Source organism: Euleptes europaea, chromosome 7 (genome assembly GCF_029931775.1).
Source record: "Euleptes europaea isolate rEulEur1 chromosome 7, rEulEur1.hap1, whole genome shotgun sequence".
Classification (NCBI taxonomy): Eukaryota; Metazoa; Chordata; class Lepidosauria; order Squamata; family Sphaerodactylidae; genus Euleptes; species Euleptes europaea.
In genome coordinates, this window is record NC_079318.1 from 44,578,240 (window position 1) to 44,866,597 (window position 288,358).

The 288,358-nt window shown below is 42.3% G+C and overlaps 2 protein-coding genes across 10 annotated transcripts; one reads left to right on the forward strand and one right to left on the reverse strand.

Moving 5' to 3' along the window:
* Window positions 1-42,141: 42,141 nt before the first annotated feature.
* Window positions 42,142-232,238, forward strand: CDC42BPA (CDC42 binding protein kinase alpha). 8 transcript variants are annotated; one of them, XM_056853948.1, is made up of 40 exons: window positions 42,142-42,912; window positions 97,104-97,195; window positions 109,669-109,752; window positions 111,320-111,415; window positions 112,277-112,425; window positions 137,392-137,485; window positions 139,836-140,036; window positions 140,757-141,005; window positions 141,911-141,990; window positions 144,498-144,664; window positions 146,614-146,736; window positions 155,940-156,073; window positions 159,057-159,299; window positions 160,285-160,395; window positions 161,154-161,401; window positions 164,614-164,719; window positions 166,530-166,654; window positions 171,108-171,213; window positions 172,339-172,487; window positions 173,503-173,594; window positions 180,307-180,383; window positions 182,392-182,439; window positions 189,981-190,019; window positions 194,249-194,368; window positions 196,004-196,084; window positions 197,013-197,118; window positions 198,164-198,300; window positions 198,507-198,646; window positions 201,312-201,393; window positions 202,764-202,980; window positions 203,610-203,672; window positions 204,691-205,284; window positions 208,472-208,569; window positions 210,446-210,530; window positions 214,136-214,259; window positions 215,554-215,671; window positions 221,132-221,314; window positions 228,298-228,415; window positions 230,647-230,804; window positions 232,033-232,238. In XM_056853948.1, exons 1-40 carry the CDS (start codon window positions 42,735-42,737, stop codon window positions 232,162-232,164), a joined length of 5,547 nt encoding a protein of 1,848 aa, XP_056709926.1. In that variant the 5' UTR covers window positions 42,142-42,734; the 3' UTR covers window positions 232,165-232,238. The 8 variants fall into 8 exon arrangements, with proteins under 8 accessions (XP_056709926.1, XP_056709919.1, XP_056709920.1 ...); XM_056853941.1 differs by lacking the exon at window positions 221,132-221,314; XM_056853942.1 differs by lacking the exon at window positions 221,132-221,314 and having other exon boundaries at window positions 161,157-161,401.
* A 7,779-nt stretch (window positions 232,239-240,017) lies between these two features.
* Window positions 240,018-279,921, reverse strand: COQ8A (coenzyme Q8A). Of its 2 annotated transcripts, none has more exons than XM_056853113.1 (14): window positions 279,732-279,921; window positions 276,778-277,176; window positions 274,339-274,405; window positions 267,237-267,311; window positions 260,954-261,076; window positions 257,517-257,602; window positions 251,395-251,535; window positions 249,467-249,548; window positions 248,861-248,954; window positions 248,082-248,223; window positions 244,580-244,687; window positions 243,540-243,605; window positions 242,617-242,703; window positions 240,018-240,593 (listed from the first exon to the last, which is right to left on the reverse strand). In XM_056853113.1, the coding sequence occupies exons 1-14, from the start codon at window positions 279,906-279,908 to the stop codon at window positions 240,315-240,317; spliced, it is 1,926 nt and encodes a 641-aa protein (XP_056709091.1). In that variant the 5' UTR covers window positions 279,909-279,921; the 3' UTR covers window positions 240,018-240,314. The 2 variants fall into 2 exon arrangements, with proteins under 2 accessions (XP_056709091.1, XP_056709092.1); XM_056853114.1 differs by having other exon boundaries at window positions 248,082-248,219; window positions 248,857-248,954.
* Between the last annotated feature and the right edge of the window lie 8,437 nt (window positions 279,922-288,358).

Here is a 288,358-nt window from a genome sequence, read left to right on the forward strand (position 1 = left end):
GCCAGTTCCTGCGGGTCTTCTACTGTGTCTGTGGTTCCACTGGATGTCCTAACAAGCTAAAAATAATTAACTTGGAAACTTGCATTGCCCAGTCAACACATTGTGTAATCAATGCAGGGCGCTTATCTCAGTTAAAAGTGCTACATTGGAACCACTTGAACACGAATTATCTAGCCAGTGCTTCTTGTGAGTTGCAAACTTTGCTCCATAGATTACAGTATTCACAGGCAATACTACATGGTTGTTCTAATGTTTTCCTTTTTCTGTCCACAAGCAATGCATATCAGAAAGAACTTGCTCCAGGTTAAATGCACCTCTGGCTGAATCCCCATGAGTGTTTTGCTCCACTTTGACTTCCAAACCAGACCGGTGTCTTTCGGAGGATCCACATGTTGTCACCTTCCAAGCACCCACTTTCTGGGTTTTCACCCGCTTTGCTCTGATCGCCTCAAATCTGCCTTGCTATGATCTTTCTTGAAAAGTCTCAGACAAAAGCTCACAGTCTGAACAGAAGGCATTCACTTTCCAAACTCCTGCCCACCTTGGTACCACTGTTACTGCCATCATCCCTTCACACCTGGCACTTCCTTTCCCCCCACACACACACACACTACTGATAGTTGCTATAGCGTTATAATGCTGCAGTGATATAGCAGGAGCCTTTTAAAGCCAGCAGCAATGCTCTGTAGGGAGGGGCAAATGGTGGGAGGGGATGACTGAAGAAAGTACAGAGAATTCCCCCTTGTGGATGCATTGTTGTTGCTGCTGCAAATGCCCCTGCATTCGCAACAGCAGTGACACACAACGGGGAGTCATTGGCCATTTATGCAGGGCTGTTTCCCCACGGTCACCCCGACTGCTTCAGGGCTTCATTTTGATTATGCATGCCTTTCCTGACCGTCAGAGGTCACCTCGCTCTCCCTGTGCTGTTCAGCCAAAATCTGGAAAACGCAGGCAAAACGCATGGAAATGCGCAGGCAGCACTAGGTGACCTCTGTCAAGAAAGGCATGGGGAAACAGCCCTGCATAAATGGCCATAGCCATGCGGATGCAGCCACTGTGACTTCTTTCTCCTGATACAAACATTTTTGCCCCTTTCAGTGTTGCTTTGAGTCCATTCAAAAGCCTTGCTTGTGCCTCCCCCATATCTTGACTCATCTCAGTTTCTCAGAAAAAGCACCAATAGCAATATTCAGCTCTTGACTGATCATTATGTTTAACTTAAACTTAAAAAACCTTTAATGGCATAAGTAATATTACAATTGTTACAGAAGGTTCATAAAATATGCAGTCATTAAGATAAAAACATAGGCCAGTAAATTCCAATAATAGAAATTACAAACTTTGGGCTTTTTGAACTTTCATCACATTTACTAGAAAATTGGCAACATCTACAGTAACCTCCGGATCGGAATCATTCAATAAAAATTGACGTTTTACTTAGGTAGGTAGGTGATATTTGGAAAGAAGCCAATTTTTTAACCATTTCCCACGGGGACCATTCTGTTAAGATACAGTATGGAATCACTACACAGGTTGGGTTCCTTGCTGGGATCCAGATCCTTCCATGTTTTTCAGGATGAAAATATATTCTCCCCCACCCCCCAGTTCTGTATATTGGGTTCTTCAACGTTCGTCAAATGCTGTCTTTTGCTGATCAGCAGGGTTCATAGCTACCTGCCAAAAACCTTTAGTCAAATCCAAGGTAGAAATGTATTGGGCTTCTATTAACTCATTAGCTTCTATTAACTAATTCTATTAACTTCTATTAACTCATCCACCCTTGGCATGGGATAAACGTCTGGCATTGGCACTTTGTTCAATTTCCTGCAATCCACACAAAACCAGACCTTTTTGTCTGATTTAGGCACCAAAATCACAGAGGAGAGACACTGTCCTTCAGTGTTACTCCTCTGAAGATGCCGGCCACAGCTGCTGGCGAAACGTCAGGAAAGAAAATACCAAGACCACGGTTACACAGCCCGGATAACCTACGAGAACCAAAATCACAGAGGAAGCCCAAGGACTTTTAGAAGGTACAACTAGCCCAAGGCTTAACATTTCTTTAACCTCCTTCTCTTTGATAGTGGCCAATGACATGGTAAGGAGGGAGTGCTATTGGTTTAGAATCCCCCATATCAGTTTTGTGGAGAGCTAAATCTGTTCTGCCGGGGACATCAGAGAAAAAAGACTGATAGTCCAATAAGATCACTTGGGCTTGCCATTTCTGATCGTTGGTTAGGGCTGGTTCCACATTCACTTTATGGACATTACTTCTTCATTATTTTTCCCCAGCCTGTTAATGTCATCTCTTGTCCCTTTGGTGGTCATAAGGACCGAATTGCCCCTGTCAGCCAATCAAATCTCCAATAGTCGATCAGAAGCCTTGCTGGACAAAAGCCATACCTAACCCCACTCACTTCCTAAAAACACTTGGCAAGTGTCAGAAAAGGTGTCAGCGGGAGCCATGGCCCCTACGGGAACCACATTGAGAACCCCCAGTATGGAACAATCTGCTTTTCACACTTGTGCATTCTCACGTAAACTGATAGAGTTCAACTCAAATTCAATAGAGTTTGACTCTGTTTTTGTTTTACTCCATTTATACCCAGTGGGGACCCAAAGCAGCTTACATCATTCTGTCCTCACAACAACCCTGTGAATTAGGCTAGGCTGAGTGTGTACGTGGCTCCTGTTCTTGTTCCTGTTTCAAAATCAGAGTGCCTACGTGCCCCAAAGCACCTTGGCGAAACTAATAAAACAACAGCCCTGCTAACACTTAACCCCAGGGATATTTTTAACATATGCCTGACTAATTCTAGGGGCACACAGTATATATTTTACCATAGACAAAGTAACACACCTGTCATCACCAGCCAAAAGATATAACGGATGGAAATCATGTCAACAGCAAGGGAACCTGCTCAATTCATGGCATCGCTAATGTAAACCGAGGGGAATAATGCCTGATGGGCAGAAAACTGGCAAGAAGCAAATACCATGAGGCTTGTTAGGCAAAAGTAGCATAATGGAAATGCTGCAATGCCTATTTGACATAACTATGATGTAATGCAGCAATGCGACTTGGCTTACAAAAAAATTCTTCTTAGATTCATGGTGTAGATTCCTGTTTCTCTGTTAACCCAATTCTTCCCTCTCCCCTGAGCTCAGCCCGGGTGAAATCCCCATGCATAAGGCAAAGCACGGGACACGCAAGCTTGGTTTCTCTCACAGCCAATTACAAAGCAGCATGTAAAGAGGAGGGGATTCAAATGCTTCCTGCTTCCTCAGAGCACTTTCTGAGCAGAAGAAAGGCTTTTTAAAACCGAGGCTTGGATTTCTCCCACCACCACTTTTCAGATTGCTCTGTTTTTTGTTTTTTGTTCTTTTTTATGCAGCAATTGGGTTTTGGGGGAGGATTTTCTCACAGTAAACTCTGCGAAGTAAGACAATTACAAAGCAGCATTTAAAGGGGCGGGGACTTGATTTGAGCTTGGAGACTACTGGTGCATAGCTTCCCAACAGGAAAGTGTGGGTCTAGCGAGCAACGAACCTCAGGTAAAACTCCCATGCATAAATGACCAAAGTTGTAAGACGCTCTGAGTCTGACTTATCAGGATAGAACAGCCTAAAAATCTAAAGGGAGGGAAGGAGGTAAGCCTGCTGCAGGGGGGGAAAGATCTCCAGCCACCACCTGGAGGTTGGCAACCCTAAAACTAGACAATGTGCTGTTTACTAGGCAGACATAGGTTGCCAGGTCCCTTTTTGCTACCAGCAGGAGGTTTGTGTGGCTGAGCCTGAGTAGGGCTGGGTTTGGGGAGGGGAGGGACTTCAATGCCATAGAGTCCAATTGCCAAAACAGCCATTTTCTCCAGGTGAAGTGATCTCTATCATCTGGAGATCAGTTGTAATAGCAGGAGATCACCAGCTGCTACCTGGAGATTGGCAACCTTATGCAGCAGCCGATTTATGGCAGCCATTTTGTGGTTGTGCCCACCATGCTGTCAGAATTCCAAAAGTGCCCACAGGCTCCAAACATTTGGGGGGGGCCTGTAATAGACCAAGGTTTGCCTCCTTTAAAAAATGTTCACAGAAATATAACCAAAGCACTTCACAATTCTCATGCCATTTATTTGTCCCTATAGCAAGCAAGTCCACATAAATTAAGAAACAAGACCGTGACTCTTCCCAGAGACATGTATGGCTGAGCTTGGACTTGAACCCAAGACCTTAGACTTCATCACTGTGTGCTATCTACTGGCCCTGCTTCCATTACTGATAGAGCAGATTCTTCTCCCTCCTTTGCACTGCAAAATACCTCAAAAGATTTCGACAAGCTGACTCACAAACATCAAAGGGTTATGTTAGGGGTGAATTTATTCCAGCTATAAAAGGTGATTAGGAAGCACATAAAGGTCCCTTGTACCATGCATGCTACGATAAGATAATACAAGTTAAGCCTGTAACTCCTTTCCTTTCAATTAAAAGCAGGACAAAGAAAAGTAGGACAAAGACACTGTTAAGGAACACTTTGAGCTCTTGCAAAATAAAAGGGCCAACTTAAAAACAACAAGAAAGCAAAGGAACAATTTTGCTGGGGCAGAAGAAAATGCCTTAGCTCAATTCTGCATTGATACTGAAAAAGACGCGGGAGATTGGGATCAAGTAATTCTAATGGAACCGTAAGATTTCAGGCAGCATCTCTGTAATGATGGCGGGTTTAAATAAATCCAATACAAGAAGAAGAGAGAAAAATGCCCCAGCATTGTCTTTGACTTAGATCCTCTTGATTCCATGAAGGACTCCTATGCAATCCCTGTCTCCCAAGCACAAAGCTCTTCAAGGGAATTGGTTCTTGTAGGTTATCCAGCCCGGCTAACCTACAAGAACCAATGAACTCTGACTGTGAAAGCCTTCGACAATATCTTCAAGGGAATGTTCCCAAACTTGATCATCATAATATCTGAAGCTAGATAACAAACGAGAGCTCCATCCCATGGGCAGATGGGTTGCTGCCAGAGGCCTTCTGGGTACTGGTCTAAGCTCAAAATAGAAACCCTTGTGTGTTCAAGAATCCATTGCAAAGCAAAGCCCACCAGTGATCTACACACAAGCTGTGATAAAGCACTGGGTTGGATCCAAAGATCTCTGCTGCTAGTGGTGGTGCCTTGCTGCAGTGAAGGGAAGGGCATCACTATTAGCCCAACAGATCCACGGTATCCAATTCACTATACTTATATTATTCTACACCGATGATAGCAGCTATGTTTGCACAATGCTGTAATGTGTGGAAAGGTAGATTTTGGAGGGTTTTGTCAATTTTGCTTTGTTGTTTATGTCTGTCATGTTAGGCTACTGAAGGATTTGGTTCTGAAGGGGTTGTTTCTTAAATTTCCCCGCCTTGGATTTGCTATTCTATTGAACCCTGTTTCTAACATTATATATGGAAAATGCGATCTCTAAACTGTTAAGATAGATAATTCTTGATCACATATCAACTGAGTGATAGCGCAACAACAAGATTATTAAATCTTTGTCGAGAGTCAAAAAGCAATGCCTGCATTCTGAGATCCAAATCAGGACTAAGTAATTAACCTCTAGATTCTTACATCAGCACAAATTATTTTACTTATGTCAGCTCTACATCATTCTCAAAATCGGTGGGAAGAAAATACACGGCGTGGTTCTAAGAACATCTTCCTGGGAGTAAGCCCCATTGAGTAAAATGGGATTTACTTCAAACTAGATATGCTTAGGATTGCTCTTATATACACTGCGTTAGTGTAAGCACCTCAGCTTCTCTTTGGTGTACTTCATTGGAGACCCACACGATGGCATCATTTGATTGGGATGTTGCCTGTAGTTGACTGCAGCAAATAACAGGCTGTAGTTGATTCTACCAACTTAATTAAAAGCACATTTCTTACAAAACCAGAAGTGTCGTGGCCTATATTTATCAGCAATTTTTCACCAGTCTCTTGGGCTTTGTGGGCTGCTATGTCAGTGTTGACCAGTGGTGACAAATTAGGGGAGGGGGGGTCTTCTTTCTTTGGGAAGGTATTTTACATGGGAACAACATCCAGAATTTGGTTTCAGTAGGGAGGGGGATGACTGAGAGTGGATAGAGGAAGCTGTTCTTAGCTTATGTAAATATTGGATACAGCCATGGCCATCGGCACATTCCTTACATTGCTAACTGCATGAATACATGAGAAATAAAAAAGGGCAGACAGCTCAAGGCCAGGAAGAATGCAGCTCTTTCAATCGGTTTTATTCAAGTCAAATCAAGGAGCTTGTTTCAAAAGCGACATGGACCTGGTTTTAGGGTAAGGCAAAAGAACTGGGGGCCTTGGTTGGGTTGAAAGGCAGGATATAAATGTTGCAAAGAAATAAATAAACTCACCTACCAGATTTTCTCATTTAAACTGGACTGCTACCCATGCAAAGTGATGGGTCGCAGCCCAGCTGAAGCACAATGCGACATATGTGCAACGTTCTCACAAGTAAGTTATTTTGCCTCACCAGGATCATGTTTAAATGAAGATAGTTTCAGAGGGTAGCCGTGTTTGTCTGCAGTAAAACAGCTAGATTTGCTTCCAATACCACCTTAGGATTTGGGGTGCTTTAGAGAGTCAAAGCTCCCTTTGAATCTAGATAGGTACATGAGTTTTCAGTGTAACTTTAATGAGGGGAAGGGGGTTATTGGCCATTTCCACAGATCTGCAGCCACAAAACTGGCATGCACAACCTGGACTTTTGTGAATTTTACCTAACAGTTGTTCCCAAATTGGGAGGAAAAATTTAAAGTTGCAATTCTATACACACTTTTGCACACATTGAACGAAATCGTGTTTCTGAGTAAACACGTACAATTTCTGTCTGTACAAACTGATCATGTCAAGCTCAGATCCAAGCCACTTTTATAAATGTTTTGAAGAGAAAAGAGAAGATTTCAGGATCACAGACAGGTGATTCCACAGAGCTTTTGTTTGCCCCTATGTCAAGAATCTTATCATTGGCCAACAGCCCTCAATGCTCTGAGAATAGGCTCCATCCTCTTTTGAGGAGGACAAACCTTCACTATCGTTGCTGTTGTTCTCAGGACTGCCTTTGGAGTGCCCAAAAGCTTTAAGATCTTTGTGTTAGTTAATCTGGTTTGTCTTGACTTTGTCCTCCTTAGGGAATGTTTTTTCGTGCAGATCTATTGGGGACATTTTCAGGATTAACACAGTTCTTGTTATGGCCTTTCCATTTGTCTGTTTTTGTCTGCCATCTGGTGGCCAGAAAATAATTGACCAGCATGTTATAACTAAAGCCTTGGGAAATTTAACAGGTGAGTGGTTTGGGGGGGAAGAATTCCAGCTCTTTCTCTCTGACGTCTTTCCACTTCAACCTCCACCAAGTTTCTCCCTAACCAATTCCAGCCTTCAGACCACTCTCTGCCACAACTTTTCCTGGGTGGAGGAGAGAGTATTAAGGACCCAGTCCTGTGATCCATCCATGACATTCAATTCAGTGGCAGATAGGGTTGCCAGCCTCCAGGTAGGACTTGGTGATCCCCTGGAATTACATCTCATCTCCTGGCTACAGAGATCAGTTCCCCGTGGATGCTTTGGAGGGGGGAATCTATGGCATTGTGCCCCACTGAAGTCCCTGTCCTCCCTAGGCTCCATCCCCCAATCTCCAGGAGTTTCCCAACCTGGATCTGGCAACCCTACCCCCCATCCCCCACCGGTGGCCAGGAGGGACCTGGCAACCCTGGTGGCAGAAGAAGAAAGGCCAGTGAGGAGAGGGATTCTTTACCTGTATGGATGCCAGCCCCCAGGTGAAACCTGGGGATCTCCTGGAATTACAGCTCATTCCAGGGGAATTATAGGGGAGGGGTCATGGCTCAGTGGTAGAGACTCTGCTTGGCATGCAGAAGGTCCCATGTTCAATCCCCACCATCTCCAGTTAAAGGGACTAGGCAAGTAGGTGATGTGAAAGACCTCTTCCTGAGACCCTGGAGAGCCGCTGCCGGTCTGAGTGGACAATACTGACTTTGATGGACCAAGGGTCTGATTCAGTATAAGGCAGCTTCATGTGTTCATGTATTCATGTGTGCTAGTTTCCATACTACAGAGATCAGTTCCCCTGGAGAAAATGGATGTTTTGGAGGGTGGATTCTATGACTGAGGTCCCTGTCCTCCCCAGGCTCCATCTCCAAATCTCCAGGAGATGGCAACCCTATCCCACCCACCGGTGGCCAAGGGAGGACCTGGCAACCTTTTTTACTTGCCATCTTCCCAGCCATCACTAAAGCTCTCCATTTTCCCTGATCTCCATCAACCCTCCTCCAAATTCCTTGTTACAAATCTTTCGAGTTATAAATCATCAAAAACATAATGTTCCCTTCTCCATTTCAGATGTGGATCTTGAATTGTGGGCTGGAGCTGATGATGCAATGTCTCCTCTTATTTCTCGAAAGCAGTTCCGAGTGCTGTGTTTTTATGATATTCACTGAATGTGACATCTCATAGCAAGATAAAACACCCATAATGGCTGCATAACTTCCTTACAGTCACGTGTATTCTCCTAAAAAACAACTGAAGAAAAAGGGGAACAAAGAAACTCACCCTAAGAGTCAAGGGAAACCAAGGGGTTGAGCTAAACACTATCTCATTGTTTGTTATATATTGGTTGTTATATAGTAGATAGTGTTTAGCTCAACCCCTTTGCATGGAGAAGTATCATAACATATAGGGTTAAAAGGTCATTTGTAACCACTTGTGGTGTATGCATGAATGAGGTGTGAATGGTAACAAACATGTGAGTCTTTTCCACCCCCAGTCAAAGAGCCACATGACGGGGCCTCTGGTGAAATAACACTTTGCCCCACATATCAGTGCAAAAGTTTAAAACTTTGCAAGATGAATGTTGAATTTTCACTTTATGGATGGCAAAAAGTTGTAGAACACATTTTTCCTTCTAGCTTCCATTTTGCAATGGTAACAGGATGTCAATTTGTATGTTGTTACAGTTAGCTAAAATTAAAGGGGCTAAGAAAGCATTGCCCTGACCTGGATGGCCCAGGCTAGCCTGATCTTGTCAGATCTCAGAAGCTAAGCAGGGTCAGCCCTGGTTAGTATTTGGATGGGAGACCACCAAGGAATACCAGGGTTGCTGTGCAGAGGACAGAACTGGCAAACCACCTCTGTTAGTCTCTTGCCATGAAAACCCCAAAAGAGGTCGCCATAAGTAGGCTGCAACTTGACAGCACTTTACACACACACACACACACACAAGAAAGCAGCACAGTATTAAATCAAAGTGGCAAGAACCTTCTGGGATTTGGCTGGTAATTTTCTTCCAAGTGGCAAGGGAGCGTTCTTGTAGACTTTAGAGAGAATGTCTCTTTTTGTGAATGCTCACAGTACACAGTCAGAGCCTGAGGAGGGTGGGATTTGCGGAGGGGAGGGACTTCAATGCCATCGAGACCAATTGTCAAAGCGGCCATTTTCTCCTGGTGAACTGATCTCTATCAGCTGGAGATCAGTTGTAATAGCAGAAGATCTCCAGCCACCACCTGGAGGTTGACAACCCTATGGTTAAGAGTAGCGGACTCTAATCTGTAGAACAGGGATTGATTCCCCACTTCTCCTCATGAAGCCTGCTAGGTGACCTTGGGCTAGTCACAGTTCTCTCCAAACTCTCTAAGCCCCCCCCCCCACCTCACAAGTTGACTTTTTGGGGGGGAGGTGATTGTAAGTGGCTTTGAGACTCCTTACAGTAGAGAAAAGTGGGGTGTAAAAACCCAACTCTTCTTCTTACTCCTCATTGAAGTCTAGCAGTTTGAGTCCTGTGCATGCTAAGTAAATTCCCCCATTGTATAATGTGGTGCCTGCATGGACCATTTTACTACAGGCCCCTCCTGCATAGCATTGCCAGTACAAGGCTGGCAACCAGTGGGAGGGGTCCATGCCAGCAATGTAATGACATCAACAGTGACACACTGGCATCAATTCCACTGCAACTGGAAGTGACCTCATTGCTCTGGCATTTGGTGAAAACTCTATGATTTAACCATAGAGTTTTGACTGAATGCTAGAGTGTCACCAGCTCTAGCCAGTGTGGTGTAGTAGATAGAGTGGTAGACTATAATCCTGAGTGACCAGGTTCAAATCCCCACATATACTATAGAAGCTCACTGGGTGACCTTTGGCCCATCGCAAACTTTCAGCCTGGTCTACCTCACAGGGTGGTTGTTGTGAGAAAATGGTGGAGGGGAGAATGATGTTCTAAGTGCCTTTGATGCCCAACTGTGGGGAGGACAGTGGGATATAAATAAATAAATAAAATGCAAAGGCAACATGATGATATCACTTCCAGTCATTGCATCAGGATGCTAGCTATTTCTCTCCCCCATTTCCTCTCCCCATTTTTCTCCCTCTTCCCAGCTGAGCAATGGTAAGAAAGGCCTGATGGAGGTCTCCCACTCAGAACATATAGGGTTGCCAGGTCCCTCTTCGCCACTGGTGGGAGGTTTTTGGGGTGGAGCCTGAGGAGGGCGGGGTTTGGGGAGGGAAGGGACTTCAATGCCATAGAGTCCAATTGCCAAAGCAGCCCTTTTCTCCAGGGGAACTGATCTCTATCGGCTGGAGATCAGTTGTAATAGCAGGAGATCTCCAGCTAGTACCTGGAGGTTGGCAACCCTAAGAACATAGCAATCCTACTCCTACATAGTTATAGTAGTCACAGGCATCACAGAGAAGCAGCCGTATAGGATCATTAAATGTATTATATGTTAACACAGCCAGAGCATTATACAAATCACAGATGTGGCATGGCTCCTACCTACGGGGCATGCTAGCCAAGGTTTTTTTTTTTTTTTAACCATTACGGTAAACAACACGGGAATGCACATCTCACAAAATAAGCACAATGTGTCCTGCAATGTCTTGGCAATTGTCTTTGTTTGTGGAAATGATATGCAGACAGTGTCCATTGCAAGCCAATGAACTATGCAAATGAGCTGTAACCCAGACGACTGATGGATTTTCCACATGGCCTTCAGTACTGAACGAGTCATCTGCTCCTGGGCTACACAGAATCCAATCTTTTTTACTGGTTCATTGTTTTTGGCTTGGCTCTGATTGCTTGGCAGGCTCTTCTTCCTCCGTTCGCCTCATCATTCTGGTATTTTTCACTATATACTCATTCGCAGACCGTTTCCAAAACTAAATCCATCTTGGGTTATTGAACTTTCATACAAGTAAAGATCTCCTTGCTCCTGATGTGTCTCCCAAGTTCTGCCCCTGGCAGCACTGACGCTAATCCATCTCGGAGATAGCGTTTCATGAAGCACTGAGCATATGCTTGGCAGCTCCACTGTTTGTCCATCTGGTTGCAATAATGGCCTTGGCTCTGGCTGATGCAGTGGCTCTGCACAGTAAACCACCCAGCCTTTTCCCCCTGCAGCTTGAGTTCAAGTCCCAGCAGCAAATTAAAACGGCAGTAAGGAAAGAGGCCCTTGGAAGGACAGGAACAAGGAGGAGGGATGCAGAGGATTCACTAGGCAGCTGTCCTTGCCAGCAACACCTCTTATGGCAGGAGAGAGATCTGCTAGAGAAGGCATGGTGCTGGACTGGTGTGAGGGGGGGTGGAGATCAGGTGGAAAAGTCAATGGCTTGTTGTCCACACCATGGCTTGTATCTGGCCTTGAGAATCAGCTACAGCACTAAACAATGTCTGGGCTCTCCTGTGTTCAGAATGTGCCTTTAATGAATCAGAATCATAGAGTTGGAAGGGACCACCAGGGTCATCTAGTCCAACCCCCTGTACAATGCAGGAAATTCACAACTACCTCCACCCCCAACACCCCCAGTGACCCCTACTCTATGCCCAGACAATGGCCGAGATGCCCTCCCTCTCATGATCTGCCTAAGGTCATAGAATCAGCATTGCTGACAGATGACCATCTAGCTTCTGCTTAAAAACCTCCAGGGAAGGAGAGCTTACCATCTCCCGAGGAAGCCTGTTCCACTGAGGAACTACTCTGTTAGAAAACTCTTCCTAATGTCTTTTGATTTAATTTCTTTTGATTTAATTTTGATTTAATTTCAACCCGTTGGTTCTGGTCCGACAGTCTGGGACAACAAAAAACAACTTAGCACCATCCTCTATATGACAACCCTTCAAGTACTTGAAGATGGCTATCATATCCCCTCTCTTGGTTTATTATCAGAATGTATTGTCCCTAACAGGTGGAGCTCACAAAACAGGGCTGTAAAACCTGTGGCTCATCAGGCCAGACAGAATCATAGAGTTGGAAGGAACATAGAATCATAGAATTGGAAGGGACCACCAGGGTCATCTAGTCCAACCCCCTGCACAATGCAGGAAATTCACAACTACCTCCCACACACACACACCCAGTGACCCCTACTTCATGCCCAGAAGATGGCCAAGGTGCCCTTCCCTCTCATGATCTGCCTAAGGTCATACAATCAGCATTGCTGACAGATGGCCATCTAGCCTCTGCTTAAAAACCTCCAGGAAAGGAGCGCTGACCACCTCCCGAGGAAGCCTCATGTCACCAGTCATGTATGTCAACCTGCCAGAGACATTTTTGCTTGTGGCAGCTAAGCACCTGGCAGGTAACAATATATAGCTGATTAATGCATTCGACTTGGCACAAATCATGCAGGCCTGGTGCTGGATTTGTTTCCCCACTCCTACACATGAAGATAGCTGGGTGACCTTGTGCTAGTCACACTCTCTCAGCCCCACCTACCTCACAGGGTGTCTGTTGTGGGGAGGGGAAGGGAAAGTGATTGTAAGCCGGTTTGATTCTTCCTTAAGTGGTAGAGAAAGTCGGCATATAAAAACCAACTCTTCTTCTTCTGTCACAGATTACTAAAAAATATCCTAGGGAATGTGATAATGCTTTGGATGTATGAACACTTGTTAAGAACAGTATCCACGTGAACTGATCAACACACAAATTGTGACAGTGTCATCATATAATGAATTCTCAGTAAATAAAGCTCAGCATTGCATCAGAAGCAGATCCTTCTTAAGCAGCTAAGAACTAAAGAATAGATGTTGGTGAGAATACTTTGAAAGACTCACAGAGTCAACTGAGGACAAATAAGGGTTGCAGGCCCCACTATCAAACTCTGCACCCAGAGCATTGGGGGAGTGGTCTGTCCCCTTCAGTGGGTTTATAACACAGAGAGAGAGGAAACATTAACATAATTCATATTAATGACCGAAGCTGTAGAGCCCAGATCTCCATCTTGAATAAGACTACTGGCCATATAATTCTTTTGCATCGGAAGAACATAAAAGTCTCTCAGTAAGCTGATTCTCCTGAACATCAGCCCGTAATATTTGCAGTGGAAGACTACAATGAAAGGCAAGTCATTTGGTCAGGTCAGCCACCTGCTTCCTCCTATGCCTCAGCACAAGATGGCAGTGTATCAAAACAAATAACATATGGAAACCCAAGCCACTGACCTTTGTGTTTCCTTAAAGGCATATTTCCACTAGGGCTTGGTTTTCAAACTGTCTTTTTTTTTTCACTCAGGGAACTCCTCAAGCTGCTTCCTTCCCCGTTTAGAAAGGGACAATTTTCTTTGGTGTGTATAATTCAATTTGTTCTCGGCCAATGTTACGAGCAGCCAAAGCTCACCAACAGAGTATCACTGACTATGAAAAATGTCAGGACGTAGGGGAAGGGGCTCAATGTGAAAAGCTCACAAAGATGTTGGAGTGAAAAGAGAACAGGTACGGGTAAAATATTATTACAGCTACTCACCAACCATTCATCTTTTGGGCAGACTGCTGATTAATACTCCAGGATGGACAGTTGCCATTCAATCAGTGGGAGCTAACAGTTCGGAGTTGGTCTTAGGGTTGCCAGGCAACCAGCGGGGCCTGGATGGGTGGGGACATGGGGGTGCACAGTGTCATGAGTGTCCTGATGTCACTTCCAGGAAAAACCTAAACGTGATGGCAGGTAGCTGTACGACTCACCATAAATTCAATGGTTTTACCACAGAGTTCCCAATGATCCTATGACTTCTGGTTTTCCCCCGGAAGGGACATCATGGCACATGTTCTACCAATGTTTGTTTTCATTTTTCTCCCACCACCGCTCCAAGCAGCCGAAGGCAACTAGGGTTACCAAGGGGTTGCTGGCAACCCTAGTTGGTCTATCGATAGTTGGGATCTCTTTGAGGATAGTTAATAGACCAAACCAATGGCTGCCAACCAGAACCCTGTCCACCAAATTCCTGCTGTGGACTTGAGTGCAAACAGTGTGCTACAAGAATACTCATGTAAATTGTGCGATGAAGTCATCTGAAAAACTAAATTCGTGCACTGCTCTGGTTTTAGAAGGGAGTGATTTTAAGAGCAAAAGGAACATATGGTGAGGAATGCAGAACCCTGCCACTGTCCACGGCCTCTCTCCACAGCTTCTGTTCCCAAATGTTTTTCTCCTCACCTGAATTTTTTTTCTGATACAGGCCATATGGCTACCCCACTCCCATGTGATGTCCTTATTACCAAGTGAATGAGCCACAGGCTGGCTGCCTGAATCCATCTGAGTCTTTATGAGGCCTGAGCATGAAATGTTGCTGGGATATTGAGAGCATTAAGGAAGGCTTGATTCTTCATCTAAATGTTATGACTCTGGGTTTAGGGCAGCTTCTTTCAATGGTTACACTGAGATGAGCCGCAGCTGTTAATGATTTTTCCCTGGTTGTGACTCATGGCATGCCTGGATATCTGTACATCGTTGTTCTTTTGTTTTGGAATGGGATATGAACACAAATGGATTGTCAGGGGCTTTTAAAAGAAAGGTAAAATCTCTAGGATAAGCTTTACTTCGATGAGGCTGATATTTCAAGAAGGGGCTGCAGTTATTGATGGTGGGGGGATACAGTCATCATCCCATGGTATTTTTTTCATAATCCCCTCCCTATGTCCATTATAATAACCCCCAGGGCAGTTTGTGAATATAAGTAACAACCATGTCACAAACCACTCAATATACAAAGTTTTTTTTAAAAAAAAAATCCAAAATACAACACCAGCCCTGATTGTAAATCTTGCGTTTGGGCCCATGGCAGCCAAGCTCTAGACAATACTCTCTGTGCCACCAAAACAGTGTCCCGGAAAAGGGAGCAGCAGGTATATCAGCCAGATGGCTGCTGCTCTTGAGCATCAGTGAGAAAGCTGAATCAAGGGTGCTACTGTATATCAGTCAGTCTCCTCCTGTCTGCTATATTCAGGCTGATCCCAGGTGACTCAGAAATGTGTCGGGTGACCTAGAGAGCCAATGATGCTTCTCTTTGCACTATCCTCAGGGTGGGAGCAGCGTAGGGTTGCCAGCTCCGGGTTGGGAAATACCTGGAGAGTTTGGGGGTGGAGCCTGAGGAGGGCGGGGTTTGGAGTGGGGAGGGGCTTCAATGCCATAGAGTCCAATTGCCAAAGTGGCCATTTTCTCCAGGAGAACTGATCTCTGTCACCTGGAGATCAGTTGTAATAACGGGAGATCTCCAGACCACCTGGAGGCTGGCAAGCCTAGGGCAGCTTCTATTTCTGGTGAAGATCAGGCTGCTACTCAATCATCTATCTACATACCTCCTTGTTTGCCCATTCATCCCTCTGGTTCCCTTTGTTGCTTTGCCTTTCCTAGGGTTGCCAACCTTCTGGTGGTGGCTGCAGATCTCCCAGTATTACAACTGCTCTCCAGGCGATAGAGATCAGTTGCCCTGGAGAAAATGGCCATTTAAGAAGGGGGAATCTATGGCATTATATCACATTGCAATCCCTCCCCTCCCCAAACTCTGCTCTCTTCAGGCTCCACCCCCAAAATTTCCAGGTATTTCCCAACCTGGAGCTAGCAACTCTGTCCACTTCTCTATGCCCACTGCCTTGAGTGTTTACCTTTGATGACACACCCAGCAACCACCATTTGGAATTTCTGTGCTGTTCTGCACCATAGTCAGTTAGGATCCTGCTACAACTTGGGAGCTGACATCCAGCCTTGTTGCTAATCAGTATTCCATGTGATCATTTCACTCTGGCTTCAGCTTTATATTATCTCAGTCCAGCAGCTGAAGGGAAATCTCAAGATATATTAAGCTGCACCATCAGTAAGCTGGTGATATAATCTTGTGTGCTGTGAATGTGCAAGGGATCCCCAAGACCAGACAACCAAAAGCTTTTTTCAAAATATGTCTGCATATTCATATGAATAAAAAATGGAAATGTACTGAACAAAGGACTCTCTGACTGGTTGAGACATGAGATTGCTAACGTGGGAGTAGAGAAACTCAGTATTCTGTGTTACTGAGGGATCCAGATGGTTACGTGATGGCTATGGTGGATTTTCAAAGTGGTTCGGCTGGTAGACAAAAATCGGAATGAAGAAATGGCCTGGACAGTTGACAAGATCACTTCTAAATGCCAAGTTCCCTGTGTAGGAAGAAAGTGGGGTAGACATGCTTAATAAATACATAAATTATAATGTGCTGAACTTAAGGTCATGCTTGAAAAGTTCTCAGGAGCTTCAAATGGATCAAATGGATCAAAATGAAGCTGCTTGACTGTTGTCTGGGTCAAGCTACTTGGCCATATTACATTAGTCTAAATTCAGCTTCATTTAGCTTCCAGTTCATTTCAAAATATTACCTTGGCAAAGGCACCAAAACTATGAAACTCCCTTCCACACTTCCGAAAGACTGATAAAACAATTATTTTTGTAGAGCCTTTGATTTAAGTTCAGTATGGGCTGGGTTGTTCACTGATATTAGGTTGGCTGCTAGTGTTTAAATAGTACTGTTTTTTAACATTGCTGTTGGGTAGATGCTAGTTGTGGTCTGTTGGTGGTACAATTGGATTTCATTTCTCTTAGTTAATGCTTTTATCTTTTATCTTCCTATCCTTTGCCTGTTGGCTTTTTGTCTGTTGGTGGCATTTTGACTATGTTTTATTACATTTCTAAATAATATTTTGTAGCAAGATTTACTTTTCCTGTGAATTAATTTGTGAGTGCTTTTATTATGAAAGCCAGTAGAAGAACATTTAAATAAACGGGTTGTGCAAGCTCATTACAGGCAAACATGCTTACTTGCAACATAGGCTTTGGTTGACTAAAGCCTCCTTCATTGGGGGCAAGCTGAATCTGATGATGTGGGCTTTAGCCTACCGAAGCTCACCCTATAATAAATGCATTTGTTGTAGTACCACAGGACTCTGCCCTTTTTTACTGCAACAGACCCATGCTCTTCTGGAATTCATGCAAACTGGAGACACCACAAACAGCTCTCACTCCTTCATCCTGAACATATGAAACCACAAAGTATTTATGGCTGGGCCAGCCCAGAGCTGAGTCAATAGCATCTATATACTTGTTTATATTTGTACACTTTATAGAGGTTGTGAGACAACCTGAACCTGCATGATACAGTGAGGAACAGTGTTTAGAGGTAATCAAGAATGGGACTGACTTGCTCAACCAAGCAAAAAGTTGTTGGTACAGTGCAAAATGCCACATCCCACAGTGAAAAGACCTGAAGGAAAGGATAAAGCGCAGTGAATCAGTGGCTAGGATCCTACAGTGCTTTTCTGTCAACGCAGCAGCAGCTCATCTGATGAAATGGCTTTTATGTCTGCGGAGGGAGAAGAGCTCTCCACTGCTGTAAATGCTCAAATTGCTCTCCATGCTATTCCTTGGAGCCCACAGATATATGATTATCCGCCCACTGGGCAGAAGTTGTGGGTGTGTGCTCGATGCATGGAGCTCTTGCTCTCAGGTGACAGGTTTGTTCCCTGGAGACCAGGCTTGCTGACCTGGAGGAGTGGAGGGGGAGAGAGGTGTGTGTTGAGGAGACCTTCAGGGACCTACTAGAAGAGTACCACTCCAGTACTGAAGCTCTTTGCAGTTGTGGACATTGAGAGTCTCAAGGTTGGACAGTGTCAGGCAGAGGAGGAGGGTCACGATCCCTTAGATGTGACCCCTTTGTTGGATGATGAACCAATTTCCTCTCATACCAAGGATATCCCTCTGGGGTGGAGGGATGTGGGCTTTTCGCAGTAGGTGATTCAATTATTAGAAATATGGAGACCATAGTATGTGACAGGTGTATTCACCACATGGTGACTTGCCTGCCTGGTGTGAAGGTTGCAGATATCACATGCTGTCTAGATAGGTTGATAGATGGTGCTTGGGAGGAGTCAGCAGTCATGGTGCATGTTGGCACAAAAGACATTGGGAAATGTAGTTGTGTGGTGCTGGAAGGGGAAAAAATTACATCCCTGGGGAGAAAGTTAAAGGCCAAGACCTCAAAGGTAGCATTATCAGAACTGGTACTAGTTCCACACTCAGGGATATCTAGATAGGCACAGATTAGGAGTCTCAAGGCATGTGTCAAGGGAATGAGCTTTCTTTGAGTAAAATTCCATGACCAAGATTTTTTTTCCTGTTCTCTGCTCAGTGGATACCAAATGTCAGCAGTTGGTGAAAACAAAGCCCTCCTCAGCATTGACCATTCCCAGCTCAAGGCCACTTCGCAGGCATCCAACAACCCTGCTAATTATTTTACTGATTTCAGCTGTAAGCTATGGAAGGGGGAAGTTATGGGGCCTGGACGTGCATATCAATTTGGGTAACAATGCCTGAAAACAGTCTGGGACTTTTTAATTTAGAAAACAGAAGACCAAGGAAGGGACATAATAAAAGTTCATCAATTACTAGAACTTGAGAGCATTCAATGTTGTTGATGGGCAGTAGATAGGGTTGCCAGGTCCGAGTTGGGAAATACCTGCAGATTTTGGGGGTGCAGCGTGGGGAGGGGAGGGTTAGGGGAGGGGAGGGGAGGGGAGAGCTTCAATGGGGTATAATGCCATACAGTCTATCTTCCCAAGCAGCCATTTTCTCCAGATAAACTGATCTCTGTCACCTGGAGATCAGCTGTAATAGCAGGAACTCTCCAGCCACTACCTGGAGGTTGGCAATCCTAGCAGTAGATTCAGGACGGACAAAAGGGAACAGTTCTATATTTAACAAATGATTAAAATGTGGAATTCACTGCCAGCAGACATAGTACTGGCCACAGGCATAGAAGGCTTCAAAAGAGGTTTAGGCAGATTCATGGAGGATAGGTCTATCAGTGGCTACCAGCCATGGTGACTAAAGGGAACCTCCACATTCAGAAGCAGTAAACCTCTGAATACCAGTGTCATGAGGCAACATCAGCCTCTGTTCCCCACTGTTGAGTTTCCAGAGTAACTTGCTGGCCACTGTGTCAGGTTGCCAGGGAACCAGCAGGAGACCAGAGGAGTGGGGACATGGGGGTGACCATTAGTGGCATCACACCTCTCTAGGAATTGTGCAAAACTCTATGGTAAAGCCACAGACTTTCCAGCAATTCTTAGAGAGTCCTGATGCTCTTTCTGGGTTTTCCCAGCAGCTTAAAAAAAAAAAAAATCTCCCTGAGAAATAAGAGCTGGGGGCAGGGGATCCCCCACCCCCTGGCAGGGGCCTGGCAATTCTACCACTGTGTGAAACAGGATGCTGGGCTAGATGGACCAGTGGTCTGATCCAGCAGGGCTCTTCTTATGTTCTTACTGATGTACCAGAGCACGATTTGAGAGGGGAAAGGAAGAGGTAGAGTGGTCATTGAACTTTACAGGGAAAGTTCCTGGTGGGCCATGGCCCTGGAGGACAACCAGCAGTAGGGTTGCCAACTCCAGGTTGGGAAAGACCTGGAGATTTTGGGGGTGGAGCCTGAGGAGGGTGGGGTTTGGAGATGTGAGCGACTTCAATGCCATAGAGTCCAGTTGCCAACGCGGTCATTTTCTCCTGGGGAACTAATCTCTATCACCTTGGAGATCAGTTGTAATAGTGGGAGATCTGCAGCCACCACCTGGCAAAGGCCGAGGCCGGATTGAAAATTTTCATGAAAAAACCTTAACATCTTGTAGTATCAGATGGGGTTATACATGTGATGAACTATTCTACTAAGTTCTAATTCCTTCTCTAAAAGTGGTTGGGTCGGCAAACTGAAGAAGATTTGAAACGTGTCTTTGCGACGGACCCACCTTGGACCACACTGTTGTTTTGTTTTGTTACTATTGTGATTGTAATACCACCATTGTTGTGTATTGCTTACAACCACCACTATTGTTGTGTATTGCTTATAACCATATCTTTTTTGGTTTATATTCAGCCCGGGAGGCTTTATTTTTGTTTAGCTGTTCGGCTTTCCTATATTTTCAGCCTATTGGCACTGCCTTAAGTCCTGCGAGGCTATTGTGTGTGTTTTTTGACACACTTTTCATTTGTTTTGGTGGTCTATTTTCAATACATTTGACAGTAAGACAAACACAATTGTTGTTTTTTGATATTGATGTTTATTATTTTGAGCCACGTGCTGCCTCTTTGTACAGTTAGCACCTGGAGATTAGCAACCCTAACCAGCATCCAGAAACAAAGTCAAGTCCCAGTAACTCTGCCAGTGCTGCAAAGACCACTTGACTCTGGCCACTTTTAGGGGTGCAAGAGGAATGGATGCAACAGGTGAGGTGATATCCATCATCAGAACCGTTGGCTAATCTGAGCCAAAAGATCACTGCTGCACTGACTTGAAACACCACAGCGGCTATGAAGACTGACTTCTTTCTGGACCATTTTAATTTCCCAGTCTGCCCAAGGGCACCAGAAGCTGCAATGAAAATGTGGGAAGGTTGCCTTCCTATAGCATTCCTCTTCCTTGCACTGCCTATCTTATTAAATAAGTGTGTTGAAGGAAACATGGAAGGGCATGCATCAATTCTATATATAATGGAGATTACTTGTTTAGTTGCAGTACTGATGTACTCTGGATCAATAAATGACACCAACATATGTCAAGATGGTACAGTAGTACCAGAATTATGACCTATCCAAAGCATTTAAGGTAGAATCCAACCAGGGTTCAGCCCTGTTAAGCCCACTGATTTCCTTGACAGAATCCAATGTTTTTTAAATTAAATGTTTTTCAATGTTCCAGGTAAAATCAGTGAAACTTAAAAAGTGCTTACTGTCTGACTGGATCATGCCCTAAATTGCCTGGATTGTTCCCTCATTTTCCAGCATAATAGGTCAGTGGATCAGGCTATTAATCTCTTCCTTTCTATCACGTTTGAAAAAAATGAGTAGTTATTAATACACCTGACCTAATTTCAGGGGCTCAATTTGGGTTTTCAAATGTCGGCATGTATAGATAATTTAATTATCTTAGGAAGAAATAGTGTTGGAGATGTCAAAACATTTATTTACTTTATTTATACCCCACTTTTCTTCCCAATGGGAACCCAAAGCAATTTAGATGGTTCTCCTCTATTTTTTCTCACAACAACCCTGTGAAGTAGATTAGGCTGATAGAGAGTGATGGGCACAAGTTTACCCAGCAAACTTCCATGACAGAGCAGGGATTCAAACCTGAGTCTCCCAGATCCTAGACCGACACACTAACTACTACACTACTTCAACTTATAGAGCCTAGTATCTATGCTGTTTTTCTAGTGTTGCTCTCAAAAAGGTGCCAACAAGTCCTTGTAGGTTTTTGTTGTGTAAGAAGAACATGAGGCTACTTCAAGAGGACTACAGCCATAGGGTTGCCAACTGCCTGGAGAAAAAAGGCCCATCCCTTTAATGGAGGTTTAATGGGATGTTGGAAGGAGCCCAGTGGCGCAGAGTGCTAAGCTGCAGTATTGCAGTCCAAGCTCTGCTCATGAGTTCGATCCCGACAGAAGTCAGTTTCAGGTAGTCGGCTCAAGGTTGACTCAGCCTTCCATCCGAGGTCAGTAAAATGAGTACCCAGCTTGCTGGGGGTAAAGTGTAGATGACTGGGGGGAGGCAATGGCAAACCACCCTGTAGACATAGGGCGAAAACGCATGGTTGCTTTAGCCTCCTTTATTCCCTGTTTCAGCCAGGATTTAGCCAGGATCGAACGCACGTTCGGTGAAACGCATGTGTTCGATCCTGGCTGAATCCTGGCTGAAACAGGGAATAAAGGAGGCTAAAGCGACCATGCGTTTTCGCCCATAGTCTGCCTAGTAAATGTCAGGATGTGACGTCACCCTCTAGGTCAGGAATGACCCCGGTGCTTGCACAGGGGACTACCTTTACCTTTAATGGGATGTTATTTACCAGGTGAGGTCATTTACCTCCACACTATGAAGAGCTTCCACTGCCCATTCCCACAAATTAAGCTTCTGTGAAAGAAACAGGACCTTGTTGGCAGCTGCTGGGAGAAGCAGTAACAATCCACCTCTGCCAGTGCTTCCCACTGGCACTGCACAGAATACAGCTCACTGGATTTTTCACTTACACTGTAATCTTGCACTCATAAGTAAGCCCTAATCAAATTAGAAAGATCTACAAATACACATAAATGATTTCATGATCTGCACTCTTATTAAATAGGAGTGGGTTGGGTCCCACCGGAAATCTTGGCTGTCAGAAATATTTCTGTCAGTGAAGAGTGATTTCTCTGTCTCCTGCTCTATCTCCAAAGCCGCCGCCCCTTCCAGGGACCTGGGACCCATAGGAACAGTATGAGGGGGAGCTGGGTATTGTTGTAGGAAGGGGGAATTGGCAAAAATCACCTCCCACGTTGTGTCAGCGGAAACCATTGGCAAGATCCAGCTTGGCATTTTTCTTCACCACTTGATCATAAAGTTGTACTTCAATGAGGAACTAACCAATAGTATCACAATCATGAGTTGTCCATGATGAAAGACCTCAATTCCATCAGCTTTCTCATATCATTTTGAGAAAAACGAAGACAAAAGACATAAGTACCCAGCATGTTGAGGAAAATGAGACATCCTCCTTTCCCCAACATCTGGTTATTCAAGACCTGAACAAAAATGCTTCAATGGCTTTGATGACTTGCCAAGAGCAGCAAGCACATTAAAGCAGAATTTTTATCATTAGGAGATACACAAAATATGGAAATTTGGGAGAACACTTAATCCACCCCATCCCAAGCACTGAAGGGCCACATTGTTAGTTCCCTGGGGAGATGTTTTAGGAGTGGTCTGTTCTTGACTCCCCACCAGATCCTTTGTCTTTGACTACTGGGGCAATCATGGATTATCCATACAAAATCAAGGAATTCCATTAACAGTATTCTATTCACCCCTCTTCCATCCCACACAATCAACAGAAGATATTTTTAAAATCAAGAGGCCCTTTCTCAATTTATCTGCTTTAGCCACTCTCCCGCAACTATTTCCAGTCTCCTTTGACTGCCAGTTCTTTAAAAAATTCTGCTACCTGGGTGGGGCCTGCAGGAGGCATTCAGCAGTTTTTAGTGGGCCCAGGGGTGGAGCCCAGCATTTTTGTTCGTGTCTAGGAGCTGAGACAAGCAGTTTCTGGAACATGTGGGTGTGGAGCTATTGTGAAAGCTGCCTATTCATCTAAGGTATATAGTATAAATAGAAAAGCGGGGGGGGGGGGCGTACCCCTTTCTGCCTTGGAACTGGCCCAAAAGCAAAAGGTAACTTTTGGGACAATTTTTCTAGTTTGGAGGCAACCCTACTATAGCCTTGTGACATATGGAACACAGAAATAAATAAATAAATAAGTCAAAAGCATCCAAGGGCCAGGTCTAGTTCTTTATACTACTTAAGTCTGCTTAAAGGTTTAACAGTGCAATCCTAAACAGAGTGTGGGCTTAGATGGGTGTAACTCTGTTTAGGATTACACTTAGGGTTGCCAACTGCCAGGTAGTAGCAGGAGATTTCCTGCTAATTCGACTGTTCTCTAGGCAATAGAGATCAGATCGCCTGGAGAAAAATGGCCGCGTTGGCAATTGAACTCCATGGCATTGAAGCCCCTCCCCAAACCCCACCCTCCTCAGGCTCCGTCCCAAAAATCTCCCGCCGGTGGCGAAGAGGGACCTGGCAACTCTAATTACACTGCTAGTGGTTTATCAAATTCATAGGCCTTCCACAGAGGGAAATTAAACTTTTGCATGGTAGCCAGCAACCTAGTACTCCAAAATAATAATGAAAAAATATTTGATGAAATAAGGCTGATAATATCTGCGGGGTATACAATGAACGCCTAGGGTTGCCAGGTCCCTCTTTGCCACCGGTGGGAGGTTTGGGGGCCTGAGGAGGGAGGGGTTTGGGGAGCGGAGGGACTTCAATGCCATACAGTCTAATTGCCAAAGTGGCCATTTTCTACAGGGGAACTGATTTATATCACCTGGAGATCAGTTGTAATAGCGGGAGATCTCCAGCCACCACCTGGAGGTTGGCAACCCTATGAACGACCGAAGAGCACCTGGCTGTTCTCAACCAGGGCCAGGACCTTTTTTGCCCTGGTCCTAGCCTGGTGGATAGGGTTGCCAGCTCCAGGTTGGGAAATACCTGGAGATTTTGGGGGCAGAGCCTCAGGAGGGCTGGGTTTGGAGCAGGGAGAGACTTCAGTGCCATAGAGTCCAATTGCCAAAAGTGGCCATTTTCTCCAGGGGGACTGATTTTGATTGGCAGGAGATCAGTTGTAATAGCAGGAGATCTCCAGCCACCACCTGGAGGTTGGCAACCCTACTGGTGGAACTCCCTCTCTAGTGAGACAAGGGCCCTGTGGGACTTGACGCATTTCCGCAGGGCCTGTAAGAGCAAAATGTTCCTCCAGGCCTACAGTTGAGGGCAGCGATGGTTTCCCACCATAGCTGGCTTCCCTTCCTGTCCCCCTTACTGCTGTCTACTAGATCTGGAATAGGGGACCCTGACTACCTTACGGACCAGCCTGGCTCTTGTGTGCCACTGATAAGCGCCATCTGCTATTAATCTAGGGATTGTTTGTTTTAAATCGGAATAATTTTGTGTGTTTTATTATCTTCTTATGATGTGTCATCTGTTGTGAACCGCCCTGAGCCCGGCTTTGGCCGGGAGAAGGGCAGGATATGAGACTAAAAATAAATAAATACAATAAATAAAAATGTGTGGGGAAGACTGAGGAATTGAGTGAGAAAGGATTTATATTACTGATTTCCCAGAGTTAATCAGTTTTGCTGCTGAAGTCTGGCTCCGTTTGCTGGACAGACATCTCCCTTGTTTCCTGCTTAGTCAACTGAAACTATAGGGCTCTCACTTGTAAAATGCCCTGAGGAAATTCAAAAGGAAAGAAAGCAATTGTTCCATTTAAGATTGCTTAAATGCCTACAGGAACTAGTCTCCATTTAAATAGTGTACTGCAATCCCTTGGTTTTGTAATACGTAAGCACAACCTGAAAAGTTAGTTTGCAAAGAGAGAGAAATCATTACATTAATTTCTGTGGTACACATTTCGTTGTCGTTTTTTTAAATTGTTTTTATGGAAACATCAGTAATGTGTAACTTAAAAGCTGTGATGGGTCCTCCAAAAATGAAATGGGAAAAGTGAAATGATACCTGCTGTGCATTAATCTTGAGTAAACCCATAAATTGTGTCCTGTGGGGGATTGCAGAAGTGAAACTGGTGAGGAGAAAGGTGCGCTACTGCATACTATTTAATCATAAATGTCAGCATCCCTTTTCAGTCTTATAAACCTTCTTCTATCTGCTGGAAGCTCAATTAAATTCACACTGCTGCTTCCACTAATTATATGCAGTTTTTGAACGATGTCAGTTGCCCCAATTAATATGGACAAATTGATCCAAGAGATTTCTGCAGAAAAATCTTCCTCATGTTTTTCAGAATACAGGAGCCCTTGCAGATTCTGACTACTTATCAAAGTCTGCTGTGTCCTCTTGTCATGTGAGGGTGTGCTAGACCTCTAGGCCTTGTGTATGGATTATGTGTGCAAGTACCTAGAATTGTCTGTACTTGCCTGCATGGAGTGGATTATGCCCCCACCCCTCACAGCCTCTATAAAGCCATCAAAGAAGCAGGAAAGGCCTGATTTACACTGTGCAGCTTATAGCTGTTCTAGGAAGTCAAATCATGACTTTCATCATGCAGCAGCATAGGGACCAGTTCCCAGGAACTGTGAACATGTGGGCCACTCAGACATGTCAGGGCACTATGATGAGCTACCACCTGCTTTTGAGGAATGTTCAGTGCAACTGTGGTCCCTAGGGTTGCCAACCTCCAGGTACTAGCTGGAGATCTGCTATTACAACTGATCTCCAGACGATAGAGATCAGTTCACCTGGAGAAAATGGCCACCCTGGCAATTGGACTCTATGGCATTGAAGTCCCTCCCCTCCCCAAACCCCTCCCTCCTCAGGCTCCACCCCAAAAACCTCCCGCCGGTGGCAAAGGGGACCTAGCAACCCTAGTGGTCCCCCAGATCCATTGCAAATATTTTTTTTCAGAATTTTCTATGCCTCAAATTGCCTGCCTTTATTTTCAATATCAAAGGAATAACTGCAGAGGCCTGTAACTAGAATATAGATGCCATCTCCAGGTTGGGAAATTCCTGGGGGAAAAATTGGGGGGGGGGTTTCAGGAGGGTACAGTCTATTGAGGGAAGGGCACTCAGCTCAGCAAACACATGTTGTCATAGAGTCTACCTTCCAGAGCTGCCATTTCCTCCAGGGCAACCCACCTCTGTAGTCTGGAGATCAGTCATCATTCTGGGAGAACTCCGTGCCAAACCTGGAAGTTTGCAGGCAGCTCTAAGCTAAAAGGAAGCAGTCTCCTTTTGTTGGATTTTTGTTCAAGGATTTTGCCATCTTTTCTTCTCTAGTAACTTTCCCACTCCTACACACAAAGCCAGCTGGGTGACCTTGAGCTAGTCACACTTTCTCAGCCCCACCTACCTCTCAGGGTGTCTGTTGTGGAGAGGGGAAGGTGATTGTAAGCCAGTTTGAGTCTTCCTTAAGTGGTAGAGAAAGTTGGCATATAAAAATCAACTCTTCTTCTTTTAACAAGGTTAAATAAGTAACCTAATGTTATGTGATCATCTGTCATATGTATACAAGTGATGATTGACTGATGTATTTATATTGTATGTATTTGTATTCATTGATGTATTTATATCCCCTTTTCTGTCATATCGGTTCCCAAAACTGCTTACGCTTCAAATCTTTATCATTTTAAAATGAAAATCAGTTGTTGAACTGCAAGATCCATTTTTTGTTTTATTTATTTATCCCCCCTTTCTTGCTGAAACACAAGGTGGATTACAGAATATTAAAAACATGCAGACAGAAAACATAAGCCAACCAATTAACAATGCAGTAGGACTAGAATTATGGAACACAACCGGTGCAATCTTAAAAACACTTTCCTGGGAATAAGCCCTACTGAGTAGACCACACTAGGATGCTGAGTACACCTGCATAGGATTACTCTCAATGTGAACAACAAACTATCTAAGGCAAGATTCGAGACCAATAGGAGCTTAGAGGCCAACAAGATTTTGGGGTATAAGTCTTTGACAGTCAAAGGTTTATATCTAATACATCTTGTTAGTTTCTAAGACGCTACTAGACTTGAATCTAGCAGTTCTACTAAAGACCAATACATAGGGTTGCCAACCTCCTGGTCGTGGCTGGAGATCTACTGCTATTACAAGTGACCTCCAGGCGACAGAGATCAGTTCCCCTGGAGAAAATGGTCACTTGGGCAATTGGACTCCATGGCATTGAAGTCCCTCCCCTCTCCAAACCTCACCCTCCTCAGGCTCCACCCCCCAAAACCTCCAGGTATTCCCAACCTGGAGCTGGCAACCCTACCAACACGGTTTCCCTCTGAAACTGTCTAAGGCAAGATATACCATACAAAGGTAGAAGGCTATGCAGCAACAATAAGATGCCTACAATACACTTTAAAAGCTTCACAACATTTCTCAGCATCAGTTAGGACCTAGTGGGACACTGTGAAGTGGGGGATGCTGTGCAGAAGTTATTGGAGCCTACAGGAGTTTATTCTGAGCTAGAAGGCATCAGGGAACTAGTAAAAACCTGTGTTAGTAGTTTCAAAATGTACCTAATGGAAGCAAAATACTGTGCATAATCCACAGCAAAACAAAAATACGTATGAACAGAAATCTTACATTAACTCAAGTGTACCACCACCTCTGTCTTGTATGGACATCGTCAAAGGAACAGAGTCCAGGGCTGAGTTTGCCTTTTCCTGCTGGTTCAAAAAGAGATGTACATACCCTTGCAAGTCTACTTTCCCCTGACCCAATTTCTTTTAAAAAACTATTCTGTACTTGTAGAGTCGGTAAGAATGTGTGACTTCAGAACTATTCTGATAATGTGTTAATATCACCTGGGAAAAAAGATTAAAAATGGGGTAGGAATTTATGCCAATGCTTCTTGAAATTAATAATACTTAGGAGAATCTGGTCTGGGAAACAAACACCAAACATGACTACTGATAAATTACTAGTGCTAACTTTGCATTTCATAATTGAGAGCTTGTATTTATGACAGCTGCTCTTAAGAAAATAGACTGTCACCCTGTAAAAAAAATACCCAAATAATTTGTGTATGGAATAACTGCTTAGCAGAGTCGCCTACACATTGCAGCCTAGCACAGCCAGTATGCTATGCTCATAATCAAGCAGTGTGACTGCATTCTACGATGCAAATCAATGCAGCCTGAGCCATATTGATATTATTTTGTTCTGTATAAAGCAGTCAATAAAACTGCTATTTGGTAATAATAATTCAAACATTCAGAATATTTTCATACATTTTGGATTTTCTTATTATTTTTCTTTCTGTTCTTTTTGTCCATTTATTTTTGTTTTATTAGTTTTCTTCAGTGCAAAAACAAGAAGCATGATAACCTTGTGAGATGCTGGACAAAACTAGTAGCAATACGGCCCACAACTTTCTCATAATGGCATACCAGAGTGGGTGCCACAGGTGCCTTCATTTAGAAACTCCTGCAAGAGAGCTAGATTCGAGTCCAGCAGCAGCTTAGAGACCAACAAGATTTTCTGGTTGTAAGTCAAAACTCCATCCGTCAGAGCCAAAGCTCCCTATCTGACAGAGTGTTGACTCTTGAAAGTCTGTATCCTGAAAATCCAGTTGGTCTCTAAGGTGCGACTGGACTCGAATCTAGCTCTTCGACAGCAGATCAACACAGTTACCCTCTGAAACTACCCTGTAAGAAGGTTTTGGTTTGCAGGGCATTTGGTGGAGACTAAACTGTTTTGGCAGATTGGACTGTGTGTTTGTCTGTAATCTGTGCCATCAATATTACTCTCTGTGCATTTTTAATCTTTGTCTTTAATTTTATTGGCTTTAAATTTTTGTTCTTCCCTCACATGTTTGTTTTTACCTTGATAATGGACTCATGTTTTTATGTCTTTGATATTTATTGTTGCATTGTCATCCACCTTGAGTCTAAGGACAGAAGGCAAAGTATAAATATTTAAAATGAATAATGGTGCTGAATGCTCAAAAGTCTGGGATCTGGGGCACATTTTCATGCTGAGTTAACTTTTTTTAATGTAAAACTCTGCCTTAAATATATTCACAACTGATGCATTATAAAAGACCTAATCATGCTGATATGTATGAAGATTTCCGCCCTTTTTGATCAACCTCCATACCGAGGCCTGTAGTTATACTCCTGGTTTGGCACTATGGTGCACAACAATGGGAAAGGACATGGATCTGGGACACTTTAAAAAATGGTCCATCTCTGACATGAACTCAGTTTGTACCAGGGGTTTCCCCCTTACACACACACCCAACCCCTGCTGCTGCATGACATTTGTCACAACGTCACTTCTGGTCACTTACCCGGAAGTGACATCACATGTCTCCAGGACACTCTGCCTCCTTACCCATATCCTGGAGTCTCACTTTGCAAACAAGCTGAGTGGCCCACTCTTCCAGCAGCAAATGGGATCTATATTGGGCATTTCTTGGCCTTTGATGCATGGGCTGTTTCCGTGGCTATCAACCCCCCCACACACAAATTACTTTGGGGCTTCGTTTTCTTTATGGACGTTTTTTCTGTTTTTTAAAAGTGTCTTCGTTCTCTCCCCACAAAAAAGATGTCCCCAAAGTAGTCGGGGGGTGATTGCCATGGAAACAACCTGTGCATCAAAGGCCTTATAATATACTATTATATTATACTTTAATATAAGGGCCCTTCATCAGTATTTGCCAAACTTCTGATTGCTGGGGAACACTTTTTTTCTGAATCAAAATTAGAGGCACATTTCTCCCCGGCATCTGGAAAGGATGTCTAAGAATAGTATGTAAGAATAATCTACCCTCAATGGAGCTTGCCACCGGTGTTTCTTCATATCCCTGAATGATGGCCTCCTGAATGGAAACGACTCATACTGAGAAGCAGTGGGCAGCCACTTATGAGGGTGGATAATTCTGCTTTAGCATTACATTGGGAGAGGTTGTATGATCCATTCGTTCACATCTTATAAAAGTTACTAGAGTTATCCACTTCCAATGGAAGCAGGCAAGGCCAAAGCAATGTCATGAGATACATGGGTAGCCTTCCCTACAAATGAGTACTTTGAACCAAGGCTGGCTAAAGGTATCAAGCCAGGGAGGGGCCGTAGCTCAGTGGCGGAGCATCTGCTTGGCATGCAGAAGGTTCAATCCCTGGCTTCTCCAGTTAAAGGGACTAAGCAAGTAGATGATGTGAAAGACCCCTGCCTGAGACCCTGGAGAGCCACTGCTGGTCTGAGTAGACAATACTGACTTTGATGGACCAAGGGTCTGATTCAGTATAAGGCAGCTTCACTCCAAACAAGGTATGCAAATCTCCTCCTAAGCCTGCACGAACACAGTCTAGTCCAGGTCAAGACTTTTCAGTTTTGTCTTTAATTACATGTTAACTAGCAACATTCCCTTATATTTTACAGTGTTCAGCAATTGGTCATTTGTTGACTTGCCCTAAAATCACATGGCCTTACTTTGTTCTACAACAGGGCTTAGAGTCTGCTGCGCAAGATGCTTTAGTTGCTGTCCATACGAAAGTTGCCTTAAGCCATTCTTCATTCTTATCTGTGGACCCAGAAATGCTACATTTATTTCTGACAGTACACGAATAGTTATCTCATGGTACGTCTGGGAATTATACCCTTAGATTCTTTAAATGAATCACAGCAAAGATGTCAGCTTCATGGCAAGCTGTCATTTGGCTGGGGGTTTCTGTGACAGGATCTTTCCGCAAGGATCACCATCCAGATGTTGGATTGTGGTAGTTTTTGAAACCTCCACATAAAAATAAAAGTTTTCGTTTTCCACTGTCAAAGCCAGCTCTTGGTTGTCTCAATGCTCCCTGTTTCCCATTGTCGCTAGAAACACCCATCAGGGTTTATGGCTAATCTAATAAAAGCACAAGTAAAAGTGCAAAGAAAGGGTGGGAATTATTATTGAAATTACATGTTCAGTTTTGACTTCTGACTACAACATGAGTGAGGATTAAGGGATTAGCTGGAGAGGAGCAGAGAAAACAGAATTTCAGAATCTAATCCCTAACTATTAAAATCGTAATACCAGCAGCTATGAACCAAATGGAAAAAAGCAAATCAGATCCATTAAACAGAGAGATGGAAAAAGTTTTCAAGGAGTAGCTGTGTTATATTCCTTGCAGGTTTCAATCAACTGAGCCAAATTGGACTCTCTCCCCCATCCTCCTTCCTTTTTTTTTTCTCCCCTTTGGAAAATTTCCTTGGCATCTGGATTCTCATCAGACTTGGGAATGTTAGAAAGACTGTGGTTTGGAATGTGCAGACATTTAATCATACACTGGTTTATAAAAACAGCACACTTCTCTTTCCCTGTTTTCAGTGAATCCAAGGGTTGAACGGGTAACCTCATGACATAAGCTTGGGAGCTAGGCATGTGGGCTAACTTAGACTGTGTATGCTTAGACCTCTGAGCTCTTTTCAGGAACAGGGAATTGCACCATCTGTCTTTGTGACTGGCAGGTCTTTGTGATGACTTTCCCTCATACCAGGCCAACAAAGAAGCATCTTCTGCAGTGTACAGGTGGGGGATAGGGGGAACTTACTGGCAGAAAACTGAGGCCTAGGCCTCTGTTGCCAGCAACGCATTGACATCACTTCTGGCACACAACAGAAGTGACATCATCACGTTACTGACGACATGGGGATGCTCTGGTATTTAGGCAAAAAACTCTATGGTAGAAGCTGTTTTTACCATAGGGTTTTTGTCCAAATACCAAAGCATTCAAATGTCACTGGCAATGTGATGATGTCACTTCCAGTGAATGCTGGAAGTGATGTCGATGTGTCACTGGCAACAGAAGCCTAGTCCTCAGTTTGCTGCCACTGGCCAGCTGAAGGGCACCTGGGAGGCCCCAAAGCAGGGGATTCCCCACCCGTGGTGGGGATCTAGCAAATCTATGGAGTAAGGTAGTGTGGTGTAGTGGATAGGATGTCAGACTCAAGTTCACCTGGAGAAAATGGCTGCTTTGGCAATTGGGTTCTATGGCATTGAAGCCCCTCTCCTCCTCAAACCCCACCCTCCTCAGGCTCCGCCCCAAAAACCTCTCACTGGTGGCAAAGAAGGACCTGGCAACCCTAGTTCATCATAGCTTACTTGCAGAGAGGTATTTGCATAGGATTGTATCTTCATTATGTTTAATATTTGGCCATGACCTGAAATATTTCCATTTTAGGTTTTAAAAGCTTTGGTTTTACGTTTAAAAAGCTTCATGAAGTGTGTGATTTGGCTGTCATAATGGGGGTGTAGTGGTTGGAATGTTGGACAAGAATCTGGGAGACCCAGGTTTGAATCCCCACTACATCATGGAAGATTGCTGGGTCACCTAGGACCAGTCACTCACACACACAGCATAACCTACCTCATAAAGTTACTATGAGGATAAAATGGAGAAGGGGAGAATGTTGTAAGCCACTTTTGGTACTCACTGGGGGGTAAAAGTGCGGTATAAAAGAAGTAAACAATGAGACATTGTTCTTGAGGGTGCTTTATACTGATGAATTTGTGGGAGCACTTGATGGTAAAAAGTCTAATAATCCCCCAAAGAATGACAAGTTCTGAAGCACAATACAGACTGCTATTCAGTCATTAACATGCAGAATTAAATAGCAGATGTTGTGTCAGTATAAACATATAAAATACATATCCTTAGTAAGGGCACTGAAAATCTTTTAAAAAGAGAACTCAAAAGCATATCAGCAAATTTAAGGCAACTCTACATCGGCATTTTAGATGCTGAAGTAATTAACATTCCTACAAACGGGCATAAGACTTTTTCCCATGTTATGTGCAATACACGTCCCTGAAAGCATTCTGTGGGAAAAATTCTTTACCAAGACTGTGTGGCCTGGCTTCCCTTCACATGCCAAGCTTCTGGCTCTCCCTTTTCATGGGACAGACAGTCACAGCCAGGCTGTGGTAGGATTGCTCCAGGCATTCAGACGAGAGGCCTCACTTTTCAGTTGCTCTGCTCCAAAATAGCCACAATGTAACTGAAGTTACATGGCTGTGTCTTCACATAGTGAAACTTGTTTCCATGTTAATACTTATGAGTATGATATGTTTCTTTTAGCTACTCTTCTGTCCATTAAAAAAACCCTATTCCTTCAGGAACCTGACAGAGACCATCTCCCCACAAGTTATTTGCTGTGGGTACAATGGCGTTGGGAAGTGGGTGTTTTTCCTGCTTCTCTACAGTATCGTGGAACATTCATGCACCTCTTGTGGTTTTCCGTTCTTTCCCCCCCATCTTTTCCAAACCTGCTTTGCTCCAAAGTTTTGGGAAAGACTGCAACAGAAGCTTCAATGGCTGCAGGGCAGTTGGGAAAGTGTGCATTTTCTTGCCCACCCACACGACTGCTACTGTCTCCACAGCAAACCTCCCCCCACCCAGGCTCTGAAGGCTTTTTAAAAATGTAGGTTATCCAACCTGTGTGACCGTGGTCTTGGTATTTTCTTTCCTGACGTTTTGCCAGCAGCTGTGGCAGGCATCTTCAGAGGAGTTACACTGAAGGACAGTGTCTCTCAGTGTCAAGTGTGTAGGAAGAGTAATATATAGTCAGAAAGCGGGGGTTGAGCTGAATCACTATATATTACTCTTCCTACACACTTGACACTGAGAGACACTGTCCTTCAGTGTTACTCCTCTGAAGATGCCTGCCAAAGCTGCTGGCGAAACATCAGGAAAGAAAATACCAAGACCACGGTCACACAGCCCGGATAACCTACAAGAACCAATGAACTCTGACCGTGAAAGCCTTCGACAATATTTTGCTTTTTAAAAAAATCAGCAATTGAATATTGTTATCGAATACTGTTAACATTATAACAATATTGTAAGATGTTCTCTGAATTCCTAACTTTCACTTTTCTGACAAAAGTAAAACTCTAGCACTTTTCTTTGTGAAGCAGCACTGGAGGTTCCGTGCTCCTCTTCCAGCTCGCTTGCCCAATGTATTTCAAGTATTACATCCTCCTATTCAGAGAAAAATTGCTGGTAACGTTTTCTCCAAGATGAGGAATTCCTTCTCCTTTTGAAAGAGTGCTCTCTGCTTTATGAGACAAATAGGATCAACAATTTTCCTGATGAAGGTGATGTAATATTCAAAATACGTTGGGCAGGATAATTGGGAGAGAGAACTACTTTCTTTAGCTGATGTCATGAGACGGTGGCAGCATGCTAAGTCTCGGGCCTCCCCACCGCCTCACTTACTGGACGCAGGAGGAGCGAAGCAGCACAACAGGGCAACAGGGATGCCCCAACCCCACATCTGGAGACACCGTGCATCGGGCCCCACAGGCGCGCCCCAGCTGACGGCAGGGCTAGCAAGCCGGGAGTGGAGCACGGAACATCCAGCGCTGCAGAATCCCCAGGTGCAACGGCCCCAGCCCAGCCTGCCAGCAGCAGTTCACAAGGGCTCTGAAGGCACTGCCAATGCCTCAATGCTCACCGCTCAACAGCTGATGAACGGAGCATGCCTCAGAGCACGGGGGAAGGTGCCGGCCCATGTGTCATCCCACATGCAGCGAGAGAGTTCCCTATATGGACTTCAGGGGTGGGGCTTGGGGTAATTGGGCGGGGCTAAGAGGCCAGCAGCTCTTTAAAAGTGGCCATAATCACTGAGGCAGAGGAGAAGGCTGCAGAAGGGCTCGGAGCTACGGGCATCTCTGCAGTCAGGGAGCCCGAGGAGTGTCCAGACTCCTCTAACTCCCGTTCTGAGGCCGAGTAAGCGCTGGCCAGTCAGTGGAGGGGCTCAAGTCCAGCAGTGAAGAGTCCTGGTATTTCCAGCACTAGGCTTGACAGCACCTCTACCAGCTCAGACAGTGTGCCCACCGTGGAAAAAGGTGACTGATAAACAAGCAGAATGCCCACTTTATTCCTGGAGCCCAATGTAATGAGCATACAATCAATACTGGCAATAGTTTGCACGGGGAGTCTGCAAAACAGAAAAGACTCACAGCAGATGATAGCTGCTCTTCTTCCCCAGCCTCCAGGGCAAGGTTGCCGAAGGATAGCATAGCCAGGTGGAGTTACCTGAGACAAATACATGACATCATTTTCCTCCTGCCAGGCCTCGGCTACGTAAGCCATATCAGTCGTGAAGACTGGTGCCTTCCTCCCCAATACAGAGACAGAATATACATCTCCTCTCCCCCTTTGGCTATGATGCAAGAGAGAAAGCGTAAGTCATTTAACACTTGTTTCTGGAGAACATACGAAGCAACCCAGAGACTTCATTTATTTCTGTTGACATCAGTGTTCTGGATATATATTTTCCAGCCAATTTAGACAGGAATTCCCTTGGGTTTTTGATGAAAATAGAAATGCTGATACATTTGTATTTAGGTCAAAACCCATTCCCATGTGATGAGAAAATCTGGCAAATGCCAAGTTGTGGATACTATAACATATAATTCATAGTTTTTAATCAGTAGAGATTCTTCTATTATCCCAATAATTGGATCACAAGAACTGCAGTAAATTGTGCGCATGGTCACACATGAAAAGTGCCCCATAGATCATTTCTGTACAACTTCATGCAGAGTGTACTTCTTTAAGTTTTTCCATGCTCCCGTGCAAAAGCGGAAAGCAAGCTGCATGGAGTATGAGTGGCATACTCAAAATGGCACTGTGGCTCCCTGGCAGAAACAGGATGGAATCCAAGAATCCAGACTCAGGGTCCCCTGCTTTAATCACTGTTCATCTAAAATAGGATATTTTGATTGAAAACAGATGGCATACATTTTTCACCCTAGCACTTTTAACTATATTAAAATTCTTTGCATTAATATGTGCTTGTATCATGCCTATCTATGCATACATCTCCATACTATGGGGGCATATATCCATAAATAGCTATGATACAAGCACATATTCATTTACATATATCATATATAAATGTAATAGATAGACTGACAGATACTTAACTACAGCTGCACAGCTGAGATAGTTATCTAAATACAAATGTGCTATTCTTAACAGATATTTTAAGTACACACTATGCACCTTTTATCTTCTACTACTGAGAAGGATATTTACATTGTTGATGAACCACATGATTAGTGAGATTATTTGAATTAACATTATTTTCACTTTTTGTGTAAAACATAAGAACATAAAAAAGGCCCTGCTGGATCAGACCAAGGCCCATCAAGTCCAGCAGTCTGTTCACACAGTGGCCAACCAGGTGCCTCTAGGAAGCCACAAACAAGACGACTGCGGCAGCACGTATGACCATTATAATTTTATTTATTTATGATTCATGGTAGTTTACTATAATAGTTTAAAAAATCCAGTTAAAACCAGAATAAAATAACAAACTCTCTATCTCTCCCTCCTTCCCCCTTTGAAAGATGCCTGCCATCTTTTAAGAGAACAATATCATAGCAAGTTCTTGTTTGTATCACAAAATCTATTCCTGTCTCTTTGGCCATTTATGCAGGGGAAATTTGTGCGGGGTTTGCAGCTCTCCAGATGCCCAGTTTTCTGTTCCAAATTCTCAAAACTCGATGGCCTTTTAGGCATGGTCTGTTTCCGCTGCATCTGCTCAGTATTTGCAGTCGAATTCTCAAAACACTATGCACAGGGGCTTTTTGCCCTGAAGAAATTCCATAAATACTTTGTGATCAATTATGCAGCCCCAGTGAAAATGCGAAGCTCCTGAACCACGTGTGAGTCCCTCCCCCCGAAAATGCTGCTTTGTAATTGGCTGTGGTGTGTGTTTTTCTCCCACCAGCCCCGCAGCAGGATTCTTTCATTTCATCTAAACCAAGTGGCCATTTTACAGCTAATGCAGAGAAGGGTCCAGACCCCCCCACACACCAATTTGTTTCTGCATAATTCAATGCAGGGATCGTAAGAACATAAAAACACTCGCACAGCCATTTGTGACATTCATCGTTCCATCGGTAGTCTTGCACTTGCAAACAACGAAAAAGGCTTATAAGAGGATGCGTATAAGGGGAGGGCGGCAAAACAACCCGGTTCTGTTCCATCCTGCCGAGAACTAAAACTGACCACACTCCCTGTGAAACTGACCAAATAACGACCTCAAGGTATTCCAGCATTATTCTATCCCTAGTGCACTCGCAAATGGCTTTGAGGGGAGGGGTTGGATAAGGAGGACAGAAATGTGGGAGGAAGATGCGAGAATGGGTGTGGGAAGAAAAACACCAGTGACAAGTATGCACAGGACCAGCTTTCAATTTAGGATTGAGGCAGACTTTAAACTCGGGGTAAACCAGCATCCTGAAAACTTGGGGGAAATGCAAGGGGAGAGCGAGGCGATTTTTGAAGGTCAGAAAATACATGCATAATTAAAATGAAGCCCTGAAGTTGTCAGGGGGTGACAGTGACGGGAACAACCCATGCATTAAAAGACCTTAGTCTATTTAGTTATTATATTTTATCTTTATTTTTTAAAAGAAAAGTCTAGCGTGGCTGACAAAGGAATACACAATGTTTTGGACTAGTAAATTTCAAGATGAATCTCTGCCTTATGGGTCTTCAATTGGCTATAATTTTTATGGGTTTTATGTTACTCTTTTTTACTGTTTTGTATAAATAAATTAAAAAGAAATACCATCTACAAATTAGTGGCAGCTTGCCTTGGTGTATAGCAAGTGGCTTTGCTGTACATAGCTCCCTTTTGTGCAAAGCAGTTTTGTGGTGATGAAGGAATGGGTCAAATGGGCATCCCTAGAATGCTGGCCACCAATAAACTCAAAAAAGGGAGGGGCCAGGTGATTGTTGGGTTAGGCTGGCCAATGGAAGTCCTTACTCCCTTTCTTCTGCTGAAGTGTAGATTGGCAGGTGGCAACTGGCTAAGAAGGCAAGCTGATGAAAAAGACTTGTTCTCTCTGCCTCTTCTGGATAACAGGCTCTTCCTTCAATAAGACCTTTGTGCAAGAAAAACTCACCAGTATGAGAAAATATGGAGAATTTATGAAGAGGGTGAATAGATTTTTACAACTTAGTTGCAATAATATCTAGAACTTTCAGGAATTAGAACTTGGAAAACATGGCTGTGCAAAACCATCCTAAGCACATTTAAAGTAAATTTCATTACATTTAGCAGGGCTTATTCACACATATGTTTGCATCTGATTGCAGCCTGAATTATCTGAATATCACGCAGAATGTATTTCAAAACAATCTGTATTAAAGACTGTGCATACCACTGTTTGATACATTTAGTTTCAACCATTTCTTTCTTTATTTGCAAAAATATGCAGACATGACTCTGTAAAAATATTTTTCAACCCATTATTGGTCTTCTGAAAATGTGTACCTAGTATCTAATTATCATTATAAAAATACATAAATCTTTTTTTCCTACTATTCTTTCATAAATCCTCCATGTCGTTTTAGGGATTCCACTTTATTACTTCATAGAATAGTTATCTTTATAGATTTGTAAAAAAATTGAGAAGGCTGTAAAAAAAAAGTGCAGCAAAGAAAAATTCCAGTAGATGTGGAAGGGCAGCTCAAGTTACCCTTAATGGTGTATGCACATATGAAACTGTCTAGGACAGGGGTGTCAAACATAAGGGCCAAGGACTGGATCTGGCCCTGTGAGAGCTCTTATCTGGCCCACAAGCCACCTGAGGCAACCACCCCTCCACGCTCAGTCTAAGCTGGCAAGGCATGACCCGGCTCGACCAAGTGACATTTAGGTCATATCTACCCCTAGGGTTGCCAGTTCCAGGTTGAGAAATATCTGGAGATTTTTGAGGTGGAGCCTGATGTGGGCGGGGCTTGGGGAGGGATTTCAGTGCCATAGCGCAACTGCCAAAGCTGCCATTGTCTCCAGGTGAACTGATCTCTATCAGCTGGAGATCAGTTGTAACAGCAGGAGATCTCCAGCTAGTACCTGGAGGTTGGCAACCCTATCCGGCCCTCGTAACAATTGAGTTTGACACCCCTGTTCTAGGAGATGAGTGACTGAGTCTGGAACCAAATGTACTGGAGTTGTAGAAGAGGAAATTATTTTTTAAAGACTCCCCCAAAATGGATATGCTGGGGGAACGTCCTTGGGATGGGAGTGACAAACCAGTGGGGCAGGCCTATCACCCATTATTTTGCCAGCATGACATTTTTAGCAGGGATCCTGATAGTTTGCAAATAAACGAAACTGTCCATATAGGCGCCATATACAACGTCAACATAACATGAGAACATAAATAATAAATGTGAAAGAACATAATCATTGATTGAGAGGAGTTTCTAACAGTTAGAGCGGTTCCTCAGTGGAACAGGCTTCCTCGGGAGGTGGTAAGCTCTCCTTCCCTGGAGGTTTTTAAGAAGAGGTTAGATGGCCATCTGTCAGCAACGCTGATTCTTTGACCTTAAGCAGATGATGAGAGGAGGGCATCTTGGCCATCTTCCGGGCACTGGGGGTGTGGGGGGGGGGGAGGTAGTTGTGAATTTCCTGCATTGTGCAGGGGGTTGGACTAGATGACCCTGGTGGTCCCTTCCAACTCTATGATTCTATGAGTTAGTCCCATCCTATCACTTTCTCATTTTATTATATTCACTCCCCCCCCCCCAAAAATTTTTTTATTCCCGTTTTAAATCTTTCTAGGGTCTTGGAACCACAGAGCTCAAGCATTTTTAATAACATGTATTCCGGCCCAAGGCTTGTGGAGCTGGCTGGTTCTAAAACGGTACGTTCCGTTTAGATGGAAAGACTGCCGCTCGTTTGGGAGGCAAAACTGTGTGGCCGGGGCGTGGCCGGGTCAGCATCCGAGTCGCAACGGGGTGTGACAGCCCCAACCCTCTGCGTGTTTGTGTGTGTGTGTGAGAGAGAGAAAGAAACGTTATGTGTGTAGAGAGATACCATGTGTATGTGTGTGTGCGTGTTAAGTGCCGTCAAGTCGCCTCCGACTCATGGCGACCCTATGAATGAAAGTCCTCCAAAATGTCCTGTCTTTGACAGCCTTGCTCAGATCTTGCAAATTGAAGGCTGTGGCTTCCTTTATTGAGTCCATCCATCTCTTGTTGGGTCTTCCTCTTTTCCTGCTGCCCTCCACTTTTCCTAGCATGACGGTCTTTTCCAGTAGTCAAAAAGGGCAAGAGTCCAGTAGCACCTTAAAGACTAACAAAAATATTTTCTGGTAGGGTATGAGCTTTCGTGAGCCACAGCTCACTTCTTCAGATACAGCTAGAATGTGAATCCATCGGTCTTTAAGTAGAGGAACAGTATGTAAATGTGAATAGCAGGCTTGATGGGATTAGGTGTGAATTGTCTTTTCCAGTGACTCTTGTCTTCTCATGACGTGATCAAAATACCAAAATACGATAACCTCATTTTAGCTTCTAGGGTCAGTTCAGGCTTGATTTGATCTATAACCCACTGATTTGTTCTTTTGGCCGTCCACGGTATCCGTAACTCTCTCCTCCAGCACCCCATTTCAAAGGAATCTATTTTCTTCCTATCCGCTTTCTTCACTGTCCCGCTTTCACACCCATACGTAGTAATAGGGAATACGATGGCATGAATTAACCTAGTCTTGGTGGCCAGGGACACATCCTTACACTTCGAAATATTCTCCAGCTCCTTCATGGCTGCCCTTCCCAGTCTCAACCTCCTTCTGATTTCTTGGCTGCAGTCTGAAATAGACCATGCCCGTGCATACCGGGCCGGCTGTCCACAACTGCGAGGCGGCAGTTGGAGCTCAGGGCCGGCGCGAGAGAAGCTCCCAACTCTGCTTAGCAACCGGGTCCTGCAGTGGCCCGCAGGGCGTTCCCGCGCCGGTTCGCCCCTCCCCTCGGTCCGCCTGTATCCCTGCATTCCCTGCTCCGCGAGCTGCCGCCGCCGCCGCTGTGGAAGCATCTCTCCTAGCGAGGGAGACAGGGCGCGCCCCTCTCTCCCTCCCTCTCTCTCATTCCCAGCCTCTGCTGCAGCTTCGCTCGCTCGGAGGGAGGGAGGGAAGAGGCCGCCATGTTGGATCCTGAGACTTTCGTAGCTGCAGGAGCCTGTGTGTGAGGAGTCACCGGGAAGGGGTGGGGGGGAAGCGGGGAGTGCGAAAGGAGGACGGCGTAGGAAAGGAAGAAGACACGTAGGGACGGGGCGGGTGGTGGGGCTCCGAGCGGTTACCTCGTCGCCCTGGTCCTCCTCCTCCGAAGATGCCCTAAACACGGTGAATTGAAAGCAGGGGCAGCATCTCTTTCTCTCCCCCCCCCCCCGGCTTGGAAAAAAAAGCAACAACACTTACCAGTAGCATCCTCTGTAAGAAGGGAGGGGAGAAGAAAAGGGGGGGGGCGCAGGACAATCCTGACACCCTGAGTCACCCTGAGCCCAAGACCGACCAGGAGCAGGAAGGATACGCACCGACATGGGAAGGATTGGCGAGGATTATTAGCCGAGCTGGGCGAATATTATTTCCCCTCCACCAGCTTCCCTCCCAGTATACTGTGGGGGGGGGGGAGAAGAGAAAATGAAGACTTCACGTTTCATTTTTGGATAGCTGAAAACCTTTCAAAGAAGACTTGGCCACGGAGGAAGGAAGACGGAGCCTTTTGCAGCCAGCCCTGAGGAAGGGCTGTTTCTGGGGACTTTTCCTTCCCCCTTCTCTTCTCCCCACCCCCACTCTCTGAAGAATTGCCACTGATGCATTTTCCAAGGGGGGGTTGTGGTGGTGGTGGTGGTGGAGGAGGGGGTGGAGGAGGAGGAGGGGGTGGCGGTGGTGGAGGAAGAGGAGAAGGTGGTGGTGGAGGTGGCGGTGGATATCTTCCAGCACTGTACCTTCCGAATCCTATGCATTTTATTTTTTGCCCACCCTCTTCAAATACCTTTTTTTTTGCTGCTCTTTCCTTGGAAGTGAATTGCTGATGCAAATTGAATGGGGATTTTACACTTTAATGATGCAGCAGGATTCATTTCGGGATTATGTTGCATGATCTGAATTTTGAATGAAGGAGGAGACCTTTTAAAATCTGTCTATATATGAGAGGAGCGTGGGGTTCAAGGGTTGGCTTCCTTTTTTAATTAATATTATTATTATTTAAATGTATAAAGTATATATTTTTTGTTCTTTTAAATGTATTAAAAGATATTTTTAGGGTAATTATTTTTCTTTAATATTCTGTATATATTATATATGTGTGTGGAAAAACTGACCAAGATACAGTTTTCGACTGGGGATTCTGAGATGGATTATACGTTCAAGGCCATCACTGAAGCACTGACTTTTTAAAATACTTTTTAGAGACTGAAATACATTTTAAAGTTTTAGATTTTTCAAATAATAATAAAGACAAGAATCCCTTTAGAAAAAAACTGAAGCAATCATGTCTGGAGAAGTGCGCTTGAGACAGCTGGAACAATTTATCTTGGATGGGCCAACTCAGACAAATGGGCAGTGCTTTAGTGTGGAAACCTTGCTGGATATACTCATCTGCCTTTATGATGAATGTAATAATTCACCCTTGCGGAGGGAAAAGAATATTCTGGAGTATCTAGAATGGGGTAAGTCTGATCATTCATAGTTCATGATTACATGATCCTGTCTACTTTCAAGTGTTTTGGTATGATTTTTGTTTAACTGGCATATGATTATAAGCAGCATGATTATAGCTTGTATTACTGAGGCAGCTTATGTCTCTCTTTTGCAATTTTAAACTGGAGTATGACCATAATTTCACATCAGGAATCCTAGATGGAAGTTTCCCAGGGAATAAGAAATCCTCTCAGTCTTGACATTGTCAACATAAATGTGCATGGCCTTTTAGGCCTAGCAGTTGAAGGGAGTGTGGGTAAAGAGGTGACAGCAGTACACCATCTGACCTGCCTTGATAGCACTATAGCTTTGTGCATTGGGAAATGGTGAAAATGTGTGCTGCTTGCCCAGAATGTTAAGAGATCTTTGAAATGACTAAAAATCAGGGAAGTGCAGGGACAGGAGGTCAAGTGTATCCTGTTGAACTGTCTTAAAAAAAAACCCTGAAATTGTAAACTAGGTTGGTAAGCAAACTTGCTTTTCCCATTGTGAGAACAGTATTGAAACATGTTCATGAGAGGGGCAAATAATAATTGGTGATTGAACAATGTTGGCATCATGTCAGCTCTGGTTGTTTATTTCCTTCTATAGTAGATAGAACACAGGAGATGAAATCACTAGAGAACAGTTCTTCTATGACCTTCAAGTGTCAAAGTCACACTGTTGATGAAAATATATTTTAAAAAAGAAGTTTGACCAAAATTGCGCAAGGATGCCATGGTATTTTGAGAGCTCTTTTAAAAAAATTCTGGGTGATTAGAATTGGTTATAGTAGTAGTCAATGATTCACTGCAATGTTTATGAATAAAATCAGTGAAAGAAAGCCATTATGCGCTCTGCACCCAGAACAAACCTGATAATTTTGTGCTTTCTCATGCATTAATGCTATACAAATACATAAGACGGCTGAATTTGTCATTAGGCTTCTTATTCATTAGTCATCTCAGTTTTGGCACAATTCAGAACAGTTGCATGCTGCTGTTCAGTCATGTTCCTGAGTAGATGTCTCTATAAAAAAACAGTATTGAGACTAGTATCTTGTAGTATGAATGAAATTAGGCAGTCTCTCTGATGAGAAATAGTTTTCTAATGCTGTCACTTAAACGATTTTACAGCATATAATATAAGCACACTGAATGGTCTGATAAAAGCATATTAATATAAGTGAAGCAAGTTACATATAATTTGTGAGAATGACAATAAGAATACATTGAAAGCACATTCTCCGTTCTCTCTCGGTGTCAGTTATTTGACAAGGGAATGTGTTGTTTCATGTTTTTTGACAATAATTTTACATTTTAAAGTTAGTACACCCACTAAGAACTTATATGGGGCAGTGCCAATAGAAATGAAATACTATTCTGGAAAGATTTACTTTACTTCTGTGTGCATACTTCTTTTTAAAAAATCAATTTTTATTCTTTGAGTTCTTCAGCTTAAGAGAAAAGCATGTTCATGATATTTTTTAAAACATACATTGAGCAAATATATATGTCAAGAGGCCTTTGAAGGGACAATGTAACAGAGCAAGGCCATATGGGGATATATGTAAGGAATAAAGTCTAAAGTCTTTCCTCCCATGACTGGTCCTAAGTTAACTTGTATGATGGAGTCTTTGGAACTGTGCATGAAAAATGGTTTTGTCGAATCACGCTAAGCATCCTAAATGTTGATTGTGTGCTTAAAAATTGATGAGTGTGAATAGTGTTTATAAGGCTTGCTGCAGCTCACACATGTATGTTAGTGGGCTGGGCATACAGGAAACATGAATTATGTTCAAGCTTCTTGCAGTTGAAATTTGACTTGGAGTTGCCTTTGTGTTTGTCACAATTTCTCCGTGGGAGGGGGGGATGTTTCCTTCGAACTTTTTTGAGATACTTGTAAAGTGCTTTGAGATTCTCGTGAAAGATGCTTTATAAAGTACTTCATTTATTTTTTCCAGTTGGCAGGATTTTCATGTTACTTTTACACCATTGTCAGTTAAGTCTCCTTTTAGTGTCTTTGGGTTTGTTTTTTGTTTGTTTTTACATAATAAATCCTGCCAGTGTTGATCATCCTTTAACCCTGTGTATGCCAGAATGAATATTTATAGCACGGTTGTAAACTCTTTGGGGGGAAATGAGTTTAGGAACTGGTTTTCAGTGGGAAACTGGCATACTGTTAACATATGCTTTGTTGTGTTTTGGTTAGTTGTGTTTGGTTAGTTAAATATTTCAGAGACTTTACATGTTATTGCTTGGGTTCATTTAAAATTTACTAACAATTGTCTAAACAGTGTACTGTTTAATTTTTCTAGACCATGTTGGAATCGTATTAGTTTTGTAATTAAAGATTTTAAGGCTACATAGACATTAAAATCATGAGTCATTATATTTATGTATTCATGATGGAGAGAGTTGTGTGAAACAGAAGTGATAGAACCATAGAATCATAGAGTTGGAAGGGACCACCAGGGCCATCAAGTCCAACCCCCTGCACAATGCAGGAAATTCACGACTAGGTTATCTTGCAATTAACATCATTTATCTTTTCTGTTTTAACCTACTTCATGTATTTGTTCGTGGAATACATTGCATTCAGAATCTTTGAGAGCAATTCTAAGAAGATTTACTCCTACTCAAGTCTGTTCAATGGGTCTTCCTTCCAGGAAAGTGTCCTTAGTATGGCAGTGTTCTGTTTTCAAAGGCTGCAAATGTGAAACTTTAAGCAATTGAAGATATTCATTTGTAGTCTGTGACACTTAAACTTTAGAAATCCTCAAAATACACTGCAGTGTCATATTGAGCCCACTGGGCTTCTTTTGTGTGTGTGTGTGTGTGTGTGTTTCTGTGAAAATATTCCATGTGTACATGACTGGTTTCAGACTGCACTGAAGGCCAGCCAATTGTACTTAAGAGGGAGAATAAGGAGATCCTCTCTGAGCAGCAACTGGAGCCTGCCAGCTGGAAAGATTTGAGAATGCAAAGCATGTTGTCCTCCTTTTGTAGAACAGCATCCGTTGTCACTGGCGCTGGTGACCCTGGAGGAGGTAATGCAGGACAGGATTAGAAGAAAGACTAGAGCAGGGAGCAAAATATTAGAAGTATCTTATCAGCTGAATAATTGTAAAATAATTCAGAAATGTTTTCCTTAAGGGAAGGTCCCTAGGGCTGTGATACAAACTATATTTTACTTATTTATCTAGATATGTATCTTGCATTCCACCAAAACGTGGTTTACAAAATCATAAAATATGAATAAAAATATCACCAGTCATTGCATCAGTCTTCACTGGGGAGAACCAGTGAAACCAGCCCACTACACAGCCATACATAGCATACATATATCAGCATAAAATATTCAAAACATTTAAACCGCACATACTTTGGCAAATGACACCATTTGTCTGGCAGTTTAAGAATCCTTTAAGTCTGCAGTACTAGACCCTCTTTAATTTGCAAGTCACATTTAATTAAAAGGGAAATACTTTACATGTCTTATCATTAATGTACCTTTAGTGCTTTAAAGTGTTAAAGTACTTGACATACTGTAGGGGTTACCGCACTTGTATTCCCAGCGATGTATTAAGAGTTTGAAAATGTTATAAAAAATACTGTTCGCACTTTCTATGTATACCCAGCGATGTATTAAGAGTTTGAAAACGTTATAAAAAATACTGTTCGCGCTTTGTTTGGCCCCTTCAGCTGTGAAGACGTTTTCCAACCATTTATAAGCCGTGGTATCCAAAACCCCTTTTAAAGTGATGTTTTTTATAACGTTTTCAAACTCTTAATACATCGCTGGGAATACAAAGTGCGGTAACCCCGATTGTCATAGTATCCTTTACAGGAACCTTCTTTTTTAGTTCATATGATTGTCTCTGTAATGCAGATGGGCGGGGTGGGTGGGAGGGGGCTGAGGCAGAGAGAAAGTGGCTTGGTTGAGTTCCTGGCAAGATGAGATCTGAATTAGGGATTTCCTGGTATGCTATATACTATCTCATCATGACGGCAGCACTCTTAATGTGACCTATGAATTGTGGATGAAGATCACGAAGGAGTCCTTCCTTGCCACTTGTCCTTTCCCAGTCAGAACCCTGTTTGCTCTGATCCTCAGTAGAGGCTTTGGTGGCGGTGGGGTGAATGAAGGTGCTCTGATGCGAAAGCAGCAATGTCTTCTTCTATTATCTCCACTATGCATGGTTCATAGTACCCAAACCTTTACCATTTTCTTCAAGAAATTATTTTGCATGTGTGTGAATAAAATTTTAGTACATATCTGCCAACCAATAGATGTACATTTATTTGAATTTTACAGTTTTAAAAAATGAATAAGAGTCCTTTTCCAAAGGCCACAAGGCCTGGCTTGTTAATACAAATCCAGCACTACCCTTGGATCCTATATGAAGAAATGCAGTAAGGATGATTCAGGTGATGCCCATGTGTCCTTAGTGGTATAGTTGTTTGAGAGGGCTGGATTAAGCCTGGGGAGATCCTGGTTCAGTTCCCTGTTCACTGTGAAACTCATTGGGTGACTATAGGTCAGCAATTTTCTCACACCCTAACCTACATCACAGGGTTGTTGTGAGGAGAAAATGGAGAAAGGAGAAAGCATATGTACTTCTGATTACCTTGAAGAGAACAGCAGGATTTAAATATAATCTATAAATGAATATTATAACATTACCACTTTAGCTGATCCTTCCTGTTGGTGATTCATAGATTCACCATAGTAACTAGCCTTGTCAACCATTGTGTTGAGATTTATGCCATCATTGGTAAGGAAATAGTACAGTACTAACTATAAGAATCTTGTTACTTTCACTAGTAATATAGTAACTTCCCTGAATTACTCATGTACCAGTCACATAGGTTGCCTCCATATGGAGTTCTTGTTCCACGTTCACCCCCAAACAGCATCAGTTTTAAATTGGGCTTCTGCACAACATTCATCTGTTTTCCCCAGCTTTGCACTGTTCTAGACAATTCTGGAAATATACTAAAAGCAGGTTTGGGAAAAGTGTGCCATGTCTAGCGCTATTTCCTTCCTACCATCATTTCCCATATCTCCCATAACCAGTGTGCTTTTGCTTCCCCCCCCCCTCTTTCTTTCAAACGGTTTGGTTGGAGCTATATTTCTGTCGTGTTAACTTGATGGTGGTATTCATATCTGCCAATTAAAAAAAAAATCCCACCACAGGGTGGGAATGGCAAATTTGAGGGGCAAAACACGGGGGGGGGACGACCCTATAGCCCTTTCCTTAGAGAGAGGGCTGCGCCGTTGGCTGTCTTTAAGGTAAAGGCATATAAATATAGTAATACCTTTGTTTAAGTGAGATAGTGGACCCATTGAAGACTTCCTCCAAATAATAATAGTTACCGGAAAAGCAGAAGAATTATGCACAGCATATATTGTAGAGAATTTCTTATATAATCTCTGCAGAAATATGATTGAACAATGAGATACAGCAATATTCAGATGAAGTTGGATTTTTTTTACAACTTCACTGAAGTTCAGATTGTGCCTAGGAATTCATCAAATGTACTCATTTTTATTAACTAAATTTTATTTTATTTTATTGAATTTATATCCCATTTTCTTTCTCAACCAAGGCCGGACTCAGAGTAGCTCACATTCATTAAAATTCAGTCGAACTGTATCTGTTGGTCATTTGTATGAATAAATAAGCTTGGTTGTCTCTGCCATAAACTGGAAATGAAATAATTAGCAGAAATTATAATCAGTGGGAGGAGCGATCATGGGAGTATCTCTTGAGTTTTACATTACCAGTCTGATGGTCTCATTTTAAATGAGAATAAAAACAGGCAGAGCAACCCTGCAGTTAGAAATACTGCTGTGCTAACTCCCCAACATCCTTCTACCAGTGTTTCTTAGGATGGCCTATAGCTTCAGATTTATTTTGGATTCCTTTTATTGGTTTAAGTACTGGCTAATTCTCTCATTACTGGAGTAGAGAGGTATTGATAAACTTGGAATTATCTCTTAATTATGGAAAGCTAGAGGTTTAGCCTATTTTTTAAAAGCAGTTCAATTGTTGACAGACTATGTAATGTAGTCAAGATTTGTGCAAGCTGGGAGTGTTGGGGTAGATTATTATAATTACAAAGGACTACAGCTATGCTGATGAATGAGAGCAGGGCAGAAGTATGTAACCCTTCATTTATAAGAATTTTAGGAATGCCTTTTATTCCATAGTGAAAACTTTGGTATGTTTTTGTTTAGAAGACATCAAAATAGCTGATGAAATCATTCAGATCAATCTACTATGTCATAAACCTCGTGACACAGTTAGGCAACTAATTAGGGTGAATGGAATTCTGAAGTCCAAAATGTTGTATTTTGTTTGCAAGGTCCATGAGTTATTTTTAATGTGCATTTTCTTGTTATGGATTAAATAAAATATTCAATAATGTAATCACGTACTATGGTGTACAGCACAGTAAAATTGCTCTCTATAAAAATCTCAGACTTCTGTGGAATGTGTTTCTAAAGCAAATCATATAGAAGGTGCACCTAAAATTCGTTATCCCAGAACAACCAAAACTGAATTTCTTTCAGGGCTCTGTCAAACTGATTTGCAACTACAGCTAAACATATCATATACATATGCCATATAACCAAATAATAGTGGGCACTGAGTTGGAGGGCTAAAGTATACTAATGTTAGAAGTTAAGTGATTGTGTCTACAAGCGAGCAAAAATATAGTCTTCCAGTTAGCTACTCAGCCAGGAAAAGTAAATTTATATTAGTCTGACTATTTTGTGACAATACGTAAGTGTATGTAGGCTGGGCGCAAATTAAAATTTTAGGTTTATTTTTGGGCCTACCTGGAAGGCTAACATATAACAGTCAACTCAAACAATCATCAGACACCATCTTGTTGTGAAATTAATGGCTCTCTTTGTCTTCTAGCCTCCTCAAAAGCTCTTCAGAGGCTTCCCTGTTAACTTCCATGGCGAAACTTGTTTTGCATATGCAATGGGGGCACAAGCACAAACAAAATGTGAAGAAATTTGGGAGATAAATTTAACCAATTTAAAAAAACACCAAGAAATATGAAAGTAGATGTTCTGTGAAGTAATGGATATGTTAACTTAATGTGGGCCCCTAATTTTAATTATTATACATTTCCCTTCCCCACAAACATACATAGATGATTGAAAATAGTCCGGTATTAGTAGATGGTCATAAGGGGTTGTTCTTTATGATTTTCCCCTTCTCCCACCAAGCAACAACTTGGAGTGCCATTAGTCAACAGTGTGTGCATCCTGCAAACTGAGATCAAAGCACCTCAATTTTAAATCAACATTTAAAATTCTTTATTAAAAAGTGCCTTCTTTATTGCACTTTTTAGTACATACACCAAAGGTCCTCAACGCAGTGCTGGTGGGCACCATGGTGCCTGCCAACACCTTTTCTGGTGCTCACCAAGTGTTTTAGGAAGTGGGCGGGGCCAGGTAGGGCTTTTGCCCAGCAAGAGTTCTGATTGACTATTGAAGTTTTGATTGGCTGTGCAGATTTTTTTTAATGTTGCTTTGGCAGCAGATGCCACCACAGCTCAAGGCTGTGTGACAGAAGTTAAGATGTGGCAATCATTTTGTGGCTGGCTCCGCCTCCCATGGCAGCCATTTTGTACAGCTATTTTGTTGCTGCGCCCACCATGCCATGTCAAAATTGCAAATGTGCCCATCAGCTCAAAAAGGGTGGGGACCCCGACATACAATATACTTTCCTATACCTGCTGAAGGCCGGGACAATCATCATAAAGAATAATTTTTCCCAGCTGTATATATCCTTCTACTTTGGGTGTTGCCTAAAAATGGTTGGTGTCTCCTACAAAATCATGCCTTTTGATTTCTTCATGGATTTTATAAGTTCTCATTAAAACAGAGATATTGGCTTGTAACGTTTTTTTGAGTGACACATGTGTTGATTTTCCCCCATCTCTAAACTTCCTCAAGATCTTGGTGTTAAATGTAAATTGAATGGTTTTGCTGTTGACTTGATCCTTCTTACAAGGGCAGCCAGAGCTACATTGGCAAGGAGATGGGAAAAAATGGTTTTCTGTACCTGCACACACTATAATTTGATGAAGCATTAAGATGAACATTGAAAACAGGAAAATTCTCATCTGTGATCACTCTTCTTTCAGAAAATGTCTTTGGTACTAGCAGGAGTAAACTATGGGTGGGGAGGAAGAAGGGAGAGTGGGAAGGGGAATGTAGTGGTAAAGACATACTGTAGGCTCAGTACTTACCCTATATACTTGCGTATAAGCCGAGTTTTTCAGCCCAAAAAAAGGGCTGAAAAAGCCTAACTCGGCTTATACACAGGTCAATACGGTAGGTGGAGGGGGGGACATACCGCCGCCGCCTGCCCGTGCGCCTTCCCTGCGGCCTGGGAGCGGCCTGCGGGGCCTCCTGCGCTCAGGGAGGGGGCCGCCGCCGCCTGGCCGCGTGCCTTCTCTGCGGCAGTTTCTTCCCCCCATCCCACCCCACCCCACCTTCTGCGCGGCAGCGGTTTCTTTCCCCCCCACCCCAGCGTGCCTTCTGCACGGCGGCGGTTTCTTCTCCCCCCATCCCAGCACGCCTTCTGCTCGGCAGCGGCGGTTTCTCCCCCCCCACCCCATCCCAGCGCGCTTTCTGCGTGGCGGCAGCAGCAGCAGTTTCTCCCCCCCACCACCACCGCGCTGTCCCACCTTTCCCCGCTGCCCCGTCTGGCTGGCCAGCCCGGGGGCCAGGACCGGTCCTCCCGCTCGCCAGCTGATCAGGGGGCCTGCTGCGCATCGCCTCTCCTGGTGAGTAGGGGCTCTTCCCCCTCCCCCCGTAGGATGGCGCTGAGGTCGGGATGGGTCTTGAGGGCCCGGGCGGGAGGGCGACCGGGGGCAGGGGCCCTCAAACTCTAAAATGGTGGCCGCCATGTTAGAGTGCTGCAGTATTGACCCTCGGCTTATACTCGGGTCAATACAGGTTTCCCTTTTCTGAGGCAAAATTTGGTGCTTCGGCTTATACTCGGGTCGGCTTATACTCGAGTATATACGGTAGGTTTGAAATCCTTGCTTAATCTTGTGCTTAGAGGCATTCTACTCCTGCATTCTAAATGTGTGGGGAGGAAGGAGGCTGTAATTATTTAATGACAAGTCAAAAACTCTCGGAGTACTCTCAAGAAGTACCCTTTCCCCATTTCTCAGCTCTGTTATTGAAAACAGGCTCATAGGCACAAAATAAAGCAAGAGAGTAGGCATGGAGAACTTTCCTATAACTACAAGGGCACTGGGAAAATTGTGGGAAAGAAACATGTTTAATGAAGTCTAAAGGTTCAGGGAAAATCAGATTTCAGCGGGCACCTATACATATGTGTTCCCTGGTTGTAGTTTGACGGTGGGGTCAGAGCTTAATTTGCAAAGAAAGAGGTGCTGGTTTTCTTAATTCGGCTGGGACTTAAATTGTTACTCCTGTGTAAGGTATCTGAAATATAGATGCACTAAATCATGGGACTAACTCACTTATTGCTGTGCTTCAGTGTTTCTCAGTGAGTGTAAATAGGAACACTGTTCTCTAAATTGTTATATATTCAGTATAGTGTAGGAGTGTATGTTTGCAGAAGAGGATAGGTTTGAAGCTGGACTTTTTGGTTCACAGTTCAGTCTCCTAGACCCCTTAAAGTGCTTTCTGATATCAGTTTTCAGTGTAGGTTTACCCTTACAATAACTCTGTAAGATAGGCCAATATTATTACTGTAGAAGAGGGCTGAAACAGAGTGAATATCTACTTGTCTGGGGCCAATACAGTAGTTCCAGACACAAAGCCTGTTTGTGCAAATGTTCCGGGTATTCAGTCATTCACCGTAGCTAACTTTCGGACGAAGTTTGGTGTGTTTCTATATGGATACATGAACTCTTCCCATCTGGAATTCCAGCCCTACTATTATTTTATGTGATCATTCTGAGATGAAATGAAGGGTGAGTCAAAGTTGTGACTCCCAGTTTTTTAAGGGTTATATCTTGACTGTGTAAGCAAATCAGATGTGTTAATTTTGGATACATTACCTTGTAAAGGCTCTTTGTGTTTCCTAGCTTGCTAGTTGACTGTTTCAGAATCAGTTCAAACCCAGTTCTGTGTTTTAGAGCAGACACTTAGGTGTTGCTCAAATCTGTAGGATCTTGGTGGTCCAGAAAAGTGGCCCATTGTAGTGATTTTGTGTTTGTCTTGTTTTTAGCAGTTAAGTCACATCCGACTTATGGTGACCCAGTAGGCAATAGACGTTTGGAGGTAGTTTGCTATTGCCTGCCTCCGCATCACAACCCTGGTATTCCTTGGAGGTCTCCCATCCAAATACTAGCCAGGGTCATGGCTGAGAGTGTATGACTGGCCCAAGGTCACCCAGCAAGCTTCCATGGCTCAAGTGGGAATTTGAACCTGAGTTTCCCAGGTCCTAGTGCGACACCTTAACAACTACACCACATGGGCTCTGTGTGTGAGACTAGAGAATACCCTAATTAAAATTTCACATCCCCTGTGATTAAAGATGTGAATGCCCAGAAATAAATGGGGGGGGGAGTTTCCCCTCTGTTTTTCTCAGAGGTGTTTTTTTCAGATGGAAAAAAAACCCTATGAAATATTTCCTGGTTTAGAAGGAGTGAAATGCTTTTAAAGACTAGGAAGGCGTGCTTTCGAAAAATACAGCTCTTAATCCAAAATGAATTTCTGCACCTAGAAGGTTACCTAATCTTCACAAGGGGCGCATGCAGGGCTTTCATAGTTTCTCAGCTGTCGCCTGCCTTCTGTTATCCTTTTGAACAGACTGTTCCCTTGTGGTTGATCTTTTCACTTCGCCCCAAATCCAGTGTGATACATATACCCCACAGATTGGGTAACTAGTAGCTTGTTGCCCAACCTTGCTGGAAGGAAAAAAGATTAGAAGGAGGTGGAACAGAAACTGCACCAAAGCCTCAGAGGAAAATGATGAAAGTTTCATTGAAAACTGAGCTCTCTCTAACCAGATAGCAAAAATTAAGGTACATGTGCTACGGTCACATAGGGTGCATCAACTTGCAGTTTCCTCTCAAGTACTGGGTATACTTTACTTGTAAAAAATGAACAATTTATATTGAAGTTTTATATCCTAAGTAGGTTAAAATGATGCATTATATGACATCACAGCAGTTAAAATGGTTTAGGTTTGATAGGACAGTAAGTATTGGGTATGTCAGTTTCCCCAAAATTTTCATTTCTTTCTGAAAAAATGGGAAAGCCCCCCCCCCCCCCCGTGACTTCAAAATTTCTGGAAATTTTGAAACCTCTACCTGTGAGCTCACAAGATGGTTACTACTACCTGCACATCTCTAATATGGGATTAATAGTTCTGTATCCCAAGAAATTGTGGCTTATTTTTCATGAACCCATGTTGTACTGTTCAGGAGCCAACCTGAGGGGCAGGACAATATTGTTCTTTGCTTGGAGTGATAAGATACCTAGAAATGGCTATTTCTATCAACAACAGCATGTCAATCACAGTGTCAAGTGATGCTGGCCTCAGTTCAGGTGACCCCTTAATTTGTGAGGTATAAGGAGGAATGTCTGAAAGAACGATGGACTTGATTCACTGGGTTTTGGTTATAGCAGCTGCATTCTTAGCAGCTGAAGAATGGAAGTCCAAAATTGAAGACTTACTTGAATCTTAAATTCCCATCTGATTGTGCAACAAAATTGAGAATCTCAAAATTGATGTAGATTATGACTGAATATAGGAGCACAAACTAAGAGTCACTTAACACATATTCTTTAAAAGATAACTAATCTGCATTCTGATATATTTTTACTTTGGAGGGATACAAGATTGAATATGGGTGGATTTTAGTAAGCTCTGCTGTAGAAGTAAGTAAACATTTCCTTCATAGTGTGTGTGTAGCTGTGGAATTGTGGCAGAAGGGAATCTCTTTGTGCCTGTTGTATACATTACTGTATATCAACCAGTATTTTCCGCCCATGTAGGGCATACAGTTAAATACACAGTAAGATCTGGGGTGTTGGTTCAGGAACACCTATCATTATTTACTTTTTCAGGCATATATTTTGCTTATGCTGATAAAGTCTTGTGTCATTTGAAAAGTGGTTCTTTTTAGTTATGATGCACTCTCAGGTATAGCGCCTTTGGCATGGATTTTCACTGAGACTCTCTTATTGTCGCACCTACACAAATGTATTTATTTACTTCATTTATACCCTGTCTTGCTCTCCAGTGGGGACCCAAATTGGCTTGTGTTGTTTTCCTCTTCTCCATTTTATCCTCATAACAACCCTGTGAGGTAGGGTAGGTTGAATGTGTGTGACTAGCCTGAGCTCACCTAGCAAGCTTACCATGACAGAATAGGGATTTTTGTCTGTGTCTCTCAGATCCTAGTTGGGCACTCTAACCACTATACACACTGGCTCTGAACAACATGGTAATTATAATACAGTGATAGATGTTTAGATTTTTTAAAATAATTCTTCAGCATTAAAATGTTTGTGGAAGTTATGTCCTGGATTGCTAATATGATCTGAGTTAGTAACTTATAATAGAAGCTAAAATGACTAAACTGAGGCTATCGTACTTTGGTCACATTATGAGAAGACAAGAGTCATTGGAAAAGACAATCATGCGAGGAAAAGTTGAAGGCAGCAGGAAAAGAGGAAGATCTAGCAGGAGATGGATTGACTATAAAGGAAATCATGACCCTCAATTTGCAAGACCTGAGCAAGGTTGTTAAAGATAGGATGTTTTGGAGGACATCGATTCATAGGGTTGCCATGAGTCTGAAGTGACTTGACAGCACTTAACACACACACAATAGAAAACAAAGTACTGTAAAAGGAAATCTGGCTTTTAGAACAAGTTGTGATTTTCACAGAATCATAGAGTTGGACCACGAGGGTCATCTAGTCCAACCCCCTGCACACTGCAGGAAATTCACAACTACCTCCCCCCCACACACACAGTGACTCCTACTCCATGCTCAGAAGATGGCCAAGATGCCCTCCCTCTCATGATCTGCCTAAGGTCATAGAATCATCATTGCTGACAGATGGCCATCTAGCCTCTGCTTCAAAACCTCCAGGGAAGAAGCACTTACCACCTCCTGAGGAAGCTTGTTCCTCTGAGGAACTGCTGTAACTGTTAGAAAATTCTTCCTAATGTCTAGACGGAAACTCTTTTTTTAAATAATTTTTTTATTATTTTTCTATAGCAATCAAAGAAAGTATTCAACAATCAATACAAGTAAACATCAGAGTATAGATTCTAATTAATAATTGTTGAAAATACATCCATATATAGATAATAAAAAATAAAATATAAAAACTTCCCCTACACCTCCCTCAATCTTATCATTTATTTGTTATCTCCTTTGTTTAAGATTCTAATCCTAATATTACAAACATTTACTATTTCATTTACCTATTTTAAAATAAAGAGAAAAAAAGAATAAAAAACAGAAAGGAAAAAGGAACAGATATAAAAAATAGAAATAAAAATGGATTAAATATGTAACATTTTTAACCTCCTTTAGAAATAGATATTCTAATTTCTCCATTTCTCCCACATATCTAATAGCTGTCAATTATGTTAATGTCATTAATTATGCTGTTTTTATCAAAGCCCAACTGTTTAATCAGACCTTTTTAGTTAAATCCCCCCGCAAAAAAACTAAGCCCTTTGACCCAGTCTCTTTATCTTAAATTTCCAACATCTTGCTCTCTTTCCCAAAAACTTTGAATGATGAAGGGCATCCATGGAGGTTGTTAATGGAGTTCCCTCTGTAAAAATTGATGTAAGATAGTGAATCTGCAACAGATTTTCTTCCATCCCCAAGGCAAAGAAAAAATCCCGGTGTTTCCAGCTGTTTGCCCTTTTAAGTTCTCCCAGTTAACTTTGAAAAGTTCATCAGGTAGTACATACAACCAAAGATCCAAGTCGCTTACATTCATCTCCATGGTTATCAGTCGGGTAGATTCAGTTTCTTCTTGCAAGTATATATCCTTCGGAAATCCTTCATAGCTCTCCATCTCCTTTGCAGTGTTTGATTGTTCATTTAATGGTTTATCATTTGGGGAGCTTCCTTCTCTCATCTCAGATCTCATTGTCATAATCCGGACTTTAATATCCTTAAGATCTCCCAGAATTTCATCCAATTTCTGAATAGCAAGTTCATAGGTGTCGTTTGTCAGAGAGAAGAGACGATCCATGCATTTAATCTCACTTTCCATGGTTGCCATTTCTGGTGGTTAATTGAAGTTTAATTTGTAAGATCCAGACAGGAAATGATGTTACGGGGGGGTAGAGTAAAAAGTTGCACGTCTGCCTCCTTCCTTTTGCCTAGGAGCTAGGGAAGTATTTGCCAGTTACACAATGCCACACATCCGGTCTCAAATCCCGTAGTATTCTCACAATGGCAGATGATAGCTGATACTTCCGGGTAAGATGTGGCAAAGGGATTTGTTTACTCAGAAAAGCCTCCTCCCGGAAATGGGGGGGGGGGAATCTGCTCGTCCCTCCTCCTTACACTTCAGGATTTCTGATTGGTGGCTATATCGTCATTCAAATAGTCCCGATTGTTGTGTCTATCCACCAATCAGTTTGATTAAGATCCTGTCGGCTTATCGAATGTTTTTAAATGTCAAAGAGTCAACCAAATCTCAGATGGGAGGATTCGGATTCTATAGATATTTTTTCCACTCCTTCAAAGCTTCCAATTCCAGGTAAAACAAAAGAGTTCTTGTTACTTACTCAGATTTTAGAAGAGTAGGTATTCTTGCTTAAATGGTGATAGATAGGGGAGAGCTGAGCCTAAATTCCAAAGAAACGCTCACCGCAATGGTTCCTCCTCAAGCCAGATGGGACCTCATCCAGGATTCCAAGAGTCGCACAATGGCTCTCTCGGCAAAACTGGGGGTCAAACAGCACTTCATGGGCAGCAGGAGAAATCCTGTTTCCCAATCCACTGTTTAGAATCGGGTAGGGGTGCAGGATTACACCCCAGATTTGAACGAATCTTGGTTCTCTTGGGAGACGTGGCACTCAGCTCAGCTCCCTAGCGGAAGTTCCGAAACTCTTTTTAAAACATCTATTACTGTGCAGGTATTTAGAAGCCTGTGAAGGAAATATTTAAATACACAAGTCTTTGGGTCCTCATGAATTTGCACGGTTTTGATGACATTTGTTTTTCCTTGCAGATTACTATAGGTTGTTGTGGGTTTTATGATATTCAGTGGAAGCCACCACCACCCCGCTCTTGATCTGGGCTGGCAAGGAATAGCCTGGCCAAGTGACATTTGTCATATCTGACCCTCATAAGAATTGAGTTCAACACTCCTGCTTTAGAGATGCTTATAAGTTGCTGAAGGCTTCAGTAATAGAAAAGTTAGAAATTTAATAAATGATAAAAATGTGTCCTAAATTATTCTTTTGCCCCAGGTTATGTTTACATTGGAATGCTTACCTTAAGCTATTCAATATTTCTCTTGATATGTTTGGCTCACTGTATGATTTCAGTGGCATGAGTTGGATTGGATGCTTCTGAGGAGCTATCTAGGGTAAATCAATTTCAGCACTGCATAACATGCAGGAATTTCTGATTTGTGCATTCAAAGTGTTGTTTTAAATGTTGGCCAGCTGCATTAAAAAGCTAGTTATATCTTGTGTAAATGAAGCTCGTAGCAGGTATTCATCAGAGGAATTAAAATTTGAAAATTTTAGCGTGTGATTCATTAGTAATTGCCGCTACAAATGTATGTTCTGTCTTTCATAATTATTTCAATTAAATACATTTTAAATACTAGTTATTTAAGAAGCATGAAACTGATAACATAATAAAGAACCAATATAATTACACATGTAACACTGAGGGGAGGGATTTATTTGGGGTTTTATTGTATTTTGTATGTTTTAAAGTTGGATTTGAACCATTGGGAAAGGCATAATATAAATAATTTCATAAATAAGTAATTAAGTAAATATTCTCTTACTAAAACGTTGCTCAAAGTTGTTGCATTTGCTCCATTCCTTCTAGAATTTTACAACAGAACCAAGTGTAAAGTGGTGGTGGTGTTCTAGCCTGCTGATGCTTCACAGATTTATTTGGAGGGGGTTTTTTTTGGTAGTAAAATATGAAATATATGGAACTATTTGATACTTTTGACCATCTATTTTGCCATGACTGTGCAGTTTATACTTATGAGTTTTTAATTCAGATGAAGCTTCATCTCATGGCAGATTGTAGGAGTGATATATTGTGCTCCAAAATTAGTAAGTATGCCTGAATTCATGAATAGCTTCTGTAGCTGCTAGGCAATTGCCTAAAATAGTTCTTAACACTCCTACAGATCTAGGCTTTAACATTTCAGACAGAAAATGCCACAGGGCAGTTGTTCAGAGATAGAAACATTTTTATCCAGTTTGCCTTAGATTTAGCTGTGCTGAAAGACATGGATTCTTGACTTAGGCTGGGAACAGCTGTGCTATTTCCTCCATCCCCTACAAAGTACTTGACTAAATATGTCATTCTGTTTAGGCCTCATTTGAAAGGGATCTTCTTATGATCCTTGTAGTGGGTAACACAAAGATGCTTTTGTTTTAATTGTCATGATTGGTCTGTTTGGCAGAGTTTATGGAAACAGTTTTCTTACAGAGCAACATTTGGAGAAATATATAATATTCTTTCTATACATGCCTGCCATCCCAGGACATGCCTTTTCCTTCTCTCCCCTTCTCTTCCCATCAGTAGGCTTAGAAGGAGGAATCCTGCTTAGGCTGGCACTGTAATTCTTTTTTACAAACCCACAACACATCTCTGGCTATTTAAAGTTGCAATCTTGTGCCTTCAAACTCTTTCCTCTTATTTTTTTTCCTTCTCTCTTCACATGGAGATCAAAGACTTCCTAGCTTTCAAGAAAGGGTAATTTATTATAATGTCCGAATGATTCAAAACAATGAACTGTGATTTGTTCTTTCACCTACAGATCTGGATTTCAAATCATTATCACACCAAGGTTTGGAATTCTGGTTTGAAGGTCACAACAGATTTTGAATTCTTAGGCAGTCCAAAAAATTACAGAAACAGCCGTTTTTCTGAAGTACGCCTCAATGATTAAGATTACATCTAAAATACAATAGCTGATATCACCATTTGTCTATTTTAGATACCTGTTTTATATGTACCGGTATTCCAAATTCATTTTATTTCGGCATACTCCATTTTATCTATGTCTATTGATATTTTATTATCTGATTAACCATGGAATGTCCTGAATGATTCACTATGCCAATAAAGGTTTTGAATTGAATTGAACTGAGGAAGTCCAACCTAGCCTGATCTCTACAGATCTCAACAGATTTCGTCAAATCGCAAAGGCTAGGCAGGGTCAGCCGTGGTTAGGTTTTGACATAGAGGCAGGCAATGGAAACCACCTCTGAACATCTCTTGCCTTGAAAACCCTACGGGGTCTCCATAAGTCAGCTGTGACTTGATGGCACTTTCCACCACAGGAAGTCTCCTTGTCACATACAAGGGGAACAGGAAGGTGGATGGTATGTGCAAAACAAAGGATTTCTGTGGTTTGTCCTTGGACTGAACAGACTTTTGCACACAACCATTGTTAGAGAAGATGCTCAGGAATCTAATGAGGAACACAGTAATAAGGTAGTCTGGTTGCTAAAAATAACTAATTACTGTAGTATCTTTATCATTTACTGTGCTATTGTTGTGCTCTTTACATACAACAAATAATGTGTGGATGGATTTTAATTTACTGTGGCAGCAAAAAACCTATGGCTAGCCTTCAGCATCTGACATGAGAAGGTAAATATTGCAGAGAAACTATGGGTATTGTTAGATTGTGGAGGGAACCCCTGCAGAATTTATTAAGAGACTGTGCATAGGTAACACACATTGACCCAACCAGGCATAGAATAATTTTCTTTTAATAAGACAGGGATTTAACTTTATTTTAGCAATCTCAATAGATTATCTGTTATAATTGCAGGGTAATATAATCTTGGTTCTTGCAATAGAAAATTTAATGTTAGGTTTGCTGAATTTGAAGTTATATGCATACAGGGATTAAATAATTAAACACCTGAGATTTGGGAATCTGGACCTCACCAATATTTGAATCATTTCTTTTGAATTTAATTATTGTTGCTGTTTTGGTGCCAGGAAAGGAGACATGCAATGTATTTTATTGGACCAGTTTTTGTTGGTTTTATAAACATCTGTTGGAAATGTAATTTTGTACCAAGAAATATGCATGCATAGCAGATTATTATTTTTTTTTTGCTTCTGGTGTCATTACAACACTATCCTATATGTCATCTTATATCTGGACCCACTTCAATCCAGCTTCCAACCTGGCCATGGGACGGAGACCATACTGGTCGCCCTCACAGATGATCACTGTAGGCAACTGGGTCAGGGCAGGTCTACGCTGCTGTTGTTGCTCAATCTCTCAGCAGTGTTTGACACAATTGACCATGAGTTGTTGACCCACTACCTTGCTGGCATTGGATTACATGGGACAGTCTTTCAATGGCTGATCCCATTCCTCCAAGGACAGAGGGTGGCACACGGGGAAAAGATCTCACCACGTTACCTTTTGGCCTATAGAGTCCAACAAGGGGCGATTCTCTTTCCAATGTCTGTTTGCTGCCCTCAGCCGGCTAGTCAGGAGTTTCGAGCTGGGATAAGTATGCAGCTGACACCCAGCTCTATCTGTTGATGGATGGATGGACACCGTGCTGGAAAATCTGGCCATGGGTTTGGAGGCTGTGGTGAAGTGGGTCAAGCAGAGCCACTTGAAACTGAACCCATCAAAGGCAGAAGTCCTGTGGATGGGCCAGTGGGATTCAGCTGGAGCTAGTTTCCTCCATGAAGAGTTTTGGAGTTACTCTGGATGCCTCCCTTTCCTTGGAAGCCCAGGTCACATATACTGCCAGGATGGTGTTTTTTCATCTTCGTCAGGTCTGGCATCTGACCCCTTACCTGCCTCGTACTGATCTAGCCAAAGTGATCCATGCAACTGTGATCCATGCAGCCAATAAAGGTGACTGAAACGGAACTGATCCATGCAACTGTCACCTCTAGACAGGACTGCTGTAACTCTCTGCACGCAGAGCTACCATTGAGACGGCTCCAGAAATTGCAACTGGTCCAGAATGCAACAGTGTGGGTCCTGACAGGGACCCCTTGGAGAGCCCATATACAACTGGTTCTCCTCCAGCTGAAATGGCTCCAGATTGAGTACCGAATCAGGTTTAAGATTCTGATATTAACCTTTAAAGCCCTAAACAGACTGGGACCATTTTATCTTCGGTTCTGCATCTCCCTATGTACCCCTCAGAGGGTGTTACTCTTTACTGGAAATAACCTCTTGGTGATCCCTGGCCCTAAAATCATCCAGTTGTTGTCGACCAGAGCCAGGGCTTTCTTAGCTGTGGCCCTGGCCTGGTGGAACTCTCTGCCTAGTTAGACCTATGCCCTGTGGGACTTGGCCCAGTTCTGCAAGACAGAGATGTTCCAATGGTTGAAAACAGCTATGGTAATACGTCTTAATCTGGCCTCCCTTCCCCTCCTTTCTTTCCCCTTTCTTTTCACTCCCCCATCCTTTTTCCTTCTCTCTATTCCTGTTCCTTATCTTTTCTGTTTCTGTTCTCCTTTTCTGTTTGTTCCTTCTGTCTCCATGTCTTTGAAAAAATGAAATCAATGCTTGTTGTTCATATTGTCAATCTCAGGCTCACTGCTGCCTTGTTGGACTATCCCCCCCAAAGGTGCAATAGTTGATTAAGGTGCCATCTGTAGATAGTAATCGGTAAGGTAGTTTCAAATTATATATTGATATATATGTGATGTTAGCTGCCCGATCTGCTGGGGAAGGGTGAGGTATAAATAAAATAAATTCAGAAGTTCAGAATCAGATACAGGCCAGGTTCAGGATTAGACGGGCAAGCAAGCTCAGACAACATCCAGTGTGAGCGCTGGGGAACGTGTACACTGAGCGCTGATGACACTTGGGCTGCCTTTGCTGCTCTCCCCTCCTTCTTCCTCACTACTCAGAGGGAAAGAGGAAGGTGGCTTGGAAAGCCAGGACATTGAGCATTGCAGTACTACCCCTCTTTCCATCCCTTCCGGTGCAGAGGGAAAGAAAGGGGTGTGCAGAGTGTCAGAGGTGTTTGGGCTGGGAGGGAACCCAAACACTTCTTCCCTTCCCCCATATTTTGGCAGTCCTCTTACCCAATTTGTGGTGTCCTACCCTGCAACTGTGTGGGCTGGGTAGGGGAAGAGAAATGGGATCCACAGACACCCACCACCACCATCGCAGGCAGGTGGGTGGGCAGGAGCAGGGGGTGAGCAGGAGCTGCCTCTTCCCCCCCTCCCACTAGAGGTAGTGGTGTTGTAAGTGGGTGGCTTAGCCAGTGAGGGGCTAGCGGGGGTGGGGGGCGGTTGTTGAAATTAAAATCTTGTGGGTCCCTGCTTTTAAGAGCCAGCGTGGTGTAGTGGTTAAGAGCGGTGGACTCTAATCTGGAGAACCGGGTTTGATTCCCCACTCCTCCACATGAGCAGCGGACTCTAATCTGGTGAACTGGGTTGGTTTCCCCACTCCTACACATGAAGCCAGCTAGGTGACCTTAAGCTAGTCACAGCTCTCTTAGAGCTCTCTCAGCCTCACCTACCTCACAAGGTGTCTGTTGTGGGGAAGGGAAGAGAAGGTGATTGTAAGCCGGTTTGATTCTTCCTTAAGCGGTAGAGAAAGTCGCCCTTAACAGTATATTAGCCAATGTTAATGTAAGTCTTGTTCATGATGTCATTTATGTGCCTCTTCTGCTTGGAAAAGCAATTACCCATCACTCTGCTTCTCAGGGACTCCACTTGCAAGCTAAGCATAAGTAACATATGAACCAGCATCTTGAAGAGGAAATAGATTGCTGGATATGTATATGGGAGACATGTATGGACCTCCTTGTAGCTGGTGTATGCCCAAAGGCCTCTGGGTAAGGATCAGAAAGGCTTAATTGAGCCCTATGCTAATCTTCCCAGGAATGTGTTGCTATACCTATGGGAGAACTGTTGTGCCCAAGTGAGAGTTTATTATACTTGCATGTATTTGTGGTAACTAAGTTAATAGTCAATAATATGGTAAAAGTGAAAACTGACCACTTACGGTAGATTAAAAAGATCTTGCAACACTTCTCAAAGCTACTCAGATTTGTTAAATAGTAGTATTTGTTTGACAGATGTTATTTACTAGCAAGTTGGCATTATGAAAGAGAGCCAAGTTGAATTTTTAAAACAAATGCCCTTGAGTTTTTTACCAGGTGTAAAATACTCCTGCCAAGATATGCTATCCTTTCCTCATGTGATGATTGTGTCATCAGCCAACTTCTGTTGACTTGAATCAGGAAGTTACATTCAGTCTATTATGTGACTGCATGGTAAAGAACAAAACCTCAGGAAATCCTGTGTCTGAGAAACGTTTAGGCCACAGTTTTAACAACTAAAAAGCAAAAAAAAAATGCCTGTTTCATATTAAAATGCAGAGATTTATTTCTAAACCAGCATTAATCAAAGGGGCAGTGTATAATGAAACACAAGTATTAGCAAAAAGTATGCACATAATTTGAGAACTGCTACATACAATTTATTATTGGGTTCTCCAGCACTGGGGCTCTAAAAATTTACTTTCCGTCTCTTAAATAGAGGAGACAGTAGTGCGTGAGAGAGCTCAAAACCTCTAGAGCAGAAAAGGAGGACAACACCCTGCTCATTTTCCTATTACTTAATTTTGCATGCATTCAAAAATTACCCATTGTCTAGCCTTGTGATTATGCTAATAAAAAGGGACGGCGACAGCAAATAAGCAAATCTAGAGGTGGTTGAACCTAGGCCAATAGGAGTGGAAGGCACTAATTGTCCCTGATCCTGATACCCATGGTTACGTAAGATCACTTTCCCCAGTCTACCTCCTTTTCTCTTCTCTCCCCCCCCCCCGCATGAAAAAATACAACACACATTCTTTTGGAGTAGTTACCATATTTTCATTGTCACGGCCCAGATGTCATGATGTCATTAACATACACCACCTTTTTATAATCTTACAAGTGGGAAACCCACAGGATTTTCAGGGGGCATATCATTTCCTCCTTCCCTATTGTCTTTCCCTGCTTCTTGCAACCTCTATATACTCACCTTTCCCTGCTTCCTTCTCATCTTATTCACCAACCATTCTGCCCCCTATATTCAGCCTAGCTTATAATTCGTTTATTACTTTTATACCCCACCATTCTTTACAATGGGTATCCAAAGCAGCTTACATTGTTCTGTTCCATTTTATTTTCACAACAGCCTTGTGAAGTAGGGTACAGTGAAATTGTGTGGCTGGCCCAAGGTCACCCAGGAAGCTTCCATGGCAGAGTGAGGATTTGAACCTAGGTCTCCTAGATCTTAGTCTGAAAGTAACTAATGCACACTGCTGGTTTCAGTGGAGTGGCTGCTGCTGAACAGTAGCAAGTAGCTGGGCCTGGGTGAGTCATGCAAGTCTCATGGTATCAAGTCACCTGGTGTGAGGCTGTCCCCAACGAGTCCTCCCTCAATAGCCAAAACAGTCCTGGAAAGGGCCAGCTTCTCTCCCCCCCCCCCCGGACTTTTATGGACAGAAACCAAGACTGGAAAGCTGGCAGAGCTGTTGTGGATACCTAGCAATGGTGACTGAGGGCACCTGTTTCTTAAAACTACAGCTGCTCCTTTTATCATTTTGGGTTTTTTAAAGCCCCAGTGTATTTTTTTTTTTAAGTTTTCAGGATTTTCTGCAAATCTGGGCGTTTTTCAGTTCTAGTCCATTCACAGTTCTAGTCTCCTTATATAAGTATCCTCAGATTTAGCAAGGTTGAGAATGAGAGATTGATATTTGAGACTTCATCTGTTCTTGAAAAGCTACTGAAGTGAGGTGGCAGAAGACATCGGTATCAACATTAGATGTAGTTTTTTCTTCTTCAGCATAGGCCCAATAGCTGAAAATGGCATTTCTTTTCTTTTTATGTTGGATGTGTGAGGTACTAGCAGCTCCTTCCCTCCCAAATAGGAATTGCTAGTTTCTTGAGTGGTGAAAGATTTCACAGTTCTTATTTAATGAGAATTCCATGTAAGTTCTTGGAAAAGATGGTGTGGATAATCATTTATAGAAATATTAATGCAAATATTTCTGGTAACTGTCACACATAATAAATGGGAGATCTTGTTTTAAAATACCAGATGCTGGAGTCAAGCCACAAGGGAGGGCTTTGCCTTTGTGCCCTAGCTGTAAGTTGCCCAGAAGCATTTGGCTAGTCATTGTGGTAACAAGGATGCTGGAATTGATGGGCCTTGGTCTGATCCAGCAAGGGCCTTTTTAATGATAAATTACATTTACTGCAATGAAGGCATACAATGTTCTGGCTTTAGCCCAAAAGATAATAGCTGTATCATAGATAGTAGTGTGTAAGACAGGAAAAAAACATCAATCCATAAAGAGCCTTTTATGCTACATTGCAGTATTCAGCTGAATTGCATGGAGCATTATGGGAGCATTATGGGAAAAATAATCTTTGAGTGCAACTTACTTTTACTGTTAACATAATCATAACATTTTAGTTTTAGGAGGGAAATCAGTCTTAGAAAAAATTAATCTTAGGAAATAAATGAAGCACAGTTGTATTATAATGACTGCAGACGTTTCAAGAGAGAAGAAAAATGCTGAGAAAAATCACTGAATTATCATGAGAAGTTAAAGTTTTTTGATCCACAATCCTATGTTTGACCTAGAATGCATTCTGTCATTCACAGTGATAACCATATAGTTAATATTTGCTGACTAGCCTTCCATTTCTCTCTTTTGTTTTTCTTTTACTGGGAGGCATGGTGTCAGTTAGAGAATAGTGCATGTTGCTTCTAGCTTTGCACTTAGTCTTTGATAACAGGCTAGCTTTGTGTTGTATTCACTATGTTCCAGTGTCTTTGGAGTTTCCAACACAGAATGTAGGTGAGAAAACTGAAGTTACTGTGCTCTTTGAACTAAAAATCTTTTAAGCAAGCCATTCAGTATTTAGGGAACAGGGAAGGAATCATGTGACCCTACAACAGAATCTTAAATTTCTTCATGAAAACTTGAAATGCATTGGACAACTCATGGATAATTTCTTTTAAAACTTTTTTGCGGGGAGGTAACCTCTTTTGGCTAGCCTGTTCTACATTACAGTCTGAAATACCAGACAAGCAAGTTAAATAACTCTGGCCAGGAACACATTACAAGGGCTTTATTGGCTTTGTTTTTTAATTGTTCAATATAAAAAACAGACCTGAAATAGAAAGGAAGCATTAAAACATGGCTGGCACTTCCGTTTTCTTGTTCCCCTGCCAGACTATCATATTTATTTTTGTGGGTGATAGGTTCAGTGACCTAGATGGACACTGAGAATGAAAATACATTCATCCCAATAACTCATGCTAACAAATATAAACGAACGACGCATGATGCATCATATTTGCTTTCCAGAAAAGAATATTCAGTTTCTATTTCATAGCTTGCTTTTCTTTGATGTGAGAGAGATTTTATCTGATGTGCCTGTGGAGAGGAGTGGTAAAGAAATTCTTAGAAAAGTTAATGGCATAGTGTTCTTGACTATACATGGGATGAAAATGCAGTTCAGCTTTCAGAAGGATTCCTAATAGAGTATTAAATAGGCAGTGCCAGTATATTATGTTGGTGGATCTGAAGGCTGGAACAAATGTTTTTCTTCACTGTGCAGTGTTCACTGCCTTAATTGGTTTTTGAGAAATCTCAGGTTTGAGTGGTATTTTACAAAATAATACATGAGGGTGGGAGAAGAAGAGGAGAAAAACAGTGGTAGGGATTTTTTAGTTTAAGAAACCCTTATTGCAGGTAATAAAAATGTTACAAATACAAAATTTAGACTGAAAATCAGAATGATTAATGGCATAAATTTACAGTACCTGCCATTACATTGAATACCAGTACTAATTATGCTACCTGAGACATAGGAAAGGCGGGGGAAATGTTTTAATAAATAAGATGAGTTTATTCACCACTAGTAATTGTAGCATATGCCATGGTATCTCTGAATTTGGTGCAGTAAGGAACTACTCCAGTTGGTGCAGAATTCTGCAGCTCAATTATTATCAGGAGGTAGATAGAGCATGCATATTACTCCTGTTCTGCAGTCACACCATTGGCTGCCCATCTGTTACCGTTCTCAATTCAAGATATTGGCTACCACATACAAAGCCGTTCATGGCCTTATTCCTTCAGGTCTGCCTCTCCCCATATGCTCTACCACAACAACATTGCCCATTTGAGCAGGGCCTTATGCATGCGCCACCCTGCAAATGGACAAAATCAATAACTGCCTGTATGCATGCATTCTCTGTTTTAGCTCCTACCTTATGGGAGGTCAGGAAGGCTCCCACACTTCGTGGCTTTCCACAAATTATGCCAAACTATTCATGAAGACTGTTTACATAGGAAATAGGGCTGTACTATAACAATCAACATCTTGTTGATTGTATTGACTTACTCTGTGTAATCTGCCTTGAGTCTCAATGAGAAAGATTGACTGTAAATAATGTAAATAAAATAAGTAGGTGTAAAACAAAATATTGAGCCCGCATGGTGTAGTGGTTAAGAGCAACTGACTCGAATCTGGAGAAATGGGATCGATTTCCCTCTCCTCCACATAAAGCCTGATGGGTGACATTGGGCCAATCACAGTTCTCTCAGAACTCTCTCAGCCCACGCAGAGGCAGGCACTGCCTGGCTGCTGTGGTAAATTGGCTAAGAGTGAACAAATTGAAACGGAACCCTGGAAAGATAGAGATAATGCTGATTGGGAAGGCAGAAATCTTGGAAGGACGCTGGGCTCCCCATTTTGATGGAATTCAGCTGACCCTTGCTGACTTGGTTAAGAGCCTTGGTGTTATTCTGGACCCAACATTATTACTAGAGAAGCAACTTAATGCAGCTGCAAAAAATGCTTTCTTCTAACTCTGCCTAGCCTGAAAAATGGCCTTATACCGCGGTACATCTGATCTGGCCACCTGGATCCATGCTACAGTTACATCAAGGCTAGACTACTGTAGTGCACTGTGCATTGGTTTCCCCTCAAGATCAATTCCGAAACTCCAGTTGGCTCGGCTACTATCAGGAGCTAGATGAAGCATGCGCATTACTTTCATCCTGCAGTCACTCCACTGGCTGCCCATTTGTTACTGGGCTCAGTTTAAGGTATTGGCTATCAAATACAAAGCTGTTCATGGCCTTGGACCCTCAAATCTGCGAGACAGCCTCTCCCCCTACGCTCGGCCATGACCGCTTTGCTCCTCAGAGCAGGGTCTTCTGCAGGTTGCAACCTGCAAATGGGCAAAATCAACAACTGCCCATACATATACCTTCTCCGTTGTAGACCCTACCTTAGACTGACCAGCCTGAGGAAGTCAGGTAGGATCCCACTCTCCTGGCTGTCTGCAAACTATGCAAAACTAAATTATTTTAGAGGTCTTTTCTACACAGGCAATAGAGTTGCACTATAGTAAACATTTCACAGTTACTTGGACAATTTATTAGAGACTGATCTATATAACTGAAACTAGGATCCTACGATGTAATTTTTGTATCATTTAATGTATCGTGATAGCACTTATGCTTTGCTTCAGTTCTGTTTTTAGACTTTAGATTGTTTCTGCAACTAATTGTTCATTGAATGTCCCATTCTGTTGATTGTGTGATCTTCCTTGAGTCTAAGTGAGAAAGGCGAACTATGAATAATGTTCAGAGGTGGTTTGCTATTGCCTTCCTTTGTGTGGTGGCTCAGGACTTCCTTGGTGGTCCCTCATTCAAATACTGACCAGGGCCGACTCTTTTTAGCTTCAGAATCTGGTGAGATTGGGCTAGTGTAGTCTATCCAGGCCAGAGCAGGCTTTATCATAGGCTGTTTCTAAATGTATTTAAAATGTTTAAATGTATTTTGTATCTATTTTTATTTATAATACTTGGAAAGCGTCTTCATTCTGATATAGTAAAGCAAGAAACAATTCTGGATTAACATAGTATATTGATTCAGGAGGGTCTATTAGCGATTTTGCAAACATAATATTCTCCTTCACTTTTCATGAGATACCTCCGTTTGCTAGTTGTTTATGCAAGTATTAGCAGCCCCCAAACACATTGTGCAGGCCCCTTGATTCATACCTGCCATGAGGTAATATACACTGCACCTGTCCTCCTTTAGGCTAGGAAAGACTGATCTACCTAGTAAACAATGAGACAAATATCTTGTGTACTGGGTTTAGGAAAAGTGATTTTACCATTCATTATGACTCTCTGTAATTTTGACATAGACCTATCCTCCCCTCCCCCACGCCAAAGATTGGTTTAAAAATTGCTGTGTGTACAGTTAGGAAACGGTTTAATCCTGTTGCAAACTAAAATAGTGGTGAACTATTTTCTGGATTTTATTAAATTTTAGCATATTTTAAAGTGTAGTGAGAAATATGGGAGAAACAGATTTGTGGCACCTTAGAAAAATGTGTTACTGTTCATTGCCCTTTTATTTATTAAAATATTTATATCTCACCTTTATCTAAGTTCAAGGTGGCTTACAATAATAGTTAAAAACATTTTCAGATTAAAAGCAAAAATGCATTAAACCCCAAATCTCTCCCCCCACCTTAAAAGTTGCCTGCCAATTCAGACTCCCTCAAAAGCCCTGGCAAACAGGCAGGCTTTGCAGTGCCTCCTGAAGATTTCCATGGGGGGGGGGGGCTCACCTCTTCATTTCACAGAGCCAGAGAAGGCCTGGGCTTTGGTTGATTCCAGACAGTCCACCCTGAGTGGTGGGATAGCCAAGAGATGCCTGCCTGATGACCATAGTTGGTGCATAGGGACATATGGAAGGAGATGGTCCTTCTAATATGTGAGTCCTAGGTCATGAAGGGCTTTAAAGGTCATAACAAGCAACTTAGCTACATTGGCTGGTAGTCTGTTTCAGTTTCAAAATGAGCAACTTGTTCAGCGGCAAGCCCCTGACAATAGTTGGGCTGCTGCCTTCTGGACCTGTTGTAGTTTCCAGGTGATCTTTGAGTACAGCCCCATGTAGAGCATGATGCAGTAATCCAGCCGTGAGGTTACAGAAGCATGGATCAGCATGGCCAGATCAACCGAGTCTAGGTAATGATAGAGTTGGTGAATCAGATGCAGCTGATAAAAGGTGCTCCTGGCCTCCATGTCGCCTTGCTTTTCAAAGACCAAGGCAGGGTCCATAAGCGCTCCCAAGCGCTCCCAAGCTCTTAACCTGCTCTTAAAAAGCCAGCGTCACTTCATTTAGGTCCACTGGATTCAGTCCCCCTAGAATATCAGCCTTCCCAACCATCATTACCTCTGTCTTGTCTGGATTCAGCTTTGGTTTGTTCTGCCTTAGTCACCTGACCACAGCCTCAAAGCACTGGTACAGAACCAAGGCAGATGCATCGGGAGGCTTGGATAATGAAATACAGACCTGGAAATACAGACCCCCTACCCCAAAGCTGCGGAAGATCTCATCCAGTTACCTTCTATCTCCTTCTTCCCAAAGAGCTAAGGCAGCACACACACATCCTTTCCCTTTTTATCCTCAAAACAACCCTATAAGGAAGGTTAAGCTAAGAGAGTAGCAGAGCCAAGGCTATCCAATGACAGATTTGAACCCCAGTGTCCCCACTCCTAGTCTAGCACTCCAACCTATATATACCACTGGCTCTCTTTTGTAAATTTGAGTCCATTTTGACGCTTGGATGAAGGAGATTGTCAGTCAGCAAAAAGTTTATACCAGAGGAAAAATTAACAGTGGATGAAAGGACCTAGTTTGTACCATTTCTGAATTATTCAGATCAGCACAGCAAACATTCACAACACCTCTAATTAGTGGTAACACAAACTACTTAGTTATGAACATCAGAAGAGCCCTCCTGGGTCAGACCACTGGTCCATATAGTCCAATATCCTGTCTCACACAGGAGCCAACCAATTACTCTGGAGGGCCAACAACAGGACATAGGGGCCGAAGCCTTCCCCTGATGTTGCCCCCTGGCACTGGTATTCAGAGGTTTACTGCCTTTGAATGTGGAGGTTCCCTTTAGTCACCATGGCTACTAGCCCCTGATACACCTATCCTCCATGAATTTGTGTAATTTCCTTTTGAAGCTGTCTAACCCCATGGCTGACACTATATCCTCTGGCAGCGAATTCCACATTTTAATCACTTGTGTAAAGAAATATTTCCTTTTGTTCATCCAGAATCTACTGGACATCAACTGCATTGGATGCCCTCGAGGTCTAGATTTTAGGGAGGGAAAGTTCTGTCTGCACCCTCTTTACCTTGTGCATAATTTTATAAGCTACTATCATGTCCTCCTTAGCTGTCTCCTTTCTAAACTGAAAAGTCCCAGACTCTTCAGCCTTTCCTAATAGGGAAGGTGCTCCAGCCCCCTAATTGCCTTGATTGCCCTCTTCTGTACTTTTTCCAGCTCCTTTTTAAGATACATGACCTTCCACTTTTTAAAATAAACCATTTTGCTTTTTATGGCTTTTTTTAACTTGGATCGTTAATTATGCAGACATTCTTTTAGACTTGGCAGTATGTTTTTTAACCTGGGGAATGCATTCTACCTGGGCTTCAATTAATTTGATTTTAAATAGCTTCCAGGGATCCTCTAGGTATTTGACTCCCTTGTGTTTCTCTTTCAGGTTCCTTCCTAACTATTCTCCTTATTTTGTAAAGTTTTCTCTTTTGAGATCAAATGTTACAGTTTGGACTTCAGGGGTAACTTTCCATTGACAAGAATGCTGACCTTAGTAGCGTTGTGGTCATTTCTCCCTGTTGATTCAACAACCTCTACATCTCTCACCAGGTCTTGAACCAAGTCCAAGATCACTACCTCTCTTGTTGGCTTTGTGACTAACTATTCCAGTGCACAGTCATTTATGATGTCTAGGAATCTCATTCCTATAGCACAGTGGTGGCGAACCTATGGCACGCGTGCCAGAGGGGGCACTCAGAGCTCTCTCTGTGGGCACGTGTGCCGTCGCCCCAGCACAGAGTTCGCCTGAGTTCGTTACGGCACGCGAGTGGAGCGCGCTGGCCTTGGGCTGGCCTTTGTGTGCGCCCCGACGGGTTGGGCTGGGCCGGGTGGCTTAGCGGCCCCCGGAGGCGCCCCAATGGCTGGCCCTGAATGGCGCCTTTGTGCTCCCTTGCATGCAGCCCCCCTGGCCATCACGTGAGGGATTAGGGCCCCCCCGGGTGGCGGGGGCCGAGGGGCGGACAATGGGCCCGCCACAGCTGGAGTGGAGCCGTGCTGGGAGCTGTCAGCATTCTCAGGCTGCCTAATAGGATTAGCCCCGCCAGGGCCACCCGGCTCCGGCATGTAATGGTGCTTTAATGAGGATTCAATGGAGGGGCGAGGGGGAACCACCCCCGACGCCCCACTCTCACCTCGGGCAAGGGAACAGGGACGGCGGGCGGCTGCGCGGGGTGGCGCCGAGGGTTGCCAGCCTCCCGGGAGCCGTGCTGACCTGCAGTTGGATAGGCAGATCCAATCCCGGGGTCCCCTTCCAGACCTGCAACGCTTTCGGGGTCTGAGCACCCGAGAGTAGGGATGCCAGCCTCCAGGTGAGACCTGGTGACCCCCACCCACCCCCAGAATTACAGCTCATCTCCAGACTGCAGAGATCAGTTTCCCCCGTAGAAAATGGATGCTTTGGAGGGTGGACTCAACAGCATTGTACCCCACTGAGATAAATTGCCGTGTTGGCACTTTGCGATAAATAAGTGGGTTTTGGGTTGCAGTTTGGGCACTCGGTCTCTAAAAGGTTCGCCATCACTGCTATAGCATGACTCAAGCAGATGTTTATCTAGTCTATGTGAGAGCAGTTGAAGTCTCTCAGTATCATAACATTATCTGCTTTTGTCACCTCCCTTATTTACTACTACTTCTTGAGATCAGCCTCAAGGATTTGCTCAGGAGGGCAATACTACACCCCCACTTTTAAGGGCCCAGTATTTCCACCCATATTGCTTCTGTTGGGGAGTTCATTCCCTTACCCTGTTTGTTATACAACGTGACACTTCACTTATTCTGTCCTCCCTGCCCTGCCTATAGAGTTTATACCCAGGGATTACTGCATCCCATTAATTTTCCCCATTCCACCATGTTTCTGAGACACCCACTATCTAAATTGTCATTTAGCGCCAAACACTCCAGCACCCCATGACTCAGAGACTTGTAGCACTGGCTTATAGACACCTATAATGTGTCTCCTTCTGTAACAACTGTTGCCTCCCTGGACCGCTTGTCTCCCCAGATGGCCCTCTTTCACCATCCTACTCTCACTCCTAAATTCTGTTGTACTCCTACCAGTATTACCCTGTCTACACTGTAGTCCCTTTGTACTGAGTTGTACTGAACCGAAGCTGCCGCGCCCCCCCCCCCCCAGCTCCTGTCAGCTTTCCCCTGGGACTAGTTTAAAAATTGCTCTGCCATCATTTTGATATTGAACCCCTATTCATGAAGCTGCCTTATACTGAATTAGACCATTGTTCTATCAAGGTCAGTATTGTCAACTCTAAGTGGCAGCTGCTCTTCAGGGTCTCAGGTAGAGGTCTTTCACATCGCCTACTACCTAGGCTTTTTTTTTTTTTTTTTTAAACATAACTCAAAGTGCCAGGGATTTAACCTGGGACATTCTACATCCAACTAGATGCAATGCCATTGAGCTACTGCCCCTCCCCTAAGTGCAGCAGCGTGGTTCTCTTTAGGTTAAAGAGAATCCCATGTCTTTTGTACTGGTTTGGCTTGCCCCAGAAAGTTCTCTAGTGCCAAACAAATCTCAACCCTTCCTCCTAGCACCACTTTCTCATTCATGCATTGAGACTCCTAATCTGTGTCTGTCTGGCCTTGCATGCAGAATTTGTAGCAATTACAAGAATGCTACATTTGAAGTCTTGGCCTTAACCTTCTCCCTAGTAATCAAAACCTTCCATCCAGCCAACATGCACAATGACTGCTGACTCCTACCCAGCTCTGTCAACCTATCTAGACAGCGTCAGACACCTTCAAACTTTGCACCAGACAAGCAAGTCACCATATGGTCAACACACCTGTTACAGACCCCGCTGTCTATATTCTTATTAACTTCCTCACCCACTACCAAAACCCCACATACCTCCAAGTGTGTATTCTCTGTATGAGAGGGTATTGGTCCATCATCGGAGAAGGGGCCCTATTTTAAGGGATTATGCCACACAATTTCTTCAATAATCCTACTTGTAACTCCCTGCAAAACACTGGATAGCTCCTACTCCTCTACTGGCTTTTTGTCTTCATAACTGGTTTTGTCGTTTAAAGGTATTTTAGGGTTGAAATAGGGTACTTACCTGAATCAGTTCAGAATTCTGTAGCAGAAAGGATACTGTGGTACATTGCCATCCTTGCTGATGTGGAGCTTGTATGTCCTTTTTCAGGAAACAGTGTCCTGTACAGTAGTAGGTCTGAGGGCCAGAAGCGTGAGGAATGATACAAGTCTAATGTCAGGTTGTTTCTAAGTTCAGGTTCCCAGCAGCATACCAAAAGTGAAATCCAAACAAGGAATCAGGGTCTGGTGTCAGAGTCACATGGTCTGGGAAACAGTCAACACAGAGTGATAGCAATAAGTTGTTCCCACAATTAGTCAGCCACAGTGCCCTGCTTAAATAGCCCTGAAGTGGATCAGCTGCTGTGCTTTACTCTGACTCAACAGTCTCTGCCTGGTGAAGCTCACTAGCCTCATTACAGACATCTGAGAGTGTCCTTTGCTGAGCTTGTAGTCTGGCACTTCTTCTCCAATCATGTAGCTGTGCCCTGGGTCTTTTGGACCTCTGCTGCAGTGGCTCTGGAGGGCTTTCTGGCAGCACCACCTGAGGCCTAGCTTCTGGCACAGGTAAGTCCCCCGCACTGGGCAGCTGTAGAAATGGGGAGGCCCCTTCTGCCTGTGGTTGATCAGCCTGCTGCAGCTGCTCTGTTCCACTGCCTTTCTCTGCTTCAAGGTCTTCTTTGTCTGAGGAAGCCTCAGCAGGCTGATTCATGACTTGAGGGGTTCTCTCCTGTTCCCCCTCAACCTCCCTCACTGAGTGCCTAAACTAACCTCCCCTGATCAAAAGCACTGGATGCAAGCCCCCAGGAAACCTGTGTGCCTTCTTGGAGTCAGCCCTCAGCCCTCTAATGTAGTTACATTGACTAATTTTACAATTAAGGATGGGGTTAATTGTCAGCCATGTTGAACCCTGGTTAACTATCAAATTATTGATGAATTCAGCAGTTTCCTGTTAGTCTTCCACAAAGGATGTTCTGTGAGAGAATGCTGACTTTCAGGTCACACATAGGACAAACCTGGTATTCACTATTCAAAAGAATAACCGAGCAGAAATTTAGCATAAGCAAAGATAACATTCAGAAACCTGTGGGAGAACATTTAAGTCTTTCAGGTCACTCTGTTGCTGACCTATTGTGAGTAAACTGCCTCCTTTTCTTTCTTCTCTATGCGTGTAAAAATATTGCCAGTCACACAAATTGGGCCCACAAAAGTTTATGCTATAATAAATGTTAGTCTTTATGGTATAAGAACTATGTGTTTCAGCAGTGCCAGAAGACTTTTGTTTTTTGCTGCAACAGGTTAACACAGTAACCCCACTGGAATTAGCATATAGATAAAAGAAATTAATTCTCCTGCTTCTAATAAGGAGGTAAAGCAAGATTTTCAGCTACTACATTTTGTAAGAAATCTGTGCAAATAGCAACCATTCTTAAACCAAATCAGAAGATTTGAGAAAGCCTTATTGTGTAAAATTAGGAAGTAGTGAGAAAAGAGAAATAATAATTTATATGCACATCATCACAACAAGAAATAGAAGTAAAATAAGTGTAAATTTAGTAATTGATTATATTCCAATTATATGGCTGCTTCCACAGCAAGCCTATAACATCAATTGCTAAACATTTATTATGCCTGCAGTGGAATGGTGAGGGAAATTAAGGGAGCTAACACAACAGATCTGAGTGAACAGGGCTACAACTTTATTCATCATATGCAAGGACAAAGCCTTTCCTTGCCTATCCTGACTGGTATCACAACATGGTTGCTAGAAAAAAACCCTGCAGTGGATAATGATGATGACCAGTGGCTTGATGCATGGATCCCTGTGTATATGGCCATCCTTCTCAAGCTTCTATCAACCCCATTCCAGTTGGTGGACTTCTGCCCAAACTCCACTCAATGTCCCAAAGCTTTGGCGGTTAGTTAACAGAGCAGTCAAAGTCCTGTATCAGGAAAAATTGAGGTCCTGTGTAATGAGGAAGGTAGCAAATGAAACCAACCAGTGTGTATCTTTTCCTTTCCCCCTACTGGTGACCAAACAAGTTCCATGGTATATCACTGTGCAGTGAAACTGCATACATGTAGAATGATAGGGCAGAAAGACTTGCTAAAGTCAAGCACAGGTTTCAGGCCCTCTTTTAGAGTTCTAGGGGGAAATATTACCCTTTGGTCCAGGAAAACTCTTCCCACAGGTTTTTCTGGCTTAAGAACTATTGCATTGATCCAAGGGTTGGAATATTTTCTCCATGTCTTTTAGGGACAGGACATAGAATATTGGGCTCAAGCTGAAGGTGTAAAAAAGATTCTGTTTTGGTCACTGGCAGGAACTTACTAATGGTAGTGGAATGCTGAAACAGGCTGTGCTTAGATATCACAAGCTGTAATTAAACTACAGTTGGACACAAACACAGTTTGTGCTGCGCCAAGATAAAAATGTGTGTTTATCCATTACTACAGTATCTGCTGAGATAGTGGTATGATTAGATGGACTTCCTTTTATTCTACTTGTGATTTTTCAATAAACTCACAAAGAAGCATTTAACCTTGAGTTCTCCTTACAATCTATTGTAGGATTCTTGTTTTTAAAGTATTATTAGCTGTTGTATTTCCAGAGTATATAGGAAGAAGCTGAGATCAAATCTATAGTACTCATGATGGTGATAATGATACCCCTTTTTAAACTGATCTGATATGTAAGAGTAGCAACCATTTCCACTGCACAGATGTCTTCTGACAGGAGCATGTAGATTCAAAAGTATCCACAAGACTTTTGCATAAGTGCATTTCATCAAGTTATGTCTGACATCTGTGCATATAACACCGCTTGCCTTTTCCTCCTCTTAGCATAATTTTTGTTTTTCCTTGACTAGCAGATTAATAGCAGCATAAAATAGTACATCAGATATCCTGATGCTGGTGAAGACAGGGCCGCCCTCAGGTTTATAATCTAAATAATGCATATAAATTAACAAAGGGAGGTAATGGTGACTTAATCGTAGCTATTTAAAATCTATTATATAGAAGGATTCTTTGTGTCCTCTTTTAGGTACCAGATGTTCACCTATGTTTTTCATACCTGACATATTGGAAGTTGTGCTGTAGCCTCTTTATATGTGCTAAGCACTATCTCAAGTTTGCTAGGCCATGGGATGCCCGAAAAGATCTACCAAGACACCAGGCAAAACTAGTCCTGGGTAGTATGCAGTGGACATCTGAAATCTCTGTTCTCCTACTGAGGCTCCAGCGTCTTGGATTAGCGGGTTATTTCCTTGCATCATCCGGGTAGGCAGGACTAAGATCTTGAACTTCCTGTCTGCCCGTTGGCGGGAAATAGCCTGCAATATCTCAGTTCCGTCCTGCCTCCTAAGGGTTCGCAGGTCGTAAGCACAGCTCTGTGCTTACCGGGTTGGATTTTTGCCTTCCAGCCGTGTTCTTCGTCAGCTCCTTGTGTACTCTCCCGTCTTTTGTCCTGTGAGTGTTGCTCCTTGTTGTTCTTTGTGTTTTGTCCGTTGTTTTAGTGTGTTTTTTGGCTGGCTCTTTGATCCCCGGGGTTTTTCCCGCGGAGATTCAAAATGGCGGACGCAACGATTGAGAGGGAGGACGACCTCCTCTCAGTGACCGATTATCAACTTGGTCTCGTGCAATCCGTCTCTAAGGAGCCGATTTCTTCCAATGCCCGCGATTGCGGTGCCTTAGGAAGTGAGGGGCAGGAGCCCCCTGGCCCAGCCCCGGAGGAAGCTGCCAAGCCTAAAAGGTCGCGCAAGCCGGCATCGGCAAGAAGGGCCGCTCCGGCTCTTCAAGCGTTTAAAAAACGCAAGCGCGGCCACAAGGTAACTTCTTCCCCGAGAGCCGGGAAGAAAATCCCCGCCTCCTCGGTCGCAGCTGATCCTGCTCGGGACGCGGATGCCTCAGGATCCTCGTCTGTTCCTCTCACGTCGCCCTGGACGTCGGGAGCGGGTAATGTTCCCTATGCAGGTTGTGCCCCCTTCCATTTGGCGGCGGGCGGCTTTTTACCCCCCTCCTTCCCTCCGGGCGGCCATTTTGGATCCTATCCTTCTATGGGCGGCCATTTTTCTTCTGGCCTCGTGGCTGCTAACTTACAGCCGGTAAACCCAGATGCGGGGGGCCCTTTCCCACCTCACTCTAGTGGTAAGTTGCTTACTAGGGAGGAGGCGGATGAATTAATTAATGTTGCCCTCCAAAGACAATGGATGGCCTTTCAAGCCCACCAAAGCCGCTCTCAGGTCCTGGCAGGGCAGGGTACAGTGGACTCACCTACCTCTTCTTCTAGTAGATCTCATTCTACAGGAAGAGGAATCGATTCCTCTCAAAATAAGAGTCCTTCTACCATCCCTCAGTGGCCTACCAAGGCAGCCTTAAAAACCCAGGTCTTGGTTCAGGATGATGATTCCCAAGCCTCCTCTCATGAATCGGATCAGGAGAAAGAGGAGGGAGAATTTGAAACTGATGACGAGGAGGTCTCCCCTGAGGAACCTCAGGTTCGTCTGTTTAAGGATGAGGATTACCAATCCCTCCTGGCAAAAGCCATTTTAGCTCTAGACCTTTATGAGGAATCTTCTGAGCCTGAGTCTTCTCAACCTAAACTAAAACGAGGTATTGCTGAATGTTTCCCTCGCCAAACTGTTAAACACAATTTGGTTCCGTTCCCTGAATTTTTTCTTAAGGCAGTGCATGATGAGTGGAGCAATCCATCTGCAAGCAGACAAACTCCTCCATCTATTAAAAAACTTTACACCCTTGCTCCTCATGCCATGAGCCTTCTAAAGGTTCCACTGGTTGATGCTCCTATAGTGGACTTACAATCCCCGGGTCTCGTGCCTGAGGATGGTCTGGGATCCCTCAGGGATCAGTTAGATAGAAAGGCAGAAGCTCTTACCAGAAAAGCCCATGAGAACGCTGCCCTGGCTATCCAGGCCAGCGCAACTACCTCCATATTCGCCAGAGCCTCCTTTCTTTGGGTTAAAAAGATCCTTCAACTAATTCCACCCGATCAGCAGAGAGTAATTGGGGGCTTAGAGAGGGTACAAGCTGCAATTACCCTAATGGCAGACGCTTCCCTAGACACTATGTCTTTTACTGCACGTTCCATGGCATCCATGACTCAGGTTCGGCGGGCCTTTTGGCTCAGGGCCTGGCCTGCAGACTTTAAGGCTAAGACAAATTTGATGGCCTATCCTATCCAGGAGGGCCGTCTCTTTGGAGACAGATTACAAAAAATTTTAATAGAAACTAAAGATAAGAAACATGTTATGCCAAAACAGTTCAAGAAAGACCCTAGAGTACCAGGGTTTCAGTCCTTTCGGTCTCCCAGATCACAAACCAAGCCTCGCTTCGATTTCAGGAGAGGTTCCTGGGGTTCCTCCCGTCCCTTTCGTAGGGGGGGTAGATTCTCCAAATGTCAGAATCAACAGTCTCGTGCCGAAAGAGGGGATAAATTTCCAAAATCTAATCCCCAGTGACGCCAATCTAATACCAGTGGGGGGGAGGCTTCTGTTCTTCAGTTCCAGGTGGGCAACCTCGAAGCCGGATCGATGGGTCTCTCAGGTCATATCCTCGGGATACCTTCTGGAATTCACCTCCCTCCCGAAGGATCGTTTTATTCGGTCTCCAGTTCCCATCAACACGGAGAAGTTCAACAGAACTGTAAGAGCTATCCAGCACCTTCTTTCTATCCAGGCTATAGAACAGGTCCCCACTCTCGAGAAGGGCCTGGGAGTATATTCCTTCTTTTTCACAGTCCCAAAAAAGAACGGGGACTGGAGAGCCATCCTAGATTTAAAGTACTTGAACAGACGGATGGCTCGGAAACATTTCCGCATGGAAACGGTAAAATCTATTGTGGAATCCCTACTCCCAGGTACCTTCATGACAGCTGTGGACCTGACCGAGGCCTACCTGCACGTGCCCATTCACTCCTCCCACAGACGCTTCCTGCGGTTCACTTTCGCCCAGAACCATTATCAATTCAGAGCCCTGCCCTTTGGTTTAGGTCCCGCCCCCAGAGTCTTCTCCAAAATTTTAGTTACACTCATTGCCAGGCTCAGACAGGAGGGTATCCAGGTACATCCGTACCTGGACGACATCCTGATCTGTGCACGTTCAGAAGCTCAGTCCAGACAGCACACAGCCAGAGTAATCCAGGTCCTTCAGGATCACGGGTTTCTCATAAATTTTCCCAAAAGTTCTCTATCCCCCTCACAAACAATGACGCATCTGGGAGTTCGTATCGATTCTTCCCGCAATGCAATCTCTCTATCCCAGGAACGCATTCTAAAATTGAAACATGCCGCACTCTCTGCAGCCAGAGCCAAGAAGGTCAAACTTATGTTCCTAGCCCATCTTCTTGGACTAATGATCTCATGTATAGGGATCGTCCCGTGGGCGCGTTTCCACTCCAGACCCTTGCAATGGCAAATTCGTCCGTACCAGAAGGACATAGCCATGAAGAGAGACAGAACAATCCCTCTCTCCCAGGAAGCACGCAGCAGTCTCAGGTGGTGGTCAGATCAGGGGAACCTATCCAAAACCACCCCTTATATTCACAAGGACCCCATTCAGATAGTTACAGATGCCAGTATGCAGGGTTGGGGAGCCACCCTGTTGTCTCACTCAACCCAGAGCAAATGGTCCAAAGGGGAAGCCTCCTTACACATCAATATTCTGGAACTAAGGGCTGTAAAGTTAGCTCTCATGACCTTCGCCCCCCTCATCAGAGGTCAACATGTCTTAATTCGGACCGACAATATTGCCACGAAAGCCTATCTAAACAAACAGGGAGGCTCTCGATCCTCCTCCCTTCATCGGGAGGCAGTTCAAATTTTTTCCTGGGCACAAACAAACGTCAAATCCATTCGGGCGGAGCACATCAGGGGTGTGCTGAACCTTCAAGCGGACAGCCTAAGCAGGCAGTTCGCAGACGAAGGGGAATGGTCCTTAGACCAAGCGGCCTTCTCGCAGGTTACTACTATCTTCGGAGAACCTCTGGTAGACTTATTCGCTACCGCAGAAAACTGCAAGGTAAGCAGGTTCTTCACCAGATTCTACCATCCAGCAGCCGAAGGCGTAGACGCCCTTCTAAGTCCTTGGCCTCAGGGCCTGCTCTATGCCTTTCCCCCCCTTCCCATTCTTCCCAAGGTCCTGAGGAAAGTCAGGCAGGAGCATGCCCAGGTTATCCTAATAGCCCCCTTCTGGCCTCGACGTCCTTGGTTTGCCACCCTGCGTCAAATGTCTGTTCAGAAACCATGGCCAATTCCGACTCAATGGGGCACGTTGCGCCAAGGTCCACTGGTACATGCAGACCCCCAGTGGTTCTCTTTGACCGCCTGGCGCTTGAGAGGGGACACCTTTTAGAGAAAGGGTACTCTAAGGACGTGGTAGACACCATAATTGAAGCACGTAAGCCCTCAACAAGGCGCATTTATAACACCTCTTGGAAAGCCTTCGTTCGTTGGGCCAAGCGTAAAAAAGTGGATCCTCTGCAACCAGAGGTTCAACACATTCTTGAATTTTTACAGGAAGGTCTTAGGCTCAAGCTCTCTGCTTCCACCCTAAGAAGACAAATAGCGGCCATTTCCACTGTTATCCCTGTGCTAGAGGGTGTTCCCACAGCAAGGCACCAGCACATTCTCGCCTTTTTAAAAGGAGTCAGTCAAACACAACCTCCTGTTGCTCATAGATTCCCTTCCTGGAGTCTCAATTTGGTACTCAATGCCCTTACCAAGGCCCCGTTTGAACCGCTAAGATCGGTCCACGTTAAATTTCTTCGCATGAAGGTTCTGTTTTCAGTTTCTATTACGTCTGCCAGAAGGGTATCAGAGATCAGAGCCCTTTCAATTCGCAAGGGTCTATGCACCTTCCATAAGGATAAGGTGGTCTTAATTCCAGATCCTACCTTCTCTCCTAAGGTTAATTCCCAGTTTCATAGGAGACAGGAAATAAACCTCCCTTCCTTTTGCCCTAACCCATCAAATTCTGTAGAAAGATCCTGGCATAAGTTAGATGTGCGTAGGGCTCTTCACATTTATATAGAAAGAACACAGCAATTCCGTTTATCAGACTTCTTGTTTATTGGAATTAGCAATCCAAGGAAGGGAATGCGGATGTCGGCTTCGGCTATCAGCAGAACCCTTAGACTTTGCATTGTTCAGGCCTACAAGGCCTCTGGGATCTCTGTTCCTGAAGGTATTACAGCGCACTCTTTACGTAGCGCGGCTACCTCAGCGGCCTTTGACCATCAAGCCCCAGTTGAGGAGATATGCAGGGCCGCTACCTGGTCGTCAGTTTCTACGTTTGTAAAGCACTATAAGATAAACACATGGTCCTCGGCCCAAGCTGCCTTTGGTCGTAGGGTTTTGCAGCATGTAGTGGAATAGAGTGCCTTCCCTCCCATTTCAGAGCTCCTGGAGGTCCCGCTAATCCAAGACGCTGGAGCCTCAGTAGGAGAACGGAGCATTGTTTACTCACCGTGAATGCTCCTTCTCTTCTGAGGCGAAGGCGTCTTGCCCGCCCGGCACAGTTGATTTTTGGTTTTCATCGTTATGTGTGTTGGTCATGTGTTGTTATCAAGGAGCTTCGTTCGTTCCTGTCTGTTGGTAGCTTTGCAAGTTTGAACTGAGATATTGCAGGCTATTTCCCGCCAACGGGCAGACAGGAAGTTCAAGATCTTAGTCCTGCCTACCCGGATGATGCAAGGAAATAACCCGCTAATCCAAGACGCCTTCGCCTCAGAAGAGAAGGAGCATTCACGGTGAGTAAACAATGCTCCGTTTAAGAATGTTCAGAGGCCTAGTCAAACTTGGGTTTAGTAGCAGCCTTAGTCTTGTGAGATGAATATTCTCTTTTTAAAGTCTTAGGATCTTATGCAGTGTGATAGCATATGTTTTCTCAAAGTACTTCATAGATACTTATGAAACGTTGGAGGTTTCTTTTTGCACATAGACCAAATTGTTCTCGATATTTTTATGCAAAGTGGTTCTAGGAAATCGCATAGGCTCTGTATTAATGTGAGTCCCTTTTCTTTGAGTTAATTGTCAATTATTAAAATCAAACAGTTCAAAATGAGTAGAAGATTTAAAAGGAAAAGTTTTATAAGAAGGTTGTAAGCACAAAAAGCATATGTTTAAATATCTTATACAATTATTCAGTGAATAAGGGTAACCTGAAATTAATAATTTTATGTACATTGGCTCTCCGTGTCTTTCCTGTGGTCCAGTTGGTTCTCTTACCAGAAGGCTACTGATGTTTCCAAAGTTGCAACTTTTAACATTAGTATTAAATGGTAACTAGAAAGCACAGGTGTTATTGAATGGTGTGGAAACATTGCACATAATACTATCAAGACTGACAGGTATGTGAATGGAAAAAATGTTATTTATTGAACTTCTATCCCACTCTCTATCCCAGCCAAGGCCAGGCTCAGAGCGGCTAACATCCATTAAAACATCTTACAGTAATCAAATATATCATATGCAAAATAACTTCAATCTCTATTAAAATCAACATACCCTAATAATAATAAAATTAATTGAAGCCCGTACATCTTCTAAACATAGCTGTTTGAGGAAACTTGTCTGAAATATGTTTAGCAGAGAAAAAGCATTTTTATGATAGCTATGGGAAGTTTTCGATTTTGTATAGAAATGTTTTTCTAGTATTTCAGTTTACATAGGGAACGCCCTTATTTGCACCAGAACAACTAACATATAGCCATATCTCTCAGAGAATTAAATACTGTAATTCTCTTTTGGCCCGTTTTCTTATAGCTTGTGATTAAGTGTGCAGCAATAATGAGCCAGTCTTCAAATGAACAGATAATTAATGTGTTCCATCAAACTGTTTGTATAGAGCAGTGGTTCCCAACCTTTTTCGAGTTGTGACCCCCTTTTACAATTGCCAAGTAACCTGCGACCCCCGCCACATTTGCAAGCCATAAAATGACATTTTCAATAGGATAAAGAAAACACATTAAAAGCTTTATCTGGGTGATTGTGCTGCTAAAAGCTAAAATGATTAAACTGCGGCTATCATGGGAAGACAAGACTCACTGGAAAAGACAATAACGCTAGGAAAAGTTGAAGGCAGCAGGAAAAGAGGAAGACCCAACATGAGTGACGCGGAAGCCAAGCGGATTAGCAGTCTTGTCCAGGATACCCATCAGAAAGTCCACGGCCACATAGAAAAGTGTAGTTTATTTGTACAGTGCAGAAATATATACAGATACTCCTTTCACACTCTCCGCTCATAACATCCCGCATAGAACTGCGGTTTCACTTCATTATATACACCTGGTGGTTGCAGCCACCAATCACAGTAGACATCCAATTGTCCTGGTATTGCTACTGCATTGCATCAGCCACCTGGCTCTAACTGGATCAGGCCAGCTTTCTCTAGCTCCCCAGGTACTTTCCAGGCTGATTACATCATCCTTAGATCTCTCTGATCTAACCTGCACCTGTCAAACTATCTGACAGACTTGTAATCTTGACAATGAGATAGATAGATTCAATCAAGGAAGCCACGGCCTTCAGTTTGCAAGCCACGAGCAAGGCTGGTCATGATAGGACATTTTGGAGATCCCTAATTCTGAACTCAGAGGCTACTTGATGGCACACTGTGCACATGGACAGGCCCTCCACTCTTGTGGTCCCCCACCCCACAGGGCGTAAAAATCAGGCTCTTTGGGGAAGGCCAAGGCTGTCAGATGAAGGAAAGAAATGAAGGAAGGAAGGAAGGAGAGAAAGAAAGAAGGAAGAAAGGAAGAAAGAAAGATTGGACAGAGGTAGTCTGGAGGGGGGCAGGCCGGCAGCGGGCCGACGAAGGGAAGCCACCTCCGCCCGACTCGCCTCACCTCCCACCCACCCTGGAAATGGCCCTCAGGTTCGCACGCCCTTTCAAGCTGATCCGCCCGCAGCGACCCCCTGTCCTTCCCCCGCGCTGGATCGCAGCCAGAGGAATCCCGCCCCTGCCCGGATGGCTGCGCGCTTGGCAGGACTGGGGGAGCCTGTTAATGCCGCCCTGGAAAGCAACACCCTGGGCGGGGGGCTGACTGGGAGAGACAGAGATGCCCACGTGGGTTTGGGCCCCCTCTTTTCCAGACAAGCCCTTTCACGCATTGCCAGGAAGCGGAACTTTGGCCCTCCGGCTGCCACCATCACTCCCCCCCACCGTTTCATATCTGCCTCGTCAAACTATTTATTGATGTCTCTATACTATAGATAATAACGTGGCGACGACCCCCCCAGAAAACACTTCGCGACCCCCAAGGGGGTCGCGACCCACAGGTTGGGAACCACTGGTATAGAGGTTGTTGAATATACTGTCAGAACCCAGTGCTTGGACCAGTTTACTCTCTGCAGGAGGCTACAGTAGTCTTGGTTTTCTGTAGTGATTCTTGCCTCTTTCTGTGCCATTCCTGCTTTTTGATTGGAGTCAATGAAGTGGTAGAAGACCAGGTGTCTAATAGACACCACACTGGTTTCTAACAGCCATTCAGTATTGATGAAGGGAGATCCATAAAATCAGGAACCCTCTAACAACCATTGGATTTGAACTTTTGAAATTTTCTCTTACAGAACTGGGAGCGATCTCTGATTTGCTCCTCATCCCATCCCCTAAGAGCAATATTTTAGAGAACCTAGTGGGCTGCAGCCGGAGTAGGGAGGCCAGAAAGTTCCATTACGCCTTCTTTCTGTGGAAAGTTACTGCTGGATCTGGGCTTAAATTGTGAATACTGAAGTAGTACACTAAGGTTTTAAAACATAAAAACATATCACTACCTCCAGCTCTCTATTGACCATTATTTTAATATATGCCTTCTATTTGAGCCAAGGAAATACCTCCACATGGTTTGGGACACTATAAGAAAAATCTCGGTCTATGAAAAGGAGTGGCTTCACATGTTGGTCAGAACACTCAAGGAATATTGTCAGATAGGAAGGATTTCCTTACATTTCTTTCTTCAGTAGAGTAGTTTCAGAGGGTAACTGTGTTGGTCTGCAGTAGAATAGTTAGATTCTAGTCTGGTAGCACCTTAGAGAGTTTCAGGGTGTAAGCTTTTGAGAGTTAAAGCTGTTGAGAGTCTGATGAAGGGAGCTTTGACTCTCAAAAGCTTACGCCCTGAAACTCTTATTGGTTTGTAAGGTGCTACCGGACTCAAATCTAACTGTTCAGTAGAGTAGGCATTGGAAGAGCCGGTTAAATGAAGAAACATGCATTCATACATAACCATGAATAGCAGGAATTTTGGGTAGTTTCAAGTAGAAAACTGGAATTTACAGCTCTTTTGACCAAGAATCTCTGTGCAGTAATGACCATTTATAACTCTGAGCATGTGGGATAATTTTAGAAATTCTTGCTCCAAATTAAATATTCAAAATCATATGCTAAAGGCAACCTGAATGCATGGGTTCATGATTTCTGATGCTCTACTCTGACTTAACATGCAGTAGCATATGTATTGACTACTGAAGCATGATGTTTGAGAGTCCTCACTGTTACCTAAATGCAATTGAAGTATCTCCCCACTGTTACACACTTTCATTTGCTGCAGATATTTATTATAATTATTTTGTGCCTTTTTTCTCTTCCCCCCCTTTCCCTGCATAAACAGGTGTAAGGTTTTAGCAGATGTTTAGCCTTGAAGTAGAGAACTATGTTGTAAATGTATTTATCAAATTTCATCCCAAAATCTCAGTGTTCCAGGGATACAGACAAACAAATATCATTCCAAATGGGCTTCTTAAAGCAAAGGTCTCAGTTTGCTTTGCCAGTGGAAAAGAACTATTATGCCAGACGTTTTGGGGATTTTAAATATACTAGAACAGAACAGAATTTCATGCCCTTGTAAAATTTTCATTTTATTTTGAATTCCATCAGTTGGTTTTCCAATTCTTCTTATGAAGCCATAGTTATTTTGATAAAATAGTGCAAAACTCACAAATTAAGAGCTTGCAAGTAGTTACCTTTATCTGCTATCATTTCTTATGTCTAGCATGCAGAAGTAGAACATAAAATCCTTCAAACATTTCAGCTTCTGTGGTTGTTAGCAATACAGGGCTGTTCAATGTCAATGTTTGGAGTGCAAAAGGGAAAAAAAAACTTCTGGATGTGGTCAGAGCATGGATGACTCTGGCCAGATCATGCATTTTGAGGATTGTCTATAGCTGGTATATCAGCCAAAGCTGATAAAACATACTACAGTACATGTCACAGTTGAGAACTGAGCCTCCAGCTGTAGGCCAGGATCAAACAACATCCCCAAGCTACGAACCTGTTCCTTAAGGGGGAGTTCAGCCCTGTTCAGGACAAGCTGACTCCTCAATCCCCGACCAGCGTTTTCATGGCCAACAGCACTTCAGTCTTGTCTGGACTGAGCTTCAGTTTATTGGCCCTCATCCATCCCATTACCTACTCCAGCTACCTGTTAAGCTCTTCTGCACAGCCACCTGACTCAGCTGTTAAGGAGAAACAGAGCTGGGTGTCATCTGCATTATGGTGGCACTTCACTCTAACTCACCTGATGATTTCTCCAGGTGGTTTCATGTAGATTTTAAACAACATGGGTGACAAGGTGTATCCCTGAGGGGGATTCCACAGCATAAATGCCACAGGGCTAAGTTTTATCACCTTTCTGGAATCAGCGAGTCAAGTAAGAGCAGAGCTACCAAAGCATGCCGTCCCCTACTCCTAATTAGGCCAACCTCTTCAGAAGCATACTGTGGTCTATTGTACTGAAAGCCTTTAAGAGGTCCAGGAGAATCAACAAGGATGTCCTCCCCTGTCACACTCACTGTGATCATTTGGAAGCCATTTCTGCCTCAAATCCAGCACTTAGAAATTCAGAACACAAAGGGATACAAAAATCTATTGCAAGAAGGGGCAATGTGTTCCACAGCATTTAAAGTTAAATACATTAGCAGAGCTAGGAAATAGGGAGACCGGGTGGACGGATCCACCAAATTATACAATGTTAGCTTCAATATATTGCACAGAGAATTATCACAAACCATCTCATACCAATTAAGTATAATAGTAAAAGAAGGCGTGATATAAAAATAAAACCAAGTGCTGTTTTATGCAATACCATAATCAGCAGAATAAGTTGTATAAACAGATGTGATAGAGAAAGGACTGCCTATTCTGGTTTATATGAAGGCAGGCTGTTTATGGAAACTGTAGAGGACACAATAAACAAGGACTTCAGAAAATGCAGTTTTCAGTGCCAGAAAATTTCATCAAGCATCTTTACAATGAATTCCACTCTATTTATATTTGGTACAGAGTTACTAATTTTGTAATTCTCAGTTCATTACAGGCTTGGCTGCCATGTATTACAAAGATGACTTTTATCCTTTCAGTCGAAGGAAAACTATTTAAGCGAGTAACTTTCCCACGAACATGGGCTGGAAGAGCACGAGCATGCTTTTCACTTTGTTGAAAATTTAGACTTCATTCAGGTGTCTTAACCAGCTGAAGTTAAGTGAAGAAGGTCACGGTTGCTGTGCTTGTGCATTCCCCTTGTTCCTCCACTTTTGCTCTCCCTCGCGTATGCAGAGCTTAAAGGCCAGAACCACCTAGTTTTAACACACTCCAGTTCACCATGATGGCAGTGCAGGTTCCTCAGCAAATGGGGTCTTAAACTGGGATTTAACCGAAAGCCCGACATGCAAGAGGAACAGGGAAGTGGGAGGAGCTAAGGGAGTACATGAGCACTGCTACATGCTAGTGGGCGAAAATGCATGGTCGCTTTAGCCTCCTTTATTCCCTGTTTCAGCCAGGATTCAGCCAGGATCGAACGCTCGTTCGGCGAAACGCATGCGTTCGATCTTGGATGAATCCTGGCTGAAATGGAATAAAGGAGGCTAAAGCGACCATGCGTTTTCGCCCACTGTTTTCATGCCCCATCTCAGTTTAATTACAGCTTCTCATTATTTCTGAATGCAGCTGATATAAAAGAAGCAGTGTAGATTCTGAGTGATGAGGAGATTAATGTATTTACTCAAAAGGAAGATAACCTTGAATATAAGACAGCTCTCTTAAAGATGTTACATACCCCTAAAAAAGTTTTGTTATTGGACATAAGTGTAACTTATATGCAGATTTTTTTATGGCACATCTGGGGAAAAGCCTAGTCTTTCATTTGAGTAAATACTATATTTCAGAGGGTTGGGTAGTACCAGTTTTTCTACTGTTGCAATATCACATACCTTCACTCACAGATGTTGACACTCTCTATTTGTTGGGGAAAGTATGTGAAGTATGATTCTGAAAGAGTGAAAACAGATCAAGAACCATTAAAACTGGGAAGCAAGTTTATGGCTTTTGTTTTTCTTTTAACCTTGGTTTAAATAACATTTGGTTATCTATCTGCCAACGCTGCAGACTGTAGGGTTTTTCCTCATCTGCTAGACAGAAAATCGGCAGCCACTTCTATCAAAGCCTTGTGTGTATGTGTGTGTGTGCGTGCATGCACGCACACTCACACTCTATCTCTTTTGGAATGTGTTTGTGTTTCTGTGAGGGCTTGCTTCCCTTCCCTTCCCATTTCCTTTTTCTTTTGTGTACTGTTGTTCCTTTGACAGCTTGAGCTTGTGAATGAAATTATTCTCACTCCCTTTTTTAATTTAAAATGATGCTTTCTGGAAAATGTAGGTTTCCCCCCCTCCTTGTTTTTCTTATGACGTAATCATATTAAAGAGCAAGGCTGCAGAGAAGAAATCCTCACACTTCAGTGCTATCGTACTGGACTGCAGCAGCATTTGCAGAACTCGAGCCTGACGGTGTTAGTGTCTGTGTTTAATCGTGAAGAGCCTGTGGCCATTTTATGTGGCTCCCTTTCTATTGTAAGTTGCTTTGTCAAATTCACAGTTTCACTGAAGATCTGTCAAGAAGTCAGTCTTATGAATGGATTCGGTACACATCCAGCAGGATGTCAGAAATAGTTCTTCTATCCTCCCTTTCTGGCTATGAAGCATAGTCTGGGCTGACTCTTCTGCCCCTTGTTATATATTTATTTTATTTGTGTACGTTATTTATAGTAGTCTGCCGTTCTCACTGGGACTCAAGGTGGATTACACAGAGTGAGTTAATGCAATCAACAAGATGGGACATTCAATAGTGAAATAGGATTTGGGTTGTAGAACCAACCAGAAACCTAAAAAACCAGAACTGAAGCAAAGCTTAAGTGTTAACATGACCCATTAAATGATGCAAAATTGTATGGTAGAATTCAGCTTATAGCAACCTGTACACAGTAGTATAGACCAGAGTCGCTAATAAATTGTCCAAGTAACTTTATGAATCATTTCATGCAGTGCTATGCTATTGCCTTCATAGAAAAGCCCGCTTGAATAAATCAGTTTTGCACAGAATCAATCACAGAATAAATCACAGAAAGCCAGGAGAGTGGGATCCTTCCTGACTTCTTCAAGCAGACCATTCCACAAGGTGGGGGCCACAGCAGAGAAGGCATGTTTATGGGCAGTTGTTGATTTTGCCCATTTGCAGCTTGGCACCAGCAGAAGGCTCTGCTCAGATGAGTGAAGCTGTCGTGGTGGAGCATAGGGGGAGAGATACGCATAAATGAGTATCCAAGGCCATGAAGAGCTTTGTATGTGATAACTAGTATTTTAAATTGAGCCTGGTAACTGATGGGTAGCCAGTGGAGTGACTGCAGTAACATGCATGCTCCATCTAGTTCCCGATAATAGCTGAGTTGTGGCATTCTGTACCAGCTGGAGTTTCTGAATTGATTTTGAGGGAAGACCAATGTACAGTGCACTGCAGTAGTCTAGTCTCAATGTCACCGTGGCAGTTATCCAGGTAGCTGGATCAACTGTATCCAGGTAAGGACCCATTTTTCAAGCTAGGCTGAGTTGAAAGAAAGCCTTTTTTTTTTGCAGTTGCATTAACTTGCTTCCCCATCAATAATGTTGCTGGGTCCAATATAACCCCGAGGCTCTTAACTGAATCACAAGGGTCAGCTGAACCCCATCAAAAGTGGGGAGCATAATGTCCTTCAAGACCTCTGCCTTCCCAACCAGCATTACTCCATTCTTTTGTTGTTCTCATCTATTTCTTTACACTGGTTATTATAATAGTTCTCTTTGTCTCTACATGCTAGTTGCTGGAACACTGCATTTAGACTTTTGATTCTGTTTCTGTCACCTTTTACTTCTCATTTATCTTTAGCAATTTTAAGAGTTTCCTCAGTCATCCATCAAGATTTTTTATTTCTTTTGGTTGCAGGAATAGTCTTGCACATTCCTACTTGATAATATCTCTCGTTTAAACCCATAGTTCTGGTTCACATTCACTTGAGCTTAGTAATGAAAATCTGTTCTTTACATGATCTTTAAACTTTTCAGGAATGTTGCTTAGTAATTTTGGCACTATGAAGGCTTTGGTGTTTTTCTTCAGCTTTATTCTAATTTTTGATATTAACAATTTATGGTCTATACCACAGTTGGCTTCTGGTCTTAGCAGAGAGAATAGAGCTTCTCCATCTTATTCTTCCAATTATGCAATCTATTTGATTTCTATATTGACTATCTGATGATGTCCACATATACAATCATCTGTTTGATTGCCTGAAATGAGTTCGCAATGAGCAAATTTTTGTCTTCACAGAATTCTGAGTCGCTCCCCTGCTTCATTTCATGCTCCTAGCCCAAATCTTCCAACAATATTGGATTCTGCTTTGTTTCCTACTTTTGTGTTCCAGACACCTATGATTGTCAGCATATCTTGTGTAGGTATGTGATCAGTTTCTTCCTGGACACTTGCATAAAAGCTTTCCATTTTGTCCTCATCAGCATCTGTAGTTCGGGCATAAACTGGAATGATAGATTTGTTGATAGGCTTTCCCTGAAGCCTGACTGATATTATTCTGTCAGACTTTGCATTATAGCTCCTGACTGTCTGTGCTACATCTCGCTTCACTATTAATGCAACTCTGTTTCTTCTGTTTTTGTCATTTCCTTAATAAAACACTTTCTAATTTTCTGGCTGAAAATGTCAAATCCAGTCCACTTTAGTTCACTCACTCTGAGGACTGAAATGTTAAAACTTTCCATTTCTAATTTTAAACGCTCCGTTCTAATTTCAAGCTTACCTTGATTCATGCTTCTCATGTTCCACGTTCCTATTATATGCGTCAAACAGCCTTGGACTTTTGCATCCTTTTGCATCCATTGACATCAACAACTGAACGTCCTTTTGGCTTTAGTCCAGTTGTGTCATTATGAATAGTGCTACTTGTACTTGTCCTCCACTCTTCCCCCACTAGCTGATTGAGTGCCATCCAACCTGTGGGAACCATCTTCCAGCACTATATCTTTTTCATTTTGAATTGTCTCATAGGGTTTTTGAGCTAAAGGTTGGTCATAAGAGGTTTACTATTGCCTTCTTCTGCGCAGTAGTAACCTTGGTTAATTGAAGTGTCACTGCCGTTGTCTACGAAAGATCCTCTGCCAGTGTCACCTTCCACTACTGCTGCTGCCCAGTTGCTACTCTTCAAAGATTCCTCCACCCTCATCATCATTGGAACTGTCTGTTCTCATGACTACCACTTAATTTATCTGCTGTCTGGTAATGATAAGGCTGTTACTCTATCAGTAGTTCACTACTTAACAGCCGCTTTGAAGATACGCCAAAAGTTATAATCAAGCTATGCCTAAATGCTCATTTTCATACAGGCGCTCTTTTTGCACTGGAACTTTCTGTTCTCATTGCTAATGTACAGTATTTCAACTACTTTATGTGTTAAGAACAAAAATTATATGTAGAATCTGCTGGATCAGAGCAGTGGTCCATCTAGTCCTGCTGTTTCCAACAGCAGCCAACCAGTTGCTCTGGAGGTGCAAAAAATAGGCTTACATAGTGTAACCGGGGGCCCTAACCACCGGTTATGTGATCTCTATGTGTTCCAAGTTCCAAACACCCAACTAGCAAATGAACTTCTGGAATGAAACTCATTCATATGTTTGGTATCATTGGCAAACTTGGCTGTTTCATTACTTATCCTAGTTTCCAGATAATTTATAGACAAATTGAACAGCACCAGTTTCAGTACTGTCCCTTGTGAGACTCTACTGCTTGCTTCCTTCCAGTGTGAGAACCGTCCATTTATTCCTACTCTCTGCTTTCTGTTGTCGAACCAATTTCTAATGTATTTGCTTGGGCATTTTTGCTGAGTGGAACTATGGGAGACTGTCTTGAAAATATTTTCTTCTTGGTTTTGTGGCAATAAAATTGCTAGAAGTGAACACAGCTGGCAAATGATTATGTCCATGAATGATAAGGCATATATAACTGAACCGAAGTCTTAAGTACATGGAACTGAAATGACCACACATTCTTCTGTTTATTCTTCTTACTGTTTTGTCTTTATGATTTCAAACTGTATACTGTAAGCTCCTTGGGGTAGGGACCTACTGTCTTGTCTTGCACCCTGGAAACACCATGCACACTGATGTAACATTATTATTAGCAAAATGACCTCTCAGTCATAGAAAGTGTTCAAAAATAAAATTTCCAGGGAATTAATTATTCTTGTGCTATCTGTGTCTTTACAGAACCCTTGAGTCTTATATTGCCTTGTCTGTTTGTTATGAAAAGTAATCTAAACATGACTTAAGATATTTTTATGTCTGCACCAAAAATAATCAGCAGTCACACAGACATTCTAAATAGCAACATTTGTTAAAAAATCAGTATTCTTTCTGGAAACCTCTGAATATTTTGAAGTTCATACTTAGAGACTAAAGCTCTGTCCTTATACTGAGCTGCTTCCAGCTGAAAATGTGGTATTTGGGGAAAGTAGGCTATTCTGGTTTGCTGATACATGGCATATTTGAAAAAAACATTCCTGTGTCTTAAAAAAACACAACAAACCCCTAATATCTGAATGGCCATGAGATGTGAAAGAACTTTTAAGCAGAGTAGAAAGCACAACTAAAACAAGTATTCTTACCAGTTCCCTCTAAACCCATCTTAGTTTATAATTGAACTGTACTTCAAACCTGCATGTAGTTTACGTTTGAGCAGATGTAGATTTATCTCTTGTAAAGTATTCCACGGCGTTTACCATAAAGGTTTCATTTTCCTTAGGGGTTGAATGTTAATGTTTCCACCTTTCCATTTACTGGGATCTTACAATGATCATATTCACTAGAATTCAGGACTCTTGTATCTTTTCAAAATTATATAGAAGAAATAACTGCTTAAACTTCCGTTTTTAACATGCCTATTAAAAGTACCAGGGCCAGGACTTTTGCATCTGGTCACTCAGCGATATGACTGAGTAATACAATCCTAGTTAAATTCATAGGAGCCTACCTGTGATTAGAAGTTTTGCTGTACAAGTAACTATGTTTTATAAGAACATCATTAATTCTTATGTAAATCATAGACTTGGGGCAGCCAGTTCTTGTGAATTGAAGGCCTGAAGTGCAAAAGGCAACATTTACTACACAAAAGGACATGAAGGGTCATGAAGTTTAAAGACCAAATTAGCAATCCTCAGTAGATCTGCTCAGAATTCTACTCAGGTCAAGAGATGTGAAGGCCAGGGGGGGGGGGGGGAGAAAAAGCTGCTTCCCCCATGATTTTTTGTTGTTGGAATGAATGAGATGAAAGACAAGGTTTTACTCAAAATGTGCTCTATGAATTTTGTGTGTGTACAGCAATAGATAATTTTTATGTCTACTGTACAGATATATTTTATTTTCACTATTTGTTTAAATGTAAATAATTTTGGCAACAATATGTGTAATAATATAATATTAAAGAATTCAGTGTTTTCAATTCTATAAAGTTTAAGTTTATCTTAAAATCCAGATATACTGATAGTTCTTGCTAGTGTGACTTCTTATACTTTATTTTGTTTACTACAGAATTTGTCTTTGACCTTCAACTTGTATTTTTTGCTTCCTCTCAGATGTCAAAAATTAAGAACCATGTTCTATGGTAGCATATATTTGAAAATTTTCTTTCAGAAAACAGAAACATTTATACTTTTAAATTGTATACATATGCCAAATAGTACAGATTTATATGCTAACTAACCCATTATAGATTATACATTTTATGTTGTTAAATGAGTTAAAGAAGTTTAGGTTTGATAGGAATGTAACTAATGCATATATTTCAATCCCCCCCCCCCCCCAAAAAAAAATTCTGGAAAAAATGTGCAAACAATTTCCTACTGTTGCAATTAGTTGGTCTTCAGGCAGGGGAGTCTTCAGGTACCTTGCAAGCTGATTCAACCTCGTACAGTTTTTTTTAAAGGGAAAGACTCACTTATTCTGAAAATCCAAGGCTCTGTGACAGAATCAACACACCTGGAGTAGTTTGGTCTTGTGTTAGGTGAGAGGAATGGCAATTTATATAATGCTTCTAGAAGTGTACATCCATCTAGGTCTTAACTTGAATATTACCAGTGACAACATACTATATGGATGCTTCATAGAATGTTAGAGAGACATCTCAAAGTTTTGTGTAGATCATCAGTTTTCACCACAAAACAAATGTAGATGCTCTGTATTAGTTTAAAACAGCATGTTATGCTGTACACATACACAATTGTATGCGCACAACTGTACTGAAATCTGAATCATAAACAGGCTTTAATTACTAATGCTACTTTGCTTCTTAAAATAATTGCCATTTTCCTTTTGTTTAGCCAAGCCTTTCACTTTTAAAGTGAAACAGATGCGACTGCATAAAGAAGACTTTGAAATCTTGAAGGTGATTGGCCGAGGAGCCTTCGGGGAGGTAAGAGTTGCTTTGAGCAGAGTGTCCTAGCAGTATTCTCTAGTAAAATGTTAGTGTACCTTGGAAACATAGTACCGGTATGTACAATGAAATCTTAGAGGATACATTTGGATGTAGTAACCATTGTATAGAGCTTCTGGTTACAAATTTACCTTCAGTTTATGCAGTGTTCTTTTTAATTGATGGTTAGCATTCTTCATTGACCAGGGGCATTATGGTGTAGCATTTGCTAGTGGCATTATATTGTCTTTTGTTTTAAAGGGCTTATGGATTGGAAATTGTTTATCTAAAAAATCAGTGTGCTTTTGAAAATCAGGAGCCCATTTTTTTCTTTTCAGCAAGAACCTTATTAATAGGCACTTCTTTTACTTTTGCGAGTACTCACTTTAAGTTTCCTTTTTTTTTGTTTTAGAGTGGCCATTTCCCAACATCTCCTAAATTTTAAAAGTGCTTTCCTGCTACTCTTCCATCTTATTGCCTTGTTACTCAGCTTTAAAGCGTACATTTATTTGTTTTGTGTTTGTAGACAATATTCGCAGCACAAACACACCTATGTGCTTGTTTCTGGATAAAATGTTTAACTCTTGATGTCTGAAGTGAGGATCAGCAAAAATTTAACAAAACATTGTTGCTGATTTTTGAATTGCCATATAGATTTCTTCTGATGTGAAATTTGAAGTGAAGTTATGGATTCTTCCTCATGTAAAAATGTTTGAGAAATTTCAAGGGGAAACAAAATTATTTGGATGATGGGCGCAGTTTCACAGGAGATTTGTGTACCTCTTTACTGATAATTTTATACAGAGTGGACTTCAAGTGTATTTATTTAAAATATTTAAAAGCAATTGGGACCTGAGGTAGGCAACAGATTAGAAACTGTAAAAAAAACATAAAACAAAAAAGCATCAAACTGTTAAGAGTGCCAGGAGAAACCTTGTAAATAATTTCTACGAAAGGCCCCTTCCCTAACAGTCAACAGATTACAGAAGTCATCAAGAGACTCCAAAGCCTCTCTTTAAAGTTCTGTGTTACAGACCTTAACAAAATTGCAAAAGATATGAGTCCTGGCAACACTTCCATCCCCTCTGCTTCTTCTCCCACCATGGTGCCCATCAAACCAAGCAGCCTCAGGGTGAGTCAGAAGCAATAGATACGAAGTGCCGCCACAGCCGGGTGGGGCTGGCCCCTTGACTTTTTTCTGGCCAGCCAAGGGCACTCTGTAAGAAAGCACTGGGCAGGCACCCCCTTCTGGAGAGCTTGCCTGGGCTGGTGGGTCAAATCTAAGTGCAAGTGGCTCAAGGATTGTGCTGCAACACGCAATGGGTGAGGTGGCTCTTCCTGCACATCTGTTGTTGGTCCTCCACAGTGTTGGCAGCCATGTTCCCAGTGACTCCAATGGTCAGTCAGCCCCTGATTTTATAACCCATAGCATAATTCCAAATGTATCGCTTCAAGAGACACTGATGCAATAAAGCTCTCCGAGGTAGTTTCCAAGACCAAATGAAAATCTCAGAAAAGTCATGTAAGATGCAGCGGAAACCTGGGTAGTACAGAGAGAGGGTGGCTTGTGTGCTCCCTTGGTGAAATTTTTGTTGTTGTTTTTGGAGCAAGACGGGGCAGCAGTGCAGTAACTGATTACAGACCTTCTTTGTTGTCCATCCTTCAGTTTGCAGGACTGTACATATTACAAGGAAAATCCCTGGGTTGCACCACAAGGTGTTCTTTAATTTAGAGAGGGGAAGGGACTGTTGCTGTTTCCTGTCTGTTGCACCTTACTCAGATAACAAGGTGTTGTTGTTTTTTTGTTAGTGTTCAAATGCATGTAAGCTAGAGTTGCCAGGTCCCTCTTCTCCTCCGGCGGGAGGCTGTTTTCGGAAAGCATGTGTGTGTGCACGCGCGTCACTTCCAGTTTAGAATCGGAAGTGCCGCCTCATAAAAGGCCTTTACCTCTTAGTTTGAGTGGTAAAGCGGCCCTTTGAGTGGGCCCTTTACCCTCAAACTAAGAGGTATAAGGCCCCTCACGAGGCGAAAAGTCCGGTTCTAAACTGGAAGTGACACTCATGGTATGTCCTCGTGCGTGCACATTTGCCCACCGACCCTCAGATGGTCAGCGGGCAGAGGGGTAAATTGCTGGGGGTTTGCCCGCCACCAGCGGGCACCTGGCAACTCTAATGTAAGCACTTCCTTGGAAATCCAAATGGGAACAAAGTTACTAACTCCTTAACATTCCTACCACCTGTAGTGTGTTTCCATTTAAACATTTGCTCATCCAAGAAGCAGTAGGAATCTGTTAGCTGATCCCACCCCCCATAACTGCCATTCAAATGTTTGACGAAGGAAAGGCAAATGTGTTGATGTACAAGTATACGAGAGAACTAACTTTGTGAGAGGCAGAAATGGTTTGAGAGCAAGCCAGACAGCATTACTGTTTGTGGGAAATGTGGAAAACAGTTGGAAGAAGGATTTTAGCCCCCCCCCCCCAACTAAAATCAAAATGTTTATATCAGCACATACCAGGAATTTTTAGCAAGCTGCTCATGGAGGAAAAATACACTTTTAAAAACATTAACTCTTCAGTTTTAATAAATCACAGGGACTAGACTTTTAGTATTTTTTAAAAAAAAGTATGACCATCACTTCCAAATATTGTATTTCTTTAACAGTTGATGGTTCTGGAACTTTTAAAGTGTATTTATGTGCTGGAGCATATTTAGTAAAAAGCATAATTTTTCTTTTTTGCTAGCACTGCGCAGACATTCACGGTACACATGGAAGGGTGTATTAACTCATGGCAACAGGACTTGCCTTTCCATATGTTGATCAGTGTATGTGTATAGTTGCATATACATGAAATTCTATGACATAAAGCCATGATTTCTATGTAGACCTTGCTGTTGGAGAAAGCATGTGTCATTGTGTAAATATATACTAGATTTGTTTACAGCCAATGTCACATTAGCTGTGGCATAACATATAGTATGAAAATTAATTTCTACAAAACAATGTAACATCTGCTTATTTGTCCTGTGAAATATTAATTTCTTCATGGTTCGAGTGCTATGTAAGTAATTTATTTTTACTTCAGCAGAGAGCTAATAAAGTGCTGTGTAACCTCTGGTGACTCTTAGTGAATGCTTTGGCTGTTTGGGGTAAAAAATAGATTGTTGCCAGTGGCATATTCCTTAAAAACACCAAGTTCTGGGAAATTTGTACCAGATGTAAATTGATGAGAAATGCATTAAGCATGACTGTTGCTGGTGAGAGACATAAAAATATTCAGAACAACTATGAAACTAAACAGCGTTGTCAGCTGTCCCCTCACTCTAATATATTCCTGGATTCTATTTTATTTTTACAAGTGTAAGATTGTGAAGGAAGCCAGCCCTGATTATTATACCATTGCAATTCTGGGAACTAATAATTATTCCATCCAATTTTTGGTGTTGCAGTTCCTGTCTTTCATTTGTAAATATAAATTCGCTGTGACTGAGTGGCTTGAGCTCCTGAAGAGCCTTTTATGGTTATGCTTTAATCAAGCTGTAGTGTTGTCATTTCTTTCTTTTTTCTTCCAAAATTGGCTGGCAGCCAGATTGGAGGTTGGAGATGGATGGGGAGAGTGCAGTTAGACTTAACTAGCCCACAGGATCAAGAGGATACCAATCTCTTTGAAAGCATTGTGGTGTGCAACAAAGGTGGAAACTTTGTTATGAGAGAAGTGTTTTAGCTTTGCATGCGAAGACAGTTCGGAATCAGTCGTGTGACTCTCAAAATGATATTTAATATTTTCTTACTGGGTGCAGAGGGTGTGGGATACTCCTGCATGATCAGCTACTGGGGCACTTAAATTCTGATTTCATGTTTTTGTCATATTTTGCAGAACCCGAAGTTAGACAAAATTGTTGGTTGATAACATTTGGCTTTGTGTACATGATAGATATACTTCTACTACTTATATGTGTGGCAGGCCTTTTATACCAGCGGAGGGGACCCACACAGCCTCTTATGATTTCAGGGAACCAGGTTTGTTTTAAGGTGTAAACCTTCTGCTCAGTTACAAGCCTTTAGGCTTTGGGTTCACTGGCGTGGGGTAGGTTTTGTGGCGAGCAAGTAGGACACAGAGATCACTGAGGCAGTCATTGTATGTAAATAATAAAGAAGATTTATTGATTTACTGGGTGGTTTTATAGAACATATCAGCAGCGCAGGCCTCCAGATAGTCATGTGGGGTCAGTACTACATATCTTTCCCAGATCAGCATTGCCTCTCCTAGAAACTGGGGCAGTGCTGGTCAGGGACGAGTGGAATTCTCCCCTTTGTTCCAGGGCCTGTGATGGTGTCACAAAAAGGAGCAGGGTGGCAGTATTTCCCTTTATGTGGATGTAACCAGAGTGTGGGAACTCTAGTGGCCAATCTACATGTAATGCAGAAAGTTATGGTAAAGAGAGGTTGTAGGATTCTGAACTGTACCACAGCAGGAAGAGGAAGATCACACTTATCCTCACAACAACCCTGTGAGGTAGGGTAGGCTGTGAGTGAATGACTGGTCCAGGAACTGTGTTCAGTTCTGGTAACCATATCGCAAAATTGATACTGCAGACTGATTAGGGGATTGGAGCACCATTCCATTGAGGAAAGGCTAGAGAGCCTGAGCCATTCCAGTCTAGAAAAAAGACATGTAAGGGGAGACATGATAGAAGTTAATATGATAGATGTTTATACACTTGTGCATGTGGTGGAGCAAGTGAGTTGATGAAGTTTTGCCTCCCTCTCCAGTTATACTAGAAATTGGGGACACTCAATAAAATTGTTGAGAAATAGGTTCCGGACAGACCAAAAGAAATACTTTTTATTTAACAAGTAATTAAACTGTGGCATTCACTGCCAATGGAGGTAGTGATTGCCACAAACATAGATAGTTTTAGAAGGGGGTTAACAGATTCATGGAGGAAAGGTCCATCAATAGCCAGTGGTGACTGATGAGAGCCTCTGTCTACAGAAGCAAGCATCTGAATACCAGTGTTGTGAGGGAGCAGCAGTGGAGGGCTTCAGCTTCTATGCCCTGTTTGTTTGGCCCTTCAGGGCAACTGATTGGCTGTTATGTTCAGCATGTTGGACTAGATGGTCTTATGTCACCCAGCAAGCTTCCATGGATGAATGGAGAGTCGCACCTGGGAGGGGCCATGGCTTAGTGGTAGAGCATCTGCTTGGCATGCAGAAGGTCCCAGGTTCAATCCCTAGCATCTCCAGTTAAAGGGACTAGGCAAGTAGGTGATGTGAAAGACCTTTCTCTGCCTGAGACCATGGAAAGCCGCTGCCAGTCTGAGTAGACAATACTTTGATGGACCAAGGGTCTGATTCAGTATAAGGCAGCTTCATGTGTCCCCCAGATCCTAGTCTGACATTCTAACCCCTATACCACATCGGCTCTTGGAATATATATACCTTGCAGTAAGGGAGTTGTACTTTCTTGTTGTTGAGGGGGAAGAAAGGGATGGTGTGGTAGCAGAGATGGCAACAAATTATATAATTGTGTGATTTGCAATACGGATTTATGCTGCTCAAAATGTACCGTTGATTTTCGAATTGGTGAAATTTCCCTCAAAATCCCATCTAACGGCCCCTAAGAGTTGGCGTTTGACAGACCAGCTATTTAAAGTGAGCTGTACGTATCAGGGTATAACCACTAGACTCCTAACCATATCAGAAAGGGTCTGATGAACTCCATCAAATGTGGGAAGCTCAATAACATTCAAGCTTTACCAACCAGTATCATCTCCAACTTGTCAGGGTTCAATTGCAGCTTGCTCATCTTTAGCCACTTGACCACAGTAACTGAGCACTGACTCAGGATGGATGCAGCAGGAACAAGTTGTATGCACAAAGAAATACAGAGCTGGGTGTCAATGGTGTATTGGTAACATCTAGTAAGGGAGAATTTCCCTAGTGTAATAACTCGAAGAGATGGCCCAGGGTCCACTAACGCTAGATGTGTATGGGTGTGTGAAGAGATAATGAGCTCCCCCCTTCCTGGCTTCTTGCTCCCTTCCATCCCTTTCTTTGAATATTCATTTACTTAAAACATTTCTATCCAATCCAGTGTCCCCAAGGTGATGATAATTAGAAAGTTTTAGACATTAAAAAAACAAATTATATCTATCACAATTAAATCAAACCTAAATACATAAAATATATACACATAAAAACACACAAGGAGGAGGACTAATAAGAGTTAGTGAGGGAATTGCCAAACAAAACAAAAAAATCTTCACCCACTAGCAGAAGACAGCTGTAGAAGGGAGAAAGATGAATCTCTGTGGGGAGGGAACTCCAAAGTTTTGGTGCCACGACTGAGAAGGCCTTTTCTCAGGCTGATACCTGTCTAGCCTCTGATGGCAGGGGCATATGAAGCAGGGCCTCTGGAGATGACTGGAGTCGTTGGTTCCTTCAGGTATGCAGACCCAAGCCATATTAGGTTTTAAAGGTCAATACCATGCCCTTTAATTGGGCTCAGAAGCAAATTGAAAGCTTGTCTAGATGGAACAAGACTGTAGTTATATTGTCCCTACATCCACTCCAGTCAGCATTCTGGCCACAGCATTCTGAGCCAGCGGTAACTTCTGAACAGACTTCTAGGGCAGCCCCATGTAAAGCCAGACTTTCCTAACTAGTAGCAGCTCCATTGTTAGGATTAAATTTCAGCTTGTTAGCCTCATCCAGCCCAAAACTGCCTCTAGACCCCTGTTTACATTTTCCACAGCCTCCCTAGGATCTGCTGGAATTGGGAGATAGACCTGAGTACCATCCACATATTGGTGGCAGCCCAGCCCAAATGTCTGGATTCCCTCTCCCTGCAGCTTTATATAGATGTTAAAAAGCATGAGGGACAAGATGGAACCTTGTGAGACCCCAGAGGCCAAAGGGTCAAGCAGCAGTCCCTCAGCACCGCAGTCGAAATGTACCTTTGGTCCAGAACCACCACTAAACGGTCCAGGAGAATGAACAAGGTCACACTCCCCCTGTCCATCTCCCAGGGAAGGTCATCGACCAGGGCAACATGGGCTGTTTTAGTAGCATAACCACTCCTGAAACCCGATTGGAATGGATCTATACCATCAGGAATACCTGAAGTTGCCCATCTACCACTTGTTTAGTCACCTTGCTCAAGAATGGGCGATTGTTTGAGATGGTGATAGTTAATTCAACTCTCTTGTGTCCAGAATGGGTTTCTTTAGGAGTGGATGCATCACTGCCTGCTTCAAGACAGGGTAACCTCCATGTTTGTGCAGTACAGGGCTATTCATGGTTACTAGTAAAAATGGATAGTAGTCATGATGCATACCTATTCTCTCCAGGATCAGAGAAGCGTGCCTATTATATTAGGTGCTGTGGAACACAGGCAGGATGCTGCTGCTGCAGTCGTCTTGTTTGTGGGCTTCCTAGAGGCACCTAGTTGGCCACTGTGTGAACAGACTGCCGGACTTGATGGGCTAGGTCCGATCCAGCATGGCCTTTCTTATGTACCCATCCTCTTTCTCTGGGAGGCATTTACTGTCTCCTCGACCTAGTTCACTAGCCCTGGCAGATTTTGAGCAGCCAGGAGGGGCAGGGGTTTTATAAGCAGATGGTAGGTCTCAAACTTGCAAGAATTCTGTCCACAGACTGAGCAGGCTGAAAGGCATCCCACACAACTGGATAAATAGGCAGCCTGGGAGCATCTGATCTTGTTACTGGTGATGAAGATTCCAAGTTAGAATGGATGTGAGAGATCTTATCCACAAAGTGTGGAGCAAAATGATTGCAGGCAGAGCAGTGCACCTTTTTCCGTGGGCCTCTGACCACCTGGAAGTGTTCTGCAGGTCTACAGTGTACAAATGCAATGGTGACAGAGAAATATTGTTTCTTCGCTGCCATCACCACTACAGTGTAGACTTTAAAATGAGTTCTAGCCCATGCTTTGTATTCATCCAGAGTTTTTCTACATTGTCACGCTAGCCATTGCCCATGTCTTTTTATCATCCGCAGTTCCTCAGTAAACAAAGGTGCTGCACAGGCTCTTAGATCTAAGAGAGGGCTCCTAGGAGTGTTCATCTCAATTACCCAGGTCATTTCTTTATTCTGCAGTACACTCAGGACATTGACAGGAACACCAACCATTTCAAAAGGAAAATCCCCTAGAGCCATCAGAAAGTCATTTGGATCCATCTGGTTCTGGGGGCAGATCATTTTAATAGCTCTCCCACCTCTGCAGTGTCTTGGTATCCCTATAAGTTTAAACCCAAGCCAAAAGTGATTTGTCTGTGACAAAGGAAGTGGCATCAGTTCCTTCACCCTCAGATTCTATTCCTCCCACCCAGAACAAAATACCAGCTCGAGTACGGCCTGCACAATAGTTAGGACAGGTTATTACCTGAGACAGGACCGTGGCTGTCATGGAGGCCATGAATTCCTGAGCTGCTCCTGATATGACATACTTGTCATGAATGTCAAAAGTTCTCCAGGACAACCAGCTAGGGATCGCCAACACCAAGACCACCTCTGTCAGCTCAGGCAGGGAGATTGTTAGGCACTGGGGTGGGCAGTGCACCAACAGAATCCCAATCCGATCTCTTAGTCCCAACATTAGGTACACAACCTCAAAACCAGTAGTGTCCTGGATGGGTCACCATGCTGGGGGGTAGAATCCTTACAGACTACAGCAACACCGCCTCCCTGCCTGCCAGACCTATGCTGATGTATCACTGAGTACCCCGGAGGGCACAATTAGAAGAGGTCACCTAGCCAAGTCTCAATGATACACGCCCTCACCTAGCCAAGTCTCAATGATACACGCTAGGTCAGCCCTCTCATCCAGGATTAAATCCTGGATGGCTGCTGTTTTTTTCCTGTGACTGGCCTGGCATTTAGCAGCAGGACTTTACAGCCTGGTGGTTGTTGATATGATTGCCAGCATCACTTTGGCTGAAAGAAGGCTGTTCCTCTTTCCCAGGGATCAAACTGGTTGGTTTCTAAACAGGCTCTATTCTACTATGAGTATAATTTAAGCAGGAAGCAGAGATAGAAAAACAATGTACAGGAAAGGCAAATGTATAGCAGGATTGGCTAAAGAAACAGAAAAACAGTGCCAGCTAAAGTTCACTTGCACTCTGAGGAACATCCCCCCTCCCTTCCTTGGTTTGAGGTATGGGTCATCCCCTACCTACCAGGACTGGACAAAGATCAAAAGCTAGACCAAGCAGTACATGGCTGGGCTCATCTGTTTCTGGGATTGTGGAGTGGATCCTTCCTCCCCCCACCCAAATGAACCAGTGACAGCTGAGTGACTTCTCTTCCTGCCACAGACATAGGGTGAAAACGCATGGTCGCTTTATCCTCCTTTAATCCCTGTTTTAGCCAGGATCGAACGCACATTAGGCGAAACGCATGCGTTCGATCCAGGCTGAATCCTGGCTGAAACAGGGATTAAAGGAGGATAAAGTGACCGTGCGTTTTTGCCCCAAGTTAGCAATAATATTCACAGTTACAGATCAGAGCTTGCTGGCTCCATCCCACCAAGTTGGGATCAAGACCGTTTGGCTCAGCCACCCAGGGTACCTCAGAGGCTAGAGGAGGTTATTCCATTAGGGAAAAGGTGGCAGCTCTGTGGATGCTTTCATGGCCTGTTCTGGCTTTCCCAAGTCATCCATCACCCTAAGACTGCCATTTTGCCCCTTTAGTGCAGCTGGGGATCTGGTGACCCAATTCATGCAAATAACCCTGTATTAATTTAGCATCAGAGCAGTAGCATAGGTCATCTTTCCATTAGCATAGGTCATCTTTCCATTCACTTATATTTTGCTACATGGAGAGGTAGCAAATGTTTCAAAAGCTAGTGGGTTACTCACAGAAAGAAGATTTCCTGACATATCAAAGAACCTGAGAAACAAATAGCAGCAGAGTAGAATGAGGCCTAAGCCACATAGGCAGAAAAGTATATTGCTGTAAGCATATTGAGAAAGGTGAGGTTTAGATAGTCTAACTAAAAAGTAAATTGGCTTAAGTTAATGCACACATGTTAATACGCCAGAGAATCAGACCAAAAGTTGGACTATCCTTCTCCCAGGCAAATTTCACACGGGACACCCTGACCCTGAGTACAATTCAGCCTTCATCCACAGTGTTCACTCACAGCATTCGATAAAATCCAGTTGAGAAGTTGCAGCTTAAAGTCAGAGCATAATTATGTGAAAAATATGCTCATAAGCAAGCAGAAATATTTTCAGTACCTGCACAATGAACAAATCGATATGTTCTTGATTACTGTGCATCTGGTGTTGCCTCTATCATTTCCAGACTCCTTATCAGGATAGTGGAGGCAGATGCCTCTGCACTCTGTTGCTTCCACAGTCATATCAACTAAAACAAAAGGCAGCAAGTGTGCAAGTTTTAATACAACTGTGCTCGTATGGAATTGTAGCTGGATATAGGTGAAGAAAATTGACTAGGTTGGGGCATCTTTGGAAGTCCATCCTTTCTGCCCTTGTATAAATGGATAAAAAGATTCAGACAAATAAAATTAAACCCAACAGTTAGCTCACTTATTAGAGACCTTGGAATGAGCTCACAGCCATGCGTGCATGCAGGCTGAGTGCTGATTGACCAGCAGTGTGGGCTCCAGCACAGGGTTTAGTTTCAGTTTCATAGCTGGCACTACTCCAGACCAGGTAGAATTACTGCTGGTTCCCCTCTCCCTAGCGGTACTCTGTTACCTGTTTGCTGATTGTTTTAAGGGCCGGGACACAAACTGGTCATGCAGTTGATTGTATCACTCAGCTGAGGTTATTGTTGCATAATGAATGAATCACTACAGCTAAGATGATAACGTTTTACTCACTTCTGCAATTGTTTGCATTACTGCACATGCCATAATGCAAAGCATGGACATGCAGCCAGTCACAAAGACTTAATGTAGAGTCCATAGTGACATAAAAAGAGGCTGTGTGAGAACAGATATGCTGTACCAAATAGGTATATAATATCTAAGGTGTCTTGAGCAACACAATGAGGTTTACTTTTTAGGAGATAAGGACATGAAATTAGTAATGAGGAGTGGCATGATATAATGAAGAAATTCCCATACACATCATCCTAATATATTACAATAATGCATCTGCATTAGGCACCATAAGCGCTTGTATTCCAACATGAACCAGGAAGGGACCCACATAAAGACACTAAAATGCATGATCGCTTTATCCTCCTTTAATCCCTGATTCAGCCCGGATCGAACGCATGCGTTTCGCCTAATGTGCATTCAATCCTGACTAAAACAAGGATTAAAGGAGGATAAAGCGACCGTGCATTTTTGCCCAGTACTGTTTTCTTTTTCTGACGACCTAAGAAATAAGTTTGGTGAACATGAACCACAAACACATTGGACTGGAGGGAGGTCTGCCTGTCACTTCGTGTGAGCCGTGAAAATGTTTCCATTGTTTGATATGTCATAAGCATAAATGCTTTAAACTGGTGAAATAATGAAACTATGTAAAGGAAAGAGTTGGATACTGAGAGTTTCATGGGAACCACTTTATGCCCTTCATGGAGCAGGGGCTCTGTGGGGGAGCAGTTGAACCTTGTTCTGTGACCATAGCGCTTGAAGCCTAGCTCTTGAGAGTTGTTCTTAGGACTCCAGTTTGAAACTTGAAGGAAGACAAATCAGAGGATTATACTATTGGTACGGTAACCATAATAAGTGCTTCTGAAAACTTAAACTATCTAACTTACTAGGGTTTTTTTAGAGATAATTTAAATTAGGGATAATTATTAAGTGGTGTATTATGGAGCAGGATAGGACTTTTTTGGTCCCAATAGCAATAGCACTCCTCAGTATGGTTTTTCTGCTATTTCAAAGTATGTATTTTGGTAAAAAAAACCAACCAAAAATCTTTCTTTGAGGAAAAAAATGAAACAATCATTTCCTTAAGCATACATAGAGGTTAAAGGAAATTCTGTAGAGATCCCCAGATGTGCAGAAGGCATCAGACAGATGTGGTTATAGTAAAATAATGAGATGTTACACTTCACGTGAAGTATATTGCATGTGATTTACTCTGTGACAAATAAGGGGTTTTAGCAAATGATAACATTGCTACTTAAAGTATCAGGTTGTGGTGGTCTTTGCAGTGAAGAAAGTGTCTTTAGCCTTTTTGTGGTCCAATCATAATTAGCTAGAATAGCAGATATATAGATTTATGAACTCTTAGGAAATCCTAATATACATTTAAAAACAATTCCATATGTGCTTGTGCCAATAAATATTTTGTGCTGCAAAGTGAATGAAATCTCATATTCTCTGGGTCTGTTTCCTCAGATGTACAGTAAATTTTGAAGTTATTGAACTATCATTTTGCAGAAAGATTGTGTGATAATGAACTGTGCTGGACATTTCTTGAAATACACAAATATATTTTTAAAAATCTAATTTTTATGTTTTATAGGTTGCTGTAGTCAAGTTGAAAAATACAGATAAGGTATTTGCCATGAAAATACTAAATAAATGGGAGATGCTGAAAAGAGCTGAGGTAAGACTTGAATCAAGAAATACATATTCAAGATACTATTGTGATATTTAGGGTTACCAACATCCAGGTGGTGGCTATCTCCTGCTATTACAACTGATCTCCAGCCGATAGAAATCAGTTCCCCTGGAGGAAATGGCTGCTTTGGCCATTTGGCTCTATGGCGTTGAAGTCCCTTCCCTCTCCAAACCCCGCCTTCCTCAGACTCCACACCCAAAATCTGCAGGTATTTCCCAACCTGGAACTGGCAACCCTGGTGATAGTTCATATCAATTATAAAGAAATGGTAGCTAATAATAAGAAAAGATGGATGCTAAATGCAGTAAATATTGGGACATAATGCCTAAGGCAACATGGTGCTTCCACATTTTTATTTTCAGAAATGGTCCATCTAGCCCAGTATTATCTGTTCAGACTGGAAATGCCTGTCAATTGGTTTAAGTGGGGGCCTTTCCAAGCTCTCCTTTCCTTTGAGATGTCAGGGAATGATCTTGGGAGACAATGGTCTACTAGCCTTTCAGACCTACTTGGCAGGCAAAAATATCCAAATAGCCACTGACAGTCTTACAGTCACGTCTACGGCTTCCTACCTCAAAGTGATAGCGTGAGCAAGCTGCTGTCCTCTGCATTTCCTAAGACCATGTAGGCCTACACTGGGTGTGTGAACACCCCTTGCATGTGGTGAGCGCAAGAATATTTGTTATGGGTATTATGGGATTAAGATCAGTTGTATTTTCAGAATAATCTCTGTTAATGTATTAATCACAATGGAAAAAGGCTTTATTACAATTTGAGACAGAAATGCCATTTCAAAAGAGTGGACAGTTGGGGCAGTGTTGATTTTGTAGGCTTTGCAGAGATCCAACATGCTTAATTGTTTCAGAAGTGAGAGAAGGCTGGAGAATCAAGCGATCACTCATCCGCTTTCTTCTTCCCAGAGCACAATTTCCTTCACTGGTCCTTTACCAGTCTTGCAGCTATGCTGCAGCAGTGTTAACCACTGATAGGTTTAACCAGGTTTCTGACTTAACCATGATGTGAAATCATATTACCTGCCTACGATTAAATTGAGAAATGGATGGAATTGGCAACCTGCTCTCATGGCTGACTGTCAATGGCTTAACCATGGTTAACATAAAGCTTAGCTCAAGTTAAGAGTGGAACACACCATGGTTTAGTAATTAGGAACATTAGGTCTAAACTAACCCATACTTCAATATTTTCAATATTATATTACATCATTGTTTCCAAAGGTTTGGGAGGAGAATATCTTTGTCTTGATATTTTAGGGAGCAGAAACTGTTCAGCCCAATATAAACTGAACATAATAGTAAAATTAAATTATATACATTTCTTCTTAAAAGCTTCTCATCTATTAAAAAGCAACTTAATTGCCAGTTGTTGTCCAAGAGAACATATGCCTTCTCAAGTGGTAAGGAGGTGCACAACCTCTGCTTTATCGCTCTGGTTGTAGGAAAGACCTTTTCCATATGCTGCTGTTATTCCAATTTTTTGATTGTTTAAGTAAATATATTAAATTATGCCTAAACTAATATTTTAAACCCTACAGACAGCTTGTTTTCGAGAAGAGAGGGATGTATTAGTGAATGGGGATAACCAGTGGATTACAACATTGCACTATGCCTTCCAGGATGAAAACTATTTAGTAAGTGTTTAATGAATCTTGTGAAGTCAATTCATTTCTTAACTCCCAGTGTCAAATAGATATGTGCACTTTCATGGGCTGCTTAGTCCCCCACAAATACTGAGATGCAGTAGGTTCAGAATAGTAAGAAGAAAGTACTTGTTCATTCAGAATGCAATTAGTTTGAGAAACTCAGTTCCTCAAGATGTAGTGATGGTGGCCTCTTACTTGGCTTATTTTAAATGGGAATTAGACAACTTAAAAATACATAAAATTATTGGAGGGTTGGTACATCAGTACTTCTGAATAGCAGATGCTGAGGTGAGATAGCAACAGCGAGAGGCCATGGCCCCTGTGTCTTGCTTTTCAGCCTTACATGAGCATCTTATTGGATTACTGGTTGAATCAAAATGTGAATGGATCATTGGTTTGTTTCTGGAGGGCTGACCTTCTGTCTGGTAGTGTTTCAGAGTACTAGAAGGGAGTTTTTGTGAACTTAAACTTTTAAAGATGCTAATTGGCTTTCTTCTGTTTGCTTTTTAAGCAAGGCATAACGTTTCTTGCCTAGTCTCAACCATGAATTTCTGAAGTCATTGGACTGGGGGAGTGGATGATTTCACATTCCACTGTCCTACCTTGCAGCTGGTGGAGGTGGGAGGGAGGATGGTGAGAGAACAAAATGTCTCAGTGCTGCAGAAATAGACTCCTGCAGAAATAGAGTCTTGCTGTGTCAATGTTACACCTATGATCCCTTCTTTCTATGAGAGAGGAGAAGGCACCGGTTCCATCACTGATGCAGTAATAGTGTGTCTAGTATGTGGTATGTGTTGCATATTTACATTCCTGCCTAAACTAAATTTGTAAAAAAAAATCTTTTCCTAGTACCTGGTTATGGATTACTATGTTGGTGGTGACCTGCTTACCTTGCTCAGTAAATTTGAGGACCGGTTACCTGAAGAGATGGCTCGCTTTTATTTGGCTGAAATGGTGATAGCAATTGATTCTGTACATCAGCTACATTATGTCCACAGGTATGTAGAATCAATGGAATGTATAAATTATTCATTACGACCCAGTTTTTGCTATTTAGCATGGTTCCCACACAAGAGAAAACTGACCATAGTCCTGTAATCTTTCTGAAAGAAAAGCACTTAAAAACGGTCTTGGCGAGGGCGCTAGTTTTTGTTGTTCATAACTTTTAAAAAGCTTCTTGAAAGAACTTGAGGAATCACTTTGGTGGGATTAGTGCTTTCATCAGTGTGAGCAGCCGCTGAGCAGAGGTTGGATGAAACAACTCGCATTTGTTATCCAGTAGCACATGGAATCAGAGCAGTTGCACACATGCTTTAGTTAGATTATAGTAGAGAATCAGGGCCTATATTTGGACATTTTCTTTTGTGTTTTTGTTTACAGGTAGCCCTGAGCATTAAATCAGGGCCTGAAGTTTATTATGTTTACCTCATAAATGAGATCTGTTATTGGTTGGTTTGTGTACTGATAATTTAAAAATATGTAAATGCTAGGGATCTGGTGTTCTTTAAGGGCATATTATTAGAATAGGAAAGTTGATGCTGTAGTTGATTTAGCAGCAGGATTGCTCTTTCGGTATACAAATGATTGTTCCCTATTCAGTTTTAATTTAGAATGTTGGCTTTGAATTGCTATGGCTCAGGATTGCCTAAACACAGGCAGTGAAAATCCTCAAAATCCTCAGCATTTGCTTAGCACTGCTTTTTTTTAAAAAAAAAATAGTGTTAGTAAAAGAATCCTAGTCCCCAAATACTCATGATATGTGCGTAGATTGGGTGTGGCACTGGCCAGATATGCATACACAAGCCTTTGGGATGAGTGTGCATACAAGCCTTTGGAATGAGTGTACCCACAGATAACACACACACTCTCATTCATTGTCACTGGGCCAAGACCATGCTAACTTGTTCCCAGCCTGGAAGGATACAGGCAACCAGTGGCTTTATGTGCCATTTGGGTGTTTAGTCCAAGCAAGAATGTGACTGACTGAGGGATGCAGAGTCTGGTTTTGTGTGAAGGACATACAAAGGCAAGAAGGATCCCACAGGGACTCCTGACTTAACCTGCCCTCATCTGTGTGTACCGTATACTCTAGGAAGAGAATTTGAAAATACATGGGAAGAGCCTCCCAGCTTTATTCTAGTTGTTTTCTACAAGATGACATGGGAGTTGTTGCAATACAGCCTGTACTTGTACCACAATAGTTATAGCATTGGCTGGACTGGACAATGCAGTTGTATTCAGACAAGATAATTTGCATAAATCACTGGATTAGATTGTATGTTCATTTTTAGCATGTTGATTGGCAGTGTTTATGAGCTGGATATGAAGATCTCAGTATATGATTTTGAATGTTTTTAAGGTTTCAGTAATGTTGTATTTCCCATGGGTGCCCCTGTGTCATGGTTTTGAGTGCGGACCCATATTAATTTCCTGTATTTGTTTAGATTCAGCTGATGAATAAGATAATGACATATGGCTCTGACATGATTTGTTTTAACTGAATTTAGTATAATAAAAATAAAGGGTTTTTTTCATGGAACAATTGTGGGGACCTCATTAAGTGTGACCATGGCTGCCTATAGGGAGGAGAATTGGGGTTACAGAAAGAAGACTCCGGAGGCATTACTAGACCATGACCTTTATGAGACTTCTCTTTCAAGAATAACAGTGCCATCCTAAGCAAGAGTTGCACCCTTCTAAACCCACTGACTTCAAGATAACTCAGTTTAGAGTTGCACAGACTATAAGAAGATAAGAATTTAGAATATTGCCTAACTGTTCTCTTGTGCCAATCACACATTGTGTTCTGAAGTGTTGCTTTTTAAATATAATAACCATGACTCTATGGCTCTAACAGTGAGATTGCTGATGGCTAGTTTATTATTTTTGTGGAAAGGTTCCAGGGTTTAGGTTGGCTAAAAAGAGGATATTAGTATGCATCGACTAACCTAGAAGGTACCATTCCACCTCTTCTAGTACCATTCTTCTAATTCTCCATTTTCCAGAGTTTTATAAAAACAGAGACCTAAAAATCAAGGTGTTTTATAGGAAATATGGGAACTGATTTGTTCCGTCAGGAGTTTGAACTCTTAGAAAAGTCCTGCAGAATCTGTTTATCAAAGATTACCATATTTATGGTGTTCGTGAACTTAAAAATGGTGTAGTTCTTTGGGAAACTGCTATTTGATCCCTATTTTAGGGCCTTATTCAAAGTATTTTGAAATTTTCTACAATTACACGTCAGTATCACTGGCTGGTGTTGTGGTATATGTTTAGTGTTAAATAAGGTAGGCAGGAGAACAGTGAAGTATTAGTTAAGATAGGTTGAAACAGAAAAAATGATGAGGTTAGAGTGGATAATGTAAAGCAGGAATGACTAGGTCACAAAGGATATACCAGTAGCAGACTCTGCGGAGCATGTGAAACTTTGGAAGGCCTGTGGCTTAACCAAGAGAGATGGGGAAAGCTTAGAAGGAAGGAAAGAGAAACAATGAATCAAGGTCTTCTTTTTAGTGTTGAAGCAGCATGAATAGCTAAGGAAAGGATTTTAAGAGGAAATAAAACCTGGAAAGAGAGTGAGTATTATGAAGGATGGGGGAGTGTGGCTTGGCATGGAAGGGAGGAAAATTGTGTGGAAAGTGGAGAAGACAGTTCTTCAATTTGTATATAAATTGTCAAGGTTACTGCAGTGGTCACGATTGAAAATATTTGAGACTTTCCTTCTTTAGACATCTTTGGCTTCTGCAGAGCCAGCAGCATATAACAGTGTATAATATTTTCCATATTCAAATGGTTAAGCTTACCAAAGTGTAGCTGACGGTTAAATTAGATGTTCGCAGGCACACTTCTCATCTTGATCATGCTCATTTTGCAACAGATTCCTATATTTCTCCCAGTGTTGTTTTCCATGAGATTGACTTGCCTTTGTCGTAAGTCTTCATATACCCCAAATGACAACTTTTTATCACTTAAACTACAGTTAACGGAAGCCATGTTTATAAGGCAGAGTTTTCTTGAAAAAGTTAAAAACTGCGAAAGTGGTTGACGTGACCAATCACTGAAATCTGACCTGTTTTTTTTTTTATTTTACTTACAGCTGTGAAAGCACAATGATATTTTTTAGTAAAGCATTTTGAGAGCTGTAACCCTTCTGTTAATATGAGCAGATAGTTGATAAGAGTGGACAGAGCCTAGTATGTGTTAGAGAGACATCAAGAGTTTTCTGTTGGAAAGTTAAGCCTTCTGGGACCAAGAAGTAATGAATTTGTGTTTTAATCTTCAGTGTTCTCTGGGACTTTTGAAAGGGATTCCAGAGTTGTTGCTGGCATAATGTTGCGCCAGGGACTAGATGTAGGCTTGGGTGGCTTAGGATGCTAACTAAGCCTCACTTTGTCTTCAGTACTCCCTGACAGTATCCATTTGTACACTGGTATGATATATTTCCATTTACACTAGTTTACGATGGAGTATCTTTGAGATCCCCTGGCATGGGGTTTTGTCATCATCCTAAACTGTTCATAGATAGGGCTTAGGATGGGGCTCACCAACAGATTTCTAAATAAATTCCTGTCTCCGTCATCTAAATGCAGTCATATTAGGATGGCTGCTCTGAGGTCTCTTGGTGGACTGGCTGTGGAAGAAAAACTTATATGAAATATTACCTCTGGTGCCTTAAGGAACTGTTCAAAGTAAATTAACAAGACATTTACCCTTGGGAGTTCATATCATAATTTCTTTGTTAAATATTTTTAACGTTTTCCACATTGTTTTTTCATTGTTTTGGAGCAAATACATCATTTCCCTTTCTGATGTCCTGAATGTGTTGTCTTTCTCCCATTTGATTTAAGTCACCATTATTGTACCTTTTCTTACTTACACCACTTTCCCTCTTCTAGAACTTTTGTTCTCTATCCCAACTCCTGCTACTGTTATGGACATTATCTTGGATCTGATTGTTCATTCACTTAATAAGCTAGTTCTCCATTAAACCGCTCAAGGGTTTCTTTATTCAGCCTTGTGGGAAGGATCACCTTTCATTATTCTTGTCTTAGTGACCAGTTCTTAAATATTTTATCTGGCTCCGTTTGATTGGATTGGAAACTGTTCAAGAACAAAGTTTTTTTGTTTTGTTTTTACCTTACTGACTATTTTTGTTCTATTTTTTGTTTCTTACCTTCCTGACTATTTAGTGTTTGGCACGAGTCGGGCATTTCATAAATGGCTTGCCATTTCTTATTACTAGTTACTATTCATCGGAAGATAAAATTCATTGATTGGTAATATCTCTGTAAGCAATTCTTCATATCATATTTTTCTCTAATGCCCACACACCCCTAATAGAGTACATGCCTTTCACCTACCCTGTGTTTATACACAGTCTGAAAACTGTCCAACGCTCCAGTGTTGCCACAGTTCCCATTCTCTTTCCCTATACATACTTTAAAAAATTTCTTTGTAGCTGAAATATTTGTAAACATTCCATACTGTCTTGACTGCTAAGATAGTGGCGGGGGGGAGGTGTCATTTAAGTATACTGAAGCCAGAGTTTTTGCAGCTAACAGCAAGGGAGATTTAAATGAAGTGGCCTGCATATTCCTCAATTCCTTTTGTATCTTGTAAAGTTTATTTAATTTGGGAGTAAATTGTTAAAAACGTTTTTTGACCTATGTTTTAATTTAATGCAATTTGTGGTCCCCAAGGTGGCAAACATTAAAACATTTCAAACATTAAAAAACATTTAAAATTCAAATATTTATGAAATAGAACACAAAATTCACAGATAATGAGGGGGGCTAATAAGAACAAGCGAATGCTAAACAAAACAAAAGTCTTCACCTGCTGGCAAAAGACAACAACAAAGGGAGACAAACAAATCCCCATGTGGAGTGAGTTCGAGAGTTTCGGTGTCACAACTGAGAAGGCACTTTCTTGTATTGCCACCTATCTAACCAAGAATTGCCAGCCTCCAGGTGGGGCCTGGAAATCTCCTGGAATTACAACTGATTTCTAGATTACAGAGATCTGTTCCCCCAGAGAAAGTAGCAGATTTGGAGGGTGGACTCGGTGGTATTATACCCCACAAAGGTCCCCAAACCCCTCCCTCCCTAGACCCCATCCCTAAGTCTCCAAGAACTTCCCAACTCAGAGTTGGCAAGCCTAATCTAGCCTCAGATGGTGGGGACACCCCAAACCAGGGCTTCTGAAGATAACTAGGGAGGTCAAGGAGGTTCATATAGAAGTAGGTAGTCCTTCAGGTTTGCTGGGCCCAAGCCATACAGGGCTTTAATCTAAATGCCTTGATAAATTATCTAAAATTTCCTTTGACTTAGAGCATAGATCTCTCTGAGCTTTTTGGCTATTCAGAAAATAATATAAACTCCTTTGTGTATAATCCTAGGTAGAACTTTTTGGATAACGTTAAAAGAAACCTAGCATCAGTTAACTCAGCTATATGTTTACCACCTAAAGATACTGCAAAAATATTAACCTTGAAAAGCCGCTCTATAGTTACAAACCACTTCTAATCATGTAATATGTAGATGGGCCTTTACTTGTTGCACCTTCTCAATTACTGATTTGGAAAAGTGAGCATGTGCCTCTTTCTTTGCATGTGGGGAAGGCTCCTGAGGGACACGTTTTAGTATATAGAGCCTTTTGGTCTTTTCCTACTGCAGGTAAGGTTGTTTGAAATATTTTCTTACTTGAGAGCATTGGTGCAGCTGGAATATGAAACTGCAGGATGGAAAACTTTGTTGGAATAGACAAGTCCAAATTGGTTACACCATTTCCTGGACTACAGCTAAATTACCTGAAAATCTGAATGTTGACCTGTCACATTTAAAGAAAATTAGCCCACTCTTATTGTATAAAGAGTGGCTTATCAGGGCCAAAGTTTTATGTGGTACCCTTAGCTGAGTAATGCACATCTGGGTTAATGATGGTAGGCTTTTTTTGATGTTTTCCAAAAGGTTCTAAGAATGTTTCTATTGATTCAGGTGCAATGATGTTTATACATTTCAAAAGCTAATAAAAAATATTTCAGAAACCTTAACTTTTTCTTGAGCGGCAGGAAGCAGTGATATTATCATCCTCATAGTTCAGCTGTTTTCAAAAAGTAAAAATTGGCTAAAATCCAGTCAACAAAACATTAAAAAAGCAACATAAGCAGTTGGGAAAATATAGCTCAGAAGAAGGCCACCCTGAATGTGATGTAAACCTGATATAACTTCAGAGAGATTAGGAAAGATTTGCCTTTGTCAGACTGATATTTCCCTTTTTTACTGCAAACAGAGCTTTGTGGACTCTCTGTATAAAATAATCAATCAAAATCCTTCCCCCGAATCAATTATGCAAACATCTTGCATTGTTCTGATGCCAGTATTTAGGTTTTAAACAAATTCAGAACTTTTGGCAACAACATGGGTGGTAGAAGAAAATTAAAGAAGCCTGAATCTTGGTATTAGACTGGAAATGCCTTGTCAGGGGAGGGCCTTATACAGAGCACTGAATACGACTCTTAACAGTTGTTCCCAGCATTGTGAGATTATTTCTTAGTTTTATCTCAGACTATAGAGATTAGAAATCTATTTTCTTAAGTAACAAAGATAGTATAGATCCTCAGGGTCAAAGTACACATTATGTCAGGATATCCATGAATTAATTGCCAACGGTTTTTAAAAGACTAAATAATGGCTGCAGGAATTCCTGATCTGGACTGTCAAGGGAGGTTAACCCTTCCTCTTATATTTTTTCCTGACCCCAGTCAACAATCCTTGAGCTGCCCTTTGTGAGGGAAACATACAGGCACCTATAGGTGCAGTTTAAGTTTTCCATGTAAGGCAAGTTGTTGCTTGTAAGAGGAGGATGAATTGAAATCAGGAAAACCAGGAGGAGATAAAGGATAAAAACCTCCCCCCACCACCCATATTTGTGCAGTGAAACTAGGAACATATAAAATTAACACCTGACACTCTTTATTTAGGAAAAAATTAGGCTGCTTTTCCATACAGTGCTCAAGGCATTTTATAAAAGCAGAACCACATCTCAGACAATAAAACTTTGTTGAAAAACTTTCAGTCAGACTGGAAGCAGCTAATTTATTTACTTATTGACGTTATTTATAGTATACCTTTTTCACTTGAACTCAGGAAAGATTACTAAAACCCCAGGGAATAGCAGTTATACTGAAAACCTTTCCAGAAGAAATAAGTTTAATGCTGGAAATCTTGTAATAAGGACATTACTTGTAATTAGGCTTGCCAGGCCCCCACCAGGGTCAAGGCATCCCCTGCCCAGGATCCCCTCCCCCCACTGATGATCAGCTGGCTGGCGGGTAGGGACTTATTGGCAGCAAAGGGAGATGTAGGCTGGCGTCACCAGCGAGATAATGGAGTCACTTTCAGTAAGCACTGGAAGTGACATCACATCGCCAGTGACCATGTGATGCTCTAGTACTTGAGCAAAAACTCTGGTAAACATGATTTATACTGTAGAGCTTTTGCCCAAATACCAGAGTATCCCTGTGTTGCCCACGATGTGATTACATCACTTCCGGTGTGCGCTAGAAGTGACATCACCGTGTTGCTAGTGCTGCTGGCCTAGTATTTAGCTGCTGGTAAGTACGCCCCCAAACCCCCACCCCCACAAGTTGTCAGGGATACCTGGCACTTCTACTTGTAAATTTTGAGGAAGGGAATTCCATAGTTTAGAGATGACCTCTGGGATGGCTCCTAGCACAGGTCTTCATTAAGCATACATCTGAAATTGGGGGTTTCTGTAACAATAACCGGTCTGATTATCTCCAAACTCACGTCAATATATGTTGGTGGAGCAGTCCTTCAGGTACATTGAGCCTAAGCCATTAAGAGCATAAACAAACAGAGAGTGACAGCCTCATCAACCCTGTGCCACTTAACATCCAAGATATGGGAATGGTGCATCCTTCATGGGTCAACGATTCAAGTGGTACGCATAGCAGGAAGCAACAACCACATAGCAGACTTCCTCAGCTGTACCCCACTAGTGACTCATGTATGGGGACTGACCAATTACTTCCTCCTTTCAATATTCCAATAGTGGGGCACACCCAGCATATACCTGTTTGCAATGGGCACGAACAAGAAATATGTCTTCTGCTCCCAAGCAGCTTGGCATCCTTGTTCTCTGGGAAATGCCCTCCAGATCTCAAGGACGAGGGGCATATACTACATCTACCCTCCATTCCCTCTAATTTCATGGGTGCTGTTCAAAAAGAGAGGGGAACACACAATGGCTATAGTACTTAGCCCCATTTTTGCCAAGGCAAGCTGAATATACACAGCCTGCATGTGACACTATGGCTCATTCATTACACAGTAGCAGTTTTTCAGAACCCAGTAAGCAGGTACTATTAAATGCTAAGAAGCCTTCAACATGGTGCTCATATTCCGTAAAATGGAAACATTTTTGTCCTGCACTAGCCAGAAACCAATCGACCCTATTGATATGCACCTAGGAGGTCTTTGACTACCTCCCACAACTAATCCAATGAGGGCTGTAATCTTCATCTGTCAAAGAACACCCAGCAGCCGTAGTCTGCTTCAACACAACTTCACAGGTAAATAAATCTTTACCCCAAGGGAATCCAAAGTGTTCATAAAATGCCTATTAAACCAGTTTCCACCAGTCAAATCCAGTCCCTCATTGGAGTCTTTCACTGGTGCCCTCCAAACTGATGGGCTAACCATTCATGCTAATGGCCACTTGCCCATTCACGCTATTATGTATGAAAACCATATTCTTCATATCCATAACATCAGCCAAGAGTCAGTGAACTCCAGGCACTCCATCACAATCCCCCCTTCTTTAAATTTTGAGTTCACAGTGGTGCTGTGGCCATGTCTCGAATTCTGTCCCAGGATTGTGTCAGAATTTCATTAAAATCAAGACATCCACCTAACAGCGTTTCTTCCACAGCCACAGAATGAGACTGAACGTGCCCTTCACATGCTAGATGTTGGCAGTGCCCTACTATTCTACCTGGACAGAACCAGGAGTTTCAAAAAAGTCAATAACCTATTTATCTTCTGTTCAGGCCCTAAGTCAGGCATCAAAATCTCCACGCAGTCCATTTCTAGATGAATTGTCTCCTGTATCCAGCTATGCTACCAGCTTGCATGAGTTAACTGCCCATTACTCCTCAACGCCCACCAGGTCACAGTTGATCTTAGCAGCATTCCAACGAGGCTTTCCAGTTGAAGAGGTATTCAAGGTGGTCCTCCTCTTGCTCTTTCGCCAAACCCTACTCCATAGACATTGATACCATGAAAGAGGTGGAAGTTGAAAAAGTGGTACTCTGCTCATTTTTCAACTTGGAGCTCACACCTGCCTTCCAAGACTTGGTAATTCAGCTTGCTGCTCTCCCACGTGGGACCTCATGGGTACCACAGCAATAAAAATGGAGTTGCACTTATCTGTAACTGTTGTTCATTGAGTGGGCACCTGTGCAGTCATACGTCCCTTCCTCTTGTCCTGCTGTGAGCGCTGATGGTTGTCATAAATAAAGTTAGCTCTCTACAACGGTGGCAGTGAGGAACACCTTCCTTTGATGCTGGACAAGGCAAGATGGCAGCATGGAGGAGGGGAGAAAGGAGTGCCCTCTAGAGTTTGTGAGCTTCAAAATCTCTCCATGGCAGGCCTGCATGTGTGTAATGACCCATGTGTGACTGCATGATGAACAACAGTTGCAGGTATGGGCAAGTCTGTTTTCACTGCCATGACATACAGAATCTCTTTTGTTGAAAGGAGGATCCAAAAGGGAACATCCAAGGAGACTCCCTTCTGTTCTGGTTTATCCCATTCCCATTGCCATACTCTGCAAACCTCCATAGACTTTCCCTCTACAACCCTCTAGAATGTGAACTGTACATCAGCAGTGAGACAAAAAAATGGTAGCAAGTAAATATTAAATGACCATCAGCATTTAGAATTTCTGACAACTTTTTATATTTAACCATAATACTATGGAAGGTAAATCAGGATTAAAATGTGCAACACTGTAAAGTAGCAACTTCAATAAAAGATTAATATAATCCCCACTATTGATTTTTGTTCCCCATAAGCCTATATCATAGACATAATCTCTTTACCAGAGGCAGCTTGGTCAGAGCTTAGGATCTGAGAAATAGCTTTGTAGGGAAGAAAAAAATGACGGTGATCATCTTTGCTGGCCTGTAGCTTGGTTTGGCTTTAGACACTACAGTAATGGGAAGTACAAATGCCTACGCTTTCTGTTTCTATATTGCTGTTTTATCCAAACTAGATCTTTCCTTTTGGCATCGTGGGACACAATTTCAGAAGGACATGACAAATAAATTGTGCATGTGTTTGTGGGAGAGGGTAAGATTCAGCAAGGTCTTAAAGCCTAAATTTGATTCAAGGTTAACTTGTGAAGGGGAGGTGTACTTTTAGATCATTCATTATATTGTGATATGTCATGACTACATAATGTAATCAGCACAGAATCTCTCTCTCACACACCGTGTTTTAACTGCAATCTCACTTCAGTCATTATTTGTTTAGTTGTGTTGAATCAGTGACTAGGCTAGAGATAACAGGTGTTATCTGACTAAGAATTCAGATTGTTGGAAACTTGGGCAGGGGCTCCCCTATCTGTTTATGGAATCCAAACTAAGGGCTAATGCATTTCCTCACCAGGAGAGATGTGAAAAACCTCCTTTACAAAAAGCACAGGCTCCTGGTTTACCTGGAGCCCTGTTTGCTGGCCCACATGGGGGGCTGGGAGGGAGCGGAGGGGATGCGGCTCCTGCCAACTCCAGGTGGTGGCGCAGCTCCAGGAAACCAGCTGGGGAAGCTTGTCCGGCTGTGCGGGCTCCACAGCAGTTGTTCCCTCCTGTCTGGCCATTTCTTCCCCTGCTCTCTCGCCCTTCTAGCCTGACTAATCAGGCATGGCCTGATGCAGCTGGAGGGCCGGGGACAGGCTAGCGACCACAGCCTGTCCCCGCCCCTCTGGTCTACTGGCCCTGCATTTATTCAGCCTTGCTGCACCATCCAGGGTCAGTTGGCCTCACAGCTTTGCCCCGCCCTTACACCCATTATCAGTTAAGTTTGTTGTTATTTTATGGTTCTTCTGTTATGAATACATTCCTTGTAGTAATTTGTTGGTGGTGTCTGCCTGGGACCGGAACCATTTTGGGGGGAAAGCCGGCCTGTGTGCCCCCTTTCCCCACCTTTGGGGATCCCATTAAGGGATTCTAGGAGGAGGTCTTGCAGGGGACATGCCCAGCTTGGGGGCTGTCGGGGCAGCCTCCCTCCAAGTGACAGGTGAAATCACACAGAGGCCTAAGCCCAGGTGAAATCCCATATTCTGCCATCCCTTGGTACTCCCCAGCAGGCAGAAATAGGAGGTTTTCTCATTGGTTGGCAGGCGGATCGGCCGATGTCATGGGCCCTGCCCCTATGCTGTGCCAAGGCCTTGTCAGCTGTAACCAATAAAAGTTGTGGCCGTTTACATCCCAACAATGTGTCCTGGTCATTTGCAAGCTTGTTGTGGGCTTTGCTGCTGTCCCCCCCCCCCACCCGCCAGTGGCACTGGGTTGGCGAAAGGAGAACTTCTTTCCTTCCTATCCCTTCCAGCTCACGATAATGGTTGAAGCTACTCTGAGAGGCATCTGTGTATTAAGTACTTTAAGAAAGCACCTTCTTGATCCTCACTGGCTGTTGTGAATGTTCATACAGTGCCACAGGCATATATCTTCTGTAAGTGTCAATTGGTCGTACTTTAAATTGATGATGATTTAGTGGTTTTAAAAAAGAATCTTCCATGGGTGAAAAATATTCAAATTCCATCATCAGTAGAGATTTGTAATTTTATTTACATGATAGTTTTGTTCGGAGAGCCCTTAGTTTCTCAGCATGGAAGCACTACCTCAGAAAAGGTCAGAAGCAGCCATTTCAATTAGCTTTGTTAGTTGGCTGGAGAGCAAACAAGCAACATAACAGGCAATGGGAGAACAGTGCTAAGCAAAGAGAGGAAACGTGATCAGCTCAAGAACTAGACAGCAACTGGCAAACGTTTCTAATTTTATAAGCAGCTGATGCTCTCCCTATAAGGTATTTAATGCTTGACAGTAAAAACATTCAGGTTGCCCTTTAATTATAGACTTTTAATTTGTCGTCAGGGAACAATTTTTAAAATAATATTAAAATCCATTATCCCTGCATAATTTTAAAATCCTTAATCTCGTTTCTTCTCAGAATTTGTTTTTCAGTAACAAATTTATTAACTGGAAAGGCAGTCTATCCTATAGATAACGCTTGGATGCTGTTGGTATACTGACTACCACAGTACTCAGCATACTCCTTCACTTCCTTTTGCATATTGTTTACCAAGAAAACTGCCGGGTTGTTTGCTCATTTTTCTTTGCAGTTGACTAAGATATAGTGCCTAAAAGGGGAGTGGATTAGCCTTGAAGTAGTCTCAATTTTCTGAGCCGAACTCCATAGGATTCTACAGACTGTGAGGACGAGTGGTTTCTTGCCGTTTCAAGGACTCTCAGCAAAGGAGAGATTGCTCTCAAAGAACGACTCCTCCCCCACACCCCACATAAGACATGCTACATGAGTAGCATGCTTCCCAACTTGAGCAGAGAGGCTGCAGTGGCCGGCCCCAGTACCAGCAACCTAGATCCAGGTGCCCCTGTTTCTTGAAACTTTGCTAAATACCAGTGAGGGTGGGGGTGTTGAAAAAGGATCATGGTGCTGCATGAGGAAGGATTAATCCCCCCTTGTCTTTTTCTTACCTTTACTACAAGAAGGAAAACATAGGGAGAAATAAATATTTTCTCCTCCCAGGGCATATGGTGCTTCAAGGAATAGGCACAGTTTGCATTGGGAAGATGTGAGGTAGAAGGATTAAATCCCCCTGCCCAACACATTGGTCTCAATTCTGTCTGTAATATCTAGGTTAGCCCTTAACTTTGTAAATTACATTCCACAGTAAAAGGACATTTGAAATTTGTTAAACAGGGGCAATACATGCCTTGATTTATAACTGGCATTTTTTTGCATGCGGATTCTCTCAGTTCATTGAAATTAACAGTGCAATTCTAAGCAGAGTTATACGCTTCTGGTCCATTGAGGGAATTAGGTTTAGAAGGGTGTAATTCTGTTAAGGATTGCACTGTTAAATCACCTTTCAGCAGTTTGTCTCCTTTGTCATCCACATATTTTCCCTTGAATTTCTGAATAATCAAGAGAAGTATTTGTGTCAGTCCAGGTTGATCAGAAAGGGTCAGTCAGAATAATGTTTAAACATTCTTGTAGTGACCACAAAAGAATGAACATTACTTGATCCAGAATTGTAAGTGTGCTATGCTATATCCCTATAACTTGAAGTAAGATGGTGGGAAGCAGTTAAAGAGTATCCAGTCTTCCATTCCTAAAGTTCTTCCATTCTCAGCTGATGGGGGGTGGGAAGCTTCCAACTGCTAAAACAGAGTAGGGCAAAAGGCATCTAGCCTATATTTAGTAAGAAGTGAAAGAGGTGAAAGTCTTCTAATATACAGTGCTGAGGTTACAGTATGAGGTAGCAATTTACATGACAACAGCTGGACCTAGTTTGGATTCCTCTGTAGCTTCTTTCAGGCTGCCTGTGACAGATGGTACCCACAGATGGATGTGACATTCTTAAGAAGATTATTCCTTATACTCCTTTACCAGCCAGCACCTCCTACACCACACAGTTCTAAAAGCTCTCACATGAATTAGCCTTACTTAGTAGACTTTAATTATTTAATCTGTAGACCAAGCTACAGACTTGTGGTAGTGGCATTAAGAGGCAATCTACTTACATTTTCGCTGACTAGGTTTGGTTCCTGACCACGGCTGGCTTTTCAGTCCAGCTTCCTGTTACTTTTTTCTTTTCTTTTTTGGGTTTGGTTTCTTTTTATCTCCCTTCTCCTTTTCAGCCAACCATCAGCTCTTATTTTGCAGTTCTGTGCATGCTGAAAATATTGATTTATGTTGTTAATTAAATGGACATAATTCACTTGCCTAATATTTGTTTTAAAAATAGGAATTGTTTTTTCAAGCTTGCAAGGCTTACAGCTTGTAATTGCATCAAAAAAGCTTTTCTCACCTTCTCCCTTGAAATGACTTCGCTACAGGATGGCAAAGCAGGGGTGGTGGTGGGGAATCGTCTTGGCAGATAGGATAGATCCTACAGAACTCATATGGCTTCACCCGCGGCTTGTGTCTTATCCACTATCTGTCATATTACATTTTGCATGTTAATAAATAAGTGCAAATTTATGTACTTGTACAGGGATCTGTTTCTTCTCACACATGCTTGGGGTCGTAGAAATGTTTCAGACTCCACATTACAGCATGGAAAGAGTAACTTGAAAGCCATATTCCTTTGAATTGCTGAATCAAATGGGCGAGTCTTCTGTAGCATATTGTTGGTGTAAAATTTCTTTGGAGGAATGTGAACACTTGGTTTGAAAACCGTCAAGCGGTCTAGCTGAGTCAAAGTAATATTGGGCACAGCTGTGTATGTTTGAAATGCAGAATGTTTCCATCCTCTTGGTCAGGCCTGCTCCTGTACAAATGGGTGGGAATGTAGCATGTTAATTCACAGAAATAGTTGGGGTTTGGTACTCTGTTCTTTCTGTTCTTGAAGATAAATTGAGTTTAATATTAAATAAGGTCTGTGGTTCAGGCTCTTGTAAACATCTCATAGTAGACACTGAAGATTGGCAGCAATGATTTCTGACATTTAATTTCAATGGAAACTGAATTTTAAAGTAAAACACCCTTTGATATTACAGTTCTGTGAGTTTGCAGAGTCAAGTGATTCTTCTCTGAACATATCACTCTCCTACTAAACAGATGAATGCTCTCATACCATAGAATACTTGTTGCAAGTTTGACTCAAGCAGCACCTTAAAACCCTACAATTTCCAGGGTTTAAGCTTTTTGTGAGTCAAAGCTCACTTTGTCAGAAGCTTCTACCCTGGAAAAACAATTTGGTTCTACTGGTTATCAAATTTTGTTTTACTACTATAGACTAACACAGCCACCCACCTGAAGCTATCTTGTTACATACTGTCACCCACAGCATTTCACAATAGGTCTGTACATCATTGCAAATTGGAGACTCCCCTCATACAGGAAGGTAGAGGAAAAATTAAGATCTTATCACAGCACATGCCCATTTTTACTAATGAGAAGCATCTGGCTGGCGTAGGCGGGCGTTTTTGAGGCTTAAGGATTCCTTTTTTTAAAATGTTGGTTTTCTAATAATTTTGATATCAGTTTGGTCGTGAGGCATTTTTCTGAAAGTGCAGACCAGAACCCCATACTTAAAAATATGACCACAGAAAACTCTTGTTAAAAGCAGTAGATTTTGTTTAACAGTGTTTCTATTGAGCATGGATACTGTTACAAATGAAAGGAAACAGAAACTGCAGCTAACTAATGAAACTAAAAGTTATCTGCCTTGAGCAGATTTCTGGAGAGGTGACCACAAATAATCTAAACAAATAAATGCCTACGATTTGCAAAATGATTTCATTATGTACTGTACTTGGAATTAGATTGGGAGGTTTTTGGAATAATGCAATCAACATCTTCTGGGAACAGAAGATTGAAGCGGAAGCTCTGCAAATGATTAAAAATTGTAATTCAGGAGTAGATTTGATTAATGAATGACATGTTAACCTCCAGTGTTTTGGAATACTCGTCTGTAATTGTTGCAATTTGTCTTGTTTCAGTTGAAGATTATTTATCTCATTTCCTGAAGATTATCTCGTTCTTGAGCTTTGCAAATTGGATTCAGCTAGTAACATTTTTGCTAATTTCCCTTAGTGTTTGTTAGAGTTCTTTAGATCCTAGCCGGTGGCCTTAGAATGGTTTGTGGCATTAATTAAAAATACAATTTTCTTGATATGCCCCTTTTGTCAAACAGTAATGATTTTCATATGATTTCATTTTCAAATTCATAATAGTTATTTGGTGGTGTTGGGTTAATGTTGCTCTGTGTTGTCTTACCTGATGGAAAATCTAAATTTAAATTATAGAACCAAGCCATTTTCAAAGCTCTCATCCAATTCTGCATTAGCAATTTACATAATAAGTACAGTTAACTGTACTGTCATGTTCCTTTGTTATAATTGTGACCAAACCAGCTCTTTTAGTGTCTTCTTAAATGACAGGGTCCCTACTCATTTGATCATTCTAATTCCTCTGTTTTGTACACTTTGAATCCTTTGGAATATTTATAGCTAAAATTGGATAGTGTGGTCATACTGTCACCTCACCACTCTGTGTGTGTGTGTGTGTGTGTGTGTGTGTGTGTGTGTGTGTGTGTGTGAAGTGCTGTCAAGTCACCCTTTTTGGGGTTTTCATGGCAAGAGACGAACAGAGGTGGTTTGCCTCTGCTTAGCTTCTGAGATCTGATGAGATCAGACTAGCCTGGGCCATCCAGGTCAGGGCTCACTACTCCATACTAATTAGTAATTACTAATTTCACTGTAGCCATCTTCCCTATTAAAAACCAAGGCTTTTATAAAGATAACAGGATTGTAGTGTATTCCACTGTTTATTGTATGTGTTATCTTGTTTTTACTGCATTGTTTTCTGCCTTTGTAATCCCATTTTTGTTCTGTGTAAGCCAAGCCATGTCTGATACTTCTTTTTCATTGGTTTTAATTTTCAAGATCCTAGTCTTATTGCATTGTTTGTTAGATATATTATGTTATTTGATTGCTTTGCCTTGAGTCCCAGCAAGAGGTAGCCTATAAATAAGAATAAATAAGACGTTAATTCAATTGTAGTACCTATGTCCCCACATAGACATAGGTTGCAAGTAGGCATGTTGGCCTGTGGATAAACTCCACAAAGTTGTATAATACTTTTTATTAGACCAAAATATCTCAGAATGGTGTGCAAACATATGAATTCCCTAAAACTCGAGTTTTTTCTACTGAACATCCAGTTTGACAAACAGTAACACCACCAGACTTAGCTCTGCTTGTGCTTACAATAAATCTTTACTTATTGGATCCTAATTGTTGGGTTAAACTTTCCCTGTGGCTGGATGCTCAGAGGGGAGTGAGGGAGAGATTGTTGCCTTGCCCAAACAAGAAACATGCCTTAGTTCTGCCTTGTTGTGTTGCAACTCTTCTGCTCACACACTGTGGCAACTGAGAATCAAAGTATTCTGGACAGCCAGTAAGGGCCATAACAACTTAAAAACCCTGGATGGTGGCAAATTTTTGCTGTAGAGAATCCAAGGGAACTGGATCCTTGTATAAAAGGCTTATCTGTGCCACACCAAACAACTACAGTAGGTCCTGTGCTTCTTTGTTGTTTCTGATTGTTGTCTGTGTTTCCTTCCTGTTGCACGTTCTTTCTTTATTTTCTGGCGAAGATCAAATTACCTTGGCATTGGTAATTCTGGCTTCATTCCTACATTTTCTGAAGTGGTGGGTTTTAGGTTTATTTGGAGCTCATTTATATGTCATAAAATGGAAGCCACGCTTCAGGTACCATCTTTTGTAGAGGCATATGAACACATGAAGCTGCCTTATACTGAATCAGACCCTTGGTTTATTGTGGCTCCTACTGTCTCCTCAGACCGGCGGCAGCTCTCCAGGATCTTGGGTAAAGGTCTTTCATGTCACTTATTGCCTGATACTTTTAACTGGAAATGCTAGGGACTGACCCTGGGGCATTCTTCATGCCAACCGGATCTACCACTGAGCTACAGCTCCTCCCCAGAGCTTTCTCACTAGTGACCCCAGAACTTAGGAACCCCCCCCCAAAAAAAACACCATTAGTTTGATGCCATTCTTGCTAATGTTTTGGTAATTAGAAAAATCGATTTGTTTTTGTTCACCTTTATGTGAGATCATTCCATATTGTCAATTCTGCAAACCGTTGCTCCCCTTCCTTTCACAAATTGATTTTGTAAGGTTTTAATATTTTGGAGATTTAAAAAAAACATGCTTTTGTTCTCTCTTGGAATTAAGGTAAAAGCGGTATAAAATATTGTAGATAATTTACCAAAGGCATAGGTACAGGATAAATAATCTAAAAACTCTGCTATTTTTACATTGTAAATGGTATGTCTGTGCATAGGGACATGCTTTTACTGTACAGTTCGTCTATATTATTGACAAGGAATTATTCTGTAGTCATAAGTAGTCTGTTCTATGCTGTATATGGCTTACAATCATTCTTACTAGCTAACTTGCTTCAAAACCCAGTGTTAAAAGACTCCAACCTCACTGTTTTAATATTAAACCAAAGTGATTTTCAAGAAACCATAAGGCATGCATTCCTTTGCCAAAATTTGAAGTCTATGTGTTTTTATGAATAAACATCAGTAACTGAGCATGCCCAAGGCATGAGTATGTTGGCTGGTAAATGTATATATCCTGTTGTGTGTTATTGCTTGCTTTATTAGCATTTAAATTTCATAAAGAATTCCTTAAAGCAGATCCATTGGTATTTTTTGAATGAAATTCGGACAGATTTCTAGTTCTAGGAGAAATAGGGTTTTTAGGAATTATCACAATACAATTAATCTGGCTTTGGTTCCTTTATGAAATTAAATGCTAATAAAGCAAGCAATAACAAAAATTCAACCAAAATATGGCATTCATTAATACCATGTATAAGAAAGTACATACCGTATTTAGTAAATTTGAGAGAGCAGATATCTACGGGGATTTGAATCAAACATTACTGAAGCCTATGGATGAAGTTTCAGTGTTTCTGTAAAGTTTTTCCTTGAACTTCAAGATATATTCATTACTTTTTAAAATTCATTATGCGATCAGTTTATGTCTGGTAGACTGCATAAGAGAAATCAGCAGGTGCTGTTGTAAAAAGAAACCAGAAAAAAGATTGGCTCTGTGCTGTATAGTTAACAGAAGAAACCAAAAACACAAGGCAACAATGCAATATAAATATAATATAAAGTGAAAATGTGAAATAGTGACAAGTTATAATACATATACAAATACAAACAAATCACAACCACATAAAATGCACATAGAACAACAAAAATCCCAGTCGTTCAATTAGGTACTTTTTCTAACAATACAAACATGATATGCCAAGGTAAGTATTGATTATAATCTTAAAATCTTTTAGCAATCATGGAGTGCGTAACATCTTCTTCTTTTCAGAACAAGCAAAGCAACAGACTAGGAGAAATCCACAGTCAAAGCAGCAAGGGACGTGTCGTCTAGATCATGTGACCACGTTTCGCCATAAGCTTCATCAGCTGTTCAATCTGTGCATTAACCTATAAATAAAATTGATCCCTGTACCGAAAATAATTATGTTCAAAAAGAATAGTAGGTGGAGTTCAGTCAAATCTAGAATCCCATAGATCGAGAATGATGGTCCGGACTTCAGGTAAGGGTATATTGGTGTACAAAGAGGACACATCCAAACTGGCCAAAACAGAGTGCGGTGGTATGGGGTGTCCTTCCAATTGGGAAATAAAATCCCTAGAATCCAGTATGAAGGAAGGGGTAGAAGATATGAAAGGCTTGAGATAGTAATCAAGATATTTAGCTATAGGCTCCAGTTGGGAGGCAGAGCCTGAAATAATGGGACATCCTAAGGGTGGTCGAGTGGCTTTGTGGACTTTAGGCAATGTATAAAAAATAGGAGTCCTGGGATATTTGTTGATAAGAAAATCAGCTACATGTTGATTGATGTAGCCAGCATTAAGTGCCTCATAAATGGTGGTTCTGATTATGAGGTCTATAGATTTCACTGGGTTAGATGGCAAAGGTCGGTAAAAATGAGAATTATTCAATTGACAAAGATTTTCATTATCATAATATTTTCCATTCATAATCACGATAGCGCCCCCTTTGTCAGCTGCCTTGATAATAATAGATTTGTCATTCCTCAAGCCCTCAAGAACAGATTGTTGCGCTGGAGTGAAATTGACATGTGAAGGAATGTTATGTTTTCCATATTTGAAACGTTTCTCAATACAAGATGTTGAAATGTTTGAATAAAGTGGTTTGACTATGGGGATTGAAAGTAGATGTGGGTCTAAAAAGGGATCGATTATAAGTGCTTGAGGAACCGAATAAGATCAGTTGGTCTTTGCAGTTCAGCTCTCATTCACATTTGATAAACAACATTGTCAAGAGACATTGGCATATTCTTGAGACAATTCCCGGGTGTCAGTCTCTTCCCTTATGTGGCTTACGTCGGCCACGAGTTATTAGGGATACCATTATACATACTGATTCCCCTATGGTTAATCCTGTATTCGGATCTTCTTCGAGTGCTTGGCTTCCTCCAGCTGTAGGACATCACCGACGTGGCTCCTGCTCCGTTTGCAATTTTGCTTACCAGTTAAAGAACTGACTTCAGTAAGCACTGGTTTTAAATTTGCTTTACGTCATTTTTCAAACTGTGCTTCAAAACAAGTTGTTTATTGTATTTTTTGTAAATGCCAATTGATGTATGTGGGCAGCACCATTAGAACGGTTAGAACTCGTATATGTGAGGATTGCTCTAGGATATGGGCTCGCATTCTTGAGGCACCTTTAACATCGCCTTTTTTAGAAAAGGGCCACTCTGAAAATGACATGTCTTTTTGCGTTTTGTGGCAATACCGGGGGCGACTCCATGACCAGCAAAATCTCCAAAAAATTCTTCTACAAATGGAAACTAAGTTCATTTTTTTGTTCTGGACCCTGGCACCTGCCAGTCACAATACTGAAATTGGTTTTTCCTTCATTCTATAGAAAGGAATTTATTCCTTGTTCCTTTAAGGAATCCTTTCCCGTCAGTGAGCTGCTATAACCTTTATTACTTCCACCTGTATCTTTAACCTTATTACATACACGGACGGATAATGCCCATATCGTTCCTACATTGATTCTACTAGAGAGCCGGACGGGCTGCTGTGAATTCTGACCTATTATGGTCTTTTTGGGCATGTATTATCCCTTTTTGTGAGGTGAGCAACATAATATGACTTGCAATTTTTGACAGCATTTTATTAAGAGTTAAGAAATACAATTATATATTGAAGTATTGTTATTTAGGTATGTTTTATTATGCACAGATTGAACAGCTGATGAAGGTTATGGCTAAACGTGGTCACATGATCTAGACGACACATCCCTTGCTGCTTTGACTGTGGATTTCTCCTAGTCTGTTGCTTTGCTTGTTCTGAAAAGAAGAAAATGTTATGCACTCCATGATTGCTAAAAGATTTTAAGATTATAATCAATACTTACCTTGGCATATCATGTTTGTACTGTTAAAAAAGTACCTAATTGAACGACTGGGATTTTTGTTGTTCTATGTGCATTTTATGTGTGTGTGATTTGTTTGTATTTGTATATGTATTATAACTTGTCACTATTTCATATTTTCCCTTTATATTATATTTATATTGCATTGTTGCCTTGTGTGCTGTTTTTGGTTTCTTCTGTTGTAAAAAGAAAGGCTGCAATCTGGTGCCCTTTTTGGCATTTATAAACTTTTTAAAGTGACTGGTATGTACTTACGACTGCCAGTTTTGTTTCTGCTGCATTTGAACTTGGCCTTCAAGAAAGGTGGACATTTGGGTGGTTAACTCTCTGTTGTTTCCAGTGAGCTGTTCTATAGTAATAGCAATACTTGCACACATGTAATCAAGTAGTGAAAAGCATACATCTTTTTAGGGTTGCCAGGTCCCCCCTGGCTACTGGCGGGGGGATTGAGGGGGTAGGGTTGCCAGATCCAGGTTGGGAATTTGGGGATGGGGCCTGGGAAGGAAAGAGACCTCAGTGGGGGACAATGCCATAGAGTCTAAAATCCAAAGCATCCATTTCATCCAGGGGAACTGATTTCTGTAATCTGGAGATGTGGTATTCTGAGAGATCCCCAGGTCCCACCGGGAAGTTGGCATCCCTACTTTCTTTGCTCTGTTGGCTGTTTTTACTGCATTCCCTTTCTCTGGAAATATATGACTAAGCCCTGGGCAACATTATCTATTTATTTGTGTGATTGTGTGCTTCTTAATGAATTGTTCATTGGTCTCATGCTCATGATGAAATAAAACTTTGCTAATGGGCATAGACACTAAGCATTAAAAATACAAATTTTCTGGTATATATTTTACGTAGAATCACAGAAGGCTAGCTGCTGAGTTGATTATACATTCTATTCTGACAGCAATAAATGCTTGTGTTCATCTTGGGTTTGGTTGTAATTGTTAAGACATGGCTTAAGTTGCCATAAGGAGCCCCTTGGCGCAGAGTGGTAAGCTGCAGTACTGCAGTCAAAACTCTGCTCACAACCTGAGTTCGATTGCAACGGAAGTCGGTTTCAGGTAGCCGATTCAAGGTTGACTCAGCTTTCCATCCTTCTGAGGTCAGTAAAATGAGAACCCAGCTGGGGGTAAAGTGTAGATGACTGGGGAAGGCAATGGCAAACTACCCCATAAACATAGTCTGCCTAGTAAACGTTGTGATGTGGCCCCATGGATCAGTAATGACCCGGTGCTTGCACAGTGGACTACTTTTACCTTTATTTTTAAAGTTTCCATAATAGGGTACCTCTTGTTTTTGCTATAACGTTATAATGAAAAGGACAGTTGGTTTTCATATTTCATATTTTCTTATTGATGCTAATAAGTATTTGTATACCAAGGCATTAATATTTTAATGATTTGAGCCAGTGTGATATAGCAGATAGAGTATTGCAGTAGGATCTGGGAGACCCAGCTTCAAATCTCCACTCTGCCATGGAAGCTTGCTCTCTGCCTAGCCAACCTCCCATGGTTGTTGAGAGGATAAAATACAGGCAGGGAGAGCCAAAATGTTCTCACAGGTTTGTTTCAGTGAGCATAAAATGGAGGAAGGGAGAATGTGATAAACCCCTCTGGGTACCCATTGGGGAGAAAAGTGGAGTATAAATGAAGTAAATAAATTACATAAATATATAAGAAAGCTAGTGATGCAAGTAGTTTATGTAAGGTATTTGTAGCCTGAATTTACAGGCATAGATAGCATCAATATTGTAAAGTACAGTATATGTAGCCAGCCATGGCCACCCTCATCCAGCATACTGTGACTTTTTTCTATTTGCATGTGGGAAGCAGCTGAGCCCACCCAGCGAACAGATCAGATAATTTCTCAAATCAAATTGGAAACTCAAGGTTGCATGTGACTCTAGTATTTCTCTGTTCTCATTCCCACATTCTGCCTACAAAGCCACACCTGTCTCTGTGTGATTGTAGTTAAGTCAGTAGGCACCTCCTCCTTGGCCTTTTTGTTTTGTTTTGATCCTCAATGCCAAAGAAAGTTTTCTGTGACACCGCCAACTTCAGCAATCACCCTGTGCACATGCCCATACTCTCAATCAAACAGATTCCAGAGGTAGATAACAGCATATAAATCTTAACACAAAACAATATAATAACCATAAAACAATAAACATCAACACATTAGAACACATTATTATAAAAATTTAAAATGAAAAGCTCAAAAACTGGGTTCAGGATCACTAAAACACACCTCTCAAGGACATGACTGGGTATTAAAAAACAAAATCTTTCCTGAGCACTAAATTCCCAGTAAACTGATTGCCAGGCACATGGCTGTACAGAGTGCATTGCCAACCTGACATGCCGCAACAGAAAATATAGTATTCCTTTTGGCCACCCACTTCATTTCAGAAGGTGGGGCATACAGAGAGGGGTCCCTCAACCTAATCTCAACTTGGAAGCCGGCTTGTTAGGAGTAGGCAGTTCTTTAAGAAAGCTAGTCCTAGGTTGTTCAGGACTGTAAAGCTTATAATAATTGAATTAGGCCTGGATGCAAATCAACTACCAGTGCAACTCTGTATTGTTTTTCTTATTTATTCACTACATTTATACCCTGCCTTTTTCCCCATTCGGGGCCCAAAGTGGCTCTCATAATTCTCCTCCACTGTATCCTCACAACAACCTTGTGATGTAGGTTAGGCTGAGAGTATGTGACTGGTGTTAGGTCACCCAGCAAGTTCCCATAGCAGAGTTGGCATTTGAACCAGAGTCTTCCAGATCCAAACTTTGACCACTAAGCCATATTGGCTTGATTACTGGTGAGTCATGCTCCCTATAACTAGTGCTAAACAGTAGATCTGCTACTGTACTAATGCACCTTCTGAATCTCCTTCATGTAGAGCACATGCCCAGTTTTGTTCTTTGGCATCAGTTGACCCCCAAGAACAGCATAGGGGGCAAAGTGGGGGTCTGCAGTGGAAGTGAGAATCAGTGGAAATTCCTAACCCCTTGTAAGAAAACTTTTGTCCTTAAATCTTTGATATGTGTGATTGGATACAAGCTTCTATGATTAAAATTTATCTAATTGGATTTCATTCCTGCTTTTGATAAGGGGCTGTGGCTCAGTCGTAGAGCATCTCTGCTTAGCCTATCAGAAGGTCCCATGTTAAATCCCTGGCATCTCCAGTTAAAATAGGGTTGCCAGGTCCTTCTTCGCCACCGGTGGGAGGTTTTTGGGGCAGAGCCTGAGGAGAGCAGGGTTTAGGGTGGGGAGGGACTTCAATGCTATAGAGTCTGATTGCCAAACCGGCCATTTTCTCCAGGTGGACTGATCTCTATCAGCTGGAGATCAGTTGTAATAGCAGGAGATCTCCAGCTAGTACCTGGAGGTGGCAACCTTAAGTTAAAAGGATCAATGAGTAGGTGATATGAAAGCCCTCTGCCTGAGACTCTGGAGAGCGCTGCCAGTCGGAGTAGACAATTGAAGTACCAGCATAAGGCAGCTTCATGTGTTTAACATTATATTTTTATCTTTCAAGGTATGTGTTATCAGTTGTGGATGAATCACAAACAAAAGTACAAACAATTAGAACGTAAAATGTTTTACTATGATTGTCCAAACGTAATGTGAATTAAGGTGGAATGACCCAAATGATTTCATTTATAGGGATATCAAGCCAGACAACATCTTAATGGATATGAACGGACATATTCGGTTAGCAGATTTCGGCTCATGTCTAAAACTGATGGAAGATGGAACGGTAAATTAGAAAATAGCTAATGTATTATTTCTGCTACCATTCATTTCTGTCCCATATTTGTCACTATAAATGGTGATATTAATAAACATTCCTACCTGTAAAATGACCATTTTAGTACTGATGTTGATAGTGTTTGTTTGTGGTGGTTGTAAATAGGTGAGCAGTTCTGTTGGCAAATGAGGGGTTTCACGATCCACCCAAACATTCAGATTTTGGCAGCATTACTGATGTTGGCCTCCATACTTAAAACTGAATATATAGCTGTTAAAAAGGATCATATGATATTGATTATTGAGCTACATGGACCTCTCTGCTTCGTAACTTGTCTACTTCATGAATTCTCTGTTACTGACGTTCGAACATTAACAATATTAAAAAATAAAATTAACTGGATAAATATCTTTGGACAAGCATTGTTGATAACTTTAAAGTTCATTGCTAAAATAACCTATGGCCTGGTTGTTTAGAAAACCATGAATAGATGGGGAAATGACATTTATTCTGATTTGCAAAACTATTCGCAATAAAGACATCAGTACTCCCAAAACGTTTAGTCTTTTCCACCATTATCCTTATTTTTCGGAACTATAGAAAAATTGGGGGAAAGACGTTGATGATTTCTTTCTTTATCCAAAATCTGCAATTCCATAAATCTCTGATAAGAATACATAATACATACTGAGAGAAGTTTCACTTATTTCTCAGTATTGCCACAAAAAATTTGGGCCTCCAGTTGCAGAGTTTGGATGCTTTTAGTAAAGAATGAGCAAAATACATATGATTGGAGGTGTGAATAGGGGAGAGGGTCCATGAATTGCTGGAATGAGGAGTTTAAATCCTTTTTACTGCCAGTATAAAGCATGGATCTTTGCTGCTGACAGAAGAAGTAGGATATGGCGATTTCACCCCTTTCCTGTTGTCCCTGCCATGTATGGCTATTAATCAAGGCAGGTCTCATGACTCCTGGAATGTAGTTTCTGGAGGTTGATAGGGACTATTGGGGAGGGGAATGTTGCAAAGATCTATGTTCCTTTTGTTGGTGGTAGTTGAGATCCAGCCCTGACCTGGATGGCCCAGGCTAGCCTGATCTCGTCAGATCTCAGAAGCTAAGCAGGGTTGGCCCTGGTTGGGTTTGGATGGGAGACCACCAAGGAATACCAGGGTTGCTGTGCAGAGGAAGGCACTGGCAAACCACCTCTGTTCGTCTCCTGCCATGAAAACCCCAAAAGGGGTCGCCATAAGTCGGCTGCGACTTGAAGGCACTTTACACACACACAGTTGAGATCCAACTCTGAGAGATTGTGGGAGACAATTGACACATAGCAGAGAGAAAGACCACACTCCTCCATTCAGTGTGACCTGATTAATCCACTCACTCAAGCATGGCACAAAGGGAAGCATGAAGGGTTCATCTGGCCCTTGTATTGCCACTTCACATATAAACAATTGGAGGCATTTGATGTCCCTGTGATAGCAGCAGCCTCAGAGCCAGCATGTCACTGAAAACCAATGTAATGTACTACTTGGAGTGTCACAGTAGGATCTAGAACACACAGGTTTGAATTACCACTCTGCCATGAAAGCTTGCTGGGTGACTTTAGGCCATTCACACTGTCTCAGCCAATTGAACCTCATAGTGTAATTATTGTGAGGATACAATGGAGGAGGGAAGAATGGTGTTGTAATCTGTTTGGGGTCCTCATCTGGGAGAAAAATTGCATATAAATATCTAAATATAACTTGCGACACTGAGACTGTGCCCAGTGAAAGGAGTAAAAAGGCAAGGAAGTTATAGGGAGGTTAGAATATGGCCTAAAGAACTTGGCCTGCCTTAGTCATGTTGTTCCCAACTATGGAGAGGCACTGATTGTTGTGGTTTCCCCACCTCTTCAAATTAGTAAATGATGATTTTGCAACAAGGATATTTGGAAATCTCCAAAGTTCAAGAATTTCACTACTTGGCCACTCAAGGTCAATTAAAATAGCATACTTCTTTACATTCTTGCCACTTAATTAAGCACTTGGTGATGCTGGGGCTGGGACTGTGGTCTGGAAAGATATAGGACAGCCGGTTGGAAAGAAAATAGAACTCTGCAGAAATATAGAATTTGCTTTCGCAGCAATGGCCAGCAACAAGATCTGCTGCTGAACCCTAGAGGGTAGACTGTGAGAGGTTACCTGTAGCTTGAAACTCTGATAAAGCCTTCCTTACCACCCTAGAGTGGCCTGCTGGAAAATGTCACCTTCTTTACTTCCATCTCCATTACCACTTGAAACATACACATCTGCGCAAAGAAGAAAGCATGATATTGAAGATCATTTTTAGTTATTAAACTGCTAATTCTTGCAGGTTCAGTCTTCAGTGGCAGTTGGAACACCAGACTATATTTCTCCAGAAATTCTGCAGGCCATGGAAGATGGAAAAGGAAAGTATGGCCCTGAATGTGATTGGTGGTCCCTTGGCGTTTGCATGTATGAAATGCTTTACGGAGAAACTCCCTTTTATGCGGAGTCCTTAGTGGAGACCTATGGAAAGATCATGAACCATAAAGTGAGTGACCCAACTTTGTAAATGTAATCCATTAATCTTGAAGAACCACTAATTCTGCTAACTATCATGTTATTTATTAATTGATTACCTTCTGATAGAATGTGTTGGTTATGGACTTGATTCTAATCAGCTTTCTCTTTTGTACTATCATTGTAATGATGATATTTAGTACATCAGATGTTTGTAGTAGTAGTTTCTTTTGATGCTGGTTAAAATAATTTCTAAGTCGGTATGATGGCAACCTTTTGATTATTGTGTATTTATATACCATGCTTATGCTGCATTATTTTGAAGTAATTGGGTTATTAGTTTGTTGTATACAGGTAGTTGTAGGATTGAGTATCAGTGGGTTTCACTAACTGAGAAGTCTTGCTTCAGAGCAAAACTCCTCACTTAGCAGAGGGGAATTGCAGGATCGAACCCATTATAATTAAGTACAACAGAATTGTAGTGGAAATCTCAGAATTTCTGAAACATGTACTGTTTTACCATTAAGTCCAACAGGCAACAGAGTATTCACTGCATGAATAAATGTTTAACCTTAGTTATTGCCAAATTATTTGTTGTTGTTGGTTCTTGGAACAAGAAAGACAGAGCAATGACCACAGCAGTAATAAAAAAGAGGCAACTGAGTAAAATCAATTGGCAGCAACTTCTAGTTGCAAGAAACTATTCATAAGATCTTGCTGTGCCCCTAATTTTCACAATCTTTTCTTTAAGGAGAGGTTTCAGTTTCCTGTCCAAGTGGCGGATGTATCTGAACATGCAAAAGACCTAATTCGTAGGCTCATCTGCAGCAGAGAACACAGACTTGGACAGAATGGGATAGAAGATTTTAAGAACCACCCATTCTTTGCAGGGATTGACTGGGATAACATTCGAAACTGTGAAGCACCTTACATCCCTGAAGTTAGCAGTCCAACGGATACATCAAACTTTGATGTGGATGATGATTGTTTAAAGAATTCTGTGAGTTATATGAGTGTAGCTTCTCCAAAATTTGATTTTTTATCTGTTTTGTATTCTGAATTCTTCAGAAGACTAGCACTTGAGTATCAGAGTTATTTACAATGCAATCCTAAACCGTGTTACATCCTTCTAAGTATATCAAAGTCCTTAATATTAAAGGGTAACTCTGCTTAGTATTGCACTGTTAACTGTGTACAAGATAGCAAGTGGAGTTATATTAGGGTTGCCAGGTCCCTCTTCACCACCAGCAGGAGGTTTTTGGGGCAGAGCCTGAGGAGAGCAGGGTTTGGGGAGGGACTTCAATGCCATAGAGTCCAATTGCCAAAGCAGCCATTTTCTCCAGGTGAACTGATCTCTATCAGCTGGAGATGAATTGTAATAGCAGGAGATTTCTGGCCACCACCTGGTTGGCAACCCTAAGTTATATCCAAAATGTAAACACCTGAAAATTGAGATTTTCTTTATGTGGTATATTTGACATGTTATATTGAATGATTGCTTTAAGCAATCAATATATATTTTTAAAACGTACCCACTTCTCTACCTTGCTGGGAGAGCCTGAGCATGTAGAAGCAGTATTGTATGATGTACTTCCTTCCAACAGGAAAGAGTACTTTCCTTTTTGCTCTTTAGTTGGCAGGTGTGGTTGGGTATAACGAACCCTGGACCTGATCATTCAGACCACTGTAGTACCTTAAAAGTCTAGTAAAGGCAGCTGAATTAGCTGTGCAGTGTCCTTTCCATCAAGGAAGAAAGAGGCCTGGTTATTCATTTATGTCCCAGAGCCAGTTGCTACTGGCCCTGGGTGAACAGTTTTCTGTTGTCCCCTGCATTCAAATACATCAGGGTTCCCCTCCCTCAAACTACTAAAATCAAATTTTGTACAATGTTCTTTTATCCACCAGGAGACAATGCCCCCACCAACACATACTGCATTTTCGGGCCATCATCTGCCATTTGTAGGATTCACATACACAAGTAACTGGTGAGTAGAAATTTGTAATAATCTACACCAGAGGCTCCCAAACGTTTTGAGTCATGGAGCACTTTTTGGGAGAGAAATTTGTCACGGAGCACTAATTTTCACCTAGCACCTATATATTAAACCGAACGACAGTAGTATTTTTCTTTCCAATCTCTTCATGGAGCACTAGGAGATGTTTCGTGGAGCACAGTTTGGGAACCTCTGATCTACACTAACAAGTCATTTTAGTTACAAGTTTATTAGATGATTCTTGTAGGTTATCCAGGCTGTGTGACCGTGGTCTTGGTATTTTCTTTCCTGACGTTTCGCCCGCAGCTGTGGCAGGCATCTTCAGAAGAGTAACACTGAAGGACAGTGTCTCTCAGTGTCAAGTGTGTAGGAAGAGTAATATATAGTCAGAAAGGGGTTGGGTTTGAGCTGAATCATTGTCCTACAAAAAGTACCAAAGGTAATGTGCTAATCATTGTCCTGTAAGTATCAAGATAATGTGCTAATGAGGGTGTGGTATGTTAATATGGAACCATTGTATCCTGAAGTGATCTGTTAATGTGTGAAATCCAAAGCTAATCTGCATGGCTATTGTGGACTGTAGTCTTTGTTGGTCTGGAGGTTTTCAGGACAGGAAGCCAAGCCTTATTCATTCTTAAACTCTCTTCTTTTCTGTTAAAGTTGTGCTGATGTTTATGAATTTCAATGGCTTCTCTGTGCAATCTGACAAAATAGTTGGTAGAATTGTCCAGTCTTTCAGTGTCTTGGAATAAGACCCTGTGTCCTGTTTGTGTCAGTCCATGTTCAGCCACTGCTGATTTCTCAGGTTGGCCAAGTCTGCAGTATCTTTCATGTTTCACACATTAACAGATCACTTCAGGATACAATGGTTCCATATTAACATATCACACCCTCATTAGCACATTATCTTGATACTTACTGGACAATGATTAGCACATTACCTTTGATACTTTTTGCAGGACAATGATTCAGCTCAAACCCAACCCCTTTCTGACTATATATTACTCTTCCTACACACTTGACACTGAGAGACACTGTCCTTCAGTGTTACTCCTCTGAAGATGCCTGCCACAGCTGCGGGCGAAACTTCAGGAAAGAAAATACCAAGACCACAGTCACACAGCCCGGATAACCTACAAGAACCAATGAACTCTGACCATGAAAGCCTTCGACAATATTTATAGGATGAGTTGCAAATTCCTGTGTCCTGATTTTTTTTCTTCTCCATTTAATCTGTGCACATGTAAGTTCCTTTTCATTCTTTTCTGTTTCCTGAATGAATTCTTAGTGCGGAACGTAACAACAAATAATTTGTGGTTTTCCTGGATGAAGTCGGTAGTTCACTTCTGCCCAATAACATAATGAAATTTGCATGGAGGATGTAAAGGAAAAGCTGCACCAGTAGTATGCGGCACTTGGTGGCATAAAAGGTGTCAAAGCAGACCCTGCCAGTGCGATAATGTAACCAAACTCTGGCATGGGTAGGCTCAGGTCACTCCCCAGTAACTCCCATGAAAATGAAGCAAAAAGGCTTTATTGAAGAACTTCAAGAAAAGTTCTTGAAAATAAGACCTAGACTTCAGTGGAGTCAGAGTACATACAAAATAACAAAAGGCTGACTGCCTATGCTGCTTGCTTATTCTAATGGCAGCAGTGCTGGTTGTTACAACTGAAGCATGCTGTTCCAGAGCTTACACAGAGTGTCTTCAAGCAAAAAAGGGTGGTCAATGGAGGAAAAGGGATAAGAAGGGAATGTTCTCTTTCTGCTATAGTCTATAATATAGGTGTTGCTGGCCATAGCCTCCTGACCTTCCAAACCAATTACAGTGCTGTCTCCATGGTACTTTCTGGGGGAAGAGTGAGTCCCCCCTCCCATACCAGGTTTACAGCTGAATTGTGTGAACTAATTAAGGGGCTCTTGAGATGACCTGGCGAATAACCCTCAGTATAAGGGGGGGTTGACTGACACCTGCAAGCAGTCAGAGTGCCAGAATATGAGAGTTTTAGGTAGAATTTTCTTCTAAGATGGCTTCCCTCTTGACACAAGGCATTACCTTCACTGTGGGTACTTTCACACCTGACATTTTTAAAATGTAATACATGATTGCTATAAAAGTGTTTACCTTACGTGTATATTACAAGTGCTGCTGTTGGGCACCAGGATGGGCTGCGGCTCCCTTTCAAACGTCCATGTAGTTGCAAATCAGTGTGTGCTCTGAATGGATGGATTTATTTTTGCAGCTCTGCACAACGTATGACATATCTGTAAGCTACACCACTGTTGTTATTTTAAACATTTATGCTGGTATCTACTTTGTTTATCCTAGTGTAAAATTTAGAATACTTGCAGTGCCATCCTAAGTGCTTCAGTGGACTTAGAAGGGTGTAACCCTGCTTAGGATAGCACTGTTGTTCTGCTAGAATAAAGATTAAGTTGAAATACTGGTAAAATCTGTCTAAGGTTTTTTTGTTTCTAAAACAATAAACTATCATTTCAGTGTCCTTTCGGATTGCAGTAGTTTAAGATTTGCTGCTGGGCAACCTGCTGTGGACCTTGATGCCACCGTTCAAAGGACACTTGAGGATACCTTAGCCACAGAGGCATATGAGAGGCGAATAAGACGCCTGGAACAGGAAAAACTTGAACTTAGTAGAAAACTTCAAGGTATGAAGGACCTTTGAGTATTTGTTTGAGTTAAACTAAATTGTGGTTTTGTGAAATGTTCGTCATATTGTGAAAGACTTTGCTGTGAATTTTCTGAAATGTTTCCTATCTGTTTTTTGCCCCGTTTTTTAAAAATGTCCCATACATGGCTTTTAAAATAATTTATGTAGATGCTGGAACACTGGCTTAGTAAAAGTTTGGATGAACAAAATACATTTTTGCCAGCGGAAATGGAGACGGTTAAAAACGGTATAATGTGCAAAGACAACTGGATAATTTTTCATCCAATTATCACAGTTTATTTCTAAAACACATTTAAAGAAATAAAGCATTGTATGGAATTAAACTGAGACAGCCTTTGTCCCCAAGCTTGTAAAATGTTTTAGAGGCAGAGGGAAACTGAGTAAGACAACAGCTTGTAGAAGGCTGGAGTGAAAAGATGGGGTTCTAACATTGCAATGCTAAGCAGAGTTACATCTTTCTAAGCCCATTGATTTAGAAAGATTTATGCTTGTTTAAGATTGGATTGCAAGTGTGATTTTAAAAAAGCTACCAGTGAATTTTGGGAGACTGAGTTCCCAACACTAGCTAGTAGCAGAGGTAATGAACTGAAGTAATCTTCCTGACCTGTATAAGTAATGGGTAGATCTAGTCTCAGCAGATCAGATAGTATAAGGTGGAATGTGAAGAAATAGGAGGGAAAAGCAGATTCAAGAATTTATTAAGACCGGATGGAATAAGATGACAGATAAACCACTGGAGGCTCTACATTATGACCATATATATTAGAGAATCGTGATGACAGTGAAGAATGGAATTGAGAGAGGAGAAATTTTTTGAAGTAGAAACAGAAAAGCTTTTGTGAATTGAATTGAAATAGTCACTTAAACAGGTGACAAGAGACTGAATAAGGTTGTTTGCAGTATAAGATGAAAGAAAATAGCAAATTCTGAAAGGACATAGAAAGCAGCAGGATTTGGCAAGAGATAGAATCATAGAACCATAGAGTTGGAAGGGGCTATAGAAAAAGCAGGGGGTGGAGAGAGAACAACATGAAAGGTGAATTAGCAGCTTAGATGCTCTGGGTTGCAACTGGTAAGAAGCCACCCAGCTAGAGATCATGGAGAAGACAGCAGATACATTTCCTAAAGGAAAGAAAGAGAATAGATAGTGAGCAACACAGTTGAAGGCTCTCTGCACAGAAGTAGTACTGGCGGCCTTAGGCACATGTAGCTGAAACCAGAATAGTAAGACTCTAGAGAGGTGGCATCTAAATGTCCTAAATAAATGAATAAGAATAGCAAAGTACAGAGAGAAAGTGACAGCAACAGATGGAGGAAAGTGGGAGTGGGGAGACATTAACAGAAACATTAGGATTAATAATATGAATAAGGATTTGAAGGGCTAATTGTTAATAATTTTCTGTAAAATTAAGTTGTAAGAAAATATTATTTTATACTATAGGGCATAAATACACCTAATATATTTGTACATTTAATACAGTCACTTGATGAAACAAAGAATCTTTTACCCAGGGAGGCAGTATATGTAATATTCTGCTTTCTTGTTCCTATAACAGGAGCTGTTATATAGTTTAGTGCAAATTTTCATAGAGTTTCCTTCACATTGTGGTGGTGGGGGGAATGGGGTTTCTCAAATTCAGAATGTGGTAATCTCTCTGGAGAGTAGGAAGTCCAAGCAATCTGGAGTGAGGAAAACTTAGGAAAACTTTAATAGATTCATTAAAGCTTTGTTTTTTCCTCACTAAGTGTGACAGAGGTATTTTCCTTTGTCTGCTGTGGGGCCACAACACTGCCTTGGGCTTTCCTTGGAAAGTACATTATATTGAAAGAGGTCTCAAGATGTCAGCCCTTTCCATGTGACACTAAAGTCTTGGTATGCCACTGAAGTCTCAATTTTCTGTTTTTGTTTGTGTATTTTATGAAAAGAGTCTACGCAGACAGTCCAGGCCCTACATTACTCAACTGTAGACGGTCCTTTAACAGCAAGCAAAGACTTAGAAATTAAAAGCCTAAAAGAAGACATTGAAAAGCTGCAAAAACAGGTGACTGGTAAGTCTAGCTTTTTAATGTTTTGGTGTATTTTATTGATGTTTGTTTTGAGGGAGTTTCTTTAGTGAAAGATCCACACCGAAGGAGGGAGAGCCATCAATTAGGAGAAAACAGTTTTAATTTTGCTAGTTCTTTTTTTGTTTGTTTTAGATTTCATTCACATTAGAAAATAACAATCAGTCTTTTTGCACTTTTATGTTTTTTGTTCTTTCTGTATTTTTGAGCAAGGTCCTGATTCTGTTCTTTTTGTTCTGTCAGTTTTACACTATTTGTGAATTTCTGTTGGTAGTTCCCCCATGTGTGGATCAAAGAAGCCACACAATGGGGCTAGTTAAGCTAGGGTAGGTAACAACAGATGACAGTAAGCAGGGAGAGGACAGAGGCGGGAAATAGGAACTGTAGAGGTGTGAGTGGAGAACAAGAGTCAGTGAGGAAAACAGCAGGTGGGGCAAACAGCTGGGCATTTGGGCAAGAGGCCTAGGTGAGGGGAAGATCAGGAGGGTAAGTAATGGTGGGGGAAAGCACAGGGAGGGGGAACCAAATGTATGGTTGAGGCCAGGTGGACTTTAAGGAGGAGGAGGAGAGACTGTGGGATCTGTGTGGTGGAAGGAGGATCAGGAGTGAACAGTAGAAATCAGCCTCTGAGGAGGCTGCATGGCTCCTGTTCAAAATCACTGGAATATGATAAAGGGGCTTCTAAATTTAGAAGAATGCTTACTAAGAGGATGCAGGATAGGGGGTGGCTGAGTGTAGAAATTAGTGCATGTTTGGAGAAAGTGGATAGAAAGTAATTTTTCCTCCTTGTAGCACTTGGAATCGGGGGGGGGGGTCACCTAAAGTGTTAGGCTCCAGGTTGACAAAAGAAGTGCTACCTCACACAGTACATAATTCCATTATGGAATTTGCTGCCAGACATGTGGTGATGGCACTGGCTTAAAAACATGGACAAGTTCATGGAGCATAGTCTAGCCATAGCTGTTAGCAATGATAACTAAAAAGGAACTTCCCGATTCAGAGAGCCCCTGAATGCCCGTTGCTGAAGAGAAAACAGAACTTTCCAGAAGCATCTCCTCACAACTGTAGGAAACAAGGTATTAAAACAGTTGGGCTTTAGTCTGAGTCAGAAGGGGTTTTCTTATGTTTTTGTTCCCTCACTGCTGACCTTCTTGGTCCTCCTACTTCAGCAAAGCCCTTTACTGTTGTCAGCTTTCTCTTTAATGGATGATATTGATGCAAGTTTGGTTGTAATCACTGACTGAGTAATAGACTGACTCTGTAAGAGGCACTTGGGATTCCGTGTGGGGCTTGCTCCTGGGCCTTGCAACCAGTTCTTCAGACAGGGTTTCTTACAAGGAAATTGAGCTTGGGAGTTCAGACAGGGAGGGTGAGGGGATGCAGGAGAAACCCCTTTAGTTTGAGTTTCCTGAGAAAGGACATACAAGCTCCACATCAACAAGGGGGGTGGTGTGCTGCTGTATCCTTCTTGCTACAGAAATCCACACACATTCAGGAAAGCACCAAATTTCACTCTAAAAACAGATTTAAACAGCTAAACCAGTTATGAAAATAAAAAGCCAGCAGGGGAGAGGAGGCTATCCAGTATTTTGCAGGGAGTGCCCCGTGTATGATTATTTACCCACTGGGAAGAAATCATGGGTATGTACTCGAAGCATTGAACTCTTAGCTCACAGGGAGCAGTTTCACAGTTCACTCCCTTGAGGCTAGGGTTACCAACCTGGAGAGGCTGAGGCAGAGAAAGAGAGAGTTCAGGGGACTAAACATTCAGGAACTTAACAGGACAGTCGCACTCCTGTGCCGACAGCTCTTCTGCTTTTATGGAGAGTGAGAGTCTTGAGGTCGGAGGGGGTCAGTCTGAGGAGAAGGGATGTGATCACCTTCATTGGGTGATGCACCAATATCCTCTCATACCAAGGGTATGGCTCTGGGATTGGGGTGAGGTGGGCTTTTGGTAGTAGATGATTCGATTTTTAGGAATAGAGAGAGGGATCTGTGACAGCATTTTGACCACATGGTGACTTGCCTGCCTGGTGTGAAGATTGCAGACATCATAAGCTGTGTAGATAGGTTAATAGAGTTCCACCAGCTGGTACCAGGGCTGAAAAAGCCTTGTCCCTGGTTGAGGACAGCCAGACACTTCTTGGGTCGGGGACAACCAGCTAGTTGATATTAACTTCTCAACAGAAGCGATATGGGTGGAAATACTAAGCCCTAAGGGCTACTTAAAATTGCGGTTGTACCTGATCAAATCCTTGAGACAGATCTTGAGATGGAGCAGGAAATAAGAGAGGTGACCAAGGCAGATAATGTTATGATACTGGCCTCTATGCCATGTTGTTTGCCCTCCAGAGGAACTAGTTGGCCACTGTGTGAGGCAGGATGCTGGATTAGATGAACCACTAGTCTGATCCACCTGGGCTCTTCTCATGTTCTTATCTCTTCTTGGCTTGTAAGGCCCCTGTCTGAACTGGGACACCTCTATGGTGGTGGTTTCCCTGTTTGTCCACCTGTATCAGGCTGTGACAGTCAACCTCAGCTTGACCACTTTGCTTGGAACTCTGGCAGATCTCAGGTACCAGATATTTTGTGAAGGCATGAAGTTGCTGTATGCCATACTTGGGAAAAATGGCACGCTTAACTCTGTATGGGCAAGTAATAGAAGAGTTCTTTAGACTCCGTCTCTATCAGTTTGATAGGTCCACTCTGTTCCAGAGTGAATCTTGGGCTATCCATTTACTATAATGGAGCAGTACAAGTTTTATTCTGAGCTTCAGCTTCCTCTCTGACCAGGATATATATTCAGGAAATACTCCTATGCTGGGACTTGCAGTTATGAAGTAATATTTTATTTGGCATCTATTTCACACTCTCAGCTGTTTAAAGGCCTTCTTCATACACATTCTCTGTAATCTCTGTTATATACTCTTCTGAGGCAGCCATTGTATATGTGCATAATCAGTTTTAGTGGCCACTTCATCCTCAGCCACAGGCACACTACACAGTAGCACTTTTTCAAGCTGCGATTGTGAGCCCCATAATTCATTTTGTTAATCAGTGAGCAGCGAGTCTATTAAAAATTACAGAAAGCAACAGCCCTGGACTCACTGAAGGCTGCTTTTTCAGCCAGGAGTCTTGAGTGCAGGGAAGGGGGTTCATACCTGGCTCCCCAACGGCACCATATGGCAGCAGCAATGGGGTCCAGGCTCCAAGACAGGAGCCAATCAGCTTCATGCCAGTTGGGGAGGGGCGGGTCCCCCTGGGCTGACCAGGAGGCCCAAGGCTTCGTTGGGGTCCGCGCCTAGAAATTTAAGGAGCCACTACTGGGTACTGGGCCTCTCCGTCTGTGGCTGCTTCCTCACCCACCCTCCCCTTGTTTTTGTGATTTTGCCATGATGGGGGTCTTGGTGTACCGTATGCTCCTGTCACAGCTTTTCATAGGCAGTTTGGGCATCAGACTGGATCCAGTCTTGGGAGAAGGCTGTGTGCCTGCCTCCCTTGGTCTGCGGAACCCCATAAGGGGTCTTGGGGGTTAGGCTATCCAGCAACATGCCCAGCTGGTGGGCTGTCACCCAGCTGTAGCCCTCAGGTGGCAAGGGAACCACGCAGTGGCTCAAGCCCAAGTGGAAACCCCAGACTTGTCATCCCGTGTGGTTTTCTTCCTGCAGGCAGGCTGGGGTCAGGGTTGGTGTCATCGGCTGGTAGGCGGGTTACCTGATGCTGGATCCAGGCTCAATGCGACTGAGATTGTACTCAATAAAAACTGTGGCCTGTTTTCTTCCAGCAAGGTGTCTGTAGTTTATCCTCCCTGCACCCTCATTCCTTTCCTTGCCCCTGGGGCTGCAAAGGTTTTCCAGTTGTCTTTGCAAACGCATGGAATGTAGCTGTGAAGACTGGAAACATGCCAGACTTTTAAAGCAGTTTGCTGTTACTCCCATAGATATAGATATATGGCATTAAGTTATTCATCCCCATCATTTTATATGTTGTCCTAGGAGCCTGCACTCTTTTTGAATTAATGTTAGTTCTTGATATTTCAGACATGAAGAGTTTGTGATCATAATTCTGATTGTAATCATACTTACTTGCTAGAAACAAAGGTTAAAATAAACAGTGAGACAACTAAACTAGTTTTCTTGGCATTTTGAAGTGTGTCTGTGGTTTGGCTGCATAGTTGGAATAAAATTGGAAGATAATATCATCCTATTTGAGAATTTTTAAAAGAATCCCTTTAAAATATAGCTGTTTCTTCTGGGAGCACAGTTGAACAGGAATGTGTTTTCTGTCCAAGTGAACTGTAGATGGAAAAACTTACGCTGAATAACTCTGGCATCCCAACTTTTGTTAGGATACTTATGGAAGAGTTTATAATCTGATTTGGTTTCTTTTGTAAACCACATATCCAGGTATGAAGGCTTAAAAGAAATGTATGGCTAATATACTATTCTGTGGAGAAGTCTACTTGTTCCAAGAAATGGCTTTTAAGTAGGGATCAAAATCACTGTACAAATACATGATTTAGAGACAAGATTTTTGATTCTTGAATTTTTTCTTCCAGTTCTTGAGGATTCTTGTGAAATTTGTGTTGAAACAGGAACACCTTTTCCAAGAGGCAGATGACAGTGAATGCTTAGAAGCTTATCTTGTGTGCCTGTACTCTTTTACTTAACAGTATGAAGGTGGTTTTTGATAGCACTTTTGCATCCTGGAATATGCTAAAGTAGGAGAAGGTAGTAATCTTTTCAAGCAGAAATTTTCTTTTATCACTTTAAAGTTATACATATTGAATTTCCTGCACAGTATTTCTTACCTTAACTTGAAAATTGCCTTCACTTCATCAGTTTTATCTGTATGGCATTATATAGAAGTGGTTCTTTATAGACTGCTACACAGTGGTAACTATTGCATAAAGTTGAAATTGTTGCCTTGGGTAACTGGAATATAGTTCTGTAACCAGAAGGAAAAAATAGACATAGGGCCATAACATGATTGGAGTGGTTGATGTCACAAAACCAGACTCCTTATCTCATTTCTAAGAGTTGCTGGTGCCATTGTATTCCTGTTCTCATGTTGTCTTTCTTAGTATGCACCCCCCCTCCCCTGAGAATGGTTCAGCTCTGGCTTGTTTGTTCATCTGTTTATTTAAAATGAACTATGCATGCATCTCGGAAACAAAAAGACCTCCAACCCCACAGTGGCACCTAGAAATTCTTAATGTCTATCCGGATCTTGTGCATATTTACATGGAAATAAGTATAGTGTGGTACAGCAGATAGATAGATAGATAGAACAGATGGATAGATAAAACAGATAGATAGTACAGATAGATGGATGATAGTACAGATAGATAGGTGATGTGAAAGACCTCTGCTTGAGACCCTGGAGAGCTGCTGCCGGTCTGAGTAGACAATACTGACTTTGATGGACCAAGGGTCTGGTTCAGTATAAGGCAGTGTCATGTGTTCACAGATAGAAAGATAGAGACAAACAGGACAAACATGCAGCATCAGTCTGCTTCTGAAGGATTCTCAGGTGCCATTGTGGCATCTGAGGTCTTTCTGGTAGAACAGTCTACGCCAGTTTTCCTACGAATGCTTATGCTCCAGAAAGGACTGAATGCTGCATTCATCCGGTTGGCTGGCCTGAATGTTTCCAAAGTGGCTAAAAATTTGGACGCCGTTTACTTGCAGCGCTCTTTGTGGTCATCTGAGTGCTTGCCAGTTATCTTCTTGCGACCTCAGCTTATTTACACATGAAATTACAACTTCTTACATGTGAAATTACATCTGCTACCCTAAAGTACAGGATGAAAACTTATTTATCATTCCATTATAGGAACTGGAGCTTGAATGAAATATTTATTGCTTCAGAGTGCCACCCTAAGCAAAGTTAGGATGGCACTGTAAATTATTTTACATAAAACATAATTTTAAAAATGTAGCTAAAATATAAAAGAACATTGCTGGTGTAAATAATAGCAGTGATGTGTCATGCTTGAGGCTCTGCTCAGCAGGGGCCTTGGTAAGTTATGACATTTTTGTCTCTCTCTAATCCTGTAAAATGACAAGTTAACATATGCTTTCAGTTTTTGAGATGAAAGTTACTGTATTTTGTTATCTGAGTTAAATGGGAGAAACTTTGAGGAATCTTTAATATAGTGAAAAATGTAAAGCAAAGAGTAGACCGGAGAACAAGGTAGCTGACGCATGAAGGATAGATTTATTTTGGCACTCTAGCTGCATATAAACTTGCTTGGCCTGGTGACTTCAGGGGAGAGTTAATTTCTGGCATTGAGCTACATCTATCATTTAAGTTTTCTAAATGTTTTTTTAAAAAGTTACAAGAATTTTACATGGTAGAATCTGGCTGTGTGTAGAACTTCTGCATTCCAATGGCTTGGGCACCTAAGGAGGTGGCTGTCAGAGTTGGTCTTTTAGAAGCATGTCCATTAAGAGGAAGAGGATAACACAGGCATCTAATTCAGATAAAATGGGTTGCACTTAAATGCTGATGGAAATATGGCTTTCCCTGGATTGGAGTCCCGGTAGGGTTGCCAGCCTCCTGGTACTAGCTGGAGATCTCCAGTTCACATGGAGAAAATGGCCGCTCTGGCAATTGGTCTCTATGGCATTGAAGTCCCTCCCCTCTCCAAACCCCGTTCTCCTCAGGCTCCACCTCAAAAACCTCCTGCCAGTAGTGAAGAGGGAGCTGGCAACCCTAAGTCCAGGAGTTGGGTCTAAAGGTACCATCGCACAAGCAGCAAACACTCTTGCTTCTATATAGAATCATAGAGTTGGAAGGGACCACCAGGGTCATCTAGTCATGTGGGGGGAGATCTTATGATTTCCCACTCACACTGAAGTCCTGCCACCCACTTTTTTCCTGACAGTTCCCCCACCCCTCAAGAGCAGCTTTTCAGGTGGTATAAAGAGCTACCAAAACCAGAGGAGGCAGGAAAGATCTGTTCCACTTGCAGAGCCCTGCAACCTTGGATTTTCATTTTTTTTAAAGTCCATGAGACCATATAACACTCTATTTAAAGATTTGTTTAAAGTTTCTTTTTGAAAGAAAAAAATGTAACACACATACAACATATATGTTTTTATTTCCCTGTTCATTTTTCAATAATGGGTTTGTATATTTTGTTCTCAAGTTTGTGACATACTGGGCTTGTTTTAGCTGTATTTTTAAAATCATGTTTACTTTCAAAGTGATGAACAGTTTTGTTTTTAAATAAAGGGTTTAAAAATACGTTCCTTTATGTGGTGACAGAAAAAAAGATAAGGCATAGAAACACAAATGGTGTTAACATTAGAAATAAGCAGCCATCTGAATATAATGTTTAAATGATCAACAGGAAATTGCCTTCCAGCTGTTGAGTAATACATTTTTTGCCAGTTTCACTTTAAAATGCACACACCTACGGGGGACTCTTCTAGTTAACTTGCTAAAACAGATAACTTTCATTGTAATTTAAACACTATTCCATGTCAGATATTAGAAAACTGATTTTGTACTACGTACCGGTACTTTATCATATACTGTCATAAAGTACATTGATAACCACTGTGATTCGGCACTGCATGTTGTGATTGTAAACCATGAGTGGTTTTTTTGTAAACCAAAACTAGCAGTCAGCTACATAAAAGAAAAGTTTAGGCAATTAAAGGAACTGTTAAAATCTGACAGTAATATAGTTATGCTTGCTGCATTTACTTGGAATTAAGTCTTGTTGCAATCAGTGAGATCTTGGGTACGTCACCAGTGAAGATGTTTGATCTCCTGATATACGTCTGGCTGGTTCACTGCTTCTGTTCATCATAGTAAAGTGCATCCGTTTCTGGCCATGTGTTCTTTTCTTTATTCGGCTCATTTCTTATGTCTGCGTATCTGGGTTATTCAAGTCCATATTTGGCATTTGTTGTTGTATTTTCTGTATTTGTGATCTTCCCAGACTTCCCCTTAAAAAGGAACACAAAAACAGTGTAAACACTTACACAGCCAGGCTTTCAAGATAGTCACTTCTTTTGTATGTTTTCTTTTCTGGAAATGGATGAGGCTGAAATTGTGCAAGAAGAATTAAAAATGCAGGATAAGAACCTTGCCATTGTTTGTTCTAGGTTACCATTCATTTTGATTCTTTTCTGTGCAATTCATTATGCATCAGCATAGATATTAGGGAATGAAGGCTGAATATGCTGGTTGTCCAATGTATCACCTGCAGTAGCAACCGCCTCAGTTTTTAATGAAGTAAGATAAAAGAGATGATTGCATTGATAATGTATTCCTGGAATTTCCATCAAAATCCTGTTTAGTATGTTGCTGCTCTAAGGATTGCCATTTATTATTAGCAAAGATTATTCGGATCAGACACTTGTCACAATTCTGATGAGACAGGTGCTCCCATAGGCACTGAGAAAATAACTAGGACAGATATGCATACATGCTAGGCATTGAAGTGTAACAGTGGCAAGGTGACCAGGTGATGTAAGGCGCTCCACTGCTTAATTGAATGTTGTAGATTGGATGCTTGCAAACTCTTCAGCAAGCTGTAAATTGACAACTGCTCTATAGTGGCAAGAGCCCTGTGGCGAAGAGTGGTAAGCTGCAGTACTGCAGTCCAAACTCTGCTCATGACCTGAGTTCGATCCCAACAGAAGTCAGTTTCAGGTAGCCGGCTCAAGGTTGATTCAGCCTTCCATTCTTCCGAGGTCGGTAAAATGAGTCCCCGGTTTGCTGGGGGTAAAGGGAAGATGACTGGGGAAGGCACCGGCAAACCACCCCCCAAACAAAGTCTTCCTAGTAAACATCGGGATGTGACATCACCCCATGGGTCAGGAACGACCCAGTGCTTGCACAGGGGACCTTTACCTTACTATAGTGTTAGGGAAGAAGACGTAAAACAGAGTAAGATGTTGATGTGTGCAGATGTGGAACATTATAAATTATGCCATATTTTTAAAAGATCCCATTTCCCAGGGTGGACTGCTGACAAGTCCCATTGTTGTGATCAGTATTCAGCTATTTATACCCCGGTTGTGGAGGGCCAAATGATACCTCTGGGAGGCCAACCATTCCTTCTCCAATGGCCAGATCTAGCACTGGTGCTTTCTGTTGGTAAATCTGTTACACGGTATTCAACAAGTTTTATATTTTATCCTGTGACAGTTAGCAATTTTTCTTTGTAGATTCTGGACAACTTGAACAGCAACTTGAAGAGGCCAGTTCTGCAAGACGAGAATTAGAAGATGCTGCTCGACAAATCAAAACATTTGAGAAGCAAATCAAAGCACTAAAACAAGAGAAGGATGATCTTAATAAGGTAAAGTTATTTCAGCTGTGCTTTTTTAAACAATTGCATCTGTTTCAGTTGTAGAACATTTCAGCTCAGATAAGAGCAGTTTTAATAGAGTTATACAGTTTAGATAAAAATGATTAGGCTATATAAACACATCACCAACCTGTCTGCATTCTGACTATATTTGTGATAGGTGTGTGTGTGTGTAAAGTGCCGTCAAGTCGCAGCCGACTTATGGTGACCCCTTTTGGGGTTTTCATGGCAAGAGACTAACAGAGTTGGTGCCAGTGCCTTCCTCTGCACAGCAACCCTGGTATTCCTTGGTGGTCTCCCATCCAAATACTAACCAGGGCTGACCCTGCTTAGCTTCTGAGATCTGACGAGATCAGGCTAGCCTGGGCCATCCAGGTCAGGGCTATTTGTGATATAGTTGTTACTAAAAGCACTATATGCATTGCCAAATGTGTGGTCCTATTTGATTTACTCCAGGAGTAAGTAAATCCACGGAGTTCATGGGCTCAGGTTAGGATGATGATTATAACAGTTCTTATAACTGGGCAAACAATGGATAAATGTGTCAGAGTATCACTATAATGTAAAATATGACAGAGAATAATGTGAAAAGGTCATCCAGGTATCATGGAAGCATTGGATGAATGTGTGTCTACATAGTTCATATGAAGCTGCGGCTAGTGCAGAATGCTGTGTCTAGATGGCTGGTCAAGGCCAGCTATGGGCAGTATGGGACACCGATACTATAGAAATTACAGTGCCTACCGATCTGTTCCCAAGCTGAATTCAGGATGTTGGTTTTATCCTTTAAAGCCCTATAGGGCTTAAGACTGTGGTATCTGAAGGACTGTCTTCTCCCATATGTTTCTGTGTGGAAATTAAGATCACAGGGAAAGGCCCTTCTGACTACCCCACAAGTCAAAGAAGCTCATCTGGTAAGCGCACAAGACAGTGCCTTTTTGGTGGCAGCCCCAGGGAAGAGCTCCAGCCCACCCCCCACTTTCTACCTTCAGGAGGCAAATGAAGACAGTTTTATTTAAACTGCACAGTTTTTAATTTATTGGCAGTCCTAATTGAGATTTTAAATTTAGGAGTTTTTATATAATTGTTTTATTTTACATTGTAAGCCACCTTGAGTTCCACAAGGTAGAACGGTGGCTAATAAATGTATATGTGTGTTTGTTAAGTGCCATCAAGTAACTTCTGACTTATGGCGACTCTATGAATTAATGACCTCTAAAACACCCTGTCATTAAAAGCCTTGCTCAGGTCTTGCAAACTGAGGACCATGACTTCCTTATTGAGTAAATCCATCTCATGTTGGGTCTTTCTCTTTTCCTGCTGCCTTCAACATTTCCTAGCATGATTGTCTTTTCCAGTGACGCTTGTCTTCTCACAATGTGACCAGAGCACAATAGCCTCAGTTTAGTCATTTTAGCTTCTAGGGAGAGTTCAGGCTTCATTTGATCTAGAGCCCACTTATTTGTCTTTTTGGCGGTCCACAGTATCCGTAAAACTCTCCTCCAACACCACATTTCAAAGGAATCAACTTTTTTCTTGTAAGCTTTCTTCATTGCCCAACTTTCACAACCATTGGAATGTGGAGTGAGCATTTCCAGTCTGTGAGCCATTGTTTTGTTTTCTGAAATTGTTAGCATATTTTTTGTTAAGATTTTGATGGACTCCATTTATGTGGCTTGGAATAGCTCAATGAGTATTTCAACTGATATCCCATCAACTTCTGGTGATTTGTTTCTCCCAGTAGCTTTTACTTTAGTTTCTAGAACTGTAGGTTATTCCTCAAAAGATTCTTCTTTGAAGGAATCTGTCATCCTTTCATCTCTTCTGTATAGTTCTTCAGTGAATTGTTCCCATCTTTTCCTTATCTTGTCCTGTTCAGTTAAAGTTTTTCTGTGTTGATCTTTCAGCATGCCTAACCATGCTTTACATTTTCCTTTGATTTCTTGGATCTTGTGTAACAGATCTCTTGTTCTTTCTTTTTTGTTGTTCTCTTCTATTTCTTTACATTGGTTATTATAATAGTTCTCTTTGTCTCTGCGTGCAAATTGCGTGCAAGTTGCGTGCAAGTTGCTGGAACACTGTATTTAGGCGTCTGATTCCAATTGTCACCTCGTACTTTTACTTTTCATCTATCTTTAGCAAGTTTAAGAGTTTCATCTTCCAGCAAGGCTTTTCATTTCTTTTGACGACAGGAATAGTCTTTGCACATTCTTCCTTTATGATATCTCTGGTTTCAACCCATAGTTCTTCTGGTTTTTGTTCACTTGAACTTAGAAATGCAAATCTTTTCTTTACATGGTCTTTAAACTCTTCAGGAATGTTGTTTAGATTGTATTTTGACACTATGAATGTTTTGGTGTTTTTCTTCAATTTTATTCTAATTTTCGATATTAACTCATGGTCTGAACCACAATCAGTTTCTGGTCTTGTTTAGCAGAGAGAATAGAGCTTCTCCATCTTCTGCTTCTGATTTTGTAGTCTATTTGAATTCTATATTGGTCATCTGGTGATGCCCATGCATACAATCATCTGCTTGGTTGCCCAAAACGTGTGTTGAAGAAAGTCGATGTGCGAATTTTCCACATTATGGAATAATTTTATATGTGTAAGCAGTCCAGGTAAAATTACCATGAAAATCTGTTGCAATTGTATTTTAAATATCATACAGCTGGCTACCTTGTGTATTCGTTTGATCAGTTACACATAATGAAAGATTTGCATTGAACCATAGCTTGGACCATGATTAGTTGAAATTCAGATTTGGTTTATGAGATTCCACTTATTGTAGTGAAGTTGAAATATTAACATTTTCATGGAGACTTCTTGATAACAGCACTTTTAGATTTTGTAATGTATAGGTTGTTTGACGAAGGATTTGGAAAGTGTATGTTCAGTCTAATAGAAACTTGGGTCACTCATCTAGTTACATGATTCAATAAATTAAGAATATGTCATGCTTTGTTATTAATTTCAGGAACTGATTGAGTCTAGCGAAAGGTTAAAGACCCAAACCAAAGAGCTGAAAGATGCACACAGTCAACGGAAGCTGGCCATGCAGGAATTTTCTGAAATGAATGAGCGCCTTACTGACTTGCATTCACAGAAACAGAAACTTACCCGTCAAGTCAGAGATAAAGAAGAGGAGATGGAAGTGGTGATGCAAAAGGTGGAAAGCTTGAGGCAAGAGCTACGCAGAACAGAGAGAATGAAAAAGGAAGTATGTTATTTTGGGGATGGTGACTGCAGGAAAGACTTTGCTCAAAATAAAGCTTATTTCCCAGGGGTTTTTTTTTTAGTTGAGGAGTTGTAGTAATAGGTAAATAATGAACTCTTCATGTATATGGTTGCAACACTTTGAAAAAATGTTGGTTTATTTTCAAAAAGTTGCCTTTCTCAGATGAGTACTTCTAAACACTGTAAAATACCTAATGAGTCTGTGCTCTTAATATTCTTTTGGAAAATGCCTAAAAATCTGTGGGAACTGCTCTGATACCAAAACTTACTATATATATTAGAACAGTAGAGGGAAGATAACAAATTGAATAATTGTGTGTTAGAATGTGAGATGCTTTTGTTCCATGTGATGAAAAAAAAACAGTGTTGGGTACAGTGTGGGGGGTTTGCACTGGGAGGGAGAAACCAGGAGAAATCATACGCCTCTCTACTGGCGGAAGTGTCCTCCTTTCAGTGGGAACCAGCTGCTTGAGCCTAAATTTGTTTGCATACATAATTATTCATATTCGCTATAATCAGTATGTTAGTATTAATTATTTTATTAGTAGTGATCAATGATGATAAATGGTGTATATTTTTCTGTTAGAATGCCTAGTTAAGTGTCAACAAAAATTCTGATAGTCCTATGCTCTGCTAGTAAACAATCTGTAGTACTTAGTGAAGATTGTTATATAGCTGCATTCTAAAACTCCTGCTTGCCAGAAACTGAAGGCTAATAGCAGGATTAATTACGATCCTTAGTTTGCAGTTTTAAGCACCATTTACTTGTTAGCAAGTCCCCTTGCAGTTGGTGCAGCTTACTTACTGGTAAATGTGTTTGGAATTGGATGTTAATTGTCCTTGGCTTCTGCCTAAGCATTTAAAACAAGTCTTTGAGGCATAGTATTGCAATACCTGGATTGATTCTCTAATGTAAAGAAGGATAAAATGGAAAGGAATGGTTACTATTTTCAAAATTATTTTTGTAGCTGGAAGTTCATGCTGAGGCTGCAGCTGCTGAGGCATCCAAGGACAGGAAATTGCGTGAACGAAGTGAGCAGTACTCTAAACAGCTGGAAAATGAGTTAGAAGGACTAAAGGTTAGTCTTTGTTGATTTCAGCACTTTAAAATGTAATTGCTGCCTGTCAAAGTCTCTGTCAGAAATGGAGAAAAGGGGTATGCAAGTTCATATATCATTTTCCCTAGAGAGAGAGAAATCTTTCCATGCAACTATGGATTTATAGCCATTGCCCATGAACATCCATTATATCTCCCATGTCCCCCTTGATATCCCAATGTATCTCACCATATAACGTCAGTGTAAAATAATGTAAGGCTTTGAATGCATTGATGATTTGGGGCTTTTTAAAATTCTATTAATATCTTGTAAAATGGAATGCTGAAATAACAGGAGATCATAATACTGTAAACCGTGCCAGGACTTGTAAAACGTGTAAGCAATCAATGTTTTTTGTGCCATGTTGACTTAATTTTGGATTTATTTGATGTTGGTTTTGAAAAAAAAAACATATTAGCTAGTGTATGTCTCTGTACTTTCACAATCAGAGGCAGTAAACCTCCAGTGCTAGGAGGCAACACTGGAGGAAGAACTTGGCCTCTACGCCGTGTTGTTGGCCCACCAAAATAACTGGTTGGCCACTGTGTGAGACACAGTGCTGGACTAGATGGATCATTGGTCTGATCTAGCGGGGCTCTTTATATGTTCTTATGTTAGCAACATAAATTATACTTCCACAGTGTCCTGTTGCATACATGTTTGGTTGTGCTCTCGCCCCTAAACCCATAGTTCTTCAGTTCATGAAAGTTAATTCAGAGATGACCCTTTTTTTTCCGTAGCAGAAGCAAATTGGTCACTCTCCGGGGATGAGCAGCACAGAACATCAACAAGAGATCACCAAATTAAAGGCTGATTTGGAAAAGAAGAGTGTTTTTTATGAGGAGGAGCTAGCCAAAAGAGAACTGATACATCGTAATGAAATAAAAAACCTGAAGAAAGAACTGCGCGATGCAGAGAGCCAACAGCTTTCTCTTAAAAAGGAGATCCTGATCTTGAAAGACAAGTTAGAAAAGACAAGGAGAGAAAGGTATGTATAACTTGAGGGGTTTTTTTGCCAATGGTTTCCATATCTACTTGCAAAAAAAAAAGTTTCTGCGTTAATTTCAACTAGTAGTTGAAATTATTTTCACTGTGGAAAATAAAACAAAACATTGACATGAGTTCATGGTGGTCAGGACAACTGTTGGTCTGGTTTTGGCTTGTTTTTTAAGGGCATTTTTAATGGCTTGGTTTAAGCCACCTTGAGCAGGACTGTGAAGAGGTGGCATAGAAATATTCTAAATAAATAAATATCTCAGTTTATATGTAGTTATAGCCATATTGTTGATCTCACAGTGGATTTTTGTCTTTGGTCCTGGTCATTGTAGGAGTGCTCTGTAAATACTACTCTGAAGGTTCCTCCAGAGTTATGGACAAACTATTGTCAGGTGAAGGCTGGGCTTTGGTTATTACCAACCTCCACAGGGATAGTAGGGCAATTAAGATGCCTGCCATCAGTGGCTCATGGATCCAGTTGACTTTCGTACAGCCTTAAGGGAGTTGGCTGATTCATCTGGATATTCTGGCCACCCTAGTCTGCCCCTGTAATAGGGAGCTGACTTCAGCAGTAGAAACAGTAGCTCCAAGCCAGCTTCTCCCTGCCTTGGGTCTCCTGGTCATCCCCAGTTCCTCTGTGGAAACAAAGATGACAGGGTAGAAGATCTGAGTTCAAATGAATACAGGCTCAAAATGAATCCTACCAAACACATTCTGATGGAATTCTGGTGGTGATGGCAGGAAAGACTTCCCCTGGCACTGGTGCAGCAGCTCAGTCCTGTCCAGTGGCTCTTTTCCAGGGGCCTTGATAGGTAGTCTATGTCCACTTCCTCTTGATCAGTGTTGGTGGATGAGTTTCAGTTATTTACACCTGATGGGATGCAGCCTGGGTGATGGATCTGTTAATGCCACTACCCGTGCTCTTAACCCATGCTCCTCATGACTAGTGTGAGTCAGGAAAAGTTGTCAGCCTTGGTTTTAGATAGTGAAGGATGGAATAATGTCTTCTAGATTAAAAGTGAGCTAGTATGATGTAGTTGTTTCAGTGTTGGACTATGACTGTGCAGACCCAGGTTCAAATCCCCACTCTTATCAAGAAGCTAATTGAACGTCTTTCTAGCTGTAATATCTGGGAATATGCCTTGTAATAATAATCTGATATTATACATGTAATGCACGCACTCCTTCTCAAAGAAATCTAACCTAGTACCAAAGAGTTGAAGTAGCAGACAGTTTGTAATTGTTTGTTGTTTGTTGTTTTGACATGTTATATGGGACACATGCAGCTAAAATTCTTTTTAGAAAACAAAACCCAAATTTACTTTAAGATACTACAAAGGTCAGAGCTGCCTTGAAAAAGGTGGTAACTATTCCATTCCTTAAAAAAAAACAAAAAACTTTGGATCCTGATGACTGTTCCAGCTGTTCGAAAGCTACAAATCTTCTCCTTTGCGGTATTGTGACTGAGTGGATGATAGCAGCTCATCTTCATACACATCTAGATGACACTAATGGTCTTAGGCCCATTACTGCCTGGCTTCCAGCTTAGGTTTGTTTGCCAAGTGCAGCCCCTCTTGAATAGACAGAGCTTTGCCTGGTAACATCCAGGTTATATTACCACAAAGCATGATACATGAAACTACCTTTGAAGAAAATTTGAAAAATTTAGCTGGTTCAAATGCAGCGACCATATTGTTAAGGGGACTTGCTGATTGGAACATGCCTCACTAATGTTCAACTATATTCACTGGCTTCTAATTTTTTTCTGGGCACAGTTTAAAGTGCTTTTTTGATTGGTAAAGGGCCTATAAAGGACCATCTGAGTGATAATTGATGAGAGAAGATCTTTTTTTGAGGTCCTGTTCCAGCCACCCCAAAGTTAGGTGGCTGGTAATTGGGGATGGGGCCTTTTTTGTCAAGGCATCCCATTTGTGAATATTCCTTTTGGCACTGATTTTACTGTCTTTCAGGCATGAACTTTTATTCACCTGAGCATTTAAAGGGTGGTGTATTTTTTCTGTTTTAAAATGGATTTTATATGATTTTAGAGTGAATATGGGTTTTTATTTTTTAACTGCTTTATTTCTTGTGAGCTGCCTTGATGGCCTAATTCGAAGGGTGGTAGGACAGTTTTCAAAATTAAATAATCTTGCTGAAAGAGCAATTTAAAAATTGATTTGTTAAAAATTATATTTTAACCTAACCCCAAATTTGGAGTCGTCTCATCAGCTTTTAGATGGTGACAATTCAGATTTGCCGCTCCTAAAACGCACTTCTGTTAACATTTGCATGATTATATAGCTTTTTTTGTGTGTGTGAAACTCATTCAGAGTTTCCATTTTCAAGTTTAAAGCAATAGTTGTATCACATGTACCCTGTTGTGGGCTACCCCAGGTTTCCACACTGTGGTGCATGCCAAGAGCATAACCAAAGGTATGTTCAGAAGCAGAGACGTGACTGCTTCTGCTGTTCCGTTTGGAAACTGGTTCCCGAGACTTTAAAGAAGTATCTGTTCTAGCTTCTATTTTCTCATTGCTTCTCTCCAGCGTACAATTATACATTTGGTCAGAAAATGCTGGTAGGAAAGGATATATAAATCTCCAGAAAAACAATCCGCCTTTTACTTGTGGTGTTTTTTCACCAAGTTGTTAACCTTATGTTTGTGGAATTTTGCAGGGCTCGGATTTAAGCCGATATCATCTTGAATCTGAATTGCCATATGGATATTTCAAATACTGGATTTTGTTACAGTTAGGCCCATTTTATAAAATTAATGGGAATCTTCATACATGAAGGCTTTGCAGATCCAGGCACCATATATGGCAACTCTTTATTTTATACTGGCTGACTTTCAAAATTACACAGAGTTATAAAAATGAGTAAGCATATTGAATTAGAAAGTTTATCCTTAACTGTGAGTGTTTGGGAATCATGGAAACTGTCTCATCGCTTTAAGGACTGTGGTGCATCCACACACCTTCAGGTGTGCCTAATTAAGAGACTTCTAAATCAGTGGGTTTTCAACTATGTGTTTAAGTCCCCTTGATTTCAGAGAGGTAGGTTTAACTGTCATCCACTATTCTTTCTGTTAACAGTTTGTAAAAGGTGAAGTGTAAGGTATTTATAAATTAGGACGGTTTAATATGGGACTGTCACAGACTTTCCATGTACGTCAGTTGATTATATTTTTACCTTATGCCTTAGCCAAAGCGAAAGAGAAGAATTTGAAACTGAGTTCAAACAGAAATATGAACGAGAGAAGATCCTGCTGACGGAGGAGAACAAAAAGCTTTCCAGTGAGCTTGATAAGGTAGGTTTTGTGTTGGGACAGCTAACATACAAAGAGTTGGCAGCTGGAGCATATTGAGAGGCAGAGGGGAACATTTTCACAATTTTTTAAAAAATAATAATAATTAAGATAGTTAATTTCAGTGCTGATTCAAAGCTAATTATTTTTTCATTATTTACATCCCACTTTTCTGCCCTCACTAGGGCCACCAGGGGAGCTAACAAATTACTACATAATAAAGTCACATTTAAAAACCATTTAAAATCAACCCCCCCACAAAAACACAAATCATTAAAACAATTAAAAATAGAGCTAAAATTCATACAAAGATATAAAAGCAACAATTAAAACATTGGTCAGGAAGGAGGGATCACTGAGGGAATGCCAAATGAAACAAAAAAGTCTTCAAAAACAGAATGGGACTAATGAATCTCCCTGGGGAGAGAGTTCCAGAAATGTGGTGTCACAACTGGGAAAGCCCTCTCCTGGATTGCCACCCATCAGAAGGTAGGTACCCCCAAACCAGGGCCTCCAGAGATAATCATAGTGGTAAGGTAGGTTCTTAAGAGTAGGTAGTCTTTCAGGTATGTTGATCTCAAGCCATATAGGGCTTTGAAGATCAGTAAGAGGAGAAGGACTTGCGGGGAGGGAAAATTCCTGCTTCTTGTATTCCCAGTCTACCAGGAGGAGAGCTGACGGGGGTAAGCCAGCTGTTGGGGGGTGGGTGGAGTTCAAAGTGCATTTTCCACTCCATGTCTCCCACATTGGTCCCCACTTCTTCACTCCTCCTCCTCCTCCCCCTCCTGTCATGGCCACTGCTACCACCTCAGTTTCCCATTACCGACTCTTCTCATTACCTCCTCCTACCACCTCTCATTGCCACTGAATTGTCCCTTGCAACTATGGCCCAGTTGTGCTGTGCTGGCCACCAGGATAGGCCCATTTGCACAGTGGGAACCCACAAGGACTTGCTGAGACACCCTAATGTCTTCTACATCCTCTTCTCCACACTATTTCTTCTTTCCCTCCTCTTAGCAACCACCGTATCCTTCCCTTTTCCTGCTTCCTTCTCTCCTTCTCACTCACCAAACAACCTATCTTTTATCTGCCCACCCCCATCTTCAGCTGTAGTTATTATTTCATTTATACCCTGCCTTTCTCTACAGTGGGGACCCAAAGTAGCTTACATCATTCTCCTCCATTTTATACTCACAACTCTGTGAGGGTTAAAATGTGTAACTGGCCCAAGGACATTAATTGAACTTCCACAGCAGAGTGATGATTTGAACCTGGATCTTCCGGACCCTAATCTCTAACCACAGTACTACTCTGGCTTTCATGGGGTGGCAGCTGTTGAACAGTAGTGAGTAACCAGGGGTGGGTGAGTCATTTCAATATCTGGGAAGTGACCCATTAAAGCAAAATAGGCATGGTGAAACACATGTAAGTAGATTCTTCTATTGATCAGAAGGAAAAGTACCTCAGAAAATGAAGTTTATAAAAACATAGAGTTCAGGTCTTCATGAATAAGAAGGATTGATAATACATAAAGTAGAAGAAAGGACACTATTTTATTATTCTAGTTGATTAAAATATTTGTATCTTGTATCTTATTTTGACCTCTGAATGGGGCTGCTTAGAATTAAAAAAATGTATCCATAAGGTACATAAAAAGCAGTTTAATTTTAATATTTATGAGTCATACAATTTTAATCACAGAAGAAAGCTGCTTCAGATTATCAGGGTAATGTCCTATATCTGTAAAGATTAACTGTATCATCATCAAACCTTTATTGGCATAGAATTAACTGTATCTTTAACATATATTCAGCTTACGGCTATATATGAAAGACTTACTATGAATAACCGGCAGTTGGAAGAAGAAATGAGAGATCTTGCTGACAAAAAAGAATCTGTAGCACACTGGGAGGCCCAGATTACTGAGATCATCCAGTGGTGAGTATCAACTGTAATCCTCATGTGACACGGTGCTTTCCATTTTGCATAATGAAAACGCAGTTCTTCATTCCATAATGTTCTGTTTATAAGTCTCTGAAAATAAAATACTGGCTTTGCAAGAATGCAATAGTAGTAGACACGATGAGAATTAATTTTCATTATCTCCAGTAGCTTCACACATGATAGAATAACAGCACAATCCTGAGTGGGAGGGTAGTTAGGGAGTGCCGGCGACAGCACAGCCATGCGGGCTCCTGAGTGGCTTGCTGCCGGGCACAGCCAGCCAAAAAGGCAATTTTGTAGAAAACCCCATGAAACCGCTCCATAGGTTTCAACGGGGCTGTGCCAGCAATTTTGCAGGCACAAGTTGGCATCTGCAGAAAGGGGCGTTCCCAGGGCAAAAGGGCTTAGGGAGTTGGCCAAAGTCAGCTACACCCCTGGAAATGCCCCCTTTGGCACCAGTGTGAGCCCTTGTGCCAGGGAAATGCTGCCAGCAAGGTAGAGCCAGCGTAAGTGGCCCTGCACTGGCATTAGTGCCGGTTTAGCCAGCACAAGTGGCACTAATGCTGGCGCAGGGGTTTCGCCGGCTCCTATCCCCTCCCCCCCCCTTGTGGATTGCTCTATAACTCATTGACTTCAGTGGACTTAGAAGGGTATTACTCTACTTAGGGTTGCACTACATGTCTCTTACTGGTAAAATAGAGCCGAAATTTATAGAGCAAACTGCAGAGTTCTTCCCCTGTTTCTCATAACACTTCTACAAAACTGACCTATTCCAAGTACTGTGTTTTAAAATGATCTGAGAGAAAGCTACAAACATGCATTTGAACTGTTTGGGGGAAAGAGAATAACCGAAAGGTATGCCACTCAGCAAATTAGGTTCTGAGAGACACCATTGAAGGGATCCGAGGATCTCTCTCGGGATAGACAGTCTATGCATGCGGGAATGACGCTTAAAGTCATAAACTCTGATAAACCAATTCTGTAGGCTCCTCATCTGTAGTCTAGCGAATGGGGTAACAGCCAATGTAGTAACTTATTCTTTCACTTGAGATCTTTATATTTAACTTCTGAAAACAATCCATACCTAAATATTTTCACAGATTTTTTAAACTGATTAATGTTAATGTCTTGCAGCAGTGTCAGTGTTAAGCTGTTTGTGTCCATTTTATCTCCTTTTCAGAGCAGCTACATAACTGATTTGTTTGTATTAAAAGCGGATAAACATAGGAAGCCTAGTTAAATAGACAGTGTTTTTCACATCCAGTGCAACTTCATTGTCCATATTTAGACAAAGGTTTGGATTTGAAGCATGAATGGTTAGTCAATGCGTGTTAGGCTCTGAAACTCTGGATGTGGTCCAAGCAATGTAGCTTGTTTCATAAATATGTATTACTCAAACCTCTTTTGTCTGAAGGACTGATTTTTGCAGAAGTGAAGCTTAAAAATCAGAGCAAGATAGTGCTTCTTTTCAATTCCTTTGCAATAAACTTTGTAATGTGGGTGGGGGGGAAGTAAAGCAGACAAATCTATATATTTAGAGAAACCAAGGCCTCAGCGAATGATTCACTCCGTGAGAGTGTTATTAAAGTTGTTTAGGTACTTCTTCAATTGAAAGAAAGTTTTAAGATTTGTACACATACAGTCGAATGCCCTAATTGCTAGAAAGTCTGAAAAATGACTCAATCTGTCCAGATTCAGGACATGGTCTGCCTCTTAAAAATAAACATAAGCACTGATGGAACATAATGCTGTCTGTGGATTCAAGTCTGTAACCTGAATTTTATGGTGAGGGGGCATAAGGACTTTGATAGGGGCTAGGATTGCCAGGTTGCTGCTCCTCTGATCCTGGACTAAATGACTAAATGAGGGCAGCCGACCCAGAAAAGAGAGCGGGCTCTCCAGGGCTGGGTGGGAAGGCATAGTTTGCAAGGAACATGATTCACAGCAGCTCCCACGTGAGAGAAAAAACAAAGGCATTTGGCGCTTCTCAGATCAGAGTAAAGGTGGCTTAGAGGGGGACGCAGCATAAATATATTAACCCCCCCCCAGGGGTGGGAGAAGAAGGCAGCAGGAGCAGGCATTTCATCTGAATGGAGAGAGGTGTCCAGTGGGGGGGCACAGGGATCAGTTCTGGGCCTGGTACTTTTCATTATTTTTTATTAATGATCTGGAAGAGGGCAAGAGAGGTACTACTCCAGATGACACCAAATTGGGAGGAGCAGCGAACACACCAGGTAACCAGAAGATAGAGAAAGCATTCAATGAGATCTGAACACACTGGAAAAGTGGGCAGATGTGAACAGGATGCAATTCAACAAGGATAAGTGCCGAGTTTTCCATCTGGGTAACAGAAAAGAAAAGAAGCAGGAGTAGAAACCAGTAGAGCACCTACTGCACAGTGGGGTGCTGAATGGCTGTGGGGAGAGTGTAACCCTCCCCCCGTTCCTTTTGAAAGAGGCACAAAGTAGCAGGAAACCTGTAGTAATAGGCCAGGGGAGGGCTAACAATTGCCAGACAAAAAGGCCCACTGTTTTCTCCCCCCCACACACCATCACCCAGCGAGGGTCCAGATGTCCAGGGATCCCAGGCACAGAGGAAGAGGCCAGCAGGTCCCCGGTCTGTGTGTGTTCCATGCAAACAAACAAGGTGGAGATGCACAGTCCATCCATCCTTCACCCTCCCCACCCAAGGACATGCCAGTTCCCTCCTGGCCAGAGGGAAGGGCAGGTGCTCACCCCCCCTACCATACTGGGACTGATGGGCTCCAGATTCAGGGCAGGCAGATGCCCGAGCAAGGTGGCTTGGCTGGAGGAGCCCCCCCCCCTCGGCTGGAGGGGCAGGCAGGCAGGCCCGCGTGCCCAGGCGGCTTCCACTGGGGGGGGGGAGAAAGGAGAGTCCCCCAACAGCCCCTTCCTCCCTCCCTGGAGAGAGGGAGATGAACAGTCCATCCATCCTCCCCCCCCACCACGGACATGCCAGTTCCCTCCTGGCCAGAGGGAGGGGCAGGTGCTCACCCCCCCTACCATACTGAGACCTACGGGCTCCAGATTCAGGGCAGGCAGACGCCCAAGCAAAGTAGCTTGGCTGGAGGAGCCCCCCCCTCGGCTGGGGAGGCAGGCAGGCAGGGCCCAGGCAGCTTCCACGGGGGGGGGGAGAAAGGAGAGTCCCCCAACTGCCCCTTCCTCCCTCCCTTCCTGGAGCCCATGGCACCAGCCCCCTCCCCCCTCCCAGGGGCGGCCTGAGCACGGCCTTGGGCTCGCTCTGCAGCCCTGGGGGCGAGGGGACGAGAGCGGCCGTACCGAAAGAGAGGCCTGCGCGGCAGGGAGGGAAGAGGTGGCAGCCGCCAGGGCAGCTCGCTCTCTGCCTCCCCCTCCCGTCCGGGCTGCGGGCGGCCTCAAGTGAGAAAGGCGCCGCACAGGGCTTCCTCGTCCGGGCGAAGCGCGTCCAAAACAATGAGAATTTCTCTCGAGCCTTTCTGAAGAGGGACTCGAGGGGCTGACAGCAGAAGCCAGGAGGCAGCGAGCGGGCTTACCGTGCAAATATCTAAACGGTGGCCGCTCCCTCCGCTGCTTAAGAAACCCCCAATCCCCACAGCAGGCCAGCCAGCAGCAGCAGCACGTAGTCGCCCCTTTGTAATTCGAGCGCCTCCTGCGCAGACTCTCTTCCCACAGCAGGCCCGCCAGCAGCAGCGGCACGTGGTCGCTCCGACGTAACCCAAGCACCTCCTGCGCAGACTCTCTCCCGCCCCCCCCTTTCGCTACTCAGCCGGGCCCGCACATGGAAAGAGCCGCACTCAAGGGCTCAAAGAGCCGCCTGTGGCTCAGGAGCCGCACTTTTGCGACCCGTGGACTAGGTGATGTCACATTGAAGAGCTGTATTAATAGTAGTACTTCCATCCACCAGTAGGTGTGGACCACGAGGCATCTGTGTGTAGTCGCAGTCATGGCCAATGAACATGTTTCTGAAAGGTGCATGCTTTTCCATAAAAGAAATTACTATACTGAGATTTCTTTTTGTTAGAATAACCATTGAGAACATTTATTTGTAGAAATTTTGTTCCAGGAAATTTTGTTGCACTCATCTAATTTAAAACGACTCAGATCATATTAAATAAGATAAAAATATAGTGTTTTTATTCTGTGGATAACAATCCTCCCCAAAGGATAACCCCCATTTAAATGAATGGCAGCTATGTAAGCACACAGAGGATTGTATCCACCGACTCCTAGAATAGGGCCGGTTATAGATTTAGTTCAACAGCTATTAAGATGGGTGGCTGGGGGAGTGGTAGAGTTATGGTTCTAATTTCTAAAGTAGCCTGATTGTCAGTAGTGAGTCATACATTCATTAAGCTTTTCGCAAAAGCTAACTTAATAATTAGACAAAAACATTTTTTCCTTTGCTTTTACCAAGGTTCTTACCTCTTTTTATTTTATTGCTTGGCTAGGGTGAGCGATGAAAAAGATGCTCGAGGCTATCTTCAAGCCTTAGCCTCCAAAATGACAGAAGAACTAGAGGCCCTGAGGAATTCCAGTTTAGGTGCAAGAGCAACAGTAAGGAATTGGTTTGCTGCATACTGAAGTCTCTGGTTCTAAGATTTGTTGTGCTATCAAATAAATGCTTAGGGTGTGTTATATCAGCCTTTACTTCAGTGTAATGTCAACAAACCATATTACAGGCTTGTGGCATGGTTATTACATCAACATTGGTTATGAACACTGAGTTATATATATATGTGCAACCTGAGGCTGGAACAAAACATGGGTAAGTCAGCGCTCTTTTCAATAGGCTTATTTTATTTTATCAAATGCAACCAATGGAGATATAAATTCAAACGGAATACCAGCATGAGGAGAGTAGAGGGTTTTAAAAAATTTCCATATGCCGTGCTGCAGAAAACTGCCATTCCCAAGATGATTCTTCTGCCTCTAGAGAAAATGTACAAGTATCTCTACCACTCTGGCTACAGCTCCTCACCCTTCATGCCACTGTTCCCCTTGAAATTGCAATCCCAGCAGCTATGTTTGGTAAAAAGAAAAATGTCTGTTGCAAGGCTTATTGAACTACAGCTAAAACATTGTTCTGCCTCAAAGCTCTTCCTGAACATGCGGCTTGATCACTATATAACCTAATGATGTGCAAAAAATCTCTGACTATGATTCAGTACTTTTGTGTATGTCTCAGAATGCCATTTTTAGCCATTTTTAGCTATATTTGTGAATATATAGGACATTTCTGCTTCACTTGGCTGTCTCCAATAAGCAGTTCATGCACTGGACCTTTTCATCAAGACCTTTGGTGCTATTGGTTATACTATTATTTATTCTATTTGAGGTATAGGTTCATAAAAAATACTTGCTCCAGTATTTGTTGAGATGGTGTTCCTGTTAGACTGCCAACATAAATGTTTCTTGTCATCACTGGAACATACTCCTTGAAGGAGTAACTCCTCTGGTGAAAAGTCTTTTAATTTTTATTATAACTTATTATATAAACAATCTATTTCGCTAATTTTCTATTGCCTGTAAAACTATAGGACAGCAGTATTTGTTTGATTACCTAGAAACAAAAAATGATAATCTATTTGGATAATTGTCAGAATTCCCCAAGGGAGACTAAAGTGTAACAAACAAATGCCTAAACTAACAATAAATTGCTTTTTCTGTTTTTGTGTTTAGGACATGCCCTGGAAGATGCGCCGCTTTGCAAAACTAGATATGTCTGCGAGGTTAGAACTACAGTCAGCCTTGGATGCAGAAATACGAGCCAAACAAGCAATTCAGGAGGAGCTGAATAAAGTCAAAGCTTGCAATATTGCAACAGAATGGTAAGGTTAATTGATTCTAATGAAGGTGATACTTGCAAACACTTCAGAACAGGGTTCCCCAACCTTTTTGAGCCTGTGGGCATGTTTGGAAACCTGGCACTGGGCAATGGGTGCAACGACAAAATGGGTGCTGTGGGAGGGTGGAGCCAACCACAAAACACTAGGAAGCAAGGAGGCAGAAGTCTGCTCAACAAGAAGGAAAGTTGGGTTATGAACATCTCTTCTGTACTAGGTTTGGTAGCTCTAAACCAGGTGACACCTGAAAGGATAGAGAAGCTAAATAAATCATTGTAAGTCAGCTCTTAAACCGAGACAAAATGCAGTTCTTTGGGAAGAATATCATCTGAATTCTGAAGAGTCAATGAGCGAACAAACTGTCAGCGATGGAGAAAACAGCTAGGGCAAATTGGTCCTTTTTGTAGATGCTAAAATGTGGTGGAAACTCTACTTTTAATTGGTACAGTAGTTTGTGGCAGCCTTCGCTAAAAGCAAGAGCTATGCTTTCATAAGCCAGTGTGGTTTGGTGATCAGAGTGTTGAACTACGATCTGGGAGACCCTGATTCAAACCCCTACTGTGCCTTGGAAGTTTGCTGGGTGACCTTGGGTCAGGCACACACACTCAGCCTAACTAACCTCACAGGGAAGTTGTGGAAATAAAATGGAGGCGAGAGGAATGGTGTAAGCCACTTTAGGTCTTCATTGGGGAACTGTGGTTTAAACAAAGTAAATAAATACAATAATTTGTTATTGTTAAATCTGTAATTTCAAATATGCTTTACAGGATTTTTTATGTAAAGCCATCCAAAAGAAGCACAAAAATGCTGTTTGTTGCACTTGTGGTTGCAAAGAATCTGTATCAAATAAAATTATCTCCTCCAAATTTTATTTCATGCTTTGTTTGTCAGCTGGCTGTGGTCTTAATTGAACAGTGCAGCGAATAATGTTCAAGACATGTCCAGATAATGTGGCCCTTATTAATTGGAAACCTGTGTTTTATCCTTGTTTGTTCTGAAGTAAACTACAGGAGTCTGACAAGAAGAACTCTGAGCTGTTGGCAGAAATAGAGAAACTGAAAAAAGAGACAGAAGAACTGAGATCTGAAAAGGGTATGGAAATTGGTATCCAAATAAACAAAGGCATAATTTGCGCCACAGTTGATGGGTATATCTTATCAAGTAAGAATGTCCTCTTACAGCATGTTGTAAGAATCTGGATTCTGAAAATTCTGGCTCTGAAAGTGTCAACATAGCTCTTGTATGATAAGATGTACCCAAAGCTGTTATAGAAAGATAGAAGCATATTTATCTTGGGTTCTCTCAGCACACTTAAAACATAAGGTGTTTTTATTCTATTCCTGTTGTATTTGTTTTGAATCTAGTATATGGTACTTAGCTACAGTCACTGTAATATTCTGCAGAGATTTATTTGATGTTAGTTTTTTCAGATACATATTAACTGAACTTAATGATGAATGGCCTCTCAGAAGATGTAATGCATGGTTGAAAGAGTGGGTCTTTTCATACTTGATAACAGTAAGCTTCAAAATAATCATATAGTTGATGAGCCTCCTCCAAAATGATTGTGTGTTTGTTTCAGGCATAATCTTTCCGTTTACAAAGTTGAGGTAAATTTTAGAATTGTCCTGTTGTGGATAACTTACTGAAAAATGATTTAATGATAAATCGTGGTGAGTTTACGTGGTCAGTGTATGAGGTGAATTACCTGGACTAGTGCAGACTTCCATTTATGCCTACATGGGTGATTTGTTTTACACTTTTCTTGCTCTTTTAAATATGCTTTTAAGTAGTACTTGTGATACGTTATTCTGATGGTGAAACTGTGTTACTGTATGGATAACTTCACAATAAGCTCAGAGCAAATAGGGAGCTATCCCCTTAACTACAGTGATTCTTCATTCAGCAACCTCTCTAGTTGCATAGGTTAAATTTTTACTCAGTTCAAATAAAAAAGCAGGCAAAAGACTATAAATAATCAGCCTTGGGAGAATATTTGGGGGAAATTGGATCCCTTTAAGCCGGGTAACAGGAACTGTACTGGAACATGTGCAAGCTTCAATCTTAATCCCAAAGAACTGGGTTGAGAAACAAAGACTGCAATTCTTTATTTTTATTTTTTTATTTTTAACCGTTATAAAGATGAAGTTAATTTCCAATTCTAATTTTTATGGCATTCTTTTACCAACAACACAAACCTAAGCATGTCTTCTCAAAAATAAATCACATTAAGTTCATTAGGACTGATTCCCTAGTAAATTTATTTAGGATTGAAGCCAAAATCACATGCAAGGATATTTCTAGTGTTTATGTAGTATTTACATATTGAATCTTTATTCTATATGCATGTTACACCCAGATAGCTATAAGTAAACTGATGAGTAAAACCTGTTTATTATGAATGGGATTCAGCCACATTCTTTTTATATAACTGTATCAGACTGAGTCACTTTACATGGAAATTGTTTTCCAAGAAGAGTGCTGTTGAGATTAGATGATCCATTTTGTACATGTGAGGAATGTTGTTCAGTAGCACAGAGCAGTGAAAAAAATCGAGGCTTGAAACAATCCTTCGGGTAATATTTGAGGAGATAAAATATATAGATGTTGACATCAGTCTGCTTTGAGCTGTTCTTGAAGTTTGTTTAAAGAGAATTGATTGACTAATGCATCTGTATTAAAAGCCCTGAAGCTAAATATCCACTTCTTTTATCTTGTGAAGAAGCAACCTTAGTCTGAGCTTGATTTAACCCTAACCTTACTAGCTTCTGTATCTATGCAGGATATGCCTTCCCTCTAATAAAAGGCCAAGCTGGAAGGCAGTTGTGCACACTTAACAGAGGTGATGTACATCTCACTTCACACAATCCTAGAGTAAAAGGGTGGGGTGAGTGTTTTTGCTTTGGGGGCATACTTCTCTGACAAAGTGTTGTACAGTGGTTAGAGTGTCAGACTAGGATCTTGGAAACCCAGGCTCAAATCCCCACTGTGCTGTGGAAGCTTGCTGGGAGACGTTGGGCCAGTCACACACAACACTGCCTAACCTACCTCACAGGGTTGTTGTGAGAATAAAATAGAGGTGGTGGGTACAATATAAGTCACTTTGGGTCCCCATTGGGGGGAAAGGCATAGTATAAATGAAGAAAATAAATAAATTCTATCCTGTTCCCATAAATACTAGGCCCTAGTAGAGTAGCTGTGGGGAGGGGCTGTGGCTCAGTTTGTAGAGCCTCTGCTTGGCATGCAGAAGGCCCCAGGTTCAATCCCTGGCATCTTCAGTTAAAGGGAATAGGCAAGTAGGTGATGTGAAAGTCCTCTGCCTGAGACCCTGGAAAGCCGCTGCTAGTCTCAGTAGACAATACTGACTTTGATGGACCAAGGGTCTGATTCAGTATAAGGCAGCTTCATGTGTTCATGTGAGTGCATACACTTGTCCTGCTGCTGAAGCTTCTTTTATTTCAGTCTACCATTACTGGGAATGTGACCATTTTTTCTTGTCCTCATATTCTGAGCTGTTTTGGGATAGCCTGATCCTAGAGATCTCTTGCCTTGAAAACCCCATGATAGGGGTCGCAGTAAGTCAGATGTAATTTGACAGTTCACTTTACCTTTAGAAAGAAAGATATATCTGTTCTTGGTGTAGTCGGAATTCAGATAATTGCACTTCAGCTGCTGCCGAAGTTGTCTTGAGCTCTATTCTGCTGGATACTTAATGTAATGGTTAGCCCCAGCAATTAATTAAAGAATGGGCGAAACATGTACTAGTGAACCAGGTGATATATCCATGGGTCATCCTTTGTCCTAAAGCTTTATATAAATTCTGCTGCTCTAAGGATAATCACGTTAATACAGGAAAGAACGCTGCTGAGCATATAAGATGATATACGCACTTTACTCTCATTGCTTCAACCAGTACCATATTAATAGTTTATTTAATATGCTATTTTAACATTGTGCTAAGGTTTTGAAGTGGAACTGCTGCCAAAAACAAACCTTTATACAGTAGTATGTTTCCACTTATAACTCTTCCTGTGTTCTTTCTGTGGGCATGCATAAAAAACAAAAAGTTATTTCTGAAGCATTATTACCCTTATAGTAATAATAATAATAACATTTATTTGCAGCTTTAAGCCAGATAAAACACAAATAATATACAAACATCAAATTTGCATTCCTAATCTAAAACAGCCAACTTGCACATTTCAGTTAATTCATGGAGGTTACTCTAAGGCTTCAAATTTCACTGCAGCCGCACAGTATTTTGCCTCCTGAGCTGTAATCAAAGGGTTATCTCCCATCAGACAGTTATTAGTCCATTCCCCTTCTCTACCAACACTCATTTTCATTATCAGTGGTACAATTATTACTCTTATATAAGGGGGAGCTGTCTCAAGGAGCACCCACGCTGGGACTGGAGAGCCAGTGTGGTGTAGTGGTTAAGAGCGGTGGTTTGGAGCGGTGGATTCTAATCTGGAGAACTGGGTTTGATTCCCCACTCCTACACATGAGCGGCAGACGCTAATCTGGTGAACTGGATTTGTTTCCCCAGTCCTACACACGAAGCCAGCTGGGTGACCTTGGGCAAGTTACAGCTCTGTTAGAACTCTCTCAGCCCCCACCTACCTCACAGGGTATCTGTTGTGGGGAGGGGAAGGGAAGGTGATTGTAAGCCGGTTTGAGTCTCCCTTAAGTGGTAGAGAAAGTCGGCAAAAAAACCCAACTCTTTTTCTTCTTCCTCCCTCCTTCTGCAGCTTTAACAGTTGGCAGAAGTAGGACTCACTGTTAGCACAAGTGCCACTCCTTTTCTGTCTGGGTGTTTTGTACAGCCTCCCAGCCCTTACTCTGCAGGCTCCTCTGGGTTGATTCAGACCCATGACACCCTCAAATATATACTTGCTGGGGACACAGAGCCTCTCTCCCCATCAGTAACTGTATTGTCTGTTTCAGACAGATGTTCCCTCCATTCTTGCCATTGTATCTATGGTCTAATTGGAGGAGGTTTGATTACAAGTCAACCTGCCCATCCTGTTCATGAGTAAGCTTTAATGGAGTTAAGAAATTATGCCATTTATTAGCAAACAGGATCCTGAAGGAGGGAGTTGGATGGAGCAATCCTGTCCCTCCCCATGCTGATATGACCAGAGACCAGGTCTGGAGCCTCCTCCTATACTGCTCCCTGGTTCTGTCTCTCAAAGATCAGCTATTTTTCAGAGGTACATCTGTGATGCAGAGTCCAAGATGGATTCAGGATTAGAGAATTGCTTTATGTTTTTCTTTGCCTTCTGCATTATTACAAAAAGAAAGAAGAACGTGCCCACTGTCTTTCCCCAGTTAGCACCCAAAGTGTGGCTCACTTAATAAGTGAGGGTATTCCTTCTTCACAGAAAGTTGAATAAGGTTATCAAGGCCCTAGGCCAGGGGTATCAAACTCAATTGTTACGAGGGCCAGATATGACATAAATTGGTCAGGCCGGGCCATGCCTTACCACCCCAAATCGAAGTGGGGGGTGTGTGGCAGCCTCAGCTGGCTCGCGTGCTGGATAAGAGCTCTCAAGGGGCCAGATCCGCCCCCAGGCCTTATGTTTGACACCCCTGCCCTCTGCTTTGTTACTATAACTTCAGGTAAAACATTTTCTTCCTCAGCAACTGAGTGTGTATTAAGTGGCATCAAGCCGCTTCCAACTCATGGCGGCCCTATGAATCAATGTCCCCAAAAATTCCTATCATTAACAGCCTCAACAACTAGCCATGAGTATATGCCTTTAAGCAGGAGTTTGTTTTTCACATCAGTCCTATTTTTGATCAAGTACTCTTAAATAAATGACAGAAACATGCTAAATCTCCCAGAATCTATGTACTTGTTCTCAGGATTAATTTTCTTTCTTTCTCTAATGTCAAAGTGAACATGTTCTCTTCTCCTACAATTGATGTGATGAAAGCTGCACTCTCAAAAGATACAGTTCTCTACACACACTGCTGGCAATGTCTAACTGAAAATTTCTGTGTGCATCCTGACTGTGACTCCGTTGTTTGAGTGTGAATCACACAAAGCTTAAGGTTCTTTCTTTTTAAGCAACCCAGGGATAGTCCTTGAAAAAGGGCAACAATGCTAACTGGAGGACATTTATGTTATGGTGCAGTGGTTCCCAAACTTTTGGGGGCAACCTCCCCCCTTGGTTCCACAAACTCAACCCCAGTGCCCCCTACCCAATCCAACAACATAGTTGAAGGGGCCCACCTCTAGTGCCCCCCTGCTGCCCCCTTGCCTCTTAGTGCCCCCCTAGATAATCCCACCCCCCAGGGGGTGGTACTCTCCACTTTAGGAACCACTGTTGTAGTGCAAGCCATACCACATCTATCCAGCTAAAACAAGGACCCTTCATGTTGTAGACTTCCTGCATGATGTATTTATTTATTTATATTTTTGACTTTTATCCCCCCCCACCCTAAAAAAATCTTCAATCTGATCATTTAAAAAATATGACATGGACACTTTGGCAAGTGTCACCTCTTGCCAAAAACCAGAAAGTCTTCACACATCCTTACATGGGGAGATTATTAAGTTTAAACTCTTTTTTGCTCCACCAGTGATCACTGAGTTTCTTGGAACCTAGATTTGGTGCCAGATGTCATTTTTCTGGTTCCTTTTGAGCTGCTATGCATAGCATCACTCTTACTTGCATATTAAAGTGGGCTTTCTTGTAGTGATCATTACTGCCAGACAGGTGTCAGAATTAGGTGTCCTGCCTTCCATTTTTCACAGTAACAGTGCTATCCACTATCTAGATTAAGTTGGATCCAGTAGAAATTTCCTTTGACAGAAGCGAGGACAGTGTTTTTGACTACTTCCTTTTGCAGCGGACCTCCAGTTCCACCTTCATCTGGTTCCTTGGGGTTCCTGTCTCCCAGGAACATTTTGGGGGACATCTAGGAGTGCAGCTGGAGTTCTGCCTGGTGATAGAAATCCCTTATGTCAGGAGAAATTTTGTGTGACATCTAACTCACTGATGTAAGGCTAAGGTGAATTCTTGTTTCTGACACTCTTATAAGCTAGTGCCTTGTTCTGCCCCAATCCTATACATCCCAAGGAGGAAGTTCTATAGAGCTCCCCACTTGGAGCAAGATAAAGATATCGACGTGTCAAGGAAAGCATATTTTCTTACATATTAACCAGTTTTTTTTCTCCTTAGACACAGGGTCTTTTGTGTTTTCACAATCAGGGTTTAAAGAGCCTGGCAATCAAGGTTTAAGAAGCCTGGGCTGCTTGGAAATTGATTTTGGCCTTTTCGAGTTTTGGAAGGTCTTTTTCTTTATTAGTATGTGGTGCTTTAGAAGACTTTGGTTGGGTAGGGTTGCCAACCTTCAGGTACGAAGGAAAATAACAAGCACTGATGGCAACATCAATAAGATACAAGCTCTGATGGAAACATCAATAAGATACAAGCTGGAGATCTCCTGCTATTACAACTGATCTCCAGCTGATAGAGATCAGTTCACCTGGAGAAAATGGCCGTTGGCCATTGGACCCTATGGCACTGAAATCCCTCCCATCCCCAAGCCCCGCCCTCCTCAGGCTGCGCCCCCAAAACCTCCCACCAGTGGCAAAGAGAGACCTGGCAAGCCTATGGCTGGGAGACTTCAGGAATGGTTGGGGTGCTCCTGGATGTGTCATCTTCCTTTTTTCGACAACTCTGTCTCCTTTTACTGAGTTGAGGAGGAAGTCCATAGGTTTTGGAGTGACGGCAGAAGCAAGGACTCAGTTGTCCGTGTTATGTAGCTTAAAATACTTGCTGCTGTTTTCTAGGTGTAAAGCACCAAGACTCACAGAATTCTTTCTTGGCATTTTTGAATGCTCCTACCTCTGCTCTGGATCAATTTGAAGTAAGTACACAGCTGTGCATGTATGTGTTGACTTATCTGTCGTGTGCAGATCTGGCTTGTCATAATTATTACAAAGTTTAATTGGATTTGCTGCCAATACATTGCAAACAAGCTTAGTAACAAATTAAGTCATAAGAAATATTGGGCAATTTGCTCTCTCCGTTAAAAGTTTCATGGCCAGTATAAAAATGGAAGATATTATAAATATTGATACCTTTCCTTTCGTAGTGGCTTTTATTGCATTATTTCCATACATTCATTTACAGGAACCTTATAATTCCAAACCCAATGTGAAGTGGAGGTTTTCTACAAAATTGTAGGAAGGATTAAACTCAAGATTATTTTTTTCCTTCTACTTTTTGTCATTTCACTGATTAGAAAATATGTTTCTAAAATAAAATATCTGTAATATACTTACATTTTGATAGAAAATCAAAATGGATAGAAAATGTTTCCTGACCTGCTGCTTTTCTTCTTACTTATTCAAATAAAGCAAACTCCTTATTATGTAAAATGGTTAGGGGTCTAATCTTACTTCAAAAACTATTTCCAGCTTGCACTATTATCAACAAAAATATCCATCAGGGCAACAAGTGGTTTGGAAGTAGACAAGAATGGGTGAACAACCACAAGCATGTCTGTTGTTCAGAGAAATAAATGAGAACAAGTACTTGTCTTGAAAAGCAGGAATACATTCTCCTCAGTTTGGGGCAAACAGAAAGCAAAAATGAAAAGTTCCTTATACTCTGAGATGTATTTCTATATAAATTTAAACCATTTAGTAATCATCTTTCTACAATGAAGAAGGTTATAAAATACATCTGAAGGAAAAAGGCAAAAAGCCTGAAGAGATAATAGAATGAGATAACAAAAACTGGGGTGATAGCCCCAAGAAAGGGGGAGAGAGGGGAGGTTGGGGGACCAAAGAAAAGAAAGATGGAGTAGAGATGTCTGAGAAAAGATGTTTGACTTGGCACTTGGCCACTAACTCAGCAACAGTCTACAGCCACATTTCCTTACAAATTCCCACTGTTTAGTAAACATCGCATTAGTATGCCTTGTTAGTCAGATCAGTATGAGACATTCAACTCCTACTCCCTCCTCTTCCTTTTTACTCTTCATGTCTTTAGGAATGTCTACATTGATAACACAAATTACATAATCCCCTTCTGTACAACTCATGAATGTACAGACTTTCTCTTGGAATCTAGGCTGCTGATTTAGCTCTCCAGCCCTGAGTTCTTCGCGTTGTCAATAGGGTACAGACTTAGTGGACACATGGAACAGATATTTTCCATCTTACTCTTCTTGCTGCAGTCTGCACCCACCAAAAAAGGTGTTATTGAACAGGCTCCGTTCCCTCCTTGGGAATGTCATGGCATGTGCTGTGCTGGTCTGATGGAGGAATCTATAGATATTGTTCCATCCTCTTGCTTTAGTAGAAATGACATTCTGCTCACAAAAGGGGAAGTTTATTTTCAACCCCATGTTGTAACCACTTATTGTTCTATAGGCATTTCTTACTTTGTTTCACTTCCTTTATCCAGCCTCTCTCTTGACCAGATTCTCTGCATATTTCTCTCCCCCACACAGCATGCTGACCTGAAGTATTTAATTTTTTTTCAAACACTGTTGCAGTTTTGTTCTTTGACCAGTTGGAATGTCCATGGGTTCACACCAGTTCAGCCAATCAATGTCCAAAGCTTCAATTGCTAAAGCACAATACAATATAAATGCTTTAATGACAAAGTGATAGCTGCCCAAATAACTTTTAATTCCCTTATATTATTGAGTGTGTGGAAAAGAGAAAAAATGAAAGTGAAACAGGAGGAAAAAACACTATCCTGGCCTAAACTTTTGATATAAGAAATAATAATCAGGAATATATTCTACTAAACATTTTCTGCCAGTCCTTTTAAGTCTTTATTTATCAACAATATTATTTTAATAAAGCGGAAGTTTTCATCTATCTGTTTCTGTTCCTTTACTGCTCTGTTTGTTAAAATAGGATTCCCTTTCTTCTTCATCATCCTCATTGATTGATTTTATGGATGACGTAAGTCTTTCACCTCCAAACTAGCAAACTCTCAGTAAAAAGTGAATTATGGGTTGGTTTGGCAAATTCTGATAATAATGCAGTCACTTTAACAAGCTTACACCATCGTGATCATGCAAGTCTATAAAGTCTATATTATATGTCATTTTCAGTACAGCTATTTTAATGTCATGAATTGAGTTTTCTTTTTGTTTTACTATTGTTAAGTGCTGAGATGCATTACATGGCTTATTTACAGAGATGCTTCATGCTCACTGTACCTTAGTATTTTTTTATGTAGTTAAATTGTTGGTTTGGAAGTTGGGTCATTAAAAATCTGTTGCTGAATTACTCTTTTTTTTGGGGGGGGGTGAGTGTATTTTTTATTTTGTTTTGGTTTCAAGCAGATTTCTTGTCTCCGCTCAGTGTCTTGCACTGATGACAGTTTTGCCTTCCAGATGTCACTGTACATGAATATTATACCAGACATTTTGTTTTGATTTTTCTTTTTGTATTGGGCATTGGCAAAATATTATAGCAGTTGATTACATCTAGCTAATGGGTTTTATTCAAACTGACTGCATTATTTTATTATCTGTTATTTTGTAGTAGATTAATTTTAAAAGTAGGAGCTTTGTCTCAGAATATACATAGCATTCTCTCTGCATAAAATTATATTTCTTTACATAACCTAGTGATCATCTACAGTTCCAACTGGTTTAAACATTACTTAATTGTAACTGTAAAAAAACTTATTACCACTGATGGAAATCCATTGAGAATGGTTAAGTAAAGAGGGTGTAGTGTATACTCGTATCCTGATAAAAAAAACCTTTTATCAGGTGTATATTAAGTTACAATGTATTTATATATTGTAGACTAGTGAATGTGATTGTGATGTCACCAGTGAATTGCCTGAATTAACTTGAATAGGAAGCCAAATTAAAAAGGATTTGCCTTCCTAATTCACTTGAAATTGTAATAGCTTTCTATCAGTTTTTGATTGGATATCTGTCTTTGGTATATTTCAAAGGTGTTGTGTTTGGTTCAAGGTTATTTGGGGAAATTTGGGTTATGATCCAAACTTTTTTTCCCCCTGGGATCCGGTTGGTCAGAGGCAAGCCTCATTCCTTGACCATGACAAGAAACTTCTGGTTTGAAGTGCTGTTGTGTATCAAGGTCAACCACAGCTCTGAGCTCCTTGGAGAAATGGCAAGGGGAAAAACTATTAATTAGGATAAGGCTGACAGCCAGCTGAATATTTGAACATGATAGACTGTAATGTGCCATGCAAAGCTGGAAGGATACCATGCTTATGCTGCAGTATCAAGCACGGGAGGCTACAGTCGGCAGTTATGTAAAAATCGGGTGGAATGTTGTTAGCTCCGTAGATCACCTGATCTTGCTGAGCTTAAAAGCTACTGCACCAAGCAGCTGAGACCAGGGTAAGAGTTCTACCTAGGGCAGGGTTCGGCAAACTGCGGCTCGCGAGCCGCATGCGACTCTTTGGCCCGTTGAGTGCGGTTCTCCGAACTTGGTTCGGAGCCCCTGCTCTCGCGCCCGCTTGCGCCGGCAGCCAGGCTACGGAGCCGGTGTGCCTGAGAGAGAGAGAGAGAGAGCAAGCGCGAGAGAGCAGGTGAGCGGGCGCGCTGTCTCTCCGTCTTCCCCCCCTGCCGTGGGGCTGGGGGAAATGTGGATCTAGAGCGCTGCCCATCGAAAACAAAACCTCCCCGGCATAAAGGGCCGCAACGGCAAAGGGGAACTTTCAACATGCGCCTGGGAGGGCGGCCGCCACCCCTTTCCCTCCGCCAGGTTTTCCCCACACCATGACCCTCCCTCTGGCCACCGCCCCTTCCCGGCCGCTCACCGCCCCTCCCTCCCTCCCCTCCCCCCACCCTGAGCCCGCTCTCTCCCGGGCAGCCTCCCTTCCGGTGGCGGCAGCACTCCCCTCCGCGCTCCTCTGCCGGCATGCCCTGGATGGGGCGCGCCAAGAGGGCTGGCTGGCACGCAGCACTCCAGAGCCACGCCCTGCCCGCCACCCGGGGGCTGGCCAGGTCCCCAGAGCCCCGGAGGGGGCCGCGATTGGCTCACATGGGGCAGCCAGAGGGTGCCGCCGCTGCCAGTGAGGCGAGGCATGGTTGTTTTCCCTCCCTGCAGCCAGGGTCGCGTCTCTCGTGGAGAGGAAGCCGCCACCGCCACCCCAACCGCACTTTCTCTCCGGTGAAGGAGTGGCTGGAGGGACAAGAAAGGGCCCCGCACCGGGGCAGAAGCTTTGGGTGGGGCAGTGTTGGAAAAGTCCACCTGCGGGCCATGGGGGCAAGTAAGTGCTTTTCTCTGGCTCTTGTGGGGGGGGGGAGAATAGTTTGCAGCGAGACGCTTGCTTGTGCCTCTGGAGAAGACGCTTTAAACTCAACCGCCCGCTCAGTGGTAGAGCATCTGCTTGGCACGCAGAAGGTCCTGGGTTCAATCCCCGGCGTCTCCAGTTCAAGGGACTGGGCAAGGAGGAGGTGATGGGAAAGTCCTCTGTCTGAGACCCTGGAGAGCCGCTGCTGGTCTGAGCTGACAATACTGACTTGGATGGACCAAAGGTCTGATTCAGTATTAGGCCGCTTGATGTGTTCATGGGAAACTTTTGGGGAGGGGCTGGGGCTCAGTGGTAGAGCACCTGCTTGGCACGCTGAAGGTCCCAGGTTCAACCCCCGGCGTCTCCAGTTCAAGGGACTGAATGGCTGGGTCCCCCTTTCCCTTGCACTCAATGGTTGGGAGGCTAAAGCCTCCCCTCCCCTCTAGCCGCGCGATTGCTGGGCGGGCGGCTCGGCGGTTCCTGGCCCGCCCCTCCCGCCTATCAGCTGTTGGGCGGGGCGGGCTTCCTTTGGTGGTGCGTCCCCGGCAGCGGCGCTGGGCCGCAGCGCCCCGTCTTCTGCGGCGCCGACTCCGTTCCCCCGTTGTCTTCTGGGCCTCCGGGTCCCTGTAGTGAAGAGGCACACTTTGGTGCCAGCAGGGGCTTGTCTGGTAAGTGGAGGGTGGCTGGAAAGCCCCAGGGCGCGGGGATACCTTACTTACTTTTTTCCCTCCTCAGAGGCCATGTCTACCCACTGGCTTTCTTGGTGGTAGACCTGGACTCCGAGGAGGGGAAAAAGTCCCCCTTCAGAGGCCAGGTCTACCAATTGGCTTCTATGGGCCTCTGGAGGCCAGTTCTACTGCCAAGAAAGCCAATGGGTAGACCTGGCCTCCCAGTGGGACTCAGCTGGAGGCCAGGTCTACCAATAGGCTTTTATGGCGGTAGACCAGGCCTCCAGACGAGGACTCCGGAGGGGGAAATGGCAGGGACTTACAATTTAATTTTTATCGATAAATAAGATCACTATTAAGTATGATATCAAGTTTTATTCAGTGGACCTATGGTTTAATTAAGACTTAAAACTTTACTTAAAGTTTATTAAGTTAATAAACAGTGTACCTACCTATATAGTTTAAGAAATTTGGCTCTCAAAAGAAATCTCAGTTGTTGTACTGTTGATATTTGGCTCTTTTGACTAATGAGTTTGCCGACCCCTGACCTAGGGTTGCCAACCTCAAGGTACTAGGTGGAGATCTCATGCTATTACAACTGATCTCCAGCCGATAGAGATCAGTTCACCTGGAGAAAATGGCCGCCTTGGCAATTGGACTCTATGGCATTGAAGTCCCTCCCCAAACTCCGTCCTCCTCAGGCTCCTCCCCCAAAACCTCCCACCGGTGGCAAAGAAGAACCTGGCAATCCTAGTTCTACCTGCTTGCAAACTGCCACAGTGGTGAAGAGCAAGGTACTTGAGTTCTGTTGCCAGAGTCCCCTAGCTCAATAGGAGAAGTCACACTGATGTCTCTTTAAATATTAATTCTGACTTCATCCAAAGAGGAATCCTGAAGGAACTGCCTCACTCAGTCCCAGTCACGTTGAATAGCACTGTTAACTCAACAAGGAGTTGCGTTTAACTTTTGGCACTCCTTTGAGTAATGGCACGATGAATCAGTGAAGTAAAATGACACAGACAGAAAAATAAAACAGCTTTGTATTTTGTTATACCGGGAAAACAAATATGAGTGGTCCGCTGTTTTAGTGAACGGATGCTACATGTGCACAGACAAAAGACTGACTAGCAAGGAATGGAAAGGTTCTACTTTATTTTAGAAAAGAAAAAAGAAAAACATTTCCTTGCTTTTTAACTGGAACCAGAGGCATGCCAACCATTAATTACTAATTGATATATGTTAACGGGGTCCTGGGTATGGTCCTGAGCTCTGCATGGATGGCATTGTTGGGAGGAAGATCGCCCTCCATTCTGTGCTGCACAGTCTACCTAATAAAGTTTATGCTCATGTAGTAAAACTCTGAAGTAACTTCTAGCCACTGATTGTATAATTATCATGTGGAGAGGAATTAACACCATATACGGGGCCACTGCGTGTCATATATATTTTATTTATACATATTAAGTAGGTGATTTTTAGTGCAGCTAGATTCGAGTCCAGTAACACCTTAGAGACCAACAAGATTTCTGAGGTATAAGTTTCAAGAGTCAAAGCACCTTTCATCAGATTTTTAGTGATAATTGTATTCACTTACCACCAACCACTCTATTATTGCTTCAATAGCAGCAACAGAGGGCAAGCGATTAAGCGGTTTTTGAAATATGTTCTAAAATCTAAACGTTCTCTATAAAAACCGTTTGTAAATCTGGATAATAACAGAAAATATAGTCTCTGTGCTCTGGGATCCTCAATGTAACCAAAGTCATCCCTACCACACTGCATGAAAATTGCTGAACCAACTTTAAGACTAAGAAGTAATTGCTGTGGTAGGACGAAGTGGGTGAATTTGATTTACATGCCTCAACATCCATTTTCATTAACAGCTTAGAGCCCAAGAAGTGTGCAGAGGACAGATTTTTGCAATTTGCCCCCATTTGCAGCCAAAAGAAAAGGAAATGGAATAGATAGAGGGTAGTGTTGGCCCAGTGGAATAAAGACTCAGATGACAGAGATGTTTATCTTGTAGGACAGGGGGCAGCATATAAAAATATTGGTGGGGGGATAATAGCATGTGGGAATGATGCTAGAAGGGGCAGATCTAGAAACTGCAGAGGGATGCTCAGGCCAGCTGTACAGAACGGAAGAACTGGCAATTGGGGAAAGCAGTAGTACTACTGAAGGTATTCTGATAGACGAGATGGCACAGAATATATTTAGAAGCTAGCTAGTAGGCTCTCACTGATGGGTGGAAGTTTTGGCATTCCTACTCATTTATGTTTAATGCCCATAGAGTTCATTGTGGTCCTAGGGGCAGAGGAGGGAGCAGGGGCAAAGGGAGAAATAATGAAGCAGACACATCTACTGGAGAAAAACAGCAGGCCTCAGCTTTTATTGAACACAATCACAGGCGCCTTGGTGCAACATAGGGCACAAATCCAGCATCAGTGACCTGCCTGCTGGCCAATGGCACCAACTATTCCCGCAGCCTGCCTGCTGGGGGAGCAGCATGGGATGGCAAGCCCTGAGGTCCCACACGGGTGCCAGCCTTGTACTCCTTGTATTCTTGAAATAATTTCTGTGCTCATATGTATTGTCATATCTTGATACTGATGTTCAGTCATTCCCATGCACTGGAAATGATAGTCTTGTCCTAATGAACTTCGTCTATGGAACCAAAGGGTATGAATCAATCTAAATCAGGCCTGCTAGTCACATATGGCTCCCTACAAGGTCTGGTCATTTTAAGTATTATAAATAATTATCACTAAACTAAAAACTTTTGGTTTTTCAGCTGTCCTAGAATTGCAAAAAAAAAAAAAGCTATAAAACATCTGGCTAGCATGTCTGGAGGGATGCATTCAGCTTGGTAGGACACAAATTGTGTAAGCCTCTTTTGAATAGTTCCATATCTGCTTATCTTGGATTGGGATAAAAGGGGGGACTGGGGGGGACAAAATTCCTGGGGCCCAAGTCAGCTGGAGAGCCCTTGAAAACAGCATCATGCTACAGTCAGAATACATCTTGATTTTACTTCTTATGCAGTTCTGCATTGCAGCCACTAGGGGCACAGGGCAGTCAGAGCAGAATAAACAGCAGTAGCTCCGCTTTCTGCTCCCAGTGCCTTTCTGTGAAGTTTACTACGAGGCCTCTCAGATCCTTCTTAAACCATCAGTCAAGCCAGCACTGGAGCAAGACAAGACGAGCCAGCACAACTCATGTCTGCTACAGTCATTGCCAGGCTGCAGCCTCCTAACCAGGTTGTTGTTTCCAGCAGTCTGTTCCTCTCTCTCTTTCCTTCCACCCAGCTCCATAGTTTTGTCTGCTCGGTCAGATCTTCCCTGTTAGTATGTTGTAGAAAATAAAACCTTTCCTCTTTTCTTAATTTACCTTCCTCTTTCCCATACTTTTCTCCTCCTTAATTTAGCTCTCTTTCATGATATGCCTTCATTTCTCTCTCCCCGCTTCTAACCCCCCTCCTTCATTTGTCAGTCTTGGTCTCAGTTTCTTCTCATCTCTGGTTGGCAACTTAGAACATACTTAATAGTAGTCTAGCAGCAAACCCTTGTTAATATTATGAACAGAAATGGGGGGCGTTAGTATTCCCCCATAATCTATTAAACAAGTAAAAAGATGCTGCTCCCCACATGCATGGTAATAGAATGTTAATCTGTTTTAGCAGTTACAGGCATGGAACCAAAGTTAGAACTCCCCCATTTTAATTAGATTTAATTACACTTTAAACACTGGTCAGGCAGTATTGTCTGTATTGGTGGAACATCTAATATCCCTTTGTAAATGCTACTTTCCTACTGTAGACATTAGGCTTCATGCTTTATGACAAATGAAATAATCCTTTTAGAAAATATGTCAGCAAAATCAGTCTCAATGATCCCAGTGCTTCTCATCCAGCACCACTACGTAATCAATTTGCCCCTGCTAAGTGTGTCCTATATTGGTACATACATGTATATGTGTAAGGTAAAGGTAAAGGTCCCCTGTGCAAGCACCGGGTCATTCCTGACCCATGGGGTGACGTCACATCCCAGCGTTTCCAAGGCAGACTTTGTTTGCGGGGTGGTTTGCCAGTGCCTTCCCCAGTACAAGTATAAAATAACAAAATTAGATACATGGTTTGGGTCGGGGTCATATAGGGGGCCCAGGTAGAATCTTTGTCCGGGGCCTGTGGTGGCTCTCGGCAGGCCTGTCCCATTCTGAGCTGAAGGGCTTGATGATACTTGCACATGGCATTTTCAGCTGACCGTCTTTACTTCCTGATGGAGATCCCTCTCTTAGCAAGTATAAATATATTTCTTGCACTCATCAGACAGGCTTCGTCTAAAATAGTTCTTGAGTTCAGAGCTGTGGAATTTCTCAATGTACAAATTTTTGGAAATGATTGTTGTTTCCCTACATTTACCAGTGTTTAAGTGTTTTCAGTTCAACGAAGTATGTGTTTTATTGTGCATGACAAGCAATAGAAATTTGGATCTGAATTGAATTGTATGTCTCTCTGTTAGTGTGTTAACAGTCTCCTCCTTTCTCTGTTAAAGCGCTCTCCTTCCTGTATTCCAGCTCACAAAGGCAGACGTGTAAGAGGATGTCTTGCTGTGTGTAGCCTTTTAGTTTTGCCCATAATGCACATGCGTTGGTTAATGTAGACCATTTTTGTTGATGCTCTTTATGGCTTGCATATTTACCTTGCCGCTTGTCTTGTGCTACTGCTGCTGTGCTCCTCCTCCCATACTTTTTCCTTGCATTTAAAAGTGGAAAGCTTTGAGAATGTGTGTGATATGTTTGTCTTTCATGTTGCACTCCTGGTTCTAGACTGTCACAGAGACAAGAGGATGACACTACACAACTGGAAGCTGTTAGAATTAGATCGCAGCGCATGATTATGGACAGAATTAAAATATTCTTGTGTTTCTCGCAGGAATCACTGGTAGCTATAGCAGATTAGAGGAGCGTTATAGTTGGAGGGATTTAATTAAATTAATTGTAGTATATAGCCACTGGATTTAAAATAATTTTAAATCAGTAAATAAATCAATTTAAATTACACTTCCCATTACTACCTTATATAGAGTGAGGCCATTGGTCCTGCAGCTCTCTATAGTGTTTGGACAGTCCTACTCCCTACAACCATGGATTATTTTGACTGGATATGCTATGGATATTGAACTGGAGCTCTCTGTGTGCAAGGCATCTGCTCTCTTTGGGGCCTGGTCTACACATGCAGCAGAATGAAGTGATAGAATGGACAGTACCACTTCAGGGTGTAGGTGGGCAGAGACACATTTGAAGGTTTCCCCATGTAAAAGCTGCTTGTAAGTAAAACATCAACATGTCAGGGAGAAAAGTTCTAACGTAGCGTAGCTCTTTGCCTACCTTGTTAGCTTTTACTCACAGGAAATTATTAATGTAGAGGTACTTGGAAAAATGTAATCTCTCCCCCGCAATCTGAATTGAAGCAGCCCACCTCAGCTCTACAACCTCATTATCATCACATTCTGCTTCATATATAGGCCAAACCTGAGGTAGGGCACAGTGGGCCTTACCATGAAAACTGAGAGCTCAGCAAGATTGGCACATAGCTCACTTAACACCTGTGATAAGATCAGCACTGCAACTTCTGACTGGGGCTAGCTGCTTGTCTGGCAGGCAGGGGAGGAATGTCCCGAGATCTAGTCACGTTTCACAGCCTAATAGGTAATTATCACTTAGAGCTGCCAGGCTCTAATGATTCTTAAAGCTACCCAACAACGTCATTTCCAGGTTTCCCCAGAAGTGATGTTGCGGCGCAGATGACATTGACATTTTACAAAATGTTTCTCTTGTTGCCATTTGGAGTGGTGGCGGGCAACAATATCACTCTTCAAGCTAAGACGCTACTGTTTGATTTGAAAGTGCATGCTCATTAAAGGATACTGCATTTGCATACACCAAAATTTCCCCACACAGCAGTCTTTTGCACTATGAGTAGGATCTGGGTTTTTTTGTGGAGATATAATTCTGATCATAAATTGCTCTTGGTGAATCAAAGAAAAGTACTGAAGAGTGACTCAGTGAGTATAGCGGTGCTCTCAAATCTCAGTATCCCACTGAACAAAGAAGTGGTTCCTGGAAGGTTTTCTTTCTCCCCAAGTGGAAAGAAATGTGCAGGAAGGCATTTTCAGGACATCTGTGGTGGAGGATGCCTGCAGGCACAGTAACAATCTGTACTGTCTGTTATTTGCCTTCTGGATTCCAGGGCTGGGAGAGCCCGTGTAGGGCTGCTGGATGTATAGGCCTATGAACCTCCACAGAGTGCACGTGAATGGGAAACCTGATTCCATATGTTGGTTTTTGATTAACTGGCCCTATTGTTTCATAGATATCAAAAACACTTATTACTATAAGGAAAGGAATAGAAGGCTGTTTTTAAAATGATGAATTTATATACTCACACACCCATAACATTGTATCTGCTCCCTGCAGTGCTGACACAAATATGTGCATGCATTCCATTTTCCAATAGGATCTCCCCTTGTGGGTCTGGTAGTATAGAGACAATAAGTCACTTGTTTTTTTCAGTGTCCGTTATTTGAGGTTGATAGACAGGGACTGGTTGAGTCGTTTGATAATGGAAAGAAGGCACTCACCCTTCCTGGTGTTTTTAAAATAACAAATAAACTTCTTTAGTGTGGTCCTTCTTAAGACCTATTGGTCATTTGAACAGAATCATTAAAGTCTAACAATTAAAAACAATGTGCATGTGATGAAGAGCTTTGTCAACACTGTGCATGGTCAACCTCCTCAGAGACATCAGATATGATAGCCAAAAGATAAGGAAACTATTACAGAGCCTCCTCTAAGTGTCCAGTATTCACACATAGTTCATGAGCAATGAACAACTGTTTTTAAAGTGGGCCCTTTTATTATTGAAAACCATGGGTCAGATCTCTTCTGTTAATGGTGCAGCCTTCTGCCAGGAGAATGCGCCTTTTCAACTGGAGCAAGGTTTCATTAGTGGAACAGAAACTTTGGATCTAACCCTATGCTGTTACATCTCTAAGTAAAGGAATATAATTTCTGATACTCGGAGGGCATGAATTCATTTCTCATCAGTCTCGGCACAGAAAAGAATTTCTGCTCATGATGGCTGCAGTGCTTGGAACAGTTTCTATATGTAGCAAACAGGTGTGTTGATAATATAGCATATGATTATTTTATAGCTGTCGGATTCACCACAAAGCTTTCTCAGCCTTTTAAAGGAACTGAATATTTTTGGTCTCTATTGATATATTGCCTAATCTAAGTACTAAAAAGAAGAAACCAAATACCATGTTAGGTCAAAAAGAAAATTCTGCATACACCTGTTCTCTACTATGAATTTATTTAAATGGCAAATGTATATACATATTGAAGAAAGTGTCTTGAATGTGCCCTATCTCCTAGTGTGATGTTTGTGATCTCAGAGACAACAAATCCATCTCCAGCACGTTTGTAAAATATAAATGAATTACAATGCATGTAATTTGGCTCATCAAACTGGCAACTGATGGCCTTTTTTTAAAAAAAGAGCAAGTAAATAGTTTTATTATTAGGAAACTGCAATTTCATCTATGTGTGAATTGACATTCTCAGGGTCTCTTATTGAGAGATCAAGAGAACAGTCACTGTGCAAGTCGTAACTCAACTGAGGGATTTAACTAACTTCTTTCAAAGATAAAAGAGACAAGAAAAACATTTTGTATAACACAAGCAAATATGTAAGTTTCACGTGCCCTACAGTGTTTTTAATATCATCTTTAGTGTTGTCAGAATTTTGTCCATGAATGCCACTTTGCAGAATGCATAAATGACATAATGACAACCATGACAGCCCATTCCTGAGCTGTCAGCGGCAGGGAAGAGGCGCTGCTGCGGCGCCTCCTAACCCGTTTTGTGGCTGCCAAAATCTCGAAAAAAGCCTTTAAAAGGCTTTTTCTTTTTTAAATGGGGCTTTTCGCCCCCATTGAAAACAGTGAGGCTGTGCCTGCTAAAAAATAATGAGATAAATTCTCATGGCGCATTCCTGACTTCTGAGGATGAAAGTCTGCACTGGCATTGGATTCCCCAGGGCTACTTACATAAGATAATTTCATTTATCATCATGGCAAACCATTATTGAAGGTGATGGTGATAGTAATAAAAATTAATAACAGTGGGTTAGTTTCTGAGGTGCCCATTTTTTTTAGATTTGCCTCTTGAGACGCAGCTTTTCCATACTGTATCCCATGAGGATGTTGTGGGTCCCCCAAGCCTCAATAGCAGCCACAGGAGACCAGGGGAAGTGGAGGTTGTCCCTTCTGCAGCAGAAAGAGCTCACAGATATTAGGATCTGTATTTATTGTATTTATTTGCAGGACTTTGGTTTAGCTCTCTAACGTAAAAGAAGCTTCTTTAAAATATCCCTTACTGTCCACCACCATTTGTAAAAGAATCTTTTAAGCCTTTTATAGTTAGTGTGGTAATAAAGCCCCAATCATATGTAAATGTAATCACAGGCTACATTTTACCTCATTCTCTGCCAATCCTAACTACCATCAAATATAAGTTTAGGTTGGACTTTGAGGATCCCTGCAGTAGAATACCTGTTTCAGGCAGATAACCAGCTCAAATGCTTTGTATTTGGGTGCCAGATTATTATTTACACTTATCTTTTTTTTAAACCTGGTATAAATCCCTATCTGTACCTCTGTGTTTGAAGAAGAAAAAAAGGCAAGATTATAAAAAGTGGCTTCTTAATCTTCTTTTCCTTTTCCTTTTGTTTGTTTCTTTCCCTTGGTTATTTCTTTAGATTGATTCTGTTGAAAATTTTACCTTATCTAATACGCCTTCACGGGATGAAGATATCAAGTGTCACCTTCATTCAAGATCTAGGTCCCCTTCCACAGCTAGTGACATTGAACCAATTGAGGTACTATTAACAGTGAGAATATCTGCTTAAGAATTCTTTGTCCCATAGTGCCCAGTTAGGTTCGAATTTGAAATAGTGTGTCTTTTAGGCAGCTTTTGCAATGAAACGGACTCCATTACAGAAGAGGCCCACAGCAAGAATAAAAGCACCTTTTTTGTTTAATGTGATATCCAGGCAATAAGGTTGCTAAAGGTAGCAAATTCTGTTTCACCCACTGCTACAGGAGGCTGAAGCTGGGAATATCTCTGAATTTACACCTCTGTGCCAATGGCTCTGTTACACAGGACTGTTTTTAGATATGCATATCTCTAAAGTATACACCTAAAGATGTAAAATAAGGATGCAGTACATTATCATATAAGTACATGCATCAAGCTACCGAGATTAGATGTCACTCCCTCTTGAATATACATTCAAGTACCATGTAATACGTGAAGTTGTCCCAAGTATAAAAGCAGTGGCAGATGAAACATGGTTCTGGTTAGATCAGGTCAGGTAAATTGCTGCTGCTGCTGCTTTTCAGGCATTGCCAGTTGCAGCTGGGATGGAGCATTGCTTCATTTGCTTTTCCTCTATTTGCTGCTGCTTCTGTTTGTTCTGTGATGCTGAGCCTTGCCAAAATATCTTTATAACGTGACCTCTGGGTGTTTCTCCTTTTGCACTTCTTTTGGCTTCCATATCAATCTGTTCCATCATTCCTGTACAAGCCTACCAGGCAGATTCTACAATTAGGCCACAATTCAAAAAACTAATGAGGCCTTTTACACTTGAGCACCTCCTAAGAACTTAAAAAGAGTCCTACTAGATCAGAACAGTGGTCCGTCTAATCCAGAGTCCTGTTTGCCACAGTGGCTGTCTGATGTCCTGGGAGGCCCACAAATAGTCAGCAAAGAGACAAAAGCCTCCCCTGGAGTTGCCAGTCAGCAACTGGTATACAGAGGTATGCTGCATCTGAACATAGAGACTTAATTTAGCCATTGTGGCTAATGACCACTGAATTCTTCCATGAAGTTGTCTAATTCTTCTTAAAGCTAGCAAAACTAGTGATCATCACTCCATCCTGTGGCTGCAAGTTCCACAAGCTAATTATGCATTGTGTGAAGGCATAGATTTGCCCTTCATCATGCTGCACGGATCACAGATGATGTGGTCAGATCAAACATTTTTACCGCGGTGCATCCACAGGTATAATACTCCCTGAAGTAATTTCGTGGATGCAGAATGTCACATCTGCCCAAATTATATAAAGCTCAAGTACTGGAAATCCTAAATAATTCTGTTTGTTACTGTTGGACAAACATCAAAGGAGGTGTGATGTCCAAGGTTCATTGATGGACAGATATCAAAGGCAAAATTATTAAATTCTGTTATAGCCACGAGGTCTCAGGTTTCCTTGAATTGGGCTTTCCAAATGCTGTGCATTTGGGGCTGATCCAGTGGAGCACATACTTGTGTTAAACACCTATCTGCTGATTAAATCAGTGAGGCAGTGTTAAAGATTGTAAAAGCCAATTTACATTCCTTTCCTTCAATAAGATTTTTGCTTTTTGGTATTTTGGAGCAGTTTGTTTCTGTGGTGGCTTTTAATGATATATTTTTGATGCCCTAAGTAATTTTCACTGTATTCGTGTTTAGGTTTCAGATCATCCTTTGCGTCCAGTTCACACACCAACCATGAGATCACCATATATTGGTTCAGGACTCTCTGTGCCAAAGGTACATTAAAAATTCTGCCTGGAAGATGTTCCAGATGTTCCAGAACCACAGTTGCGCCTGTTCTCCAAAAGTGTCATGAGCTAATGCCTCTTGCACTTGGGTGTTAGGCATCAGGACACGGATATCAGTGCCACTAAGAGCCAAACTAGACATGGCAGAAACTAGACGTGACAGAACCATTTAACACATGCTGCATTTTGTAAGTAGTAAGGCATCCTCTTAGAAACCTCAGCACTTCCTGGACCGAGGAATGCCTCTAAAGGAAGGAGATTGAGTAGTTTCCTGGTCAAATGTTTCTAAGCATAATTATGAATTATCTGATTAACAACAGAGATATAGTAGGAATTCTTTCTCATATAATATCTATACTGGATAGAAAACAAAACTACGTTTGTTCACCACCAAGTGAGTGTCACTGCTAAAAAAGGCAAACTTCACAGTTAGGTTTCTAAACAGTCTTACTTTGGATACTTAGCCACTTAGTATGATGGTTCACTATGTACAAATCAGAATTTTCAAACTGTTTTGCAGGCAGTTCTTTGCAGTTACTCCACTCTAGGTTCATTTATATCAATAAACCTAGACTGGAATAACTCTTGCATAGCATTGTGCTGCTTATGCCAAAAATGTTTTCTAGCCTCTTTTATAGCACATACATAAGTTTAGAGGTGCTATATTTTAAGCTTCTGACTTTGATAGTATCACTTCAGGTGTCAGATAAGAGACAGGTCAGCATTCATTAGATTACTATTTAGATAACAGGATAAGCAATCAATAATAACTGAAATATTTTAAGATGTGACAGCAGCCAGAGTTTAGTGTACACCTTTCAGCTAAATCAGACTTTCAATCTATCATCTGCCATTTGTATTTATTATTTTTGGTTAGTGAAGCACCTGCACCTAACCTGTATCTTTTTATTTCACAGCCTAAGGCCCATCAGTTTGTAGTGAAATCCTTTAATACCCCTACAAAATGTAATCAGTGCACATCTTTGCTGGTTGGCTTAATAAGGCAGGGCTGTACTTGCGAAGGTAAGACTGACAAATATAAACCCATCTTTATTCATACTGAAAATTGCAAAGCCAATTTTATTGTATCACAAATAAAACAGTAGTGAATCTTTCCTTTAGATGCTTAAAACACATAGTTCTCCTTGTTACCAAAATGTAATAGTGATGTAACACACAATCTGAGTATGAAAAGATTTCATTTATCTAGCTTGAGAACATCTGATGCAGTAGAGAGCCTTTATCGAATTTGTAGAGCGCACAGGAAGCTGATTTATTATCCTCATTCTAAATATGAAGCAGAAAAAAATTGTGTAGTGATGAGCTTAAACCAGTCATTCAATGTTGTTTTCACAAAGATTATTGTTTCTGATTTTTGCTGATTTTGGGCATCCCCTGAAAAGCATTAGTTAATTTTTAATAGCAAGCTATGAAATCTCCAGGGATCTGCTTAAGACCAAGCCTGCAGTTCTGCCACAGGATGTACGATTTGGGGTCACATTCAGCTAAAGCAGAATAACAACTGTGGAATGGATGTGTCCCTTTAAGTTTGATATGGTGGCTTCTATTGCCGGAGAGCTACTCCTTTGGAAATATTGAAGGAGGGGGTTGCAGATTACAGTCATCTGTCAATCCTCTGCTTCATATTGTGTATGGTAGCTATATTGTTAGCTTGTCCACCGTCTCCCAGAATGTAAACACTGAAATATTTGAATATGTCAGGTATATACAGAAGCCAGGCTTTCCCTCTGAAAGATACAGTCCACTGAAATAACAGAATCTTGAGGCACCTTAAAAACTAATTATTTTATTGTGGCATATGCTTTTGTGAGGAAAATATAAGTGAGTACTCACACAGGCTTATGATGCAGTACATTAATTAGTTTAAGGTGCCAAAAAACTCTTAGTTTGGGTGCCTCAGACTTAACATGGCTACCTTTAAGAAATCAAATTTTCATTAATAAACAACAAAGTTTGTAATTGGGACATCATTTGTGAATTTCATTTGTTATTGTTCTCAACAAAGAGGAATGTTTATTTGAAGTGGAAATTTTATTTTTCCCCTCAGTATGTGGATTTTCATGCCATGTGACCTGTGCAGATAAGGCACCAGCAGTTTGTCCTATCCCACCTGAACAGACAAAGGGTCCTTTGGGGATTGACCCACAGAAAGGCATAGGAACTGCTTATGAAGGGCATGTCCGAGTAAGTAATGGAAAACGGAGTTTCTTAGCTTGATGGTAGTATCTTGTGTTCAGCTAGATGAGTAGTTAAACCAGCTTGGTTTTTAATATAAATGTTCTGTTGAGCTGGTTAAGAGCAAACTTTGCATCTCCAAGGACAAATTAAACTACTGACATGAATTAAAATCTTTTTACATTTGAGAATCATTGAAATCAATTTTGACACAGGTCCCTAAACCAGCTGGAGTGAAGAAAGGGTGGCAGAGAGCACTGGCTGTTGTTTGTGACTTCAAGCTCTTCCTTTATGATATTGCAGAGGGAAAAGCATCCCAGCCCAGTGTGGTAGTCAGTCAGGTGCTTGATATGAGGTAAGAAGTGTCATGTGATTTTTTTTAATACCAAAAACAACAAACGTCTTTTGACTACAGAGTTATATTTTTGTAATTATATTTATTATGCTAAAGATAGACAAGAAGCAAATTAAAAATAGAATGACAGAAATAGAATCAGAACTCTAAATGCAGTGTTCTAGCTACTGACACATAGAGACAAAGAGAACTACTATAATAACCAGTGTAAAGAAACAGAAGAGAGCAACAGAAAAGGAAGAACAAGGGATCTGTTCCACAAGATCAAAAAAATCAAAGAGAAATTTAAAGAATGGTTAGGCATGCTGAAAGTTCAACATTAACTGGACAGGACAAAATAAAGAAAAGGTGGGAACAATACACTGAAGAACTATGTAGAAGAGATGAAAAGATGACAGATTCCTTCAAAGAATCTTTCAAGCAAGAACCTGCAATTTTAGAAAGTGAAGTGAAAGTGGCACTCAAAGCATTTGGGAGAAACAAATTACTAGGAGTAGATGGGATATCAATAAAGCTATTTGAAGCCATCAAAATGTTAACAAGAATATGCCAACAAATATGGAAAAAGAACAATGGCCCCAAAACTGAAAACGGTCAATTTAAATTCCAGTTCCGAAAAAAGGAGACGTCAAAGATTGCAGCAACTATCGGGCCATTACATTACTTTCTTAAGCGAGTAAAGTGATGCTCAAAATCTTACAACTAAGACTGTTACCATCGATGAAATGAAAAATGCCAAATGTTCAAGCTGGATTCAGAAAAGGAAGAGGCACTAGAGATCATATTACAAATTTAAGTTGGTTACTGGAGCATACAAGAGAATTTCAGAAGAAAATCAGCTTGTGTTTCATGGATTACAGCAAAGCTTTTGACTGTGGATCATAAAATTATGGTTGGTTTAAAAGAAATGGTATGCCACAGCATCTTATTGTTTTGATGTGCAACCTGTACTCCGGACAAGAGGTTAATGTTAGGACAGAATATGGAGAAACACAATGGCTCCCAATTGGCAAGGTGTCATACAAGGATGTATTTTATCTCCCTATGCCTTCACTCTATATGTAGAACACATCATAAGGAAAGCTAGATTAGATGTAGATGAAGGTGGAGTGAAAATTGATGGAAGGAACATTAACAATTTGAGAAAATAATGAAGACTTGAAATGACTATTTTGAAAGTTAAAGCAGAAAGTACCAAAGCAGGATTACAGCTGAACATCAAGAAGACAAAAGTAATGACTACTGAGGAATTACACAACTTTAAGGGTGACGAAAAAATTGACATGGTTCAAGATTTTCTATTCCTTGGCTCCATCATCAAGCAAAAGGAGATTGCAACTAAGAAATCAAAAGGAGATTGAGACTAGAAAGGACAGATCCTTAAGGATAAGAATGTATTGTTGGCGAACAAGGTCAAGATAATTCATACCATCGTGTTTACCATTACTGTGTATGGGTGTGAAAATTGCACAATGAAAAAAGCTGACAGGAAGAAAGTTGATTAGTTTGAAATATGGTGTTGGAGGCGAGTTTTACGGATATCATGACTGCCAAAATGGTAAATAAATGGGTTCATGATCAAATGAAGCCTGAACTCTCCCTAGAAGCTAAAATGACTGAACAAAGGCTATCGTACTTTGGTCACATTAAGAGAAGGCAAGACTCACTGGAAAAGACAATAATGATAGGAAAAGTTGAAGGCAGCAGAAAAAGAAGTGGATTGACTCAATCAAGGAAGACAAGGCCCTCAGGCTACAAGACCTGAGCAAAGTTGTTAATGGTAGGATGTTTTGGAGGTTATTAATTTATAGTGTTGCCATAAATCAGAAACGACTTGACAGCACTTAACACACACACCCCATGTCTGAAAAATCAGATCTGGTGTTTATGTTCACATAACCAACATTTTTTTGGGATAACCTGCAAATGGAAGAGTATCAGGGCTAGTTGTGGTACAATATGTTGTCTGTTGTGGTGGAAAGTGCTGTCAAGTCACAGTTGACTTATGGCTTTACGCTGATGTGGCTTTTTCTTTCCAAAAAGCACTTTCAGGAAGCCATAATACTTGGACATCTTGTTTGAGTAAAAATGGGTGGGGATGGGGGGTTGTGTCTGACAACCAGATGGTCACCACCTTTGCCAGACTCCTGCAAACAGGCAGTGGCAGCACCTTTGAAGTAGAGCAAACATACCTGCCGTATCTGTGCCATGGTATGCCCTCCCACTTTCACAGTTTGCAAACAGAATGGCAAAGTTGGGGCACATTTTGATTCAGCCCTGTTTTGACTCAGCCCTATTTTGACCAGTTACTCAGACAGGAGAAAATGAAGAAGAAGAAGAGTTGGTTTCTATATGTCGATTTTCTCTACCTTTTTAGGAGAATCAAACCGGCTTACAATTTCCTTCCCTTCTTCTTCTCACAACAGACACCTTGTGAGGTGGGGGGGGGGCTGAGAGAGCTCTAAGAGAACTGTGACTAGCCCAAGGTCACCCAGCAGGCTTCATGTAGAGGAGTGGGGACACCACTCTAATCTGGTTCTCCAGATTAAAGTCCACTGCTCATGTGGAGGAGCGGGAAATCAAACTTGGTTCTCCAGATTATTTTAGTTTTTCAAAAATCCAATAAACTTCTGCTCCCTGATAAACAGTTTTTGTCTTTCCACAGGGATGAAGAATTCTCAGTGAGTTCAGTCTTGGCTTCTGATGTCATCCATGCAAATAGAAAAGATATTCCCTGTATCTTTAGAGTAAGTAGTGTATGTTCTGATTGGAGTATGCTGCTTAAAACAGAAATGAGCCAAATGTGTCTTTTTAGTTTGCTTTTCAGTTTCACTACTGTTCTGGAGGTAGCTCTGTTTCTTTATTGTACTTCTTTGTAGCCCCTTGAAATGTCTCTTTTTATTGTCAAGTGGAGGACACTAGAAGGAAGAGTGCAAAAGCCACCAAAGATGCTCTGCTGTGATCTGGAACCCATCCAATCCCTGAGCTAAACCACTAGGTGCAATTCATGGAAGGTCCCAAGACTTGGAATCAAGGAAGCTGTTCAGTTCCCTGAGACAGTCTGACAAAGCTTGAGTATTTCCTTACTCCACTGAGCTTTGGGACAGAGTCTCTTTATGATACTTTCTATAAACCTTCCCCTACAGTCCATGAGGCTGTCAGTATAGCTGTTAGTAGACATTAGATCTTGCACAGTTCTTTCTGAGCTGCAATTAGTCAACATGTGGACAAAAACCGGAAAAATATTTTTGATTTTCTTATAGTTTGCTTGATGGTTTGATTTGAAAATTGTGAACATTTGACTCTACTTACAAATTCTGTTTGGACTTCTGAAAGAATAATGTAGAATGACCTCCATATCATGATTTATTTATTTTCTTCCACTGTTTCAACCTTTAAAACTTTTGGTTGCTTTCATATTCCTCTGAAACTGATGGCGTAATTTACACTCTGCTTTAGTTTACCAGGTCTTGGGAAGCTATACTTCTTTTAATTGCATTTTAACTTACTTTTAACTCTCCAAGTTGTTCACGCTGAGCTGAAACTTCTTGTAAGAAAACAAGGTATTGATTGAAACGGAGATTAAAAGGCTGTGCTATCACCTTAGCCATATTTATTCAGCAGTGCACACAGGGAGTGTAAAAATAGTTTTAACTGCTCTTCGAAATTGCAACGGTACTTATATATAAACGGTGCATATATATAAAGACTGTTGTTCAGTGAGTTTTCGCATGCCCACTCACTAACATGCATATCTTTTCACCAAGTAACAATGTTTGGAAAGATTTTTTCATATCCAGGACCTCTGGCATTTGTGTTTTTTTTAATTGGTATCATGCTAAAAAAGTTCATTTCCCGAAGCAACACTGTTATGATCTATGTGACGCTTCTGGTAGCAAAGTGACAACAGCGTGTTAGAATTCTTCTGAGCTAAGAAATAAAGATTTCTCCCCTGATGTTCCTTATCTGTATTAGTAAACTTTGGAATGTACGGTATGTGTTGAGTTTAGTGTAGGCATGGCTCAAACTATATGCATGATACGTACGTGTATTTTGTGCATCGCAAATATGCCAAGGCAGCTATTTTTCCATCTTGCACAAACGTGTACTTTCCCAGGTGACAGCTTCCCAGCTATCGGCATCCAGTAACAAGTGTTCAATCCTGATCCTGGCGGATAGTGAGAATGAAAAGAGCAAATGGGTAGGAGTCCTGAATGAGTTACACAGGATTTTAAAGAAGAACAAGCTCAAGGATCGTTCAGTCTATGTTCCCAAAGAGGCCTACGACAGCACCTTGCCCCTCATTAAAACGACACAGGCAGCAGCAATCATAGGTAAATATTTGCTCTTAAAAATAAATACTTGATGTGCTCGTTTGGATTCCAGCATTTCCTTTATTAACTTGTTCTCTTAACCATTATGTTTCACTATTAGTTTGCATTTAGTTAAATCAGTGATGTAGCAAGGATTAGCTACATCTGATGCCTTCTCTGACAATTGCCTTGAAGTCTGTTCACTCAAAGAAGGCTTTATAAAAGCAAAGGAAGCAGTATAATGGATTGCAAGTCACAGTATTTTGTACATTCGTACATTTAATGTTCAAGTGCATTGTTATGACTGAAACTATTGCGCTGGAGTTTTACAATAGACTGAAGAGAGGATTTTAAGGAAAGACCTTATGGAAAAGAGTTATATGTGCTCTTCTTTATTAATATCTCTTCATCGCAAAGTTGGTACTTCAGCTAAAGGCTCTAAAGAGCTGGCCTGAAAAAGAGTCATGGTGGTTCTGCTAACAGAAGAAGTTAAAAAGGTACCATTTTTATCCCTTGAAAGAAAAAGTCATGTGAATGGAAAATTCTGTTTTCTTCCAATCATAGAAATCATTGAAACCGTTTGTTTTCATTGAATGGTTGTTTCCCTTATTCAGCATATGTCCAATTAGAAACTATTTTAACTATTGCAGATCATGAAAGAATAGCTCTGGGAAATGAAGAAGGATTATTTGTTGTACATGTCACCAAGGATGGTAAGAGAGCATGGTTTATGTTCGAAGTGTGGGTAGTTCAAGTAAGCGGAACATTTTGTTCAGTTACCTCACTCTTGCATCTGTTTAAGATTCCAGAGTTTATTTTAATAGATGCTAACTATACTGCTTCCACTTGTGAGCTGGAAAGTCAAGCTGTTCTGTATTCTTTTCACTTACAAAAAAAAATTTTTTTTTAGTCTGCTTTGTATTGCATTGGCAGATTGCAACCCAGCTTGCTGTCCTATGCGTGGTTCCATTCAGTGCAGCTAACAGGAATAGAAACCCATTTCTAGAAAGTCAAGACTGTGTAGCACTAGGGCACAGTAAGTACTTCCTAGGGCCGGATGAACATTTCTGTAGCTGAACATGCCATTTATATATAAATAATATCTGCTTTTTCTGTCTGCAATAGCTGTAGTTATGTAAAACTTCAAGTTTATTTGACACATCTTCTACCACTCTTCACTTCAAACATCCATTGTAGGAAATGACATAGTACCTATTCTGAAGATACTTTAAAAAGACAAAGGAAGGGAGAAAACAGAGGTTAGGTAGAGTAGTGTATGAACAGGAAAGGCAAAGAAAGGGCTTTGTTTCCATACTGGAGACTTCCAGCAAAATGAGAGGGATCATAAAGCAGAATGCAAAGAGTCATTTGTACTGGGGCTTTGAGACAATGGCTTGGATCTGAAGTAGTCTGAGCGGAACAAGAGAGCGCTTTCTGCCTCTCCCAGTGCAGCCCACTACCCTTACCTAGGATCAGGGAAACCCTCCCCCCCGGGAGCAGGGCTGGAGATGATGGCATCTGAAGTGAGCGGGTGGAAATCAGTGAACAATTTTCCCTCTTCTGACTGCGAAAGGGCACTTCCACTGGCAGAAATCAAGGTTTGGATCCAAGCCATTCTTCAGGTTTCAAGATAAAAATAACAATTAGTACATTGATCTTTTCTCTTCATAGTGTTGTTTAACATCAGTGTGCAAGATTTACTCACCTTAATTTTTTAAAAAATTTCTGCAGAGATAATTCGCGTCGGTGACAATAAAAAAGTTCATCAGATTGAGCTCATCCCCAATGAACAGCTTATAGCCGTGATCTCAGGACGAAACCGCCACGTACGGCTATTCCCTATGACAGCTCTGGACGGACGAGAGACTGAGTTTTATAAACTGGCAGAGACTAAAGGTTGTCAGACTATAGTTTCAGGACAAGTGCGCCATGGAGCCCTTACTTGCTTGTGCGTGGCGATGAAAAGACAAGTCCTCTGTTACGAACTAAATCACAGCAAGACACGTCACAAAAAGATTAAAGAGATCCAAGTGGCTGGGAACGTCCAGTGGATGGCAATCTTTAGTGAGCAGCTCTGTGTGGGCTACCAGTCAGGATTCTTAAAATACCCTTTGCATGGAGAAGGAAACCCACACAGCTTGCTTCACCCCGATGATCACACATTGTCGTTCATTGCACAACAGCCGTCTGATGCCATCTGTGCAGTGGAGATCTCAAATAAGGAATACCTGCTGTGTTTTAGCAGCGTGGGGGTTTATGTGGACTGCCAGGGCCGAAGGTCTAGGCAACAGGAACTAATGTGGCCTGCGACTCCTTCTTCTGCCTGTAAGTTCTCATCAGTGTGTCGATGCAGTACAGCTCAGTTTCTGCTAGAAGCTTGCCGAACATCCACCGCATTTTTATTATCATGAACACCGCAATGTTGTTTATATAGCTCATTAAGAGGCTGCATGGGACTAGCAACTGATACAGCTTGTTAGATGACACACCAAATCATGTTCTAAAATGGATACTATACCTTTGCTGGCTTTGGGTTGCTTTCACATGGCAAGGATTCTCTGTGTTGCTTTTGTAACCACTGTGAGTGCAGAGGCATTCATGGTTGGTCGTGGAGTTACCACACATGGGAGTTTTCTATGCACTTTACTCTTCCTTCTCACTTTTCCCTTCCACACAATGCAGATTGTTATCCAGTGCCAGATTCATGTACTCCTATGTGGGCCACCCCTCTTCTATCAAACGTAGGGCTCAAAACTTTTTTTAAAAAACCAGGCGTTATCTGCCTCCAGATCAGCATTGAAATAGGAGACTTAAGAAATCTGAATCAAAACTCTTTGGGTTAGAGCCCAAATGATCAAAAGTAGAACAAAGCAAGTAGAATGGGACTTTCCCACCTCTTGGGAATCACAGACCATAGAGGAGGTGATTGAGGACTGCAGTGGGAGGGGAAATCTGCAAAAATGGCCTCCCTTCCTCTACCAATTAATGTTCTGCTAGTATTAGTGCCATACTAGAGAAACTTATCTGCCACTTCAGCTCACTTTCTGTTTGCTAGTGGTGATCAGGCAGCCAATTAATTGAATGCTTTTGAGTTGGAAGTTGGCTTCTGGTCTTCTGGGGAGGAAATATTTCTCTACCCAATGAAATTTTTGGAGGGCGGGAGTGACTAGAACAGGGGTGAGGAACCCTTTTCCTGCCAAGGGCCATTTTCACATTTATAACATCATTCCGGGGCCATACCAGGTGTAGATCTCCCGGTGGGGGGAGAGGCTAGGGTTGCCAGGTCTCCGGCCACCACTTGGAGGTTGGCAACCCCAGAGGAGGCCACACAGAGAAGTCCTGGAGGGCACCCCCGCTCCCCCACTCCTCCCCCCTTCCAGGTGGGAGGGCAGCCAGCAGTGGGCCCGAGCAAACGAGGTGCCAGGGGGGCGCAGCCCGCAGTCAATCAGCAAGGGAGGAAGGAAGGAAAACAGAGAAAAAGGAAAAGGGAGAGGGAGAAAGAATTGGAAAGAGGGGGAGAAAGAAAAGAATGGAGGGAGACAGACAAAGAAAGACACAGAAAGAGAGGAAGAGAGAAAAGCCTTCCCCCCCACACACACACACACCCGCCAGCCCCACGCGACCTGGCTCCAGGCTCCATGACCTCCCACCCCCAGAGTCCACAAAAGCCCCCCCGAGGCCCGATTGGCTCCTGTGCGCATGCTCTGCCGCCAGGAACCGCGGGCCTCTTCCCCCCCCCCCTTCGCTGCTCAACAGCCGATAGGCAGCAAGAGGGGCTTACAGTGTGCCCTGGTGTTCCTGAACGCTTCGGCTATAGGGGGCAGCTTTGGGGGAAGTGTCCCTCCCCCTCCTCTTGCCGACTAACAGCCGTCAGTCGGCGAGAGGAGGTCCAAAGGGCGCCGCAGTGCCCCTGCAAGCCGTGGCCCCAGGAACACCCTCAGGGAGGGCCGCCCTGTGCCTCGCCTCCGTGGCGGGGCCCTGGAGCTCAGAGGGCCACAAAAATGTCCCCGGGGGCCACATACGGCCCCCGGGCCTGAGGTTCCCCATCCCTAGACTAGAAGCTGATCATTTGAAAGTCGGGTTCTTCTATCCCTGCTTAGCTGGAGGGGGAGGGGAGAAATGAGCTCTTTCTCTTCTCCCTTTTGCAGCTTTTTCACTGTGTAACTATTTTGCTGGTTGAGGTAGATCAGAATGCATCTCTCCGCTGTTTCTCCAATCAGCTATGAGTGGGCCGCTGACCAACAGGTAGCTGCAAACTTTGTTTGGCAGTTTTTCAAGTTGCTCAATGTAATCAAAACCTGTTCCTGATCAGCTCACATTTTGATTGTGTGTGTTAAACAAGGTAGTTTGACTGCTGAACAGGTTTGCTAAAAAAAATTGTTACATCCCTAGGAATAACCTTTGGATCCAACCCCCTAACCAAGACCAACACCTGTTCAGTACTTTCATAAAAACAAAACCCATTATTAAGAATCAAAGGACCTGGTAGATGTATCTAAAGAGCGGTGCAGAGAGGGAGAGGATGAAGGCACAGTTTGATATTCAGAAAGTAAAAGCTAGTTAATATAAAAGGCAAATCAGAAATCTATAGTTTTTAAGGTAAAGGTAAAGGTAAAGGTCCCCTGTGCAAGCACCGGGTCATTCCTGACCCATGGGGAGACGTCACATCCTGACGTTTTCTAGGCAGACTTTGTTTGTGGGGTGGTTTGCCGTTGCCTTCCCCAGTCATCTTCCCTTTACCCCCAGCAAGCTGGGTACTCATTTTTTTTAAGAGTTTTTAAGAGCATAGTTTTTAAGAGCAAGCACAAAACCCATGAAGCATGAAAAACAGACTGCCAGCATTTCTGCACTATGCTGCATCAGGTGTATTTCCAAGTAGAATTTAAAGTTTTCTTACAGGTAGGTTTTTTTCTCTGTTTGTTCCTAAACCATATGGTTTCTCCAACTTGGGGAAGAAGTAGTGGTTGAGCTGCGGAAGAAAATGAGTAAAGGTAGTCTCAAATTTAATTATATAGGGTGGATCTAAAGGTATTCTTCCACTCATAGAATCATAGAGTTGGAAGAGATCACCAGGGTCATCTAGTCCAAACCCCTGCCCAATGCAGGAAATTCACAAATACCTCCCCCCCCCAAAACCCTCAGTGACCCCTTACTCCATGCCCAGAGGTTGGCCAAGATGCCCTCCCTCTCATGATTTGCCTAAGGTCATAGAATCCACATTGCTGACAGATGGCCATCTAGTCTCTGCTTAAAAACATCCAGGGAGGGAGAGCTTACCACCTCCTAAGGAAGCCTGTTCCACTGTGGAACCACTCTAACTGTTAGAAAATTCTTCCTAACTCATGGAAAGACTCCTTCCATGAACATTAGAGCAATTTTGGATCCAAGCCAGAAAATGTACTTGCAGTTATCTACAGAGGTTCTGTGTGGTGAAGTGGCCATCTTCTCTTCAGTCCAATCTGATTAATACTAAACTCATTTTACCAAGATCTGTATTTTTACTTCTTGCTAGGTTACAATGCCCCATACCTCTCAGTATACAGTGAAAATGCGGTTGATATATTTGATGTGAATTCCATGGAGTGGATTCAGACTATCCCCCTCAAGAAGGTAATTGGATGTTTTAATTATGTTTTAACTGTATATATTTATATTTTGAAAGCTGCCTTGGGCTTTGTGGAAAGGTGGGGTATACATTTTTAAATACATTTCAAACAAAGAATGAAAATTCAGTTGTTTGGCTAAGAAATTGACAGCTGCATGTACACATAATCAGTGTGCCAACAGATTATAGGTGTTGTTTCTACTTTTCAAAGAACTGAGTTAACACTGGAGAATCTGTTGATTTTGATTGCAAACTGATGCAAACACATTTTTATAGACTCTTTATAATGAGGGGCTCCATTGGCATCCGCCCCGAGGTGCTCTTCTGGCCGCTTGGTCGGCCTAAGGGAACCTCCTCGGCCTCAGACCACTTGGAAGGTGAGTCGGAGCTGTCCTCACCTTCCGCGGCTGCCAGCTTGGACTCTTACATATCATAGGCCAGCTGGGCACCTGATTGTCCTTGGCCTCAGCTCTCTCTGACTCTTATAGTGAGGCCTCTAAGCCCCTTCCCTGCTCCTCCCTAGCCCTGCCTTGGCTCGGCCCCCAGGAGCCTACATAAAGGGGTCAGGCTTCTCTAGCCTCTCCCTCCCTTCCTTCCTTTAGGCTGACTCCCGGCCTGGATCGCGTGGCACACCACAGCTCCACCCTCGCCTGGCCGCCTGTCATCTGTTGAGCAGGGAGGCATGGGCCAGTGCGGAGCACACCGCGGTGGCCTGTATCAGCCCCTTCCGACCCTCCAGGCTTCACAATGGAAGCCTCCGTGGGCCGGGCATACTGCTGGGGCACAGGGCTCGAAGACCCTGCAGCCCCAAGCAGCTGCCCATGGCCACACCCAACACCTCCAGCGCCTGGTTCCAGGCTGTTCTTCCCGGGGCAGTTTGCCTCTGTCGCTGCTGCTGATGTGGCAGTATGTCCTTCCGCCATCTCCCATGGCTGTGGGCTGAGTTGGGGCTGGCTGGAGAGTCTTGGGTCGGGCTGCGGGGAGGGCGACCAAGGACACTCATATTGCACGTCACATAATTAGAAGAAAATAGATAATAAAAATTGCAGCCATGCTATCATTTAGCTATTTCATGTACAGTCTGCAACTGTTATTTTAATACACTCCTTTCATCGTTATCTTTTATAGTGAGCCCTTGTAAAATGTCATGCTAGCAAATGTTTATTTTCCAACATGAGAGTGAAATCGAAATGGGAAGTTCCTTGAAACCTTACGCTGAATCTTTCCTAGATTAAAAACATATGTTTCTTATGTCAGATTCCAAGCAGAGTAAACTCTTAACTCTCCTTCAGAGATTCATCTTATGAGATTGTGTTATCATATGTAACCTATTAAAGAATGCTCCTTCTGCATGCTGGGCAGCAGCCCCTCTTCCCCTCTGAAATTCTCATGACCAGAAACTTTTTTCTCAGCCAACATAGGGCTTTTCCACATTTTCATTTTCTTCCCTTGTGTGTTCCTGTTGCTTGAGGGGTTTCTGTTCTGCATGTGTTGTGCTCCCTCTAGTGGTCGATTCAATATTACATCACTTTATGTCCAGTATATCTTCCTGCAGATTTAAACTGGAGATTTTTATGCCAGATATAAAGCGATGTAATATCGAATCAACCACTAGAAGGCCGCAAAACACATGTGGAACAGAACACCCCCCGCTCAAGCAACAGGAACATATAAGCAAGGAAAATGAGAATGCAGAAAAGCCCATAGTTTCTGCTTTGGGGTTTTGCAAAAAGCTCTATTCCATTCATTAAAGTTTCATATTCCCATTCATTGGGAAACTGTTGGTAGTAATATTCAGCATTGTTTATTAAGAACTTGTACCATTTTAGTTTGATTAATATATTGTTTTTACTAAAATATATATTACTTGTATGATTTTAGGTACGCCCTTTAAACACAGAAGGATCACTAAACCTCCTGGGACTAGAAACAGTTCGATTAATATATTTCAAAAACAAGATGGCAGGTAAGAGGATATTCCTAGTGGCACCGGTGATTATAAAAGGCTGATATGATATAATCCTCTGGTTTTTGAGGGTAATTTTTTTATTGAGTCTGCAGTGCTGCACCACAATAAATTGTGGTTGGGCTGGATCCAACCCATGGGAACTTACGTTGGATTTACAAGAATTTCAGCTTTAATCAAGCTAGTTCTCAAGATTAAAGCTAAAATTAGGAATGTAATTGTAGTGCATGCACTAACAGGCAGAGGAACTAGAGTAGTTGGGAAAGAGGAGGAGTGAAGAGAAGTACTGTTAACCAAATCAAACACATTTCAGTTTTTTTTCTCTCCCATAATACTAGGAGTGAGCCAATGATAGTCAAATAAAGTACTTCTTCAAGCAAAGCATAATTAGCTTATGGAGTTAACTGCCATAAGATGTAGTTATTGCAATTAGCTTAGAAGGAACTAGATTAATTCATGTGGTATGGGTCTAATCAACAGCTATTAGGCACTGTGGCATAATCAAAATTCCCTATTCGGAAGTGGCATGCCTCTGAACACCAGTAGCTATTACCCTCATGTCCTGGCAATTGGGGGGAGGGCAGTGCCTGGGGAGGGCAGAGTTTTGGGAAGGGGAGACAGTTCAGTGGGGATATGAAGACACTCTGGAACTTCTGTTTCTCCTAGACTCTGTGATATTCCCTTTCCACTCCTCAGTGCAACCTCCCAACCAATGGGTCTGTTAGTCTGCCCATATTCTGCAACCCTGGGAATCAACTTTCTTGGGATTGCAATGAACTGCTGGGTGGATGGGAACACGGCAAAGGTCCACATCTGCCCACACCTTCTGCCGACAAATCATTGGCTCCAACCCAACAGAATTTTTGTTAAAATTAAAGCTATTATCTAGTAGAAGGGCATTGATTTTCCTGAGCACAACTGAGTTCTGTCTGTTGAGGAATGAAGTGTTCTTTTCTGTGTTTCCTCTGCTGTATCAATATACATTCTGCAAAGTTCGTCTTACATCAGTATAAGCAACATTTGTTATCAGTGGTAAGTAAGATGAGAGAAGCATAATCCTGGGAATGCACCTGGTAGGTTTATGTTTACCAAACATGGTACATGACTGATATATCTTCCAAAATTTGAAGGCAGCTGGCACAACATCAGGGTGCTCAGCATTGCATGAGCACTTTTATTTGTTCTACCTTTTAGTCCTGGAATTCAATTATTTGCATGAGTGCTTCACAGTGCAGATATGGAGTCCCACTGGCTTTAACAAGACAGTCTTAAAAATCAGTACAGGAGTTTCAGTAGGCATTATGATATACACACTAACTGGAGAAAAAAGGAATAACCAGTACCTGCTCTAATAGGTTTTTCCTACTAATAGTTGGTCTGCAGTCATAGCATCTTAGGAGAGCTGGCATGGTGTAGTGGTTAAGAGCAGTGGACTCTCATCTGGAGAATCAGCTTTGATTCCTCACTCTTACACATGAGTGGTGGACTCTAATCTGGTGAAGCGGGTTGGTTTCCCCACTCCTCCACATGAAGCTAGCTGGGTGACCTTGGGCTAGTCACAGTTCTCTTCAAGCTCTTTCGGCCTCACATACCTCATAGGGCAGTGGTGGCGAACCTATGGCACGCGTGCCAGATGGGGCACACAGAGCCCTCTCTGTGGGCACGTGCACCATAGCCCCAGCACAGAAAAGCAGCCCCAGCAGCAGCAGCAGGAGAGGCGGCGGGAAGGATCCCCTGAGCCACCTCATAGTGGCGACCCCTGCCCGCAGCCCTGGCTCTTGCACTGGGCAGCCTATCTCCTCTCCTTCTTTTGGCAGCCACGAGGGGAGGGGTGGAGGAGAGAAGGTTGAGCTCTTGCCATTACCGGGGCGCCTGCGAGCTTCCCTCTCTCTCCCTCTCGGCGGTGCAGGGCGACCTTGCTGAAGTCGCCCCCCAGGTGCCGGGACCGGCTGGGATGGCTGGTGGCGTGTCTGGGCTCTCCTTGAGCGGGAGCTGCCGTGCTGCTCCTGCCTTGCGCCACCAGCGTCTGTCTCGCATGATGCGAGCGGCGGCGAGACTGGAGCTGGCTCCGGCTGCCTGCGCCATCCCTGGCCCTGCCCTCGGAAGAGGAGTCCCGCTGGGGCAACCTCCGCCCTCGCTTCTCACCCAGAACTGCTGCTGCTTGCGAGGCCTGGCCAACTTCCCCGAGGCTGCAGTAAGTGGGCAATCCTGCGGTAACACGGCAACGTCGCTTTGCTTTCCCGCCGTCGCAGGGATTCCTCTCATGGTACGATTGCCAAAGATAGGACTTTTTGGAGGACTTTGATTCATAGGCACTTAACACACACACACAAACACGATTGCCAACGTCCAGTTGGGGCCTGGTAATCTCCCGGGATTACAACCGACTGCTGTTCTACACAGATCAGTTCCCTTCCCCAGATCTCCAGGAATTTCCCAGCCTGGAGTTAGCAACCGTATTCAGGTTAAATTGCCGGGTTGGCACTTTGCAATAAATAAGTGGGTTTTGGATTGCAGTTTGGGCACTAGGTCTCTAAAAGGTTCGCCATCACTGTCATAGGGTGTCTGTTGTGGGGAGAGGAAGGGAAGGAGATTGTAAACTGGTTTGATTCTCCTTAAAAGGTAGAGAAAATCCTCATATAAAAACTCCTTCTTCTGGGTCAACTTGTCTTTTTATTGTATTTAATGTTGTCAAAAATCTTCAGGTAGCCCATTCATTTTGCACCATCTACCAAGAATTGTTCATCATATACATGTGCAGCTCATATGCACAAATGAAGTGAGCCTCACAGAATACAATGAGATATAGGGGATTACATGTTATGTATATGTCTAATAGGATGTAAACAACTTTTTTTTGCATCCAAAGGAAGTGATTTTGAGCGGAGCAGAGATTGAGAAGCTTAACTTTTTCCTTAACCTCTTGTTTCTCTACTTCATATCCCCTACCAATGGAAGGAGCCCTGTGGTGCAGAGTGGTAAGCTGCAGTACTGCAGTCAAAAGCTCTGCTCACGACCAGAGTTCGATCCCGACGGAAGTTGGTTTCAGGTAGCCAGCTCAAGGTTGACTCAGCCTTCCATCCTTCCGAGGTTGGTAAAATGAGTACCCAGCTTGCTGGGGGTAAAAATGTAGACGACTGGGGGAGGCACTGGCAAACCACCCCGTAAACAAAGCCTAGTAAACATCAGGATGTGATGTCACCCCATAGGTCAGGAATGACCCTGTGCTTGCACAGGGGACGACCTTTACCAGTGACTTTCCCTACCATTTTGAACCCTGCAGAGAAGAAATACATGATGGAGTGTAATCTGGAGTTGAAAAAGAGCAGCTAGGGAAAGATTAAACATGCCTCTTCCCTGTCATATCACTGCTCAATATCCCCTCTCCCTGAAACTGCTTTTCTTGTTATAAAAAAGCACTAGGAAGTCTGTCATACACCATTCCATGCTGTGTGCCGTATTCCAAAATTCCCACATAGGAATACAAGGCTTGGCTCCCACTGAAAATCCCCTGTGACAGAAGGGAAGAATATATATATATATACACACAGTGTACTGAGTAGCTTTAATATGGGTCCTGCTTGGTATTTTTATGTTGTTCCTAGAGGGTGATGAGCTGGTAGTTCCGGAGACTTCAGACAACAGTAGGAAGCAAATGGTCCGAAATATCAACAATAAGCGGCGTTACTCCTTCAGAGTGCCCGAGGAGGAGAGAATGCAGCAGAGGAGGTCGGTATTCAACCTGTACTTATCTTCTGTACATGCCTGTAGGCCCTGAAGACCTATTTGTCTGCTGCCTGTGTAGTGTTTCATTTGTGAGAAAAAGTTGATTACTGGACCATGCGTTCAGACTTTTGTCTCTCCTCCCTTGTGTTTATCCTTTATATATAATTTGTATAAATTTCCATCTGAATATTTAAGTCATAAAAATAAATATTTGTGCAAAGAATTGTAATTTTGGAATGCATGCCTCCATGTACTGTATATATGTACATTTGTGTGTGTGTGTGTTGTGTACATATGCTGTATATATTTAAAGACTGATAATAAAAGTTTTACAAAAGAGGATTACATTGCTAATTACGCACATGTATTTCTTTCAGAGTCTAATTCTGATAACTTGCGTTTTGGGCAATTCCTATCCCATTCTCTGTTGGGTACTCCCCTCTTCTGATGGTATTGATTTAATTGATGAACCTTGCGCAGCTTTCATATAGTGGAAGACTCCCCTTGAAGGGTGGTTCTTGAGGGCATATGAAAATATTAATGAAAAAATATAATTTTATAAAAAATATTTCAATAAGCATTGTTCTAACTTCTGATGTTTCTGGACATGCGTTCTCATTTGTTTGCACACAACTATAGGAAAACACTTGTAAAACTGACATCACCAGCCTTTTCGCTGAAGTAGCTACATCTTCTCCTTTGCTTCTTGTTCAGCTCTCAGAATAGCACCAAACATTTCACTGGTTGTAGGGCCAGAGCGCCACAACTTTATGCCTTCCTTCTCCCTAAGTTGCTCAGATCTCTCTCAAAAATTTTACTTCGTTTCCTACAATACACCAGTGCCCTTCTCTACACGCTCTTAAAATTATTGTGACAGTGAACTGTGAAAGGTCGTGTAATACCCTTCTAATTCTTCTTCTTCTTTTCTTCTGTCCTTCATCTCTGCTTCCATCTTTGCAGTTCCAGGTCATCACTGAGCAGCCTGCTTCTGCACCTTTTCTTGAATGTTGTGTCAACTCCCTCTCGTAGCGCACTCTGAGTCTCAGTAACCATTTGGACTTTTACGGGCACGGGCTGCTAAGCCTTCAAAACAAACTTCCGTCCTTCCTGACCCCTTTCCCCTTTCATCAGGCTGAGATCTGGCACAGAATCAACATCAGAAGTTAAAAGTTTCCCTCCCTTGAAACCTGGCCAGATATTTGGCTTATAGATTTATATTTTTATGAAAAGTATATTTCGTCTTTAAAGAAATGCCCTTTATGAACTAAATCTCTGACCGGAATATCTTTTCTTGTAGGGAGATGCTCCGAGATCCAGAAATGAGAAATAAATTAATTTCTAATCCAACCAACTTCAACCACATAGCGCACATGGGCCCAGGAGATGGTATACAGATCCTCAAAGACCTGCCGATGGTAAGTGTGTGTAAATGTGTGTGTCCTTAAGCTGTTGTGGCTGGTGTACAAAGAATATAAAATGAACATTTAGACATCAAATACACAGAGTTAAGCAAAACAGGGACAGTTGCAGTCAGACGTAAACTGATCTTCACAGGCAGGATCTTGAGAATCATTGTTGACACATTTGTATGAGAGATGGAAATCACATGAACATATGAAGCTGTCTTTAATACCGCTTATCAGACCACTGACCCCTTCTAGCTCAGCAATGTCTAGCTGGTAACTGCTTTCCGGGGTCTTTCTCAGCAACTGCTGTGTCATGTAATTGAATCTGGAACCTTCTGCATTCCCAAGTTTACCCCTCATGCAGACTGCACAATTAAATGTAAATGATTACTTCAGTTGCATAAATGATTAAACAACAAAAAATCAACTGATGTTTCTAACCATTGAAGGAATTACTCCACATGTTCACCACATGGTTCTTTGTACAATGCTTCTTGAATTGCAGTAGCCATCGGCGGAATGCCTACCATGGACCTTGTGTTTTCTGGTTGTGTAATGAACACAGAATTCCTTGTTTCTCTTCTCGAGTCACCGTAACAGTTGACTGGATAGAATCCTTAATTCCCATTTGTACCCTTATCAGCCGTTTTTTTTTGGGGTGGGGGGGAACAATTCTTTTCTTTCTTCTCCAGACAAATCTGTTGTAAAACAAATCCCTCATCTTTCCTTCTAGAGTATTTGAGCAGGCTAGGGAAAATGAGAGGAGAGGACCTCTACAGATGCTCAGAAACGGTTTACTGTGTTCTCATTGGAACTGTAGCACTCTGCTGAATGTGCAGCCCAACCTTTCACCATTTCCCACCTGTCTTCTAGCATGTGGAGTCTGGAGTCTAATTAAGAGTTTGTCCTGTCATACTAAATTCCAGCTCCTGCCATATTTGGACTCAAAAGAATATATGTAAATTGGCATGTTACTATAGCCATATTGTCCAGATTTTATTGGGTCAAAAAGTAATGTGCAAATCTGTCATCATTCTAATCAGGCAAGGGGGGGACCTATTCTTGGATTTGCAAGAATATATTAGCTTTATTATAAAGTTCTTGGAGGTACAGATTCATTGCATTTTGATTGGGGGGAATTGCATCCGTTTTATCAACATATAAGCAAACATCATGGCTGCATATGAAACAGTACGCAGAAATATTATTGTGAATTTTTTATATAGTTCACTGCAAAACGTAGGGTTGCCAGGCCCCTCTTCGACACTGGCGGGAGGTTTTGGGGTGGAGCCTGAAGAGAGCGGGGTTTGGGGAGGGGAGGGACTTCAATACCATAGTGTTCATTTGCCAAAGCGGCCATTTTCTCCAGGTAAACTGATCTCTGTCAGCTGGAGATCAGTTGTAATAGCAGGAGCTCTCCAGCCACCACCTGAAGGTTGGCACCCCTAGCAAAACTGTAAGCTCTCATATTTGGACTTTTTGAGATGATAAAGGTGTTATGCCCTGTGTGCTGGGTGTACATAAGCTACCATGTGGGCTTTTTGCTTCTTCCATGCCTGGAGGGGAGCCCAATACTGATGGAAAGTGAAGTTATCCTCTTCACTTCATACAGCATTTAGATGTTCTGGCATGTGATGGAAGAATATTGTGATTTTTTCTATCTCCCAATGGGATGATGGCATACCATATTCCTGTTTATCAATATGAGCTTCTAACTGATCTTATTGAAAGGAAGAACAGTGGAAAAGAAGAGATTTTTAAGAAATGGCAAGTTCTTCCCTAAATACCATCTTAAGAAGAAAGAACTTTCAATGCCTACCTCTGGCAACTTTTAGTCAGTTCGCTCCGCCCCTAGTTTATTTTAACTAGGAATTTTATCTATCGGGCTGACACCTGGTTTTTATCACTGTTAATTTAATATTGTCTTATGTTTACTATGTTTACTACGTTTTATGTTTCCTATCCTTCCTTTGTGTTCCCCTCCCTCTTTCCTTGGTCCAAGACTGCGGTCATAGACCTAATAAATTATTATTATTATTAATACCATCAGTCATTAGGTTATGCAAAATTGGTGGCCTCCCGTGTTGAAAGTGTAACAGCACTTGAACACAGTGTTTGGACATTTAGGCCAATATTGAAGTAAAATTTATCAGGAGGGCTGTATCTCTCTAAAGGGCTTTAAAATCTTTATCTGGATCAATGTTCTCTGTTTTAAAAAAAAAAGGAAAGTATGAGATATTTTTGAACTTCAGTACATTGTATGGACTGGGACAAAAAGCACTCCAGAAGTCAAAATTTGTATATTCCTGGGTTGTTGTTCTTTTACCCCAGGGGACTTTTTGTTTACAGAAAGAAAACTCTCAGTGGCTATACTTTGGGGATGCTATTTATTAATTTGCAGGTGAAGGGTGTCCTAAAAGGAATAAGTTGTTGAGCCACTTTTCTATGCATTCAGCCAAAAAAAGAGCAGCCCTGAGGTTGTCTTCAGGGTAGGGTTGCCATATCCCTCTTCACCACCGGCGGGAGGTTTTTCGGGTATAGTCTGAGGAGCGCGGGGTTTGGGGAGGGGAGGGACTTTAATGCCATAGAGTCCAATTGCCAAAGCGGCCATTTTCTCCAGGTAAACTGATCTCTATCGGCTGGAGATCAGTTATAATAGCAGGAAATCACCAGCTAATACCTGGAGGTTGGCAACCCTACTTCAGGGCTATAAACTTTGAATATTGTGTTTGCTTATAGTACAATGAATGGGAAATTCCTAGGGGGTTCAATTATTAATAAACAAATGGGGAATTCCTACAGTTTCCAACTGGAGTTGGAAAATTCCTGGAGATTTGCAGGTGGAACCTGGGGAGGTTGGGATTTGGGGGCCTTTGCAGGATATAATGCCATAGATTCCACCCTCCAAACCAACCATTTTCTCCAGGGGAACAGATCTCCATTGTCTGGAGATCAGTTGCAATTCTAGGAGAACTCCAGGCCCCACCTGGAGGCTGGCAACCCTAGAAACTCTGCTTGCCATGTTCTGTGAAGAATTAGACTATCTTTGTTGTTGCTTAATGAGGAGATTCGGGAGGAGGGTGTCTTTGGTTTTATTTTCAACTACTTCCATTTTATTTTAACAGTCTCCATGCCATTGAAAAAATGCCTCTTCTGCTGAACAATATCAGAGTAATTTTAAAGTAGATCTATTGTTGGCGCTCCCTGCTGTCATCAAAGCATGTGAGGATATTGTCTCTGGAAAAAAATCCATATTTGCAAGAGGTGACCAAGGAAACAGCTCTTAAGTTGTCAGTTTAATTTTTAATAAAATGTTCATATTCCATCTGCTTCCTCATTACAAATGATATGAGAGGTTGTTTTTTCTAAGGCAGTTCTAAAGCATGTCTTGCATTAGGAAAGAAATGGCACATAACTACCTTGTCTTTTACCACTAGATGGGGTAAGCTACATGTTGAATTAGTTTAATTTTTTTAATTCCATGAATTACATTTAAAATGTGTGTATGTTAAATTAATGAAACATATATTAGAATTAAAAACCAGATTAAAACTGCAGTTATTAAATGTAAAATGTAAAAGACCAGATTCTGCAATCCTTATTTACAAAGTTGAGCTTTGTTTAGTGGATTCATGGAGTTAAATGTAACAACTGTTTTTGTAAACCACATACCAATATTTTTTGTGCCCCTGTAATGGAATTTCCGCCCTGACCTGGATGGCCCAGGCTAGCCTGCTGCCTGATCTTATCAGACCTTGGAAGCTAAGCAGTGTTAGCTCTGGTTAGTATTTAGGTGGGAGACCACTAAGGAATACCAGCATCACTATGCAGAAGATGGCGATAGCAAACCATCTATGTTAGTCTCTTGCCTGTTAGTCTCTTGCCCTACAGGATCGCAGTAAATCAGTTACTACTTGATGGCACACACACTCAATGGAATTTCATATGATGTGTTCTCACACTTCTATACAAGATGCTGCTCAAGTGCTTAGACTTGCACAATGGGTTCAATATGAATTTTCCAAATAATTAGATGAGTTGAGTTTGTGATTAGAACAATGAGATTCAAGTCCAGCATCACCGTCCAGGATATGAGTTTTTGAGAGTCAAAGCTCCCTTCAAAGGCTGAAATGTACCCTTCCTTTGTGCAGAATAGTGGACATAAATCCCCGCACCACTAACTTGCCATTTTTTGTGAGAACTGTATTTATCGTGGCATTGAAAAATTAGATCAGCCAGATGAATGTTCAGGACAGTAATTCACCCTCACCCACCCTCTCTCTTTCATACTTAACCCTTACCATAACTTGTTCACAATACTGTGTTATTCTGCACTGTAGATTTCAGGACAAGGTCCTGTCTTCATTCATCAGTATGAAAAGTTCACATGCTTAGAAATGCTGGAATTGTTCAACAAGTATTGTGTATGTGTATGGCAAATGTATGGAGAAATGGGAGACAAAAGAACCATTAATTACTGGTCTAACCTGCGCTCAAGAAGGTTACATTAGGTCTTTAATGTGTTGATTATCTACTAAATTTAACTATCTACTAAAATTGCTTTGTTTAATGCCAACAGTTTACTAGATGATTTTATACACAGAAAGATACATTGAACCATCAGAAAGCAAAGGTGTAACTATCTCAGAATACCTGTATCAGCTGTTAAACAAGAGCAACAGCAAACAAACAACAGCAGGCTTTCAGCCTCCACCTACAATGCATTATACACTGTATTTATTTTTTTTTAGGTGAGAGGGAACATTGAAAGTAGGCAGCACGGATCTGCCTGAATGCTGGCTCAAAGGTCCCAGTTTTTGGATCAGTCCGGATATGGGTTGCCCGGATAAGGGGTACTCTACCTGTATAGACTTAGGACACTTTATTCTAAGGGGGCTGGGTTCGTAGGGTGAACAAGTCTGATCTTAGTAAGACTCACATTGCCTAAGTCGAGCCAGTGTGATTGATGGGATGTATAAACAAAACCAGTGCTAGCAGCCCTAACTGGACTGCCCATCATATCAGATCTTCTTTTTTTTCAGGCATCTTGTTTCTTTCACCAAGATATGAGCAGGTCCGTTTTCTTTGTAGCTCTGTAAAAAAAATGGAATGCCAGGACAGTTTGACAAAGGAAGGAAAGAAGAGAAGAATCAGCTGTGATGTTTGCAGATCTTCATAGTTTCCTCAGGAGATAGGTCTGAAGAGATAGGAGCAATGTGCTAGGCTGCAAACTGTGCGCCTTGATTCATTCTCTTCAAAATAATAATGAATGAGTTGTCAGGATAAATTTGCCAGTAGCCCGCGGTGTGTACAATAGATTCTCTGGAAATTAATTAGGCATTGGTTTACAATCCTCATTTTTAGGAGCCATTTGCTCCATAATTTGTATACCTAGGGTCATGATTACCATCCCTCACCATCTCTTTCTCTGTTTCTCTGTCTTTTGTCTCTTTCTGTTGTCTCTGATAGCTAAGGTCCCCTTGTCCATCCCCTCTTCATCAATCCTGTCTCATCTCTTCTCCAAGCAACTTCGAGCACATCTATCACATGACTGTTAATTCTGCTGAAAATTTCCTCTCCCATGATTCCGTAAACCCTGCATATCCCCCACCTCTACGCTCTGTCCCTCGTACACCAGTTATGAATCTAAGGGTATGAACTGCTCAGCCAGGTGTTCTTGCTACTAATACTGTGTGGTGTTCTTTTTTTTTTTTTTTGCCTGGCTAATATTGGGGGAGATTTCAGCTTTGCAGCTAGTTTTATTTGCCTCGAAATAGTGTCGTTGCACATCCTGCTTTTTTATTTATTTATAGTCTCAAAGGTGGGCATGTGAACAGAGAAAGACCTTTTTAGCAAATTATGAGTTTCTCCTCCAACGGTCCCCAAATACCTGAAAGTTCTAAATAACCCTCCTATCTCCCCTCCCCCACAATCGCTCTGGACAAAATCTGTGCAAATATGCCTCCTTTATCCTGCTGGATAATAGTCCAACTGAAAGGATTAATCAGGTGAGGGAACTCTGAAGAGGCCCGGTGCTATATCCCAAGAGGTGTCAGCATGTGATGGTGCCTACCCCCCCACCCCATGATGAGGGTCAGTGGACCTGCTGGGCAAGGAGATTCTGGAGAGCATTGTTGGTACATCCTGACAAGTCTCAGCCAAGCCAGGGAGCCACCAGACAACTTTCTTTGTTGCCGTATCCAAAGGTTCAATACCAGCCTACTACATGCATTGAATGCTTAGATGAGAGTACTCTTGGAGCAACCCAATACCATATCCTGAGCACTGTTAGACCCCCCCCTCACCTGTAAGATAAGGAATTCATGGGAACAAAGAGGCAGACAAGGGAAAAAAACCAGCCTTATATCTCCCCCAATCTCTTTCAGCAAGTTCCTTGTAAGAAACCACTTGTGCACTTTATCGTCCAATGCTATGCATTTTCACCATCTTATGTTCTAATAGCAAAGTCGGCCAAACCTTTGGATGCTTAAATGCAGAGACTGGAGCTGTGAATGGGCAAGGCAGATCTTTCTACAAACCTGAAAAGAGCCCCAGGTTTGCAGAAAAATCTGAAATCTTAAAAAAAAAAAAGACATTGAGAAGTTTAAAAAACCCGAAAAGGATAAAAGGAGCACCTGTAGCTTTAAGCAGTGGATTCCCTCAGTGGATGTTGCTAGGTAACCACAGATTCCATGCTTTAGTTTCTGTTAATAAAAGGCAGGGGGATGGGGCAGAGCCCTTTCCAGGCCTATTTTGGCCTTTGAGGGAGGACTTACTGGGGCCAGGCTTGGCCAGGGTTGCCAGACCCAGGTTGGGAAATTCCTGGAAATTTTGTGGTTGAGTCTGAGGAGGGCAGGGTTTGGGGAAGGGAGAGGCCTCAGCAGAGTATAATGCCATAGAGTCCACTCTCCAAAGCAGCCATTTTCTTCAGGGGGATAGAGCTCTGTAGCCCGGAGATCAATTGTAATTCCGGGGGATCTGCAGGTCCCACCTGGAGGTTGGCAATCCTAGGCCTGGCAGCAACCTTTTGGTGACTTGACACCACGCGACTTCCATGACTCAGCTAGGCCTGGCTCTTGCTACTATTCAATAGCAGCCACCCTATAAAAGCCAGTGTGGTGTAGTGGTTAGAACTTAGGGTTGCCAGATCCCTCTACGCCACCGGCACGAGCCTTTTGGGGCAGAGCCTGAGGAGGGCAGGGTTTGGGGAGGGGAGGGACTTCAATTGCCAAAGCGGCTATTTTCTCCAGGTGATCTGTTCTCTATCGGCTGGAGATCAGTTGTAATAGCTGGAGATCTCCAGCTATTACCTGGAGGTTGGCAACCCTATTAGCACTTCAGAGTGGGGTCTGCGAGATCTAGGTTCAAATCCACATCTTGCTGTGGAAGCTCAATGGGTGATTTTGGACCAGTCACATATTTCAGCCTAACCTACCTCAGAAGGTTGTTGTGCAGATAAAAAGGAGGAGAGGAAACTAATGTAAGCTGCTTTGGTCCCCACTGTGGAGAAACACTGTATTTTTCCAAGGCAAAGGTTGTGGGGGGTGGGGGGAGACAGAAAACCTAAGACAGAAGGGCAGATAAAGGTAGGTTGGAGATAACCTAGAATTACAACTCATCTCCAGATGACAGAGATCAGTTCCCCTGTGGAAAATGGCTGCTTTGGAGAGTGGATTCTTTGGCATTATACCCTGCTGAGATTGGTTCCTTCCCCAAACATCACCTTCTTAAGACTCTACTCCCAAATCTCCAGGAATTTCCCAACCTGGAGCTGGCAACCCTAAGGTGTACTGATCTCTGTAGCTGGGAGATCTGCTGTGATTCTGGGAGAGCCACAGCTGCTGTTGTGGGGGGCAGGAGGCAGCTGGTGGGCAGCTGGGAGCATAGCCACCCCCACTGCTGCTCTGGGGGGAGAGGAAGCAGGCAGGAGGCCAGGGAAGTGATGGGAGGGGCAGAAAGAGAGAAAAAGTGACAAGCTTGGAGTTGAGAGAGAGTAAGAAATGTAATCAGGAGGGAGAAAGAGTGAGAGACTGAGAGATGTAGGGGAAGAGAGGAGGAAGCAAAGGTGGAGGAATGGGATAGCTGCTCCCGCAAGTTTCTTGTGGATCCCCTCTTGTAAAAACTTAAGATCTAAACTGTCAGAACTCGCAGGTGGTAGTCATATTACAGTTTATGTAATAGGACCCTCTTCTGTGCAACAGAGAGGTTTTATTCAGTAGATTTGAAATATAATCACAGACAAAATAACAGAATGAGACCTGTGTATCACTGCCTCTCCCCAACCTTATTTCTGGTTTCATATTCTGTTTCATCATGTTTGCTTTATCATAAAATACAGCCTACTTGCAATGAGCATTTTTGATATTTATTTATAGCATGCTTTCTTGCTATGACTCTATCCAAATCACACAATATAAACAATGTAATCAGACAGCATAAGACATCCAGTAAGAGCAGGATAAAAAATAAAACAGGTAAACATACAGGAGTAGGCTACTGTCCTGCTTCTTTTATAGAGAAGCATCCTTCTGAAAATCCTTTCTTTTATAAAGAAGCATCCTTCTGAACCATTCCATTATACTTTGGCCAGCTCTATTCTCTTTATAAAAATGCCCTCCTGAACAATTCTGTTTTACATAATCTGTGGAATGATACATGTGTGCCACCTCAGGCAAGCCATTCCACAAGGTGGGAGCCACAACACAGAATGCATGGGCAGCTGTTGATCTTACTCATGAGTAAATGGGTGAAGCTCATTTGCTTAAATGAGTGAAGCTGTCACAGCGGAGCAGAGCGGGAGAGGCTGTCTTAAGCATAATCAAGTTGCCCCCTCCTTTCAGGTGAAAGCCAGCAAGATCAGAAGCAGAAAAAAAACCCAAATCCAAACATTGGGACTGTGTAACAGCAAGCAGTAGATAAATGAAAGCAGGTCCTCCCACTCAAAATAATAAAATCACCCCCTCAAATTAGCAACCAGCAGCAGCAGCCAACAGGCCAAGGCCTGCTGGCTTCTAGCAAAATTTAGAAAATAAGCCCCAAATACAACAACTTGTTTAAAAGGAAAATGATGATATCTCAAATCCTTCTATGTCTTTGCCTCTAGGCAGCAGGCAGGAAGGAATTCAATCCAAGCAGCAGATTGTAATCCAGCAGGTCAGGATGAGGCACAAGGATCCAGGAATGCAGAGGGAGAACCAGGCAGCAGGAACTAAAGCCAGGCTTTGCCACCAAGCTCTCAAACCACTGTGAGGAATGGTCTGGTCTGGGAACCAGAGCTGCTTTTATAGTCTTTGGCCAAGCACAGAAAATTTGAAAATAATTCCAGCCAAAAAACACTTTCTGTTCTTCCTTACCTATGTTCCTATTGGCCACTGAGAATTCCTGGCCCTCCTCCCTCCCCCTCTCTAGGTTGTCCTCTGTTGCAATCCAGGTTGACTGCACCAGCTGGCTTTGCAGAAATTCAAAATGTATTGCTGCCATTGGTCACATGGGAAGCTCCAGGGAGCCCTCCTATTAGCCACTCCAAGATGCCTGCTCCCTCCTCTGCCCTGAAAACCAGCCAGGTGGCAGGTTTACGAAGAAAGGAGATAGCTCTCCTTTAAACGCAAGAATGGCCACAAAATGGGAGACCGAATAGCCGAAAACTGAAAAAGCGGAATAATTATTCGGCTTTTCAGGAATCGCCTATTCAGCTTTGGGCAGATTCCCAGGTTTTGGTATTCGGTCGATCCAAAACCCGAATATTGCCAAAATGGCTAATTTCAGGTTTATTTCTGGTTTGGGTATATTGATATGCACAACCCTAGTTGGGAGGGAAAGACTAGTGGCACTCCTTAAGTGTTTAGAGAAGGAATTCCTGGCTTAGCTGATTGCATAGAAAAAATGGAGGGTCCATTTAATTGGTGCAGGCAACTGTATGCCCTTGCTCATTCCTACTAAGGATGATTTAACTAGGATCTGTCAAATCTTCATAAAGAAAAACTGCTGTTTCACAATGGGGAAGTGTCTGTTTAATCACACCAACCAGGCAAATAGCTGAGCTTTGTAGCCATCTCTGTTCAGCCACAGATATTTCAGCTAATCTTCCTGCCAGTGTCAGTGAATTCATATTATTTTTGCTGCAAATTTAAGAAGACAGTACTGGTTTTCCTGTAGGAGCCAGCTGTGTTTTCCAGGGTGGCATCTATACACTTGTTGGCTGTTCAGTTAAACATCTTGCTTGTTTTTCCTGCTGTGACATTTCCACTATATTGCAATCAACTCTTATAATTCTTTGTTTTTCAAAAGGAGAGGCATTTCTTCTATCCACTGAAATAGACTTGGCCTGAGTGTGGATTTTTAAAAATTTCTTTGGCTGCAGATTGGGTGTTGAACTTTTTGGTCTGTAAAATAAGTAGCTTTTTTGCATATTTTACATGAGATACCACAAAATTAAGCTGTGCTGCCATTTGTCATTTTATAATAACTATTTTCAACTGCCATTGATTATTTTTAATGCATGCTGTGGGGGGGTTTATTATCAGCATCTCTTCTTGTTCTCAGCTGCCAGGTTTTCCAGTAATTATGTAGAAAAAGGAACAATGAAACAGTTGGGGCTTCTTTTACGGTAAAACATGAAATGTAAATGGATTTAGCCTATCAGTAAATAGCCTATCGGTAAATGGAAATGTGTGTGGCATTCTTACATATCTTATATTATCAGTTGCCTCATTCATTGTTTCTTCATTGTTTACAACTATTTGATATTTCACATATGGATTATAAACAAAATGAGCAACCTTCAGCAAAAGGCTCAGAATTCTGCTTGGTGAGGGGTGTGTCACGGGGGGTTGCAAGCAGGTGTTCCAAGTATCTCTTTACTCTCTACATTTAAAGGCATTTTGCCCTGCATAGGTACCTTGTTGGTAGAGACTGGAACATAGTCTGTACTCCCCCTCCTTGTGTCACAGAATGCATACTATTGATTTTGTACATGGTTTTTATAGGAGCTATGGAAACTGGTTCCCCCACTGCTTCATCCTCTCCCTGGGATCTTGTCCTTGGAAGAATGTTTTCTGAGGCGGCATCTATATATTTATTGGATATTGAATAAAATCATCAGACTCCTCCTTCCTACTATAAAAAATTGAGCTGGTTGTTCCATTCAGTTGCAGAAAAGACAGCGTACTGAGAACTCACTATCCTGATGAAAAGGCGTTGTATATTTGTTTTAGACTGGAATTTTATGTGCGCCAACCAGTGTGCTGTTTTCATTTCTTTTCTGTAGCTATGCATATTACCGTTGTTGTTACTTCCGTGAGCACGTGTTGTTGTAGCTCATATCAAATTAACAACTACTTGCTGGCTAGCAAAAAGCTGTTGACTAGCCATTCAGCTGAAAGATTTGCAGTGGTTGATATAATAGAGTACCCATTTTCACCACTGGCATTCTCAAATAGCATTTAACAAGAGATTAAGGATTCGTGCCATTGGAAGAGGATAAGTACATTTAGTACTCTTGGGCTCATACGAGTTTTCAGACCAGAAAGAATGGCATCTTTCAAAAGAATTTTTAGAAAAACTGATCCCCTGTGTCACTTTTACTTGAGAAAGAAATTAGCTGGCATCTGTGTCTCTAACTGAAAAGCATGATCATACGCATACTGTTCCAGATGGCAAACACACTTCTCCAATAAGATATGCAGGAAACAGTCATTAAGATTACAAGCCAAATGTGAATTAATAGTTGTTTTTCTGTTTATACTAACAAGAGTAGAAGCATTTCTTTATTCAGTGACATCCATTGTATAGTTCCTCCGTTGTATACAAAAATGTACCCAAGATCACCTGGACGGAGTTTATATGTACACGGTCTTGATAGAGATATTTCAGCCATCCCCAAGAGGGTGAATCAGATCGAGTCCACAGTTGTTAGCCTTGAAAGAATGATCAGGCAATAAACCTGGATATGAGAAAATATTTCTCATGGCTGTAGAAGAGCAATCTGTATAGTGGAAGGATCTACTGTTTCCTCCTTTACTGAGAAAATATAGAGAAAATTACTGAGAAAATATAGAGATGCAAGAAAAAAATACAAAAATCTGACATCCATCATTTTAAATTATTTGTGTCTAGATCATTCCACCAAATATCTGAAAGTGGAAATTTGAGAATAAACTCAATATTTCATCTCTTACTATTCAGTGTATTTTAAAAAATTCTTCCCAACTAAGGTATCTGATACACAACAAAGGAAGAGAGGAGGACAGAAATGTAAACATGCATCAAATTAAAAATTAAGGTGCTCATATTTGGGAAAGAAGGTATTGGTTCTTTAAGTTTTACATGAGACAATCAATGAATTTTGTTGTACTATTAGGTCAGCCAACAGTGTTTAATGTAGCCATTCCTAGGGATGAACACAAGTTTTAAAAAATAGATTGGAATCAGTCACCTGATTCAGTGACTAATGACTGCCCCAGTTTATGAAATATCTCGGGACACATTGAACAAATGACACATCCTGTGGTTCAATTCACTGTACTATATAGAATACCTAGAATTTGGGTTTTAATTTCATACGTACATTTGCCTTGGTTCTACTGTATATTGCACATGAAAAACTCTGTCTCTCTATATATGTGTCTCTGTTACAGAACCTTCGACCCCAGGAAAGTCGGACCATGTTTAGTGGCTCTGTCAGTATCCCATCGATTACAAAATCTCGGACTGAGCCAGGACGTTCCATGAGTGCTAGCAGTGGCTTGGCAGCAAGTAAGCAAGCTTAATCTCAGGTGGATTTTGTTGGCATTATAAAGGTGTGATGTCTGCATTTGTAGATATAGTGGTCTGCTGGAGTAAGACAGCATTAAGAATATACATACTGGGGTCTGAATTTAAAGGATATTTACTAATAGTATTTGCAACTGAGATCCTGCAACAAAATGTTGCGGATTGTTTTGAGGTTGGCCAAGTTTGTCTACAAAGATAAGAATAGATTTAGCAACCTAAAAACAGCCTGTTCCCCATAAATATTTAATACACTTTTATATTACCTTTTCCAGTGACTTCTGAGATGGTTTCCAAAGAGAAGTGTTCAAGCAGGGACCCACAAGGACTTGCAGGGGGCATCCACTCCCCTGAAAGTCCCCACGGCCTCTTCCCTGCTTCTGCTTCCCTCTCTCCTCACCCACCAGCCAACCTACCATTATCTGCCCTTCTGTTTTCAGCTTTCACTCCTTGGCAGCCACTCCCCAAGCAAAGTCTGTCCCAGTGGTACTGTACCAACCCAGCAGCCAGGCTGTGCCCAAATGCATAGTACTGGCCAGGCTGGATTCAGTTGCACAGTGGGGAATCTGCAAGGACTTGTGGGGAGCACCTTACTTACTCCTGTACCCCCTCCACTCTATTTCTCTCCTTCTGGCAGCCCCCATATAGTCAACTTTCCTTGTTTTCTTCTCTCCTTCCCACCCACCAACCAATGTACTTTTTAACTGCACCACATCTCCAGCCACAATTATTATTTATTTACTTCATTTATACCCCATCTTTCTCTGCAGTGGGGAACCCAAAGCAGTTTACAGCATTCTCCTCTTCCTTCGTTTTATCCTGTGAGGTAGGTTAGGCTGAGAACGTATAACTGGCCCAAAGTGACCCACTGAGCTTCCATGACAGAATGGGGATTTGAACGTGGGGATCCCAGATCCTAGTCCAAAACTCTAACCACTAAACAATGTCATGCAAGTCATGTGGTATCAAGTCACCCCGTGGTTGCTGCTAGGCATGGCCCTGATGAGTCCTCCCTCAAAGGCCTAAACACGCTTGGAAAGGACCCTGCCCCTGTCTTTTACTGACACAAACCAAGGCTGGCAGGCTGATAATATGGTTGTGGTTGCCTAGTAATGGCCACTGAGAAGGTATTCATTTCTTAAAGTTACTTGCGCTGATATTATTTGGGGGGTTCACCTCCTGCTTTTTTGTATGTTTTTATATTCAGATTTTCCTGCAAACCAGGGGCTTTTCTCAGCTTTGTAGAAAGATCTGTCTGTTCTGTTAATGGCCTCAATCTGTGGCTTTCAGTATCCACAGATAAGGCCATGTTGAGAATTAGATATATTGGTAAAAACAATAAAATCAATAAAATGGTATAAACCAATATTGGAATCACAGCATTGTAGCAGTAATCAAAAAAGTCAAATTAAAAATTCAGTCACATGGATTAAAACAGCAGTAATCAAACCTGGATGGCCCAGGGTAGCCTGATCTCGTCAGATCTCAGAAGCTAAGCAGGGTCAGCCCTGGTTAGTATTTGGATGGGAGACCACCAAGGAATACCAGGGTTGCTGTGCAGAGGAAGGCACTGGCAAACCACCTCTGTTAGTCTCTTGCCATGAAAACCCCAAAAGGGGTCGCCATAAGTCGGCTGCGACTTGACGGCACTTTACACACACACACACACACACACACAATCAAATCAACTAACTAAAGCCATAAACAAAGAAAACAATTTCGTTTATATAATAGTTCTAAAAAGTCTTAAAACAAATAACAGCCAAAGACCAGCCCACCCCCCACCCACACTGATCTATGTACTACAATTCACCTTTGTTTTGTTTGCATTGAGATCATACTAGAAGGGAATTAGCAGTAATGTTAGACTTCAGAAAGCTGAGCAATTAAAAATGCAAAGCTCAGAATTATTTGAAAAAATACTTCAAAAAACTCTACTGGATTATTAGTGCTAAACATGAAATACTACTTAATGTATATTTAATACCAACAATCCACATGATGCTCTTTGCAAAACATAAGTCCCCACCAAGAAGGCTTGGCATCTGAGAGAACAAGACAAATAGAAATAGAGAAGAGAGGGCTTGATAAAGGAGTAGTAAGGATGAGGTTGTGCAGGAGGGCAGAGCAGCAAATGATGGTTCCGAGAAAATAGCAGAATGCAACTTAGTGCCTTCCTACGTGCTACGTGGCTAAATTCCTATGTCTGTTTCTAGGATCGTCTGCACAAAATGGCAGCGCTTTGCGGAGGGAATTCTCAGGAGGTAGCTATGGAGCCAAACGTCAGCCGATGGCGTCCCCTTCAGATGGCTCCCTGTCCTCTGGTGGTTTGGATCAGGGCAGTGATGCACCAGTGAGGGACTATGAACGAGAGGTGGGTATGACCAAGGAAAGAAAATCCACAGCAGAAAGCATTCAATGGAGAAAGAGAACACTCCATAAAGAGTTGCATCTCAGGATTTCTTTTCCTTCCTTTGCTTTAAATAAATCTGAGGTCACAGTGGTGCATCCTAGAGAAATACTGTTGTACCAGAGATTTAAGTAAAAGGAAATAACCCAGTCAGAGATAAGCATCACTAAATGTCACTATTAAAGATATTTAAGCATGTTTTTAAATTTTGATCTGATGGCGCCTTTATTGTGATTGAGCCCAGTATGTTCAGAAAATTCAGGATGTGGAAATATTCTAGAAAGAGAAGGCATTATGCAACAAGGAAAAGTATAATTCGTGACCGGAAAATATTCTGAAAATGAATTGAATGTTTCATGATTTTAATTTGTATAATGTTGAAGTATTTGGTAAGGGCTGCATTAGGGATATGAAATATTGGCTGATGGCACTGGTGGGGAAGCTAAGTCAAAAGCCTTCCAGGATCCTAGGGGTAATGGAGTTCGAGAGGAAACTGTGCTGAGTCTGATTATTTCCACTGCATACAGAGCCACAGCCAGAATCAAAACTTCTTGATCATGATGCTACCTGAAGCGTAAGGTCCACACTGTCTATTTGTCTCCGTGAGATGATCCTTGAGGACATTTTCACATATTAAATGTCTCATTTGAATTGGGCTCTCTGTGGACACAGTCACCACTTCTAAACAATGGCCATTTATGCATGGCTGTTTCCTCTTGGTAACCCCACCGACTACTTCGGGGCTTTGCCTTGATTATGCATTCATTTTCCAAGCATCAGAGGTTCCTCGTACTCCCCACGCGTTTCCTGGATGCTGGCTAAACATGAATGCAGAAAACTTGGGAAAAATGTGCTGAAACATGAGGGGAGAGTGAGGCAACCTCTGATGGCCAGAAAATGCATAAATACTTAAGGCAAAGCCCCGAAGTAGTCAGTGGGGTTACCAAGAGGAAACGGCCATGAATAAATGGTCAATAATTGCTGAGTTTGGGGTGTCTGGAAAAAAAAATGTGTTCCTTAATACAAAAACAAGGAGTGAGGGTGGAAAAATGTATAGCCACATGATGTTTGTGGGGAATACTGGAAGTTTTTAGCTCCTCTCTTGCTTACCCCCCCCCGCACCCCCCATCCTCATGTTGTGCCTCTGCTCCTGCTTATTGCTGTGTTCTCTTGCATTTTTTGGGCTCTGTAGGACTCTGACTCTCCAAGACATTCAACGGCATCTAACAGCTCCAACCTGAGCAGCCCTCCCAGCCCCATCTCTCCTCACAAGACTAAGAGCCTCTCCCTGGAGAGCTCCGACCACGTGAGTTGGGACACATGAACTGCTCCAGCGTTCAGATTTGACACCTCAGCAGCTTGTTGTCCTCCATGACTCTCCGTTTGTTCTCACTGACTTCACCCCACCCCCCAGCTTCCCTCCAGAATCAAACGTTAGGAGGGGGAGGAATAGGAGGAAGAGAATATATTTGCCTTCTCTCGCACAAGCGGTGTAACCTCCCCACTCCTTCCCCCCCCCCATTCGATAGCAGCGGCAAACGAGGGAAAGAAAACTTTGGTGGAGGGAAAGGGGAGGGGTTAGTATACAAGAGATATTGGTATATTTGTATTAGCATTGATTTTATTTCATAGGATTACAGCTGTTTCTATTATTATGGGCATATTCAACACTACACTACCACTCCAAACCAAACACAGTAGTGTAGACAGACCAAAACAGAATCTGTAAGAGAGAGAAAAATCTGATTTTTGCTTTAACACACAGTTATCTCATTATATTTTTGCAAAAGTAGCACAGCAGCACACTCCTCCGTCTCCGGAGGAGCAAAATTAGCTCCTCAGGCGGCACATACGCACGCTTTCAGCCAGTCACTCTTGTTTGAATGTCAATCTGATTGTTGCCAGCAAATCCTTATTGATTAAAAAAAATGATGCATATTTTACTACAGTACACATAATTAAGAGTTAGTACATATGTATATAATAAAAGAACAAGCAGCATTGTGATGCGGTGGAAGATGGATTCCTGTTTAAGAGATCCTTTAATTTAAGAAGACTTGTGTTGTTCCCTTTTTCATACTAAATAATCTACATATTGGGGGTGTGATCTGAATATACAACATGGCACTGGGTAAAACCATACTGCCTGGATAAAGAATCCATCCTCACGATTGTTCTGAGATTTCTTCTTGTCATTAGAAGAACTGAAGCCATAATCCTCGTTTTTAAAGTATCTCTCCTATCTTCTGCCTTCTGTTGGAAGGTAAACCAGTGCACTCTACAAGCAAAACCCAGGATTTAACAGTCTACAAACACAAAGTTGGCATTTTATCTTTATGGCAGTATATTGCAGAGTCAACCTAACAGCCCTGAGCAGCTACTGAACAATGCTGTTCCTAGTCTGGTAATTTGCTAGAATGCTTGGTGGCTGAAGACTTCTATTCTGAGGATGTTCATTGTGGTCATTTTCCTACCTCCCCACCCCAATCCCAACTCAGTGCATATTTAATGTTGCTAATGCCATAAAATACATGGTGCTTGGATCCAGCAGAGAAGCACTTGGCATTGCAGAACATACCTCTGTGGAGAGCAGGCTGAGAAAACGATGGAAACTCATTATTGTTTAAACAAACCAGTGGCAAATACAACATGCAAATAGCATGAACAAGGTAACTCTCCAGCACCACCCCCATCTACTTCAGTGTGGTTTGCATTTTGAGACTAGATGAATGTGATTTTTCTTTTCCTTGGGATCCTATCATATGCCATGACTACGCTGGAACAAATAAAGAGTTTGGGGTTTTACTTTAAACTTAGGTTAGTGGTTTCATAGATTTTGCTATTTCATGCATACCACCAAACCATTCCAAGCCCGTCTAGCGCACAAATAAACAACAAAAATGGGACAGGAATTTTCACAGGTTCCCTCTAAAAATGATATCAGTGCTATTCATGCAGGGTGCAAGTTAAGTACCCTGAGAAACAGATAATTGTCTTTGACCCATCTAGCTGTGTTGAGTCTGCTAGTAGTTGGTTCTGTGTCTTATCTGCATTGGTGGATTGTCACATCCAAAGCTACCACATAGCTCTTTTATACTGTGGGGGAAATGGTTGGGGAGAGGGATGCACAACTTTCCTGTTAAGTATGACGTCCTAATCCTGTCTGTCAATTATGGTTTGTTACAGACGTAGAGTTTACTTTGTGTATTTTGTAATCATAAAGGATTTTTGCATTTCATAGCATCCAGTCAAGCACCCTAAGTTAGTTTCCAGCTCAGTGAGCTTTTCGGAAACTAGTGGGGCATAGGGATGCACCTAAGATCCACTGACAATAACTACTTCTGTACCATTCAGTACCAAAGGGTTCTTGCCCTGCTAGCCTCTGTTCTTCCTCCCTGCGATGCCTCTTATGTTTACACACTGTTACACACAATTGTAAGGCCAGCCTGATGTTTTCCTCCTGTCATTATTGTTTAAACATCATTTAAAGCCAGAGAGGATTTAAACCCTAAACAGCTAGCCTGTGTGATTATCCATCTCAAACACTGTGGTCTCGGATGCCCTCCAAAGTTACTTGGCAACTGATCAGTGCTCCAAGAAGGGAAAGGTAGCACCCAAACCTCTGGCCAAAACAGAGTTGATCATAGTAGAGGTGATTGGAAGGAAATACTGTCCTCACAATTGTATTTTATACCACGTTGGGCCATTTCACAGGTTGAAAGGACTACCTTTCGCAAAGATGACAGCGCTTCGGGATGTACTTGGGCACGTGCCATCGTCACTTGTTTGTTGCGAATACTTGTTTCTAGTTGCACCCAATGTGGATGCTTTAATATCTGTGAAATGGCTTGCTGGTGAAGTTGGGATTTGCTGCTATGTATTGTTCAAAGTTTCCATTCATATGTGACAGCAGTTGTCCAAGCACCTTTATAATCTCTCACTGAATCCTGATTAATTTGACTGTCTCCTTGTGTACCCAGTATCAGGCTATGCTTTGCCTAAATGAATAAATTTTCCTTGGGCTGGTTCAGGCACCTTATTCTTGAGGCCCATTAAATCAGATTTCAGTCCAAAAAGAATCTCAAATTGTACAGTTTTTGCCCAAGGCATCATTGTTTCCCTGGCTCACGCACAAACTATCCAAATAATTAATCTTCATTTTCAGACACATTCCTGGGGCATTGTCCATTTTTTATTCTCCTGACTCAGTCTTTCATTAGCTGGCTTCTTCTAAAGGTTGATTTTGTTTCTAGCCTGCTGTTTTTGTTTCTAGCCTGCATTTTTTAGAACAGCAGTCTTGGTTTTGAAAAAATTACAATGACATTTGTGTTAAACTCTCAGGTATTTGAAAGCAGCAGGATATCTTCATAGGATAAACATGAAATGCAATAATTATTCGGGGCATGAGATTCACCACAGATACACCTCTGTTCTGATATTTACAAACTTTGGTGATTGACTGGATTCAAGATGACAGTTTAGGGCCTTGAATGTGCAGAAACATTTGGTATTTTTTTCAGTTACGTTTTTTTTTAATAGTAGCACCTCAGTTTTGTTTTTTCCTAGCTTGTCAGAAAGTAATTGGGAATCCAAAACCGGACTTGTTGGGATTTATGTAGCCTTAGACAGTTTCACCACAGGTGTGAAAATTACCTCTCCATACATTGATGCCCTATCCAGGGACCTTGGGATGAACGTCATGGAGGAGTTTTTAACATCTGTTCAGGCCAACGCAATAAGGCATGCCACTCGGAGGCTAATAACGGCACCAGCCTGTCTCTCTCCGAAGTGTAATCTTTGGGATAGTGATAGAATATGGGTTTATAACCCCAAGCTGATTTAGGGGGCTTTCGATACACTAGATTTTCAAGACCATGTGCATTAAGGCAGTTCCATAACTTGTCATCTTGTCTGTTTCCTTCTGTATATATAAAAAGAGTCATCCACCATAAGAAATCGTCACGCTTACGAGGAAGCAGTCCACAACCAAAAACCAGTGTTGGTATTTCATGGCAATTATTCCTGCCTTTTTATGTATGACAGTTTCATATCATTTATTTTTTTTAAAGATATTTTTAGGGATTTTTTTTTTCATTGTAATATTGTTGTACAGTTTTGCATGGCCTAGATGTAATCACTTTTTTTTGTTTTTAGAGTATAAAAGCTGACAAGTGTGCGTGTGGGGGAAAGATACTGCTTTTTGCCTCTTCTCACTCTTCTCCTATTTTTGGTTTATGCCCTCAATGTTATAGAGGACATTTGTAAGAGACCCTCTGCTCCAGAACAATGATGTAGATTCTTTTGCACAGAAATATTTAAGGTGGCTCAGTCAATGCTGTAATAAATGACCAGTCACCAATATTTTATGTTGGTAACACTTAATATTAACCTACTTTGATGTATTGCAATAAAACAGGGAACTATTAGAAATAAAGATGGTTTGTCTTTTTTTGCCCCCTCTATTATTAATCTTTTGGGGAGGTGAGTGGGGGAACTGGTGGAGTAGTCATATAAACTCAGCTGTAGCAAACATCTTTTCTTTCTTCAGAAGAGCCTGTAGTTACATTTGCATAGTTAGTGGTCTTTCGTGACATCTGGTCAGCTCACACTCAACATGCTACCCCTGTTTTAGCCTGGGCTGGTCCCCCCTTCCTCGTGTGCAACTGTACTGCTGTAGTAGGGGCAAGATAAATGGTTCATTTACAAACTGCTTAGGCAGAGGTCAGACAGGATACGGGAGGTACCAGAAACAAATGAGACAAAAGATTTTTGTGTTGAGCCAAACAGGAGAAACTTAAAGGAAAGCTTTGAATACACAAGATGATGTGACCCATCCCAGAAAAACCAAGAGCTTTCACACACAGAAGCCCTCAGTGTGTACTTGTCCTGCTGGGAAATTTCATAGCTGTAATGGAGCAGTGCATCATCTTATTACCAAAAGGCTTCTAGAGTGTGGTAATTTTTAGTCAAGCGGATGAAACATCAGTTTGGTCATAGTAACAAGTCTAACTCTCTTCCCCTGAAGCAGTTGTGTTGCTAATATATTCAGCCCCTCACTCTTCTGCACCAAAGATGAACTTTGCATGGATATAGCTCCCAAAGCAATGTAGCAAAATAGCCTGTTCTAATGGTTTTTTTAGCCGATGATATAGGTTTAATGTTGCTTATCAAGTATTTGTATCTAGTACCTTCGATGTGAGAGCCAGCATGTAGTGGTTAAAAGCAGCAGCCTCTAATCTGGAGAACTGGGTTTGATTCCCCCTCTCCTCCATATGGAGCCTGCTGGGTGACCTTGGGCCAGTCAGTTCTCTCATAACTCTCTCAGCCCACACGGTGGCAGGCAATGGCAAAGGAACTCTGAATGTCTCTTTCCTTGAAAAACCTACGAGGTCACCATAAGGTAGCTGTGACTTGACGGCATGCACACACTCACACACACATTCAGTGTTCCTCTGCCCAAATTCTACAGGTAATAGATTACTATGCAGTAAGAGACTTGGCTTTGGGACCATGAGGGTGGTTTCACACTCCATACACTATCTCACCTGTTCTTGAATATTATTTGTCAACATGGAGCGTTAAGGCTGGTTTAGAAAATCTGTTGATATTTCAAGCTTATTTAGTGAGAACATAGAAATCAGTTGCAAAGTTAAGTTACAGTAGAACTATTCTCGCATGATATAAAATGCGGAGTGGATTATAGGGTTGTGAAATGCACATCAGTTCAATTGCCGGTGCAGAATCCAGATAGCATTCTAAGGGCTTGGTTCAATGATCTCCTTGTCAGCTTTTTATACTGTTAGTGCTTTAACCATCTTGACATTTCATCATTCCTGCAAACATCTAGATGGCTGCATTCTTTAATCTCAGGAATCGCCAAAAAAAAAAAAAAAAGTCCCTTAGAGTTCAGCATGCTGGAAACAATGTTAAATATCAGTGTTAAATATCAGAATTTTAAAGTCAAACGAGAAGTTATCTTTATCAAAGTAAAGGATCAATGTGTCCACTCGGTGATAAATATACAATTACACTCACAATGATGTATTAGAATGAACAGCAGGCAACATTTCCACATAGTTTTCTCCAAGGTTCAGCCACATTTCACCTCTGGTGACAGGGACCAATCTGTGCTTCTGCCATATGGTTTGAAAAATTAAGTACATCAATAGAGGTTTCAGCAATTTTCCCCATCAAACAAAACGACAAAAGTACAGCCCAGAGGGAAAAGCTGAGTTACCTTTGTTTCAGGTCAGATGAGCCAAAAGCCACTCCTACACTGAAAAACATGTTCCTGAGGAGCTATTTGAACAAAGTCACAGGTAAGTAAACTTCTTGTACCCCAGCTGTCTTGGCACTGAAAAACCAAGGTAAGTGGCAAGTGACTTCTTAAATGCAGCAAACCAACTACGTGGCAGCTTATAATGCAATTGTGTGTGGAGCTTTATGCAGTGGCTTGCCACATGATTTAGGCAGATTTTTAGCCTACACAAATAGAGGCCCTCTTTCAGGGGGTGACATGTCTGCTTACAGTACCTTCTATGTTATAAACTAGACCGACTATTCAAGTCAGTACTGAAGTAGCGGGTCCCTCAATCCAGTATCTCAAGCATCTCCTTGCAAAGCACACTTATAGCATGATATTCCAGTCATTGACCATGCTGATGGAGGTGGACCAGCTGGGCTATTGATGAGAGGTGGCATACAAAAACCAACTCTTCTTCCCTCCCCACGGATCACGTGAGAAACCTACCACCGACTTTATCTACCACTTAAGGAAGAATCAAACCAGCTTACAACCACCTTCCCCTCCCCACAACAAACACCCTGTGAGCTAGGTGGGGCTGAGAGAGCTCTAAGAGCTGTGACTAGCCCAAGGTCACCCAGCTGGCTCCATGTGTAGAAGTGGGGAAACCAACCCAGTTCACCAGATTAGAGTCCGCCGCTCATGTGGAGGAGTGAGGAATCAAACCTGGTTCTCCAGATTGGCGTCTACTGTTCCAAACCACTGCTCTTAACCACTACACCATGCTGGATCTCAATTATTTTATTTACCTTGGAAATGTGTTATTCATTTTACCACTGTCTCTTAAGAGGTTTTGTATTTACCACAGTGTTGTCTTGCTACTACAGCCAATTACTTTTATTGGTAGAATAGCTAGCAATAGTTACAAACATCTCCAGAAAATGAGCACCATCACAGCACGACCTAAGTTAAGTACATTTGTGTCCATTGATTTCAATGGGCATTTAACTACAGGATGGTAGTCAGTATGGGCTGTTTACCTCATACTACGTGACTTGGTCTCCCATACAAAGTGCGGAAAGGACAAAACCTATGTAAGAGGGTGTTAAATCATCATGCAGACAGCAACAAAGTAGTCAGACATCATTTGAGGAATAGAGTCAGATTAATTGAATAAGTAAACCACAGCCAAGCAGAAATCTGTACAAGCACTTCTTTATTGGAAATCAGTTGGAAGTTGTACAGTTACTACTGTTGTACAAAAAAAACCCTGCCAGCTTGCCTCCAACTGCTTAAAGTTGTGCATTCAGCTATTAAACATGTATTATACTTTTCAATGAAACCTTGAAACACCTTAAATGATGCTATGAGGAGCCCATAAGATACATCCCTCCATCCTATCAAAAACTGCATTATAAAGATGCAGGTATGGAAAAAGTGTAGCTTCAATGCTGAGTTTTTACAAACACCACAGTTCAAGTTTTTGTTTCTCTAATTCTCCATCACATTCCCTCTGTTTATACGTTCAGCACAAAATCAGGCCACTGAATCTCACCCTCAGGTGTTCCTACTGTCCCACTTGCGTTATTCAGGCTGTTCAAAATCTTCACTTTCCTTGCCACCGCTCTGAAAACTAAAGGCATAAAATTTGCCTATGTACACAATCATACACTGCTCCATCTGAAAGATCCCACACATTAGACTCCCAAACATCATAAAAATAGGGTTTTCTTTGAGTTAATGCTGGCAGACTATATTTTAATGTGAAACCACTGGCATTCCCCCTTAGCAGAAAAAAAAGTAAAGAAAACCCCCACAAACATTCAGAGAACTGAAAATGGATTTCACTGCCAACTGTTGGTTCTTTCCTCCACTCCACATCTTAAAAATCCCCTTGATAAACGCAGCTATCAGTATTAAATAAGACAGTGGATACCAATAAGTGAGAAACACAGCTGCCTACCCTTCCCCACAGTCCCTACACTAAATAGACTACAATTTTCTGTAAAGCAGAGGCTGCACAGATAACCTGGTAAGAATATAAAGTGTAGGAGATATGCCCAACAAAAGGACAGCATTGTCTCTTAAATCAGGAGTTCTGCTTCCCAAAGGCAGGCTGTTGCACTGTTAAGGAGATTTCTGAAGGTACGACAGACAAGAATTGCACTGTGGATGATTGGCCATTAAAAAACAAGTTGACAGCTGGAAGTTATTCTGTGTTACTGTTCCTTTCAGGCTCTTCTACTCCAATAATTACTGTAGGCCTGCTGAAACATGTCCTTGCATGGAATTTTGGCTTTCAGTTTGGAACATATGAGAAAGGAACCACCCATTTTCCGGTGGAGAGAGTAGGTCTCTTCCGGTGGAGGGATCAACCTGTGCTTCAGCATGACTGGGATTAAGCCATGAATCTTCTCAGTTGTGCTCTGCAAGCCAAAGTCAAAAGGTTCGCTGGAAGCAAAAGCTTCTCCCAGGATGAGGACAGCATCCAAATGGGCATCTTCCATGGCCTGAGTGAAAGGAAGACAAGAAGGGTGAGAATGATCAGCTGGTCTTACTGAAAAGAAAGTGATGTTATGAACCAGACAAGCAATGTTCATGAACAGCAACAGCCAATCAGCAGCATTTAACAATTCGCAACTACAGACTTTTTCCACCTTGTTTTATGTTCCCTGCATGCTCTAGAGCAGGGGTGGGTGGACTTGTGACATCTACACAGCCACATGGGGGCTCATCTGCAGAAACTTATATCTACTGATTGGGCCCACATGGGAAGAAGAGATATTTTTCTTTGAACTTGGGGGGACCCCCCCCCCAGTGTTGCATAATAATCTTAATCTAATAAAAAGTTGTGAGGGTTAAAAATCCCAAAACACAAGAGCTACAGCAGCAGGGGACAGGAAGAGGATGGGGGAAAGCAGCGATGAAAATACTGCTACTGAGAAATCCTCCTCCCACAAATACACACACCTGCAGCTCTGTTTCTCCCCACAGTCTGGCTGATTAGCCAGCAGGAAAGTTTTAAAACGGCAGCTGAGCCAGTGGCTACAGAGGCTGGTGTGAGAAGCAACCATCTCCCCCACTCTGTAGCTGCTCTGAAGTCGCCGGCTCAGCTGTCCCTTTTAAAACTTTCTTGTCGGCTTCCAACCGGCTTCCAACCGGCAGAGAGAAGCAGGCCTGGAAGTGGGGGGCAGAGAGGATTCTTCGCTCCCACTTGCCCATCTCCAGCATGGATTTTCCCCTCAGTCTGGACCATCAGAAACCAGGGGAAAGTTTGAAAAGGACAGCTGACTAGGCTATTACAGAGCCTTGTGAGTTGGGGAGAAGGCTTCTTCTCACCCCAGCCTCTGTAGGAGCCAGCTCAGCTGTCCCTTTAAAAACTTTCCCGTTAACTTCTCACCGGCCAGACTGTGAAGAGAAGCAGCGCTGAAGGCGGGGAGGATTCGTCAGGAGAAGAAATAGCGAGGGAGTAGGTTGACAGAGAAGAGGAGGGGCAGACTGACAGAGAAAGGAAGAAAGGGGGAGAAAGAGATGAGGGTAGGTTGACAGATAAGGGGAAGGGGGGAAATGGGGGTAGAAAGAGGGAAGGAAATAGAAAGGAAAGAAGAGGGAAAGAAGCTAAGGGGGTGGGAGATTCACCCTCTCCGCAAGTTTCTTGTGGATTCCCACTTGTATACTCCAAACAAACCAAAGGCGTATAGTCCATTAGTCAGAGCCATTCACAAAACAGTGATGGGAGGAGGAGTCACAAAATGACAATTCATAACACCGCCCAACACTTGTACCACGCGGCCCTTTCAAATTCTGCCCAGCACCAGCACTTCGCAATCACAAGCATCTTGGACCTGTCCCTGAGCCTTCACCAAGGGAGAGAACCCCCATGAGACCACTACGGGAGGGGAGATTAGATACGACCGGAGAGCTTCTGTGGTGGAGTGGTCAGTGTTTGACTAAGATCTGTGAGACCCAGGTTCAAAGCCCCATTCTGCCATGAAACGTCTTGGATGTCCTTGGGCTAGCCACACTCTCGCAGCCTAATCTACGTCACTGGTGTGTGGAACAGATACAGATAGGGTAAGGAGAACCGTATGTGCTGCCCCTGCGGTCCTTGGAGGAATAACAATGAACTTAACTGCATTGTAGTTAGAGAGGCTTCTTAGTAAGCAGTGACCACTGGACCATGACACAGCGCTGACTACCATTCCCATATTGGAAGAGTTGGCTTTTGTGCCTATTACAAATATAAAGGGAACTGCTGAATATTTTAATTGGAATACTAACTGGTAATCTTTAAAATCACTCTTGGAGAAAGCTACCTTGCCATTAAGATAATAATAAAATTAAAGAAAGCTAGACATAAAGCTTAGGAACTACACAAAAAGCAACTTTCATCGTAATTTTGGAGAGCAAATCATTCCCACCCTTTCTTCAAAAGTGGGTATCTACAGTATTTTCATTCTTTGCTGACCCGAAAAAGATAACTTAGTCACATCAGCAAATAAGCAGGGAGTGAACTGTTCAATTCTTATGTACCTTTATTTCATAACCAGTCAGGAATTTCATTTCTATCGACTTCTTCAACACTCTTTCTCTGTCCATATCAGCAGCTGCCTTGATTAACTACGGGAAGAAAATCAAGAAAAGAATTCAAAAGCAGGAAAAGATGTAGGAGACTCTCCAATTAAGCACCTTCCACATCATCAAAAGTGAGCTGGCTCTTTGTTGAGCCAAGCATTTCCACCCCTCGAATGCTGGCAGCTTCGAAAGGCTTTAAATTTCAACCGTTATCACTTAAGAGCAGACATGATGCCTAGATGAAAGGAATCACATTGTCAGATACACAAGAACCAAAATAGAGGCAAGGGGCCAACACATGAAAAACTCACTGGCTTAAGGGTATTTTGCAATGGATTGGAGCAGAAGAGGATAGAACTCAACAGGACTGAGCACACAATGGTCAGACACTGCTTCCTCAAAGTAGAGTTTGAATACAGGAAAACAACAGCGAGTTTGCTGCAGCCTACTTATGCTGACATAGAAAACGTAATGTTAGTGGAAGTATTTTTAAGAACAGCAAGAAGCTGTTACACAAGGAAACCCCCCTTGTCTCTAATGAGCAATTTCTTTCTTTAATGTCAGCATCAGCATGTTGGTCTAAATGTATGCTTGTGAACCCAGGCACCTGGAGAGGGCAGTTAATGCATTTTCAAAGTAGGATGTGGTATGCACAAGAATCATGTCCAGTGCTACTGCTTGAACAATGATTCCTGCGATAACTGAACACTTCAAGTTCTCTCTCAGTGTGCAGCAAACAGCCAAACCAGTGTACAATTGCATGAGAAAGAAGGAAGAGTTAAAATATGCATAGGGGAGTCAAGCTGTGTGTTTTCCAACACATCATAGGCTTCTGAACCAGTGACATAAGCCCACCTGAGCAAACGGCCAAGGGCTCTCACCTCAATGTAGACATCTGTGAACTCCTGATCAAAACCTCTGGTTGCTCCAAAATCCAGAAGCGCCACCTGGGTAAGGAGACATACAAACATGCCTACTCCACAAAACAAACCATTGTACAGAAAACAATGTCTGGTAGAAAAGCCAAAAGGTTTGATCCTCTTTCTCCATCTGTCTCTCAGTGGACTTATTGAAAATCTAAACATTTACATTCTGCAGATGTTTATATACAACCATGCCACTGGAAAGAGACCAAATATTGGAGAATTTCTGAACTTGATCCCCAGTATTAACAAAACCAAGAACAAAAGTTGTTTTCAGAAAACGAGCCTGACTTGGAAGGGGCACGGAGAACAAAATGAGAATTTACAAAGAAGCAACAAAACAGAACAAATCTAAAATATTTCAATGGACAATATTTGAACATGTCAGGGACACGAATGCAGTTAACACTCCTGGGTCCTGCTGCGCAAAGCTGCCAACATGGCCAGACTAAGGTGCGGGATACTCCCTCTGGAATTGTTGTCTCAGGCTGCTCATTTAAAAGGTCTCCCAAGCACTTGCCTGGCAGCTTCTTTCAGCTAAAGAGGCCTCAAAAGAAGACAGAAGACCCTATTGAAGCCAATTATCTATTTCTGTGTTGGTGGTGGAAAGTGCCATCAAATCACAGCCAACTTATGGTGACCCTGTGGGGTTTTCATGACAGGAGATGTTCAGAGGTGGTTTGCCACTGCCTATCTCTGCAATGGCAAACCACCTCTGAACATTTCCTGCTTAGCTTTCAAGACCTGATGAGATCAGGCTAGCCTGGGCCAACCAAGTCAGGGCATCTACTTCTGCACTTCGGACATCACTGAAGATGATATAAGTGCAGTAGTTTACTGCTCTCTTACTTTAGCATTGGGTGCATTCAGAGGCAGACTGGCCACTAAGACCCCTGGGGAAAGTCCTGGTGAGGTGTCTTCAGACTCACCCTACTCTAAAATCTTTAATCATTGGCCTAAAGGTGCAAAAGAGCAAGTCGGCATCTACCAGAGCTTACCTTGTGCAATTCTGGGTCATAGAAGAAGTTAGACCAGTTTGGATCAGTCTGCATATATCTGAATTCAAAAAGCTCTCGCAGGCACAAATGTAGTATGTTGTGGCAGATCTGGAAGTGTTGCAATAGAAGGAGGCATTTAAAAAAAAATCAAGAAGTTGCAATAATCAACTGTTGGTACCTTCCTTACACTTCCTTCCATTTAATACTTTAGGCATGTAGAACAGACTGCCAGGCATATTTCACGGGGCCTTCAAGGATACCCGTGAAGAGATTTCTTGCACAGAGTTTCTTCTGACTTCAAGCCAATCATGAGAATTTTGCTTTGGGAGCTGCTGCAGATTCTTAAATCAATCATACCAAGTGTGCCAGGTGACTGATCACCACAAAAATTCCTCAGTGCAGTTGTTGCTATAGATAACTCTTTCACTGCCCGGGGTGGGTGGAGGGGAATAATTCTGATTCTAAGAATCAGGGACAGGTGCCTTGACTGCTCTCTACTTTCCTTTGGAAAGTTGTGGCTTAATCAGGAGCCCAGATTAGAGTCCACGTTACCTGAGAGAAAGGCAGGAGGAGAGAACAAGTTATGTGAACATTTAACTCAGCTAAGAGGCTTTCCATCTATAGTTTTCAGGCCCACGCTAGATTTTTATTGTGTACTCTCAAAAAAAGGCTGTCTAAATACGATAAACAAGGGTTTCAAAATATGTGCAGTATACAGATACAGACAACAGAGCTGGGACAGGCTACTTCTGTATGCCAAGCGTGTAACTGATTTGTGTACTGTGTGAAACAACATAAGATGCCAACATAGCGTAGCATCCTTGGGAGGCATGGGGGAGATTGGAAGTCTGGGAGCCATATGTTTCATTTGTGGAAGCATGCTTCTGCTACCTTCTGTAGCTACTTCACATTTGGTCAAGGCCACAGGCTTTACCACTACGACAGAATCCATGCATCATTGGATTGGGGGTGTGGGGGTGAGGAAGAGGTAGTTAGAGGAAGGTGAGGTACTTGTGAATTGTGAGGGGGGAGGTAGTTGTGAATCTCCTGCATTGTGCAGGGGGTTGGACTAGATGACCCTAGAGATCCCTTCCAACTCTACGATTCTACAATACTGCATTTTTAGTCACTCCCATCCATATAGGTAAACCCAGGAGATGAACAGTTATGACAGTAAAATGTCCAGTGATGTGTGGATCGACACCAAGACTGCGAACGTCTAATTGATCTGTCAATGTTTTAACTTCAATATTAGCCATAGTGGTTGGTAGAAGAAAAAACCCCCAGCTTACTTAGGTGACGCAGCAAGAAAACTTAGATCTCTGCCGTATCACCAGAAGTTCTCTTTAGACAGCACACAGTGCACTATTCCTCAGTGACGTGTCAACAGGTGTTAAACCCGTCGGAGGCCATAAAGATGCCTGTGTTAAAATACCAGGGCAGTTCCATCTGCCAACGCAGCAGCAGCTAGGACAGCCTGTCCTCCAGTTAACTCTCCAGCCTCTACTATATTCAGGTCCAATGCCCTTTTGTCCACGCTTCCCGTCTTTTATGCCTCTTGTTTACTGAGAGGTACTTTTCCAACAACATTTGGCCACTAGAGCTGGCCCAAGCTCCGGAACCTATATTTGGTTACTTATGCAATGCGAAAGTGATATATTTCCCCCTTTCTTGGGAGGTGAGACCAGAAGGCGATCTCTTTGCCAAGCGGGTCACCTACGCACAAGGTCACGTTCACCCAATGAAACAGCTTTCAGAAATGGAGAAACAAAGGAAGCACGCTGGCCTAGTAGCACAGAATGGGGCTTTGGGAGCACAGAGAATCCCACTATTGTTCCCTATATGCAGGTTCAAGGAGACCTGGGCCTGACCAGTAGCTGAATAGGAAACTACCTGATCACCACATATAAACTACTTTGGAACTATCGGAAATAAGCGCAAGAAACAAGACTAGACAAGCTAAGGAAGATGGCATTCTGAAGCAACACATCTGATTTTTATATCAGCACACATTTTCAGAGAGCTTGCTACAGAGCTAGCCATGCCAGGTTAATAAATAGTTACATACTTGGTCACCTGTTTAAAAAACTGCCTTCTGTCAACCAGGCAGGAAAGCTTCACAAAAACTTTATTTCTTGTCCAGCACAAATGGCTGATATCAGTACAGGCAGGACACTAGCCTTTACTGCCACCACCAGCAGACATGTTTCTAAGGCTTAGCGTGGACCCAGCCAACATTTCAGGTCACATGAAACCTCATCCATATGTCTACTGAGATGCCTCCCTAAAGGGGGCACCTGGAAGACTGGACCAACAGGTGGGCAGGGCACTTAACATCCATCAGCACATTCCTCCCTTGCAATTGATTTTCCCTCAAGCAACCTGTGTTTTCTACACAGGAGACAGTGTTGTGTGGTTTCCCCCACTGCTGCCAGCAGTGCAGTGGCAACAGGGCTCCCACGTGGTATGTTTCCTCACATTTTCCCTGCCCCAGCCCCCTAGCAACGACCACCCTCATTGCTGCATATTTTCATGCTACTGGGACTTTCAGGTTGGTTTTTTTTTAAAAAATTGAATATTACTGTAATATTATAACAATATGCATCAGGGTTTCTGAATTCTCATCCTTCATTTAAAACAGAAGTTTCTAGCCCCTTTCACTGCACAGATATAAGGGGAAAGGCATATCTTTGCAACAAAAAGGGATAGAGACTTAAAAAATAAAATACAGGAGATCGGAGATCCGACACACAAATGTTATAACATGTCAGAACAATATTCAACTGCCTATAAAAACAAAAGAAAAAAACCTCCTTACACACACAGAAAGGCATGGCCACTTCAGGATCAGAAAATGGGGAAAGCTGCAGTGTGGATGGGGATCAGGAAAGTCCTAACTTTCCATCCTCATAGCAGCCAGTCATCTTACCTAAAGTTTTGAAGCAAAGCAGGTTTGAGAAAGATCACAAAGAAACCAGAGAAAACCTGGATGGTACACAAATGTACCATGATGCTGTGAGGAAGCAGGGAAAACTCCACTTCTCCCAAGCATCAAAACTGAGACAAACAACTCATGGAGAAAAGACCCTCCGTTTCCAGCCGCTCAAAATAGTATAACAAGGAGCGGTGGGAAAGATATGAGCGCCCCCTCAGCAATTCTCCCTTGCAAACGCACCTGCAGTTGTACTAGCACAGTGTTACAAAGGAAATTGCAGTCCAAATGTTATGTCTCTATGGGGGAAAGATAAGTGCTTTCTTGAAGTTTCTGAATCATAGCTGTACACAGGCACAAAGCCTAGTGTGAATTCACAGGTGACCACTCAAGGAACAGGTACAGGTAAGCAACCTGTTTTTCCAGCCTCTTGGTTCCTTATAACATTTAGCTTAGACCCAAGCTGCCCAATTCCAGTCTCCTGACAAAACGCCATAAGACACACAGCAGCATTCTGCTGTACTGTGAACCTATTTTCATCTCCACCTACACGATGAAACGGCACCGTACCTCATTCCGGATCTCCTGGCTTAATCCTTCAGCTTGATCCAGCGGAAACCCAGACACCAGCTCAGTTGTCAGGACATGCTGGCTGCAGAGCTCATCCACCACAGTGGGGACATAGAAGAATGGGTGGTCCTTAAGCAGCTCCCTGGAGGACAGTAAATAAAGAGTCAAGAGCCCAAGAGCCTCTATGTCAGGGGAGTGCCAACGAACACCTTTTCTGGCATCCGCCAGGTGTTTTTAGGAAGTGGGTGGGGCCAGGTAGGGCTTTTGTCCAGCAAGGCTTCTGACTGACTATTGGATATTTGATCAGCTATATAGAGTTTTTAGAATGTTGCTTCAGTAGCAGCTGCCACCACAACATCACAATCTATACTGTGTTACTGAAGTTAAGCTTTGGCGATCATTTTGTGTCTGGCTCTGCCTCCAGCAGCAGCCATGTTGTGGCAGCCATTTGGTTGCTGCCGCCAACCATGCTATGCCAAAATTCCAAATGTACCCCCAGGCTCAAGAAGGTTGGGGAGCTTTGTTCTGTGTGGTCAGGGATTTCTGCAAAGGAGGAACAGCAGATATCAATCCACTGGGCTTCTTAATTCTGCACGAAAGACAATTAATAATCATAATTGTATGCCATCGAGTCACGACCAACTCATGGCTTGCCCTAATACCCTACATATCCAAGCCTTTGGAATGATTCCAACATTAATGCCCTCCCACTGCGCTTCATCAACACTACATATTAAAATGAGGGGAATGTGGGAGAAGATAGTATAGGGTAAACATACTTGAATTTCTTTGCGCAGGCAGCTTCTCTCTTGTAGTCACATTCCAGGGCCAGTTCTCTGCTCAGAACTTCAATCAGATGTTCAGGAAAGAGACCTAGAGGCAATATTGCAAAAGGAAGAAACAGCTGAAAAGTTGACAGGGTTGGTTTCAGTAAGAACCTGAGGGCTCGCTGGAAAAATTAAGTTCTAAGTTGAAGTGCAATACACACATCTTTAACCTGCCATAGCTGCTAATCTCTGCCCTAAAGCCAAGAGGCAGAGCTGGGGTTCTTCGGAAGTTCATGCACCCTTATCTTCAGCTACGATCCCTCATCCAGAATAAAAATTACTAATAATGCACTAATGACCATCCAGCAATGGCAGAGCAGTAGCAAAACTCCCTCACTACGGTGTGCAGAAGACACAAACCACTTTGGGGGCAATTCTGTTCTCTCACCAGTCAGATCTCCCCCACAGTGAAGAGTCTGGAGCAACTTCACTAATGTGCACAGCTGGCACACAAACACACAAAATCACACCACCCAACTAAGACAACAATATGGCCAGTGTTGCTGCTTTTCTCCTACGGCCATCCCCCTCCCTTCTTACAGTTTCTAATGACTTTACCTTCTGGGAGAACGTTGCTCATACTAAGGACAGTCATCAGATTGCTGACATCGCTATTGATGCTCTGGGCCACACCAGGATACTGCAAGAATGAAAAGTGGTCACAACAAGAGAGTGATTAATCCGAACCCAATCTCTAAACATACTCCTGCTCACTCAAAGGGTCAGCCACCTTAAGTCCCCACGTTCCTTAATACTAATTTTTGAAGTGTTTCTATGAAGTGTTTCTTTTTGCCCAATTCAGGGTCTCCCAAAGCAATGAACATTACAGTACAAGATTAAAACATTTCAGATTTTTAAAGCATTTAAAATACAGAAATATACATTATTTAAAACAAAACAATATAAACACATAACATAAAACACAAAATAAAAAATACAGGGAGGAGGGACTAATATGAGTCAGTGAGGGAATGCCAAATAAAATAAAATACAGTTTGTGCGTCTCAGAAGCTCCAAGCTGATACACTTGAAACACAACCTGAGAAATCAACAACTCAGGACACCTGTACCGAGGACGGGGGGGTGGGAGCTTTCACAGATTAACATCTATGCTCTGGATAACAGACTGGCATGAACAGCTGCAACAATAGTAATTTTCCAGCACTTTTAACCTGGCCTGGATTCACAACAGCAATGCCCCAGCAACCTAGTCAAGGCCCCAAGTGTTCAGGCCTTTCCTCCAAGGGGCTCATGGCGTTCATGCGTTGTTCTCCCATCTACATTGCATCCTGCGCTAGCAAAGTCTGGCTGAAAAAGTGTGACTGGCCCAAAAACATCCAGTGAGTTTCAAGGCAGAATCCAAGTCTCCCAGATGTCAGTTGAACACACAATTACACCACGCTGGCTCCCTTCATACAGTACTTCCAAATCCCGCCCTAAGAAATTCAAAGATGATAAATACTACCAACTCAAAAGAACCACTAAGAAGTATGGCTAATAGCAGCACCATTAGCTACAGATTGGGGACTTCCTCCCACAAATTATTCCTGATGGTAGAAAGTGCCGTTGAGCCACAGCTAACTTACGGCAACCCCACAGGGTTGATCAGAGGTGGGTTGCCATTGCCTGCCTGTGCGTAGCAACCCTGGACTATCTCAGTGGTCTCCCAAGTACTAACCAAGGCTGACCCTACTTGGCTTCTGAGATCTGATTAGCCTGGGCCATCCAGATCAGGGCACAAATTATTCCTACAACTGCATAAACATTAGCACGTGCACTCTTTTCTGGATTAATAGGAGAAACAGAGCTTCCATGTTCTGAGCTGCTATTAAACATATAAGCAGGAAATCTGTGAGGAACTCATGGGGAAATCGCCACCCACTCCTGCTGGCCCCCGCTTTCTCACACTGCTTCACTGCCAAGCATGTCTCACTTCATATACACACTCCTCACTTTAAGAAGTCAACTGCTGTGCTATTTCAAGCATGTGTGCATGCTGACTTTCACACTTTTTAAACAAATTAAAAACTCAATGAAAAAGGATTGGGCTCAGTGGGATCTTGCCAATTAAACTTGAATGGAGAAGGAAAAAATCAAACACACAGTCAAAGTACTTCGGTCTATATGACCCCAAAGATGATGAAACAGCAGTTCCCACAACTGCTTTGGTGCTGACACGGCAGTTACAAATAAGTTTTAATCTTTCAGGACTGATATTTTATTCTCTAAAATCTTGTGTACCAGAAAAATGTTCAAGTTAAATATCTGGGGTTTTCCTTTAACATTGGGGTCATTACAGGTCCCCCATACCATTTCTACTTAGTTCTGTGCTTCTACTATAGCCAAGGATTCTCAATACAATTCCATTTTATTCACATTAAATTCAAATAATTGATACACTTTCCTGGAATTGGGGTGCTTGCTTTTTAAACCGAGATTTAAGAAGGGTCATCAAATGCCCCGTGCATAGCCACCTGTAAACCCACCTGGATTTTCATGGCAACTTCTTTGCCGTTCTTCAAGCGAGCCAGGTGAACCTGTCCAATTGAGGCTGCAGCAAAGGGTCGCTCCTCAAAGAACTCCAGCTTATCACGCCAGTGAGGGCCAAGGTCATTGTTCAAAGTTTTCTACAAGCAGAAGGACACGGCATGGTTTTACTTTCCCAGGTAGAACGAGCCTTGGCCACTTACTGTGAAGGCTTCTTCTGCTCAGAGGGACGAAGGGCATCTTTATGATGGGTGTTTCCTTTTCCTCTTAGCTCGGGAGGCAGGAATTAATATTTAAATTTTTTCCCTGGCTTCCTAGGGTAAACGCCCCCTATAGCCAGTTACAAAACTTTCCAAGCCTTAGAAGATTAGTAGGAAAAAGCTAAGAAACGTGACAACCAACGTTAAATAGAAAATAGAATTTTATGAACTGCAAACTTCTACTAAAAACCTTGAACTGTATCTAGAATGTAACCACTGTTGGACGTCTGGGCGGGCAAGATGCCCTTCGTCCCTCTGAGCAGAAGAAGCCTTCACGGTAAGTGGCCAAGGCTCGTTCTCGGCTCAGAGGGACAAAGGGCATCTTTATGATGGGACATACAAGAGCAGTCCCCGCCCTGGGAGGGTTAGACGTCCTGCAAAATACTCTGTGAAACTCCCCTGCCGAAGGCGGCATCAGATGACGAGCAGATATTCAATTTGTAGTGTCTAACGAATGTAGACACGGAAGACCATGTGGCCACTTTGCAAATTTCTTCTATGGTAGCCTGTCTATCAAAGGCCGCAGATGTGGCCGCACTTCTGACCGAATGAGCGGTTATGCCTCCAGGTATGGGAAGTTTGCTTTCCGTATAAGCTGTCTTTATACACAAGGAAATGGTGCGGCTAATTGAAGCGCTTGACATGGGTTTACCCTTTTTTGGTTGGGTTATGTTGATAAATAGAGCCTCAGAGGTTCTAATACTCTCTGTTCTAGAAATGTACACGTGAGGCGCTCTACGGACGTCTAATAGGTGCCAAGTCCTTTCTAAAGGTGTCTTTGGGTTAGGACAGAGTGATGGAATAATTACGTCCTGTTCCCTATGAAACTTTGTGTTGCACTTAGGTATGAAAGAGTGGTCATGTCTTATCATTTTTCACAAGGACAAGGTGGTGCTAAGTCCTGGGCGGACAGAAAGAGCTCCTAGCCGATACCCTTCGTGCTGAGGTTACCGCCGTGAGGAATAGGACTTTCATTCTTAACCATTTCATCCCCACCTGAGTGAGAGGCTCGAAGGGAGGTTTTGTAAGTGCTGTCAGTACTGTGTGCAGGCTCCAGGTGGGGAACCTGTGTCTTATGGGAGGTGCCGTGCGGGAAATACCTCTGAGAAATGATTTGATGTGAGGGTGCTTAGTCACCCTATAGCCTGCCACTCGTGGTACTATAGTAGCTATTGATGCTAGTTGTCTCTTCAGTGTGGAAACGGCTAATCCGATTCTGTGTCCCTCCTGCAGAAAGGATAGAATGCCCAATGTTTGTGGTTTGAGTGGATTGAAGTTTTTGCGCCTGCACCATCTGGTGAATGCCTTCCATGTTGAGTTATAAATTCTCTGTGTTGAAGGTCTATGTGCGGCCTGAATGGTGTTAATTATATGTCCTCAGAGTATCCTAATCTGAGCAATCTGCTCCTTTCAATACCCAAATGGTCATTTTGTACCATCCTGGATCTGGATGACACACTGGGCCCTGTATTAAGAGGTCCGGTCTGTCCGGAAGTCTCCAGTTGATGTTGTTTGACATTTGAATTAATGTGGGGAACCATGGGCGCCTGGGCCAGTACGGAGCTATGAATAAGATGTGTGCCTTTAGCATCCTGATTCTCCTTAGTACCTTTGGTATGATAGGTAGGGGGGAAATGCGTAAAGCATCCCCTTGGGCCAGGGAGCCGTCAGTGCGTCCGTCTGTTCTGCTCCCACCTGTGAGTATCTTGAGTAATAGCGTGGAAGTTGGTGGTTTGTCGTGCTTGCAAATAGATTCACTACTGGTGTGCCGAACTTCTGTGTGTTGCCATGAAAGACATCTGGGTGGAGAGACCATTTCGCTTCGCTGATTGTCTCCCTGCTGAGCCAATCCGCCTGTGTATTGATGGCTCCCGGAATGTGTTCCGCAGAGAGCGACATTAGATTGGTCTCTGCCCACCGAAGAATGGGTATAACGTCTTTGTGAAGTGCTGAAGATCTGGACCCCCCCTGTTTAAATGTGCCTTTGCGGCTACATTGTCTGTCCTGATTAGTATGTCTTTCCCTTGTGCTTGTTGCCTGAAACTGAGTAGGGCCCTGTATTTCATTTCATTTCATTAACCTTTATTGGCATACCAAAGACAGAGATAGAAAAAACAACAACAAAATACCTCCAAAGGGCAATACATATAAGTTACAGTCGGGTTAATAAAACTTTTCTTGTTCTTTAAGAACTCCTGTAAGAAATTCAGCCACGGTAGCAGTAATTTTGGGATCATGGTCACTCAAAAGAAATTTGCATTTCGCTTCATTACTCCTGTATGACTTGTACTGGAGCAAAGTAGATAGCAGTTTATCCTGCAGAGTCACATAGAAGGGGCAATCTAAAAGGATGTGGTCAATTGTATCTAACAAGTTTAAACCGCATGTGCATAGGCGTTCATGTCTAGGGATCTGGAGGTATCGGCCTAAGAGCATCCTAGATGGGAATGCATTAACCCTAGCTAATAGAAAAGCGCGGAGTTGAGAAGGTATCTCTAGGTTATCTAGATACCTAGCCATTTTACCTGATCCATTATTAAGGCCTAGGGCCGCCGGAGAGCAGATGGGGGGAAGAGTAGGGCCCTGTAAATTGCTCTGATCTCCAGGATGTTTATGTGGAGTTTCTGTTCCTGGGTGTCCAGGTGCCCTGAGCTATACGCTCATGGAATGTTGCCCCCCACCCCATAGTGCAAGCATCCGTGTAAATCTGTTCTGGAACAGGGGAAATGAACCGTAGTCCCTTTGACAGGTTGTTTTGGTCCAACCACCATAGTAAGCTGTTTTTGGCTTCCTTGGTGAGTAAAATGTTGATGTCCCTTTTCTTTTGTATATCCCTCTGATATGGCCTGAGGAGCCCTTGTAGGAGTCTGGCATGTAGACGTGCCCACTGAATGGTGGGTATGCAGGATATCATGAGACCCTGTAATTTTGTAAGGGACATGAGTTTGGATGATCGTGCTCTGTATGTCTTTTTGGCTAGGGATGAGATGAGATTTGTTTTCCTGCGAGAAACAGTTTGTTTTGGTGTGTGTCTATGACTACACCTAAATGTTTCAGTTGTTGTGAGGGGGTCAGTTTGCTCTTGTTGTAATTGATTAGGAATCCGTGTGATGAAAGCTTTTCTATTACTAATTTTGTGTGTTGGATGCTTTGTTGTTTTGAGTCTGCACAAATCAGAATGTCGTCGAGGTAAGGGTGTATTCCTCTTTGCGTAGATCGGATACCAGTGCCACCAGCACTTTGCTGAACACCCTTGGGGCTGAAGTTAAGCCGAAGGGGAGGGCCCTGAACTGGTAGTGAACTCCCTGATAAAGAAACCTCAGGAAGCGACTGTGTTGCCTGTAGATGAGAATATGTAAGTATGCCTCTGTGAGGTCTATGGACGTTAGGAAGTCCATAGGTCGTAATGCCTCTGCTATAGTTTTCAGTGTCTCCATTCGGAAACGTCTCAGTGGGATAAATCTGTTCAGAAACCTCAAATCTAGGATGGCTCTCCATCCTCCGTCTTTCTTGGGAACTGTGAAGATTTTGATCGGTGTGTGGCTTGCCATGGTCTGAGCCAAAGAGCTCTCCTTGCTGCCGCAGAGGTAGCCATAGCTCTAGCTGCGTATGTCATTGTATCTAAGGTTGAGTCAGCCAGGAAGGAAACTGCTCTTAGGAGTCTAGACACTCCTTCGCAGGCCTGTTTCTCTTCCTGTGGGATGAGTTGTGTTAATTTTCTGGCCCAGATAATTGCCGCCCTAGACACTAATGCTGACGTTACTGACGCCTTAATTGCCATTGCTGAGGCCTCATGTGATTTTTTGCAGGCTAACTCTGCCTTTCTGTCAGCTGTATCCCTGATTAAAGTCTGATCTTCCTCTGTAACTAGGTCTAATGTGTGGAGTGCAGTAACCGGTGTTTCCACCGGGGGGACCTTGAGTAGGTCTTAAGTGTTTTGGTCTAAGTTGTAGAACTTTCTAGATGTTATAGGCCATTGCTTTGAAGCCATGGGCTTTTCCCACTCAGACCTCATGAGGGACAAAAAATATTCTGGTAATGGTACCACTCTGTCAGGGGTGTCATGCATGTGAAAAAACTCTTTGGATCCCTTTTTACTCTGAGAGCTCAGGGATTCAGAGTCATCTGAAAGTTCGAGGGCAGCTAGCGTTTTTGACAATAGTAGAGGAAATTCCTCTGTGCAGAATACTCTAGATTGTTTAGGCTGTTCAATAATATCTTCCCCATCGGAGCTGAATTCATCTTCCCTGTCATTGTCATCATCGCCTGAATATACAGAATCGTCCCCTTCTTCCCCCTGCATGGTCTGTATCACAGAACTGTCTTTAAGAGCCGCTTTGGTGGGCCATTTACCCTCCCCATATGAGGCCCCAGGAGCAGTGCCTGTAAAGGGTTGGTTTGGATGGGGGTGAAGGTTGTAATAACTCTGGCTTGGCGGGCCCTGTACAGGGATATTCTGTACAGGAGTGGGCTGTCCCGCTCTCAAGCCTTCAGTAAAGGCGTCCTTAATAAGGGAAGATAGCTCCGCTTTTAGGAAGGCTAAACCTCGGTCCTGAAGAATGGGAAGGGAGATCCTACTGTCAGATGAGGTCTCCTTCGCCGCTTGTCGTCCCTGATTTGTAGGCGAGCCGCCTAGGGACGAAGTGGCACTAGGCAAAGGCGAGCCGCCAGCCTGCTGGGCCCGTTCCCTGTGAATCTGCAGGAAGTGGGCGTCTGGTGCCAGCGCGCGCTCCGCGCCTGGAGCTGGAGTGCCCTTTGGCAAAGGCGAGCCGCCATACTCCTGGCGCTGCACCCAAATTAAATTTGAGGAAGGACTCCGCTGAAGTCCTCACACTGCTTGCCGCCGTTATCTTTTTTCCGCTTCGTTGCGGTGCGGCTACTGCGCAGGCTGTTTCTACGAGGTGCTTCGCGCGCTTGTTACTGGCCAAGACGGCCCGTTTGCGCTTGCCGCTGCCACCTGTGACATTTTTTCTTTTATTTTTTACCTTCAAGTCAATTTGCTGACTTGTGGAAGGTTGGATGGCCTCGGATGTAGTAGGCATAGGCAACAGCAGGCTAGGGTCCAAATCGGCTGAGGCAATGTAATTGTCGTTCTGCCAATCCGCCATTTTGTTTTGGTGGGAAGGGATCCCTTTTAAATAAATTGAGCCCCTACTTCCCCAGAAAAGGCTATTAAAGATAATAGTAGAGAGAATAGTAGAAATAAGAAATTAGGTATAAGTTAGAAAGATTAGAAGTAAGGCTCGGTATTCTGTATCCTTGGTAGCTGAGAGCTGCAAAAGGCTGCTCTCCCGATCAAGGCAGGAAATAGAACTGGCTATAGGGGGCGTTTACCCTAGGAAGCCAGGGAAAAAATTTAAATATTAATTCCTGCCTCCCGAGCTAAGAGGAAAAGGAAACACCCATCATAAAGATGCCCTTTGTCCCTCTGAGCCGAGAAACTGCCACATTCTGCTATATACACCTAACGGAACAGAGATTCACTTCAGAGTAGTTATAATATATGGATCATTTTTCTTTTTAAATGCCAGAAAGTATGGGTAGCCAAAAATAAATACAACTGGCTACCGATTGACTTGCACAATATGGCTAGATACTTGAAGCATACAGCCAGACTTCACAGACATAGTGATACACAGTTTATATAGAGCATCCTAAGGATCATGAAGCAGGCTAGAGGGTAACAAGGATGGGGTTTGGGTCTATTAGCTGGACCAAGAATAACAGAATGCCTGTGCAAGGAACCATCATTCAGCATTTTCCACTTCTACGTGGATCCACTTCCCCCAAGTTTGTCCATCTGAAATCCCAAACCTATGCCCTTCCCACTTCCAACCATATCTAAACCAAATTCTCCTCACCATCATTTGCTTCAGAGGCATGAAGTCAGCACTCTGGCGGACACGCTCAAAAATCTTCTGCAGGTGAGGATTGATGAAGGCATCATCTGCTAGGAAAAAAGTATAAGACCAGAAAAGGTGTCACAGAGAAAGAAGAGAGAAAAGAGCGAGAGAAAAAGAGAGAGCGAGAGAAAGAGAGAGAGAGACTTAAAACACAGGTAAATGCTTATCTATCATCCTCCCAGAAGGTCTCGCCTCCAGCCTCAGCTCCAAAAGCCATATTCAGCTACTTAATTTTGCCAACCCTGCCCTCTTTTGTACCCCAAATACTTTGGGCCTAGCATATTCCAGTAGTAATGGGTAGGTCAAACTCTTTTTACAAAATTAAAGCAACTGAATATAGTAGCTTGGATATAACTTATGCATTGATCCACATAACGTATCTGGGTTCTGGTAGTGAGCGGTAACTACCTTCTGAGACAGCGGTTCCCAAACTGTGCTCCGTGTAACATCTCCTAGTGCTCCATGAAGAGATTGGAAAGAAAAAAACTACTGTCATTTGTTTTGGCATATAGGTGCTAGTTGAAAATTGGTGCTCCGTGACTAATTTCTCTCCTGAAAAGCGCTCCATGACTCAAAAAAAATCTGGGAACCACTGTTCTGAGACATCCTTGGCACTGCTTACATATTTCCAAGCAGCTTGGAAGAATCAAAGAATTTTGCTGAAGTTGAGATACTCAAAATGCTGAATTCTGCCCCAATGCAGTTATTCTTGCAGGTGCTTAGTATGATGGTGGAATGTACGGAGTCCTCATGATGTTCCTTACTCTGGGCATATACACCTCAGCTTCCAGAAGCAAAGGAACAAGCTTGGGATTCCCAAAGATGGGGAAAGTTGTGAAGATGTTACAGAATCTTCAAGAAAAATCCTATGGATACCAGCTGAAGCAGTTGTGTACATTTAATCTACATTAAAGGAAATTAAATGGAGATGGAGCAGAGATTAGAGATGTGCTGACAATCTGACATCTCAGGGGGGAAAAGAGGGAGAAGAATAATTCTCCTAAGGATTTCTCTGTTTTTAAGAAGAACAGAAGCAAGCTTCATAGTTTTCATCTAAGCCCTGTAAGGAAGTTCCTACCAAAGTTCATTTCTTCCAATTCTGCTTGCGTAATCTCTGTCCTTGGGGGCTTTCAATTAAAGGTTGAAAGGGCATTTGGTACTTTAGTTTTTGGATGTCCTGTATCAGAGCAGGTGCTTAGATTATGCGGGGGGGGGGGGTGTCCCTCCCAACCCAAGAATTCAACAGCATGATTTACATGTGGTGACAAGTTATGGGGAACAGGCTCTGAAAATCCTTGGGCTTTGAGTATTCCATTGCAGGAGAACTAGCCAGTCACCTGTTTGTGCTGCTGTCTTATGAAGGATCTCCTACAGCTGCCCCCAAGAATATCTGTACCCAGCTGAATTCAGCCGATCACCATCCAATAGAAAAAAACAGCACCTCCAGAAAACAGTGCTTAATCTTGAAGCCCAAAGATTTCCTCCATTAGCAGATGCAGCAGCAGCTACTGAAAACCACTCTAGCAGTAGAAATTGGTAATTAAGGGAAAGTTGCTGTAGTATATCCCCTAACGGGCTCCTTCCCCACAGCTGGTTCGCTCAGTTGGGCAAGATACCACAACAGTTAGCAAGTTTCAGAGAGTGAAGCAACTGAAAGCAGATGGCAGCTTGCAAGCTGCATCAACCTCTGAGTAACAGACCAAGTCACTCAGGAGCCAGCTTGGAGCTGCCTGTCTTCCTGGTCCATTACAGAAATACAAAAATGTATTCTCTCCCCATGAGGACACCACAATTTAAAGGAGGAACGGAATTAATTCCTCCCCACCGGCTTTGTTGGTATTGCTTGTGCTCTAGATTGTGTTTATTTCTCTAAAGCCGGCACTATCGTGCTATTACTGGCAGCAATATGGTTACACACAAATACTCAAAGAGCCACGTTGTCATGCCTGCTCTTGTGCAAACAGTTACTCCTGATCTTACACTTGTGTTATTTAATTCACTTCTGGACCATCTACACACACAGCTCTGTTGGTGTCAAGATTCCATTTCCTTTTATGCTGCGATGTGCTCTTTGACAATGGAATGTGACAGACAATTGGACTGAGTTGGTAAGGCTGTTGCAGAACATCAACAAAAAAGATAAGAGAACCTCCGATGATTCCTAGCCCAAATAAAGCACTGCAAAAGGAAGAACTTAACCAGACACAGAGATGTAAAGGATGCACAATTCAGAATGGGCAGTCACGAGTCAGTCATATTAGAAGTTACACAGCTAGGACTACAGGATTGAGCTGATTATTATCAATCAACAATCAGCATATTAGCACATAGTCACCAATTAATCAGAGGGGCTGACAAGATTCTAAAACAAGACTTCTAAAGGATCTGGAAGCATTTAGACCTTTAAGATCTACCCCTTCCCTCTTTGGAACAGTTCTTTTTTTCCCTTTTTTTCTTAAATGTTTTTTTATTAATGGGTTTTGGGGTACAAAAATAAAAAGGGAAGTTGGGGAAGAGGAAATGAAAAAATGATTAAGTAAGCTTCAATATCCAAATACAGTTCACAGAAATTTTACATTATACAAAAAACAAATTAATCTGTTATATACCCAGTCAAAAAATAACTTATCTAATAATCGTCGCCCAGTTCTGCACTAATATTTACACTGATAATATATATAAATTTTGGTGTCTTGTTAAGCCTTCTTGCCCTACTGAATACAATTGACTGATTTTAATCTTCATGCTTATTTATCATAGAAAAATTGCCATTGTTCATTGGAACAGTTCTGATGACAAAGCAACCTCCTCTTACTTGTGCCTTCACGCTATTATAGCTTTCTTTCGAGTTGCAAGCACTTGAATGGATCAGTATCAACAAAAATCAGTTGCCATGCATCCTTCATAACCAGATCTTCTACATTGCTAAGAGACATTGCTTTTTAAGGAGGGGGGCGTATCATCTTGCAAGATGCCACCCTCTCCTTAAATACTACACCATACCCTCAGTTTCAATTAAAATAAACAATACTACACCATATTTTCAGTTTCAATTAAAATAAACCATTCTTTCTAGGAATAAGTTGTAATTTTTATCACAAAGTTCAGGTAACTATACTTTTGTCTTAGACATTCAAAACAATAAGACACTTCCCTCAAGATTTTACAATATGTAAACATATTTAACTGATTAAAGGACAGGTAACTTGGAAACTTGTTAGTAGCACTAGACGCAATTCTTTAGAAACAGGGTGAACTTCAGACCTGCTCATGTGTAGACACAGGTGGGTGTGTCTCGCTACTTCCTAGTTCTTCCAAGCCTTCAAGTATGTACATTATAAGGAGACAAATGACAAGACAGATCTAGAGACTTAAGAGAAGCTCTTTGCACTTACCTTGAATGCTCAGCATTTGGCCCAACTTCAGGGCAGCTCCCCGAACCTTGCAAAGGGTCCTCACAATTCTTTCGGCATTGGCCTCTGACAGGAAAGGGCTGGAATCCGTAATAGCCTTCTTTCCTGAGGGCAGACAGGAAGTTAATGGAATCCATTAAAAACCAATCAACCCAAGTTACTATTTTTGCTTTAAGAATTTGCTTTGACACCCCTATTTCATGTAGCACAATAATACTCATCACTTCAGGAGAGGTGGTCTCTTCGAGAAGGCAACAAGTTAAATAAAATCAGAAATACACACTGGATTTACCTTTCCCCCCCCAAAATGTTGTTTTTAAATGTTGTATATTGTTTTGAGCACTCTTGGTATGAGCAAAATGACAGTTTTATCAGTAAAATATGTTTGTAATAGCTTGTTTTCAATACAGCCTTTGGCATTTCCATAGTTACCTAGCCAAACTGGAGCAATTAATAGAATTTTTGAAATTATAATTAACTGGGTATTAAAATTAAGACTGCCCCCAAACACAAACCCTAACTGCCTTTACCACTGGAGACTCTGATTAAAGGGTCCATGAGCTTATCTAATTGCTAGCGGAGGGGGATTAAATCCTGGGAAAAGAGGATTCGAGTAGACAGGAATACAGAAGTGCTAGCGATTAAAAAAAATTAACAGAAAACAAAGTGTAATTCAAAGGAAAAAAAGGTTAAACTATTTGCTTATTTTAGAACATCTGTCACACCTTCCAGTACAACGCATCTCAAGATGATTTATGCCATTTCAAGTGTTAAAAACAGCTAGCAGATAAAAGATTAATGGGGCAATCCCAAGCAGGTCTACTCAGAAGTAAGTCCCATTTTATTCAACTGGGCTTACTCCCAAAAAAGTATTTTTAGAATGGAACACTAAAATGTCACAAGCAGAGATAAGGAAAACCCAGGCGCCTGCTTTCCTAGGCTCCAAAGGTTATGCCCAAACCCGCTTTTTTTAAAAACATGATCAGCCACCACAGGAGTGTCAAATTTGTCATCATCTTTCATTCTAAGCTTCATATGACATTAGAGAGGCACAGGCCTGGATCCTTTGCTATGTGAGGATGGAAAGGAGCCTTCCAACGTCTCTCTGTCCATGGTAGCATATCATGGTCCCCCCCTAGCTGTGCCCCAGGAGTCAGTGGCCCCCAGGAACAGCATGAGGGGTGAAATGGGTGTCTGCAGTGGAAACGTTATTTATAGTCTGCCTTTCTCATTGAGACTCAAGGCAGATTACATAATGTAAGTCAATACCATCAATAGGATGAGGAGACAGACATCTAATACACAGTGTAGCAGGACTAAGATGGCAGAAACCTGAAACAAGGCATAAGTATTAAATATGACTCCAGTTAGGATCCTAATGCATGCCTGAACACCAAAACTTTCCCCAATTCCTTACATTCATCTCTTCCATTTGCTGTTTCTGCTCACACATGACCCCTTTAGCATGTAGAACATTGAAACAAGTTAATGATTAGGGAAGTCCATGAATCTTCTCCTGGGTAACAGAACAAGATGTGCAGGGCAGCAAAAGGAGATAACAGGAGCACATCCCTTTCCCCTTCAGAACACCTTTCTCAGCAACACCCGCCAAGGTTGGAAAAGCTATACATTAACATCAAGAGATCCATAAAGAATCTTTCTGTTTTGTTCTTTGCATTGAGTTTGTTACCAGTTTGATTAGGGAAGCGTTTAACCCTTTCCTCCACGCAGTGTTGTTTTCCCAAGCAATATTTTGGGCACATTCACACGTGCAATTTTCCTCACACAGTCTGATGGTACAAATTCTATGAAAAAAAAATCTTCTTTTCCAATTCAAGTCTAAAGAAAATGCCTTCCAAAGGCTGCACATTCAATGCCTTCCAAAGCTGCACATTACCTCACACAAGGATCACATCTATTTGTTTCTTTCAACTAAAACACAATAGGGTACACCACAGATAGTGATGCAGTAAGCTTACTAAAAGTGACCCTGAAGCCCTGGCCTCCTCCTACAGAAGAGGGAGCTGGAGACTGGGTTTCATTTCATGTTCCTGTAAACATTGTCCTGATACCCACCTTGGACCACACATATTCTAATTATTACTCTGCCACCAGAAGTACTAAAACAGTTCTGAAGGTCAGTGGTGATGCAGGAGTCTATTTTTACTTTGCTTGCTCAGTAGACAGTGAATTTTATCCACAATACACAATGGAAATAGGCATTATAATATAATGCACGATTGTATCTCAAGTATTCTGAGCTTTAAAAGTTTCAAAATAACTGATGTTTGTTGTTAAAGTATTGAAGTGTCAAACCATGGACTCTTCCATTGCAATGCCTTCCTTTAGGAGAGTATCACTGGAGAGCACCAATTCAAACATACTATAGGTTCTTGTACTTCGGTTCAGTGGCCCTCCCCAAGTCAAGAAAATAACAGTAATCCTAAGCATAATTATACTTCTAAGAGCTCTGGCTTCAATGGACTGTCTATAGTTGTGAATTACCTGCATTGTGCAGGAAAATGGACTCCAGATGACCCTGGAGGTCCCTTCCAACTCTATGAGTCCTATGATTCTATGTGTCTGCTTTGGATTGCGCTGTAAATGTCCAGACCTTCTGACATGCCCACCAGTGTCCAGTATTTAACCAAAAGCAACGCGGACAGGACAGGTTACGTGGGATAATACTCTTTGTCATCTTAATGCGCAATTTTTACTCTAAAAATCTGAGTAAAGTAGAAGCTTAGTCCTCCAAGAATGCTAATCAACATTCTGATTAGGTTGCACTCCCAGCTCCAGCTCAGTCAAGCTATGTTCTGGGATGTGGTCAAGGAAGAATATTTCCAGTCAACTATCCATGCTAACATAAGGAATCCACCCCTTCTCAGCGAATTTGAGGGGGAGGGCAGTGGAGTGTTTAAGGACAGAAATATGCAACAACAAATAAAGCCTTCACACAGACCAGTTTCTGCATCCCTGATGATTCTGCTTCAAGTTTCAAGTAGATCCTCCCCGCAAAAAACCAAAGAAAAATATCTGTTGTCATTTCCCCCCCAACCACCACCACCACCACCACCACCAAACTAACACAAACTCAAGCGGTATTCCACCTCGGAGAAGTATATCACAGTGTTTTATTTCTAAAAGATAAATTACATACTTCTGGGAGAAATCAGTCCCTTACTCCATGATTTTAAACAGATGTTATTTACTGACAAAAAAACAACTGTTGCTCTTTTTTATAGTACACCAGAGGGAGATGGGACCAACCCCAGACTACTCAAAAAGCGAGTCCATCTGCAGACTCTCTGGAATTAATGATAGGACAGGCAACTGGAGAAACCAATGGGAGGGGGGAGGAAGAAAGACCCAACAGAAAATTTTTACTTCATCAGCCCAACAAAACCAACCTGGAATCACAGAAGGAAAGAAGATTTTTTACCAAGTTGGGTATCATTATTAATTGATATCACTACTCCTTAAGTTGAACTCATATCGTAATAGTCTCATGTACAGGCAGCTGTACATGGGAATATTTACTTTAGAAGAATATAGCAAATTAGTAACATGCCTCAACCATGTGCCAGATGTACAAGCACAGTAGGGTGCGCTTAGTGAATAGAAAACAGATGAATCTGCCCCAATGGATCATGTAGCCCAGTCCAATTCCCCACCCCATGAAACGTACTTAGAAACATCCCAAGTGCTTGCCTGAACTTTTCATGCGAATCATGGAATGATGTACCAACAGCCGTGTTATGTTAAGGAAATTCTTCCTCAAACAAAAAAATAGACTTAAGCTTTGCAACTTAAAACCATTGATTTTTCTTCCCTCTTCAGTGATAAAGGGGAACAACAGACCTTCATTGTCTTTGTCACAACTGTTGTCAGAAGGCTGATTCACATACTACCCTGTTAATGACAACAAACCCTGAGTAATTTATCCCTCTTAGAGAGGAAACCTGCTGAAGCAGAAACCCATGAAAGTGGCTGGAAAGTTCTCAAGAGCCTATGCGCCTCCCTTTTTCCTACCTGGCCTGCTGTTCCTAGTAAGGAGAATTCTCCTGTTGCCACCTTTGCCCAGACGCTCACAAAACAGCATTCTCTAGTCTATGCTATGTCGATAAATAGACAGGTTCATCTCCTCCCAGATGGAAGACATGAGGTAAAAGGTAGCCAAAATTCAATAAGATTAAAGGATATGATTAAAAGGTACAATTACAATTACAAATCTGGATTCTAAAACTAGTGGTCTGCTTCGCTCCATGCTGAAACTCCCACTGCAACTGCTTATCACATTCGGGGCTGTACAACAAACACTTTTCCCCTACAGGTTGTTAGAAAAGAAGCTTCGCCCTTCAGCTTGAAAGCCCGAGGAATTTTTCATGTTCTTCCTTCAATGGGCTAACGAACTAAAAGCAAAAAGCAACTCAATCATTCAGTCCTCTCCTCTTATCAAATCTCCCCTCCCAAATAGTTCTTCACCCTCCAAATTCCCAAACTCTGCTAGCTAGGGCAAGTCTTTTAACAATTGCGCTGAGCTTGTACACAGGTCAAGGAGTGCCCAGTTATACAAGGCACCTTTTGCAAACAGAAAAATGTAAACAAATGGTTGCACAACCTCTTTCTAGAACAGCTCTCTCAAACAAGTGGAACGAGCCCTGCAAAAAAGGCCTTCAAGGGCCCTGGGTCGACTGTGTTCAGGGTCATTTAAAGCAGTCTGCGTCCATGCAATATTAGTTTGAACCTGCAATTTATTCAGGAGACCCACGGCAAATGACAGGTGGCTTCACTCCTGTCATTTAGCATGCTGCAGCCCACCTGTTTCCTGTCAGGTAAGGAGCACCATGCAGAGGCATACATGTACAATGTGTAGCCCCACATTATGACACTAAAGTTCTGCAGTAACAAAAAGGGGCCAAACAAGTTTTTGAAGATACACCACGTGCATATCTGCAGATTTACTGACAGAATAGAAACTATTGCCTGGACAGGTTAATATACAGAGGCCCAAGTTCATGGATGGTCTTTAGAAGAAGAGTTGGTTTTTATATGACGATTTTCTCTACCACTTAAGGGAGACTCAAACAGGCTTACAATCACCTTCCCTTCCCCTTCCCACAACAGACACCCTGTGAGGTAGGTGATGCTGAGAGAGCATGACTTGCCCAAGGTCACCCAGCTGGCTTCGTGTGTGGGAGTGGGGAAACAAATCCAGTTCACCAGATTAGCCTCCGCCGCTCATGTGGAGGAGTGGGGAATCAAACCCGGTTCTACAGATCAGACTCCACCGCTCCAAACCACCTCTCTTAACCACTACACCACGCTGGCTCTCAGACCACATAAGTTACCTCTGCCCCATCAGGAGAGTATAATCAGCTGTCCCCAATGTGACCTGAACCTTAAAGTAAGAGCTTTTATAAGTATTCTCTTGGAGGAAAACACATGACCTCTTTTGGGAAAATAGGTCATCGTACTGGGGGGAGATGGTAAAAGATGTACCATCAAACAAGATGCACAACTTTGCGATACTTGAACGGTTAAGATACCAGAAGGAATTCACCGCCTAGTGGACAAACTTTGCAGGAGTCAACACCTGACCATTTCTTGCAATACTTTTAAAATACATTATGAAAGAGTGGGAAAACAATGTGGTAAGGGACCCTACATTTAAGGAATGACTGCCTCTGGCTATAGTAGTCCTTTCCTGCCCCCAACAAAACAAAAGCTGCTTCTAAGTAGTACAAGCACCAGGACAATAAAAAGTCCAACCCCTTGGCCTTCCAGGGTGTACTTGAGAACAAGACCAGATAGGAGGGCGCGCGTAGTCACCCTTAAGTACAGAAATGAGTCATGACCTAACCACTGCATGTTTTGGGGCCAATAACACAATTCTCTTATCTCAGATATATTCTATATAACCTTCATGCCAGTGACAAATCGTTAGCCAGCTCCAAGAAAAACAAGAGATCTATTTATGGCAAAACACAAATTGTGACTCTTTTTTTTTTGTTTTAATCTGGAAGGAAAGAACCAGGAGGCAAACTCTAAAACAGAGTTCAAGGATTGCTGGAAAACAAGACTAGCAGTCATGAAGTCATTAATGTTTTACTAAGCGCACAGATATCAGGCCTTTGGGTTGGTCTACCATAAAGTTATAGTTATTTGCTTCCCTTGAACATGCTGCATAATCATCAGTCCTTAGGAACATGTATATCAAGAAACAAGGATGCAACTGGACTCTTCTATTAACAGTAACACTCACCATTGCGTTCTTCAGATCTAAGGCTTTTCTTTGCAACCTCCGCTAACGCTCCAATGCCAAGGCCGACAGCTAAGCCTTTAAAATACACAAAGGATGCAACAAAAGGTCAGAAGCATGACAATGATGCGTATATGGATACATCTCTTCATGCATTAATGAGTTGCTGCAAAAGCAGGCCTTCATCTACTACTGCTTAGGTTGAATACAAATTGGGTAATTGAAAAACCAGAAGCACTTCTGTCACTTGCAGCAGAACGCTGTGCCCGAGCCTCCCAATGTGACAGCACTGATGCCCAACAAAACATCTCGCAATCCCAGAAAAAGGAAGTAGGAAACCCAAAACTCTGAGGCAAGCAGAAACCTCAACACAGACCACATGACGCTCACACTTCAACTGTAGCATTTTGTCACTTGATCTGGTCTGGTACAGGTATTAATATGAAAGAATCCAGATCTTCGTCTGGAGACCCAGATTCCAAAGGAGGACACCCCTTGGCACCTCTTACTTTGTTCCTCCTCCGGCCATTGTACTCACCCTCCTCCTGGACTTGCTGGTGAACAAGATTATGCATTTTATTTAGCTATTTATACCACATTTTTCTTCCCCAACGGGCACTCAAAGTGGCTTACAACGTCACTTCCCCCTTTTCCATTTTATCCTAACAATCTTCTGAGACAGCTTAGATTTAGAAGGAGTGACTGGCCCAGTAAGCTCCCACAGCACATTGGGATTTGAGCCCAGGTCTCCCAGATCTTTGACACTCTAACTACTACACCATGCCAGTTGGCTACAGCAAGTAAAATTGAGCTTGTGAAGGAGCAAATGGAGAAGCTTGACAGCTCTGCCCCATCTTGGTACATGGAAGCATATACCAAGATTACAGATAACATGCCCAGATGAGGACTGGCAACTCTAGATCTCATGTGGAAGCGTTGACACAAAAGTACCCATTAACAAAATATACCAATGTGGAACATTCATATATTTAAATTAACATTCAATGGAGAGGTTACACAAACACCCTTAGAGCTCTCTTTCTACAGAGCTGGAATTTCAAACATTCATCTGCAAACACAAACAATTTCCCAGCGCTCAGTATTAAGACGGCTTCAGATACATGAACAATTGGGGGGAGGTTGCTCACATTCACACACAGTATTTCAGAAAGGTCATTTGTATACAAAATTATGACACACTGTCAGAACATCCAACCAAACTCTAAGCAGTTCATGATATCCGTAACTATGAAATTAGGATTGTATGTCTGACACACAACCCAGATGATGCCTGTTTTGCAAGTCAGTTTTGGAAGCCTGCGTCTTTCACATGCAACCGCGTTTGCTGGGCTATGCTATCAAATGGCAGCTAAACATTCCTCAGTTTACAAAGTAGCTTCAGGATGTCAGGTCAATGGAAACAGCGGGATTTACATCATTCTAACCAGGCTGACTGACTTTCCTCATGCTGAGGTACTACTACAGACAGATTTACTTATATCCACAATTCTATGGAGGCCGTGCAAAAATAATTTAACAAAATTAACACGCTTCTTTCTCCTTCTCGAGCCTTCTAGAACGCCCCTTTGCCCCTGATAAGATTTGGACTTGTACAGTATGTACTCTCTCCTGCACAATGGGAGCTCCACCTAAATAATCACACAATGGTGTCACCCCAGAACGAAAACAGCCAGCGCTAAGAGAGAGACAGCCTCCAATGGCAGCCTTTTAAAGATTAATCAGCTGGAATTTCTTTGCCTCACCATTTCAGAACTATGTTATCCATTAATTCTGATAAGGCCATTTCTCCTTCAACAGAGGTTCTCTCCTTAGAGTGAGCGCATTGGAGGAGCTCCTCTTCTACAGGGTGTTGTGCCCTGTGAATGTGTTCTGATCATCTAATATTCATTCACTAAAAGAGGGGGGTGCAGTTCACACCATATGTTGCAATAAGCCATTATTTTAAATCTACTTCTGTGAGTGTTTGTGCATTTCAAAGAGACAGATAGGTTCTGCAATACTTTCGCTGGCCACTGACCTATGCCAACTTTGCCATTAAGGCAACCAAGTTTTGGTCCGTTTGTAAGTTCACATTGTGGAATGTAAGTTCACATTCAGTGCTGAACATCTTATCTTAATTTATTGCAGCAAAAAGGGTATCTGGCCACTTCCTCACCCCTTAACACCCCACAACACACTTTCTTGAGTCCTAATACATCAAGTTTATCAAAGTTTATGGGTGACATTGCAAAAAAAAAAAACCAACCCCACATTTTTTTAATTAAAAAATTAATACACCTGAGTCAGCACTTCCAGGAAGGGGAGCATATTCAACTTCTTGTAAGACAGCAACCCAATAGCCCAACTTAGCTCAGGTTTATCAGAACTTGGGAGCTAAGCAGGGTTTAACTTAGTAAGTACTTGGATAGGAGACCACCAAGAGACACTGAGGTTGCTATGCAGAAGAAGGCAGTGGCAAACCACCTCTGCTCATCTCTTGCTTGGAATACCCTGTGGATAGGGTCACGAGTCAGTTGCGGCTCAATGGCCTGTTCTTCTTCAAGGTGACTTAGCAGTCTATTTTTAGACTACCAAAATGGCAAAATATAATTTTAAAAATAAAAACAGGTATATTAAACACACAAAGATTAACAACAGAAATGAAACGCTGTGCCACTTGACTGCTACTCTGGAGTGGTGGGTGCATCCCCAGAGGGTATATTCATACAAACATACAAGCGGCAGGAAATTGACTGACAACTATAAATGTACCCAAATAACAAAACTCACCAGATAATCATCCCATCTACAGAGCCTCCACAGTCCTGAAAATCATTAACACCTAACTGTTGATGAAGAGCTCTTATCTTTCATGCTATGAATAACCTTTCTAGCTGCAGAGTACATGTGCTCATTTCAAAACACCTGTACATCCTACACTATAAACACAGCTCTGCATCACCAATCAATTCAAAATGCAACATGACAACCCGTATTCTGCATCCAGTACAATTTTGCAGCTTACATTTGCTGTCCATATGGGAAGAGCTTAAGCAGAAGCAACAGGAAGTAAACAGACAAGAACATCTTCAAAAAAAAGCCCCCAATATTACCATTAAAAATCAATACCCTAATGTTTATTAATGAATATTTATACCCAAACGCAGATATATGGGCTGCATCCACACACTGTTAGATATTGTGCTTTCACTGCAATGTAGCAGTAATTTGCCACTGGATTTTGGGAATGGCTGCTTCTCATCTCTAAATTGTGACGGAGAGATTGAGAAAGTACAGTGGAGACTTTGCATGGGTGTATGGTTAAGAAATGGGGGAGGTACTATGTCTGCATTAAGACTCTGAACCATCATCATATTATATTACATGAATTGCAAATACTATTTTAAAAGTTGCACGTGTTAGATCTTTACCACAGTTCTGAAAGGTCTCATCGTCCCTTCAGAAGGTTGACGGCTCTTCCAGTTTCTTTGAGCCTGTAAATCTTGTAAGATGAGGTCTATACTTGGGACAATGTACATTATCTTTTTTAATTTTCACCTGTCCAAATTGAAGTTCAGCTTAAGTTTAAATATAGCACCACAAAAATGTGTTACATTTTACAGCTGCATGGAAACACTCAGGTAGCTGAACAGTGCCCTAAAATTACAGCCAGATTCAACGGAAGGTCCATGTCAGCCTGTAGGGTGAGGGCTGCAGAGCATCACCTATTGTACAAACTAAGTATGCAGGTGGGAAAATTGTCTGCAAGATACTAGAGGCCCCATGATACTGATAAAAGTTCAAAGTAGCTGCTCAGAGTAAAAAGAAAAATCACGACAGAGGCAAGTTTAAGCCTCTAGACAATGTTTTATATGTCTGCCATCTGAACTAGATTATATCCTGACTGCTTATCTCCAGCACCCCACACTCAAAGGACAGGGCTCAATATACCGATTTGCTAGCCTGGCCTGTTCAGTATCACACTCTGGCCTTCCCTGGCCTGCACATTCCTGGCTCATTTCGCAGCAACAGTTCCCAACCTCCTTTCAAAATAGCTGCTACCAGTGAACAAACTCAAAACTAGCCCTTCTCAACAGAAGATATTGGCTGTTAACACTTGCATTTAAAACGTTAACTGTTATGAAGGAATGGTGATGCTATAGTACCATGAAAACACTTTCATCTGTCTGAGCAATCTATCCACAAATTTACCTCACTCCATAAGCACAACGAGGCATTTCTGATCTTGAACAGATAAGGATGCTCCAATAATTTCAACAGAGACAACCGGAGGGGGGGGGGAGAATAAAGGGCTTCCAATTTTAATTAATCTGGCCAGCCAACATAGGAAGATCAGAAGAGAACTAGTTTTGACACCCTAAATAAATCAGTGGACCAAAGGTGCACTAACTCTAGAAACATGGGGACATTTTCTGGCACAGTTAGTAAATCACAATTTTGCATCTATTTTGAGGGAATGATAATACAAGTGTCCCTAATACTGACACAACACATCTCTCACCAAAACTCAGCAATACCACTGGCCTTCAGAGTTCCACAGAGGCAGACATTATTGTTCCTCTTACAGGCTCAGAAAAACGTTTACTTTGTTCTGGGATAATGTACACTACACAATCCTGTGGAGATTTTTATAGTGCAAGCCAAGTTGCTATATAAACAGGAATGCTCAAAAGGCACACAGAGGTGAATTTCATCTTGGATAAATGAATGCTAAGGACAGGAGCCAACCCAAGCTATAAATAGGGATGGATGATCACAAAAGAGCAGAGGCTCTTTCAGTTAAGCACATGTTACACTCTACAACAAGCTGCATCAAAAGACCACAGAGGAAGAAAACGAACAAGAGTTTATTGGTTCTTGTAGGTTATCCGGGCTGTGTAACTGTGGTCTTGGTTACAAGATACCAAGACCACGGTTACACAGCCCGGATAACCTACAACCAATGAACTCTGACCATGAAAGCCTTCGACAATATTTTGAACAAGAGTTGTTTTTGATACCCTACTTTTTCTCTACCTTTAAGGAGTCTCAAAGCAACTTACAACTGCCTTCCCTTTCCCCCTCACAACAGAAACCTTGTAAGGCAAGTGGGGCTGAGAGAGTTCGGAGAGAACTGTGACTGGCCCCAAGGTCACCCAGCAGGCTTCATGTGGATGGGTGGGGAAACAAACCCAGTTGTCCAGATTAGAGTCCACCACTCTTAACCACTACACCAGCGTGACATTTCTTCATCCAGGGTCCAAGCTATTAATACTACTAAGAAGGGACGCAAAAGGACCATAAATTGGAGCAGTTGCTAGATTCAGTCCCTGGGATTAGCTTGAGCAACTCTGGGAGCTGTGTAAAATGAATAATGTCACTAGATTCAAATTGTGCAGCGGTAATGGGGAGGCACACCCAGAGACATACATTTTCCAGAAATTTTGAAACTATGGGGTGGGGGTTAAGCAAATTTGAGAGGAAATTGAAGCGTACAGTTTTTGTATTAAAACTAACCTTATTTCACTTTTTTAATATCATCAGTGCATAATTTATAACTTATCTAGAATACAGAATTGTAATATTTGGCAAAGTTCAAGGGACGGGGCATACCTGGTAGAAATAACTAGTACAATGCTGATTGCAAGGCATTTAAAAGGGCAATCAGGAGCCTTGCCTTCCAAAGATGGTTTAAAAACTCAAACAGAATAGAGGTATTTTGAAATTGAAAAGATAATATTTAAAATTGCTGGAAAAAAATTAAAATCCAGAAAAATGGAATGGGAATATTTGGCATATTTATGGAAATGTATTATTCAAGCCCCGACTCTGCCCAGGAAGGTTGTTGGGTTACCTTGGGTAAAATGGAGGAAGAAAGAATGACAGGGGCCAACCTGAGTTCCTTGGGGAAAAGGGCAGGGGGGATAAAAGCGTACTAAAATAAATATGAACGACCAACACATAATGGTGCTTCCCAAGCTCTGTGGCCGGCCGCCACTTCACCAAGAGGCACAAAATACTTGTAGGAAAACAGAGAATCCAGTAAGGGAGAAACTTGCAGCAGGCAGAGTTAGAGGCATTTTCTTCCCAGCAGCAGAGATTTCATGTTGATGTCACCAAAACAGCTGCACTAACTATGCAAGCTGAAGTAAACTTGGGACATATAGGGGCCTTCTGCTGACCACAGCAGTTTCTCAATTTCCTGCCTTCTTGGCTGGCTGATTTTAGGAGAAGACCCGAGAGGCTCTTGCTGAACACTCCACTTCTAATGCCAGTGTTGGATTCATAATCCAATCCACAGATTTTTACATACACAGCAGTGAACTGTACTCCTGACCAAGGACCAACATATCCAAAGGGCCATCTCTTCCCACATGTCCTTGTGCATCAATTATGTTCCTCTGGCTGCCACCTTTTGGCTTGCCCATCACTTATGGCTGCCTGCTTGGCATCTACCAAAGCCCTTTTCAACAGTGGCTCCTACTATGTGGAACAGGGTCTCTGAGGAGGGCGGGAGGTACTGTTTATTTGCTAGGGCTTTGAGCAGCAGGCATTTTCAGGAGGTGGTTATGGATGGTTTTAATTGAGAATAGCAAGTCACCTTGACCTACAAGAGAAAGGCGGGGTATAAATATTTTAATAAATACATATACACACATACGGATGCATGTGAGGATTCTGCGTATTTGCCTGCCACAGAAACAGTCATCCCCAGGTTGAAGGTATCAAAGGGGTAAATTAAAAGAGGACTCAAGTTCAGAGAGTTCCCAAATGCTTTGAATCAATCTTACCACCCCCCCAGGGTGATACCACACAAATCAACCAGTGATACCTGTGATGAAGCCTCCTTCAACTCTGCTTCTATTTTAATATAAACTATTCTTTAAATACCTTGCAAAAGACAGAACAGTAGTTACATACTAATGCTTAACAACATCATCTCTGGCAGTCAGTTTTCGCATCTCTGCTGAACAGGTGTGGCATAAAGCTAGCTTTTCTGGGCACGGTGTACTTCGAAGACGATGCAGTGTACTGCTATGGCTAACTGTCAGTCTTTTCAGGGCTATCCATCTTCATGCTGCCATGCGCCACAAAATTCACTCACCTCCAAAGTTAGCCAGTCTGCCAATTCGAGTAACTGGCACCTTCCGCTCCCGGGCACGTTCACTGAGCTGCAGAGATTGGAAGAAAACATAACTGATGTGTCTAATACTTGTAAGAATGCAATTTCTGCAACATGAGAAAGACTACCTCTTTCCATAGGAATCCATGTGCTCACTGAGGGCACCTCAACAACCACTCTGGCAGTTCTCTCTCACCATCAGCCTAAAGGTATGACTGTGGGAAATGGAGAGTTTTCAGTGTCTGGAACTTTGTCCTTACTATGGCAAGGAAACCAGATTCATTTTTCGCTTCCCAGTAATATAAAGCTTCCATAAACTGGAAGACATGGGGGGGGGGAAATAGGGGGCTTTTTCCAGAATAAAAACAAGCTTTGGGGAAAACTGAAATATCTGCAATATTTCTTACCATGGACACATGAAGCTGCCTTTTTCTGAATCAACCATTGGTCCATCATAGTCAGTATTGCCTACTCATACTGGCAGCACCTCTCCATGGTCTCTGGTAGAGGTCTTTCACATCAACTTCTCGCCTGGTCCTTTTAACTGGAGATGCCGGGTTTGAACCTTGAACCTGGGACCTTCTGCATGCCAAGTATATACTCTACCACTGAGCCATGGCCCTCCCAACTCTAAACTTATGTTATTGCTCTAACGTCTTATGATAAATTATATGTTCATGTAGGATATAAAATGATACTAGCTGGCAGATGTATGAAATCTGAACATATAAAGGCCTGAGATTTCTACACGCAAAACCATGAGTAAACCCGATATTTTAGCAACAGTGTATACACGGCAAAGTACTGCACCCTGTGATACCTTAGAGTATGTATCTTACTTTGCTATTTAAGACATAGGAAAAAATAAAAGAGAGGACATAAATTTTGTAGTAAATGAAACAAAGGATTATTTGGACAGAAGAAGCCACAATAGGAACAGTTGTGTAATTGGATATCAAGTTCAACTATAACACTGAACACAACAGACTCTTCCAATAATGTGTTATTAAACACATTGTAGCATAGTAACTGTGGACAAAATTACTCAGTTAACCCTTAAATATATTCTTAAGACTGTATAATATCTACAGTCAATACAGGAATGATCTTTCCCAATGCTGTTGATTAAAGACTTACGTAAGACTGAACGCATGGAGTAAAACCTTGCCTTAGAAAGCATTTCACTCATTTCCAAACAAAATGTTCAGTGCTCCCAAAATTTTCTAATTCTTTAAAGTATAAAGTATACACAGCCAATTTCTCATACTGGATTACACAGTCCCAGTTCAGCCTGGCATTGCTGGGCAGCAGCAGATGTCTTTAGGTGGAGATTTATTTATTACAACATTTATACCCCGCCTTTCCTCATGGTTCAAGGCAGCTTACAATAGTGGGGAATTTGATGTAATAACAGCATCTAGATAACACCGTGTCAGATATACTGTACATAGTGAAGGAAAAAGGGGAAAATGTATGGCTGTAAGCTAAACAAATCATTTCAAAAGGTACTGCATTATGCCTAAAACAAAGGTATGCCAAGACACCCTGCTAAAGAACATTTGTTTGATTCGGGAGAGCAGTCCACTGCAATGGTTCACTTCCTGATAAAACTATCGGCATCAATGTTCAGCTTAAGGGCTGCCCTACTCCCCCACGCAGAGCTGCATCCTGATGGAGCACGGGGGAGAAAGTCCTTGCTCTTTAAACAAACCTGTAGGAAGCTGCACCTGTTCCAGATTTCAGCTTGTAGGACACAAAAAAACAACAAGGATAGCTTCTTAACCATCCCAAGCATTTAGCAGTATATCAAGTGGCCAGCAAAAGGAAGGTGAACACCTGTTGAAAGTTAAAAAGCTCTGCTCTATTTCTGGGCAGACATTTTGGCCTCTCCAAACAAATGGACAGTTGGGGGAGGCAGGCTAACAACTGGAAAGGAATGGCCACGCAGTTTTTATTTAGGGACTCAGATGTAGCATTTAAGTCTGCCTGATCCTTGCAATGAGTGCAAGCACAGTGAGTTCCATCCATGATGGTCACCCCGTATGTTTACATGGGTTACACAGACAATTGTGAATGCAGTTCAGTACAGAAAGCCTTTGAAATAAGCAGGTAGATCCAAATTCAGATACCACCTTCAGCACAGAGTCCACAAGGCCCGCTCAATACTTTCTCGGGAGAAAGCTTTTTCTAGAGCGCTTTTCTTAAGCTACCGAATGAGCTGTGGATGTGCCCCAGAAATCAGTTTTTACAGATATAAATCATTAAGAGCAAAGGGAAATATTCTATTGCTCTCCCCATTACCCAGACAACATAGTCACATTCAACACATTCAAGCTGGATGGAGCAGTTAGAAAAAGAAAAGGTGACCCATAAAGGGCAGCTCCTAATCCTCCAGCCTCACTGAACTTACTGCCTACGTACCATCTGCTTGTGTGGTTTGTGCTGTGGATCCGCTTTGGCTTGTCTGGCTTTGTCAATATCTTCAGCTGTCAGTCCACCAACAGAGGGATGGTCTTGATGAAAAGCTCTGCTTTGCCCATTAGTAGCAAAGAAAGGATATCCAAGGTCCCTAAACAGCTTTGCGTTCACTTTGGCAGAGAAGGGATTATGACTGGAGTCACCTGCCACAACAACATTTGGAAAAGGTCCACTGGAAACGTAAGTGTGAGATGGGCCCTCTGCAACACCCTGCTTCTGAGGCTGGTGTTGAGGAGGAGAGAAGTCTTTTGCAGCACCCCCCAACTCTGATTCTGAGAAGCTGTAGTCTTTTCCAAAATCCTCATCAAGATCTTTCAAATTTTCCTGCTGCTTGCCCAACTCCTGCAAATAAAAACACAATGGAGCATTTCATTGAAATGGCATTAGGACCAAAAATTGCTCTCTGCTGCTCTCACTCCATCAAAAAGCCTTCCAACGTGTGTGCTCTTATAAAATTAGATGGTTTGGAAAACATGTTCTTAATTTTTGTACAAAACACATTATATTTACCACGTTCATCATCATAAACTAACTACTAAATTTGGAGTTTCACTTATTTTATTTTTTTACTATGGTAGGGAAAGATTAAATAAAACAAGGATCCTAAGCAGTGTTAGAAGAAGAATTGATTTTTATATGCCGACTTTCTCTACCACTTAAGAATCAAACCAGCTTACAATCACCTTCCATTCCCTTCCCCACAACACCCTATGAGGTAGGTGGGGCTGAGAGAGCTCAAAGACAGCTATGACTAGCCCAAGGTAACCCAGCTGGCTTCATGTGTAGGAGTGGGGAAACCAACCCAGTTCACCAGATTAGCCTCCGCTGCTCATGTGGAGGAGTGGGGAATCAAACCCAGTTCTCCAGATCAGAGTCCACCGCTCCAAACCATCGCTCTTAACCACTACACCTCGCTGTTAGTAGACTTGCACTTGAGGAAGGCAAACCCTACCCACTGCAGCTTCTGTGTCACCTGAAATTGTACATTTGTGGGTCAGAAAAACCCCAAAAACAGTGAAGAGAGAAAAATGAGAGTCTGCAGCAGGAAGGGAGTAATCAGCAAAAACACACCTCCCCTTCCTTTGCAAACGGAAAGGCCATGTAATTGGAGGAACTGCTGATGAACCAACAGAGCAGCACAGTAGGATCCAAGTCTAACAGGGAATAATAAGCACACCCTGCAAACGCTTGAGACTAAAGTGGTTTTAAGGCCTTTGCAAAACAAAAACAAAAAAAAACTGCAGGTATGAAGGATAAAAGCATTTAAAAAATAACAAAATATGGAAAGTTTCAAATGAGAGCAGTGTCTAGATTTTACACTGTGAGGACTTGATGTCACTACAGCAAACTTTATACACATGAGGAATCATACGAAACAGCTACATTGGTTGCACAATAACAACCACCACGACTATATGCATTTCAGCCCATAGGGCTTTCTTCAGTGGTCACAACACAGTATATACACACACGTCTACGGTCAACAAATAATGTAATCTTTGCATGTGAAACAGTGCATTATTGGGGCTCCAGATATAGATAAAAGTAAAATCAGGCCTAACTCATTGTGGAGCTCCCATAATTCACATCATGATGCAACCATGCTGCTATTGGCTGCACAACTTCCAGCATGTGTTCGTGTGTCAACCAGTAGCCTGTTTTATGGGTTAGGTATAGCTTCCTTTGTTTTGTTGACTACAGCAAACTTTTCCATTTTCCCATTTAGAGGAAGTAAAACCAGTTCAAGCCCTTCCTATTATGGATACAGGCTTGCTTGTCATTTTCAGCACAGGGAGGGGGGGAACTCTCCTCTTGGCTGATTTTACCACAGAGGTACACAATGGAAACACTTCTCTTCCAACATTAATAAAAATTAGTGTAGAAAAAGCTGCAAGCAGTAAAATGCTGGCAGGAGCAAGCAAGGAACAGAAAACAAAGTCGTTTACTGTAAAACGCTTCCCTTCTTCAGCAGAAGACATTCGTTTCGGGATCGCCAGCTACAATCCCTTTTAAAAGGAAGAAAAAAACGCTTTGGGACATTCACGCTGAGCGCTTTAAAGTTTAACACCCCCTTCTCCATTACAGTCTATGGGGCATCTTTCTGGGGCTCAGGGGGGCCCTGTTTTTTTAAGGCAGAGGCAGCAAAGATGGCATGCATGTATTGTCTTAACAACAACAGAAGGTGGGATCCCACTTCAGACCACAAATTGCCCCCCCATGCAGTTCCAAGTGTCACTGGGCCCCCAGGAGTAGCATTTTGCAGAGATCAGTGGGCTGCAGGGGGAGGGTGGAGGCCATCAGTGGAAAATTTAGTCAAAATCCACTCCAGCGAGTTAGAATTCTTAGAAATCTTTCAGGTACTCATTTTATAGCTTAGGGTTCTCTTCTTCCTCCACCTCATCCCTACAACAATCCTGTGAGGTAGATTAGGCCAGTGGTTCTCAACCTTTTTTGCTCCATTCCTCCCTTTCACCATTGTTCAGAACATAATTCCCTTCCCAAAATAGTCATAAACTTTATTGAATGTCGCAGATTAAATTAAAAACAAACTACAATTTTACAGATTGTACATCACATTTTGCTGAATAGTGGTCCCAATTCCCCTCCTGGAACCCTAAAATCCCCCGGGGGGGGAATTTCCCCCTCGTTGAGAACCCATGGATTAGGCTAACAGAGAATGGCTGTCCTTTCACCACCCAATGAATTTCATGGTGAGCAGGTTTTAAAACCTGGCATTCCTCCGACCTAGTTTAATCACCACATCACCACACTGACACTCAAATACATATGAAACTGAGGAAAAAGTCAACAACATGTAAGTCCATACCGATCTGAGAAGACACACACACACACATACACACACACACACATATATATAAAACCATGCGTATTCTTACCTGCATCTTCCCCATGGCAGCACTAAACCGCTCTTCTGCAGTGGCCTGAAAGCTCCTGGCTATGGTCGCTGCATCACCACCAAAGACAACTTGCCGGAGTTGTCCTGCTTGTGTTTCTATGACTGCCTTACTAAGCTTCGTCAGCCCTCTGATCACCATGATGGCATCACCTGCCATGACTGACCACGCTTAGCGCTGAAAAACAAAGCCAACACATTATCCAATACTCGGGTGAATATTTTCAAGCATCTATGAGAACGAATGGCCTCTTCAATCTAGTCAGGTAAAGCTTTCCCTATTCACAGAACATAAATCAGTGCAATGCCTAAAGTATCTCCCGTTTGGAAGGTATGTTCAACTTTTATAAGGCCCACAGTCATCTCAGTGACAACCCCCTCCCTGTGAAATGGCCTACCAGGTGAGGTGTGCAGACCTAACTCCCTGATGATGCTTAGAAAGTTCTTGAAGGCTGCTGTTCCCCCAACAAGCTTTTGGAACCTACCTCAGAAATACTAAGTTAGTTACACTGCAATAAAATTTCTATTTTTCAATGGTTAAGGTTTTTTTTACAAAATAGTTATGCACTCGAAGCAGATAATTGCTCAGGGATGAATTTTTTAGTTCTAATGGAGGTGACTGATTGTACTAGGTTTGCATGTTATTGGCTGGTTACCACTTTTGTTTACACACACACACACACACACACAAACATAATATTCCATTTTGATTGCCTTTAGAAGCCACTTCAGATAAACTAAGATGTGATTTATACTTTTTTAGAATATAAACAAAACACAATCTAGTCAGCTTAGTGAACAAATAGTTCTAGAGCCATTAGCCAGAGAGGCTTAGGGAGAGATTTCACTTGATCCAAACACCGTCACTAAAATGTTCACTCAAACAGCCACCCACTGGCAACAACAAAAAATGTACTGGAAATAAATCTGTCCCACCCAAAAGGCTGGCCAGGATTTAAAGAACCCTGAAATAAGTTCCATGTGCCCAGGCCTCTCCCTTCATAGAACAGCAGCTCCACATGTGCCACAGCAAACCACAGCAGAAATGGAAGGCTGCCTCTAAAGCATGTTATGATACAATGGGAGGGGAGGGTCTGCCGCTCAAAGGTTTTTTTTTTTTTTAAAGTAGGATTTTGATCACATCTTGCCTTAAGATAGAGCAGTCTTTATGAGCCCAGAGGACTTTATGTGGTAAGAAAAGACACACAAAGCTCTCTGAAGGAAAAGCCTCTTCCTGACCTCAGTCTACAGATTACAAAATATCCTTTAGACATTTATCTGATATTTAGCTCGAGACAAAGTTTTTGGTAATGCTCAGAACCTTCTTATCTCTAATTAAGATATTAATTAGCAATGTGAAAGTATACACCCCCCTGCAACCAGGATATGTAACTACTAAAAAAAAAGTCTTTTGTTCTGCTTATTGCTCTTTTATCTGCTACCATTTTAACACCAAAGGGGAATAACTATAGACCCACACAAACGAAACAGCATTTGCAGAACACAAAAAGGCCTATCAGCTCACTGCTCTACATCACTCCAACACAGCAAACCACCAATGCAGACAATTCCATCTATCTCTTTTAAAGTGAATTCACACAATATTGGCCTCTTGAAAAACTAAATATTAAAGTTCCAGCTGTGAAAAATTGAAAAAGCTAAAGAAGCAATTAATCAAGCAAGTCCAGACAGCAGGTGATGTTTAGGGCAGCCAAATGAACACCTGGGCATACCAAATGCCTGAAAATCAAGTACCATTTTCAATTTTTTTAATAAAGTAGACTGGTCAAAAGCTCAAGAATGTGGATGTGTCTTAACTGAAAATACTAAATTCAGACAGCTAGAATAATGGCTGCTAAAGATGAATTTGCACCAGCACTCGGTATGAACGTAGTGGTATTAATAAAACTGAGACTAATTTTTAGATAATCCACTAGGTAAAGAGTAGCTTCAATTTTAGATCGCTTCCTTTGTTACAGAATGTTTGACAGACACAAAATCCTGTCAGGCAAGAATCAGAAGGAAGCAATTTTTATTTCATCAAGTGCCTTTCAAGTTATACAGCAACAAACTGTGCTGCCCCTACTTTTCTGTCCAAACCTAGGCCTCAACACATGCTCAGGACAGCACAAACTCAAGGATCTCTCATGCCCTACAAGGGCCATGAATCTGCATAGAAAAATTCAATAATGGCATTTGCAGGGCATGCAGCCCTGCATAGCTCCTTGCCCCTCCCCATGGTATCTTTTGTCGGAGAAGACACCAAAACTATCAATCTTGTACCTTCTGCAACTTCTTCACAGTAATTAGTCAAAAAACAGAAAGAGGAGGGGCCAAAGCTCAGTGTTAGAGTACTTGGCTTGCATAGCAGAAGGTCCCAGGGTCAACCCCCTGGCATCTCCAGTTAAAGGATCTCAACTGGCAGCACTGGAAAAAACCTCAACCTGAGACCTTGAAGAGTCGCTAGCAGCTGGAGTAGACCATGCTGGGCTAAAATGTACATGATTCAGCCTTACGTGTTTGTGCAACAACTGGCAGTGTTGCCCTTCACCATAACTCAATCAGAAAGAAGGAAGGCTGCAGAGAAAAAGACACAAGGGAAGAGTCACAGCACAAGAGAACAGAGAAGATCCTGCGCAGGACAAGTTTTCCAAAATAAAGTTGACGCGTTCAAAAAAAAAAAAAAAAAACAAGTGGAAAACCTGCGCTGTTCAAAACCCACCCAGTTCTCCACAGCTTAATTATATCAGTGAGGAAACAGGGCCAGTTCCCCTTTGTTAGTTTTTAACTGCAAAGCAGAAACAGGACAGAGCTCACAGCTGGCAGCATTCCACTGAACTCCCACTGGAAGGGAACACCGGCCTTTTTATCCACTGGAGGAATCTGCTTGTTCAGAATGCTTTTTGGCAAACTTACCCCCATGGGGGCAGGAAACAACTGGTTAAATTATCAAGAGAGAGAGACCGCGCACAAACACTATAGGGAGACTGCTACCTCCTCCCACCAGTCTCAGCTCAACAGCAGGTTTTGTTTTCAGGCACAAGATTGCCCTTTTCCCCACCTCCACATGTTTGGGCTATTTATCACTTCACATCGTACAGCAATGTTGAAAATGCTTCCCTTTCCTCAACTTGAATGAATGCAGACTGCAAGGGACAAGATTCGAATAACAGATCTTAGAGCAGTCTCAAAGTTGAACAAAGCAGGGTTGTTTTTTAATTAAGCAGCAGGGTATCCTTCTATCACGGCCTTGAATTTCAAAGCCTACTGAAGTCTTACAGTCTAGATCAAGGAATACAGCAGGGAAGGATTTCATTCACAGCAACCATCTAGTAGTACACAATATGCTGTATCCTATTGAGATTACAGTCGGGAAAGCCAAGGACTTACCTGCTTTTTGCTTCTAGAGAAGTTGGTACAGTGGCATAAAAGGAACTGAATAAAGTCCCACCACACGAAAACCCTGCTTACACAATCACCGCTTCCTCCCCATCTGAACTTGCTTCCAGGTTTCCAATTGTTTACAGAAATCAAAAAGTATAATTAGACACTGAGGCAAGAGCTCTAGATAATCAAAAACCCTATTTTATTTCCTAACTATCATCACAACCCAAAACATTAACCCCACTATGATTAGCTCCTTACATCTTAAGTCGAGATAACAGGTTCAAGGACAGGAAAGGAGAAATATAAAGAAAGGCACTGAAAACAAGGAGTCATTGGTAGATTGGGGGGGAGTGACAATGGGGCTTGAAGGGCAATAAGGAGGCAAATCAGAAAAGGTGCTTGGAGACAAACAATACTAGCAATATTACTGACGGGTTTTGATGCTCATAAAACAAACAGAGGTAGGTCTGGTCTAGGGACATTTGCTAGGTACATGCTCTTCTTGTAGTATCTTGTAAACCAGACAGATGACAGAATCATTCTACATGACAGATAACGGCTGGTTTGCTTGAGAAACACCCTACCACACAACAACAGCAACATTTTATGACATAATAAAATCCTAACCAATTGTCTTTCCTTAAAGGACAAATGAATTGCAGAGCACATTAGATCACACCATGGAACTGAATGACCTTACAAGCCACAGGGCACTAAAGCATGAACCCATTTGGGTTTATCAGACTCTAACTTAGGGATAGGCACCCTCCTGCATACATGCAAAACAGCGGCTCACTTGACCACTTTACTCAACAAAGTCCAGAATCTCACCCGAATCACTAAGGCAAGCCCTGCAAGGGAATAGAAGCACTACTGCAGAGAAGCATGTTACCAGTGCGTCTGGCCAAGTAGGAGCCTCATCTCTCTCCAACCCGCTGTTTGCCAGCACAACATCTTCACAAGTAGACATAGTGGCTATTTGGGCATTGTAAGGAAGAAGCCATTGAGCAATCCGGCCTTGGGCACCCAAGTCTAAAGGAGTGCCTATCTGTACTTTATCCTTTCACTTCTTCCTATTCCATTCATTATAGTCCCACCCTCAAACCTTCAAGATGGGATGGGTTGTTAACAAAAAATTCACCAGAGACCACACAGAGATAATGCTCCCGTGGCTCTCTTGCTGGAGTCATCTGGAGCTATGTGTCATATAAATGTCCCCTGTGTTCCTCAGTTAATCATCAGACGGGATCCAGTGCTGAAAGGTCCATGTAATGCTCCCTGATATTCTCAGCTCTCCCCTCCCCATTTCCGACCTTGAGAAGTTTATTACCATGGCTGAAAGTTCCATGTGGAATCGTAATCATGCGGGTCAGGAGGAAGAACAGTGGAGACTGCAAAATTGCCACCTGTAGCATGAGCAAAGCTCCACTGACAGAAGAGGCAGAAAGAAGCAATTTCCCCCCCTTCTCCCCTGCACTGCAGCTGCCCAACCCATGCGGCCATTATACCATGCATGCGGGCAACACTGGGAACAAAGTTTCCCAAGGTCAGAAATGGCTGCTGGGGAGGAAGAGGAGAGACTGGAATGCCTGAAGCCATCACTGCTTTCCACTGACCAACTGTGGGATTCAACCGACTGCTTCACAACCCCTAACTGTGGGATCCAACCAGCTGCTTCACAACCCCTAATATGGTGCCCGTGCCCATGAAACAAAATGCCCTCCCGAAGTCCACCCAAAAGCAAAGATCACCAGAATTTGTCTGCACCCCATCCTAGTTCCCTTCACTTACACCGCAAATACCACAACACTACACATACTTAGTCAAACTTTCTGAAAGTTGGTAATGGTTCCATCCCCATGGCAGATCAGTTCTAGGCAGCCAGGGAACCTACACAAACAACTTTTTCCCTAAAAGGGTTGGGGCAACATAGATTGGGGGGGGAGTCCAATCCTATTGCAAGCATGCCAACTGTTTTATTTTAGGCACTGACGCATCAGTACAGCAAGTATGAATGTTCTAGACTGACAACTCTATTTACATCATTCTGGTTAGGCCAGACATTGTCTGGGGACATGCAGAATTGTAGCCATTAACCACATGCCTGGAATTAATGGAGCCCCTTTTATGCTGGTCAGAGATCTAGAAATAATTCACTTACCCACAATTAGAGTCAGTATTACAAGACTGCATGCTGTGCAGCATAGGCCATGCGCTCCAAACAGTGGTCTGCACACTCCTACTGTGATAATAATTATAAACCAATTACTGCTCAGTTACACTCGAGAAAAAACGAAAACTGATCCTTAAGATTTCTGTGGCTGAGCAGGGAGGGGCGTCACAGCACCATCACTGAAAGACCAAAGAACCCTACTGACCTTCTGTGCTATACGGCTCTGCCAAGCTGGTAGATGCAACAATATCCTCTGGAAGTCTGCAGTAGTAGAACAATAGAAGGCTACCGTACTGTCACAGAGGGTAGGATGCTCAGGTCCGACTGTCAGTCCCAGGGCCAAGTCTCCACTTTAAATTATGGTTCCTCCCATTTCTTCTAAACTCCGACAATTTCAAAGTGCTCCCTTTAAGCTTCTAAATAACAACTGAGAACTGGACCTTATCAGTTTAACTTATGCACCCTTGCAGGTAGGAACCCTTACATGCAAGCACTCTTTTGTCTTAACGGTTTGCTGTAGTGGGGGGGGGGGTCTAAAAAGATAGCTGATAATAGTTTTTACATGATTTAATTCCCAAATGCTTTCCTTGTAAAATGCAAGAACTTTCTCCAAAGAAGCTCGTTAAGTCCAGGAGTTATATTTCCATCAAAGGCAAAAAGAACAAAAGGTCCCTCTTATAAGATCAATTGCTTAATCATTTAATAGAATAATTCTGTCCTGCCACAAGCCTGCCAATTATTACATTGGTTTCTATCAGTTTCCCATTAGTAATAGATCTGAACACTTGCCATCTGTACAGATAACAGTCATTGTGGAGTAGTTTCACTACTACAAGAGGAGATTGAAGAAGGCTTTCACGCAACCAGCATGCAGTACCCATTTTATCAATGCTGCAAGGTCACCGGGGTCTTTGGGGAACATTTCACAACAGCAGCACCATATACTTGACCATTTTTAAGAAGCAATTCCACTGGAGCTTAATAGTTAACCCCAGGGAGACATCAGGCCCACTTGAACAGGATAGCTGACCCTCTTCCTCTTTCCTTCCCATTTCCACTCCTGCCCATGTACTGACCAGTTGACAACTTACACACGAGCACAACCTTGCCATGTCTCCTTAAGATTCTACATATGGCAAATATTTTCAGAAATGGTCAGGCTACCCTTCTGTGCTCAGTACTAACACGACATGTTAAACAATGCAAGAAATTACATAAGTAGAAATATAATGCAGTGACAGCAAGATAAGAACATGCAGCAACAGTTAAAATGTACTAGTAGCACAGTCTACAGTCCCATTCCCTGTGTTGATAGTTCCAGATAAATTCTACAACTGTCAGAAAACCCACAGAAAAGCCAGTGGATAGTGGGGCACCTAAATGTCACTGTCGGCATTCAATGAAGAATGTCTAGTAAGTAGGGAAATATATTATAATTCAATATCTATATCCCAATTTTCCCCTCACAGGAGACCCACAGTAGCTTACACCACCGTTTTCACCCCTTCCATTTTATCCTCACAACAATCACCCTATGGGGCGGGTAGGTTTGAGAGCGTGTGAGTAGCCTAAGGTCATCCAGTGAGCTTCCATTACAAGAGTGGGGATTCAACTCTTGGTCTCCCAGATCCTAGTTCGACACTCAAGCATCTACACAATGCTGGGTTAATTCATTTTGTTTGCAGCTACGAACTTCATCTGAAATTGTCAGCATTCAGAAGTTGCCAGGATGTTGGTGGCTGTGCAAAGCTTTAAGAAAAGGTTTCTTCAAATGGCAGATGACACAAACATGCCCCATACAAAAAAGAAAAACAGCTCACCACACAGGGCAATTTTGGTCTTCCACATTAATCACACACAATTGGTAAGAGAGAAACATTTGCACTAGCTACTCATATAGCATTTGCATTACATCAGTGTCCATGTCCCTATATTACAACACCCCAATTCCATGCCAGTAAATATGGTCTCCAGGAGCATAGAATACAGCTATACTGTCAACATTTCTCATGCCTTTGCAAAAAAAAAGAAAAGCTGTAATTAATATCTTAGGGAGTTGTTTGTTTAATCTGGATGCTCTGAAAACCCGCTGAATTTCACTTTGGATGCTTTGCTGCATGTGGCCTTAAACATGTAAAAGGTGGTTTTTCATTTATTTCCAAAGTATTCACTGACTAACATAGGTATCCCGGGGGATAACGTTCTCTTCTCTCATCCCTTTCTGCATATTTATCTGACCAGGAGGTCAGCAACCCCAGCCTCTCCACAGTCACCTGCCGGGCACATGGCCTGCAGCAGAACACACTGGAGGCATGTTTAACCCAAGGTTGCAAGGCTTCCTTCACCTCCAGTAGCCTGCTTGTTACACAAAAGCTATTTTTAGACAAACTTTTTTCATGCTCTTGATCGGAATGATTTCCAATTCTGTTTCTATCCAAAACTCTCTTTAGTACAGAGACCCACATGATCACAGGCACTGTGCAAAGCTTTAAGAACAGTTCAAACAGTTCTGTCAGTTCATTTGCTATTTACTTGGGAAACAGATTGCATCTCCCAGCTTTTAACCATTTTACGGTGACAAGACCGCCAGCAGAGACCATACTAGAGGACTTGGGACTCTGCATTTCCTGCCTGCACGTGGCCTGTCTCTTTTCTGACATTAAGGCCAGAAGAGGACATTGGATCCCATCACAAAGGCAAACTTCACTGCTCCAGCAGAGAAAGTCCAGTGCTGGGGCAACTGTGCCCCACACTCCTTCCCTGCTGTTCAAGGATGTTCATAACATTTCCTCAGACAAGGAAATTAACACAGATGCTGACTTTACCAAGTCAGATCACTGGTCCACCAAGGTAAGTATAATCTGTACTATGGTTCTCCAGGTGGTTAGATAGAGGTCTTTCACAAAACCTAACTTAACTGGAGATGCTCAGGATTGAAACTGGGATCTTTCTGCATACCAAGCATGCGCTATATCTGAGCCATAGCATATACACCCTGTATTGTGCTACAATAGTGAGACAAGCATCCAGCACACTTTTAAAGTGGGATA

Excerpts from the sequence above, each read along its gene's own strand:
- CDC42BPA (XM_056853948.1), top strand. The coding sequence starts at position 42,735 with ATGTCTGGAGAAGTGCGCTTGAGACAGCTGGAACAATTTATCTTGGAT. Across the intron at positions 137,486-139,835 it reads AACTGATGGAAGATGGAACG|GTTCAGTCTTCAGTGGCAGT; the intron begins GTAAATTAGAAA and ends TAATTCTTGCAG. Across the intron at positions 140,037-140,756 it reads GAAAGATCATGAACCATAAA|GAGAGGTTTCAGTTTCCTGT; the intron begins GTGAGTGACCCA and ends CTTTTCTTTAAG.
- COQ8A (XM_056853113.1), bottom strand. The coding sequence starts at position 279,908 with ATGGCAGGTGATGCCATCATGGTGATCAGAGGGCTGACGAAGCTTAGT. Across the intron at positions 257,603-260,953 it reads CCAAATGCTGAGCATTCAAG|ATGATGCCTTCATCAATCCT; the intron begins GTAAGTGCAAAG and ends TTTTCCTAGCAG. Across the intron at positions 240,594-242,616 it reads TGACTGGTTATGAAATAAAG|GCCATGGAAGATGCCCATTT; the intron begins GTACATAAGAAT and ends CCTTTCACTCAG.